This window comes from Opisthocomus hoazin, chromosome 2 (assembly GCF_030867145.1).
Source record: "Opisthocomus hoazin isolate bOpiHoa1 chromosome 2, bOpiHoa1.hap1, whole genome shotgun sequence".
NCBI lineage: Eukaryota > Metazoa > Chordata > Aves > Opisthocomiformes > Opisthocomidae > Opisthocomus > Opisthocomus hoazin.
Genome location: NC_134415.1, coordinates 29,372,624 through 29,660,981, shown reverse-complemented (window position 1 = coordinate 29,660,981; position 288,358 = coordinate 29,372,624). Strand labels below are relative to the sequence as shown.

Genomic DNA, 288,358 nt, shown 5'->3' with positions numbered 1-288,358 from the left:
GAAGCAGTTTGAAAAAACTTCCTGTTGCTGTCATTATTATTGGAGTATTCGTGTTATTGGCTGCCTTAAGCATCTTGTCTTTGTTTTGTCTCTCCCTTACCCCTGAGTGCTCAGGTTTTCTTCTTGTCGTGTTTTTCTGATACCTTCTGTTTCTCTGTCATTCGCAAATGTTTTTGTTGAAGAAGCAGATGTATGTTTCACCCATGGTGATAAAAACTTCACTGGTGTACCTTTAACAGCAGTATTTCTATAACAGTAGCTGAACTCTAATTTCCTGATAGAAGAGAAATTTGACAAGAATAAATATAAGGTCTGGGCCAAACAGATGATCTTTCTAGGTACTTGCTGGATGGGCACATCTCCTAAACTAGTATACTTACTCTGAAATTAGGGTAGATTTTCTGGATGAAGTTAAATTGCATTGAAAGGCATGGAATATGAGGCAAAATGACACTTGAATACCATAGTATATGCTCACTTGTGCTACTGTATTACCAAGTAATGTTGCAGCACGTGAACCTGACATGACCTGTGAAATCTTATATCACTTTTGTAATTTGGAGAATTTTACAATCTTGATAAGCATAAATTACAAAGAGCATGATCTGTTCATTCATGTAAACAGAACTATTAGGTTTTTATAGGTTTAGATTTTCACTCTTTTGGTTGCAAACTGAAGAATGTTAGACTATCAGCCACAACTTGGAGTATGAAAGAATTCTCTGTTTGTAGGACAAATCCCCTTGAATTTGACATTTAGTTAAATATTGGAGCAATAATGATAGACTTCAGGACTCTTGTAACATTTTCATCAACTGTATGACAGTACCAGTAAGCTGATCCTGTGAACGTTACATGGTTAATAGTGCTTTTACTTTCTTACAAGTTGTTTTCATAAGCAATACCCAGTTTCTGATATAAGCCATATATTCCACCTCATATTTCTGATTTAATCACCTATGTCTCAACTTTTTTTTCCCCCTTTTATTTTGCTTGTTCTGATATGTAAAGAGTAACCTGTTTGTCATAGCAGTAGCAGTTAGCATGCAGCATTTCCTTTTCTTGCTTAAATTACAGGGTTTCCATAAGGAGTAATGAAGAAGAAAATGGCAGTGGAAGAAAAACCAGCACCAACTGTACATAAGAAATATACATAATGCTAGCAAATGAAAAAATACCACAGTAGCAATGTTTTGGGATTTGCCAATGCATCCAGCACTCTTAGATGCAACCAGCGTGGCTTACCTGTCCTGGCTGAGCTCCAGGAACTTCTTGCTCTGTTTCAGACTAAGTCAGCCTTTCTCATTTGCTCCCTGATAAAGATTCAGGTATCTGGAACTTGCTTCTTTAAAGGGAAGTTAGAGGTGTGTAGTAGAATTCGGTAAAGATCATTTCCCCTATATTCTGATGACAACAGCAACAGTCTGCAGTGAGTGGTCCCTCAGTGCAACTCAGGAGCATGTTGAAGTGATTCACTGAAGACATGGGAGTTCTTGTGCTGAAAGACCCTATCCAGCCCACTTTCCCTGACTGCCAGGCAAGGTGTGATATGGCATGAGGTGGCATTCAGGGCTTCACTCTAAGGGCTGGAAGGTATTATGTCAGACCTTCACCATCTGGACTGAAGTAACATGGGGTAGCCGGTTAAGATGCCTCTGTGGTCACTGTGCCCCCTCAGAATTGGTACAGGAAGACTGATGCAGGAGGATTTTGAACTGATCTAGGCGGTTAATGTTTTATAGGGCAAGTGGCATATACTCCCTTGTGTTCCTTTCTTGCGTTATCATTGCTGAAGTAGAGCACTCAGCTGAGCTGTCACTCCCATGTCCAAAACTGAAAGGCATCCAGAAGAAAGTGCCCGTGGAAGAGGTAACGATGAGTGAGGTGGTAGAGCTCTGCAGGCAGATGTGATTGGCACTCAGAGTATCATCTCCCTCCTGGCTCTTTGGGTGCCCACTTGCATACGCTTGGACAAGTTTCTTAGTTTCCATGTCTCTGTGTATCAGACTCTAGACTGGCCTTTCAACTACCATAAACTTACCAGGCAAAAGTATCATACAAGTTTAAAGCAAAAAATTACTGCCCTTCCCAAAAGTATCTGGTGTCTACCATGGGTCTGTGTCCTCCAACAGTGCACTTTTCCCATTTCTGACTCAGACAACGAGCAGCAGTATTTCTGGGGAGATTTTGCCTTTTGATCTCCTCTCTGATCTAATGCAATTGTCCACTGGCAGAAGCGCTGCGAGGTGCAGAACAAAGTAATGAAGCTAATCTGATTTCCACCCCCCAACCCCAGTATCTACATGCCCTTATTATATTAGATTCCTAATGAGATTCTCTGTCTGCGCTCCAGAAACAGGGCTGAAAATGTATGTATATGTGGGGAGGGGAGATGTTGTGGAAGGTTGCCTCCATTTACATCCCATCTTTAATGGATAAATTCTGCCCGTCCTTGAGTTGCAAGGTATCTACCTCCAAGATTTCTTGAGGGAGAAGCTTCTAAAATTGCCAATAAAGAATCTATGCATTTAACACTGATATGTCTTTGGTATGGCAACAAACGTAAGCACAGGAGCAGTAAAGGGAGGAATCTTCTTGTGAAGGTCTTGTGCCTTCCCACCTGATAAAGCTGGAAGATATCCTGAAGTGGGTGGAGAGCGTGTTGGAGGGATGTGCCTGAGCTGGAATTGCCAGGAAGAATTCGGAATAAAGTAGTCTTTTGTTGTTAAGCAGCAAACATCATTACTTGCCTTGTGAGTAAAGAGCCTGTACACCTCTAAAGGTCCCATGAGATGGGATGCAGTGATTCACTGCTTGCAAGTCATCCCATCTATATTTAATCCTCCTTAAAAAAACAACTTTTATCTTCCTCAGCTGTACAGAGCCAATGCCAAGTAGATTTAACAGAGAAGGTGAGAACTACTGTATGCTGAAGAGCTGGCCAGTAGTGGCCATCCCAGGTTAAAATTCACATATCAGAACCATGTTTCACCAGTCTGGTCACAAATAAGTCCTCTCCTGCTAAACTGGATTATATGTATCATAGAAAACAAACAGTATTGCTCAGAGTGTACGGTGATCATAGAAGATTTTTTTCCCTGGAGGGAAAGTTGCAATTTCAACTAAGTCACTGAAATGTATCCGTTGTAATGCAATAACAGGGTAGCCATCTCAGAGCAAAGAAAAACCTCTGGCCTCTACTCAGTTCAGGAAAAAGCCTTGTAAGCAAGGCCTGAATCCAGTTTCATGCTTGACGGGCCCAAACTTGGTCACTTCAAAACTGAGTTTGCCATTTGATCCCGAGACAGAAAGTTTTTTGTTGCAAAGAACCCTCATGACAGATTGGTGTTTATGGATAAAATGCCTTTAAAAGAAGTTTAACTGCCTTAGCTGGGTCCTTCATGGACAAAGGTCCATATCACAGAAGCACTATACATAATTCACCACAAGAGAGCCCCAGAACTAAGCAAGAAAGCTAAATTGCCTGTCACTTCCAGAAGAAGTGTTCCCTTTGGGTCAAGGTTGAAATCATTGGTAAACCGATGTGAAGACGATCACATCGGTCTCCGTATGGATTCCTTCCCTGTGTTAGGACTGCAGAGAAATAAGGGAGGCAGAATGAATGCCTACTAAAATTTCCACTTTATTCGCGATTCTTATTCACAAACCAGCGAACCTCTCCCTGATCAAAGTCTGAGGGATGTGGGCAGCCGTGGAGGGGGGAGTATCAGCATTTCTAAAGCAGCATGGATTCTTTCGCTAAAGCAAAACAAGGCTTGTGGCAAAGCATGTATTCTGTTCACAGGGGTGTCCTGTCAGAGGTGCGAGGCATTACGGCTTTGTCTGAATACAAAAAACACCTCATTATTACCCTGGATAGGAAATGCTGCTAGTTACAGGGAGCGAGTATGACTTCAGGAGTACAGTTCATGAGAAATAGATGCCATCTGTCTGTCATTAAGTGGCTGATTGTGGCTTTCTGTGATTGACTGGTGATTGATTGACAGGTGGTAGAGAGGAAAGGGATATAGCGTGTCAGCCAGACACGCTAGCCTTTTGTTTCAGTCCCGTAATTTCTGTGGTGTGTGTAGCTATCAGGGGGGCAATTTTTCCTTCAGTCCCACTCGCACTGCAGCCTCCATGTCAAGTAGACCTGAAGTCTGCAGAGAAGAACAGGAGAATGTGGAGAGTATTTGACCAAACACTGGGACTCTTGCAAACCTTCATAGTTTAATTCTATGACAAAGAAAAGGTGCAATTTAAAGAAGATATTTTGCACTGTCCTCCCTTTCTCACATGCCCACATTTCCAAAGGCTGTAAGAAATGAACTTTTGCTTTGCCAAATTCAGCTTATAACAATTTTAAACATTATAACAGTTTAATAACGTATTATCTAGATATTTTAAATTAAGAAAGCAGAAGATTAACTGATAAGACATCTAAAAATAAACTCATATTAAGATTGCAAAGGTCCAAATTGCTGCACTTCAAAATATTTGGGACTGAACTGTTTGTTCCACCCTGAAATTTTGAGGTATCTTTGGCTTAAATTGTGCTGAGCAAGGTTTGCTTTCCTTAAATATCCATAGAGTAAGCTGAATTCTGCAAGTGCAAACACATGGCAAAGGCTTTATGTAGAGCTGAATCATGAATACTCAGTGTGTAGTCTCCACGAGGACTGCATGCCATGGGGGTGGCTAGATGCTGGTTTGCCTCCCCATAGCACTTGCACTTATTTTAACGAGAATGCTGAAAGTTGCTCATGTTTATGAAGTCTCTGATAGACACTGAACTTGCAGCTGAAATGGTGACATCTTAAGGCTGGCAAGCATCCAAAGGGAGGTGGTGGTTGCAGGTAGGGGCTGTTCTGAGCTGGGAGGATGAAGCAGTGTCTGAGGAAGGCTCCAAGGTCAGTGAGACTGTGAGTAGGGTAAGAAATCCTCTTGACACAGCTCAAGATGGCCAGTAGTATCTCATGACTGTACCTCAAAGCACAGAGATTAGAAATATGTCTTTTGCATTGCAAGGGGATAAATTTTGCCTTAATGAAACTTTGGGAAGGGGGCAGTCCGTGCTTGTGAAGTGACTTGTCTATGTCCAAGTTAGGTCTGCTTAACTGTGGTTTGCACATTAAGCTGATGTCTCTCCTTGGGCAAAATCTTCTTTGATTTCAGCACTAGGACTGTTGCTTCCAAAGAAAGATTTAAAATAACCTGTGCAATCTCGACAAAGGTACTAGACCAGAAGAGCGAATAAGCAGTCACTATTGATATTAATGGGGATTTCTGCTTAAAACTTGGTGCTGCATTTCCTCATATTTACATAAAGAACTTTTACTGAAATCCAGGTTTCTTACATAGAAGGAGCTTTCAGACTAGATATCACTTTTTTAAGCAGGTTTCTAGATATATTTAGCAATTTTGAGAGAAAATGAATAAAAGAAATAATTTCTTCTGTTTTGACTATCTGGAGTAGAAAAGTAATCAATGTAATATCACTTAGGTTGGAATAAACACTCATATAAAGCTCATTTGTGGAAAAATGTGAAACAAAATAATAATTAAATTACAGTGTTTTTCAGATGCAAAATGTCTAGAATATAATGTATAATATCTTTATTTATTAAGCAGTTGACTACATACATGGAACATAACTAAATCCACAAATACAAGTTTTAATAGTTCCCATGTTAACTATGTAATGTACAAGAATCATCTAAGTAGATTAAAGAATGAATTCGTATTTGGAAGCCTGGATTCCTAAATGCCTATTACTTTACTGATACTACTAAACGGGATGAAATGTTTCACAGGAAAGAAAAAGGTAGAATCTTGTTTTGATTAAGACTGAGTAAACACACTGCACTTTTTTTTTTTGCATTTGTTATGTTTGTGCACTGATACCAAAAGTATCTCTAGTACACAGTGCAATCTTCTGTGCCCAAAGCAAAGCTTGCATTCCAGCAAAGAGTATGTTCTTATGAGGAGAAAAAATGAACTAGCTGGGATTTTATAAGTTACTGCATTCGACTCAGTGTTTTACTCTGGGAGTCAACAAGACTACTGGTGCTTTAAGGAAAGACGGTCTCCAAACGGTTTGTGAAGTGATAGATCATATATAAATAGGTTGTTTGCTCTCAGTACAGATGCCATCATTACTAACTACTTTCAGGCTCTTTGAGAGCTAAATAATTTCGTAATGCATCATTGAACATTTAGTTGCTTTGATAGCAGATGGTTTCAGGGGTCCATCTGCTCACAGCAATGTTTTCAACAAGCCCCCTTCACCTTCACCAAAAGGTTCAGAAACATTAGAATATTCATTCCTCACCACAGGTGCCTTTCCTGGAGCCTCCCCATACTCAGGCATAGTGGGTCACACTCTCCGAAAGACAGAGGTGGTTTCTGAAATATGTGACTTAATCTATTGTGTGTAGATTACCTCTGTCAGCACATGAAGACATCAGCAATATTAGGAAACATGAAGCATCAGGTTACGTGGAACACAGCTTTTGTTTGTCAGGGGTAGGTTTTTAACAGGCTTGCATCTAAATATAAAGAGTTGAATAAATTTTAATAGTATTAATAATTTTTAACTGTGTACACTCAGTTAACTGCAACTGTAACTGTGTGTACACAGTTAAAAATTATTAATACTATTAAAATTTATTCAACGCTTTTTATTTAGATGCACGCACAGTTAAAAGATCAGTGCATAGCATAAATACCCAGGTACCAGCTGCTGAAGAAAGGAATCTGTTGCAGTGGAATACAGATATGTCAAATATATCTTGCCTTGTAGTGCTAACAAGCATATTAGCAAGGGAATAAGTTATAGTAATCTTTTTGTAAATTGTCTGTCCTATTTTAACAGCTGTACGTGAAATGCACTGAAGAAACTCAAGAATGAACTTTTAACTCTTTGTTGTGATTTTTTTCCTGGAGGTGAGTCAATTGCCGACAAAAAAATTACGGGGGTACAGACTTCATTTGGCAGAGGAAATAAACATATCTATCAACTAATTAGAGATGCGTTACTCTATCACCCCCTTTTTAATGCAGTTTTCTCAAACTACACGAGGGCTTTCTGAGGAGGAAAGCCTCTTCACAGAGGTTGGTCTATTGAACACAATTGGGACGTATGCATTAGAAGAGCCTTTGTATCTGAGTTACTGCCTCTGTAATTCCCAGGAGAGCTACCTAAAGTTGCTTGATTTTATCCTCTCCAAATGTATATATTCCTACACAGATTTTCAATTTTGTAAAGTATTTGGAAATAGAAATGAATCCAGAATTAACTGAAAATAGCTTCAAGCAATGATGAAGTCCTCCTGTCTAAGAGGAGCTAAGGGATGCATTTTAAGCAAGCAACAGAGATTATTGATGATTTGTAAGTAGGAAATAGCACTTCACAGCTATGTGGTGTACACTGAAATAGGTGATGCTTCAACTTCTGCCCGTATATCAGGTTTCTAAATTTTCTTGATTATAAATTGGTGTATAAATATACAGCATCTACTTAGACCTTCCCTGCCTCAAAAGCATGTAGTCCTTTAAGTGTATAAAGGACCTAGCGCAGCTGTATGCCGTACTTCACCAGGGAGCCTGAACCTGTTTTGATAGTGACTCAGGAGTTCCTTTACCTGTCTAAGCCTAGAGAAACTGTCATCTTAAAGCAGTATAATAGGTTTGACGCAGCCTTCAGAAAAAACGATAGTAAGGATTAGATTACTGTTGGTGTGCCTGAGCACTGCAGTTCAAAAGCTTCTGAAAATGTATGTTACAACATATCTCTGCCCCTGAAGGGTGGTTTCATGATTTTATTTTGGCACATGACATAGCCTTCTAGTCCTGACTATATAGCTTGGTGGAAGTGGCTACAAGCAAAGCACTTTGGCTGAAAATTTCGATTTCTTTTTGTTTAGTCCGACTAACTTCATTCTGTGAAGGTGAGTTGTACAGGTACTCCCATCAGTAGTTAAGCCACTCACTGTCTTCTGAGCCTTAGCAGCAGACTCCTAGAAAAAGCCAACTAAAGGCAAGTCAGCTGTCTCCTTTTTGTAGAGTATAGCTCCAAAGTTCATTCTCATGAAATATTAACCCTGAATTTTGCAAATAGTAGGGTAATTTTGATGTCTATGTGCAGATCAGGCCACACTCAGGTCTTGCACTCCTCCACTTCTGAGTCAATGAAGCAGGACAACAGGCCTTTTTAAAGTTTGTAGTCAGTGGGTCCTGGACATATCTATGACGGGTTCTGCTTTCCCACCAAGACTTGATTATCTAACATAGTATACTTGAGTACTTATTGGACAGGAAGCAGAAGAGCCCAGCCTGGAGGTCAGGATGTTCAGTGAAGGGGACAAGCTTCTAAAGCAGTCTGGGGAAAAGACATGAATCTCCTTCCAGTTATGTGAGTACTTTAACCAGCGGGTAATGCAAAAGGCCATCACTACCTTTCCAGGTTTGTCAGTGGCCCAGGAAGTTCCTTTATTTATCTCAACTCCTTCCATTCCTGCAGCCAAAACTCTACTGAGTGCCAAGTGAAGTGTTCCAACATCAGACATCTTTATTTTGCCTGTTCTGAATTAGGAGGTTTGAGGGTGATTGGTTATTTTGTTTATCTGGAAAACAAAGTTTTTGGCTCCGTATTACCAGCTTCCTGACAAAAAGACCCATACTACATGTATGCAGATACATCAATCACTGAAATACCAGCTGAATCTCAACTGCAGTTTGGGTTATAAATGTTTTTTTCTGGATAAATATATAGTTGTCTTTTTTATTATTTTTACTGTCTACAAGAAATCACAGCTGTAAACAGCACTTTTAATAAAGATCTGTGATGTTAAATTATTTTATGAAAGGAGAGGTTTTATTTGCACTGTACTTCAGACTTAACATGTCAATTAAAAAATGGCTTTTCCTTAACTATAGCAAATAGACTGCACCTACCAAAGTGTAATAAACAAACAACTGGAATCTATGGATGGATGATGGCTAAAATAAGAGTCCCCAACACAGAAAAAGCACTCATATGGAAAAATTAATACTTTAAAAATATAAAAGATCTCTGTAGTGTGTACCAATGAAAATAGTGTACACACTGCATGTGTATACGTTCACAAAATAATAAAAGCAAGCATTCATGTGTGTTCAAAAATAGGATCAATGAGAACATCAGTTTTATGCTCAGAAGTAAGGGATAAGATTTATACTGGGGCTGTCATTCCCATCTATACTGTCTACTTTGTTTTGTTATAGCATCACATTATTGCTTTAGATGGCTGTGTAAGGTTGTGATGCTGCCATCTTTCTCCAGTGAGTAGCATCACTGACATTTTATGGGACTGCTCATTTCATAAGACTGCTCTTTTTTGCAGGCTGCAGAACCTCAGCCTTGATAGCAGATGATTATCATTTGTCAGTTATCACATGCTCATCACAACAAGATGTCATGCTACAGTGAACAAAAATCTGACAATTAACAAATGATTGGTTCTAATTACGCACATTAAAACTAAGAGGATCATAAGACCATGATCTGATCATATATCTGCCCTTTACACCCTAAAAATATTATGTAAAAATTATGTTATAAAAACGCTCATAGTGCTTTCTTTAGGCAGTGGAGTGTTGTCAGCTCACTCAGGTTCTCAGGAGTTTGGTTTGGTGCACCATCCAAGTAAACTCAAAGCTCCATGAGAAAAGCAAAGCCTACAGGTAGGCTGTTCCACCTTCTCCTCTCATCTGTAACTGTATCATACTTAACAACTACTCTAAGTGCAAATTTCATTCTTTATTCTGAAGTCCTCAGAGTGGCTTACACACATGCCATGGCTTGGATCTTTTTTTTTTTTAAAAAGAAGAGTATCTACCCTTATACACAATTTTTCTGAAGATTTTCAGGTAATTATACTTGTGGGTAGAAGAATGGAAGGAGGAAATGCAATGGGAAAAATGAAATGTGTGTTCTTTCCTACAACGAAAACTGAGAGCACTTGATAAAAACATGCCAAATAATGAAGAAGCTGTATTTTCAAAACAAAATCATGCCAAATAATGAAGAAGCTGTATTTTCAAAACAATCTGGTAGTTTCCTTTGTCCTGGCCCTTGGTGAACCTGTATTTCTTTTGCATTTATATCATCCCATGACAAGCTCCTCTGCATTACCTTTCCCAGTTAAACTGTGAGTAACTGTTCACAAGAAGAGAAAATGTATCAGATTCAAGCTACACGACAGCCCAGAGCAATCTGTACTAAAATTGTGGCTGACTATGACAAGATGGGATCCTAACAAATATATAGTGTAACTGGTGCTGAATTTTGACATTGCAAGCCCAAAGCAACCCTTGACTAGTCAAAGTCAAACATCACTAGTCTCATCCTATTGATTCATTTCAAGCAGAAGCCATTAACAGCAACCAAAGTGGGAGAAAGCAAAAGGGATAAAAAGAACAAGAGTGTGATAAAGATGTGTAAATATTACAGGGAACTACTAAGAGGGAGAAAGTTCAGTCTAAGTACGTAAAAGTGAAGTGGTCTATATCATGTAACAGGCCTTTTAAAACCATTCTGGAGAAAACATTTCTAAGTTTGGTATTGTGATGGCAGAAGGATGGAGTAGACAGTTTTGTAGGGCTTGAATATCTCTTCATTTCTTTATATTCAATCTACTGATTTATAACTAGAATCACACATTGAGTCTCTGCTGGATAGTTCACCAGATGCAACTCACTTTGGGAAGGAGCTTGGAAACTTGCAGCACGAGAATGAAAGGACACTAAAAGAGTTAGAATGTACCCTCAGCAAGTTTGCTGATGACACCAAACTGGGAGGTGTGGTAGATACACCGGAAGGCTGTGCTGCCATTCAGCATGACCTGGATAGGCTGGAAAGCTGGGCAGAGTGGAACCTGATGAGGTTCAACAAAGGCAAATGCAGGGTCCTGCACCTGGGGAGGAACAACCTCATGCACCAGTACAGGCTTGGGGTGGACCTGCTGGAGAGCAGCTCTGAGGAGAGGGACCTGGGCGTCCTGGTGGACGACAAGTTAACCATGAGCCAGCAGTGTGCCCTGGCTGCCAAGAAATCCAATGGAATCCTGGGGTGCATCAAGAAGAGTGTGGCCAGCAGGACGAGGGAGGTTCTCCTTCCCCTCTACACTGCCCTGGTGAGGCCTCATCTGGAGTACTGTGTCCAGTTCTGGGCTCCCCAGTTCAAGAAAGATGAAGAGCTACTTGAGAGAGTCCAGCGGAGGGCTACAAGGATGGTGAGGGGACTGGAACATCTCCCCTACGAGGAGAGGCTGAGGGAGCTGGGCTTGTTCAGCCTGAAGAAGAGAAGGCTGCGAGGGGACCTAATAAATGCTTATAAATATCTGAAGGGTGGGTGTCAGGAGGATGGGGCCAAGCTCTTTTCAGTGGTGCCCAGTGACAGGACAAGGGGCAATGGGCACAAACTGAGGCACAGGAAGTTCCGTCCGAACATGAGGAAGAACTTCTTCCCTCTGAGGGTGACGGAGCCCTGGAACAGGCTGCCCAGGGAGGTTGTGGAGTCTCCTTCTCTGGAGATATTCAAGACCCGCCTGGACAAGGTCCTGTGCAGCCTGCTGTAGGTGACCCTGCTTCGGCAGGAGGGTTGGACTAGGTGACCCACAGAGGTCCCTTCCAACCCCTACTATTCTGTGATTCTGTGATTCTGTAAAAGAGAAAAAGGATCAACATTTGAAACTGGCATTTCACTAAATTTGAGTCATTTAAATGGAAGATCAAGGCAGAAGAAATTGGTTAGTATCTGCTTTATGAAAAACTTTTGTGCAACGTAGGATGAAATGGTAACAAATATACCCATACTACCGTATTCTTTGAGATTTACTACTAATTTTCCTCTGGACTGAAGTGACGACAATCACCACCGGGACAATCTGGCTGCTTCCAGATCAGGAGAGAATAAATTGGTTTTGTTTTTTTGTTTCCAGAGAAGGAATGATGGCCAAAGCACTGATGTGATTCCAGATCCTGTTCTCCAAGACTTGCTGTAATAAATACTCCTAAGTCTTTATTTTATTTTGTTGTCCAGAACACTGGAGTAAGAGGGACACAGAAACCACAGTTAAAAAATAATACCCTCTAAGATTTTTCTATTTTGACCCAGAACTGACATGACCTATAGTTCTGATATCTTACTGTAACTCCAAATCACACTCATGTTAATATGGTGTCATTTTCATATGGTTATATGGCCATAGTTACTGAATCTTAATAGCCATTCAAAACAGTGAATGCTAGTGCTATTTTTCTTATTCACTTTTAATTGCATTTCTCATTTCAATGTTGGGACAAAACAATTGCAGATTAAAATACAATCATTAAAGAAAAATATTTCTGACATTTATAAAGATACCCAGGAATTTAAAGTGTATAAGTTATAGTGATTAAATCTGAGTCAATTTAAGCATTTCATTAAACATGAATGGCCGTACTGGTATCTATGTATGTTTTCAATCCACAGCTAGCTCAGCTTTCTTGTTTTCCTATCACCAGCCATAGTAGCCATTATTCCCCCTTTCTAGACATGCATAAAAACTTTTTTTAGTGAATGCTAAAATATCTCACATTTCTAAACTACATTTATAAGAGTATTTTCTTATAGGAGATCTTTTAAAGGAGATTAAAATTTAAACTAGAAGTATAATTGGGTAAGAGTATGATCTGAAAAATAGTATAAAGTACCTGAGGTCATCAAAACTGAGCACATAAAGACAGAAAGCATGCTGGAAAATGGAAGGGAAATGCAGTTATTTATATAAATGGAGATTTATATACACATGCACACACATACCTCCATACATTCATACATATCCATTCTTTTTTTTACTAATTAGGCACGGAATTCATACATTATAATTATAGAAGCCTCCCCATGAGGCTCTCCCCTATGCTTCAAATACAGAACAAGATCTAGCTAATGGATTGTCAAACTTTACACCTGCTGTACTTCATTTACCTTTAGCGGATGTCCAATAAGCCTTGACTGACAGCTTTTCCCTTCTGTTGCCTTTGTAATATTTTCGATATTCCAACATTATTTCACAAGGAATTTGAGTCATTTTCTTTCCTGACTGCTACGCCTTTCCTGCTAGTCCTGCTTACACATCTAACAGAGTGCAGGATTCTTACCCTCTTTCTGGCCCCTGGGCTTTTCTTTAAAAGAAAAAGCTAACAAACATGCCAAGTTGTATAAAAAAGTGGGATGTCACTGCTCTGGTGAAATACTGACATTCCATGTCTGCAACCCCAATTTTTGAGGCAGTGTACAACTTGGAAAACCACCAGTGGCAAGAGCAGTTGCCATTTTGAATTTCATTCTGACTCACAATAACACTGTGGAAGAGACTATCAAGCTTTTAATTTCTATTTACAAATGCAGGTAGACAGTGGTCTATGTTGGAATGATGCGAAGCATGCCAAATCGATTACTGTGTTAATTTTGGGGCTGCACATTTTTTTATCTAAATAGTGAAGGCTGGAAGTCCACCAGATATCTTCTTTTAAACAGGTAACAAATAAAACTGGAAAAGATAATAGATGAGTAAAGGAAAATTTAAACCTTTTATTTATTTGTAAAGTTACGAATTATAAATGTAGAGACAATGAAGCATGTGTTTTACAAAATACTTTCCTGACATTGCAGTTTTTAAATTCAGACTTCAGTTTATCAGTATGCAGTTGCTTTTTTGCTAAGGAGTTCACAAAATTATGAAAATTCAACTTCTCCATTACTTGAAGTGCAAAGAACTTTCTTGTATTTTTGTGTGGATGAATACTTCCTGCGACTTCAGATTGATAGGAATTTAATTTGTTTCACACTATCATAATATTGAGAATATTAATACCCTATTTTTAGCTAATTTATCTTTATATTTTTGTTCACGTGTGTGGCAAACTGATTGTGCATATTTATCTGGTTAAAATGCAAGTCCAGTGTGGCACATTAATCTACTCTGGCACATTAATATCTTCAATCTCTGTTACTGAATTTAAAAATGTAAACTAAAACACTAAAACTGAGGTGACTTTTAAATGTAGTTACAAGTCTGTATACAGTTCCAAAAACACAGTATTAAAATGAAGCTGAAAATAGGCTTTGATGCAATTATGGGTCTGTAGATACAGAAGTAGAGAGTAATCCCATTATTTCATTAGTGGGTTGTTTATGATTAAAAGATATCAAAACAGTCCATAAAAATAATTAATATGAATAAAAGTAAGTTTTAGTATTCTTACAGGGAATTTATGGTGGCAATAATTTCCAATTATGTTCCTTGTTTTGGTTTGTTAAGATGCTGAAATTCTATTCTCACTGACCATGAAGTTTTATTCGTGAGGTGGAACATATATCAACATTTAAAAACAAGCAAGCAAACAAAGCCTAAAAATCCCTAGATAATTATTTTAACTTGATTAATTTATAATGATAATTTATAATTAACTTATTACAGTCTCATCTGCAATAGATGATAGTCTCATCTGCAAAAAGTGAATCTATATCATTGTTTTCATCTGCAGAATTTGCCATGTTACATAAAGTTTAGTTTCTAGATAAAACTGATTAGATTCTTTACCTGGAACTAGGTTCAAGGGTTTATATTTTTCTGCTAGTACTGGAACAGTCCTCTGAGTAATCACCAAGAAAATTTCTAAATAGCAAGATTAAAATGTAGTATACATGGACATTCACTCTTCCTGTTGTTATGAAAGCTTATATTCTGGGAAATAGTTTCCCTTTGATGTCTTTAATATTTTTGTGCACATAAAATTGCTCTAGACAGCATGCAAAAATAAGTTATAGAATAGTGTAGGACACTTTAGCACCAGATGAAGATTTCTGGATGACTAGCAATTTAGACCACATAAAGTAAGTTATTTATAAGAAGTATTACTTTTGAAATCTTACTTGTGTCTTCTAGAGGTGTACACATTAATTTCATGTTTCCTTTCAATATAAAATTGCCTTGAGACCTTCCAGTTTACAGACAGCATTTTCAACCCATTTCAGAACACAAATCACAGTTTACATTTTCTTCAGAAGAAACTGGGAGTTCTTTTTGTTTCCTTCTGGCTTATTGGGGAAAGTCATCTCATTTTTGAGAAGCACCACAGTATGCTTGAAGTTTTACAGCAACCCTGTAAGTTCCATCTTTAATTGATGCCGTTTTCCTTCCTTGTTTGCACGTCTGATTATTTTCATTTTTCTTTGGAGTTAAGAAAATTCCTCATGTTGGCCATGTAAGAGGCAGTTGGGTTCTATATTTTAAGGAAAGGTGTTCAATTCCAGCTAAAAGAAAAAAATAACATCAGGTTGTTCTAGGGGAGAGGAGGATGGAAGAAGGTGGCTATTCAACCATTTAAACAAGTGCCCTGTGCTCATTTTGGAAAAAAACAGGGTCTCCCTGCACCCATTTCTGCTCCAATTTAATGAAGTTGTTAAAGTAGCAAGACTGACAGGTTAATTATCCTTTATAAAAGGGGGACAAATTGAACTGTGTCTTTCCATCATTTTTTGATATATCAAGAAGCTCCTGAGGTGCTCAGATGCCACTCTGGTGAATAGAACAACTAATCCACTCTGCTATTCTTTGCTGACCCTGGTCCCCCCATCGGGGCCTTTCAGTATATTGCAGTTGGTTTTTGTTTCACATTCAACAGATTCCACTTTATTATAAATTCAGAAGGATTTTTTTCCTCCATATGTTGGCTGACAGCTCCCCTGAAATAACTGATGGCTAAATTTAAACTCTGATGAAAATTAACCCGAGTGTTAAATGCAAACAGGAGCTGCTTGGAAAGAAAAGAGTTATCATGGTAAATGCCAAACAGTGGAAAATGTGTGTAAATTAATGGAGTCTCACTGGTGACAGGCTGTCAGGCAGTTTGATGGCTCTCGCTAGTGCTTCAATCCCACTGAAGTTGGCCAGAGGGCAACATGGACAAGTCCTGCTTTTCAAAAAGACCGCGGGATGCTTGACAGTAACGCTAACTAGATCATCTAAAGTTCATGGTCAAATAAGGTTTTTTTTTTTTCTTTTTGCAAAGCTTTGCACTAAACAGAGTTCATGCACAGCTGGGTTATGAATGAGATATCAAATTGCAGTTTCCATACAGTGGTCAAAACAGAATGCAGATTTTAGAGACCAGAGAGTCGCAGTGAAAATCCTTCAGTGAAAGTTAATTTTATATGGATGTTAATATTTTTTTATTGCTGTATTAATTGAGTACAGAACAATGCCTGAGGGTTTTCTGGATGAAAGTCTCCTTTTCTATACTGTATTTTAAATGGGCTTAAAAACTGACACTAATTTTAGTCTTTTAGTCTTTTATTGAATCCTTCAACTGAAGCATCCCTTAGCTCTAAAGAAAGCTTTGATATATATGGTAAGATGTACTTTATCCCCTATTTTTTATTGTTCTCTGCTATTTTATTTTTTAGCATTTGTATGCTGTATATTTAAGAAATTAATTAGTGTTCTGCTGCTTTCAGGAGCAGGGTGGTCTTGCTGTTTACTTCTATGGAAGTAGTGCTTAATCCTGATGGTGTCTAAATACTCTTATAGTCTGTTCAGGCACAGACTTCACATGAAATAAACTAATTTAGTGGGAATTAAGTTGAAACCACTGTAACAGATCCGGGTGTGGACCAAGCTCTACCAACCTAAAGGAGTCTGTTTCTGGCTGTGTTTTTTTCAAAAATGGAAAAGCACAATCCTTCTTAAAGCAGCAGTTCTAACAATTTAATATTTTTATAAGTTATGTTCCTAGTCAAATTAACAAAGCTTTTACCTAAATCATCTGTAGATTGGGCATAGAGTGTAAAATACAATAAAATCTCACTCTAGTGGATAATTCACAATTGCTAATATTTATATGAGATTAAAACAACAATATGCCTTATGGAAATGGCTGTCTGTATTGGTCAGGATCATTTCTCCTAGGCTAATGCTCAAAGGGACAGGTCTTAAAATCTTAGTAAAAGTCATCCAATGTACAGGGAAACTATATTTGAATAATAACTTGGAGACAACAGAGGATGAAGTTCAGAGCTACCCTCCATGAGCCATCTAACTCATGTGACCCCACCACTTCGTATCACCTCCTATGACTGATGTCACCCATCCACTGTTCTGTTTCTCCATGCGTTTTCTTCATCATTTCAAATGCCTTTATCAGTCCAAACAGCACCAACATCTTGGAATTCTCCTTTCCCCGCTGTAGAACATTGGTTTCTCCATGAAAATTATCTCTGCCAGGGCAGACAAAATTATGTCCACAGTTAGTAACCACTTTCCTCTGCACAAAAGTCTTGTCTCCTGATATACTGTGAAACTGGAGAGCTGGATGAAGAAAGTCTGTATGTCTTGATACACAAAGTTTGCATCTTACTCTGGGAATTCTTGATTGTTTTAGGTGAAAATCAACTAATCTAACTTGAAAATGAAGATGCTTGTCTTTCATTGTATTTTTCTTTCCTTGAGCCCTGTATATGAAGAAGAGTGATACTGGATATTTCTTTACAACCAAGTATTATGGCTTAATGACAAGCATACAAGCAGTTCCATCAACTTCTGTGGGATTTCTCACATGGCTAAAGTTAGTTCACTCATTGCTAAATTGTATCTACATCATGTGGTGTGCAGTTGGAGAGAAGAAAGAAATAGTTCAGTCTGAATTCTCTGATGTATTTACTGGTTACTTCTACTGGTTGACGTGGAGTACACAGGAGCATTAGGGAGGTAAGTCAATACCACACTGACAAAGCCATTGCTCTGTATCACACCCTCCTTCTAAAGTAGCTCAAAAGAAATCATTAAAATAGAAACTAATAAGCAATCTCTGCCTTAAATGAAAACCTGGATGTCACAGAAACTCAGAACCGAGTTACTCTTCAGGTTTTTCTCATGTGCCTGCAGTATATACACTCTGTCCTAAATGAGGAAGATTTGCTTGCCTGTAAAGTTAGAAGCAATCTTTGAACATATTCTTCTATTAGTTCACAGTGAACTATTTAAAGAGTTTCTATCTGTATTTTCATAAATCTCCTATGACAGATAGTGTGCTGCTGCTTTACCCTTTCATAATTCAATTTCAAAATTTAAATTATATAGAAGGAAATGTAATGATTATAAAACTGTTTGCCAAGTGGGATCATTCTGTGTCATGTTTCCAAGAATGTAACACTCAGGCCATGTTCATAACTGTGAGAACTTTAACTAGAAGTCTTTTTTCTGTGACCTGTTCCAGTTGAGCTGTGGTCTTCATCAATTCCAACAACACTTTCGATTGCACATTGCTTATTATGTCAGGGCCTGGAGAAAGAGGTGGTTTACAAAATAGCCTGGAGTAATCCTGACTTCATTTCAGAGAATGGGATTTTTGTTGCTACTTCACTGGACTATGGAATTTCATTTGAAGAAACTAAAATTTGCTTGCATATAAAGGCCAGAATTTTGAACTAGATCTCACACTGCACATGTAGCTACAACGACACACTGTTTACTCTCCTGATGTGCTTTCATCACCTTTCACGTACCACTGGAAAGGCTGAGAACATCCTTACCCACCTCTGAGTACCCAACAGTCTGACAAATAGGGGAGTCACATGTAATGCACTAAATCCGTGCTTCCAGTTTCTGCCAGAGTGTTGTGACCATGGATGTACTGTGTATATATTTCTTTCATCTGCATTCCAAAGTGCCGTCATGAATATAGTAATTTATACATTCCTACTGCACATAGGGTTAGAGAACTCTTCTCTGTAAGTAGGGCTTATTGACAAAAGAAATTATGTTTAGAAATGATTACGTTAACCTGATCTTTGAAGGTTCATGTGATATTCAGGTGTGTGAATTTGCTAACAAGAAATCACACTGACTAGTATGGAGCCCAGGCTAAGAGCAGGAATGGCTGCTGCTGATGATGATATACAGCACTTGAAGATACGTAATCAGTCTGTTTCCTTTTCTAGTTTTGTGGCATGTGCTCTTGCTCAAAGACCACAAAGTTGCTGGACTCCTACCTTTGGGGCATTAGCTACATATAGCATCAAAAAGATTGAACCTTGGATTTAGCTGAAGGAAGGTATATAAAAAATATATATATTTATAAATGCTTATTAATTTCTTAATAGCTAAATATAAATATCTGAATGTTATAAATATCTTAATGGTGAGTGTCATGAGGACGGGGCCAGACTCTTTCCAGTGGTGCCCAGTGACACGACAAGGGGTAACGGGCACAAACTGAAGCATAGGAAGTTCCAGCTGAACACGGGGAAGAACTTCTTTACTTTGAGGGTGACAGAGTACTGGAACAGGCTGCCCAGAGGAGCTGTGGAGTCTCCTTCTCTGGAAATATTTAAACCCCCCCCGGACACAGTTCTGTGCAACTTGCTTTAGGTGACCCTGCTTTGGCAGGGGTCTTGGACTAGATGATCCCCAGAGGTCACTTCCAACCCCTACCATTCTGTGATTCTTTGATTCTGTGAAGAGAACCTTCTTTCCAGACCCTGTGTTTTCGAGTGGAAATGCAAAGAGACAGAGCAAGAGCTGATGAGTGTGTTAGTTCCTCTTTTCCTCCCTATGTTCAAAACAGAAGGCTCTTTGCAGGGTAAACACAGCATATTTAGCATCGCCTTTGTCAAATGTTTTAGGTTACAAGGACCCCAAATGGAAGGGAGGGGCTGCAAGAAACGTGATTTGAAATCAAATATCCACAGCTCTGTGATTCAAGAGAAGGTCTGTTTCCTATTTCACAGCCAGCACCCTTTAATTCAGACACTGCGGGATAGTTTATTTCCTGACGTAAACACAGGTATGTGAAATCAGAAGGTAAAATGTTGTGCAGTGCTGGGCAAACCCAAGGAGGCAGCTCATGCTTGAGTGCAAATGCAGCGAGCCAAACGAGGTGGCTGTGTAGTCAGCATGGGTTTCAAGAAAGCCGGGATTAGACAGAAAGAGCTCTACAGCAGAGGTAACCTTAGAAGGGACTAAAACGTGGAGTCCAGTAGCAGTAATGTGAAGCTGCTGCCGCTGCAGGTGTGCCTCTTCAGGGTGTTAAACTGGCAGCAGGTGAATATAAATAAGGTGCACAGACGGTGTATTGAGGAGAAGGGAAAATTAATGAACAGTCTAACTGCTGAGCTTGGTAACACAGAATGAAAACATGTTGAACTTGACATGTCTGTGCTGCTGCTTTTGTAAATGCTGATGGCTAAACAGGCTGTCTCTTTGATAAAAAAAAAAAAGCTGCTATGTATCTTAGGGATGTTATATTAAACAGATCATTTGTTTGCTTAATCAATAAAAACTTGATTGATTATCAAGTGTGATTTTGGCCCTATTCCTGAATGAGGGCATTTAAAGAGAAAATATTTTCTAAATGTTGAGCTTTTTTTTGAAAAAAAAAAACCCAACCAAAAAATCAACGCTCCTTAAGGAGCTGTAATCTTCAGTGCCCAATATTATCCTACATCTTACAACACAGGGCTATGCAGAGATACAGCGAGTCTGTTAAGCTGTCTCCAGAACAAGAAGCGTGGAAATCTGTCAGCATGGTCCTGTGTGAGTGTTATTTGCACAGCTGGAAGTGTAGAGCAGATCAGATTAAAAAACTTTTAGTCCTCAGGTAGTGTCTCTCTCACAGGGCTTTGCTGTTCTATGCCTCAGCCTCACCGGGAGCTGGCAGAGGGATTGCTAATACAGCTCATTTCTGCTTGGGGCTGGCGTGCAGTAGAGTTCTCACGGTATTTACCACTCTGTTGATGCTCCTGCCCAAAACTACTTCCAGTTTGGATAGATTTAATTATATCAGTAACTATAGGTCCTGTCAGATGTATTTCTGTGACTGTTCTTTCGTCAGTATTCCTCTCTTTTTAGTGACTGTATAATAGAAAATCATAATTGATCCTCGAAAGCTGACTCAAGGATGACCCTTATTCTGATGAATAACCTAATCCCTGATCTTGAAAATCCCACTCCTTTCCCCAGGAGACTTGTAATTGTTTCACGTAAAGGAGGAGTCAGTAGGATAAGTGGAGAGTAACCCACCTAGAAGACTAGGCTGCTTCTGACATTTCCCACACCCTTCTTCTATCAACAAGTAGATGTGTGAGAACAATTGCATATTTCTCTGAGCTCACCTTTTGGTGTTATTGGTTTTTTTTTACATTAGCATAGCTCATAGCACATGGGTTCACTTAAGAGTTGTTCTACTGCATAAGAACACATGAATTAAAAGAGAATGTGCTTACAACTTTTGCACAATCTCATCATAGGAAGTAGTGACAAAATGTGGACACAGACAAAGCAAAATGGAAATACAGCCTAAGAAATAGGCACCCTTAGCCCATATGATTGCTTACAGTGCACATACATCCAAAATCTATTAATTGTGTTTCTGTTGTTTCTGCTGATGAAAACACAGCAAATAAGAAATATAAAGACAGTAAAATGGGAGTGTGCAATGGAAGATAGCAGTCCGAACGTATCAGATGTGGGAATCAGCTTTCTACTTGCCAGGAGATGATGGATAATTTGTGCAGAGATTCTGGAAGTGAGCATAAGTGATGAATCTGATGCAACAGAGAAAACGATGTTGCAATAATCAGGATGTGAAGTGAGCAGATACCATCTAAGAGTTATCTTGATATAGATTGACAAGAAAATCTATATCATGGAGATGTGACACAATGAATATCTCCAAGGCTTAGACACAGGCTTCTATCTAGACTGTGCTGAAGATAATGCCCAAGATATGCACCAGAACAACTGATAATAGCAAATGGGAGGAAGCAAGGAAGTCTGGTTAGGAAGTCATATGTCAGAAGACATAACAAAGTTTGTTTTTTTCTTCATAGTAAATTTAACCTATCCTTAAACACATGTGAAGTGAAATCATAGAGTCCAAGATTTTATTTTGGACAATATGTGACAGATTTATGTTTCAACATAGAGGCTGGCAGAGTATTTAGAGGAAAAGCATAGAGAAAAATGCTGTGGTAACTAAGAACCAAAGCTAAAGATCTGCAAAAGTTAGGCAAGTATAAAGAGAATTCCCAAGCAGTATGCTTAGGGAAGTGAGAAGAGAATATGTCAAAGCTGAGGGACTGAAAGTCAAGGCAAGATGGCTGGCGGCAGACTGTGCTGAAGGTGATTAAGTGAGAGACAGGTTTAGCAGCAAAGAGACCAAAGAGGAAGAATAGCATAGAACAGGTAAAATGAAGAGCTCTTTTTTGTTGTTGGAGAGAGGGTAGGAGGATTGAAATACAGTTACAGGACACATGCAAATGGAGATGTTAAGACAGGGAAATACAGCTGATGTTCACCTGATTCTTCATTATGGATGCTGAAGTATGACAGGAAGAAAGATGGCAAGGAGAAGAGCAAAGATGGCATCAATCAGAATCAGGTAGGAATACTAACGGCAGAACTGAATGAAGCTACTTGTGGCAGCAGTTAGATGGGGGCTGAGAAGGAGGTGAACACTAACTGCAGCCTTGTTTGAAAAAAAGACATGGTGGAAAGGTTGGAGGGGAATGGGAAAAGCATTTTGTACACAAAGAACATACAGCATGTGAGGTAGAAGCAGCACAGACATCATCCGAATGAAGAGACCTTATGCCTGCCATTGTTGGTAGCTGAAAAGAAGGAGAGATGGGAAGGTCTTGGCCAACTTTGTGTGGAAAGAGATAGAAGAAACTCAGAGTAGAGGAGGCACATAACCCACAAGATTGAGAATAGTCACATGGGAGAGATGAACAAGTAATACAAGCTAGGTGGATGGAAAGCTGGCCGGCTTTGTACAGGTGTCGGTGAGGGGTGGGGAAGAGGAAGCGGGAGAGGACCCCAGCAACAGCCCTCCACAGCCCTTTTTGCCCCGTGCCAAATAGGATCTAACATTTCCGTTTGCCTGCATATTTCTAAACTGATGACCACAAGATTTACGGTAGCAGCTTAACTTCAGATCTGTATCTGAAAAGTACTGGGAATCAAATCTCTTGAATCCTGTATTAGTAGTTCTGTTGCCAGGCACCGGTTACTAAGTCTGTTAGCAGACCATCAGTCATCTTACTTAAAGTCTATGAATCTGCATTGGTGGTAATGCTGACCTTCTGCTTACTCGCCTAATGGACTGGAGGTCAGCTTTTATAATCAATAAATATGTTATTGCAATGTCTACCCAATCTGAATAATTATTAAACAGAGGGATCTGTGAGAACTGTGTTGTAGATGTAGAGGGGTTTGTGGTTTGTTTTTTTTTTTAATATAGGATAGATGTGAAGTCATGGTAATTAATTTGTTAAAGTGTTTCAGAGGACAGGACTATATATGTGTAAGGTATTAGTTTTCTTTACTTTTTCAACTCCTGCTTAATGCTTGAAAACCGTTATTCACATACTTAAATCTATCTTTCTTTTGTTCTTTTGTGAAAAAGATCTACTTATACCACCCAGAGAGAAAGAGAGAGAGAGAGAGAGAGATCTGCTCCCTTGAAAGTATCTACCTCGCCAATTAATGTATTAAAAAATTCTACATTTGCTATTTGCCTGCAGGTATGTTGAATGAAGGAAGATTTCAGGCTTCTCCAGAAACAACTTCACTACTACTGCTAAATAGTAATATAAAAACCCCTGTGAACTAAGATGCCCCTGGTCTTGATGCCTTTTTAGATGTCAGAAAACATCTCCATGAAATATGTTCTTACAAGCTGGTCTGAACCGCTGTGAAATGCTGGGTGGTTTGTGCTGAGTGGCATTACTCGTGCAGACTTCTTGTAAAGGTGCTTTATGGGATGATGTTTTGACAGATTTTTACAGGCATGATTTTGTTTTCCTTTCCTTCTTCCATGAATACTTGGGTAAATTACTATAAAATCTCTCCCTCTCTTGTGTTTTGAGGGGGAAATATTTTTTTTAAAGTCTTTCCCTACTCTTGGAATTTTCAATAAAACCCCAAACCCCTAAACCCCCTAGCGTTAGCATTACACTGTTATTAGGAGGAGGTAGCAGTCAATCGGCCAGCGTTAGCAGCAAACCAAGGTCCTCAGCAGTTTAAAGGAGTATTAGCAGATGACTCTAAAACATCCTGAATTTCAGGATGCTGTTGCAACACCTAACCGGCGACTGTCTTTCACATCCCTGGCGAATTAAAAAACCCTGCAAAGGAGGGGAGGCTGAGAGATGCCGAACTGTCCTGTACGGCTGCATCAGCCCACAGGTAACTGACACCTCCTCTTCCTCCGAATGACTCCGGCCCCTCTTGCTTCTCCATCTTCCTACCTTCCCTGCCATCTGTTCCCGCTGCTCCCGCAGCCTCCCTGCTCTTCTCCCGCCAGGGCCTGTCTGAGCAGACGGGTATGAGAGCCTCTGATGAGGTAGGCCTCGGGCCCCTCCATCACTCCTCGCCACGAGGAAAGCACCAGCTGTCTGGCTTCATTTGCATTTTCTCTCCAAAATAATGAAATTAGCCACGAGTATCCTGAGGTGATGCGAGACACAAATTTAGGCTGGATGTGTCAGTGTGCGCTGGGAAGGGAGCGGGAAGGTCACGGAGGATGCTCGCAGCATTGAAACGGAGGGCAAGGCATCTCCCGCCCGCTGCAAGGGCCCCGCAAGCCAGGGAGAAACCCTGCGTGCGGCACAGCTCCCCACCGCCCTCGCCCTGTAGCAGGCATGGCCGCTCTGCACCGGGAACAGCACGGGCGGACAACGCAGGCGTGCCTCAGCTGCTTGCCAGCCCTACCCAGGTGTCAGCATTCGGCTCAGAAGTGCGGCTGGGCGGTGTGTTAATTTGCAGGTAGCTGTGTTACGGCAGCTTCTGACAGGGCTGATCTGGCCTGGCCTCCCATCGCGCTTTTTCCACAGAGCTACCATTTTTAATTATCTCAGCGTTTGTTCAATCGGGACGCGCCAGAGCTGTTGTATGGCAACCCTCCTCTCCGCTTTTCACTTCTGGTCGCCTAAAGCAGAGAGGATGATATTTGCTGAAGTGTTCCTAAAACACCAAAACTAGCACAGCTGAACGACGAGAACAAGCCGAGATTCAAGCCTTGCAAACTCCCATTGCGCTGGGGACAATCGCTGGTTCTTCTGTTTTTACTGTTGTTCTTTGCACATATGTGATTTCTATATTGCGCGTACATTTATATAGCGTGCCAGTATTTATAAAGCATACAAGGAAGTTGGCTTTTCACGTTCTGCAGTTTCTTTGTCTTAATCATTCTCCAGTGGTAAACATAGAGTCTTTGGACAGCTTTAAGATACATGTAGAAGAGTTGCAACAGTGGAATAACACTACACCTAAAAGAAGACTTAAAATATTTAGAAAAAAAGCATTTTGAAAAAAAGATTTAAATTTATTTGTCTGCAATTTGCTCAAATGAGCTTATGAATTAGCTTAGATAGGTATGCAAGCAGCTTATTTTGAGTAAATATTGTAAAATATTCTTAGAAAGCAGAATTTTTATCTCTAAAAATTAGTGTTCTCACTCAGAATTGGGCTCTATGACAGACTTCTAGCAAAACTGATCAATGCACTCTGATTTACTACCAAATGCTCACATTAAACTCTTCATGATAACAAAGGCTTAACTATGCATCATGAACTAATCTCAGAGGGACTAGTTTCAGCAATTAATATGTTCAAGAATATGGTAGATTACAGACAATTCAAATTATCTTCTTTTTCATTGCAAGTTATTTGCTCTGCTGCAGCAAGTGAGATACGTACACACATCTGTATGTGTGTGTCTGTAAGAAAACAAAGTCCCAGCTGGCAGAACTGATCTGGCCACTCATGAAACCTCCAGGCCAGGTGTTTGGTGATGGATTCAAGAGCAGCCTGTGAGGGTGCACTTCCTCTTGCCCATGTGGAAGGATCAAGCTTTTCCCCACATTTTTTTGTCTTTATTTTCATATACATAACAACAGTCTAGGTTTTTCCATCCAACAGGTTCATTCACAAGCCATAGGGTCTTGTGCTGAGGGCTCCCAAGCAAAGATGGAGTATTCTACATGTGGTCTAATGGGTGCTGAGACGCAGATGTTAGATAATCATTTCATGAGCAAGTGGCTATGCTCTGTTAATATACAGTTTGTGACCTACAAAGACCTTTATTATTTGGACTACAGATTTTCAGCAGCCACATGTTATGTACAATCATGTTGCATGCTCACATTGTCCAAAAGACAGTGGGAAGATTAATCTTGTCACATACTGGACTGTCCTGCAAAAGAAGGTACCTTTCAGGAACTGGTAGGTTCCTGACATTTTTCTAGATTCTTGAGGATTAAAGTGCTTTTTTCACTTTATATATACTTAATATTTTACCTGTACCCTGTAGACAATGGGGCTATGCATTAGGGTGGAGAGAAGATACACAGTTACAGTGGATCAGATTTCCTCATGTGCTTAGAATTTACTCATAAAAATTTAGCGTAAGGTTTGAGTATCATTTGTCTTGATTTGCACTAATTGCAAGGTTTTGGTTATTTCTTCAGCTCTAACTAATTCTTCACTTTCATCTTCAAACACATTGCACTTCATTATCTGTTCTACCTCTTTTCTCCACCTGTGCTTAAAGAGTAAACAAAGACAGAATGGGGGATGAAGGGATTGAGAGCAGCCCTGCCAAGAAGGACCTGGGGGTACTGGTGTCTGAAAAGCTGGACATGAGCTGGCAATGTCCGCCCGCAGCCCAGAAGGCCAACTGTATCCTGGGCTGCATCAAAAGCAGCGCGGCCAGCAGGTCGAGGGAGTTGGCTCTGCCACTCTACTCTGCTCTGGTGAGACCTCACCTGGAGTCCTGTGTCCAGCTCTGGAGCCCTCAGCACAGGACAGACATGGACCTGTTGGAGTGGTTCCAGAGGAGGGCCACAAAAATGATCCGAGGGATGGAGCACGTCTCCTGTGAGGAAAGGCTGAGAGAGTTGAGGTTGATCAGCCTGGAGAAGAGAAGGCTCCAGGAGCACCTTATTGCAGCCTTTCAGTGCTTGAAGGGGGCCTATAGGAAAGATGGGGAAAATCTTTTTAGCAAGGCCTGTTGTGCTAGGACAAGGACTAATGGTTTTAAACTAAGGAAGGGTAGATTTAGACTGGATATAAGGAGGAAATTTTTTACAATGAGGGTGGTGAGACACTGGAACAGGTTTCCCAGAGAGGTAGTGGAGGCCCCATCCCTTGAAAAATTCAAGGTCAGGTTGGATGGGGCTCTGAGAAACCTGGTCTAGTTGAAGATGTCCCTGCTCATTGCAGGGGGGTTGGGCTAGGTGACCTTTAATGGTCCTTTCCAACCCAAACTATTCTGTGATTCTATGATTCTACGATAGAATAGGCCAAGATGGTCTTGCCTAGTTTTTGAAGCCTTCCCCTCATTCTGAAATGAAAACAGATGCGATAAGATTGGCATAGGATATTTTCAAGTTCATGAGAGTTTCCAGTGGTCAGAGCAAAGCTGTTTTTTGCTGTTTGAGGTACAGCAGAACTCTTGCAAGTTCATGACCTGAACAAAGACAGAAGCTGGCTTCTGTGATATTCCTGCATCTGCTTAAGGAGGATATGGGTATCTTTTCTTGCAGCCATGAAGAGGAGTAAATTCAAATGTGAATGCTGACTGTCCACTTGTAGAAGGCATCTCTTTCTTAGGAGTTTCAAAGTCTTTTGTTTGTAATATTCCATTTGGATGGCAGATATATATCCGGAGATGTGAATCTACGCATTTGTCTCAGCTGCTTAATTCATTTTATCTCCCAGGCATTTCTGTACTTGCTTACTGTTCCATATCATAGATCATTTTCAGTGATGAAATACCTTTTTCCATATCCAGCCATGGATATGTTTGAGAAGTAAGAGGTGTAATACATGGTGTTGAAAACTAGTGTCAAGGGCCCAACCTTAGCTATTTTTGGGGACATTTTAAGCTTGATGAGTGTGGCGAGCAAGGATGGTACAAAGCATGCAGGCTCTCTGAGATGGAGCAAGATGAGAAGTACTTTGGCATCTACGGTGGTTCTCAGATACACTCCAGATACCTTTTTTCAATCTGTTCATGAGACAGAATGATTAAAGGGGATGGTAAACAGACAATGGGAAGTCTTTATTATGTCAATCTTTAATTGTCCAAATCCGAGTAAAATTGGATTCCTTGTATTATTACTTTCTTGCAATCTGGTTCTCACCTCTTCTTTCTATCACAAGTTATTTTACCAAACATAGCAATGACTCAGACCGCTTCAGTGCTTACTCACCACTTATAATGATGCACCTTGCTGACAGCTCTTCATGTCAGTCGAAAGTCTAGGTCAGGCACTTATCAATTGACCCTGTGTTAAAGGTAGACCCTCATTTCAGCACCTGTCAATAGCAGCTTTTGATGCATTTAGAGTGGAGGCTGTACCAGTAGAGTTATTTGTAAGTGAACATGCATGGACTTTAAAGAATGGGAAACATCTATAAAACTCTGAAAGCAGTTTGGTGTATGGTTTATTGGCATTTCATAGAAAGATATTTTTTTATTCTTTCTGTAGAGGACAGTTTTCATTACACTAATATCACTGTGAGATGTGCTGATAGTGAGAAATGCAGTAAGTCCTACCAACATACAGAGCTAACGCCCTTGCTAATCTCGCATCCCTTTTCTAATACAAATGAACAGAGATAAAATGCTGGTCTCTTGTACTGTGCTAATGTGGAAGGAGAACCTTTTGATTATTAGCTGCAGTTACCATGAGCTCCCAACCCGGGATGGTGTCTACACTTCTCCTTCTGAGGTGTTAATCACAAATCTGCCAATCCTGTCCCACTTACAAGACAAGGAAAGAAATGTGAACATGTAAAAATTCACAGAGGGGCCCAGGAAAATTTCCCTGACACACTCCTGCTGTGACACCACAGCAATTGAAGAAGGCCTGTCATTTGGTTGTCAACCTTTGACCTCAACCAGACATATTTTGAAATGATGTGAAAAGAATTGCTGTGCTGTACGGCTGGCTCCTTACAGCTTTGCATGTCTGTCCTTGATGTCAGTCAAAAGTAGTTAACTGGCACCCATGGAGTCTGAAAAAAAAAGCTCCTTTAAAATATCAGTAATGACTTCTGTTAGCAAGACTAGCTCTTGTCAAGTAATGACTTTATGACATAAGGTATTGTTTATCTAGGCATCGTTCTCTTACTTGCATTTTAATGAGCCTAATTAATAATAAGTTAGAAGTCCTCAGCTATTTCTTCACAGCTGGACCATATGCACTAATTACACTGAGTGTGCAAACTTAGACTAATCCCTGCGTCAAAAGAAATATTTTAATTTAAAAAACCTCAATGTACTTTTTTTTACCTGATTACTTTATAGATGTAATCTTTTCATTCTGGCAAATTTGCACAGAATTAAAGTAAACTTAGGAGTGAGAGAATTCTATAATTTATAATTTTTCTAGTGTTAGACTTCATTCTTAAAATAATTGAGGAAGATCATTCAAGAGCATAGTCGTGTCAGGTTCATTTCTGATGTGCGTTACGTTCCATAAAGGTAAGGGATAATAATTTTTAAGTTGAAGGATAATCACCAGTCTCTATGAAAAGATCCTTCCTGAACAGAAGTAAAACGGATAACTATACTTAGGTGCAAACAAGCTGGGGAGGTTTCTGTTCTCAAAATACAACAGAATGCATAACACCAGTCAAACAATTCCTTAAAATTGATGAGATAGTATTAGTTCCAGTCTTATAATAATGTAGTCACTATTAGATCAAGTATTACTATTTGAAGATAAGAAGGGTGGTTTTGCCATAAATGTGTATGTTTGCAAGTTAATGAAGTATAATCTGTTTTTATAATAACTCCTAGTTTTCTTGTTATAAGGTAAGTAATTTGACTGACATATTGGAGTTTGACTCTTCTGCAACAAGAAAGAGGCCGTACAACACTTTTACAATCCTTTGATGACAAATGTAACTATACAACTGTCCATAAATTGCAATAGGGCATATTAGGAACTAGAATCTTGAATTATAGCTAACTGCATACTGATTCTATCACTGTATTAGATGATTAAATACCCTGATACCAAAATAGTAGTGGTATTAAGGATGCAATAACTCAGAAGGGGATGTTAAAAAGAATTTAAGTATCAAAAATCTGTTGGCAGATATGAAAATGGCCAGTGATCAGACTTGCATATGTTTTCTAACTTCATATCAGTTCAAACTCGACATCTGCCTTCACAGGAGAAGCAGAAATCAAACCAGCCACATGAAACATGAACTCCCCCAAGAAGGATCACTGTTGTCCAGCTATGTTCTTCTGAAATAATAAAATCTTGACAGAATTGGACAGTCCACTTAACAGCTTTGCAGGTTAGTCAATAAAACATGTTAGAATCATACCCATATGGCCTGAAAATAGTTGAGTTCTCAAGTCTGTATGGAAGTAGAGTTTGGGACGCTGCATACTGCCAGGTGGTCATGCAACTCCCACTTCTTGTTTACTGACTTGAACCACTGTGAAGAACCAACTATGATAGCAGCACTGTTCTTCCCTTTTGACTTTTTTTTTTTTAATTCCAGGCTGTTGTTTGAATTGGTTTGGCCTGCTGACCGAATTATGGTGCTAGTGACTCTTCTACCTCTTCTGCATTTTGCCTGTAAGGCTCCTTCTTGAAATGAGCTATGATGTTTTTCTCAACAGCTTCCATTGCTGTGTGTGTACATGTATATGCACGTGCCTTGGGAACACATCTTTAGTATTAACCTCTGCTGATGGAACTGACAACTCTCAACTCAAAGAAAACTTTTCCCTATTTGCCAAAGGAAAAAATTGCTCCTGCACATGATCACATATGAAGCCACTAGAGAGCTTATGAGCCATCCACTAGAGTATTGTCCGTCCTCCTTCAACGCTTCAGCTCTTACCCCTCTGCCAGTCTCAGAAAAGTTTCAGTTCTTTCAATCAATTCCCCAATAACTGCCACCGTAACATATAGCTGGGTGCTTTCTTAGCAGATATGCTGTGTACCTGAACCCAGGTCATCTATTCTCAATAAGTTACACTGCTATGTGTGGTTAGCAACACTATTAGCTGAAGCATCCGTAAGTATCCTATTTATTAGCACGCTGTTTTCAGTAGTAAGACTGGAGTAAAATGAAAGGAGCAAATGTTGCTATAAGGAAGGAAAAACTTTGGTTATAAAGTAATCCTACTATATGTACACATTGAAAAGATCTTTTCCAGAAATTTGGTTATACAGTAATCCTTCTACACTGAAAAGACCTTTTCCCCAATACTAGGCAGTTACCTCAGCCTGGATGCGCATAAAGAATGTGAGGCCTTTCAGCAAAGGAAAAATTGACCTGATGCAATGAAATTTGGTATGTCAGACAGAGACCAAGTTTCAGCCTGGAAACTCAGTGGTGTGGAACAGAAAGCAGTTATTTGTGGGATTCCTACCCCCACAGGCTGGTCAGGGGCCCCATTTGTATAAATCACATGTTGTTCTGAGGACTATGAAGGCCTTTTCAATTTAAATTTTTTGGTTTTTTTAATAAAGCACAAAACATAAATGAGGATTTTTTTTCTTTCACCAGCTACTTCTGTTCTTCCCACTTACATTACGGTGCATCCACTATAGTCCCTGGACAGTGCAATGAAGAGATGAAACCAGGTGACAATAGGCTGAGACCTTGTCCTCGTTGCCCACCCTGACATTGCTCTTGCCACTATGATCAATTCTATTGTAGGTAGATTCATTTTGACTATTTCAGAGAATTTCAGATATTCCAGTATATCTTTTGGGAGGCTGTTTGGCCATCTAACACATTTTTCCAACAAGAACTTTTTCCTAATGTTCTCAGCCCGAATTTTCTGTTTCTTATTTTCATTTCATTAGCCCTGGTGCACTTTACTGTACCTTTCTGTAATTCTTCATCCCTTCTGGCTCATCCGCCCTACAGATCATTGCAAACCATTAGCTCATCCTCCCCTATTCGTTGTTTAGCCAAGCTTTCACTGTGTATCTTCAGACCTTTCAACCTTTGTTTCAATGAAGTGCTATTAACCTTTCAGGTATTGACTCTGGAAATATAATAGTTCTTTCATAATGAATTACTCCATGCATAGTAGTTTGCATGAAAATTTAATAACGATGTTTTATCTTCTTTTTAGAAAAACAGTCACAATCAAATTAAGAATACCTTTACAAAACTAACAAGCATTTTTGTAATTTGGAATAGAGGGAAACTTTCCAGTGATACAATTAAATGAATTTGAGGTTTCTATTCTATGTTGTTCTCTTGGAAATCTCAATGCTATTGATTACTTCTCTAATTTGTAGTATTTCCCTGGATCTCGCCAGACAAGCAGGGTTAGTACACCAGACAATCTCCCCTTGGTTAAACACTTATGGTTTAATCCTTAGAGTGTCTCTCCATGCACAGAAAGTCTCTGCCTACTTTATACAGCACCTTCCTCTCTGAATAGACCTGACTGCTCTAAAGGGTGACGTGCTGCTGGTATAGGCATATTTCAGAAAAGACAGTTCCCCTGCCTATTAGGCATGGGCCTATGTTCACCATTTTCCTTTTGGAGATGCACATTTTTGGAGTAGCTAGAGTACATCCAGAGCTGTCCTTGGAGTCAGGGTGAGCTCTGGAGCCAGAGGTTGTCAGCACCACTGTGCACAATGAAATCGAGAAGGCATCAGGGGAGACCCTGAATTGAAGCTGAAGCTCAGGTGAAGTTCCTTCCTAGAGACCAGCCACCAGCTACAACAGTTCAGGGCCTGACCCAAAGCTGCTGGAAAGCCAGCTGCTTTCATTTTTGGTGCTATTATTGGCTGTGGCAGCACTACCACTGCACACTCAGGAACTCCAGTTATGAACCAAGGCACAGATGGAAACAGAGACTAACTGTACCGAAATTACCTTCTCTGTACTTAATTTATGCTGATGCTAAAGTTTGTTCTCTCAGGACCGTCTAAATATAGACACAAAATCCCGTTTCCATTGGAAAGCTGAGAATCTCTCCCCTCCAGAAGGTCAGCGCTCCAGTTTGTAACCTTGATATATTGTCTGATCCTAACCTTGTTATTTAATTGTCTGGGCTCTGGAGCGGTGCAATTCTGAGGTGCTAATACTGTGTTCAGTAAAGACAAGAATGTTGCTTTGCTGTTTTCCAGGGAAAGCAGCAGTGTAAGAATGAGTGTTTAAATACAATTTTAATTACGAACCACAGGAATTACTTTTAGTGTTATAAAGCCTTTTATTCTTCTTTGCTTCCCATAAGAAAGATCGAGCTAATTTAGGTACATACAGGACTATTTTTAGCAATGATTAATGGATTAATCTAACCATACAGAATCAGCGTATTAGTCTCAATATAGTATCAGATGTCAGATTATTTTTCTGGTTAGGACTTTGAGAGTTCATAGAACTGTTCCGAATGGATTTGGGGAGTGAGGAGGTAGTAAATTTCCTTTCTTTTTTTTGTTTTGTTTGTTTGTTTCTTTTAGGTTTTTTTCTAGTACAGAGTACTGTTCCTGGACTGTGCTGGGAGCCTGACCTTGCCTCTGAGTTCCATCATACAGAATTTTTCAGGGGCAGTAAGATCTCTGTTAAGAGCTGTGGTAAAGCCTTTCCATATATTATTCCACTTTTTTTTTTTTGCCATTTATGGCCCTTTAAAATGACGAGAAGTGGGTTAGCTGAAGGTTGCTGACATATCCAGCGTCTACTACGGTTAGATAAACCTGCTTTATGTGTAGTGGCAGGTTGTTTTGTAGTTTTTTTAAGGGAGCTATTTGATGTTGATCAGATCTCCTAAATGATAGAAGTGGTCCCAGTGGAGATGGATTAGTAAGCTGAGGGTAGATGAAGCAGTCAAAAGCGCAAACTGCAATTTACCACATGGTCTGTGTAATTTATCACACAAACGTCTCTGCCACATGCGTGGTACGTGCATATCCTACAAGTTTGATTGTGTTGTGCTTATCTACTCACTTAAGATGTTACCCAGCCTTCTCCTAGCACTGAAAACAGACTAAATTGCATGGGGAGTTTGCTACTATTCGGTCTACAAAGGATGGTGTAATACTGAAAATACTAAAAGCAGAAATGCTTTGTGCTGAGGATCACCATAAAATTTTTATTAAGACAGAGGCTGAAAATAAGGCTTATCCTCAGGTTAGATATGAATGCACGAGAAAGAAAAACATCACCTTAAGAACCTGACACAGGTTAACTTCATCAGAAAATACTCTGTGCATGTCTATACAACCTAAACGCAGTACTGCACAGAGGTATCTGTGCTAGCTAATACACAGAGATGTATTTTTTGTGGTCTGAAGATAACTGCATGGATATTAATGATATTCAGTCATTTGTGCTAGAGGCAACATTTCTGCTAGATCATTTCATTTGTTCCATATTTTTATCTAGTGCTGCATCAGAAGGGCTTAGTTTGCTAGACTTCCTTTAAAAATTACATTGTGAAAACAGTACAGGCAACATGCTGTGTGATAATGTTCTGCACTGACAGCAATTCCTACAGCTTTGCTATTATGAAAACACTGGCACAGAATAAATGTTTTTATAGGAAGAGCCTATTGACTGAAAAATGACACATATATACTACCATCTTTTTCAGCTGCAACTATAGATTCTATATAGGTACTTCAATAAATGAGAATGTTACCAGTAAAGAGTCAATAGTCACCATTTCTTGATTACATTTTAAATAAAAATAACAAATTCTGTACACATTGTTAAGACAACAACATTAACATGAAAACAAGACAATAAGACACAAGTTTAAGGGTAGATTTTTCATGATGATCTAACTTAGAAAATGATTCATAATATCTTGCTAGTTGTTAATACTGCCAAATTATTGATTATAAAAGATTCATATGTATAGCAAGGAGATCCATGTTCTAGGACAAAAAATATATAATATTTCCATTGTCTAAGGTTTGACCAAAGGCATGCTCAAGACCGATCAAAATAAAATAGCTTGAAAAATGCATGAGTTATTACAATTATTTAAATACTTAAGAAGCAGAGTGCCCAAACAGAAGATGACTCTCAAAACCTCAATGGAGACAGATGAAAGGGTTTGTCACTCCTAGCTGCATGTACATGAACAATAAGTTATTTATCATCCTAGCTAAATAACTGGTGAAAAATGAATTAAACACTCTGCTTTGTTCTATTTTAAGGTAAGTACATTTCGCATACTCCCCCCTTTCATGTTGCAAACATGGGAAATCTGCATTAAGACAAATTTCAGAATTCAGATGAGTTTTCATTTGTGAAGTGTAGGAAGGTTTAAGCAGCACTGATGGCTGCTGATGAACTGTTACTTAAGAAACCTACTAGAGTTGCCAGAGGAAGCTTGTGACATGTTGTAAGTTTAATTATGTTCAATTCATTAACACAATTAGAGCTGTGAACAAATTTATCGACACAGCCAGAATCACTTAGAAACAGCTAGTAAGTCATAGATTATTGGGACATGTTCTCTATCCCTACATGTCGAGCATGATTCCCTCGCAAAATACAGCTGTTGGCCATTTGGGAATGTGTCTTCGATGCCAGGGGTTTGCTCTTTTCCCTGGATTAAATTAGTGGTATTTCATCAGAAAGGTCTAATCACACCCTATAATGAAAAACAGCCTGAAAGCAAAGGCCTTAACATGCATTAACATCAAGCTGTTGTGGATGATTACTTTGCTGGATTTACCTACTGATCCATTTGTTGACAAATGAGAGATACCTTTCAGGTCCAGAACTAATCAAAATCAGAATTTCCTCACAGTTTGTGGGGAACCCCTCTGAGAGCTCTCGTTTTGTTCTGAGCATGTGTTTTAAGTATAATAAGTCAGTCAATGAAGTGATGGATAGGGGATTCAAGGAGGAATGCGTAGGGGTGGTCTAAGGGAAAAAATATCTTCTTGAAACTTCTGTTCTGTGCTTTTGCCACAGCACTTGCCTTTTTGTGATCCACTCCTGAAACCTGTGGCTCACAAGAAATTTCTGCAATGTCAGAATAATCTGAATGTCTTTTGATGCCATTGTAATTTCAACTACTTCCCAGCAAGCTGACTACACTTGGGCAGGTTTGCTAACAAATCCCCATGGTTGTTTTCACAGTGGTGTGATAAGTTAACTGGTCCGTAACCTGATTTCTCTGCTTTTCCTCTACCTCATGGGTTAGGAGATTTAAGGAAATGACCTAAGGTGGAAAGTGAATCTTTACTTTCTTGATTGTGTGAGGATCTTGTGTGAAGCATCCCTTCTAATCACAGATGTTTGGGAAATAAGCTCAGTTCAGGTCTGCCAAGTTGCTCCTAAGGATTGTTGAACAGTCCTAGTTTTGTAACTGATAGATGATGAAAGAATAAAGGCTGTGTGCTTATTGATCTTTTTTTTTTACTTTCTTTAATACAGTTTTGAAAGTACAGCTTTCTTACCCTTGGGCTTCAGAGCATGGAATAGTCCCAGATGAAACAATAAATTTCACAGAAGTTTGCTTTTCAAATCAGCCAGCTAGGAACAGCCTAAAATTCACGGCCATTAGGAAATCTGCTTATAGAGAAGTGTAGTGAAGCTCAGAAACGGCTTGATCTCTTTTTCCAAGTAGGATTTTGTACCTCTGGGGGCAAGACAACAAATCAAAACAAAATGTGGGAAGAGGGTACACTGCTTGTCACTAATTTGTGACAGTCAGGCAATAAACAGGATTGTCACTATTCTTTTGTTAGGCTTTACGAAAAATTTGAATGGTCTTGATTCTGCCTAACAGAGGGCAGCAGTCTACAGCACTACACCATCTGGTTCATAGGTTTATTTCCTTGAAAATAAAGTTGACCAAAACAGTCAGTTTCCAGTAGATCCTGACATGGAGGATATCTACAAAGCCATATACGGTTCTGTCTCTGTTGTGTCCTGTGTAGGATGTATAAATTCTACGTGTGACTTCTTACCACAACTGACTAACAGTCTCTAGCACTAACACATTAGCATTACTGTCCAAAGTAACTATTATTGTTATATTGCAGAATGAGAAAAGGACAGGAGATATCCTGGACCAGGACAGGTGATGCCAGTAACCAAACATCTGTCTTTAAATAGGCTGGGATGAACTTATGAATTTGCAGGTACCTGCAATATGGGTGAGAGGTATCTTGAGAAATTATTTTTTTCCCTACTTTCTGTTGAATGCTTTAAAAATACTAAAATAAAATATATGCTCTGATATACGTATTGCAAAAATAAAAGTCATGTATACCTTCTGCAGCATTTACAATGTATTAATTACAGAGATGTATATAATAATATAGTAGAGCTGTTGAATCTACCCTAATTGCACTATTAAAAGCCATATATACTGTACATTATTTTGCAAGCAATCTATACAGCATCTGAAGGTCTTTAATAGCTATCATAAAAATTAATAATAAAATATGTAAGAGATAAGCTACCATGAAAATTGCAGAGGGAAATGATGACCTGTGTATTTTAGATGAAGCAGCTTACATGTATGTTACGGCATTATTTACATTCATTTAACGATTTATTGAAAAGATGCACTGAAGTTAGATAACCTGATAGGTTAATGCGCTAGCTTTTCACATTGGAAGACTGAAGTCGAATTTGACTTTGGCTGTAACTGAGTTGGGTTTCGGTAGGTCCCACCTCTCAATGAATCTTTGAGGTAGCAAAGAGTTTGGTGTAATTCATGAGAATTAACCTTTCCTGCACAGGAAGAATCCAAGAAAAGTGTATCTGAGGCCACAAAAGAGGTTGCAATGGAAAAGCTAAACTGCAAAGCTTCTGTCTGACCAATTATGCCTTTAATGTTATTAAGCAAATAAAAAGTAATTCACTGAGCTGCTGCTTATGAGCATTATTCCAGAGCCAGTAATGGACTGGTGATAACAGACGGCCCTTTTTATCGTTAACTGAAAGACCAGGGAATGCAATTATCTGTAATGACATATACATCTCACTGTGCAGCACCATGAAGACATCCCAAGCCAACCTCAGGCTAGCTAGATTCAGTGCTTTTGGATACATACACTCATGTGTAGATTCAGGTGTCCATTCTGGGAAGTAAACCTAGACTCTGTCCACGCTGTCTCGGTTTGGCTTTGCACTGCGCTGCGTTAGACACGTCTGCCTGACCAGTGTCTCTGCACGAATTTCTTCTACAGGGCTGAAATGCACCAGTGTAAGCCAGCAGTGACTCCAGAAGCTAAATTAACTGGTTTTCTCAAAAAACAGAAAGCTCTAAAGGTTTACATTCGTAAACAAACAACAGCTTTCAATTTCTATCTACACTTTTCACTGTCTTAACACTAATCTTTTTCTTCACCTTAGCTTTTGGAAGAGTCTTTCAGTGCATGATAGCAGAAGCTCTTGTGCATTTACTATTGCCATAGCTGTGGTGTGAAGCTTCCCTTTAATGATCAGCTCTGCCGCAGCTCCCCAAAGTCAAGTGAACCAGCCTTTTGCCTACAGCAAAACAACTGTATTTGCTTGGAGTTTGAATCAGCAGAGTGGCTGAGATCAACTCACATGCACAGAAGCTGATCAATGAAGCATGAAGCATCCCTTAATTAAGCAGAAGCTACTAATAAAAATGAACTTACTGGATGATTTGTGTGACTCTTGCAAGGCAGCCATATGTGCTGCACACTGGTAGTGGGAAAGGGTGGTATGCAGCTGATGCTGCAAAACTACAAAACAGGAAACTTGTTAAGAGCGGCAGTTTGGGTGCTGTCACTATTCAGGGCAGTCTGTAATTAATGCCCTCCTCACTTATCCTTGCTTCTGTGAGAAGTTGTCCTCGCTTCCCTCTCTGCACCCTTTCAGCATTAGTGTTTGCTGTCACTGCTGCTCCCACAACTGCATCTATTTTTACTTCTTCTTCAGTTGTGACCGCAGCATTTGGGGGGATAAAATTCCTTGAATCTGCACGTCTGTTCCCTTTTCTGTGAGCTATAAACATGTGTTTGTCTCAGCAAACCTTCACAACAGCCGGCGTGTGGATGACTCTTCCTGTGCTTGTCTACAGCACTTCACTGCAGCATTTTCCTAGGGAGCTGGAGTAGGAGCATACTTGGTGGGTGGGATCAGGAGGAGGATCCTGGAAATCATTCTGTGTGCCATTGGCCAGAAGCAGTTGCTTTACCTAAGCATCCTCTTCACCTCTTGAAGATCCAAACTGATTTTAGTAAGATGGTACAACCTTGTAGGGTTGCATTGCCAACTAGTCAACTAAGTAACAGCCTAGAGGTCAGGATGCTGTGAAAACGTGGCAACACTTTCTCGTTTATTGTCCATGCTCCGCGAGAATTCCTGCTGCCAGTCAGAGACAGGAGCACAGAATTTAAAGGGAGAAATGATGTGAGAGGCTTGTATCCTCAAGCTCCCCACTCCATATGTCTGAGAATTAAAATATTACATCCAGATGTACGTTCCTTTATCAGGCTGAAGAAAACTGACTCTTTCACCTCATTTGCTTGGGGGGTATGGCAATGTCTTCATGCAAATAAATATTCTTTTTCTGCAATTGTCCACAGTGAAAAACAGCAAAGAAATCCCTTTCTCAATAGATTCAGTCAACTTTTATTAAAATCAAGCCGGAAATGAGCAGCTAGGCATGAGTTCTGTAGGACAGGAACGTGAATTTAGCACAAACCAACAAAGTCAAACCTTAGAAAAGAAGCAAGCCTCTTACCAGGATACATAACAGGAATGTTGTCCCTAACATATGACACTGTCCTTCTGTTCTGCTGAGCACATCGAAGTACGTAACTACAATGGTCATTTTCTGATACCAACTTTGAGAAAGGTGTAGTCCTAATAAAGGGAAATCAAATGATCAGAAGTCTATATGGGAAGAAAATGAAAGAACTGGAATTGCTTGCTCTAAGAAAAAAAAAAATAGCAGGGAAACACAGGAGTGATTTTCCTATTTTTAAAAGGCACTTGGTAAAAAAAAAAACCAAAGAAACAAAACAATAAAGCTTTCTCCATGCTCTTGGTCAATAGAACAAAAAATAGCAAGTTTAAATTGGAGAAATGGTGATTCAGAATTAAACATTAGGAAAAACTTTCAAACAATAAGGATAGTTAAACACTGGAATAGATTGCCTAGGGATGTTTTGGAATCTCCATGATTGGATCTTTATAAGAACAGGTTAGACAAACATCTGTCAGGAATGATTTAGGTATAGTTGAAATTGCCTTGGGGTAGGGGGATGAACTAGATGACCTCTAAAGGTTCCTTTCAGCCCTCTTTCCTATGATTCTATAAAAAATACAGGAAATGATTTCATGTAGAATTGAGTTTGGCACCTTTTAGTAAATCTCATTGTTTCTGCTTTTCTGTTGTTCACTTTGCAGCTCAGCCATGCTGAAGACTCCAGGTTTCAACAAGAATCTTAAAAAGCCATTTGATGCCAAATAGTGCGCTGGTTCTTTTACACTGTTACATTTAATTAGGGTTTCTAATTAATCTTCTCTGTGTATTACACTATGTCCAGCCATCAATGTTAATAAAATCTTTGCTTAACTTGAAGACTCTCTAAAAGTTTTCATTTGGAAAGTGAGACCATCTGGCCTCTCTACCTCACTAGGATTAGATTCTGGGTGAAGTGTACTCCATCTGTTTCTGAGATTCATGTACGTATTACACAGGAATGTGTGTTGGGGCAAGGCTAAGGAGGGATTTCACTGCCAAGATAGCTGAAATACAGTCAGATCTGTCTAGAGAATCTCTGATATTTTTGAGGAAAAAAAAAAGCAAATTTCCTTTTCAAAATGTTCTCAACATCTCTTTGGAGAAGGGTTGTTTATTGCTTCCCTTTGTGTGAAGCGAAGTCTTCCCCTGAGGATATACCTCAATCCTGAACGTATTTAGTGTAAAATATTGAAATGGTGATCCCTGTTTTACACTGGGGTTCCTGAGAAAGATTCTTCAGCCTACCCTGGGTATTTCTTAGGAGTCCCCGACAAAGGTGTAGTACTGGGAGCTATGGAACTGTGCTGCTGGCAGACAGTATGGCAGTGCAGAAGAAGCCTATGTATTTACACGCAGTTTGTGAGCTAGGATGGGCTTGGTCCCACCTTCTTGTTCATTGGTTCATATCCCCTCAGCACTCCACATATGGTGCCTGGCACCTCTTTGACTTCATTAAATCAGCAAATCAAATGCCTCGATTTGCTGAATAAAGTACATTATGTTTTCCAAGTGGGAATTTTGGCAGTTGTAGTGCTTGCCCAGCTGTGGTTACAAGGTGACTTTTTAAAATGACCATACACCCAGAGGACTACGTTTCCCACTCTTCTTCCCTTGCCTTGTATTTGAAGCAATCTTGTAGTTGAAGCCCCTGTGATTTGGGTTCTGTTGCAGCCATAGCACACGCTTTCTCTTAGCCTCTGCCCTCATCCTATTACTTAAAGAAGACATAAAGCAGTTATGGGGCAGTCACACCCAATCACCTAACCAGCAACACATGCTTATTTCATCATTTTAGGCTCATTCCCATCTTTCTGTTCTGGTTTGGGTTGGATGGTATTAAAAAGGTCCCGTGAATTACTGTCCATATGAAATTTAGGGTCAGTCATAGATTTCTGTCCATCACTGGGTGACGATCAGGGTGAACAGAACGTTTTCCATAATGTTTTCATCAGAAAAACTTGTAAGGTTTCATTGCTATTGAATTTAAAGCCAATATCTGATCTGATCTTGGACCACAAACTGTACATTGACTTTTAACAGGAAGATCACTTTTCCGGACCTTTTTTATTCAGATTTGTTTGCCATAGTCAATAGACTGTATGCAAGGAAAAATGCCACACCCTGTTGGGTTCTTATCCTTCTTGACTGAAACCCACAGAGACAAAAGACATGCATACAGTTTTGAACATTAAACCCACTTCACTAAAAATTATGATGAGTACGTGGAATTTTTTTCCTCTTTTTTAATGTGTCCTGGTTTTGTTCATGTGTTGTTTAAAAACAAACAAACAAAAAACAGAAGGAGAGTTTTGAAAGAGATAAGTATGACGATTTGGCTCCTGGATGCAAAGAGCCATTAGCTACGACTTAGCTTCCTTAGCGCAGCCATTTAGAACCTCGAGTAGATAACAGTGACTTTCATTGATACTGGCAGATTTATGGGGCCATCACTAAAAAGGAGCGAAGTGGCCTTGATCAATGTTTTCAATGGATGAGGTACATACTTGCTTTCCATCAATATCAGACATGCATCACTACTTTTCCTGACTGTTCTTTTTTTTGAGAAAAGATATAAATTGTGACCAAAGGAAGACTAGATCTCTTCTTGAGGCTCCCTGCTATAGTTTTTGATGGAACAGACAGAGATCCGCACAAAAAATTTGTTCTGCTCCACACCTTCCACTTTTCTGACAGTTTCCACTTCAGGTTCCTAAATGAAGATTTGGATTATTTGGTCACCAGTTGTACCATTTTGTATTTTGGAAAAAATCAACACAATTATTTTCTTTGACACATGAAAATACAGATTGTATCTGTCTTAGAATCCATCACTGAGTAACAAGCAGGCTTCATTATCAGAAGGGGCATCACTAGGATCACAAGGATTAATAGGTTATTTTCAGCTTCTAATTCCAGTTGATGTCATAGAATAAACTTTTCACTTTCCAGAAAATTGTTGTTTAGGTGTACTTTTTAAGGCCAGCCCTGTCAAAAGTAAAAAAGTGTAAGAATATCCAACTTTGCAAACACACTCAGCAACCCATCAAAGGCTTTATGATGGAGAGCTATAAAACATATACCTCCTACCTCTGAGGTTCCAGGAGGGTTCAAAGCAAGTGGTAGCAAACAGCTTCTGAATAGCCCCAGTAAACCAAGGCATCCAGGTGGGTTAGGCCCACCACTGGGGCCCCAGCCATTGTTAACCCCCATCACTCTTCTGACTCACTTGCCTCCTCAGATGGCAATTTATTTCCCCTTTCAGCTTGGTGCCCCATCACAGTTCAGCTCCCAAAGCAGAAGACATCCATACTTTCTACAATAATAATGCCAGGCTTCCACGTTGGTGTCTTCTGAACTGAACTATTGCACTGCCTATTGTACAAGGCTGTGTTCTGGCAGATAAATTTCTAATGCTTCTTGAAATATGGGGCTATGCTATATATGCTGTTCTTTGTATTTTAGAGTACAAATTAACTTCCATCTGTATTTTAGGGTACAAAATCATCTGTACAGAAGTTGAGAAGAACTGAAGAGATATGTATATGAAGCAACTAAGTAGTAAATAGTCCCCATAGTCCTATTTTGTCACTGTCCTCTGAATGCCATTTCCAGTCATACCTTTTACTTTTGCTTTTTGGTTATTTGTAAATGCTCTTAAACACCAGGCATGTTCAGATTTGGATTAGGACTAATATTATAAACCATTGTCATTGTCCACTCAGGAGCCTATTGGACATGACCAGGAGAGCATTTCTGTGAATTTTAAATCTCCCTTGTAAAATAATTTTTTCTATTTATAAATTTTTGAGTACTTTTAAAGTCCTGTTGATCTCTTGTCAGAGAAGATGACTGAATTGTTTCTAAGATTATTCACCTAAAAATTCTGCATAGAAAGTGCCAAGACCTATGCCCTTAGGCCTTGCTTCTAACTTCTGGATAGCAATACTTAATATTTTAATAGATTTACTAATTCTAGGTGACAATCAGTGTAACAGATGTATCAGCTAAATGTGTTCTTGCTGTGAAGAGCCAGTTTATCAACATATTTTGAGAAAACAGCGTGGCCAGATTCCTTTCATCAGTGTAAAAACTGGGGCAGCCTTCTAGTTTTTAAGCTCAGCAGAAGGTTAGTAGTGACTTGTGCAAGGTGAATCTTCTCTCAATCCATCTTTATGTGCACATAATGAGAAGCAAATCTGAGACTTTCAAATTTCAGCTGTTCTTGTGAGCTTTTTATATTTATAACAGAATCTGAGATTCCTCGGAAGGAAGAATTCTCAAGAATCATTGGCACAGACACTGTTATTTTCTTCCGAAATGGACATAAACCCGCAATTTTTTAAAAAGATATTAATTTTGGCTAGCTGCTGGACTTTGAGAAAAATCTATGAATAACAAAGTTCTCACACTTAGTAAACATTCACAAGATTGAAACACAAGTTTAAATTTTTCTATTTTCTTAAATTGCCATAACAAGTTTTTTACCCATGTTAAGACAATCAGCTTTGTAAAATACTACCCTTAATTTCTTTGCCAGTTCTTTATCTGCTCTTAAAAAAAGCTATGCTGAAAGAACATATTTTTCCAGCTTGAAGGCCTTCAGCTAGAGTGGCTTTGAAAATCTTTTGAATCTGAACACCTTTACAAGTTTGTCAGTCAGATGTGTGAAGAGTGGAAGCAAAGACCAGTGAGAGGTGAGCGTGTCCTATCAAAATCTGCTTAAATTTGGAGCAATTATTGAAGAAAAGCCAGAAAAGTGGTAGAATACGATAGGAGACAGAAACAGAGATAGCTGAAAGAGCCAGATTTTACACATTGCACTGCTGAGGATCCCAGAAGATAATATTGTGGGAGAGATTTGCAAAAAATGTAATACTCTGTGAATTCAAATAAATTGCTAGCATACAAACCCTCACACATACCTGCCCTTACTCATGGCTTCTAAAAACCTCCCACAAACGGGCTATGTTTGCATAATGTGCCTTGTTGCCTTCTTCAGGAACAACGAGTAAACCTGCCAAAAACCTTTCCAGCCAGTGGAGATCCTCTCCCAGTCCAGATGCGATGATCTACCACGTTGCTACTGAGCAGAAAATCACCTACCACGTGCTATAGTTACCAGAGCTATGAATTTCTAAGTGCATGCATGTGGAACTATGTGAAGTTCCATGTTGGCCATACATTTATAACTTTTTTCTTTTTTATCATGAGAGGGATGTAAGTGGGTTAAATATTGATGCAGTGAAAGCACCTTGTCCTTTTAGCTATGATTATACTGGAGGAGGAATCATGCAGTCTTCACTGTAAAAATACAATATGAAAAAAGGAGACCTGCACTTAGAAATATTTCAAGCATCTGAAAGATTGTTTTTACACTTGTTGTAATATAGGTGATTTCATCTCAATGCATAGTGGTTGTGAAGAATCAAATAAGCAGATGGAAATATTTCACAAGAAATGAAATACATCATCATTGTTTTCACATTACTAGAATATGCTGGTGGTTAAACAGAAATAAAAACTTCGGAGCAACAGCAGCAAATATTCTTATTTTTTAACAAGAAACATATCTTGTTATTGTGAATGGTCCGATCTCACTATTTCTTTATGCATTTGTAAAGTATAAAGTCATCAGAAACCTTTCCTGATTCTTGATGTTCAGCAACAGCTGTGAGATATATGACCATGAATAGAAACGAATGAGAGCTAAATCATGTGTTAATCATTTCCAGAACTAGGTCAAACATAAGCTCTCTCTCACGGTCATCCTCTTCAGCTGTCATTAGACTACAAGTGATGAACTAACAAGTTGCAGGAGCTGTGGTACCAAGCATCTACATCAAAAGTGGTCTCAGTCAGAATTCCCGCCTTCTCGGGGGCAACAATGGATTTCCAGTTCATTCCTTATCACTACCACAGAGACTGGAGTCACTGCACTGTAGATTAGAACGACTGCCATTACTGGTTTGCATAAAACATGGAGTGATTCACCCACTTGCCTAGAATAGTTCTTTCTCTTTCTTTTTCCCGTTTGAAGCCTGGATAAAATGTTCCCACTATATGTCACTGGCGTAGATTTCATGGGGAAAATTGTTTCTATGGTTCTTCCATTCACTGTGTTCTTTGCTTGTTTGCCTTGGTCCTTAAACTTGTTGTACTGTCTTTTCCCTTTTTAGTTTATTTCTTTTTCCTTTAGATTTGTGCAGCAGTAGCACCACAGAAGGGTCTCTGTTCTGAATAGGGCACATGAACCCTCTTGTGAACCCTCTTGTATCACAACAGACACTCCCCACGCGCCCCCCACTCCCCCAAAATGTGATGGGCGTAGAGCTGGACAAGTTTTTAGATACATGGAGTCCAGTGCTCTTCTCTATCTATCTAGTTTAACACTGGAACAACTATGTATTTCAGTGGAGTTGTAGCTGATCATATTGATTGTAAATGACTTTGGAAACCAAGCCCAGCGAAATCGATAGTTTAAGTAAACGTCTGGACTAACGAGGACTGAAGGATGAAATTTAAGTTTTAGAAAACATAGCTATTATTAAATACATTGATATATTCCGAATAGGATTAAGATACAAGCTGTTCAGTCAGACCAACGGTTGCAAAACAATCATGTTTATGGCACTGTCATATGTGTGTTCAGGGGACTGGGAAGAAACCAGGAAGACCTTTCTGTTCTCAAGAAACATTTAGATGTTGTTTAAAAGCCACACTGACTGCTTCAGAATACTCCATTTGCTCTGTTGTCTAGAGCAAAAGATTAATGGCAAACCAATTCTCCCGTCATCTGCAGATGGCCACACTTTGTCGTGGAGGAAACACAGGATCTTCATAGGGAAAAAAATCTTAGAAACACAAATTTTCTTAAAGATTTACGCTTTCAGCTCCAAATTAATCTTTAACTAGTTTCTGTGAAGGTTTTCCTTATGCCATTACTAGCATAAACTAGAGGTAGCCTATGTTGCAGGAGAAATGGAACAAGTGGGAGGAAAATAAGCAAAGATCAAGCACAGAAACAAAACCAGGAGGGTGAATATTTCCTAGTAGGTACATGTGAATCTCACCTATCTGGCACACCACTTTGGAAAATAGGAAGAACAAAGCCAGCAAATGTCTTCTGAGGTAACCAGAGATCCATGTCAGAGGCTGCTTGGTCAGTGTCTGAAACACAGCTGACTACACATTCTCCTTCAAAGCTACTAGGCACGTGTGAGATGGGTATTGCTGCAAAAACATAAAGCATGGGCAATCTGTTTCATATTTTTTACAGATCATGGATATTCTCTCCTCTTAGCAGTGATTCACTGGCTCAGATTTTGGTCAAAATACCACTGAGGAAAACCAAGAATAATCCTGTTCAAGTGAGAGGAGTTACATTCAGGGAACGTTAAAAGAAAATTTAGCACCTATTTTGCTTATGTATGAATGATCACAAATTTACAGTTCTACTCCTTTCTTTGTTTCTTTCTACATGTCTCTTGCCACTGAGTAGCTCAGACCTTATAGATCTGAAGAAGAGATGATAGACTGGAAGAATAGTTGTCAGGAGAAAATGATACTGTGGAATCAAATGAAGCATGTGCATAAGGAATCACCACAACACCATGCTACAAACTTAAAAAGAGAAAGTGAAAAGGCAACTAAACCTGGCCTCACCTTCTTCTCAGAATAGTACACAAGAAGCATGTCTTTCTAATTTATAGGACTGTCCCTCTTAAAAACATTGTGAGGTTAGCACGCACAGACTGCAATTGTAAGTGGCCCTTAATTGTACCAGGAGCAGAGACACATAATGTAGAAGTTTGGGGTTTTGAAGTTCTTAAATATCGCAGCTCAAAACAAAATCAACCTGAACATTAATTAGACGGCATAAAGTAATGAAGAGTAAGAAAAACGGTTGAGTTTGGGATAATTCTAATCTGTTTTATACGTGTTATTAGCTGTTCTAATAGTCTAAACTTGCATTTGAGGATGTGATCGTGTCACACATACAATAGCACCAGTGAATGAACATTTTTTAACTAAATGTCATGTATGTAGAGTCTCAATGTTTTTTCTTGAAGTGCCTGAGTGATTTATCTCCACAGATTTCTGCACTTAGGAATTTCTTAACCAAAAGGTTCTCAAAGGAAGCAGTTTAATGCCAGCTCTCAAGACGTCACATTTTGGCAGTGATCGCTTAATGCAGGAGTGCCCTAATGAATTGCTCCACTGCATCCTCTGATCATGAATATGAACAGCAGTACTATAAACTGAACTCAATGTTCTGACAAGTGACTGTATCTGATTGTGCCAGCAGCCAGATGATTTTCTCATTAATGAGCTGAACTACTGAAAGATGGAACAATACGAAGCCAAGCCAGCTTGCATTGTCTGAGCTTCTTTGCTGACATTTTTTGAACTTTTTTGTCAACTACTAAAAGAAAACTTATTAAAAAAAAATTTTATGAGCACAGTTAAGACAAATAAGAGCTTCAAGGCTCAAATTCTGTTTCTGATTGCATGTATGTGACTCCTTTGTGGCTGCAGTGCTTCTGTCTTAATATGAGGTAATCCAGATTTTAAAATTAAGACAGATATTGTCTACTTTTCAGTCTCTGCTGTTCTGAGTATAGGAACCCATGGCTGTCAGTAAAAGACAGCTCCTCATCCTTCTAAGAAACTCTACTATGCAGAACTTCTAAATTCATTAGATTGAGGACCCGGGTTTATGAAAGGCGTGTTGCAAACACATCCTTGGGAATACCAGTAAACTGTTAGAAATATTTTTTAATTTTGATGCTTTCAAAGTCTTCTTCAATGTCAAGCATTGGTATGTCAAACTGCATTACTGTTTACAAGCATCATCATTTTGCTTTGCAGTTTAAATATGGCCACATCTCAGCTGGAGACTGCTTCAGTACAAGTCCATAATGAGGCATCTAGATCAGCTGCAGAGCCCCTAACGGTTCTAGACCTCTGCTCCTACAGGAATGTGAAATGTGGCTTATTTAAAAAAAGAAAAAACAAAAAGAAGCAGAACAAAAAATAAAAAAAAAAAAAAAAAAAAAAGAAAAAAAGTTGTTGCTGTTGCTACAGCATCACTTTTGGACCAGAAAAGCATAGAGCAAATCTGTGGTCAGTACTATTATAGCAATTCTGCCTCTAGAGGGCATTACAAGCTAAATGTTTTACCTGACAAGTGTTGAGAACATCTTGGATCAGCCCAGAAGACAGTTCTTAAATTATCTAAATCAAGATATTTTCTGTGTTTACAACATCAGCTATGTAGAAGTCAAACAAAATTATTGGGCAGCAACACTGAAAGATCCTTAATCCACTGAGTAACAGCAGACAGTTTGAATAAGAAAAAGATGTTACCAGATATTTTCTAATATCCCTGAAACTTCTCATGACATGAGATGTTGTGAGCAACTTTTAGCACATTGCTGTTCCATTTTAATGACTTTCCCTGCATCCTTTTTATAAGTGTTGTGATCCCCAGTGGTAGTTAAACCCAAAGATCATTGGTCATTATCACAGAGGCTTTGAACCCTTAGCACTGGTACGCAGGCCAGTGTATCAGACATAGAAATAAATAACACTATTTTTTGACTCTCTCAAGATCTCTGACCTATACAAAGTGCTCAGATATCAGTGGATATCAAAGTATTAAGTTCCAGGCTTTTTCTGGATTAGACAAAGATATCTAAGTGAGCTGGTGTGACAGGTTCTTCCCAGTAAGTGCTGCTTCCTAAAGGTATTTCATAGGCCTCTTCAGCCATGCAGTATGAAACACGTGGACTAGATCAGTCCAAACCACAAAAAACATTTGTGTTTCTGTGACTGAGAACCAAGGATCATGCACGTCTCGCTGCATGCTGAAGGCCATATTTTGTTATTGTAGAAAACAGCAACCAGGTTGCTTTGGTATAGTTTGGCTATGTATGTTTTACTATCCACATTTGTTCAACTACTATTGACTGAAATACATTTAATGGGGCAATTAGAGTAATTACACTTCCTTTTCTGAAGACTGATATACGCCTTACATTTGTCTGTTTCTCTGGCATCACAGTGATTATTTTTGATCTTTAGATAATGCTGTGAGTAGTCTGCTAAACGTCATAGTCAACCACAGTACTAAGAGGCTACATATCTTCCAGACTGATCAAGATCCATGAGTCCATTTCAGATTTTCAGTGTTCCTTTCCTGGTGCCTCTATCTATGCCCATTCTGTGTTGTTAAGATTTTGTACTTTGAGAACAGATTGTAACATCTCCTATAAATGAGATAAAGCCTGTCTGAAGTACACACCATTCAGAATGGAATGTTATAAAATAACAATTTTATTAATAAGGAAAACCTACAATAAGTAAAATATTAAAAATGCATTACTGAAATATATTTTTTAAAGTAATTTGATAATTAAAAGTGATATGGTAAACTGTATCAATAAGAAAGATAAACAGGAGTAAAGTAAAATCACACAATCACTTTGTGTTTATATTGATAGACTGGTTACTGCCTTGTTCACTATATTATTGCAGTGAATAAAAATATCAAAGTTTTAGCTTTAGCCGACTTCAGATTTAAAAAAAAAAGTAAGTTTGCTACATGCAAACATTTTGATTTAAACAAGAGAGCAACCCAAAGCTTTTTTTGCCAGATGGACACATTCGCTTGCTTGCCACAGAAGGTTACCAAATAGAAGTTGTAATCTATCCCAGAGTCACAGAAATTAGGTCCACCTCAGGGCTAAAATTTATCTTTTACCTCCTTTCCTATATACTGCAGAGTTGCTAGCATTCACTTCCAAATTATTTTTTTTAATTGTTCATGATGTTCAATTCCTCTACGTAATAAAAACCCACTGTTGTCCCCTGCACTATATTATGTATTCCGAGCTTCTTTTGTAATCAAGGGAGTTTGACATGCTGAAAGTATCCCAAGATTGGGTTCTTAAATTATTACTAGCTATTCCTTTTAATATTGGGAGTCTTCTCTATCAGCCTCATCCATATGTAGGAAAAAAATTAACAGGCAGGTTTTCTAGCCCACACTCACAAAGGTTCCTGGACTGTGCAGCATCTGGATGGGAGTTAAAACTAAGAAGAAAAAAAGGTCAAGATCCAGCTAAAGTTTCATAGATTGAGATGTTTTTACATTTAAAAATCTTTTCAAGCTAACCTTCTGTTAACGCTCTGCATGTGTTTATACACAGTTTGAGAGTAAGAAAAATAATAAAAAGTCTCTACGTAATGGAAGAATTGGTAAAGGTCCCACTAGAATAATTATCCAATGGTTTGTATAAATGTACTAAGTGCTAAACGTACTTAATGAGAAATGAAAGGATACTGGGATTACAGTGTGGCCACACAAAATAGCTTGGATGTTATATGCCCACAAATGAGATAGATAGATTTTATGTGAACTCCAGTTAAAGAGAAGTATTTGATTCCCTATGAATTATAACTGGCAAAAGAGCCCCAAACCTGGCAGGTAATACTGTTGCTACTTCATTAATTTTGTGGATGTTGATTTATCTAATAAAATGAAAAGACCTGTTTTTTTGTAAGGAGGATTCTGGGAAGTAGCTAGCTGCTTAGAAACAAAAAAGTGGTTTTTTTTTTTCTTAAGATGAGGAAAAGTGTATGTATCAAACAATTAAAACTGGAAGTGTTGGTTTTAACCTCCACCTGTGCTCCAGACCCTTAGCTATGAGCGCTGCTGCCAGTGCAGCATGGTAGCTGGGTAGCCCAGCAACGCTGGGCTGCATGGTAGACTGTTTTGTCCTGGGGTCAGAGATACTGAAAGGAAGAAAGAGAAAGAAAGATTAATCTGATAAAGGCATTGCCTTTTCTAATCGGACTGATGGGAAACTGTGGTATGAAGTTAAAGAGGCAAGACAGGGTGAATTACTGTGATGAACTACCTTAAAGCTGAAGCAATCAAATAGATAGCTCTCACGTATAGAAATTACTGTGGCACCTTTATTCATCAACAGTTTTGCACAAGTGTCTCATGTTCAATCCCTTCGGCGAGCAACTGATACATTGGATTAGATTAGCTCCTCTCGAGGAGACCCAGCCACTGAGGTGGCTGCTTCTCGCTTCTCGTTGCTCTGCAGAAGAATAAACTTTTCAAAGCTTGAATGTGACAAGCTCCAAAAAGTAACAACACTGCAGCCTGATGCCTGCACTTGTAACCCACTGTAATGGAACTGAAAGTACTTTTATACTTGTGTATGACAGCAGTGAAACTTTTTCATACAGGCCAACAGCTGAAAACCTGCGCAAGTGGAATGTGTGACTCCTAGTTCAGAAAGTTTTCACAGAAACAGACATCTGATGGAGGCTTTCTGCACATTTGTAGAGGACAAAAGAATAACATAACAAAATCAAGTATTAAAAAGCCTACCTTTGAGTAACTGATTCAAATATTATAAACAGATATATATGATTCAAATATAGTCAAATGATATGAAAGGCAAACACGGTATCCTAGAGAATTCAGCATAAAAATCCTGTAAAATTTCATTCACATAATTTTAAGAATTAGTTTATGATTCGCTCTTAAGAATTGCTGAAGTTTTCCCATTATGCTGAATTCTTTGAGTCTTTTGAAGTTAGTGGGCTCTAAAGATACTCAATATTTTGCAGGTTTGCATGCCAGTGAACACGGCAAACAAATATCAGTTCTGTGCAATTGAAAGTGTTCTTTGCCAAGCACCTCATGATTATGTTCCCACATCTCAGTCTGCTTAACACGGGACTAGGAGTAATACACAGCTATTGATAAAGAAAATTAAGTGCCTATAGAAAAACTGATCTAATAATAACAAGTTGTATATGTTGTTAGAACTTTATTTTTTCAACACTGATGTTGTATCACCCACAGAAGAGCGAAAAGAATTTAAAATAGTATCTTCATGTAAATAGCCTATCCTGTCCTTCTGAAGAGATCCAAAAAGGACGTATACTAACACTGAAAATTATGAACAATGATGAACCAGATACATTTATAGTTGTGAGAAAAAAACAACAGATGTAACTCCTAAACCTTTCTTTCTTTTAGTGTTAAACTCTTTTACAAATCTGTAATAAATACAATCTGATTCCAAGTCTTCTTCTTGAGTACTCTGGTATTGTATCCTAAAGGATTTACATTACATAAAAACCAGCATTTTCAGAAATAATTTTGCTAACATAATACCCCTTTTTTTTTTTTGCAAAACCGCAATAAACACCCATCTTTTTATTAATGTTGGAAGCTGTATTGCTTAAAGATCAGGCAAAACCAATTAGCACTACTTCGGACATAGTATACATCACTTTACAGAAAGAGTACTTTATGGGACAGACTGCTGTGCATTTGCTGAAATACCTTTATTGACCACTTATCGGGCATCTTATACTGTGTGGTTCACAGGACGATTACACTATTTGCCCAGCTCTGGAATAAGTTTTTCCAAACTTTTCGAAGAGAACAATCGATGGTAACACTGTTTGAAAGTCCTAAAGAAATGAGAGACAAAAAAGTATTAAGTTTGGCTTTCATGGTTTTACCTTTTTTTTTTTTTTTTTAAGGAATTTTAGAGCTCTAAATATGGTCTTCTGGTTAAATTTCACTACATGAGTCAGAATCTAAATTATGCAAAATAATGTATATGAAACACACATTATTACATGTACATTACTTTGAAGAAGAGCACAAGAACTGAATTATTTAATTGCAAGCAAACACATATTTCAAACTCTAACTAACTATAGGCACTGCAAAAATTTTCTGCCTCAAACACTAGATTTTATAGTCTTTTGTAAATCATGGTATACAAAATAACATTCTCCTCCCCGGCAACCAGGTAAGTTAAAGACAGCAAGATACCCTTGCAACATTTTAACTTTTCTACCTTGTCTAACATTAAAACATGGGTATTAAACCAGCTCCATGAGAAACGGTAAAAAATGAATATATATTAAATAAGTATTAGTGGCAACAAATTGACTGGGAGTTCTAGTACAAAAAATACAAGCAGGGTGACTTCTGAACATGTTTTTTCCAGGAAAAGTTCTTGGTCATTACACTCAATTTTTTTAAAATGCAAATGCTTACAAATCTAAATTGAATAAGAGAAATGCAAGCAAATGTGTGCCTTAAGAGTACAATGTTAATACAGCCAACAAACAAGAACGTAAAATAAGATAAGTATTCCAAACAGTATTTTGATTTAGCTACTTACTAAAAAATGCTCACAGCAAATGATTAGCAAGTCCATGGTGTTTAAGATCAAGGTTTAAAAGCATTCTTAATAAAAATATTTTCTTTGATCCTGAAATACTGAGACTAGTATCAGCAACAAAAAATGTTTGGTTTCCATTGAAATTGTTTTACGTTTCTGAAAGTAACATGCCATAGACCAATTATCAGCTTTCCAGGATCTGATGATTAATTTTTATGAAAGAAGGCAGTCTGAACACTTTCTACTGTTCTCTATCATCAACGCGATGCTCTGTGAAAATGCATGGAAATGCAATGTCTTCATAAAATGTCTGAGCCCATGAGTGAATGAAAGCTAAAATTTTTACCTCTTCAACATATTTCACAATTTGAAAGGTTCTCTCAAAAAAAGAGTGAAAACTTTTTTTTTTTTTTCTGAAAAATGACATGAAGCAGAATTATCATTCCCTGTGTGATTTAGATTTAGCTACTTCACAGACCACAGTTTAGCTGAACCTCCATGAACAGGCAGAGCACCTACAACTTCTGGTCAGCTTCAAGCGAACACTGGCATGGCCCACATGAGTTCCACCTGCACTGCCAGACTGTGACCACATCACTTCTTACATCTCACACGTAAGGTTCTTTGGTATGATTCCTCCAATATTGTGCTCCACAAAACTTCTAATATCAAGGTAGACATACACATTCAAAATGAAATACTCTCTTGTGTGGTGTGAAAGTGAGTCCTGCCCATTCTTAACTGTTCACAAGATTGAATTTTTAATGCTTGTCTATGCCTTGTACCGCCCAATTTCTTACCCATCAGAAACAGCCTATTTGCACATTTTCACATTATACTTTAAGAATGGCAGAGTATTTTAGTTTTCATTGTTGAAATTGCCATTGTGTTTGGCATCACAAGCACCTTCTTACAGCAGGAAAAGCTGTCCATATAATTATTATAATAAATATTATTATAACTCCAGCATAATTGCAAATAGTTTCCTTCTAAAGTGAAGATAGCTATATTTAATTCAGTAAATTCACCAGGCTAATATTGTTCATGAGAATGGAAAAAAAAAACAGTTCTAGTTCCCAAGAAAGCAAATAGATAATATAGCTATAATTTAGTATTAAGTGGTAATTCAGAGCAGAATACAGCATCCTTTATTTTGAAAATAGGACATATATTTTTAATTTACATGCAGGACAGTTAGGTACAGTTTAACAAAAAGAGCAGTGAACTTGGGTTGAGATGGGGAAACCAGTAAAAGGTGGACACCCACCACGTCAGGATAAAATCAGGAATGGTAAGTCTGAGCATTGAAGGAGTCCTCATTTGCTGGAGCAGACGGCTTTTGCTATTAGGATGCCTGGCCAAACAAAAACAATTGGCTGCCAAAATTAGCTCCTTGGGACGATTTAGGAGCCTTTGAAGTGAACAGTTTTTTGAGCTGGAACTAAGCCCAGGTCCAGCTTCAAACTCAAATCAAAATGACAAAGAGGAAATTTTCTGTGCCACACGCCCCCTCGGTGTAAGATTACTTTGGGTTGGCAGCTGTACTGTTTGTGTTGTTATTTAAAGCTGTTTCACTAGATACTCACAACTGAGCATTTAAACAACTGGCTCCGATTATGACGACAGCAGTTATGTTTGACCACATTTAGGAAACATCACACAGTCGGATGGATAAATAAAAGTGTTGCTGGCTTTACAGTTAGACTAATTAAAGAAGGTCAGAATGTATACTAGATAAATGTTGCACAGTGTGCATATAAAATAGAAATATCTTTTTAGGAAAAGAACCCTAGCCATGTCTGTATTTGAAAATACAGATTTTAGTCAGGTTGCAACAGCGTGAGAAAGTAAGGTCTGAAAATACCACTTAGCCTCACAAGGTCTACCTCACAGCACTGAAGAGACTCTATCCCACTGTATCATTGTAGCAGCATAAAAGGAAAGGAATTGGAAGCCATGTTCTGATATCTAATTTGATGGTAAAATGTAGGTTCAAATCATGCAGTGAAGCACTGTGACCCACTGCTGGTTGATTCTGGTAGACTGCCAGGATCATCTTGAATTTAAGCTGATTGCTACATAGCATAGAAGTTAAGAACTTCTGTAGATAATCCTTTCGAAGCTACAGGAACCACAGTTGTGGGTGAAGATAAACAGGCTTCTTCAAAATTATTTTCACCGCCAGTCCCTTATTATTGATAGCTGGAATAAACTAGCTTACAAATCCGAATTCACACATATTGGTGAGATTGATCCTACAGTTTTGCAGTCTCAAGATCATAGAAGCATGGAGCTGAGCTTTATGGAATTTCTCCACAATGCATTCTTTAACCATGCCACATAATTGTCAGCATCAGAGGCCTGTAATTCTCAGGACTGAGACCTATTTTTAAATTCCCAAATGAAGTTAATATAATACTTCCTTTTTAAACTTGTCAAGCTTTGACTCCTTTCACTCTAGTAAACTGTAAGTGACTCAAGTTCAACTGACAGAGCTTAACAGGACCTATGGACCCTTTCAATACATTTGACTACTTGCCTGCCATGTGTGCTCATCAGTTCTAAACAATGAAGTCAAAAAAGGTGACATAAAGCCACCAGAGATTTGTCTTAATCAGCACACTCTGATGTAATAGATTAGACTTGCCAAATGCTCACGTAGTTTATCTTTGGAATGTTGTTATTAAAGCAAATTCTAAAGAGATTCTACATCTGAGTATGCAGACATACATAAATAAAGACCACGTAAAAATAACATGGGCAATCCGACAAGACCTTGTAGACCTACATACAGCTTGAAGGTCTTTGAAAATGCTTTTCCTCATATTCTAGTGATAAGTTTGCACTAACAGTGTTTCTTTCCAAACAATTTTGAGAGTACAGTACAATTTCCTGTAATATAAAAATGCACTTTGGAATGACATAGGAATTACAATTAAGTATCTTCTTGGAAATTTAATGAAGTAGAAAGTCAGATGCTTCAGACCAAAGCAAGAATATGCATAGAGCAGTAGCATATCCACTCACAGATTTTAAGGCCAGAAAGTATCATTATGTCCATCCATTTGCAGTTTCTGAATACACACTTAGGTAATTTCCTACAGCAAATCAATCAAGTCCATAATAATTATGAAGCTGTTAAGCATGTAATAAACTTGCAACAACAAGCTTACAGTAAACTTATGATACCTGATTTACAACTTTGCATAGTCCTTCTCTGTAAAGAAAAACTTTCATTTTGTTGCATAAACAGAGATTTGGTTGCATAAATGGAAACTAAATTTGCATTAGGTTGTATGAATGCACATTTCCTTTATAGATTAGGAGAAGCAGCTCATGAAGATGCTTCAAAGATGAACTGCATAACCTCTCTAATGAAAAGTATTCTACCTATAGCGGTGATTCAGAGCACTGAGTCCTCTTCCAAGCCAATCTAACAATACCAAAGACATGGTATAACTGTACAAGATCAACCACAACACCATTTGTTATGCAACAGGTAAACCAATCTGTGAAAGATTTGGATCTCTTGTTTTTGTAGTGCTGGAATTATATCTGTTAAGAAGAATCAATGGCAGAAAGAATAACTGAAAACTGCTAGAATCCTAATTCTATCTTCATGCCATTGAATAGTAGAAACAGTGAGCAAAATTCACTTTTCTTTAGCTTGAGATCAACATCCACAAGTATATGTCAAGATTTTAGAGTATGCAATGGGAAATTCTGCGTAAATGTCCATGCAGTAGTTAGGTCCTTAGCGTAGGGTAAGCCCACCGAGCAACCTTGCTTTCCCCATAAGGCTGGGACACAGCTCACGTGCACCCCTCACTGGAAAACCAGGTAGTACTGCCAAGTGCCGCTGTACAGCCATAGTCCACAACCCCCTCTGTTTAATACTAAGTGGTCATATTTAAGTATTCTCTATGATCCTAACGCTTGTAATAGTAAAATTAGAGTTTTAAATCGAGGTGTCATAGTAAGCCTTCTGACCTATTAATAGCCACAGAGGTCTCTAACAAGGAAGCAAACCAGAAATGGCAAGCTATTATACAATTAAAATGTTGATCCAGCTAACTTTTATTCTTAGCAAATTTATCAATACTGGTTAACAATACTTCCAACTAGTACAGGGCCTTCTGACATGACAAAATGAGTGTAACAACCCATTCTGTCAATACAACACAAATGTCATTTCAAGTGCTCAAAACCCACTAAGCTACCCTAAAAAAGATTGATTTATCTGCTCCAGTGTTTCTTTGGGGCAAACTTTTCTCACAACTGAAACCAATTAGTGGGCCTGGCACTTGTAGTGCAGAATGTAGGTCAGCATCAAGTAATAAAAAAGTATTGACTTTTCTCTGTCTGTAAGCAGCATGAAAGGGGTGCCATGGCCTTGTCGTATATGAAAAGAGCTCCATTAATTTCACTTATTTCAACCAGGGCTGTCAAATACTAATGCTTCTATTGCACTTTTCACACAAAGTACATTGACACCAATCCTGGCCCCAGTGAAACAAGTTTACAATATTTCAGTCAGTGAAAGGGGTACTATAATTTTTAATTCCCTGTTGTACATTTAGTCTCTTTAAGAAGCACTGCTCATAAGATCTATTGAGAGATATGAGCTGGGATATTAATAATGGCTACACACTTCTCCCCATGGGCAACAGAACCTATTTCTTGGGCATAAGTTCAACAGCTAATTAGCCATAAAGTTCAGGACACAGTTGTTTGGCGTAACTCTGTTTTTGTGGCTGGTGGGCACAGACTGCCAATTTTGCTTTCCGCTGTGGAGAAATAAGCAAAAACAAGGAATAGGTCTTCTGTGACTTAAGGCTATAAAATTGAAAAGCTAATGTGTTAACCAATTGGGTCAACTAGCCCCTTCAAATAAGAGATAATAACAAAAGCCTGGATCATGCCTTAGGGACTGGATCTCATTGTGTCGGCGCAGAGGTATTGACTTCCAGGGAAAAGCGTGCCTAATCGGAGTTCCCTGCGCCACACTGGACAAGTGACCACTGCTGTGAGGAAGGGGATGGAAATACACCTTTCCCTATTCAGCTTGCCAGCGCAATGCACAGGAGGAGAACAAGGAGCCATCATCTATCTCCTTCGACTGTGTACTACTGCTACCAATTCTAAACCCTCTAAATTTTGATCTTCTGGGTAAGTGCAATGAAAAAAACGCCTGTGCTTCCACGAAGACTTTATGAGCTTCTCCATATTTTGGCTCAATGTAGTGGTGGTCAAACTGACCTAGAAGGCTATGATCCTATTTCCCTCTATTCTCTGCAATTTCCCTCTTAAACTGCCTGTCTTTTTTTTTTTTTTTTGCAAGTGAAGTTTATGGTTCTTCTTGACAAGCTTGAGGGCTCTGACTGTGATGTCTAACTCATTCCCTAATTACCTCCTGCAAATGCAAACACCATCAACAACAATAAAACTCTTTGATTTGAAAAGACTGGGTGACTATGGTAGAAAGCTATTTTCTACTTGCTTTAATGACTTCATAAGTGCAAGTCTTACTCTTTGAATCAACTTGCTATTAGATCTTAAAATAAAATGATATTGTATAGCCATCATAAAAGAAAACTTCATAACCTTCTGTGTTACGCTTACAAGTTTTTTCTACTTGTTAGTTTTAGTCTTTTATTGATATGATAATGTGTTGTAAAAAAAAATCAGGAAATTATGTTCACAGTAGGAAATCTAACAACACTATTTTAATATACTGTCTTCCAAACAGAAAGAGAAAACATTAATTGCTGTTTAATTTATTTAACATACTTTTCATTATTACACATTTTCATGGAGATTTACAACTATCAGTGACTCCTACACATTTCAACTTTTGGAATTATAAATGAGGAAACCAAACTCAAACAGTGCTTGCTAGAAATTATGAAAGATTTCTAATTATGGTTCATGAATTTGAAAAACCACTGATCTGATAATCACATCGGTTTAGATACTTCCCACGTGATGTGTCCAGCAGAAGCAGCACAGCAGTGTGTGCTCCTCTGTGACAGCCTAACATGGAAATTCTAACTCTATTATGTTATATTAATATATTATAACTCTAAATGGTGACAATCCCTTCCTCTAATATTCTGTGAAGGAATACTGACGTTTGCTTTCTCAGCTCAACAGCTAAGCTGTGCTAATTTGTGCTTTGGAGATAACTGGCTAACAAAACTCCAGCTCTAAAACTTCTTGTCCTCATCTGTACAAGGTAGGAGTGGATGTGTTCTAGCCTTGAAAAGAGCCTATTTTTTCTCCTGCATGGTTAGAAGCAGTTTGGACAAAGGAACAAAAGCACATCCCACTGTACAATTCCATAGCTGCACAAACTAAGCAATGACATGACAGAAAATAATTATGCTTTTGAGAATGCAGTGGCTAGAGCCATTGTACAAAGAAAGCACAAATATTTCTAAACGAATAGGATAGTTTGCAATAGCTGTTGATTAAGGATTACAAATGCATTAATTTTTATGGTGCTTTCTCACAAGCAAGGGCAAATTATCTATTGGTTTTGATGGGACTTTTGAGCAAGGAAGAGCAAAGGAAAAAAAGGGAAGGATTTGGTCCAGCAAATTACTTCTTCCCGTAGGTATTGCCTCTCTAAAACTAACATGGGATCTGAAACTAGCCTGTCCTTTTTGTCATGTGCAATATAACCAGCAATGAAGATTTGTGGTTTGAATTTGCATTTGTTACATTTACTCAGTACCCCGCAGTCATTGTGGTTGCCCAAGGGTAAGGAAGGGTGGAATTCCCAGCTGTACCCTCTAAGTCCATTTATTCCATTTATTGATGATCTGCAAGCCAGACACTGTCTGGTCCTTCCTCCCAAACACATACTAGCTTTGCAATGCTTTAAAAGAAATATATTATCCTTTATAAACAACTGTTCAGATAATGAATTTATTTATGTGTATAAAGGTAATCTACTGAAGAAGAATAGATCACCTTTATGTAGACATTTTTCAGGTACTTTTAGACATATTCAGAGCCAGTATCAACATTAAAAGCATAGTTTGCCCCACAGAAAGTTACAGTGCACACTGTACCATACTTTAGTCAATGTTGTGAAACAACATCACCCAAATTCTGTTCTGAATATCTGTATTTGAACTAAAATTGCCAAAGATAGTATTCTATTTTTTCAACTAAAGTGGCTTTTTTCACAAGTAAATTAAATGAAGAAACCAAATGCGAATTTCGCCACAAGCTGTTTCATACATTGATACCCTTGAACTTTACTGAATCTGGGCTAAATAACAAATACGCAGTTGAGTTCAGTCAGTATTCAGAATCCCAAGAGGTGTTTGTTTGCTATTGTCATGCAAATGTCTACTTCTTGCAGGGTATTCTAATAAAATATTTTTGAAAAGGGGAGTAGATGTTCATCTTGATTTATTTAAGGTGTATAAATAACATTGCCAAGTATGAAAACAGACTGACGAGTAATACATAACCCTTTGATGAAGTTATTAAATTTGAGGTGGAACTATGCCTAACACTACATTCCTGTGTACAGAAAAATACAGAGTGTCTCAAAAGCATCTGAAGAAAAAGGACATTTTTATCGTAGTGCTTGTATTTCTAAACCAACTCCTTGTCCTGTCCATTACACACATTCGGCTAGCAACAAGACTTGTATTAGAAAATAATGCACTTAGGGATAAGTATCTTGACTTATGCCATTTATAAGCTGTCCCTTTCTTTGTCTAATCTGTTCAACCACAGCATTCTCCTTTCCAGCTGAAAATAAGCCAGTGCCAAGTGTTGACTGCCAAGACAAACTCAGAATCACTTTTAACCTGCTGGACTAAAGCCAGAAAATGTTTAATGTGCCAAGATCAAGTTGCAGCTATCTCTAACTTGCCCAAATCACGCCACTAGGAGTTAAGGAGGAAAAATTCAGAGCTGAAATACTCAAGTGAAACTATTTTTCACCTTATCAGGTTAAGTTGTATCTGCTTGATTCCAAATTCATTTAGATCCAGTTAAAAAAAAGCACATTGATTGCAATGTATTTGGCATATGCAGCAAAAACAGTACTCCCGTTAGATTTCATCTGGTTTGACATTATTCTGGATGATGCTTTCAAACCTGACTGCTTTCTGTGATGAAATGACTAGATATGCAGATCAAAGGAGAACAGTGGACGCTGTCTAGATGAGCTCTCGCAAGGCTTTCGGCACAATCTCCCAGAGAATCCTTTTAACCAAGTTGGTAAACTATAGCCTAGATGTGGAGACTAATAGGTGTAATAACCATCTGGAGTATCAGGTTCAAAGGGTAGCAATGAATGCTTTGTACTCTAACTGAAACCTGGGTACAAATGTATTTCCTCAGGTGCTATCTTGGGACCTATCTTGTTTAATAACTTCATTGGTGACCTGGAGGTGGAGATGGAATGCACTCCCACCAAGTTCACAAACAACACCTAACTAATGGGTGCCACTGCTACACTTAAGGGCTATCATTCAGAGTGATATAGACAGGCTAGAGGACTGGCCTGACAGAACCTCACAAGATACAGTATGGACAAGTGCACCTGGCACAGGCTAACCCCAGGAACAAAGCAGGCTGAAGGTTCACAGGCTGGGTTGCAGTTCTGCAGAAGAGGACCTGGGGGTTCTGGTGGGCAACTAGCTAAACATGAGTCGGCAATGTGCCCTAACAGTGATGAAAGCCAAAGAGAAAAACAGCTTTCCTATTTTGCAAATATAAACTCTTCAGAAGAGACTGAAATGATCAAACAGGAAAAAGCCTTTCTCATTTTGCAGGCAGCTTACTTTGGAGATCAGCTAACACTAGAAAAGCTACTCATCTCCCATCCAGTGCTCATAAATGCTCTCAGTAATCAACAAAATTGGAACAATAGCTCTTAGGCTAATGACTATTGTTATTTTTTATGTCTGTGTTTATTCGTACGTTATAACATATCTTTCTGTGTCATCTTTTTCTTCATTTTTCAATGGCTCTTCTCTTGTGTAAATCCACCAGTTCTTTGATACAGTTCAGGAATTGCATCAGCAACACTGATTACTCACTCAGGTGCAACAGATTTGTTTTGGCATTGACATGAAGCTAGTTCTGTCAAACTGCTGCTGATTAAGAAACTTCAGGCAGAGGAACAGTTGATATTTATAGCCAAAGATTATTTTGGATTCAAGTGTTCAGATAAATGAAATGGATTACACATGTTAGCACAAATTTAAAAAAATAGATTGTTGAACATTTCAAAAACGAAAATCATGCTGTCTTGGTTCTGATATGAATACAAGTTATACTAAACATAATAACTTGTGCAAACATATTCTATGGTAGTACATAAGCAAAAACTCATTTTTCAGCTGGATAATGTCCAAAGTAAATTCCACACTCCGTTGTCCATACTAAGGGAAGAATTTAGCCTTAAACTTTCTTTAACATCTATGTCTTTAGTGTCTATGCAGAACGTTCAATGTATAGCTGAGTACTATTATATCTTATAAATAAACAGGAACTAGGAATTTTTGCAATATTTTATATGCTAATTTATTCATTGACAGTGTAGTAGCAATATAAGTTATACTGTAAAGTTTACCATACTTCTCTGAGGACTTTGGATTTGACCCAAAGTGTTGAAATTCTTTAAATAGCAACACATTTTGGTCTTCCTCCTGCCAAAGGCTTGGGCATCTGCAAGAACTACAAATCATGCCAGACTCTTTGAGTGATATATGGAAGACCACAATCCACTAGGAAATAAGCTAAGACCAACTCATTCATTTCATTTAGGTCCTTCAGTGGGATTTGAACCATCCAGCCCACAAACCATGTCTCATGAGATTGCAGTATACATCCAGCCCACAGTAATAATGATTCATATACATATATGTGTATATGCTTTATTGCTACCTTTAGCTGGATTAAAAGCAATATATCAAATTTTATATTTCTGCTTCTTTTATTAGCTTTCTAGTACTTGATCAACTGATAGAGGTAATAATGAAATGTTTTTTTATAAACTGGAGTTTGTAAGTCCTGTCCTGAGAATGTAATATTTCAAAAATAGCCTAAGCTTTGGGGAAAAAACCAATTACAGAAACAGCATTAAAAATGCCAAGCACTGGGCAGAAGCAATTCTGGATCAGTTTAAAAAAGTGATTGATGAAACTCTAATCTGAGCTGAAGGAACAGTTTCACGACAAGCTGTGACCATTCCACACACTTCATTAGCTGCTATAATTAGCCTGGTGTTTCAATTTGTTAGAACTGGTGGGGACAATTTTACTCAGAATGCAAACATCAAAAACAAGGGTGCCTCAGACTTCAGAAGAGGCTGATGAGAAGCTTTTCTAGTCTTTGTTAACTAAAAGATTAATTACAGCTGATGGGAGGCTGTACTCTGATTGTCACTCTGTCTATGTGCATTACTTTTAGCATTAGAAGAAAGACATGGTTGACACTACACTGCTCAATCAAGCAGCTTCGCATTAGCGTACAAAGTCTGTTAATATGCAATGTTTTTATTGTTTTTCTTTTTCTTTTCTCCCCCCCTAAGTTTGAGACTTTCATACCTAACAAGTCATACTTTAAATGAGCAGGGTATTCAGCTGCTAATGATAAGCGCTTACCACTTATGCTGTCATTCCTTCATACAACTACAGGTGAGAGATCCTAACGTGTCTCAGAGTTACTGGCTGGGAATATTAATAGTTCCTGTTATCACAGGCAAAATGTAAATTCCTACTCAAATAGTCTCTTTATGGAAAACTAAAACAATAGAGTTGTGAAACAGATACTGTGTGCATCACAGCTTTTATATCTTCTCCCCTTTACTTTAAGTACTATTACCTCTGTACATTAACTCAAAGTTTGTAGGGTTATGTGAATGGAAGTGAAGTCTGAATTTGAAGTGCAAAGGTTATTCCTGAATAGTTCCATAACTCTCATCCAGAATCTCAACACATGGTAATACACCTACTCACAAATAACTCCTTATGTGGATCTGCCTTTCAGTGTCCCTACTTGTTTTATGCTGAGATCAACAAAAACTATAAGAGAAGAAAGAATATAGCTTTTTATCTCTATCACGGTGGAACATCCTTTTAACCTGAGTTTATAAAGGGCATGTTGAAACCAGCTCTTCATTGCATTAAAGGAATAAACACTTAAGTGTATTCCAAAGTGAGTATCATATTGCTATTTAAAATGGGGCAAATGAGTTCAGAGTTGATTAGTGACATGAATTTTCAAGAAAGAAGCAGTAGCTACTTACGTCAAACCATTAAGACCACAAGCAGTTTGTAACACAGTCTCTCACTTACTCCACCATAAGTGCACAAAGCTATCTTTTACTGTGATTTTTCCTATTCAGGGAACGTAGACTACTCTAAATTCCATTTTACTGCACTGAAGTTCTACTGCTCTAAGAAGAATCTACTCTTGCTCTCTGGAGAGATCATCAAAACAACAGAAATTTGCTGCCTTTCTCTCAGCTTGGGCATATAGCCAGCATAACCTCTTAGAACCCATCCAGAACAGATATAGGTATTAATAACATTACAAATTATACAACTATTCAACCATAATGCGTCAGTGTGACAAAGCATGTCATTCAGGCATCATTTTAAGATGCAACATTCTGTAGTCCTAAGTGTATCTGTTGCAAGAAGTCACCAGAATATGTGCTTCTGATCTTAGAATTCAATTTGTAAACTCACTAGAAACGTCCATTTAAGGATTAGATTAAAAAGTGTCTATTTTTCTGTGAAAATGGGTAACACTATTTTTCCTAGAACATTCTTTCTAAATAGCATTTATCTACACATTGATTATATTCACTATGAGCCAGATCCTTATCTGATGCAAATTAGTGAAGCTCTATGGATATATCTCATTTATACTAGGGGCTGAGGATCAGTTGTCATACCTGCATTTTTCAACAGTTATATAGATCATGTAATTTGTAGAGGATTGTGAAAAGCTTTATATTACTTTCATTTCAATTCTACTTAATCAGTACAAACAAGGATTAGGTAAGAACTGTCACATAATAAGTAGCTTGCTTTTGCAGGTATGTTCCATAAAGAATTTTAAGAGACCTCAAAATATAGCCTTTTTAATTCAATATTGTGGCAAATGAATTGAGTTGAAATACATTACGTTTGGCAGACATAAACAAATCTATTTCTAACAATACTGAACAGCCAATCCAAAACTGTCATCAAAAGGCAAGGGCAAGCACTTCCCAGTTCAGTGTGAGGACTTTCAACTCCAACAAAAAAAATAAGATCCAAATAGTGAACACCTAAACCCAATATCAACAAAACAAATCATGTGTAACTTCAAACTCTACCATTTCCAGCTCAACTGATTAATTTTTTTTTTTTTTTTTGCATTAAAAACTGTGTCACAAGTTACTGTAATGTACTGTAAGCACATACTGGAGGAATTGGTCAAGATACTCTATTTCTAAAGTGTTTCTGATAAAAAAGAGCCTTAAAATGTCTAAATAATATGTACAATGGGCATTATTTTGAAAGTTAAAACATACCTATATCTCCCTTAAAGAAATATTCACAAAGTTAGCTCTTACTAAAAAGCAAGGTTTTCTTTCATGCCACTAAGATACAAGTTACATTATTAAATGAGGAAGGTAGGCAAAGCAAGACATTTATCATCCAACAGACAAATGACACAGGATTGCTAGTTAGACAGTATAATAAGTACCATCTAATTTTCTCTTTCGAATCAATTTATTCTTCAAAGCCCTGGATCATCATCAAGGGACTGCATTTTCCCGTTGAGAAATTACAGAACTGAAAATCAGGTTTTATAAAATATTCAACTAGTTGCCAACAACCCCTTACAAATAACCACTAATATGAATTTTATTAGAATAGTGGTGACAGTGTCTTTTTTTATGCAAATAACTGAATGGTTTAACTCTTCTCAGTCACTACTTCTACTATTCCTTCAAAATCAGACCCTATAACTCATCAGTAACCTTCACCAGAAATTTTTTCCAGGCTTTCTTTTCAGCCTTCCAGTTATCTACAGATTCTTCTCAGCATTTAGTTAAACAGTAGCCAGGGGCAGATTTTCTATGTTTTAATTTGCTTTATAGTGTTTACTTTCCTTCTACACCTCAGAAAATAATTCTAAAGTTTGCTGATAGTTAATAATCATTTGCATTGCATGTATCAAGTAATATTTTTCAAAGGCAGCCCAGCAGTGGTGTCTAAAGATTTTCTCAAAGGCAACAATCTACAGCTCAAGAACTTTTCCAATGGGAACTCTGAAAGTGATCCTCATAACAAAATGTATTTCTGTAAATATAACACAGTCATTCAGTAAGAAACCTGAAAAGATCATTATGTCAACTGTCAAAAGCTGAAATTGTCATTTGCTTTCCTGGAAGACTGAATGGGTGCATCTTATAATGAGAGACACTTCACTGGAACAGGCTGCCCAGGGAAGTGGTGGAGTCACCATCCCTGGAGGTGTTCAAAAAACATGTAGATATGGCACTTCAGGACATGATTTAGCAGGCATGGTGGTGATGAGTTGACAGCTGGACTTGACGATCTTAGAGGTCTTGTCCAACCTTAATGATTCTGAGTCTGTGATTCATTCTAGTCCTGTGAATGTCCTGTGAATGAGAGGTAATGTCTGGTGTTCCCACTGTTAGATAAGACCTACTTCTGCCTTTTTAAATACATTTCCTTCTCAACAGTACATTATGACATTTACTAAAAAAAAGAAAAAAAAATCAGAAGTAGAAGTTGAAAAAGTGACATTAAGCCATAGTTTTTACACAGTTTGAGAGACCACTTGCTTATTAAGCTGGTCTGTGACATTAAATTGGGCAACAATGCTCTTCTGTACTGCCTAACCAGGTAGCCGAATGCCCAAGCTCCAAGGAACTTGCAGCTCTAAAGAGTAACGCTGCTGAGGGAATTTCCCTCTGTGGAGGCGGGGAATTACTCAAGTTGCTTTTTCACACGAAGATACAGCAGCGTTCTAACTTACAATGGTTGTTCAGAGAGCAGCCAATATATGCTACAGGGTAAAAAAGATAGACTTTTCATAAATATTATAGGATGCATTGCTGACCAGATCCTTGGGTTTAAATTATTTGGTATGGTGCAGGACTCAGGACAGGAAGAAAAGTGACAGAAAGCAGCCTTACCTTGGAAAGAGTTGATAACTCAAACTAAGGGTCCATTTGGAGCACCTGAATAGACACATCAAGTCATGCCAGCAATAATAATCACACAGGAGCCATGCCATTGGCCAGGGATTGCTGGAGTGCAACACACTTTGGCAACAACCCTTACTATTCCTGACATGGCTCATGAGGAAACCAGTAGTGTAACAAGCAAACTCTTACTATCATCTAATAATTCCTCTCCAAGAGAGTCACTTCTGGCTGCCACATTATGTCAGCTCTGCATTGCCTAGGAAAACACATTGCAGTTGGATGGGGAAATGAAGAATCTGTTATTCAAAATATGTGCTAGCTCTCTTCATTTTATATTAGTAACTTCTGTCACAAAGCATACTAGTTTTAAAAGTTTTAAAATATGTAATAAGGCTGATAGTACAGATGAACATTCATTAGCAAATATCTCATGGTATTAGAAAATATCCTTGCATAATCATTTTTTCCTAACTAGAATGAAAAGAAAACAAGGAAAGTCCTTAAAAAAATTTTCATGGAGTCACAATCTGAGAGAGGGAAAAAGTTTAAAGCTTCACACATACATTATACCTATCTCAAGTCCAATCACTGCAAGGTTAGGAAAAATAGAGCTGCGGTGAATTTAAATAAATTTCAGCATAGTCAGGGATGGGAAAGCATGAATAGCTTATCAAACAATTCTGCCACATAATGACATCATCCATGAGACACATGACTGTTGTATGTTGTTGGTCCTACAAGGCATGGAACTAATTTTCAAATAGAAAAATCACTTCCCCCCTCCCCAGCCTATTTTTCACTCACAATGATACTATACAAAGATAAATTTGCTGTGGAACCACAGGACACAACAGTCTCCGAAGAATGTGGAAGAAAATGTGTTGGCTATGACCATGTAGAAAAGACACACTCACTTTCTAATGCACTAACATTTTCAGGCCGTATTAGGTTCTCCTTGTGGACCTCTTCCCACACGTCTGGAAATTGGGGCCCTATCTAATAATGTGATTCCACTTGGGCCATAATTTGAGCAGCAATGAAAAGCACAGAGGCTATTGAACTTTCAGAGGCAGTAGACTATATAAAATAGGATGAATTCCTTGGACACACAGGGGGTTCTCTTTTTCATCATAGAAAGTCCAAACTTAGTCAAGTCCTGAGACATTCATAGAGATTTGATCTTTACAATCTTCTTTACGGTGGAAAGCTAGTCAAAGATCAAGATTTTTTTCCATAGTCTGTTATCTCTGTTATCCCAGATAGGAAATTTCTGACAGTTCTTGGACAAACAGCCAAATTTACACCTTGTGTAAATCAATGGAACCCTATACTTCGCATTATACTTAGAGCATAAAATTCTTTATATAAACTCTGGCTTAAAATACAAACACGCATTGGTGTTTACCTGTTATACATGTCATGAAATACTTAAATACTTCTGCAACTTCATATAATCTCAGTTGAAGGCAATCGCTGTCCAGCAAAATCAACTGAAGGTGTTGATTGTCCCTGTACACCAGCCTGTAATTCTCTGCCTCTGGTGACAAAGATGGAAGCGATATAATTTATATAAGGACCGACTATTGCCTGCTCTAATGGCTAGACAATACAGTGTGAAGTGTAGTGTTGACTATAGCGCAACTTCCGCTTCTCCACCAAAAACAGAATTGTGTTGGTGGTGAATTACAACAGCTATTATTCCTAGCCTAGGCAAGGCCATGACAATCAGAAATATTTGAACTTGATATTTGATTAATGCTGGCAGTATTCTGTAAGTGATTTCCACTCGACAACACCTAATTATTAAATTATTTTCCATTATTAATGGAATGAAACAATTCAAAACAAACAGCTAGAATAACTGTTTTGCAGGAAGCTCATAGTCATCAATTCATACATGTAGAAATCTTCCTAAAATTATATTAAGCTGGCCTGTTGAACTTGAAAGGCATATTTTATCCCAATCAATGCATAAAAGTAAAATTATCCTTAACTAAGGCATGTTTCTCTGCTGTACAGTTCAGCTGTAATGATCCCCACACACTGCACTTGCACATCAATTATGATAATCATAATCACGGTCGTTAAGCTGAATGTTCATTATTATCAGGATGCTGGTGACAGCAGATTCAATCATCGGGTGCAATGGGCAGGCAGTCACAGTCCCACCCAAGTTTCTGCAGACAGCGTTGTGCCACATTAAATCTATGATGTGTTCCACATCCCACTCCATTCCAAAAGCTGTAGACGGTAAAGGTCAACTTTATGTTCTGTGCAATATGCTTAGGTTCTCTAAATTAATTCTTTGCAGTACTGGGTATTTTTATGCTTTGTAGATAATAAAATTCTGTTTAGGGCCAAAATGCCTGTGCAAATAATGAAACAATGATGCAGTCATACTGTAATTCACCTATAATAAGGCATCAGAGGTAAAAATCTATCAGGAAGGAACATCTTAAAATGTCACTTCCTGAATTTTGCAAATAAGAAAACATTAAACTCTGTCATTAAAGTCATTTTTCTAAAATGCATATGCAAACTAATTCCAATACCAATTAAAGGCTGTAAGCTATCATTTATGCCTCAGTAAATATGAACATATGTGAGTGTTTTGACATCTGCAAGATTATAGTTAGTGTATTGGATCCCTTGACTGTCCAGCTACACTGGAACCTATTGTTGCAGATTAAATCCATAGTGACTGGCAAATTTTTTATATTGATACTTCTCACAAACTCTATCAAAGGCATTCCAAGATATTTACACATATGATATTAAACTTAAAATACACAAGCATTTTTATTTTTATAGTGGTTTGCAACCAGGTAAACTAACTAGATTCAGTTTCTCTAGAGGTATAGTATTTCAATTGCTTGTTTATTTTTAACGATGAATTAGAATATAACATTTTTTCCTTAAATCAGAAACTTCTTTGAAATGTAAATGGAATGAGAAAAATTTTCAGATTAGAATTAGATGAAAAGAAGAACTATTAACTTTTCCTCACATAGATATGTTAATTATGTTTAGAGGAAGTCTATAATAATACCCTTTCATTTTCCAGAAGAAATATAACAATGCAATATTTTTTATTGTTGTTCATTTTGCTTCTAAAGTAATTATGTAATTTACATACTGGTCTTTTTGTGACTTGAATTACAATGCATGCTTATAAACAGATGAAAACCTCAGGAAAATACAACTAGTACTTGCTCATGAACATACACAGGGAAACTTTTTAATGTGTAGTTTAAAAAAAAAGCCAGCTAATACTAAATACCACCTCAGCAGCTCAGAGGGGTCACTGATCCACTGCCCACTGAACTGACTCCTCGGAAGAACTTATGCAGCAGTTTGTCTTACCAGCAATGATAAGAGAAACTTCCCTAGTATAACACTGTCCGAAGCTGAATATTCATCATGGCAGGGTTATCAGCTATTCTTGTTGTAATAAAGTTGCACCCACAGAAGTATCACCTCACGGGAAACCCAAAGGAGGGTTGTGTTTAGCAGACAAAGTGTTCCGCAAAAATCTGATTTTTGGGGTAATATTTTGATACATGCCCTTTCACCTGGTGATTCATTAGAACAGGATAATTTCATTCGTAGCACTGATACATACACAGTTTTAATACAGTTTAGAAATAAGAAGGAGACAGAGAGTTATTTCAAATTTAAGAGATACAGAAGTATGACCTCACATCTGCCTATATGACCTTTTCCATTAAAATATAGTGAGGAGGTGGAGTTTTTTGTCTTGTTTTTTTTTCTGATAATAATGACCCATTAAAGCAGTAGCTAGGTCATAAATAGCTCTTTTCTCCTCTTATCTCTCTGTTTGGGTAAGCGGCTCCTAATTGAAGCTTCATATTGATTTAGAATTGGGGTTGCAAGGCTGTATGTCATGTTGGGTTAATGTATACAGCTATTCACCTTTAGAGATTTAGGTTGAAATCTATCCAAGATCACAGCTAAAGTGAGTTTAGTTGTTTCACTTAAGCCTGTAGCTTATGTGTTATATATATGTGATATAATATACAATATAAATATCTTTACATTGTTTGCTACTGTCATCTGAGCTTGATCAAGAACTGCTAAAGACTGGAAAAAGAAGAGACTTTACAGGACAAGATGAGTACCACCAGTAAGACTTTTAGATCTTTTTCATGTGTCCTACTTATGCTGTGGGACTTCAGGCAGTCATATCCTCCACTTACTGCTTTCGAAAGACAAATTCAGATCTTTTTGTTTGAATGTTGATCTTTGTTCCTTTATTTACAATGAGATTTAATTAGTATGTGTTAAAACACCAAAATTTTACTTTGAGCTCATTTTTAAAGCTTAAAGTTCTGAGAAACAATTCTTTTAAAAAATAATACTTCTCCAACTAGGATTCCTTAGAACTTGGTATATATTTACAAAGGCTAAGTTACTTTCAGGGAAATACGTAATCATATCTTCAAAATCCCAGAATTGTTTAGGTTGGAAGAGACCTCTTGAGATCATCTAGTCCAACCCCTCCCCCTCAGCTAGAGCAGGTTGTTCGGAACCATGTCCAGTTGAATACCTCCAGGGATGGAGACTCCACAACCTCTTCGGGCAACCTGTGCCAGCATATTTTCACCTTCACAGTAAAAATAAAAGTGCTTTCTCACATTCAGATGGAATTTAATGCATTTCAGTTGTATTCATTGCTTCTTTCCCTGTCACTGGACACTACTGAGTCTGAGAGGAGTCTGGCTCCTTCTTCATTTCCTCCTATCAGGTGTTTATACACACTGATAAGGTCTCCCCTGAGGCTTCTCTTCTCCAAACTGAAGAGTTCCAGCTCTCTCAGCCTCTCCTCCTATAAAAGATGCTCCAGTCCCTTAACTATCTTGTGGCTCTGTGCTACACACCCTATCAAGTCCATTATCTTTATTGCACTGGGAAACTTTCGTGTGATTATGGTAACTAATACAAATAGCAGCAATGCAAACATTACACAAACTCATGTTAGGACATGTTCTGAGGAAAATTACCTATTGTAGCACTACAAAACCCGAAATATGAGATGCTCCTGACAAAGCAGGAAGTTTTATGATACTGTCTTAAAATAAAAATAGCTATTTGATAATTTTTAGAATTTTCCAAAGAATGTAAGTAGTAAATATTTTGTTGTTTTTAATCAGGTGTTGCTATAATTTTCTAAACATTTATCTTCATGTACAAGAGTAAATATACAATCTGTCTTAAATTAGAAAAGGCAGTACAGCTAGAATAAAACTTTGCAAAACTCAAATAACGAAAGCTGTACTTAATCAGGCTTTTAAATCCTTATCTTGTAGGTGGGAGAGGTGTTGAATTTCCTCAAATTGAACTTACCAGAAAGAGAGTCAAGGAAACCTGACATCTTACCACATTAGCTCTAACTATGTGATTTAATAACACACGAGAAAGATTCCCATTGTATTCCATGATCTCTGGATCAGGCCCAAATTCACTTAGTTCTAATACAATGACAATCTAAAGAAGTAAACCATTCTTTAATTTTTACAGTGACTTACCTTGTCTGCTACCCACTTTTTAGGCTGTACTTCTCGAAAGTGTTTAACTCCGTAAGTTTCTTGGCCATATTTGCCTGACCTGTGAATTGATGGGTTGTACTTCTCATTTTTGTGATATGAAGAAAATGGGAGAAATCTGAAATTCAAGAATATTTAAAAATCAGTTATTCTCTACTCTAGATGCTACAGGATTGATGTAAATCATAGATCCCAATGCTGCAGGATGTGACATGGACACATCTTCCCATTATTTTCCACTATCTTCTTAATGTTCCCCCTCGGTATTGTGAGAGGATTACCACAATTTCTCCTATAGCTGCTTTTAAATTAAAATTAAACTTGGAGCAAAGAGATACAGAGTTTCAACAGGATAAAATGAAGATTTTCTGTACGAAGATATAGCTTGTTTCACTTGCATTGCTAGATTATTACTTTGGCTGTATCTGCACAACCAACTGGTGTGATGTGAAGAACAAGCAGGCTTCAGTTTGCTGGGATTTTCATGTTGACATCTCAAAACTTGTACTGAACTGTACAGCAGAGAAACAGTGCAGTCTGTGCCAGCTGTCAGTGGCAGGCATGCACCATGCACAAGCATAGAGCTCATTTCTGGAGAACTTCACATCCACTTTACAAGTCATGTAGGCCCCCAACACATAACCTCTACCTGATCATTCCATCAGGACAGAAACATTTCAAGCATGCCAGCAGTACAAGCATAAACCAATGCAAATTTTCATCGTAAAGAATCCTTCCTGTACCTTAAACTAGGTATGCATCCTTTGATACCTGTTAATAAGAGCTAAATAAACTGTACTCTCATTTAGCAGAATAGAAACTTATCCAAATAGTACTGTTGACTTTTATGTATTGGCAGATCACAAAGCAAACAAATTCTTTCTTCTGAATTCACAGATTGTGTACTTTACTCTCAAGTTATAATTACATCCTAATTAGCAATCTTTTGGAGCCTGGCTCCTTCACCTTTGGTCATACTGATGGTGGACTCCCTGCTTAAATAGTGCCACTGAAGAGTGAAGCTCCAGCTACCTGCTTTGGGCATGGAAGAGTTTTTCAGATGGAGATATCTACCTCTCATGGACAACTACAGGTTTTCTGGGAGGTTCCACAGTAAACTGTATGGAGGAAGGTGAAAAACATCTTACATCTAAAGGATCTGCAAGAGACCCTACAAAGATGTGTTATTTTGTTCTATTTCAGTTCATAAGAGAGTTATGAGAGCAAACCAGTACTTTTTAATATGAAGTAAAACCTTGTGAATTAAGTTTATCGTTGCTGGCATTCTGAAAAAGCAACATGCATTCTTTATTCTACAAGTGCAGGAAAATTATTATACAGTAAAATTAGAAATACATGATTCAGAAGTTTAAAGCATCATTTTAACTGTCGTGATAATAGGTTTAATTAATTAAAACCTTTTCCTAGTTGAAAGCTTTTCAGAATCCAGAGTCCCTAGAAGAGTTAGACAGCCAAACAAGTTTTTGATAAAGATGGGGATTAAAATACTTTGTCTCTCAGCTGCCACTGACTCAGAAAATCATTTATTTGGCCCAACTGATCCATCAGCAGCTGTTTGAGTATTAATTTCCTTAATTTACATTTCTTTCTTTCCACTTCATGAAAAGAAACTATTTTAGAATATTGCCAGCTATATCAATTTATTCTACCAAGTATCACAAACAAAAGTCATGTAAAGTTAGCGAGAGAAAAACACTGAGTTAGCAGACTTTTAAATTATACAAAGCTATAGTAGCATGTGTATACTCATGGGAAAGGACGCTCTCACATAAGACAGATTATGGTACTTGTAATGCTAATTTGCACATGGGATGGACATCACACGCACACAAAAATTAATGTGGCCCCAGTGTCCCAGAGAATACATCGAAGGTGCTGTGAGCCGGCTGCTCCACTTGCAGTTTTTATCACTTCTGAATTGCATTTTAATAGTACATTTTTCTTTTGTTCAGACATGAAAGAAAATTGGCTTTCTCAGGGGATTGGATAGCTGAGAAGACAAGGCTAGCAGTTTAGGGACTTGCCCATATATGCATAGAATTTAGTTGAGCCATAGCATTCAGAATTTAATATGAATAGTATGTCTGTAAAAATTATATAACAAAATAGCAAAAAAAATTCTTGAGGAAAGTAGAAGATAAAGTATATGATTATACTTTACCCTATAAAATTTCCAACACAGGAGTTTTTGTTTTACTGTGGATCAGTTAATCCTTGTCTTTTTGGCAAACAAGTGCTCAGAGTAATTTATCTTCTACCACTACTGTAAACAAAAAAACCATACATTGTAACACTTTAAGACACAACTATCAGTATGTTCTACATGTAGTTTAGCACAAATGTGATCTTCTGCATTCTGCTGCATATCTCCACTAAAAACATTAACTGGAGTATGTGCCATACAGCCTGGAGTGTATGTGTATGGCTGAGTAAAAAAAAATAAACCATCTATGAATTTTTGAGGAAGAACCTTGAACAATAAAAAATTATTAAAACTTAAAGGAAAGAACATTAAAAATATAATAGGGTATAATGGCATAAAGTAGTCTAAAGCAGAAACTTTTTTCCTTCTGTGTATAGTTCTGCTGTCAGAGCCAGGTGGGCAGATCCTTATAGTGGTAATAAACTACCTACAAGAAAGGATCATATGCTAGCAAAGTCTGCTTAAAGCAACTAAGAATTTTCATTACTCTATGTGAATAAGTACTTAAAAAGCACATTAAAACAGTTTTTTGTGCTAAGTAGGGTAACCAAATTAATGGGAGTCATACAACAGTCATTATACCCCCACAACCAATAATCATAGTAAAAAGCAATAGCACTGCAAACTGCTTCAGTAATGGTATTATGTTCTTTAGCTCTATATATACACCTGACACAGCTTTTCCCCAAATTAATGATAGTATGTGCTCTGGATGTGACAGGAGACAGTTATGGAAGGAGAGGAAAATTAAATCCAGACAATCATATGATGCCACTATCAACTGCACAAGTTTAGACCTCAATAGGTTTTTTCCACAAAAAGCTCACTCACAGGATACTTACATCTGGGTTTCAGCTTTTCCTTGCGATTTAAGTATAAATTAGAGATTCTTAAAGGTTTTCAGTAAACATGAAAGAGACAGGAGTAGCAGGATCAAAGAAGAGTTAAATTCTGTATTGATGTTTTATCTTGCCATAAAACATAGGCCTTCTACAGACAGCTGCAAGCAGCCTCACAGTCACAGGCCCTGGTTCTCATGGGGGACTTCAACCACCCTGACATCAGCTGGGAAGACCATACAGCTAGGCAGGCGCAATCCAGGAGGTTCCTACAGAGCATCCATGATAACTTTCTGATGCAAGTGGTGGAGGAACCAACAAGGAAAGGCGCGCTGCTGGACCTCGTGTTAACAAACAAGGAGGGACTGGTGGAGGATGTGAAGGTTGGAGGTGGACTCGGCTGCAGTGACCATGAAATGGTCGAGTTCAGGATCCTGCGTGGAGGAAGCAGGGCGATAAGCAGGATCAAAACCCTGGACCTCAGGAGGGCTGACTTTGCCCTCTTCAAGGAGCTACTCGGAGGAATCCCGTGGGCCAGGGCTCTCGAAGGAAGAGGGGTCCATGAGTGCTGGTCGCTCTTTAAACAACACTTCTTCCATGCACAGGAGCAATGCATCCCCCTGAGAAAGAAATCGAGCAAAGGAGGCAGGAGACCTGCATGGTTAAATAAGGAGCTTCTAGCGGAGATCAGGCAGAAGAGAAAGGTCCATGGAATGTGGAAAGAGGGACAGGCCACTTGGGAAGAGTACAGAAACGTGGTGAGAGCATGCAGGGATGCGACGAGGAAGGCCAAAGCCCACCTGGAACTGAAGCTGGCAAGGGATGTCAAAAACAACAAGAAGGGCTTCTTCAACTACATCAGCAGCAAAAGGAAGGCTAGGGACAACGTGGGGCCACTGCTGAATGAGGCGGGTGTCCTGGTGACGGAGGATATGGAGAAGGCAGAGCTACTGAATGCCTTCTTTGCTTCAGTCTTCAGTGCTAAGACTGGCCCTCAGGAATCCCAAGCCCCGGAGGTAAAAGAAGAAGCCTACAAAGAGGACGACTTTCCCTTGGTTGAGGAGGACTGTGTGAGGGATCGCTTAAGCAATCTGGACGTCCACAAATCCATGGGCCCCGATGGAATGCACCCACGAGTGCTGAGGGAGCTGGCGGATGTCATTGCTGAGCCACTCTCCATCATCTTTGAGAGGTCCTGGAGGACAGGAGAGGTGCCCGAGGACTGGAGAAAGGCCAATGTCACTCCAATCTTCAAAAAGGGCAAGAAGGAGGACCCAGGGAACTACAGGCCGGTCAGCCTCACCTCCATCCCAGGAAAGGTGATGGAGCAGCTTACCCTGGAGGCCATCATGAAGCAAGTGGAAGAAAAGAAGGTTATCAGGAGTAGTCAGCATGGATTCACCAAAGGGAAATCATGCCTGACCAATCTGATAGCTTTCTACGATGACATGACTGGCTGGGTAGACGAAGGGAGAGCCGTGGGTGTTGTCTACCTTGACTTCAGCAAGGCTTTCGACACAGTCTCCCATGATATCCTCCTAGGGAAGCTGAGGAAGTGTGGGCTGGATGAGTGGTCGGTGAAGTGGATAGAGAACTGGCTGAATGGCAGAACTCAGAGGGTTGTCATCAGCGGCGCTGAGTCTAGTTGGAGGCTGGTCACAAGTGGTGTCTCCCAGGGGTCAGTACTGGGCCCAGTCTTGTTTAACTTCTTCATCAACGACCTGGATGAAGAGTTAGAATGTACCCTCAGCAAGTTTGCTGACGACACCAAACTGGAAGGTGTGGTAGATACACCAGAAGGCTGTGTTGCCATTCAGCGTGACCTGGATAGGCTGGAAAGCTGGGCAGAGACGAACCTGATGAGGTTCAACAAGGGCAAGTGCAGGGTCCTGCACCTGGGGAGGAACAACCTCATGCACCAGTACAGGCTTGGGGTGGACCTGCTGGAGAGCAGCTCTGCGGAGAGGGACCTGGGTGTCCTGGTGGACGACAGGTTAACCATGAGCCAGCAGTGTGCCCTGGCTGCCAAGAAAGCCAATGGGATCCTGGGGTGCATCAAGAAGACTGTGGCTAGCAGGAGGAGGGAGGTTCTCCTTCCCCTCTACACTGCCCTGGTGAGGCCCCATCTGGAGTACTGTGTCCAGTTCTGGGCTCCCCAGTTCAAGAAAGATGAAGAGCTACTTGAGAGAGTCCAGCGGAGGGCTACGAGGATGGTGAGGGGACTGGAGCATCTCCCCTACGAGGAGAGGTTGAGGGAACTGGGCTTGTTCAGCCTGAAGAAGAGAAGGCTGCGAGGGGACCTTATAAATGCCTACAAATATCTGCAGGGTGGGTGTCAGGAGGATGGGGCCAAGCTCTTTTCAGTGGTGCCCAGTGACAGGACAAGGGGCAATGGGCACAAACTGAGGCACAGGAAGTTCCGTCTGAACATGAGGAGGAACTTCTTCCCTCTGAGGGTGACGGAGCACTGGAACAGGCTGCCCAGGGAGGTTGTGGAGTCTCCTTCTGTGGAGATATTCAAGACCCGCCTGGACGGGGTCCTGTGCGGCCTGCTGTAGGTGACCCTGCTTCGGCAGGGGGGTTGGACTAGATGACCCACAGAGGTCCCTTCCAACCCCTACTATTCTGTGATTCTGTGATAGTTAGTATAACTCAAGCCTTTTCAAAAGTTGATGATTTAATGGGAGATGAACTTTCCCTGAAGAAATAAATTTTAAAATGAAAATTTTTTTCATTTCACCCACACAAAAGCTTGAATGAGAGATATGCCAAAAACACATTGAAGACAGAGGGAAAGAGTTGGAACCAAAAATGGGAAACTATCCCAGGTTCTACAAACAGCAGTATTAGACATACACAACCTGAGGGAGGACCAGGACGAAAGCTGGCAGTGCCGATGGTAATGAAGGCCAGCTGTGCTGTTGCCAGGACCATGCTATGCTGAACCTAATTAGCATCAAGACCTAGAAACATCGACTTTAGTAGCCAGTCCTAGACCTGACAGCTGCTAGTGGCATGTATTTAAATTTCAAGAGACACCCTAGATATTTGTTGTTAACAAAAATAAAAATTGCTTTCCCTCTCCCTTCACTCATTCTATCCTGCATCACCCTGCTACTATTAATTTCATCTTCCTAATCCTTCTTTTCCCCATGTTTTTACCCCCTCATGATCTTTCTTCCTGCATCTCCTCAACTACTATTTCTTGCCTCCGTTCTGTCTCTTTTATTGTACCATCTTTCACTGCTGCAATAGGAGATGGAAGAGGCCTTCTAGATGCTGAACTCATTTCAGCTGGATCGACTGAGACGATACAAGCAGCAGCAGGTACTGGACTCTAGCATCTATGGCAATGTGAAAGGAGAGAGCAGCAGCACGGATAAGGAAGGAGGATTTCTCAGGTGCATCATTTACTGCTGGGCAGCAGTGGCCCAGCGCTATATGGTACCTACCAACAGGACACAGCTCAGAGGCGTTCACTTTTTCCTGAATCTAAATGGCAGCAAAAAAACAGAGTGGTCCTTCAGTACATTCTCTGGACCTGCCTAAGAGGCAAAATCCCAGCAGTCTAGCAGCGCAAGCATGTCATCCTGATGCCACAAATGCTTCAAACTTTACCCAGGCTTCTCAGAAAAAAACGGCAGTAGATGTACTGCCAGACTGCCATACAAGCGGCACTACCAGAGCACAATAAGAAATATTAAAACCAGAGAACTAGAAGGAATATTCTGCTTACATGGTTTTTCAAACTTTCAGAATATTTGTATGTAGTGTACATTTTTGTAATTTAGTAGTAAAAATACTACCAAAATCTGAAGTCTAAATGTGTGATAGTGTTATTAAATTTTTATCTAAAGTGCATCTATGCAATAGGAATTCAGCTCCTGGTGGTCTTCATCTAATTAAAATAAAACAATTTTATCTCACTTTGAAAAAAAAACCGAACAATTAGCTCCAAACAAACTATGCTTCTCTATTGGGAAGCTGTGAATCTTTTATCTATTTTTTTTCTCTAAATAAAACATGAAATTATTTTTAAGCTTTCAAATTTGCGTTAGGCCTGAAGTGATTTCTTCATCAGATCCAACAGTGTCTGTCTTTTCACTCGGGGAACAAAGGAAGAAGCACAATGGTTTTCCATAGCAGAACAACTGCAGCAAGGCAGCCATTATTTAGTTCATAATGAGTGCATATTAAAATCAAAGCGTTATTTACAAAAATAAAGACAGAATATTTTATTTAATATATCTAGTCAGATTACCCTTAGCACAGTATATTTGTCATAAGAAACTTACTTTGGGTATATTATTACAAATATTGTCTACAGTAATATACCAAATACATACTTTTTCAATAAATTATCAAACACTTTTATCCTAATGTGAGTTTGGAAACATAAGAATCCTCTGCCTGTTTTTGTTTAACCCTTGTCTAAGATAATGTGAAGTGGCAAAGAAAAGCATAGTCTAGTTCTTGTAGGAAGTAAAAGAGATCTCTTCTGCAGCAAATTCCGGAACTTCTTAATTATACACAGACTTATTATCTGTATCCCCAGTGTTATAAAATAGCAGAACTTCATTAGAAAAATTAAGATGGAAAAATGAAGGTGCTACTTTGTAAATTTCCAGTGGAAATTAGCTGGAAGAAGCAGAGGAATACTGGATCAAAAGAGGGTAATCATGCTTAACTGTGCCCTAGAGCACCCGCATGTATAATACGATTTGCACAGTAACTACCTCTCCTATTACTGCTTGTTTGGAGTATTCTGTGTTAATGGGGTTAGCTAATTTAGTATTTTAACTTAAAAAGACTCTGCTGATTAATAAATGTTGCACACTGTGCTAGTAATTAAAATAAATGGAAGAGTTACAAATAGAAGTTGAATTGTTAAGAAAACATTATCTGAAAATATATGATAATCCCTGTTTATCATAATACAATAATAGTCCGGAAAATATGCAAATTGCTGAAGTTGCAAAGCATTTGAAAAACTAAATATAATTTGAAAAAAGTTTTCAGATGTGTTATATTTTATGACATAAAACGTAGTAGCCATTTTCACTGCAGCTAAATCAGAAATACAGTAAAAGATGTTATAAATGTAGAAATCAAAATATTTTTTTAAAACTTAAAGCTTACCAAAAAGTTACTGTTTTTTTAAATTTTATTACCATTAATACCAGGCAGCTCATAACACTGATGCTCTCCAAGTACAGAGCTTATTTAGCTCATTAACTTCTCTGTGAGTGCAGCTTTCATGCGCAGCACCGTGCAGCACAGAAGCACCTAAGCTGGTTCTACAGGAAAGCATTATCTCGCTGAGAATAAGCCCATGAGGAGCTTGGTAACTGCAATGTTCATGCAGCGTGTGAGAGGCCGGGTGCGCAAACATTGTGCTCCGCTGCACACAGGTGAACCAGCGTGTTCAGGACTAGCTTGGCTATCTCCAGTACAGCACTCAGCATGGACATGTCCAGAAGCTGAGATGACTCGCCTGATGTCACACCAGAAGACAATAAATCAGGAAACCTCAGCCCTACTGTATTGCCAGCTTATCCCTGTTCAATCACCACATTGCAAGTCATTCTGATGTATGTTGACTTCATAAACATGTTTAAGAGCACACTTTGAAGCATGAGGCATATTATGTGATATGGATTTCAGAAAAGTTAATGAAAATAATTTACATTTTTGTTCTCTAGAAAATTAGGCCAGCATGCAGCTGCATGCAACTGAGTAAAGAACTTTTCATGCTTGGTGATCTAAATCTGCTGCATCCAGCAGTTGGTGTCTCAGACTAGACACTAGTTGTTTAAGTGGCCAGCCTGAAGGAGTCCTGTTGTCATTGCTATCCAAGAGGAGGGGGAAATCACTTCATTTGTATGAAAAATAGCACAATAAGGCAGTAACAGCTTGAATTACAGGAGAAAAAGGAATCATTCTTATTAGGCTAGATTACCCAGTTGCTCTTTTAAAATACAAAATTCCAGCAGTTTCTTTAAGTAAGCAAAATATTCTCTCTTGCTTTAATTTGTACTGGCTCCACCTGCCTCAAACTCTCCCACAGCTTTTTCATTTATTTCTGCATCTTATCAGAAGCAAAAACTTTCTCAGAGCTTGAAACACTTACAGAAAACATATTACCACTGTAAAGAATCCTGACAATCAGAGATGAATGGGAATTCTGAATGTTGTTGGAAATTGCAGGCATACACCAACAATTTTTCTGTCTTAAAAGATATCACACAATAGTTGCTCTGGAAATATACAGATCAAGGATTCAGTTTGTCTGTTTATGCAAACACAAGCTTTCTCAACAAATGCCAGACACTTCCACTGTTCATTCTCTCATTTTCTAAAATAGAAGAATAATCAGCATAGGAAGCACTACCAGGAAGAAATGCAGTCCCAAAGTACACAATTACATAGAAAGAGACAGAAATTTGTCAATTCATAATAGACATTGCTGAGAAAAAAAATACTGTAGAATCCGAGTAACCCTTTGCTGACTTCTCCCTGGAGACTGGCATCCCACACAGCAGCTGCAACATCACTAGCGAGCGTTAGTCCTGGTGATGACCTGCAACTCTGTCATCACCTTTTCAAGGTTACAGATATGACCCTTGCATGGCTGGTTGAATATGAAGCACAAAAGGAATGATCACAGCCTGAAAATGTATAATACACTATGCATTTAGAGTGCATGGAGCTGAGAATCACTCGTGTTAGGACACTGCTTCTGTGCATTAAGGATGGCACTAAAATGCTTCCTTACCCTAAGGTAAATATAGACCCCGATCAATTAATATCTGTCAAGGCTGGAGACTCCAAATTTAAACTGTACCAAAGCTTCACAATTCACTCACTGAGGAGAGTCAGTAGAATGTTTATTACAAGATCTGACCTTCTGAAACTGTTGACACAGTGATGTCTGGGGTAAACCTCATCAAACAAAAACTGGGCAGTATAGTCATGCCTACACATGAAGGGCATCATCTATTCTCACTTGGAACGCAACAGTCAAAATTTGTTCAGTGAAAAGAACACTTTAAATGAGAGGTAGAACATTAATCGTTATCTAGTGGGTTGGGTTTTTTTTAAATTTCATTGGCAGAAGCTAGAAACAAAAAAAAGGCCCAGATTTAATCTGAGATGTGCAAGTTAGCTGGTTAAAGTTAACTGCTTCTCCTTCACCCCAATAAATGAAAGAATACAGAGAGGAATAGAAGACTGAAGTACATTTTTACTTGTAACTGAACTCAGTTACATTTTTGGTATGAAAGGAATAGAAGGTACTATATCTCATTTTTGGCACCAAATATAAAAGGTAACATTGCCTAAAAGTGGAAAAGTAGCCAGACTAAGAGGTTTTTTTTTTTCAAACTGTGTTTGAGTAGAATTTCCATTTAAAGTCACTGTTAATATTAAATCAGAGAAAATTTGAGGAAAACACTCCAATAAAAAATAAAAACCAAGCCATGCAAATGCAATTGATTCTGGCATTCTTAAGTACCAGTCCTGAAGCTGACACACAGCAACATGGAACTGATAGAAAATCTTGAAACAGATCAAAGACAGCAAAGCTTCAAGTCCCAGTGAATCAGTGGATCACAGGCTGCTCATGAGGAAAAGTGATTCTTTTCTGTCCTGAATTCTGGTACTAAAGTGTCAAAGGATTGCCAAGAGCAGTGAATTCAAGGGAAATGTTGACAAAACATCTTTTTTTCCTACTTAACCACAAAGCCTTAGCAGGTGACTTAACAGGCTTAACAAAAGAGTTCCACCATGATGAGGAAAGAATTGGGAATATTTTGGCAATAGCCTTAAATCTTTTGGGATGGATTATGTCTGTATTTGGGACTGTACAGAAAAGAAGTGGCCTGTCTGACACTATTACAGATGCTATGGCTTAGGAAACCAAACTGCTTCAAAGATGATTACAGTTTTTGCATCATGTTCTAACATGTGCAACATATGTTCCCTTCCCTTCCAAGTGAGCTTTGGTAGTCTACTGGGAGAGAAAGCAAGTCTCACTGGCACGCAACATCATGTTTTCCTTCCATACTCTGTAAGCTCCCTGAATATGAAGACTGAAACAGTATTTTTTCCTTGGCAAGGTGCACGTGGCAAAACAGAATTTGCATTTGTTTTCTTATTTCCCATTAAGCCCATCTGTTGCATCACATTAGTATTACTACAAGTTCTTCTATAGATTCATAGATATGGATGGCACGTCACACAATTACAAGATAGGGTCTCTGCCCTGAATGGTTTCTGATCTAAGGACACAGAATTTAGAAGTATGTACATAGAAAGTTTGCTAGTAAGCTGTCAGGTTTGACATTTCATTTTGTCAGGCATGAAAGGTTTCTGAAAGCAACAGAATAAAGAAAACATTCTCACAACAATATGAGAAAAACCAAAGAACTTACTCATTGTCATGTATACGGTTTCTCCATTCCTCCCATTTCATTTCCTCTCTGGCCTTCTCTAGTAGTGAATTGATTGATGCTGCCACTTGCAAGGTTGGTTCCACAGGCTTGTAGCGCTGCTGCAATACTTCAGCAGTATCGCGGAAAGGCCCCTGAAAGATATAGGATAATGTGTTTTATTGTTGGGTTACAGTTCTTTTCTCTGCTTCTTTTATTCACGACACACTACTAATGAAAGAGGACACAGAATGTCTGGGAAGTGTAGTAAGACTTTTCTTCCAAAATAATTAAAGCAGTTCATTTTGACAGAGAGTTACAGATAACTCAAAGGTTGACAACATGCTCCAAAGCTCTAAAGAGAGAATGAGGAATGTGTACTCCAGATTTATTTAACTACTAACAAATATTTATTATTTTAAAACAATATGTTGTTAGAATTGACTAGGAAAATTTAATTTTTCCTTAGAAAAAAATATTGGTGAAATAAAATTTGGTACACAAGTTTTAACCCCTTCTAGATTCTGCTTAAGCAGAAAGCTTAAGTGTTTTCCTTTTCATAGGATAAATAATGTTTTACCTTAAAGCACATATTCTTTTTGGTTTAACTATAAAGCTACCTGTAAGGCAACTTAATACATGACTTCAGATACAATTCTTCTAATGCTATTCAAACTATTGGCTTCAATGATATAGGTGTATAGTCCATTTTTGAAAAGTCTAATTCTACATCGATTTCATTATTCTTAAAAAAAAAAGCTCATAATTCTTTCATGAGTCTCTCTCTATATACACATATATATCTTTTTTCCAGAGTATATTGTTTAATAACTAATCATATCAGCAGCTACCGCTTAACAACACAGATAAACAGCAGCAGGAAATCTCTTCCTGCACTGTCAAAATGACGTATCCAATGTCTTGCTTTCAGTACTAACCAGTAAGAACTTAACTGGAGTACAATTAGTGCCATATTATGCTCAGGACAGTTTAACAGCAACTCTGGATTTAGAAGTGTTGCTAATTAATTTTTATTTTATTTTCATCATTGTTGATCCTGCAATGAACTAGGGAAACCTTCTGAAACTATGAACAGACAAAGAATCCTAATCACAGCCTTTATTTTTAAAGATATCCTTCTTTAAATAGGTTATCACTAACAAGTCACAGCTGGAGTTACTGCAAGCACTGAGTGAAGACTGTGGGGCTAATAAAAAGAAATGATTCACGCCTCATTTATGTTCACTTATGTTTTACATTAATAGAAACCAATAATAGGAACCAGTTACCATAAAAGTCATGGACCGTAAATAACACAAATGGCAAATAAGTATCATCTAGTACTTTTCACAGCTGGACAGGAGGATTGCTATATTTGAAAGTAGTTAATGGATTTTTATTGGAACTTTACTTTTTAAAGGCACAGCACCAATATTTGGAGATATTTTAAAGGTCCTAGTAAGCAAGTGAACATAATATTTACACTTCTTGCCGATATTCTCTTGCTTCTACTTTCTAAGTCTGCATAAAAAAATGCGTTCATTTAAGATGACCACAACAGTTCTTTAAAAACAGAATGAAAAGTATTATTGCCTGTGAGAGAATAATAAATGCTAGAAAAAGGTCATTAAAACTTGTAAGGAATGTTCTAGTAATACATAATCTGATGATCAAGTTATAAAAAACATTTAAAATCTATAATAAATAATGAATACTCTCTATTGCAAGATGTTTGCATGAAGTGGACATACGGAGCAAAGAAGAAAGAAAGGCAATATTGTCAAATAACATCATGACAAATATGTTTGCTTTTAGAAAACAGTCTTTCAGAATATTTTATTTCTTCTTCATTGTAAAATACAATATGGCTCATATTCCATCAGGGTAAGGGCCAAATCAGATCTCCAAGCAAGCAGTTTTTTCCATCTTTAATTTCTAAGACCTTTTAACTCTTTCTCAACCCATAGTTCAAAGGAAATTAATAGAGTCCAACTACTAACGGAAGGGTGGAGGAAAGAGAGTAATTAAGCAAAGGTCTCTCAAACAAAGCTGTTTCATCAGTAATGAAAGTGTGGTATACATGTTAGAATACCAAGAAAATTCTAAACATTCCCTGCAGATTTTTCCCTTCCTCTGAATCATGTATTTGAAGACACTTACCTAGTAATAGGCACTTAAGGAAGATATCTGAGATTACAAGACCTCTAAAAAATCCATTTACCTATTTCTGTTTTACAAGATTAACTTTAAGATTTGTGGAATCTGTGGTTGAATGGTGCTTACAAATGTTTTCAAACTGGCAGTGCCTGCAAAAATTTCAGGCATCCTGCTTGAAAACAGAAATCTTCCCAGGGGGGTCAGGCTAGGAAAGGAAGGGAGGGAGTCAACCAACAGTTTTCACCCTGAAAGCAACTCACACAACTCTATGTCCTGTGTCAATCTCACTACCGACTAGTCTGCCAGATACAGGTTAGCAGATTGGCATTCTTACCATAAAATCAGAAACAAAAACTATGATCTACATGCCCCCATTCCAGAAGAGCTAACAGCGTGCAAAAAATCCCTTAAAAATGGCATTGTGCTTTCTGTTATTAATGCCTTTTAATGAACAGATGACAAATATTAGCATTATCTGTTTCCATCAAATTGTAATTCTAGTTAACTCAGTAAGAAAAATGATAGATCTAACTGATGTATAAGCATCATTAAAACTTTTCAGTTATATACACTATCTTACACACACAGAGCTTACCTATAAAATGCTAAATACCCATTTCCCTAAGAAAAAGCTGACAGCTAAATTTTGTTCTTTCAAACACATAAAATTGACATTCTCATATAAAATATTCAACCTTATGAGCAACACAAATTTTAGACACCTGGAAGAACAGTGAAGTAACAAGTCACTCACAGTGGGCCCGACAGATAATAGAAAAAGAAGCTTGGTGACAAAAAGTGTTACCACAGAGAACTAGGACAGAAGTATATCTAGTAATTAAATTCCTTACTGTCAAACCAGACAACTTTCAGGATGATGCGTTCCGATGGGTTTTCATTTCCAGCTGTTTCATCAGCTCAAACCAGTGTCCTTTTCTTAGACATACAACCCTAAATTGTCAAAGTGTTGTGCAGGGATTTAGCCGTGTGACTCCCATTAACATCAATAAGAGTCGCGCAGCTAAATCCACGTGCTGTGCTTTGAAAATTTACCCCACAGTGTACATCCCAGGGTGCTGAAAGGATTAAAGTATTATATAGTAAATTCCCTCTTTGAGGTCCAGAAAATAAACAGAACTCTTCTGGTTTGTTCTAAAAGGCTATCTGTGCACGACTGCTGTGCATGCCTCTGAACTTAGAAAGGTCTATAAAGGACTAGAAATCCAAACAGAAGCTTGTAAGATACTTTGTAAGTAGGAAAGTGTTTTTGCAAGAGAAACTTAACAGTGGAAAACCTCTGAGTTCCCTGTTTGTTTAAGAGCATGACTGCTATACCACATCCACTAGGCAAAATCTTCCCCTCTATCCTGAGATGGTGCATTCAGTCACATCCCGCTGAAGGACCATCCTAGCCCCTTCGGTCCCAGAAGGTAAAGTTATAATGTCATAACTTGACATTGTTAATGTTGTCTCAACTCCAAACTCCCTGATCACCCAGACTGTTTTTTGGCTCACACTTTGTCTCGATTCTAATGTGAGTCAATGAGTTCATTCAAGGAGGATGGTCAAGCAGTCAAGGTAGGGAGAACATAAGGAGGGGAAAGACAAAGGTGGAGAATTGCCCTGAAGTTGACCCTTAATGTTAAAAGCAGCGTGGATCTCTGTGTGGCCCACCTCTACTTCTCCAGAGGTATTCTGGCAGGCCTGCTTCTCCTCCTCATGCTCTAACCCACTTGCGTTTGCCTTCATGTCCCACCACCAATACAGACTCGTCCTGCTATGGACAAGTCCATCATGACATAAAGATGAGAAAAGCCTCTGCTGTATAGGCTAGCCAGTATGTCCATGGCTGTCCTCCCTGAAGAACCAGGTGGATGCAACCGATAAACCACAGGTAAATTGTGACAGATGGCATGTGTACACATTTTGAACCCAGCAGTAGTTCAAATTTCAGATCACCTCTGCCAAGGGCTGTAATAATATAGCGAAAATAACGATATTGATTCAGAGGAGTAAATTACCAATCAAGATATATTATACATTGCTTATTGCTCATTATTGTTGTTTAATTTCTGTAGCTAAATGATAGCTTCAGTGACAATTACTAAGAGGACTTATTCAGAAGCATTGTCTGTTTAAGCAAAATATGGAAGAGAAAATTTAAATACAGCACAGAGTACCAAAAAAAAAAGTGTAAGAGGTTCTGAAGACACTGTGGTCGTTCAAAGCCAAATTGGTGCTGCAAGTGTATGTGTGACATAAGTAGAAGGTTCAGTAGATTGGGCAAACAGAAAAAATTTTCAGAATAGTGGGAAAGACAGAATACTTCTGTCCCAAAAGTACCTGCATCAGGCATTTACTGGCAAAAGCTATGTGTCATTGTACTGTCATCAAGTAAGGAACATAAAGTCTCAAAAGTCTGTCTGCTGTGTATATTGGGCATATTCCCAGTAGGTTTTGACAATAGGTGGCAAAAGCTGTTTTGCCATCTTGTGGGACATTCACTCTGATGCATTATCTCAGAGATCTTCATCAACTAATAGAAGAGGGAAAAAAAGTTATCTGCAACATATGTTGTCATTAACTCAAACGGAAATTGAGACCGTGTCAGTTAAGAATGGGAGCTGGGCAATTTGGCTATGATACAGAACAAAATGTAGAATTTTTTTGTAATTAAAGCTGACACACAGCTAGTGGACACAAAACAGCAGGAACTATTCTATACTGAGAACATGTCTTTTGGCCTTCATACGGAAAACCATTGCAAAAATAAGAAAAAGTTATCAAAACTCGTTAATTTGTCATATTACCTTTCATTTCTCCTATATTTTATTGACTTGAAATTGGAAATTATGAATTCTACCTCTAATGAACCATAATATTGATATTCAGTTATGTCAGGTCTTCCCTTTGAAATATCGGAAATGATACTGTTTTCCCTAAAGAGCAAAAGTAAAGCCTAAAGAATCATCTTTCCCTGTTTTAATATACCACCCAGGTTTCTTTTTCTTTAAGACAAATCTGTTTCAAAAACTTTATATCCTGAATGCAAGCACTAGACAGATATACAAAAACCACGTCCACCAATGGGATTTTTGGAATCAATGATCCAACTCGAGATATTCTATGATAATCTATGATAAAAGATATGAACAAAAGTTGCCTCAGAGGCACTGAGAAATGCTACCTGAGGTTTCTGTCTGCCAATAGGTGGCAGAGCCTGTGGCATGGAGAAAGTCGGAGGCCTTGGACAAATTTGCTGCCGTCTGTGGCTCAGTGGCTTTGACTTCCTTAGCAGGAGTTCCATTGGATCTGGGGATTTTCTGAACGGTGAATTGTATACACCTGCAATCTGAGCAGAAAATGGAGTTATCTGACTTCAGCTAACTTAAAAGTCACTCTTGCATTTATTCTATAAATCAAACCAATTAGAAAAAACCTATATAATAAACAGTTCTACACAAAGCTTCTGACAGCTACTGATGTGGGATAGATGTATAGCTTAAATGAATCTCCAGGTATTGCATTACAGTTACAAAAGAGTAAGTAGGACAATGAAACGTATAATCTGGGTTTCAGCCCTTCAAATACGAGTAACTTTTATTATATTGAAGGAAGAGCTTCCTGTACCTCAAACCCATGTTTTCTTTTAGTCACATTCAATCATCCACCTTCCACAGAAGTAGTCAAAGAAACATGCCAGTTTCCCCTTCAAAATTAATTAAAAGTGTACAAATCTGCATCTAGTTTTAAAGACAAACTATTATGGTTGCTTTGAAATTTAAAGTTTGATTTAAATTCCGATATAAATTCCTACACAGAATAGGAAAAAAATATATTACCTACTATTTCTAAACACATACTTGAAATAAATAAATGCCTATGCAAGGGAACATAACTTTTGTCCCTTTATAGCTGACTCACAATGTGGACTAAGACAGTGGCCACTGCAGCATTTTTAAAAGTAAAACTGAGTGATGAGTTAAGGGGAAATACAACAAAATTTACTGAATACCAAAAGCCAGTAATTTCTTTTTTCCAACAAAATGTTCACATCAAATTCCTTTAGCTATTCAAATGTATTTAGTTTTAACAGTATAAAACTCATGAAAAACAAAAATTTAGAATAATAATTTCTGAACTATGAATTAAAATGTAAGATTTATTCTTCACTGAATTTGATATTTCATTTTTTTCAGGATATATCATTAATTGCATCACTAGTGTGCTCTAATATTAACAATTACTAATCTAAGCATACATTTCAAATTCTGAACTAGTCATCTACATCATTAATGATCTGTGAATATCTGGCAAGTCCAAATTATGTGGCAGACTGTTCCCAAATCATTCCTATAAATGTAGGGATTCTATCAATTGTATATAAACAGTCATCAAATAGGCATATGTGAATTTACTGAATTAATTATGAACTGTTAAACATGAGACTTCCTATATCATATTGCACACAGACACTAAATCTCCTATAGAACAGATGATACATGCTTAAAATATACCTAGCAAAATTTAATTTAAAGATACTGAGTTGCTTTAAGGATAATTCTATTTTCCACAACAGTATATGCAGAGTATTCTTAAGACTTTTAAAGTACATTTGCTCAGTTAAAATATATTGTCTTTTGTTTTTATCATAATTTCAATTGCTAACAAGTATTGAATAAAAATAGTACAAAAATAAATCAGTTTTGTGATGTGGGGAAAGGTGAGGAAGAGCAAATGTTAAAAATCTTGCATTTCTCCTTTGGAAGACTACTGAAGACCCACAAGATACCTAAGTAGAGCATCAGCCTCTTCATAAAGTATTAACCTCATGGGGCTGAGAGGATTGACACACCCCAATTAGCTCTAATGCATTTTTCATTAACATATCCTACTGGGAAGTTCCAATTTCTTGTCAAAACAGTTAAATAAGGCCCATATAAAACCTATTGTTTAATGGACAAAAAAAATCAGAGATGGTAGCTTATTCAAAATATTGTTGGGCTATTCAAAATTTTATGGGCTGTACTCTCCAACTCTGTAACTGTTCTGGCCCTAATGATAATTTGTTTTGGCCCTCTATTATATGTTCCCCTCAGTGCAAACACTATAAACTATTCCACTACACTATCCATCTAAATATGTAACGGGAAAGACGACATGATTAGAGATAAGTGGTAGAAACATATATATGCCAAACAATCACTGGCTGTTCCTTCAGTTCTTCAGCATGGCAAAGTAAAATGGCAGGGATCCATGCTTCAAATAGCAGGCAGACAGAATCACTGGAGTGAACATGAAATTGCAGGTCCATCTGTATGATTTGTAAAATTCAGCTGCATCTTAAAAGTTTGGTTCTACAAGTCTGGCTCTTATATACAAACATCTCCGAAAGCTGCAGATTCTCCTAACGCTATTACTATTTTTCTAGTATTTCATACATTGTCCTATTGCAATTTTCTTATCAGCCCAGTACATGTTTTCTTGCGAACACTCAGGGACTTGCAAGCGCTGGAAGTTCCATATGTTGTCTCGGGCTTTATTGCACTGTTCCACAACTATTGAATGCATTTACACTCTATACTTGTTACACAACTTCTCTCAAATATAAAACGCCACAGTCAAGGCCTTCCACACAAATTAGATTCCACTCTGGAGATATACAAACCAACTCTATGCCATCGTCATTATGGCTCTTCACCCATTAGTCCTACCATGGCCATCGGATCTGCCTACATTCTGATCAATGAATTTTTACCTTTGCTCTGTTGATTACAGTAAAGTAGAAAAGTGATTGCCTGTGACTTCCTTGTTTTCACATTTCAGCGAACTGCTCATTGTGTTGTTCCTTTATCTTTACACCCATTTCTACACCATCTACTTTCAGCTGTTGTATCCTGCCTGATGTGATGACTGTGTGTTCTAGCCATGCCATGTGTCTGCAGAGGTCCTCAGCTAGTGGGAGAGATGCTGCTTTCTCATGGTACATCTGTGAAACACGTATTTTATAGAAAAATACAATGTCACTGAAAATGTAAATGTTTTGCAGAAGAAAAACATCTCCATGTGCACCACTGAGAATCAGGATGATCTAGAATAAACTACTACAGCATAGTAATGACTCTCTGATGTTGTCAGGCATGGATTTGTTCATCAGTAGCAAATTCTGATCAGGGCTGCACCGGCCCAAAATTTCCACCCTTTTTTAAGCCTTTAAAAAAGAAAATTAAAAAAAAAAGATGAACAGCACATGGGGCAGGAAATTTTAACAACAACAAAAAAATACTTCAACCTACATAGCACGGATTTGTTTTTTGATTTTTCTTTCCCCAAAGTGGAAAAATACAACACCTTAAATAATTTAAACATTTTTCCTTTGAAAAACTACAGACAATAATAACTTTAAAGTAGTGTGCTGTGTGGGCTCTAAGAAAGGGCATAGTTTCTGTTAGTCATACTTAGAGCAAGTATACATGGCTCCATGAGTATAACAGTTTTCTGAAACTGTAATTTGCAAACTATATTGAGATACTATGTATATTCTACTTGACATTTCTTTGTTTAAATGTTTCGCAGTAGAAAAAACTATAGTTTATAAAGGGCTCAAACACTGTGAAATGCTGCTGAATATCTCAAGGTGCAAAATAGGATTGGCTTTTAGCACTTCTAATTACATGAAAATTAGCCATAATAGATGTGGTAATCCATTGATTCAGTGTCTCTTGAATTATTATTTCTGAAAAAGTGTCTTAACAAAAAGCCATCTTTTGTCATTCTTTTTTTACATTCAATCAGGTTAAACATACAGATTATGTGTGAACTATGAAAATGGACTTGGAGTTTTTGTGATGCCAGTTGGACACTTCAAAAGTTGTTGATGCTTCTACAGTTCAAACTCGTTGTAAGATCTGGGTCAAAATTGATTATGAAGTGCATTTTTAAATAGTAATTTCTCAAGCAATCCTTTTTAATTACTTAGCATTTTAATTATATATGTTCAAATATTCAAACAGACAGATAGCAGAGCAGTCAGCAGAGTTAGTATCTAGATAGACAAAATTAGTTCTAATTTACTCTAAATTCCCCAAGGTTTGTGGCAAGGCTTTAGGCCTAGATTTAAAATTGGCAAAGTTTGGCAGGAGAGAAAAGGGTATGAGTTTGAATCTACTTTCCGGTTCAGAACAATCTCTGGCAAAATTGCTTCCATTCATTTTTAAATATTGCTGCAAATCAGAGTCTTCTTTTAGTAATTTCTTGCTGTGTGCTGATGGATGCTCTGTTCACTCTGTCCTCTGCAGGGAGCTGGCTGTCTGCAGAAATCTAAGAATCTGTAGGATCAAAGCCTTTGGTACTTAATAAATTCGCATATCTTCTTGACACCAGTACAATGTGTTAAAAGCTATCTATCTTGAACTATTACCCCATACTCTGGTTCCAGTATTTTCCCCACCTTTGTCCATAAGAAAATATGTTACCCTCCAAAATATTATGATAGGTTACAAAAAGTACCTCTTGTTTGGAAGGAGAATGACATATTTTTCTGTACCGGTGTTCTTCACAACTAAGGGCCTCTGCTGAAGCCAGCTTCCTGGGACTTCATTTCCAGAAACAATTTTCTGAAGTGACAAACACTTGGGGAAATCTGCGCTAACTGTTAAAAAACCTACAACCGAGTTATTTGCAGTACTGTCATGCTAACTTCCACCTCAATAAAACCAAAGAAATCTCAGGAGGAGACTCTGCTAATAGCTTCTTACTGACCTCCTTGCATCAGGCCCTTCTGGTGAATGGTGGCCCAGTGGTGAATATGGCAAATGAGGTGTGAAAGCACAGATTTTTTTTTTAAGACTATGGTTCTAACTCGTCAGGAAAAATAAAAAAAAGAGAGAGAAATGAGTTATACAATAGATATATTTTTCCCCTAGAATTCTCTGCTTCAGACCTTCCATCATGGAAACCCAAGCATGACCTGGAATATTAATTGTGTCAGGTCAAGCATACTGGCAAATGTACCATTTGTTACCCAGTCATCCTTAGCATTACATTAATATTTTGAATCCTTTTGCATTTCTAACACTCTATCATTTAGTTTCCTCCCAATCGTTGTCTTATCTTTATAATTAATGGTGGCATATAAAGAAAGAAAAAAAATCACAAAAACCAAATATTAATTTAATGAACATTAGCAAATAAAAGATTTGTTGGTTTTTTTTCACAGTCTGTATCGCTTCCTCCTCTAATCCTATGTGTAGTCTATGCTGTAGAATATTCATTTTTTGTCTTTTCCTGTTTATCATTTCTATACGGAGAGAAAGACTTCATGTTTTTTTCCAGAATACAACAAAGAAATTACTAAGGAGCTTCCCTTGAAAGCTACACTATGAAGGAAAGGAGCAGCAAAAGAAATAGAAAGAAAGAAGGAAGAAAGGAAAGAAAAAGGTGCAGGTAGAAAGGGAAAGACAAGGCTGTGTTAATTATGCTGGACAGTTCCTCAGAAAAGATCAGTGATCCCAAGTGGTATAATAAAAGGTGAAAAGTTTTAGATTCTGCAGTTTTTACTTATGGATGAATTATTTCTTATTCTTCTTTTTTATTTCTTGACTGAGATTTGAAAGTCTATATACAAAATTCCAAACAGAATATGCCCTAATAGATACAGTGCAACTACTGCGTTGCAAATAATTACACACATGCAAAATGAAAAATCGATGAAGTTGAGCTGAAGATAAAACGTAAGCATTAAGTCAATAGAAAGTGTATCCTCACATCTTTAAAACATTTTTACTGTAATTTAACTAAACAATAATAAAGGTATGCTCTATTTTAATTACTTTTCCATATCAACTCTGGAAGTCTGAAATAATCAACATATATGATGAATATAAATGTTTCATTTGGCAGTCATTTAATCTTGAAAAATATAGCTTTGAGGGAGGAAGCCTTTAAGTGATTGTCACAATAATAACCTAAATAAAGTCCTACTTTCTCACTCTGGTCTTCTAATAAGGAGTTAAATAAGAAGGAAAAGACTTCAACAAGACAGGGGCATAACTTGAAAATCCTTTTTTGCTCCATTGTAATTTGTAAAAAAACTAAGCAAGCTGAGAGGAGCGGTAAGAGATCTTTAAAAGCCATAAAAGTAAAAGCATGAAGGAGAGCTGTGAATGAAATATTTGCTAGAGATGGGATTGCTGAATCAACACTGACCAGTGCACTTCATCATAATTATCAGGACATACTACTGCCAGGGGATTTATAAAAATCCCACTCAGCAAATAATTGCCCTGCTGTTAGGAGATAGTCGGAGTGTTAACACACTGTCACAGTCCAGCGTTTAGTAAGATATTCAACATTCAATTACTCTTGCTGAGAACTAAAAGGAAACATGATCATTTCTCAGCTACTGCAGTTATGCTTCCACATGAATTCCAGTGAACAATCTTGTTAATCCCTAGATATAGTTTCTCTAGGAGGTAAAAGAAATACCTTAAAACATTAATGATTCACAGGGAAAAAACATGTTTAAATGATGCTGCAACCATGTCTTTAAAAGAAAAGGAATTCAAACTTCTAAATACCTAGTTTATTACAAGTTGCCAGAATATTCCATATGTAGTAAAAATAAAAGGATAACATCTTTAATATGTAATTTATTGAGGAAAGAGCCATGTAGAAAAATTCTGTAAATATTGTTCCAGCAACAAGTATAATAAAACTATGTCCATGAACTCAAATTTGAAACATCAAAATATTTAAGGCACATTACAATGTATTTTACTAGGAATAATCTGTGATTTTTTAACTGGTATGAAAGCACTTTTACATTAAAAATAAAGAAATATAATGTAAATTTTATCCAGATACTGGAAAAATACTATCGTGTAGTTCAACATTCCAATTTGAGACAAAATATCCTTTCCATGGCTGACAATAGGAAAAATGTCACCCAGCTTTATAAATGTAGGTTCAGTTCTCACTGAGCTAATGCTACTCCTTAGGCCTGATCCTGTAATCCTTATAAAAACATACTCTCAGAATTTCATCTAATAAGAACTGGAGGACCTAGCCTGTTACTGTACCTAAGGTATTTTAGCTTTGTTTGAGATACTGCTTTCATTGAAAGACTGAAGAATTAATAAATGAGTGATGAGTAGCGCATATTCTTTCAAGTGGGATTAATTACCTGTCTTCTGCTTAATATATATTCTGTTTAAACAGAGTAATAGAAGCATTAATTATTGTTATTCTGCCTTCAGATTGTAAAGCTTGGTTCAGCCCTTTTTATCTGTGAGATGTTTGCTTGACATCAAAATAATAGTGTAATCATGTTTTAAATGCACATTTAGAAGTAAACCAGGCTGCAACTTTATGGACTATACAATGAAGTGTTAAGGAAACATTCAAGTCTGGCATCCTGGCCACAGACCGCAAAATCAACCTCTAAACCTGCATAGGCACGAAGTTCAACTGCAGGAAACAAAGCTGTAATTGAGTCTCCAAACAGGTACCAACTCCTTGGGTATTTAGGCAATAAGACAAAACAGAAATAAACTCCTGGTTTAACACATGTATCATTGTGGTACAATATGCAAAACATAGCAGCCCAGTAAATGCAGAGGCATCCCAAAACCGTATCCACCTTTCACTGATTCACTGAGGCTTACTCTGTCAAATCTAATTCTTACAAAGGCTCTTGATGACTTGACTAGATCAGGGATAATAACTTGAATGAGTGAGTGATGGCATGGGAAACAATACTCTTACGATGAAGACACAAAACAGAGACAAAGAACTCTAAGTTCTCTTATTGACTTCTCATTTGACTTCTAACTGATTTTAAAACAAGCAGAAAAATACATTTTAACCTGCTTAACGACTTTGATTTAAAAATAGGCATGTGAAATTCCATTACTGTTATCACTTTTTCTTTAAGGAGTGCTGGGGTGAGTATGAGATCATGTAAGACTTCTAAGAATTTCTGAAAACCAACCTGTTTCTACAACTACCCTGTATAAATGGGAATTAAAGAGCTTAGTCTGAAGAATAATCTCTGATGGTGATTTTATTCTTCAGTGTCTCAGTAACTGCATGTGAACACACAGAAAGTATTTCCTTACTTCACAGGGTTATTTTGAGACTGGTATTATTTATGTTTGTGAGAAGTTTTCAGAGCCTTAAAACATTTATTTAAATGTGTGATATTATTTACATCTTTAAAATTAAAAATCCTATTTTAATTTATAATTTAAAAACTACCGTCACTGTCATAAAAGAAAAGATTAGCTTTGTAAGAAAAAATCAGCTCAAAATTCACTTCTTTTCTCACTGGATTGAGAAAGTTCCTTGTAAATATACCATTTAGTATATTTGAGTTTGTAACACCAGAAGCTACCTACAACAATATATCAGAAGACAGAAGCAGCTCTTCTCAACAGATAGAGATGGAAATCATACCGAAATTTCCTTTGTTAATGAAATGATTTTTAAATAAAGAATTATTTCACTTCTCCAAAAATACATATATGTAACTAAACAACGTAACATTTAATTTCTTTTCATTATTTCTTATGTCTGTTGCATTGTGCTTACATGTGAATCTTCCCTCTTAGAGTTATCTTCTGACAGATTTATTAAACAATTTGCTGTAGTAAACCTACAGGATTAGACAATGACTAAAAACTCGAAAAGCAGCAGTATGTTTAACAAAGAAGTCTTCAGTGAGACCATTAAACAATGAGGTGAAGGTTTAATGAATGGTTATAGTGTTGCATACAGGAAAGAACAAAGAAGAGGGAAAAGAGCCGTGTTAGTCAGATTAGTAAAGGTAGTCAGAAATGAGTAGAAGAGAGGGATGTAATAGGAAAAAATGAAAAGATGCAAAGAAAACATGCAAAATACAGATGGGGAAGATACACAGTTTTCATCATGTCTGCTGCAGGACAGACACAATTCCCATAATAACATATATGTTAGCTACTAAACAGAAGCATTGACTATTGAATAAACTGCAAGTTAATGAAAGAACTTCACCATTCTACTATTCACTTGCCTAACAGCTGAAAAACAAAAGAATTGGTGTGTACATCACTCATCTTGAAGTCTCATTAAAGCAAGGATACCATCAGTGCCACTTCTTAATCAACAGGAAGGTTTGCTGTTGAGAAATGTACGGCATTTTATCTTCATGACTTCTCCCATGCCATTTCTAACCTCCCTCGTCTTATGCACTTATCTCTTATTTAACACTTCTTCTGATGTAATAGTTTCAAAAATTACCTGAGTAAGACCATACATCACATCAAGCTTGTATAAACACAGATGGACTGCTACACATGAACTAAATTTATCCCAGTAATAATTTCAGGAATATTAGTGGAGTGCAAATGCAGCATCACTCTGTGCAAGTGTGTGTGAATGTGGCTCTGTGTGTGAGCTATTTTGTTGATATTTGTGCTACATTGTAATTTCCTTGCAATATAGATTCTTTCTTAAATGTGTGTGCCACATCATACACAAAGCCAACATTCAATACATAACTCACTCTTATCAGTTATCTGACCTGCAGCAATCCAACCCTTTTGCCACCCCAGTTGACAGTAATACCCAAAATGTGGTCATGTTTTTCTAAGATCTCAGCATGTATACTTTTGATAGATCACACAGCTTGTCCTTTAAACTCTGCCATTAATCCTACCCACAGGAGTTGAGCAAGAAATTTGTTGTCGAGAAAACCACCACACAAATAGAGATTATGCAATTCAGATGCTGAAAAAGACAGTTTAAGTACAGGGACCTTCTAGCTAGTGGATTTTTAAATGTCTAATGCTAGATTGCAGAGAGGCTAAATGCTGTAATACATGGTAGACACAGAGATGCCACTATGCTGTAATAACATATGCTTAGTATGAGTGACATAGCTAGTAACAAGGTGTTTAGCAGAAGCTGTGAGAAACATTGTCATGTCTACATGGATATCCCTTTAAACAACTGAGCTTGCATAGGACCAATCACAAAACTCAAACTTTACATCCTATTGTGTGTTCAGCTCTTTCTTGTTCTCATTTCTTTGCACAGTTACCCAGCTACCAAACAAACTGAGATGACTTTGTAATAAGCTGCCTTTAGGAAAAACAGAGTTTGCAATACTGTCACAGAACATGCTTAAAATTATTAAATTTGTTCTGGTTTTACGTTCATTCACTCACTACCTTTAAAAAACAGGATGTGACTATCATGGTTTCAGGAAAGTGTGGCAAAGCGAGAAATTATTGATTTCTGTTGGAAGCACTTTCACTTACCACTTGTGCTAGAATACGACTTGTGAGAAGAGTGAATGAGAAGGAAGTACTTTCCACTGGCACTGGGGAGAAATACATCTGAAATAGTGCATAGCCATCTGTTTCTCAGAAGAGATGATGGTGTCAGCAGGTAGCACTTTCCTGTCCTCTTCCCATTGCTCCCTAACCTACGGAGTTACCCTTCTCTGGGCATGAAGATCACCCCGCTTGCCATCTTAGTTCTCGCTTTGATTGTACTCTCCCTCTCCAGGAAGACAACCACCCCTTCTTAAAAAAAAGCAAGGCTGATTAAAAGGATATAAGCAAACCCGGAAAATCTATGGAAGTTGTAAACTTTGTCACTAAACGGTTTTGGCAGGGTATGCACCGGATAGATTCTGGAGGTATATATTGCCTTCTTTTTACATCACCATGATACTGTCTGGAGTAGCAGAATGACAGTCCTGAATGTTCCCAGGACGAGTAACTCCAAAGGCAAGAGCTGGACTCAAATTCTAAGAGAACTAAAGATTTTTGAGTGTGTGTGCAAATCACTTAAAGGTCATTTCTGGAATTCAGACCTAGTGGAACTAACCTTCTAGACATAAACATTTTCCTTTGTTCAGGTACAATGTCTTCCAGAATCACAAACAGCTCAGTTGCTGGCTGTTTTCAGTTTACCTTACTTTGTCCTTCCTTTTGACAGAAACATTAAGCCACATTAACCGAGATTCCTTTCAAGGGAACTGAGGTTGTGTGTATAGGGCCCCGCGAGGCACAAGAGCTGAAGGATTTTCCTGTGGTGAATACCTGCGAACAGACCAATACATCTGGCTTCCAATGTGGAAGAACACGGAGAAGGCCTGCTGATCAAACATAATTGTCACAAGTACTGTAAGAAGGATTTAATGTAGATTCTGAATCCTTCGGAAATAATATTCTATAAAAACAGAACACTGTAGCATGAAGTGCTTTATATATTAATGCTATTTAAATGTAGCTGCAAGCCTGCCTCAGAGCTAGGAAAGCTCACTCTCTCCTCTTTAATTTAAATGGGATTTTTTATGGTACGAGCTTTGGAAAGTACTCAGAAATATCTGACTTCTTGGCAGAGAAGTGATGAGTGGATATTAAACACCCATGGATAGGTGGGGATGTTCAGTGATTGGGGCACCTACGTTAAAAAGAAATTAACCATTTTAGTTCATCTTCAGGAAGTATTAGTACGTATAATGAATGATAATTTCATCCCCTGAATGTTTTAGAGACAGGATAATAAAATTACAACAGTAAAGAGGGAGGAAATAAAATGTAAAAGGTAAGAGCTAATTCATTCTTCATGCTAGCTCAGTCCTTGGCCTTTCCTGAACAGGCACTGCCAATAGTAACAAATTATGTGTAATCATTTTGTGATGTGGACTGTTCACTCGGGACTAAGCTCAAATGACCAAACTTGCAGCCTTGTCTCTTAAACTGTGGATCTGAAGATCAAAGGGCAGAGCTTTACCCACTGAGTCCTCACCTTTATAGGAATAAAACTGCCAGGTGTCCAGAGACAGAGTGGGTGTCAAACAGTGTCATATTAGACCAATTGTTTTTTGAGTTCTTACAGGACAGCACATTAGGTTAGAAGCATATTAATCAGTTGTGTCTTTTGAATATTCATTAGCCTGCTCCAGGAAGGATTTTGTGACTTTTTTTTCTTCCTCACTTAGAACATATACACCTGATAAAAGTGCAGTAACTTCAATAGAATTAACTCCTGATTTCCAGTAGTGTAAAAAGGGGACACACACTGCCAGTGTAATGTTTATGAATTGCCACATCTGTTGACAGGAAAAATGTAATAAAAAAACTCCTTAGCACTGAATAGAATTTGAATTTAAAATATTTAACTCTATGAACTGACAAACATGAAATAATAATTGATACAATTGATAAAAGTGATAAAATTGTGAGTTCTACAATAATTACAGAAAATCAAAATGAAACTGGTTTGAAAAACAAAAGCTGCAAAGTAACCTTGGGGCATGTTTTTGTTACCTTTATACACAAAAGCCCTAATCCAGAGTCCACAAAAGGTCACTAAATGACTACCATTATCCTAAAGTGGAATTGCTTATGGAGTATCGGTGTTACACAGAGAGTAAGAATGGAAAAACTTGGTTCTCATTACTGAAATTAGAACTTTTCACTCTTACTCCCTTGATGCTAACATTTCCTTCCTCCTCACAGAACATCATGCTTACACTGATTTTTTAAAAATTGCTTTCCATAGTGCTAAATTATGAAAGAGTTATTGTCTCATATGTTTACATCTCCCTGGAAAGGGCTATCTCAGTGAAGACTAGTTCCATTAAAAATACTTCCTTATTTTATAGCACCACCTACTATATCCCTACAAGTAATCCTTTCCAATGTGTTAGTTCAATGGGAATAAATACGGGCAAATATCAGCCACATGTCTAAACACATTAGCCTTGACTCAACAGAGAGAGACAGCGACACACTTGAGCAGGCACTGAAAACTGAAGGAACTACTGCAATCCAAAAAGATAACTCATGTCTTGTTACCGGCAGTTACTAAAAGAAATGTCATAGATTTTGTAACTTTTACATAAAAAAGGACCTATTATTATACATGGACTTTGTTCTTCTCTCGCAGCTCAAAATTACCTAGGAGCTTATGTTCGCAAACTGCCAAAGGATATTAGAAGAAATTCCCACCCTACTAAAGAGGGATGGAAAGTGTCAGACTTCATTGTTGTTTGGAGTGGAAGAGGCAACCTGCACACCCTCACCAAACTGTGGAGAAAGAATAAGGCACTTTACAGTTGCATATTCTCCTGTGGTGGAACACCAGAGACAGTATATGCTGTGAAATGAGCATGCAGCAAAATAATACTGCAAGGAGAATGAGTGAACTGGGTGTTCCACAAAGCACAACTGGAGAGCTAGTGGTGAGGGCCAAGATCTCTTATTGCACTCTCTGTTTATGTTATTCCTTGTCTGAGTACTGAGAGGCAGAAATTGGAGGAATACAGAGGCAAAAAGTGAATGCTGTAATAATCCAAAAATGGAAAGCTCTTCAGCAAAAATCTACAAGTCCTTCAACTATTGATTGCTGGAAACTGGGAGAGTATTATTGGCATGTCATTATATGGCTCCATTGCCCCATTTTATTCCTCTTCCCTAGGCACGTGCTGTGGGCCACTGTCAAAGACAGGATGCTGAGCCAGTGGAGCCTTCAGTCAGATCTTCTAACTGATCAGGGACCAACAGAAAGAAGATTCTGTATGAAAATCAAGAGTAGGCATGCACACACAACTGCATGACTAATTTTTCTCAAGGTCTCAATAGCTGAAGCATTCAGATAGAACAGAAAATGCTGCAGAACAGAGGACCAACATTAGCTCATCTAATCTTGGCATGATTTATCGCACAGCAGGAAGTCCAGGTTTGGAAATGAAGCTGCGACTGAGTCCACCAGCAGAGCAATGATAAGTCTAAGTGATGCGTTTATAACACCACATTTGCAATAATGTCAAAATACATTCTGTAATTGCGTGACAAAGCTCTCAAGCTTTCGTAGACATTACATCACAAAGAACTCTGGCCTTCTGGACTAGTTGTTGTACATTCACTTTCTCTGACAAAAGTTGAATGTGGTTTATCTGTTTAGAAACAGAAGAAAGTTGGAGAAAAGAGAATTAAAATTCTCTTTTACTTCACTCTGTACCATTTGCTATACAGGAAAAAACTACTGAGCAAAGGGAAAAGATCTGTTGCTCTGCTGATTCTCCAATCCTTTTCTCAGTGACAGGAGAAACTGTAATAGCAAAAGGCTTTTTCAGCTGTGGCACTCTGAAGACTGTTTCCATAGGAATCTTCTCCTCATCTCAGTGATTTTACAAGACACACACCACTCTGCTCCATCCACCACTTCTGCTCTGGCTCCTTTCAGTTAGCACTGCCTTCTGCTCCCCATCACACTGTGGACTTTGCAGATCCTCCACCTGGGCTGCTGCAGCAGTGCTGGCAGCAGCTGACACGCTCCTGCCCACAGACTCACCTCCGCATTGCTGCTTGCTCTGTCAGCAGATGCTTCAACAATACAGGTCTGCATTCTAGCTTGATACTGGATCTTTGGATTTAGTCTCTTATATATCTAATTCTAATCATCACTGTAAGACAAAATCAACTGCAAAATTTCTTGGGAGGTTGGAAATATCAGTGACAGGAATCATGCAAGCACATGTTCCAACAAATGTGGGCTCTTCATGCCCACTGCTACAAAGTGCCATCAATGTATTCAGCGATTCTATCTTTCATTTACTTTCAAGGCCATTTGTCAGCACTTTGCAAAGGATGGCCCTTACTACAAATGTCAGCCTTGCCAATATGACAAAGAGCAGAAATAAGAACCTATTCAATTCCAGTGAATTTTGTTAATACAGAAAGGGGAACTACTGGGATATAGAAGGATAAACTATACAGGTAAACATGCCTATAATAAAAAATCACATTTAATAAGTAGTTCATTTATTAATGACAACTAAAAAAAAAGGATCATTACCACTGTAGAGGAAATAGCATACTGTGATTATGCACTAATAAGACAAACTTAGTTATTCTAAGTTTCGTGTCTCAATAAAAAATTACAACGCAGTTTATGATAGAAACAATAAAAACAATGAAAAAACCCATATGCACTGTTATTCCTATTGTGTTACTAATAGGAAATGACAAGAAATACTCTTAATAAAGGCAAAAGCTTGTTAAATGTGTACTGCAATTTTTATCACGTTCATCATAAAGTCAGGATTTATCAGACTGTTAAGGTAGAAACAGACAAGGAGAACATTGTTATATATACATAAATTTTAAAATATGAAATATTTTAGTATGAAATATGAAATACACAGATTCTTATTTTTTAAATGGAATTTAGTTTGGAAGCCCCGCAGTTGCCACATTACAGATTTATTTCTTGATGTATTTTACACTGGAATCTCTTGCACCAAGCAACCAGTAGGTGGAGCAGAGAACATAATTCATCACGTGATAAGAAGGGCATAGACTTCACTGCTGGAGTTTTTTCGTAAGTATGGGAATCATGTAGGAGAAATTTCCTTCAAATAAAAGAAGCTCATGTGTGTAAGATATTACTTGACTAGTTACTGATACTACCGGCATATATAGCAAGTTGATTAACAGCTCAATATTTCATAACCATGAAGTTTTAGAGCTCATGCTTTATTTCTCCAGACATTATTCAGCAACTAACTTAATTTGAATCAAATAAAAAAATACTTCCTTTTTACAAGCCCACTCTCATGCCGACAAATAAAGTCATATTTGTGTTGCATGGATATTACTGGCACTACAGAAATGTAGCTGTTATTTAGTAAAGCAAAAAAATGTTTTGAAGTTGGCAGGATGCATAACATTGTACTTTCACAGTAAGATAGTCAATAATTATATTATTAATATACATTATTAATAGCAGAAAATTAACATTACTACTGTTAGTAGTTATTGATTATGCAAATATCCTAACTTGTTTAACTTTCTTTTCTTTAGGCTACTTTGCTAAAGTACTAACATTCTTTTATCTGCATGAACTGCTTAGTTCTTCTGTGGATTAAAATGTTTGTGTAAATGCAACATATTTCTACAAGTAGCAATTGGAAATAGTTGCATTTGAGTAAGTTTCTATGACAAAATACACTCAGTCAACTGTTCACAAAAAATACAGGAAAATTTTAATGTATAGTATAATAACATACTTTTTTTTATCATCCAATGATTTCCCTGAATGTCAGTCACTGTTTCATAGCAATGGTAGTCCATACACACACCTCCCCTCCAAAAAAGCAGGGAACTTCAGACAAAGCAACTTAAATGTAGGTATGTCTATGTAATATTTTGTAGACAGAGCAAACTCCTTGTTCCTTAGTTTAAAGCATGTGCATGCTTATTCTGCCCATATTTTGAGCTGACCAGAAGCTGTGTAACTGCATTAAGTCTTAAGCTACTATATCGTGGCTCTCAACAGGGCTAATTAGTTTGGGTTCAGCCCCATATTATAGCTCCAGATTGGCTTGGAAGGTAATCAAAGCAAGCTCACATCTGTCTATAAAAGACTGTGCGTATATATCTGATACCAGTAACAATAAATTATACATACTAATTCAGAGTTTGATATCTGTTTGTTTTTCTTTTTCTCTTTATAAAAGTAACAGTTTATGGAAGTAATAAATGCTTGAATAGCAAGTTAATTCATAAAAAAGACAAAACAAGTTGACTTTATCATAGGCCATGCTGTTATACACATGCTAGGTAGATACCCCTGTATGTTCATGACACTAGCAACCGTAAGTTTTACTTTTTGAAACATAAAATAATGCTAGCAATTAGGAACGGGCACAACCTTTTATATATATATCTCCATATCCTGTGGAATAAAGCGCAAATTCTGCAATCAGTAAAGGATTCATGGATTTTAAGGCCGCAAAGGATCACTGTATCATCTGCTACATTGTGTGATGCTACAATGTTCGATCATCTCCCTGTCTAACCTGTAAACACACTTCTGAGACGGGTTTCTGGGCTTCAGCTTGTAGGGAGTGGAGAATGGAATTTGACAAGCCTTTACTAAAATTGAGGAGCAACTCCTTAATTCCTTTCTGTCAATAAGTAAACACCCTTTTCTCACCCTTTTTTGCCTGTAGTAAAACAAAAAGCTTCAAAACTATACGATGTATTTGAAACAATTATTGCAAATATAGATTTTGCAATGTTGTGCATATAACCTGCCTGAACACCTGCAGCCTTGAAGTATGAGGTAGCTCAGCTCCATCATTGCACCTCATTATGCACGGCAGGAAAGGGAGGAGATTGTAGCAAAGTTTAGCAGCTCATCTCTACAACTTATTGGGCTTTAGTTAATACATGACTACAATTAGTCCAGCTCATCAAGCTCCTCTTTTCATTTGCTATGCCCCCTGCTTACAAATTTTATTTTTTCCTTAACTCAGAAGTGTTGACTTTTGCTGCCTGGTTCTACTGAGACATGAATGGACCTTGCTCAGTGATCCAATTAACTGTGCTTTGGTGCAGCTTCACTCAGATTAGAAGACCAGGCATATAGACAGTAAAAAGTCAGACACAGAGCATCAAAACAGAAAATTCTGTGCTGAAATAATTTGCCCTGTATCTTAGCAAGATATCAAATTCTGTAACCATGTGCAACTGTGAACTACAGACTTTGACTGCAGTAAGTAGTTTACTTCATGTATATCTTTGCTGGTTTTCAGGTTGTCTGTAGGTGGTCTATTGATTTACACTCATTCATGTTTTGAGATTCTACCTGCAAAAGAAGATGGTTCTTGGAGCACAGTTCTGTGATAAAGGAGAAATTCTGTGGGCTCTGAGTCCCAGTATTCACAAGCCATCTTAGCAAGCAAAACCAACCATGTTTTTGTTCTGTTAAACACTGCTAGCTAAATTTTAATTCTGTAAAATTAGACACCCAAATTCATCAGAACATAATAGTTACTGCTGCCCTCTACCAGCAGTCCTCCAGGTGGGTGGCTGAGATAAGGTGCTACTTGCCATTCCTTAAAAATGTGTTACAGCTTGCTAAGCAAGTATCATCAGAAATAAACTAAGTTTACTAAAATCTTTCTAGAACATAGGTCACTCATTGTCTCTAACCAGACAATTTTCGTACTCCAGGTGAACATATTAGTGTTTCTGCATTTGTTTGCATAAATTGCTCTGTTTGAAACAAGAATTCCCAATTTTCTGCAGTTTAAAACAACATAAAAACACTGAGCAGATTATTCTTAATAGTCTAAATCTACATCTGGACAAATCAATTATGGTGAGCTAATGTCAGTTATTAACTAGCTCCCCTGTCTAAAAGCCACTCAGAAAACTCTTAATGCTGTTTTGTACTAATATTTTACTACACTTTTCTTTTTGCAAATCAAATTACTTAAATTTTATTTACTAATTGAGTTTTCATAACTGATATCCAGTTAATTAAACTATACTTCTATTTATTGGATGGATCACAAATGGTTCCCATACAGAGGGAAAGACTAAATATTCTGTCACTAAGTATCACGGTATTTTTCCTGCGTTCTTTAGGGCTAACAGTTCTTACACACAGATTATAATTAACCTATGAAAAGCAAGTATTTTTTTCATACTAGCTTGCCCTGATTGCATGTTAATTCCTTACTCATATGAAGAAAAAACAGTTACCAAATATTTATGGACACAAAATCTTTTTTTTTTTTAACAAAAGTTCACAAAAGGGGGCTCAAAACAGGAAACCCACAAGCTTTACCAATCATACCAATTTTGTATAAGATATATCTACTGTCATAGTCACCTATCTGTAAAGCAGCTTACATAAGAAAGATTGAAAAAATGTACCACTTCTGTCAATACAAAACAAATTAATCAGTAAATATTTAAAATTTATGAGGCAATTCTGTGTGAAAACAATCACATTAAATAAGCTGATTCAGGTAGTTCTAGGAAAAGCTTTAGCTGAAAACTTGCGTTTACAATCTATCCTAAAAACAAGCAGAATACAGCACCAATCCAAGCATTAGCTCAATTAAAAAAAGGAAAAAAAAATGAAATCCCCTCTCAGCTTAATAACTTGTTAGTTCTTGACAAGTGCAGCAACACAACAATAAGCCAGTCAAAATGAGTTTTTAAAGCGAGGTTATGCCCTTCGTGTTGTGTTATCACAGTGGCAGATCAAACTGCTGACTTGGACTCTTTCTGCCAGCAGTGCTGATGCTGCCTCTACGAAGCTGCTGTCACAGAATAGTCATGGTACCTGCTCTTGCCTATAGAAAAGTACTAAATTGAACTCGAAGTAGTGTCTTTGTGATATCTTTTCAACAAGTCATGTCCCATTCAGCCTGCTAGTTTATCTCTGTCAGGCTGAGGGCCCAAGTGGTTTGCATGAGCTGTCAGGGACAGGTATACCAACCTGCTCAGTGCTGAGGAGGTAATGCATCTTTCGGGCTTGGTATTTCTTTTCCTTTTCTTTCTGTTCTAGGTCTTTTCTCTTCTTTTCATTTTCCTTCATTTCTGCGTACTCTTGGAGTTCATTCCTGTAATAAAATAAGTCTGCTAATTATGCTACAACAATAAAAGACATGTTAACATTTTACTTTACTTTAACCCTTTTATAGCTTCACAGTGTTCTGCTATAACGTATTATCAATATACTGACACCACTGGAACGCAAAATTACAGTTCATTCAGTTCCACAGAAGCAGGATTCTACATGGACATAACTGTGAACAAACAGGATTAAAATGTTGAAAACTATGAACAGTATATTAGTTCATGTTGCTTACTCTTTTGAAGAATACGTCAACCTACGTATTTTAATAGCTTGATAAATTAGTATTCATAGATGTCCTTTTAAGAGTCACTTTAGTTTGAATTTCCCTAAGCAGAAGTTATTACAATTTAGTGTTTTTCCTTCAGTTGCAAAATAAAAGTCATTCACTTCTGTTTCAGTTAGTGCCTTGAGACACCACCTTCTGATCTGCAAACAGGGGAGACCCAATGGAATGAGAGAGGATAGTAGACAGAGGATCAGTTGACATTCACTCCTAGGTCCTTGAGCCTTTTGTAAGGTTGAGAATGTAGGCATAGAGAAGAACTGGATGTAAAGCTTTTATGTGTGCAATGCACTTAAGGGGAGTTTCCATAGCATTAGTCTGCTTGCACAGGTCATTTTTTGCTCTAGTCTGATAGCAGTGGTAGAGGCCATCACAAGAAACGGGAATGTAACTGCCTCGTGAGCAGCTGCAGGACGGAGGTTTGCAAACACATAGTGGCTTTTTGTTTTATAGAGCCAGGCTTGCCACAAATTATGCAAACAGTGGAGTGAATTAATGTTCTATAAGAAATGAAATTCTCTGCTATTGTGCACAGTGTGTGTGTACAAAATCTTTTTGACCCAGTTAGTTTGATTAACATTTGTTATTTTTGTTACTAAGAAATGGCTAGTTCAAATTAACCTGTGTGCCAAAGACACCAAGCATATTCAGTCAAGCATTTAGAGTGTTTAAAAGTTAAGTGAGTAAATTCTAGTCTTCTTTATTTTTAAGCATGTGTGTACATGATAAAATAAAAAGCAAATAAAAATATACTAGTCACATATTTGGATAATTCAAATGTTCCGGTAAAACAGATTATTTAGAGATGTCCACATTAATAGTCTCCGTTGTTTCAATGAGTACCAAATAAGACACTCTAGGTCAAATCCTGCCAAAATATGCACGTGAATAAGTTTGTTGCTATGAATAATCCCATGGGAAAGTCATATTGCTCCTGAAAGTGTTTTTAAGATTGTGACTCAGACTTATTTGTAATATTTTAATTATCATAATGTTAAATTGGTTCATAAAATATGTGAAAGAGCAATAATTGCTTAATAAATATGAACAATATGAAATCACATTCTTCAATACAAGTTGCAATGTAGAATTTTTATTTGTTTCATGTTATCTTTCAAGTTTTTATCAACTCAAGTAAGTAAAATATTAAGTAATTAATGTGTTTGATTTCAAGTGTAAAAAAAAAATAGAATGAAAAGGCAATAAATTAGAGATTGGAAAAGATGTATAGGTCTGTTTCAATCTTTGGAAATATTTTTTGTTGCGGTTTACTGTTAAAGGCTACTAATACAATATTTCATACAAGGTTACTTATGAAGCACACTGACGTTTAAAAATCACCATGCTATGCTTTTGCAGCAGTGTAATTTTTTTCCAACATAAGATTAAATTGCAAAATAAATGAATTACTTAAGAGTGGCATGGCCCCCATTTTGCCACCCTTCTCTTGAAAATTGCTTATTAATATGAAAAAAGAAGTTGGAAAATAGCCTGTTTTACTTTATGCATAGCGTTTTGGGGCCTCAGAGCCTGCAGAGCTGGACTAGCTGCGCATTTTAGATTGTGTTGGCAAGCAGGGACGATGACCTTTCTGACCTGCATCTCAAGGCTATTATTAATCGCTAAGTAACCTGGTAAAGCCAAACAAATTTGTTTCCATTGAAAGGATCTCTATCTGTGTCTGAGAATTTGTGCTGTACCAAACAAACCTCATTAACAGTGTCCATTTTTGACAAAGAACTAGGAGTTGGAGAGATTGGCGACCTTTCTTTGTCCTTAAGGTACAGATTTCAGAGTCACTGCATGTACGTACACAAGCATTTTTACTTGGAAACTCTTTGTTTTATATAAATCAATCTTAAATAAATGAATAATAGACAATGCATACAGTACCAACTTTGTTCTTTTATTTTATGCCACTTTACCTTCAATACCAGTGTATGATCCATGTTTTACATATTTAATACTATTTCTTGTTCCTTTTTGATTACAGAGTCCTCTATTCAGCTTTAGTACCGCTATGTATAACTGATGAAATGTCTATCACCATGTTACTACAGTTTATTCATGTTCTTACATACTCATGTGCTTCTTCCCAACAGCAGATATGGAAGTTTTGTTATTTAGAACACAACTGGTGATGAAAACACACAAATAATTATAAAAATATAAATTTGTATTACAGATGCAATGATAATGGGATACAAAATGTTTCCCATTGTCATTAATCTGAATTTAACAGATTACTTTGAATGAATACCTAATAATCATTATTTGCTGAAATTAAATGAAACCTAAAATACTTGTTCAATGTAGTTGATGATTCTTTTAAACAGTACTATCCTCCAAATCATCATGATCCTTCCTGAATATCACATGTCCTCACTAATGCTGCACCATAATCCATTTAAAAGTTTGAGGTTTTCTAAGCAGTTACAAATAATTTTCAACGTATTTTTTCAGCCTACACATTTTTTCAGTTGTGCTAAAAGTTGTGCTAAAACCTTTGTACAGAACGTGCAGACAATTCTGTCTCGGGGATAATAGCTCCCAAGATGACTCTCTCCTGAGACGCAGTACAAAATAAGGGGTGTGTAGCAATCCAAACATTGCTTGACTGGAAAGCATAGATGTTTCAGCATAAATATAGATCTATTCTAAAGCTATCTGAATATGAGACTTTCAGCTCTTTCACCATACATTCAAGAATTTGAATAGGAGCAACAAAAGCAGAGACTCTAAAAGTAGTTGGATATAAATATACTATTTCACACATGAGCAGATTAATACTAGAATGCTATGCACTGTGCAGGGGGTTTCACTGTTACCATACAGAAAAATGTGTGTAAGTCATACTAAAGACATAAACTTAGACTTCCAATTAGAGCTAGACTTCCAGATAGCTTATGTGTAAAAGAGAAGTTGAGACGTTTCATGCTCGTGACCTTCCACACGTTTGCCTTCCCAGAGAAAATAAATCCAAACTCCATTAAAGTCAATTGAAAATTTGTTGAAATTAAATGATCTTTTGATTAAACCCTTACACTTACTGCTAGCCTTCTCTTTGTTCATACATATCTTAGGTTCATTGAGCAATAGTAAGCAATCTTTTCTTGGGACTACACGATATTATGAATATTGGCTGTGATGCATGGTACTCTGTGGACTCTGGATCTAATTTGCTTCAGGATGAACATTTCATGGTTCAGTGTGAAGTGGGACAATTGAATCTGGGCAAGTTGTTTGGCCTGTGTTTTTAAGGCTTCACTAAATTATAGGGGGAGAAAGAGTTCTGTAAAGGCAAAACATGTTTTAGGTTAATATTCTTGTTCTATTTTTATAACTGATCTGTCTGTTGCACGGCTCATAATTGGAATAGTACTGCTTATTAAAGAGTTATAAGTGAAAAAGCGGGTAATTTTTTTAGCACTTAATCTTTTCATTGTCTTAAAGCTCGTCTCAGTCTATTAACACCATCTACTGCATCTTTCTACAAACCTGGCTTCCCATACAAGCTTAGTCCAGTCAGAGTTTCTCCCACACAGATTTTTATGCAATGTCTTTGCAGAGGAAATATGTGTAAGTTTGACAAATGTAGTGTCTTCTCATGATCTGAAAATTGTTCAACAAATCAGAAGAATATCAATGTTTATTGCACAAGTTTAGCATGGATTCTTTTGTTAAAAAGGTAATATACCGGGTAACACAAAGTGTGTTTTCCTTGTCATAGGGAATGTTTCAAGTAATTGAAAATAGGCAGAGGATTATCAATGTATGTGCTCAAATCCCACAACTAAAAATGATCTTGTGTAACAAATCTGTGAAGTAGCTATTGATTTTTAAATGATAAAATTATTTGCTTTATATAGATTGAAAATAAAACATTTTTATATGACAAGGTAACTTATTGTTATTCTGATACTTCATTATGCAGTAGGCAGTGATGTTGGCTCCAGCTATGAGATGCAAATTCAGTTGACAGTGCTCCTGCTGTCTGTATAAAGGTTAAAAACACACATATAATATTGTTCCTGGCACTTTTGGAAAGGTCTTCAAGTGATGATTTCAGCAATATACAGATTTTAATAATTCTGCATAGAACTGCATCATTTTACAAATTCACACTGACCTACGTTTATTGAACTTTATCAAACTATTGCATTCTGTTTGCATTTTCACTGGCATTCTGTGGTCCTTTGACCAGAGAACCATAAAATTATAAGAAAATCAATAATTAGTATAGTTGCCTAGAGTACCCAGAAAGAGTATAAAGTTATTGTGATTTTAAACTGTTCAGACCCCAAATCATAAAATTCCTGCAACATAGGCAGTAGGCAACCTTAGCATAAAAGCAGATAACCTAAATTGATTTTACCTTCCTGACTATATATCATCCTCCCTGCTCAAATACAGAATACGGAAGTGAAAATAAAATTAGTGGAACAATACTTATGGTACAACACTGCATGCCACTTGATTTCACATTACATTGGTGTAGGTGAGAATGGAATATGACCTGCCATGATAATATCATTTGACTTCATCTATTATATTTGGGAAAAAATGAAATACATGTATAGACTAGCTTAGGATGTAAAAATAGTTTAGTGAGCTCTGTACTTTAAAGGCAAAGTTTTAACAGAACACACACACTACATACTCATGTTAGCTATGTACCATCAGACAGCTTGGTCATCCTCAACTTTTTTATGACTTTTTCAATGAACCTGTTTAGATTTACTGAGCAGCATAGAGTAGCTCTGTAACCCCCTTAGTCCTCTCTGCCATGATGTATGCTCCTGTGTATGAAGCACAGGAAGTTTCTTAAGCATGGGAAGTTCCATCTGAACATGAGAAAGAACTTCTTCCCTCTGAGGGTGACGGAGCATTGGAACAAGTTGCCCAGAGAGGCTGTGGATTCCCCTTCTCTGGAGATATTCAAGACCCGCCTGGACAAGGTCCTGTGCAGTCTGCTCTAGGTGACCCTACTTCGGCACAGGGGTTGGACTAGATGACCTGCAGAGGTCCCTTCCAACCCCTAACGTTCTGTGATTCGGTGATTCTGTGATTCTGTGTGTATCCTGACAGAATTGCTTGACCAAAACATTTGATCTCAAGTTGCAGTGAAACAGATGCTCAAAGAGGCAGTCAATTATTAGTGGTATGAGGTATCTTACTGCCTAGGAGACCTACCACAAATGAGTGTCCAAAATTCTTACTAATTTTAAATGTGAATGCTTACATCAGTCCATTCGACAACTTAGTCATTACACTGTCTTCAAAATCTAGAGGAATGGTACTGCTCTGTCATTGCAGTGCAGTGAACAGTAAAAAAAAAATAAATAAAGCTAATGTGTAGGCATGCAAAAACTCCCTATAGTTCCTAATATTAATAATTATAAAGAAAGAAATTCATAACACCTTAAAATCCCATTATAATTTGTGCATAGTAGAACATACATTGCCCATCTTTCCTTAATCACATAGTGTACACTGCCAATTGAATTAAGTGACATACCAGTTCAACTGTCAAGGTCCACAATGTGATCAATATACTACGTAGGAAATGTGATGAACATAGTGGTGAAGGGCATACAGTGAATGAATACCTTGCGCAGATCAGGAGATCAGGACACAGCATGTATCAGACAATAGGAAGGAACAGAGTGATGTATCCTTCTTAATCCTTCCGATTTCCATTGCTGCACAGTTACTCAAGAGAGCGTGACAGCTTTTCAAAATACTGATCGCAGAGCCAGTTTATAACTAAAAAGGGAGTATTTTTTCTAATTCATTTTACAGAATCTTCTAATTAAGATTTCAGTAGCAACTCACAAAGAATTGTTCCTCGCACCTATTTAAAACTTACTTTTTGGTAATACATAATCTTTTCAAATTATTCAGTTTTCTGGAAAGATGCAAACTTATTGGTGTGTATAAATTCTTACAGAGAATTTACTTCATACTCACTGGCAGCATCAAATGCCGTCAAGTTAAAAATAATTTTTATAAAAGATCTGATTTAAATGATGATGTTTTGTTAGCTTAACTATTGTGATATAATTAAACTGTAAAACCCTGCCATTATGGATGTGTCATAAGAGTAAATACAACACTGAAGCTTCTGCTGGCTGATGAACTGGATCCAAGTAAACTGGTTCAACTTTCTTCACGCTTAAGTCTATACTACTGTAGCTAACCATAACAGGAAAACTGTTTTCACTTCATGTCTGTTTGCTACTGACCCCTTCATAGAAAAACAGTCTGACTGATCAGCTTAAACAGTGAAATTAGTATTCAGGGGTAACAAAGCTGATCTGGCCCAGAACGGATAACAGACCCCTAACACAAGTTATTCTGATAGCAGTTCAGCAGCAGTGGTCATTTCCAGCGCAGCGTCAGAGCTAAGCTGCTAAGAGAGCAGTCATGTTCTTAATTTTTCCAGCCACTTGTAAAAGAGGATGTCCCATCACAGCCAAATACCATTAAAAATTTTCTAGTGAATGTCGTGTGAAAGTATCTAGAGGAAAGCACGCTGCCATGTTTTGCTACAGTTAAGCTGCTCCCAGTACTAGAATGAACTCATTTAAGCTAACTGTTATCTCTCTGTTGCAGTGCAGGACAATGTAGACATATCTGTATTCTTTTTACTTTAATATATGGTACTTGGCAACATTTACTATATTCAACATTATGCGATTTAGAAAGTAAACATGACGTTATAACTTCTAAAGGTCATCAGCTAAGTCGATTTTCTTTCTCAAGGTATTATGAAACAATTTGATGGAGGTCTACTGCCTGACTCACATTTTTCACTTACTTTCATATAAAAGTCTGCATATGTTTGCAAATAAAATGGTACACTTTGTTGACATTAAACAAGTTTTATAATGGCAAGGCAGGGAGAGCTTTTCTGTATTGACCCATTATGTACAGCATTGCAGTAATGCCAAATCTCACAACTACACAGTGCTGGAATATTTGGATAGCATAGAGCAAGCTTAGTTACATAATTGTTTGTGTACAAATTGCATCTACAAATAAAAGAAATATCTGATTTACTAATGTAGCACAAATTCATAGATTTAAATTTTATGCTTCATTGTTAAACCAAAAATTGCACACCAAAAAGAACGCTCACCTTGCTTTAATGACAAAAGAACGGCTTTAAGTGAGTTGAGTAAATGGCACATAAAATTTGTCATAATGACCTAAACAGCTGAAATGACTAGTTCTCCAAATGACACGTGAGAAATATTTATATACTTTTTCATGAGTCTTTAAGTTGTAGGGCTCTTCCCCGATAACCTAGTATAGCCTGTATATAGATGGCCTGTCATGTCTCTACAATTAGATAAAGCCAGAACTGCTATAATTTAATCAGTTACAACCTGAAAATTATATTTTGAAAATCAAGTTTATTAATATGTAATCTTTAAGTAATCATATTTATCCTCCCAATTTACAGAATATTTATGATACTCTACATGTCCTTGAAATAGGGAACAGGGACATTACACTATGAAAAAGTGGCCTAGCTGCTGGAGTTCATAAATTTTGTTAAGCTTTGGATGAGTTCAAAGAATTGCCATGTAAGAAAAGCCTTACAGAGGGAATTTATCTGATTATGGCAGTAATAATTACCCAGCTGTTTATTGCAGATAGAGAAATAATTCATGTAGGCAATAGGCCGTGGTGGCAATGACACTCCGCGTTTAGTAAATATGCAAACTGTTCACTTCTAATTAACCAAGCTAGAGGATGCCCTTATTAAATGTATAAACTAAAAGTGCCTTCCTGACAAGTGATGAATTGTTACATTGCACTAACTCTTGCCACAGAATTACTGGAGTGAACTTGGGGCTTAACTTCATTAAGAGATCTTGTGGGATAGTTAAATGAGGATGGACAGCATAACAAGACCTACCTGACAGTCAATGATATGTTAGAGCTTAATGAAACTGTAACTCTTCCCCTTTTCTACCTATTTTACAGTAAAGATTCTACTTCAGACAAACCAAGAGACTGTGAAGTCTATCTATACGAGACAATCTAAAATGCTAAGATTAGTCAGTCTTTGTCCGCAGAAAATGTTTTATGAGCTGTCAGTAATTCTAACAGACCTGTTTCAAAATAAAAAATCCATCCAGACACTACAGTGCCTTCAAAGCTTACAGGTATTAAACTATTGTTGTTCTACAGTACTATGTTGTCATACCTGTTTCATTCTACCTTCATCAAAAGTAATCAGCCACGCCACAGATTATTTGGTCCAATGAGTGGATGCAAGGATCTCAGAGTTCTTTCTACAGACTCAAATTAGAAATTTTCCTTTGGATACAAGTGAAATAAAGCTTAATGTTACTCCTAAAGGTGCGTTCAGTGTTATACAAAAACATGTGAGAAAATATAGCCTTTGGATTTTTAAAGACTACAATCTAACCAGTTACTTATGTAATTTATGTTATTCATGTTTATCTGCAAAACTTGATCTATATTTCACATATCCTAGCTAAAAAAATGGTAATATTGTTTTCACCATGTGCTCAAGAGTGACGTGAATAGAATAAGGCACTTGAGGTATGTCTAGCTGAATCTTCATTGGAAATTCAGCTTACCATGTAATCATAATGGTTCTTACCCTAACCTCACGGCATTCAGAAAGTGCTTTCCTATGGAGTTAAAACAGGATATTGACTGCTTTATAGCTTTAGCCAGTTCATTTCAACTTCATGATCAAACTAAAACCACAAAAAGTCCATTTAAAATGTCTTATTTTGCAAAATGCATTATTAAAAGCCTGTAGGCATATAAGCATATACTCTGTATAAAAGCACATACGTAAAAGAGCTGTGTTAATATGTACCAAGGTAGGCAAAGAGAAGACCGAAATATGGACTGACTCATCAAAGAGAGGTTTTATGCTTAGAATCTGTGAAAAAAGCTGGATTTATGGACATGTTTAAGAAGTAGCAGCTATCACAAAATACATGGCTGCAGAGAATCTTTTAACCAGATGTGAGTCTCTTTAAAATGCATAATTTTAAAGCTTTTCTCTGGTCTAACTCCCATTTATGCATCTTAATATTGCTCACTGGAAACTAGGTCAAATTACAGATAAGAATCAAATAACTCCTTTTTTATATCTTACTTATCCTAACAACATCAGGTTTGTAGCTATTGAATCTGGTTACTCTGGGATCCTCTGTGGATCACAGTTTTAAGTTACCTACAAGATCTAGCAGTTGTACCTAAAATCCTCTGGAAAAGGTGTAGATGTCCCCTACCACTGAAAATAAATATTTAAATACAGGATAGTATATTTGGCACTTGTGTCTATTTCTATGGCTCCCAAAGAAAGCTGTCAGGATAAGTCTACATTCAGAAAACTCTAATTACAGGTAAATAAGTTAGAAAGCATAATGTATTTCCTCTAGATATCTTTGAAGACAAGGAAAAGAAGATGGGTTGAAGATAAATTAGTTAATTAAACACCAAGTGAAAGACAACATTACAAAAATGAGTTTTTTATTGTTGCAAGAATTCCAAGGAGCTGTCTGAAAGGCTTTGGCTCTAATTGAAAATAGACTACAGAATCAATTGCTTCTGCAGTCAATGAGGAGGAACATTTTAATTGAATTATAAGACAATATATACATTCTTCAAAACACTTTGACACTTGAGAAAATGGCCAGCACCTGGACTTATCTTCATCAGAAGGAAACAGACAGATGGAGGCTGGGCAAGTTCTCCTCGTATTACTATGACACCAGATCATTTATTTCAAGCCCACTTCATGGAAAATAGCAATACCTAAAAACTTTTAAGATGAAAAGTGCTTGTTGTGTTAAAAGTCAATAGACCTTAGTAATGCTCTACTAATCAAGAATAAACTAGATATTCTTCCTTTTTTCAGTGCTACATGCTTAGGTATATTTGCAGAAAAGATAAACATTGGATTAGAGCACCAGCACCACGTAACAGTACTGTATTTCACCGTTCACTAAGATTATAAAAAATCAGATTGCACAAAAGGATTTGTGAATATACATATTGCAAAGGAAGTGATTTTTATCACTTTGAATTATCCATTTCCCTGACATTTCTTGAAAACCAGAAAGCTTTAATGATGACTGTGATACTAAACCTGCTGATAGAACAGCCAGTCAAACTTGGACAAAAGTCACACCCTTCCGGGCCACTCTCCAGGCTTTTTCACCACTAATGCCAACAACAATGGAAAGGAGAATTTGGTGTCAGTCCTCTAAGTGTGTGAAATTCATGATTTATAATCACAACACTGTTCACGTACACTATGCTGCTTGCTAAAGCTAGATTCAGGTCTTACTTTGCTACTTTTAAGTCAGTGTTTATTCAATAGCCAAGAAAGCTAAACTACCTGCCTTGATTACACAAGAACCCCACTGTCAGTACTTTGTTACTGCTTTTTTAGTTTTCTGATATGCTATCTTACTGAGTTCTGTGCCTAGGGAAAAAGTTCAATGGTGCCATTCATCAGTAAATGGAGCATTACGTCCCAAAATCTAATCTCTAGTTGCACACCTGACATATAGCAAAGTTGCTTTACTGTAGTTTAAAGGCCAGTGTGTAGATAACCTTAGTCAAAGAAATGCAGGTTAATCATACAGCTGGGCAACTGACATAATCCATAAATTCTTCTGATATACTGGCACCTGCATGCCAATTTATGTGATGTCCATTTGCTTATCATGGATTGGAAACTGTTTCAAATAAAACAAAGTTCTAATGCATCACATGAAGCTGTAGTCTATGCTAATTGCTTTTGGCATATTTCTCCTTCTAATCCTTTTAGCAAGCTCTTAGAAATGTTAAACACAGCTTTAAGAATGATTTAGAACAAGGTATTTTCCCTTAAAATTAAATACACTAACTTCACTGAGAAGTAACAGAAATTATTTTAATGCATGTATTTATATATGCAACTACCCAACTAATCCATATTCAGACAGAACACAGTATGCATTGGTATTTATTTAAATACAAATGGACACTATAGATGACAACTTCTTAGTAAAATCTAAACCGCAAAATTTTGTAAAATAGATATGCAAGAACATGTTTCCTACTTGGCTGGGTTATAACTTCCAAAATCTTGTAGGAAAAACAAAATTCAGGACTAATGAACCCCTTTCACCACTACGCCAAAACTAAACTACACAAATGTCAAGAAAAATCTGAGTATGTCTTTATGTAGACAGAGCTCAGGGTTTAAATTCATTCTTTTGCCATCTGTCACGGGATTCTTCAATGCACTTCTCATCTTAACTCTGCTGGGGACACCAGCAGCCATGGCACTTCTTGGTTCTGTAGCAGTGGGAAGTAATGGAGGAAAACCTACCCGTTCTTCAGCCAGTCTGGGAGGTAAAACTGACAGTTATCTTCAGCTCATGCAAAACCAGTGCCTTAAGTTAGGATAAGCAGTCTGTGAAGTGAGTGTAAACTCACAGATAATATGACTATTATTATCTAATAATATTTTAGGTCAATTTCTGTTACATCAATTTCTGTTAAACTTAATTACATCCCTCTATAGCTTTAAACTGGGGCAGCTTCTATTAAGTTTACTTTCTCCTGGGGTTTTCACAGTAAAGACAATGATAAAGGTCTGGCTACTAAATGAGGGCAGCTATTAAATAAGGACGGCTTGTATTAAAGCTGAATGGTAAAGATGTGACTACTGGTTGAGAAAACCCCTTAGTAAGGGAAGTGTCTTGTATTCTAAAAAGAAAGGGGGCAAAGGGGGAGAGAGAAGGAAACAAACTCTGTTTAATATCTCTTATAAGATACTCATACAAGAAACCAAGAATGTCCAAAGTTTTACAGCAACTTCCTCTGAAGTTTCTCTTAGAAACGAGTGGTAATTTGATACAGGCTCCTCCTTAATGAAAGAGGAGAAAATTAAGCACAACCCCTGGTTCTGGAGACCAAGAGGTAAAAATGTATCTCAGAATGACTTGCAATACGATTTCAGGTACTTGTTGATAAATAAAAATTCTGTTGGCATTATTCTAGAAGACAGAACTGAGAACTATATATTATAAAATCATAGAACCATAGAATCATAGAACCATAGAACTGTTTAGGTTGGAAAAGAGCTTCAGGATCATCGAGTCCAACTGTTAACCTAACGCTGTTAAGTCCAGCACTAAACCATGTCCCTAAGCACCACGCCTACATGTCTTTTGAACACCTCCAGGGATGGTGACTCAACTGCTTCCCTAGGCAACCTGTTCTGATGCTTGATAACCCTTTTGGTGAAGAAATTTTTCCTAATATCCAATCTAAATCTCCCCTGGTGCAACTTGAGGCCATTTCCTCTCATCCTATGACCTGTTACTTCGGAAAAGAGACTGACACCCACCTTGCTACAACCTCCCTTCAGGTATTGTAGTTCAGTTTAGAATTACATAATAATTCCAGAAAGAATACAGTTTAAATGAGCTTTTGAAATTATAAACTTCTAGTGCGTATTTTCTTGGGTGGTTGGGGTTTTTTTTGGTGGGGGGTGGTGAGTTACACCACTGTGAAGTTCTTAAAATCAGTCTCTTTTTCTGTGGTTCTATTGCTATCTGTGGAGAAACTTGGTTCTTTACTAGCACTGACATTGCAATAATACATATATTCTGATGAACACAGCTATAAGAAAAATAAGAAAAAACACATTATGTATCATGCTGTGTTGTTTTGTGGTGTTCTGGAGATGTGAAATGCTCAAAGCCAGCCCAATCTGAGTGTAAAAGTATATTAGTGGCTCTGTCCCCCAACGTGTAAATTTCCATAACGCTGATGCTGGAATAAAACCCAGCCACTTCATAAATACATTCCTGCAATTGCAGACAGTTCCTGGTGTTATTTAGAATTAACAATTGCAATAATTTTATATACACAAAAATATTTATGAACAATGAAGTTATACTCTTCCACATTTCATGTGATGGCTGACAAAAAATGCAGAGAATCTCTCCTCCACCTCGCTCAGTATTCTTCATAAGAAATACAGTGGGCCACCTTGGGGCCAAAGTAGTTGGCAGCAATTTAGCCAAATGACAGGAAAATATCTGTTTGGTTGAGGGCCTACACATGATCTTCACTAAACATCTGTTAGATTTCATAAGAAGAATGTTGAAGATAATATACATACCAGTTTTCAAATGTACCCCAGTGAAGGGATTATTGTAGTGATTCTTGATTGCACTCGAGAATTGATGCATTTTTAAAACTTAAAAGGATATGATCCATTAGGCCAAATTCACTCAAAAATTCATTTTTAACTTTTCTTTACTCTGAAGGATGGATTTTTTAGACCAAAAAAGTTACGGCTTCATTTACTTTCCAAGATTTGGTCTAAACTTCCTAGCATTCTATTCTTTGAAGAAGAGAACATATTTCAAGGATTTCAGAACACAATAGTACACTTGAAGAGATGACAGGTTTTTTAAGTATGGTTTTGCTGAGTTATGAACTAAGTTTCTACATCAAATACACTTAAATGGATAATAAAGCAAGATTAGAGGTAGGCAGTTATCGGTATGCTTCCTTATCTGTAACAATGTAATGCATGAGTTATAATGCTATGACAAACAGGATGTAGCAGCAGCTATAATTGTGGAAAAAAATTATGAATTAATAAGCAGCATCCAAAAAAGTTGGATAATTCTTTTTTTCATATATTAACTTGCTTAGGCTGTTTTCTCTAGCAGTCTTCTGGCTGAATTGCCTTTGCCATGTGATCTAGATGAGACTTCCAGAAGTACTTTTTTCACTAGACTCCCTTATATTTCTACACTTCAGAAAGCAAAGATTTGTCTCAGGCTTTCTTAACAGGAAAAACTGAACGGATTTTGTCCAACATCCTTTCATTCACAACAAGAAAATAATGATCATGGTCACCCAGTATTATTTCTGTTTGTTTCCACTGTCATCTGAAGAAATAGTCACAGATCAGGACATCAAACATGCTAGAGATAAATAATTGCCCCCATTTTAGAGAGCTTTCAACTTCAGTACAGGGAAAGACAAGGGAAGGATAGGGGAAATACTGTAGGAACACACAGCAGCAACAGTTCTAGCTAGAAATCTCATAGGCGAATTAACCTCTTCTGTAACTATAAAAAGAGTCTGCTTCACTATGTCCACACCAGTATCTTTCACAATTATTATTCATAGTATGGCCATGCATGTAACTTAGATCTAAATCTACACTTTCATTCATTGTTAATAATCCATTTTCAAAACAAATTATGAAGATTTTTTTAGCTTATGTATACTGGGAAAAAAAATCTAGTTCAACAGACCATATTTAGGGCATAATAATCTACAAATTCTGAGAATAGGTGAGGAGACAAATTTGGTTTTATTAAACTGGTATAAACCCAGAGTATATCTAATTAATTCAAAGAAATTATTCTGGATTTGTAACAGTGTAAATGAGAACAGAATGTGGCACATCATGCAGAGGCTTAGGATAAAGATGACTGATACATATATATTTGATAATGGAGGGGAACCTACACTCAAAGAAGTAGTTCAATTAGTGCCATAAACTTTTTACAAATAAAAGAAGAGGAAATCAATGCTTTGCCACAGGGAGTTTTTATCTTTACCTGACAATCTCATTATTCACAGAAACGGCTTCCAGGTATTTCTTCAGTGCATGATAATTATGGATATATTTCCGAACATAATAGCCTCGCCATCTTTTCTGAATCTAGAGGAAATAAAAATTTGCTTAGTATATTTCAAACCAAAAGTTTGCATGCATATCAAATATCTGTTGTATTTCCCAAATAATGTTTCCTTAAAAGTGATATCAAGTAGAAGCACCAATATGTTTCAATGAAGAAAAGAAGGGTAGGAGCTAACATATTGTAGTGAAATGGTGATATGGATTTACTATTAAATGCCAACATTAAAAGATCATGTCAAGTTTTAAACCACTGTTTATATTGGGTTGTGGCAATGAAGTGTCTGCTACTGTCAGTGGTATTGCTCTACGTAAGAACGATAAACAACAGCCAACAGAAGTGGTGCCTTTTCTCAGGCAGAACATGCATTTCCTACTGAGTCACCACCTCACCAATATCTTCTGCTACACTCTCACCTTTGCACTCTGGATATAATCTATACTGAATAGAAGCCTTCCCAGTAACTTGAAGAATCAGGCTTTCTGGAAACATCATTTACAATTTGCAATTCTTTCACCTCCAATGTAAGATGATGCATGTCTATTTGTTGCAAATTAATTATAATATCACAAAAAACTATTCCTCCTGCATAACAGATAAAGCTTAAACTGTAAGAAGAAACCTCTTTATCTGTAGCTGATACTAAAGTTGTATTAAGAATAGAAATTAGGTAGCATCCTCCATCAGAAATGACTCATATTTTGGTGCATTTTAAAAAGTTTCAGTTAAAAAAAAGAGGGAGAGACAAAAAAATATTGAGTAGTCTAGCCTGACTTTCCCCAAGAATTTATTTCAACAAAACTGTTTACACTTTCTCTGATATTTAAAAATTCTAATCATGATGTTTCTGAAATGATTACAGGTTTACTGACTATCTGTTTTGTGGGAAGGGAAAGTAAGTATTAATTAGGTAAAAAATTATCAGTACTGCCATTTGGTTAGCCATATTTATCCCTGTGCCATGACATGTACAGGTGGAATACGTAACTTGCTCTATTCAGTCATACTGAGGGCTGCTTTTACTCCTCATTTGCTTTTCCATAAGAGACCAGCGTATTCTAGGTCAATACATCTGAAAAATAGATTACTGATCTTTTCCTCTTTTCTCAGTGTCTAGTTCCTCTTTCTTTATGTTCTTCCATCCTGGAACTTATTTATCTACCTACAAAGTATTCGTTACTTCCTTCCTTGCACTTTGTCTGCATTTTTCATCAGTGTATTTCTGAATTAATCTCCCAATTTCTATCTTTTAGTCTGCATTACCTTCACTCCTGCTCCAACTACCATCTCTTTGATCTTTACAGCTTTGAAATCTTAAGAGACATCACAGCTGAAAGGCAGAATGTACATTTAAAAAGCAAGAAGACTAAGGTCTTGCAATCCAGAAGCAACTCCAAGGTGAGAAGCTACTCACCTTCACTAAGTGCATTGAAGAGAAGAATGCTGTAATTTGCCAAAAGCTCTCCTTTTTCTGCAGGTCTCTGGCTACCAGACTTTTCAAGAACTCAAACTCTTCAGTGTATCTACAGGAAATGTTTTTCTTCTTTTTCCTTTACACCAACCCTTCTCTTCCCAGAACCCAGATATGACTTGGTAAGTAGAGTGTAATCCATGCATTTGTGTTGGCTTTTTTTTTTTTCTCACCTTATTTCTTATTCCAAAGCAGCACGTAAAAAAACGAAAAAAACCCCTGCTGTGCTTTGTTGTGTATGATTCTGGAAGAGGGCAAGGGAAAAAAAATCTGCCTGTTGCCCACACTATCAATCAACCTTTGCACTCAGTGACTTCAGAGGCTGTATCATCAAGTCTTAGGAGCACTCTTCAGCCGTAGGCAAAACTGTCTCTACTCCTTCCAGTTTCATTGCAGTCCAGTTCTATACCATTGTGATAATTGACAAAAGCTATTGCAGTTTTCCATCTCTTGCCATTTCCTGAGCTGAAAACAGTAACACACTGGAGCCATCTATAAGCAGACTAAGGCAGGGTTGCATATTTTCATACTTTGTCTTTGGTACCATTTTGCATCACAAAAGACAAACCACTATTCTTTAAAGTAAAAACTAGTATTCCGTCTCAACTGATGGCACCTTGTGGTACAGTTTTGACTATCTCTTTACGTGAGATTTAACAAAAGAATAAATATCACAGGAAAGCTTCCAGTAAGTCTTTGAGTGATGTGTCACCAAGAAAATAAAACAATGCACTAAAGCTATTAGGAATAAGAGGATATTCACTTCTAGTGTTAGTACACTTTTCTATTTCCCCTTTGTGCATCACCATGTATTTTCCTCTCTTCTCAAGTAAGACTACAACTAATCTAAAAAGTTGGTATTTTCTTTTACCTATGTGTTGCCATTTGTTTGGGTTTTTTTGAATAAAAAGGGTTTGGACCTCTAGACATTTTTATCGTATGAATAAATAATAGTTATGTGAGCAGGTGAACATGGGAACAAGAAAAGTAAAGCACTAGACACGCTTCTTTGCACTAGGTGATAGTAAATTTCATACGCTTTGCAATTCCACTTTGACATACACAAGTTTATAGGGTTAAAAAAGGACAGAGTAAGAGCAAAGAACGAGTATGCCTTGAGAGATCCGGGATTAATCAAAATCCTTTGCATGTGAATAAGGATGTTAGCTTTGCTTTTCTGTTTGGCTTCAAAATTTCTCAACAAGAGCAACTTGGCTCCCATATAGCTGTGTGCTCATTAATGCAGGATTATGGTCCCTTTGAAACTCTTTCTGACAGTCTTCACCTCACAGTTATAAATACAGAACTACATATTTCTGGGTTAAAGGATCAAAACTCAAACTGAAAGACAAAAGACTCAAATTGTATAAAGTGATAATTATCTCCAACAGGCTCAGTGTACCAATTAAATGCCACATTCTATTTTTATTTATACCACTTTGTGTTCAGAATGACCTCACTGATTTTAACTGAATGAAACGTAAGTAAGAAAAACTGCATTACATCTCAAATTATTTTATGCTAGATTACTGTTTCCCTAATACTGTATGTTAGAGATCACAAAACTGAAAACTAATCTTTTTGGAAAAGAACATTTTGTACAAAGCTTCTGATGATGTTCATATTCTCAATGTGAAAGTTCTAAATGTTTGCTTTTATAAGGAAGTATAACGTGTTACAATTATAATTCTTTTTAATTCCAAGGTGAATGTTTAAAAAATTCCTGAAAAAAAAGAGATAAGCGTGTATGTCCTTCAAAGTAATTAGCAAGTTTCAGCACTGATTGGTACAAAACAATTATTGTCATTGATCAGCACTGAACAGATAATTTTAAACAAAGTCATTGTGTGCTCAGCAGATTACAGCTTGTTAACGGGCAAGTTCTAAATGACCTCTTAAGCTAGTCAAATCAATGATGCATATTCCTCATTAAGTAACATCAAAATGTAAGTGGTCTTATAAATAATGTTTATTTTAAGCACTAAAACAAATGGCAAAACTTTGATATATTAAAAGCCATCTGCTCACGGAAATATTTTTTTTTGATAGGATTACTTTTGTTGCTGAAAATTGATAGCAACCTTAAATCTTTTAAGAGAGAGAATCATAATACTCAAAACTGAAACAGATTAAAGCAAGTTCTCTGATTTAATTTAAAAAGGTGAAACTGATAGTTCTGGTTACAACTAAATGCAATCCAGACAGACAGAGCTGTAGACTGACTTCGAAACTATGAGCACGTGTATGCCCTCAACGACACTTCAATTAACAAAATTGAAAATGCCTTTCTAATCAGTCACTATAAACTGAAATAAATATTTTAATAATACTATGAGGCAAAACTAAGTGGTTAAATAGAAAAACTTAGACAGCTATTGTTATATTTTCAGAACATTGAAGCATACTAATCATAAGTCAAGCTCACAATGTGTGAATATGAGGCACAGTTGGCTTAGGAAACCTAAACTCTGGCCACATATCTTCTGTGCAGAAACTCAACAGGCCTTCTTCTCTATTGTCCTGGACCTTGGTTAGTTCTTCAAAAAAATGATGACAGCAAAAATAAAGAGCATTCAGTGTTTCAGAAAGGTAGCATTTTAAATCTGCTCTGCAGATATGGTTGCACAAGATTTAAACAGAGGAGAATCAGATTCTGACATTTGCAACTAAATAAAGACCTGTTCGATTGTTTTCTACTGATTTAAATTTCCATTAAAGGACATGACTGAAAAAATGGTACTTTGAAGATTTATATCACCTAATGATTCAACATTATATTTCCATTACAAATGAATGGGAACACATTCAATTTCTTTTAAAAATGAAAGACCAAATGCAAAACTCCATTTGACTAGAATGCATAATAACCTCTGAAATTTGGTCTTCCAATGCCTTCTAACAGTACACAGCCAACTTTTAAGAGCTAGCTTGCATCTTGTGTTTTCTCACTGATTTCAGCTGCACGACTATAAAACATTTATCCACTGTGGAATACTTTCAAGCTAGCTAGCTAAGGAATAAACTAAAACAAACAAAAAGAGCATGTCTGAGGAATTAGATAGCTGTTAAACACCTTCAGCTCTCTATTACGCACCAAATGTAAGATTCTATTTTGTGCCTTTTTGAGAACCAGCATGAAGTCAAAGACCTGATGGGTTCACGTCTCTCGAGTCTAAGTTATTATGGAACCAGAAAGGCCATAAAATTAAAATCCATTCTGAGAATCATCCTACTTTACAGGAGCTTCCTTGGGCTTCTCTTCATCCCCACCACATTCCTACATTTGGTAGAATTCAAAAGGTAAGATGCTTTGCCTAAAAGTTATAGGCCTCTAGAGTAGGTTTACTCCATAAAATAAAAAAAATAAGTAAGATAAAAAGATTTCACCCCTAGAACTGTCTCATGTCCTTCCTGTGTTTGATTTACATATTTGTTTAAGTGCAGGTCCAAAGTTCAGGAAAAAAATGCTAATTTCTAGTTAAATATATTTTGCCTTTCTCCCCATAACAAACTTCATTTTCTCCATATTTATTAAAATTCAAGGACTGTTTATTCTTTTCTTCATCTAGCAAAATTCACTCATAATATCTTCAATGAGATCAGTGCATTTCCACCTCTATGTTTAGGCAATGAAATTGTCCTGTGCTCTCTAAGTAGCTCTTTTGAGACTCAATACATCAAATGTCATGTACTAACAAAAGAAAAAGCACAGTCACATCAACGAACATAAAAGCCCTATAGTTAGCCAGAATTATAAGTATGTGTCTGCATTTGTAAGAATACTCGCAGATAGAATATTTGGGGGTTTTATCAATATCATATATGGTAAGGTACAATGAACATTTAAATAGGGCAAGACACATGCAGATGCCTTAAATTCAGCTACAGTTTTCAAATATAACCCAGACTAGTGAGTGTAACTTTAATTTTTAACTATGTACTATTTCCCGCTGTTGCCATCAGCATATCAATCAAGTGTATATTATTCTGGTTTGCTCATTTTATTAAAAGCAGATTCGGAGCACAATTGACTTTTCATTTGTTTAACAAGTGAAGAAATATTTACCCTGACAGCCATTTCATTGTAGAAATTCATCTTCATAATAAAATATGCTGTCTGTGAATCAAGGAAAAAAAAGATGGCATATATTTCAGTTACTCAAAGACAGTGCTCCTATTTTTACATATAAAAGATAAGAATCTTTATACATAATACATAATAAGAGTTCTAGGCTTAGAGAGAATAAAATCAAACTTTGTATTGAAGAGATAGGCTTCCTAATACATAATGCAGGCTTAACCAGAAAAATCTATGGTAGTCAAACTAGGAGCTAATGGAGATATATGATCATAAAATGCTCTCCGCTGAGTTTGATAATCAATGGTGCTCTACTGAGAGTAGAATAACAAAGCAGAAATATTCACAAGTGCTGGTGACACATAGTATTGTATGATTTATTCACTGGGGTTCTTTTAGCCAAAACTCACAGAAACATAAAAGGAATTCATATTTCAAGACGCCTGGTTTAATGAAAAATTCAAAGAAATGCTGTCTTCAGTCAAAATCGTTCAAGGATATGGATGCAGTGATGGAGCAAAATTGTGCCTTCCAACCATCTGTACTAAATGTTATGTACTTAGCTGCCTCCTGAGTAATTCTTGGGAATTTTGTTTCATTTAATATTCATTTTAACATCATAAAATCATAAATACAATGATACCATGTTACAGTGGATCCCTTGATATAGAAAACATTTCCTGAAGTCCTGGTTTCCTTCCAGTAAAGTAGAAGTCCTCTCATAGTGAATGAATCCCCTATTATACTAAGCAATCACTTGGCAGCATAGGTTATTTTAATGGATACATCACTTTAAACTAAGCTTTCACATCTGTTCCACCCTCTAATTACAAATGCAAAATGAACATAATTCACAATTGTATCATAAAAAGTAAAATATAAGTACTTTGAATGCAAGAGTATGTCATTTATTTAGCACAACATGCAGCTTTTATGTTTCTCATGTTTTAGACACAAATCAAAGGCAAAAGTGCTTTCCCCTGATATAGTGATTTTCTCCCCCATGGCAAACAGGAATTCACTATAAAAGGGTTTCACTGTAATTAGTGTTATTTGAATTGCCTAGTCTGATCCAAAGCAAATTGTCTGTGGAGAGCAGCAGGACTGGATTATTTATCAACAGTCTGGGCAATTAAGAAACAGTTGGCTGCAATATGTTATTTACAAATGAACACAATGATGCTACTTCATTTTAAATTCTCTTTCTTCATTACATTAAGCAAGGCGTAATTCCTGCAGTTTAATTAAGGTGCATTTTAAATGCTCATTTTAATATCATACCAATCTACTAATATTGGAAACAGTAGAAAAGATATTTCTCATACGAAAGAAAAATGCAGGACTGCTAAATTTAAAAAAAGTTTCACGTATGTGTGTAGATGTATACACACATACATGTATACGTATATATATTTGAGGGAATTTCCGCACCAAAGGTATGAATTAGAATAAACAGTGGACTCTATCTCCCTTTTGTCTCCATAAATGTTTTCCGAGTGATACTAACTGTAGATGGCTAACATTGGAATGAAATAATGGTTGCCAGGTGTAAGTATATTCCTGAACTTTTCAATTAAATTCATACAACACTGCTTTGCATCTCATTTTTCTTCCTTTGGAAAGGAATATAAGAGTTGCTGTATCACTAAATAGATAGAGTACATTTTTAATGGAAATTCCTAAGCTTAAAAATGATCATTAGATTTCTGCCCATCAGTGATTAAACTACTCAATCTCACACCTTTTTGTTTATTCTTCACATAGTTGAAGGCTGTGAGCACTTAGGTCTGAACCCATCCCATTTCATTGAAGAACCTAAACTGGAGACCTAATGTCATTATGCTCTTTATAGCTTCCAAAATGAAAGACAGTGGGACCACTTTCCCTCTGAGCTTGGCAAAGTATTGAAGAGCTCTGCAATTGCATCTCTGTCTACTATTTACAGAGACAGTCAATGGCAACTAGGGTCCTAAGTTGCATACCTCGCTTAGGTGTGAGAAATCCAGGCCTTACCCTACCACTACTTAACAAGGCCACTGACAACAAAAAGGAAAACAGACATTCCTGCTTTTACTCAATGTTGTTCTAAATCACAAGTCAGCCAAATGCAGAATCGCTCGTATAACCATTTTATGGCCTTATCCTTGTGCCAAAAGCCAAAGCCTGTGTCACCATCTAGGTTCTTTTGCAAATAGCTTTGCCCTCTGTTTTGTAATCCTGATTAGAATAATATGTACTAATTCTGATATTACAAGCGATGGAGAATGTGTTCTTCCCTATTCACAAAAGAACTTCATGCTTCAGCTCAAGTCTATATTTACATGCTTTCCTGGTAAACAAAAGAATCTTTGCTGAACTGGGCCTTCCTGTCCAGAACGCTCCCTTTCTTATGCTTAAGTGGAATTTCCTGCATTTCAGCTTGTGCCCATTGCATTGCCTCTCATTCTTTCACTGAGTGCCAATGCCAAGGTGACACTGCAAGATTGACTCTCTTGGAAGAATTATCATGCCATCTCACCCACATGCACCATCTCCACTTTTGAACAATGAAGTCTTTGTATCTGTCTCTGATTTTACTATACAGGTCTCCCTACCAGCTTACTTTGAGGCTATGATTCCAAAATGTATATGAAGCCTTTTGTATGTAAAGTGTTGTAGCACTTTCTCCTTTTCTGCTTAAGAACATATTTGGGGATCACCTACAAATGAGATCTGATCCCGACTGGTGTTTCCTTTTTTTTCTTTAAACAGTTAATGCAAAGTGACAAATTTAAAGGAGAACCAGAAATTTGACTAAGAGTAGATTGAGAGAAAGAACCAACACACAAAGTTGTGAACAGGCACTTCTTTTTTTTTTTTTTAATAGAGCAAATTGGCATTTGCCTAATTCCTATTGGACTGGGACTATTTAGAACTGGTTACTGAGTTCAACCTAAACTATTTAGGATGGTGTCGAACTACCTCACATAAAATATTAATTTCTTTCAACTGCACCTCCTTCCAAAGTGAGCTGAAAATATGGCTAACCTGCATATCAACTTCATGTAACAATGAAATGTTACAATACTCTTTGCTTTAAGAAATTATTTCTTGACTTTTTGAGAAATATTGTAAAAAGAGTGACATACAGTTTCATTCATGTTCTGGTGTTTACATCGTTTTAAAAATCATACTTTCCTGCAGGCCATGCAAGAATTTCAGAATCCAGTAAAAGCAACATAACTAAGTTGTTAAGAATACTATAGCAGTGCAGTTCTTAATTTTAGCTTGAGATTAATATTAGGAAACAAGGCTTTACACCAAAACACCTATCCTTAGAATATAGAAAGGCACATAACTTTAGTCATATAAACACCATCAATAGTGGTTTTTTTTTGACTTAATGTATTTTAACAATCAAAGGAAAATTCACTAGAGGAGAAACAAATTAAATACTAGTAGTGATGCACATATGGACAGGCAATCTGATGAGCCTCAGCCTTTGTTATTTTCCGCATCAGTACCATTCACATTTCACAATTTTGAATATAATCATTAAAATGATTTATTATCAAGTAATGATGAGTATTTTGTGCATATGCTTTGCCTTGTTTGCTGGCAGCAAATACCAATCCAATCATTATCAGCAGACAAATTTTAGTGACCAATTTTTTTAGTATTTAAGGAACTAACATGTCAAATGTATCATTTTGTTTCACATTTAGGAGTTATTACAACAGCTATTAGCAAGAGTTCAATGCAAATGTTAACTGATCCTTTAACTTAAAAGTTATATTGAGCTGCTGAGAAGATTTTTGTTTCTTTTTAAAATATTCCAAATTAAGCCACTGATCGAGGAGAAATAGTATGACTATAGGGAATGAACTTGAACTTTATATTTAGTCCACCCCAAAACATACAATACTGAATGTAGCAGTCTAAAGAGAGAAGAAGGTGCCTTTTTATCTGCCACTTATATGGCTTTCAGGTTGGCTTCCGATCAAACTGCTCTATTTAGTACTCTCCAATCAAAGAGACAGCAAGCACAAAATGAAGCATTCAAGGGAAAAAGGTAGGTTTCTATGCTGACTGCTGTACAATTCATACACTTGCTGACGAGTTTCTCTAGAGCCCTGACTAATATTGGATAAGTACTGGCATCCAGAAACTGGATGAATTCATGGTCTGATTTAAAACGTGTGTATTAAGCGTGGGCTTGCACGATTTTTTGTCCTACATTATTCTACAGACTTCATATTTGGCAAGGGCTTGTGAGTTATGTCTGTTTGAAGAACTACATAGGAATCAGGCTGTGTTGGTTAAAGTCTTTTTTATTTCTGTTTTTAGAAATACATTTCAAGAATGGAAAGCTGAGGGGGTTTTATGATGCTAGCTATCTCAGCTTGATTATTACAGGAAATTTGTGCTAAATTGAGACTCTTTATCTTAGAATGTAACTGTCAGAGTGTTTTTTAAGAAGAAAGGGCAAAAGGAGAAATAAGTAATAAAGAGATGAGATAAAAGACCTCCAATTTCACAGATGCATAGAACAGTTGAGCTTGGCAGACACTTCTGGAGCTCCAAACCTTTGCTCAAAGCAGGGTCAATTAGTGCACGTTGTGCAGTGCCTTGTTCAGTTGGTTTCTCCAAGGATGGAGACTCTACAACAACACCTTGCACTCTCTGTGCAACTCATTCCAGTATTCGATCACCCTCACAGTAAAAAAAGTTCTTATGTTTGAGTGGAATTTCCTGTATTTCAGCTTTTCCCACTGCCTCTCAACCTGTCACTGGACAGCAATTCCAAATGCCATTGCAGGCTGGCTCTCTGTGAAGAATTATTTTCCCATCTCACCTACAGGTCACCACTGAGGACAGTGCAATGGACAGTAGCCACAGTGGTGATGTGTTCATTTTGTATCTTACCTGGGCACCACTGTTTTTATAACCTTCACGTATAAAAATAAGTCTCTGAAGTGATATCATTCTGTTTAAAATAGGAAACTGATTACTATCAAAAAAGAAATTAGCATTTGGAGTGGCCAAAAGACAGTTCATTACAATTTGGGGGACTGAAAAATATGTAAAATGGCCACCATTAGACCTTTGTCCTGCTTAAGCCCTCTTAAAGACCTAATGATGAGATGCCAAAAAGTGACATGGTTCTTACTCTCATCTTGAAAAACACAGAAACACATAAATCGATTTGTTTCTCAAGTGAAATCCACCACTCTACAATGTTTTAACTGCGAAAAAATGTAGAGCTTGAGGAGACATCACGAGATGACTTTACCTAAAATGTTGCCTGAAGCATATCTAAGCCATCCATAAGCATTTGTCTGTCCTTGTCTGAAAAACCTGCAGTAGAGGGAGTTCCACAACTTCTATTGGCAGTATGTGTCAATGTTTTACATGAAGTTGAGTTCTTCCTTCCCTTTTCCCAGTGGCTGCATGGATCGTTTGATCATGAAATTTTAACATACTTTAACTTTACTGTGTCTCTTCTACAGAAGCTTTTCTAGATTAAACAAACCTTCTCTAAACTCAGGGACAACATTCAACCGAAGTCCCACTTTTTTGAAAGCAGAACCCAATCCAACCATACAGCTATCTGCCCTATATTCAAAAATTAGTGTTTTAGAAGATAGACTGAAAACCATAGCCTGAAAGGATGACTCATAATTTATTAGTTAAGCCAGGGAAGTTGGAAAAGATAAAATCTTTAATTAGATTACCGAGAGACTTGGGGGAAAAATAGACAAGCTTTCAGGCACACAAGTCCTGCTACTTAAAAACATAATTTAGTAGGAGGTATGGACTTCAGCCTGTAATATATGAGTTACTATGGCTCTTTTTTTTTTTCTTGACTTGTCTATTTTAACTGAAACACAACAATTTAACAAAATTGATCAAGAATGAATTACTAACAATTTTCAATCTATTGTAAAATATTAACATAAATTAATAAATTAGTGAAGTAGACTACATATGAAAAACTTAATTGTTTTGTGTTAAAAGCATATTAGTTTCTTCTTAATCTCCTAAACCTGTTAACAGAGGTTTTAGCTTGTGTGCTATCATACACTTTTGTTATCTTGAAGTCTGTCAGGGGAATTAGATTGACTGTGATCTGCCGTGTGCCTTAAGGCAAAACCTCAAATACTTCAAGGTTCATTAAGTAAGAAATTTAAACCACTAAAACATAGAACAGCAATGTCTAGACACATTGTCCTATTTTCAGAATGAAAAGTTCTAACAGGAAAAAACGGATCTTGAAAAGCTCCTATCTTGCAATTAACATCATGCTGGCAGGCGTCTGCATGAGCAGATCTCATTGCTAGTTTGGGAACTAATACTCCAGAGATGCAAACACTTAAACACTGACTTAACTTGACCATTATGAGTGGACTTACTGAAATGAATGGTGCTTTTTATGATAGCAAAGTATGTGTCTGTGTGTATAAAGGATGAGGTTTCAGCTTTTTGATTTCAAGACAAGCAAATTAATTACTTCAATGCATTCTATAAATAACCAAACAAAATTTTAAAAACTATTTTCTACCTCCACCATTTTTCTGAAATATCTTCTGCTTCGATAGCCCCTCCACCACTTCTGTATAAAAACCACCATTCTGTTCAGATATCTAAAATGAAATATATTAATAAAACAATGATTATTTTGAGGCTTTATAATATAACTTTATTTTTTCCTAATATTACATATTTGCACAACCTATACGCACACTCATACACACTTACAAATCAATATATACATATATTTATACATACACCCATCTTTTGCTTTAGGAGAAAATGGGCTACTGCAAACTGACCTACAAACTACTTCAGTTATCATTACAAAAGTTTAATGAAATAATCTTACAAATGTAATTTGAGTGATAGATGACTGTGTTTTCATCGATGGTTTTAACCACCATATCTGGCCAGTTCAGAATTTTTTTCAACTACACGCAACTTTTTCACAGCTTTACAATTTTTAGATATTTGACAAAACCCACAGATATCTGGAATTTTTAGGCTACTTTTTCACTTTTATAAATTTAAACCCAGATTAATTGTAAGTACATATTTAGTCCATCCTTATTTTATATATATACACTTTATTAACCTACTAAAAATGCCATCATTGATGTCTCACATGAATTTTGCAGAAAATAATGCAATCACTACTTTGGAACTGTCTAGAAAAAGCTATATAGGGAAGCATTAGTACCACCTAAGTGTGGACATCAAATTTAGAAGCCTTGCAGTACAGATAGAGTCACTCAGTAGAGGCAGTCTTTTCCAGCAGGTAATTTGGAGGACCTAAATGAGAGGGTAAATCAGAACACTGACAACTGGCTATATTGAGCCTGTGCTCTTAAGTCAGACACTGAGCAGGATCATGCTGTACACAGTTGCAGAGAAAATCCTCTTCTACACTTAGCTGATTTAGTTCTTCTTACATGCTCATGATGGTACATTGCTCTTCTCACATTGGTCATTACTAAACACAAATGTGCATGGGGAAGAGCATTTTCCTACAGAGTAGATTGGCAAAGACATTCGGGTTTTCACTTTCTTCTGCAGCATGCTGTTGTTACTCGTGCTGGAAACAGAAGAGCACTAACCAATCCTCTGTCTTTGTAGTGGTTTTTGACATTGATGGCATAGCTGATATTCCTTGGAGCGCTGAAATACCATGTTTGTTTGCCTGCTGAACACTTGCATGTGATGGCTGCAACCTGTGACAACACACTTGAACCAGCAATGGGAAACAATTTACCAGTGGTTTTTTTAACAAGTGCACATAATGGCTGTAGCCTATATTTTTATGAGGGAAATATTGGCCATTAAGTAATTAATGTTGTTTAATTTAATAATTCTTTAGACTTGATACAGTATGTCTGGATGTTACATAATGACTTCTGACAGGTAAGAAGTCAAACTAGAAGATGTAACAATCCCTCTGCCTCACAGCCTTAATTTTTATTAAGATACAGAAATGCAAACATATGAGTTTGACCAATTAAGCTGATGATCATAAAAAATGGAGGAGGGCCTCCTGGGAGAAGCAACCAACCATAGTGTTTCTAAAAAATTTATATTAATGTCGATACAGCATTTTACAGAACAAAGTAATTGTACATGATCTTTGTTTTATAAATGGAGAAAATTATGTAAAGAAAGATTTTTTTTAAATCAAATCCAGCAGTAGAACATAATTTTCTACAGTAAGAGTCCAGTTACCATACACTCACTAGGCAATTTTTCTGTAATGTCCACAATAAGAGAGATAAGAAAAGTCTCTGCAAACAGCATATCTGAGGGATACAATCTTTTTTCCCAGTCATATCAAGATTTCCTAAACAATACTGTGTCTCTATTCTGAAGATGGATTATTTCCATTCTACAGATTAGCATCATGCCATTTTAATTGTATGCAGTTCTGAAAATCAAAAACTATTATTTCTTACAGAGGCACAATATATATTTAATTCTACTGAAAAGCAGAATAATGTTTTGGCTTTTCTTTTCAAATGCTCCCATTTTATTAAAATCAAGTAATACCACAAGAAATTTTTGGGAAAAAAAATCAAGATTGAAATAGGCTTAATATACTACCGCAGATAGGCTCGGACTCTGCATCCTCGAAACCAGCTCTGGATTTTGACAGCAGCTTTATACTCTATTTTTCTGTCTTCATCTGCAGATCTGAAAACATAACAATACTTGTCAGCATGGTAATTAAGTAGAAAAGCAGAAAAATTCTTCTAAATATGTTTTACTGTTGCAGTTTGTGATCTTTTCCACCAGGTTTTTCACTTTTTAATTCTACTTAATTAAATAATAGTGCAGAACAATATAATCTACATCAGTTGCATATTATGAAGATAACAATGATAAAGAGTATCGCAACACACAGGTGATGTAAGGTTTGGGAGAGTGTACTTCTTATTCCCGTACAATACTGAATTTCCATGTCAGCATATCATGGACTTCTTCCATTGTAGGTGAAAAATATGGATAATGTTTTAATGATAATTAGGCCTGAATGATAACAAAAATGCTGTAGCTATGTGTAAAATTGTATATCTACATGAATATTACATAAATTAACTGTGGTTGATATTATCATGATAAATATCAATTGAATTAATTACAAGCATATATTAAGGGTGAAATCTAGTTCAAATACATTGTCTTATGACCAATACAAGACATTTTATTTGTTTATTACCTGAACAGTGATAGCATCAATAGTGGTGACAGATACACTCCTCTGTAGATTTTTTTTAATGAATACAAGCTGATCTTACAGGGTAAAAGTAGAGGATTCAGACCTTTTAGATAGTTTCTTAGGAAGGAATTTAAAGAGGAGGAATATGAAAAAGAAGAAGAGGTGACTGAAGGAAAGTGAGATACAAATGGAAATTAAAACTATTGTGAACTAGAACAATGAAAGCGTAGGAAAGAAACTATATGTGGAAATTTCCAAACTTCCAAAGTCCTGGAATGTCAGGATACGAAATCTTAGTGTGGCTTAAAAGGAAATCAGGAACTGGAAACAAACGGTGTTAGTAATTTGGACAGATTCCGAAAGGATGACCATGGGAATCTTTTATATGGAATTATAGTAGTCAATGGAAGAGCTTATTGAGTCTTGACAGGGCTTTTCACAATGGGAATGTAAAGACATGGATTTAGGAGATAATATAGAAATGAAACTGGCAGTGTATTGGCATGTGCTGCAGACAGGCAAGGAAGGAAAAAAAGGAAACAAAAGAATTAGAATATATGTTAAGGTTGCAGCACTGATTAATATAGATGCTAGAGCAACTAATGAAAATGTGATAATATGGAGAAAGACGAAGAATTTGTTTTCAAATTACATGAGAAGAAAGGTTATCCAGAAAGAGATACTAGTGAGGCAGCTGAAGATGCAGGGTACATGTAGGTGGAGAACTGGTGACTTCAAGGAGATTTTCAAGAATTACTAGCTGTCAAAGCTTTGTGTCAAATGACATGGTACAAGGAAAAGACATGTGCACAAGTGGGAAAGAAGCACAATTAAAAGGACCTTATTAGAAAGTCAGAAAATAATTCCAAGAGATAGTCCTTGCTTGCTTGCTTGCTTTCTGTGACCGTCTATTAGGAGAACAGTATTTGTGACAAAGCTAAAAGTCACGTAAGGAAAACCATCAATCTAAAAGAGATTAAAGAAATATGTGAATCTTCCAGGGACTTCTCAGAGTGTTCAGGAAGAAACCATGACTATGCTGAGTTTCAATGCTGAGGGGTAGAATCCAGCTATGAGATCACCTGTAGCTTTTATTTACTTTTTTTTGTTTGTTTATTGACATTTTGAAACAACTGTCAAGTCTTTGACCTCAGAACTATATTTTAATTTTCATGGATTTTTTGCTATCCCATTTTATTAGGAACATATTTACCAAATAGTTTAATTTGTTACAGCCGCCACAAAAGAACAATTAGGTTATTATTAGGTATTTTTTTTAACTTGTTGATATTAGTTAACCTTCCTAACAAAGTGTTGCATCAACATTAATTCCCTTGGTAAACACCAACAAGATAAATTTTTATCTGATAAATTAGGATTATCCTCATTATACTTCTTGAAAAATAAAACAGATTTACTACCAGAGATCAAGCAGCATTAGCTCCACTCAATCTCTGTCATCTGGTGCAGCATGTGCTCTCAAATCACATTAAGTGGGCACAAATTTTCATCATTATCTGACATGCATCAGACCTGTCCAGTACCTGGAAACTGTGGAAAACAGGCTTTTTTTTACCCAAGACCAAAAAATAAATTGATATCAAAGCTGACATTTATGCTAGAGACCTTCTTAGTTCCTTTCTTGCGCAGTTTCCCAGACTTCATGGGAACCAGACACCTCCATATTACTTTTACCTAGAGGTAAACGATTTTGCTTAAAAGGGTATGAGCAATTTGGCCCTGGACTGGCAGCAACAACTACAGCCTGGAAATGAAGGGGTTGTGGGACTGGCTGTGTCAGAGGCAACAGCTCTAAAACCAGTCCTACCCACTTGGCCGTGGCAACAGTCTGCTTCTGGAAGAGCAGAAGCCTTCTCCTCTACTACTCCCTGTCAGGTTTTTTAGTTGGCATTCTGTCTTGCCTGGCCAAGTCAGTTTAGAAGTCCTTGTAGAGTTCATTGAAGCAGACCAAAACTGGACTTGTTTTCCTTACAGTATAGTTCCACAAACACTTTCATCTGGCCTTGCCAGCAGAAGCGATTTAGGGTATAAGTTGCTCAAGCTGGTATCTGCCCTTCTGATCAGATTGCACAGTTGTGTTACTGTTTGTATTAAGCTTTTAGAGTCACAGATACTTGTCAAAGACTTTACTGAACGTTAAAAAGGCATACTCAAGGTCAGCATCTCACACACAGATGTTACAGTAAACAAAAGTAGGTTATTAAATGAAAAAATGATAAAATTGTTTAACACTTAAAAAAAGAGAATGCACTAACAGATCCTGTATATTCTAATACTTATCCTGACAGAGTATTTCTCAAGGTGCAGGCTTATGGCATTTTTGTATCGTGCCATCACGGGGCAAGTCCTTCCCTAGAAAGGTGCTTCCCCTAAAATGTCAGTTTAGGAGACCTCATACCTCTGACATAAACAGAGTTCTGCATAAAGCATGACAGGAATGTTATTAAGATCAGAAGAATCTTACGCAGGTCAGGTAAACCTGTCTAACCACAACCAACAGGCAAGATATTACAGTCATCAACCTGACCTAATTTTTAATGAAACAGGTATAGATTTCCTAAAAAAGAAAATGCATTTTGAAAGATAAAGAAAGTTTTCTAATTTGGGATTTTACTTTAAGGCACTTCAATTACTATGTTCCTCCTGCAGCAGTAATTGCTACCAGCAGTACTTAGTTTTTGCTGGGGTTCCTTTAAGTCAAGCTGCTCTGGAGGGTCTGAGTGTTCTAGCTGTCCTATAGGATTCTGCTTTTAGCTCTTGATAGATAGGTGCAGAAAGAAAAAATTTTGTCTTAAAATGTGTTTGACACACAAGGAACTAAATCTTTCAAGTCTTACCATTGAAGGTATTTGAATCATAGAATTGTAGAAACATAGGTTGGAAAAGACCTCTAAGATCATCAAGTCCAACCATCAACCCAACACCACCATGCCTACTAAACCATATACCAAAGTGCCACATCTACACATTTTTTGAACACCTCCAGGGATGGGGACTCAATCACCTCCGTGGGCAGCCTGTTCCAATGCCTGACCCCTCAGTAAAGAAATTTTTCCTAATATCTAATCTAAACCTCCCCTGATACAACTTGACGCCATTGCCTCTTGTCCTATCGCTAGTTAGTTGGGACAAGAGGCCAGCTCCTGCCTCACTACAATTTGCAACATTTGCAAACAGAGCAACTCATACAAAAAAGGTAACTACTTGATAATCGATATTCTTCTGCACCTTCTGATGCTTCAGATCAACTCAGATCTCTTGGGAAACCTGGTATTTCGCTGCAGAATACTGACTTCATAGAGTAAGTAACCACTTTTTTTACAGTATCATGTACTTTTTTCTGAATGCCCTCAAACTATTTGTGAATGATGAGTGGCTTCACAGATTACACTGACTCATGTGCTCACAGCATCCCAGATTTGACAATTTTAACAGATCTATTACATTATGTAGATATAGCATAGTTATGAAAGGGAAATTAAAGCTGTTGTCTGACTTCAAAATATAAATTCTTCAAAAATATTTCAAAGACAACTACAAATTTGACATACTTTACTGCCCAAAACTAATTTGTTAAGTTTAAAACTTAAATAAGGACCTATCGAAATGTCTAAACAAGATATTCTGATTTGTTTCAGATTTTACTGGCAGCTGTGTTGAAGTAGTCCAAGATTTTCACCCTGAAGAATGAAGATCAGATTACTGATCAGCCCTTCAGTTGCTGAGCTGGACTGTTTGAGGCTTCTCATTTAAATTCTCAGCAGAAAATCTGAATTTCAAGAAGCTGATTGATTATAGCCTATTCTTAAAAGGGAAACAACTCATTTTTTTGAAAGCTCTGCCAAAAAAACCAAATCTTCAAACATCAAGCATGCTGCCCTCCAATGGATTTCCATGTCTGGCTCAGCCTGCTCTTTCTAACCCGAAATATGTGAAATACAAGCACAGTCTCCTGTAACTGACGCTCGTTCAGTGAACTGCTGTGTGTACAGCCACAAGAGTATGAGCTAAAGTTCAGGGAAAGAACAGGAAAACACAACACTTCATATGCAGGCAGGACTTGAACTCAGTGGAACTTCTGGCTATGGCCAGGAGCTTTGTTATTCATGCTAATGATGTTGTAAATGGATTCTAAAACAAACGACTCAGTAAAGGAAAAAACCCTACACCTATGCTAAATATGCTTCTTTTTCCTGTTTGAATATCAGCATTACACGTACAGCAGCAGCAACAATACAGTTGAATACAAGGGCTTACAGGACAAATTATGCAATATCAAAATAGATCTTAAAACAGTTTGCTTCCTAAAATCTGGTCTGGTAGAAGTTGGCCACCACCGTTTCAGCAGTCAGAAAACTCAGCAGCTCAAACCGTCCCGCTCGGCGAAGAGAAGGGCAACGGGTGACCAGATGGACCAGCCCGCCGCCCTCTGCGCGGGACATTTCAGGCCTTCAGTAACACAAGCGTCTCCTGAACTTAGTAAAAAAAAGACAAAACACGTCCCAGGCAGTAGAAACTCCAACCGCATAATCTAATTTAGAAACGAAGCTCAGTTTTAAACAGGGTGGGTAACAAACATCAACTCGCTCAGAAGCTGGGAGTTCTCCGATCATTAACGTATTGGAAAGAAAAAAAAGAAAAAAGAAAAAGCGGTGCCTTTCAACAGGATAAACTAAACGTCCGGTAAAAGTTGCAGATTTGAGCCAGGAGAGCAGGGGCTGTGGCACCCCCCGGTGCTCGGTACGAGCAAGCCCCCGGGCAGAGCTGCAGAGCTGCCCCGCCGGGCGCGGGGGGGACGGGTCCGGCTCCCGGGGCGGGGCGGGGGGGGGGGAAGGGGAGGTGCGGCGGCTCCCGGGGGTGGGGGGCCGGCCGGCTGCCGCGGCGGGAGGGGGCCCGAGTTCGCGAGGTTCAGCGCCTCTCGGAAGTTTCCAGGGGCTCCTTTTCCCTCAAAATTAGCAGGGGACGGGGGAAGAGCGGGACACTGATTATTGTCAGTGCATAAAGAAACTGTGCTGCTGCCATCGGGTCTCCTCAGACAACTCTGTCAATATTTGGGGGGCAAAGGGGGCGGGTGCTCTCGGGAAGGGTTTTAAACCCTAAACCGCTTTCAGCGGGAGTGCCGCCATCTCGTTGCTGGGGTAGACGGGGGTCTGCCCGCCCCGCCAGCGCCAGCCCCAGCCCAGCATGAGGAGGCGCGTCCCGCCGCACCACCGGCTCGGCCCGGTTACCTCTTCCTACGGAAATACTCCTCACGCAGCCCCGACAGCCTCGCCTGAAGCCGGGCCAGGGCGGCCATGCTCCCCCCCTGCTTCCCACCCTCCCGACGCCGCCACCATGGCAACGGGACCGTACCACTCCGTGCGGGCCCGGGGGTGGCGCTTCCCACTGCAGTCCTGACGGCAGGGAACGGCGAGGCACCGGCAGCAGCGGGAGCCCTGTGGAGGTGGATCGGAACGGAAGCGCAGCCACGGTGGGGAGTGCTGGAGGGGACGCGACGCCCCTGGGCAGCGGTCCGGAGAGGGAGGGGAAGACGCGAGATGGTCGCGCCCGGCTTCCTCTCGCTGCCGCAGCTGCTTCCGGGCTCTCATCATGGGGGACTGAGGAGCAGCGCTGGCCGCCCGCGTCCTCCCCTCCCGGCCCTCGCCCGCCAGCCCCCGGCGCTGTCACCGGCCCCCGCCCCGTCTCCCCCCGCCCCAGTCTCTGCGAAGTGGCGCCAGCCTCCCTGGGGAGCGGCCGGGGGAGGCGCCGGGTTCATGTTCCGGGTCGCTGAACCTAACCCGACCCGAGCTCAGGCGGCGAGAACGAGCTGGTAAGCCCTGGGCCGGCCCTCGCCCGGGGCCGCGGAGCCGGTATTTGGGGCGGGGGATCGGAGGCACCATCTCCGCGCCGTGTGTGGGGCTTGGAAACGCGGGGGCGAGCGCGGCCCCTGCCCCGGCCGGCCCTCCCCGCTGCCCGGCGAGCTACGAGGCCTCGCCCGGCCTGCGCACCCCCACGCCGCCGCCGGTTACGTGGCGGGAGAGGCGCCGGTGCTTTGCTGTCCGCCTGGGGCCTCCGGGGGAAGAGGCGTTGGAGGCCTGGCAGGTGCCCCTGGGACGTCTCAACGGCTCGCCGCGTTTACAAGACAGCGGTGGGGCTGGGGGAAGAAACTTCCCCTCCTTGCTGAGAAAGGACAGCAGGCGAGCGGTACATCAGAACTTGTCACGAGCTTGTGCAGGTTTTTGTGTGTGTTTGCGTTTTTCTAGAGGTGGTAGACCCTCCGAGGCCTAAACCCTTTGCGGAAACACCCCGTCAGTGTGGTTGCTGCTCTGAAGCTATTTTGTTGCAAACTGAGAATCAACAGGTGCAGCTGTAGGCAACGAGCAGGGAAAGTATGGGTAGTTCTACTGCAATAAAAATTCGCAGATTTAGTGTTTTATGTAATTCCATACACTAGCATAGTGACCCCAAAGGCCATATTGTTTTTATTGTAGAACTGTGAAGAGGGTAAAGTGAGTAACAGACTAGAAAAAGTGAAAAGTAAGTTTTTTTAGTAGGCCATGGAGGTATTTTATACCTGGTAGTGGAGAGACTTGATGGAAATGAGATGTTCTAAACAGCCAGCTAGGAAGCCTTGCCTTTCCTTCATGAAATGCTAAGTGTCTTGTGATATGTTAGGTATCAACCGATGTGTGTAACTTCTAGTTCATTTCACTTCTGTGAAGTGGGGAGGAGCTGGTGGGGTTTTGTTTGTTTGTTGTCTTGAATGTTGATAATTTGAGGCCTGGAGGCTATGTTATGTAGAGAGACACCTGCCAACAGAGTTCCCAGATCTGAAATAGATTTTCTTTTATGATTTTCTCTGTTTCTTTTCTGCGTGTGGGGAAGAAGAGGAACAGAAAGGCTCTGCCCTTAGTTTTATTATATAGGAAGCTCCATTCCTTCTCCACTTTTGTTGATACAACCACTTTTTTTCCTTTGGGTAGTTTCATGTCATCTACATTTTTGTAAATGAGAAAGCTTTCAAAGAGGGGTTTTGTTTGCCTAGATCATATTAATTTGCTGGAAAAAACTTTCCAGTATTGCTAGGCATGCAAATTTGCCCAGTATAAATGTAACTTAACTTGTGTTGGTATAATTTGGAATGCTTCAGAGAATGAGGTATACTCTAATTGCAGAAGTATTTTTATTTTGGTACCAGTACTAGTGCTACATACAGTAGGAACACTGCCTAAGACATTGCAAACTTGTATCTGTACTCTGAGAAAGTTTTCATTATATACTTAGCCTGTCATTTGTCTTTGAAATTTACTATTTTTTGTCCACATGAAGTAACTTAGTTCCAGAGGTTTTAACAGTAGTCTTCAGTAACACAAGGTATGGGAATTTGGCATATTCTTTTGTAATTGTCATCAGACAGTAATGATTTTGCTTGTGCAAATACACTGTCCAGACAAATTCAGTACAGAGAGAATTATTGAAATCTTATCTACAGGACTGTTAGTTTAGTGGTTCTGAAGAAAGATCTCTTAAAAATCTCATTACTCCTCAGAGTCACTCTCTCTGCTTATTCATATGTATAAATTATTTCAGAAGTTGTCTGTTAAAGGTAACCCATTTGAGTGAGATGCGGGAAAATTTTTTTTTTTAATGTCTGTTACCTGATGTAGAAAATCAAGAACCTATGCTTTCTAAAAACATCAAGACCCTGAAGAAATTAGTAGGTTCAAAACAGCCACAGAGTAAGAGTGTTCACTTTGGGTGGTAAAGCTCTGAAGCTGAATGTTTTTCATTTATATTGTGAACACATGTGAAAATTTAGGAATAATTTGCATTTTGGCTACTTGCTGGACACTCTGATTCTTTTGATAATGACTTTGGCACTATAGGATATTTCCATTGTTTGATAGTTCATGTGATTCTCCACCCTGGCAATTAGTTAATAAAGTCATACTTCTGAAAAGGGCAAGCATATCAGTAAATGGCAGCAACAGGATTGCAAAAATTGCTACCTCTCATGATAAATTGCTCCAAATCTGATTTCTGGCGGACCAACTCATTTGTATTGGAGCTTTATGAAATGCAGTTTGTGTCAGCGTCTTTCTGACTGTGTACCATTGCTCTGTACTGAACACTTCTTCAACGTTACATGTGAGTAGACTTCATAGCATTTATTGTTGTGCCTTCTTAGATAAGCAGCAGTTGTAGAAAAGTCAGATATACTGATTGCAAGTTTGGCCCTAATTTTTAGGAGGATCAGCGGTATAATCAGTTAATAAAATTCCATCGTAACTTTTTATTATATAGGACAAGTGTAAGGGAATTCTAAAACTTGTCTGAAGAAGTTGCTCAAATACAGAGCTGGTACCAAGAATTGATGTGTAGTATGTGATTGTGGGGAAAAAATGTTGCTACTAATTGTATAAAATTAAATGTATGGGAGCTGTATGTTTGATATAGAAAAGAGTTCACAGAAATTTACAGCAAGTGTAGTAATTGTCTTTAACTGTAGAATGACTCTCATAAATATTCTTTGTTTTTTTTTAATTGCTCCTATACTTTTATTATTTTGTGACACTGATTTGTATAAACACATAATTCACTGCAAAAAAAGGAGAGTTGGCATACCTTGAAGATGAGAAATAGCCTGGGGTTTTGGGTTTGGTTTTCCCTTTTCAGATATAGATGTGCTCCAAAATACTATCCTGACTTGTCTTAAGAGCCCTCATTTCTGATAACTGTTCAACGCTATCTTGTGTGAAACTCATATTAATTTTTTTCTGACATTTAATTTCTGTAAGTTTCTGTTCTGACAGTTTCAAACTCTTATAATAGGAAAATTACATGTTTGTTAAATTTCTTTGGTCTGCATGTCAGGTTTACTCTGAATGTATTGCCAGAGCATTGGCTCTTAGTCTTTGCAGGAATCACTGGGCAGGATCCTCAGAAGTGGAAGAGTACCAGGATTCTCTGTAGCGTTATAGCTATCTGTTATGCCTCGCAGTGATGGTTGGTATGGGCTAGAATGCATTTTGGTCATTGTGTAACTTTGAATACGTGGTTGCCCAGCGGACAATACCTAAGGACGTAGCTAGATGTGGATCTGGAGCTGGATGCTTTGTCTCCTCCTCTTGGTGATGGCCATTTGATGACAGGACAGTTTATATAACCTAGGCACAACTTCGGTTTCTGATGTATACCATAAGTTTCTATATAACATAGGTTTATCGGTTATTTCCTCAGCTACCATAGTATCTTGCTAACTGTTTAGTAATTATAACTAATTTGTGTTGCTCCATTTTGCTTTCCTCTTTGTGTATCTCAAGAACTATGATGGTTCTCTTTTTTTGAATCCATAAATTCTTCAGGCAAGGCTGTGAAACTTATTACATGCTACTCTTTCCCAAATAATTTCACTTGTTCAATCCAAATTTCAGTCACATTCATCAATAAAGCAAAGATCTCAAAGCTAATGTTCTAAGGCTTTGTGAAAATACCTTCTGAGGTGGAGAAATGGGATTCAAATTAGTACCTGTCTGAAGATAAAGGTACACTTCGAGTACAGCCATGTTATGAGACATTGAGAATCCACATAGGAAAAGATTATAGAAAGTCATGTTTTGTAATCCTGATGTTCAAGGAACTACTTGATTTTTCTTGTGCTCTTGGCATGTGATCAAGGTGGGTTGTGAAGGCAGCAAAAATTATGGTTCTTTTCAGAATTGATGAAACACAGATGCAGCATAACTTTAGCTACAAGAAACCACATATCTATTTAATAGGAAAAAGTGTAGAACTAGAAAATGAATGTAAGTGCAGCTGTCAGTTTAGTGAAAGATACTGCCTCTGCTTACGAGTTGTGCAGCTAAATTAGCTTTCCCCTGAGTGTGTGTTAAATATTTTGTGAACCGTCAGAGCTCTACCTTGTTGTATGCTTTAGATGGCAAATGAACAAAAATAATACTGGAATTTCAGTGAAAAAGCAAGTACTTATTGTTTCCATTAGGAGTTTCAGTACGGATATTAATACTGAACACAAGCTGTGTGAACTGTTTTGGAGTAGGTGAAAGCGGTTACACTGTTTCCTGCAACAGTACTTTTATCGTCTGTTCTGTTAAGGGTTAGAGGGGAAATGGGTCAGCCTTTGGTGAACTACATTAAAATTGCTTCAGATAAATGTAAAGGTCAGTGTAGGCAAACTAGATTTTCTTGTAGTAAAGTAGAATCTTCTCCTAGTGAAGACATTACAGTTTATTGCTAGCTGTGGGCTGTTGCTGTAACAGCATTTTTATAGCCTTATGTGAGTCATGCTAAACTGTGGCTCAACTTAATATTTTATGTACCTCAGTATGTTGTTACACATTCTTTATTACAACCTTTGGAATTTTTCATCTTCCTGAATGCAGTTGATACTCACTGATAATGTCTTTAATACTTCTTGTAGTTATTTTTCAACCTATTTCAAATGCAAATATTTTTGTTACAGTAACATCTGCAGCAGTGATTAAAATTACTTCATAGGTTTGGAATACAAGCTTGACAGCTGGTTGTGAACAATGGAGAAAGCTGCAAAACTGAGTTTGTCTGATAAATAATGCCGTGACAGAAATACACTCCTCAGTTTTGGAGACAGCTTTCAGATTAACTGTTCTATCTGGTTGCAGTTGCCTTTTTTGTTTTTCTTCAATGAGCAAGAGAAATGAGAGTTCCAATAAAAATAATCAAAAGAGATTTCTTGCATTTTCAGGAGAAGGAGTTTTAATGTGGACCACTGGCATGTTGGAAATGTGGTATGAATAAAAGGTTGAAGTAGTATGTGTATTGTATTCTCAGTCTATTACAAAATAGGTTCCAGTGTCCCAAACTGATCACGTAATTGTCATAATCATCCTAAGAAAACATGTTGAAGTAATTATAATATTAATTTGTATGCTCTGTCCAAGAGGTAATGCAGTTAGAATACAGTTGTGTTATACATGAGACCAAGTATTTTTACATTGTAAAAAGCACATGTAATTTTTAGGGTAAACAAGGTTGCTGCCTTGTACAGATCTTATTCCAGCAGCTGCAGTGAAGAGACCTGATATTCAACAGAAAAGATTAATTGCAGGAGTGCGTAAGATTCAAAGTCCTGCTGCTCAGGGCCTTGTAAGAATCATATTATCCCTTTACTTCAAAAACACTTAAGGATGTTCGCTCTTCTTGAGTTTCATCTTTTGGTCTGGCACCATCTGTATTGACAGTATTTTGGGGGCTATTCAAGGCCAGTTTAGATCAGATATATAAATCCAACCTGGATAGATTGTGTTTGGTCTTAAAATATTTCATAGAATTAAGGCAACTTTACCACCATACTGATGTCATTATGGGGCTTGGACTAGATGATCCCCAGAGGTCGCTTCCAACCTCAACCATTCTGTGATCTGGAGTAAGCTGGTATGTCCACTCTGGGAGCCACATTGATTTTAGCGATAGTTATCAATAGGGATTAAAGATACTGAATTGAATGAATTAATCATAAACTAAGGTGTAAAACATTCCCATTTCCTTTTCCTTTGTGCTGCAGGGGCGCTAGCAGAGTGGGCTACAAGAGATTACATATGCTAGTTTATATTCTGGCAAGTTAGCAGAAACCTGTTCATTTTGAGAACTACATGTAGGGTGAAGTTTTTTTACTAGTTCAGTTCTTGGTCCACCGCCACTGCTATCAATTTACTATAGATGTGAAAGCCTGTGGCAGAAGGGCTGGGCGGGCAGCTGGGGGAAGTGATGTCTCAGATTAACCCAAATAAATGTACTGGAGTTTGTCTGTTTGAATCTTATGGCTCTGTTTATCTTAGTGCAGAAGTATTAGAAGGCCCCTTAAACCTCAAGGGCATCTCGTTTCTGATATGTGCACCTGTGAGGATAGCTGTCTTCATGGGTGTTTAACATTAAGGCTAAAGGGACTAGTGCCCTCCCCATTGTACAAACGTACCTGGACTTGCCTCTACTGGTGGTTGAAATTCCTACTATGCAAGCAAAACCGAAACAACCCAACCATTGTCTGTGTGTCCATGCCCCTGTGTTCCAGCCCCGCTCCTGCCCACCCCCCCACCCACAAAAACCCTCTGCAGAAGTTGACACTGAAAACTCTAAGTAAGAAGTCGTGATGCCACATCTCTCAGATTAATTTGTAGGTTAATTGGCTTCCACTTCTTTCTTTCTCTGAATTTTCAGAAAATCATTGCTTCATTTGAACTGCATTTCCTACTGTGTTGCTTCTCCTGCTTCTGAGAATTATTTTTGGGTGATTATGGAGATTTTGATTCTTGTGAGCCAAATGGGTTAGGGAGAAAGTATAGCGTTCTTCCCGAGCTGTCTCACTGTTTGCAAGAGAATATGATGATTCTGCTGCACTAAGAGCCAGAGAAAATGTTAGGGTAAGAGGGAGTAATAGGACTAGAAAGTACAGCAGGGCAGAAAAGGAGGTAGGAGAAATAAATGCAAATGACACAGTAGTTTCAGGTATTCAAAATAAACTTGTGTTTTACCACTCTCTGTGCTTTTGGTGATCTTGCAACTGAAATGTTTAAAATAAGTATTTCTGAAAACGGTTTAAAAGGAGAATATATGATTTCTTCAGGTAAGGTATTTCATGACCAGCTTGGTTTTCTTCATAAACATGCTCTTCATTTCCCCCATTACTATTTAAAATTTGTGTACTTTACATTCGTGACTGTCCATTCAGCAATTACTATTAAGTACTTTTATCACTGGAGTTTGTGGCAAGAGGGAACCTGTGTGCTATGTGTCCAGATTTTCTCCATATCTACGACTCTGCTGGTATAGGTAGAAAAGTATTTGTTAGTTCCTCCATCAATTTATGTTGTAAAACAAAGTGAAGAGTCTTGGTTTGAGATGTTCTCTACATAATTTACTGTCTTCCATGTTTATCAGTTGGTGTAATGTAATAGAGCATGAACGTTAGTCTCTGCTTTACCTCAACGAGAGGCATCTTCTGATGCTTTGATGTGAGAATCTGATTGCTGTGTTTATAGAGAAGGTTCACAGCCTTCAGAGAAGGATTAGAGTTCAGCAGAAATCATTTAATGTTTTCTCTTCTTTTCATAATTACATTCGTGTAGTGCATGGGTGAATTTACTGAAGCATACTGAGTTAAAGACATGCTAAACGCTGCTGAAATTCAAGGAGGAAGGAGCAAAAAGTTTAAAAGGATAAGACCTTAATCAGACACTGTGTATGTTTAGGGATATTTTTCCTTACACAAGCATGTGATTCTATGGATGTGAGTGCCTACATGTGGTGGCGAACTTTGTATTTAATACTCTAGAATTACCTATAGCAGGTTGTTCTCTCCACTTAATATCACTTCACTGAATCAACATTTTAAAAAAATCAAACAGATATCAGCCATGTGGAAAGACAGAATTAGTCGGTATTAAAAAAAAGTCATGTTATCAAATAATTACTGTCTTAACTTCATTTTGGTCTTTAAGCAGCATCAAGAGATAATTGTCCTTAAAAGTTTTTTACCATAATGGCAACTCTTAAACAGAACTCCCTAATATGATATCAAGGAGGAATATTATATATTCCATTTCTAATTCATAAATTTAAAATGTGATCCATACCTGCAGTTAGAGTAAATGGTCTTTGACGTTCTCACCATGCGGAATCCCTTAAAATCGTAAAAATGTGATGAGGTGAATTAAAACCAAACAATAATGGTGAGGTCAAAAACAGATGGGGGGAGGGAAACCCTACTCTTCTTTCCAAGGCAGAAATTTGGAAACATACCATTTAAAAGGAATGTATGCTGATGTGTTGCAAACTGCATAGGACTGGTTGTCAAGATTTTGTCTCTCAGCAGAAATACAGTAATTTTTATAGGACGGACATTAAGACTAGCTTGCCTAAAGTGACTAATATGATTTTGGCAGGTAAAATTGTTACAGAGTTTATGCTTAACACTTCAGATTAATTTGTTGTTTTCTTGTGTTGTTTGCCTTGAAATATACAGGCATTTCAGTAGGACTATGGAGGAGCTGGTTCATGATCTAGTCTCAGCACTGGAAGAAAGTTCAGAGCAAGCCAGAGGAGGTTTTGCTGATACTGGAGATCATTCTCGAAGCGTGTCTTGTCTTCTAAAGCGACAAGCAAGGAAAAGGAGGGGAAGAAAAAGACGTTCATTTACCACCCATCATCCCTGGGAGACTGGTCACTGCTTAAGTGAAGGTTCTGATTCCAGTTTAGAAGAATCAAGCAAAGACTACAGGGAGAATCATGCTAATAAGAAAGACCACAGTGACTCTGATGACCAGTTGTTGGTTGCTAAACGTAGACCATCCTCAAACTTAAATAACATTAGAGGCAAAAGGCCTCTGTGGCATGAGCCAGATTTGGCTGTTGACAGTTTGGGAAACAGAACTTTGCGCAGGAGAAGAAAGGTAAAACGGATGGCAATAGATCTGCCATCAGAAGTCTCTAATGCTCTGACGATAACTCAACAGCAGGATAACAGCAGAGATCAAGAAATGGACAATAACAATAAATCATACCAACACCAAGAGTTTTCCAAGAGCAAAGTGAAAAAAAGAAAAGTAGCTGCAGCTCGACAAGGACCGGAAATCTTGGATGAAGGAGTAGTTATAGAAAATGAAGAAGTGAACCAAGCAAATAAGGACAAAATGGAATATGAGGAGCAAAAAGGTTCAGATGAGAACATGAGTGACAGGTTGTTCTTTCTCTTCTTTTACGGAAACTTTGGATAATGTTTCTTTGCTTTTATTACTGTTGCTTGTATTGGGAATCTTTGGATTTTTCTCCAATCACAGAGTTAAAATGCTAGCATCAATAGTATCTGTTTTAACAAGTTACTCTTAATTTTTTTTAAGTCTGCTTTTTCACATATATGAGTTGCTTAGGTTGAGAATTTCAGCATAAAATAGAGACTCATGTAGGAGAGGAATAACCCAGAAAAAAACTTTCTTGGAATAATATTTTCTAATTGTTTCAAGATTAAGAAAGACAGAGTATACAAATGATTAATATGTTTTTTTTCTGGGTGTTTCAACTGGTGACAGTTCTTTGACAAAAATTAAGTGTTTTACTGATTTCTAGACATTGGTACTTTGATTGTTATCTCTATTCATCAGAAGGGTTGTCAGTGTTTACAGTCACCATTTAGACGGTATGTTCTTATGTGTCATGGGCATAAAAAGTCTGCAGGTTGCCAAGGATATACATCATTTATGAAATGCAAAAACCAATTTACAGTTCAGAAACACCTGAGCTTACCATTAGAAAAATGGGGAAATGATGACCCTTTGGCAGTACACCTCATCCATCCATTCAAGACAGCACTCATACTACAATGGTAATTGTTTCCAAAGTACTATTTTGACAACACAGTAAGGTGTAAGTCATTTTTTCCACCATACACAAGGGATGATACCTGCAGGGCCTGGTAAGCTTGATTATGTTTATCCCATGTACCTGGTTCTGAATGCAGAACTGTCAACAGGCAAGAGTCATTAAAACACATAATTTTGGTCAGCTGCTTGACAGCGCTAGTGTCCCTGTTTTTTTCTGTAGGCATTTTAGAGACAAAATGTTAAGCCTTTTCCTTACTAGAGAGGTAGAATTGCGATGCAGAGTACCCAGGGGTTTCGACCAGAGCAGACAGATTGGTTACTGTAATAATGGCGGTACTGGTAAGTGACTGACTCCAGTTATTGTTGGAAAAGTCCTTCTAAGTCTATTATTCCATACTTGTTTTGTCCCTCACCTGCGAATGATAAGCAGCTGGAAGAGCTGAATGAATCTTGAGTCTCAAAATATTGTTCCTAACGTCTTAATTGCTAGAGCAGAAGCAGTCCTGCAGGGCAGCCAGTGCAAGTTCAGACATCTCACTTTGACGTGCAAGACACGAGTGTGTGTTTTCAGGAAGCCTTTAGAAAACTTCCCTGTTCTTTGATGGTACTGGGAATCTCTTCCCCCAAGTTTGGTACCTGAAGGCAGATGATTAAAAATTTCCTGGGAGCTAGGATCGCTTCTCGGCCTTTTGGCTAAGATCAAGTGTAGTGTAGAACTGTTGCATAGTTTATCATATGTCCATAGTCTTGTCACTTTTTTAAAGATTTTCTGTTATGCTATAAGGGTAACAGTTCTCTAACTTAAAAATTCTGTAGCTAATTTTTTTGGAGGAGAGTTTTGTTATCGATACGAAAATCTTCTTGTAGACTCCCAAAACTGTGCTACTTACAGGTCAGTCTGATTATCTTTTTATGTTTTCACAAAAGAAGTGTTACTGATTTAAAAATTCATCTTCCTCTTCAAAATGCTTGATGTTTTGTTAGGTGGAATGCTGTTGTTTTTCAAATCACACTTCAAATGTTTGTCTCTGGCCCCAGTAAATGGCCTTTAAACCATTCTCATAGTGTTTTCTGCTCATGCACGTGTTTGAGTGATGGTCTGTCATTCTACTGAATTCATGCAATTATCATCTGTACCAAAAGGTTTGGAAGCCACCGAATTTGAAAATTTGCATTCCAAAATGTGGTTGGAAATCAGCCTCTCAAGTGTGTACTCTATCCGAGTGTTTTGTGCGTGAATAATTTTAACTCATTTTAAACTAATTTTACTTAAATGCAATAGTGCTTCTATTGTTTGAGATCATTTAGTCTGAACTAGCAAACTCTGTTCCTAAGAGTATGTTCTAAAAATAAAAGCTGAGATTTTAAAAGGAAACATGAGTTTTTTAGGCTTGTACAAGATATGGAGAGCTAGCAGTGCATCTTGGTTAAGACGCCTGCTTCAACAACACTTGCTGGAAGAGGAAGAATAAAGAGTATACAAAGCTGCTCTAATTTTTTTACATTTGTATGCATACAGTTTAATAAATATTAAAGAAAGGATTATTTTTTCAATAATTCAGTTTTAAACAAAACAAAGCCAATAATTTTAAATGGGAGTTAAATTGGTTGGATCTAAACTTGGTGAGGAGAAGTTTTCAGTGCATGCATAAAATTACTTTCAAGTAACATATATATATTTGAAGTGCACGTTAAAAATGCTAAGTGACATTGCTTTTGCAGTCTTTTATCTGTGTGTGTTCAAACACCAAACACAACAATAACCAGTTTTTAAGTACAGGGTTCAGGAGTAGTAGTAGGAGTCTTCAAGCGCTTAAAATGTCAGCATCTAAATGATCCCTGTGAGGTTGGTTTTGAGCACTGGAACTGAGGTTTTTGTGATCAGAGCCTGTCCTTTGCTTGTTCTCACTTATTCTAGGGGAGCTTATGCTTAGCTCCTTGGTGAGTTTCAGCCAAATTTGGAAATACATGGAGTTCTGCATGTTATTTAATTCCTGCAAGCTTTGGCAACTGTTTGTGTTTTAGGTGACTAAATAGCGGCAAAATCTCAATTTCCCATTTTGAAAGAGAGCAGCAGTGAAACTCGGAGCAGCTGGCCTGGCAGTCAGTGCAAGCACACTGGCTGGTAGTTCTTGGGGACAGGCTTGGTTAGTAAGCAAAGGTTGCAAGTCTTATGTGAAACCAAGGTATGGGACTGTTTGCTAGTAATAATAATTAATAATAAAAATTATTTCTTCTTGTTTCTACAAATGTAAAACGCTGCAAAAGCTTTTTGCATAGTGCAGCTCTTCCTTCCAAGTTTTTGCCTGCATACCCTATTTTATACGACTAAGTGGAATCTGTGGCACTTTTTCTTACTCCTGAAAGTCTTGCTGTGAGTGGAATTCTCATTAAAAAGCAAAGGAATTAGCAATATACAGTGCAAAATTATATTAAAACTGGAAATAAATTCCATCATAACAGCTTTTGCGTACTTGGATATTAATGTATTAATTCCAGAGGTTTTGAACTTATTCAGTGAAATGACTGCCATCTAGCAATTATCACAGCTGTAGTCCCTGCCCTATTTGATTGTGGCCTGAGGAGAATGAACACTGTGGCTGTCATGGATATATCAGTGTTATAGTTTGATTTAAAAAAAAAACCAACCCAACAACAACAAAAAACCCAAAAAAACCCCATACAAACAAAAAAAACCAAAACAACTCAAACACACATTACTATGTGTAATTTTGACAATTTTAAGTGGCTATGTTTTCATGAAGTGGCTAGTCCTTTGGCAAGAATTATTGCACAATTTAAATATATTTTTTTTAAAAAGAAGAAAATAAAGGAAGGAGACTGTTTTCAAAATTGGAGATTTTGATAGGGAAGGTGGCTTAAATACTAGTCTTAAAAAGATTTCCTAACTTTCGTTTTAGAAAATACAATTAAACAATAAATGGATAGGAAGAATCTATGAAAAGGGGTGGTTTTTTCTTTGAGATGTATGATGTGAAATTGTTCACGATGAAATATAAGGACCGTAGAGCCATCTATGTTGTAACTAAAGTGAGGATGGGATGCTTACTAGAAAGAAGGTACTAGGATTTGCAACACTAGGAAGTTCAAGTTTTGGTCTCCCTCATGAAAAATGTTTCTATTCTCATTGCATGCCTGTCATCTTTCTTCTGCTTAGGGCAGTTGTGCAAGTGCTTAAGTCTGTTCTGATTATGTTGTGTATAAAAGATGGTATAAATATTACTTATACAGTAAGACTATGGATAAGCAGAAGATACAGCAAAGATTAGGAAAACTTAATCTTTAAACAGAGAACTCTGTGTAATATCTATATTTTGTAAAAAAAAAAAAAAAAAAAAAATCACTGTTTTCTGTCTCCTGATACCGTGTTGTTTCAAATCCTCTCAAAGGAAGATACAAAAACCAAATACGTACTTATTAAACACAAATTAGACTATATAATTTGTATTATAAGCTTTAAAAAAAAGAGGCTTAGTTTTGTGAGATAGTAACATTTAAAAGGAAATAACTTTCCAAAGCGTACTAGTTGTTTAGAAACAAAAATAAAACTAATTTATTAATTAGAAAGTAACTAAAAATAATTGAAATCAGTTGAATTCAAGTATAGGACTGCACGTATCTTTTGATATGAATAACTGTAGAAGGGTAAACAGACCTCAAGTGTTTATAAATAGCTTGCATGGAACATTGAGAGTAGCCATGGGATTTATAACTTGTACTTGAATTTGTGTGGTGAAGTGATCTTTTTCAAATTGTTCTACATCTCACTGTAAGTAAAACATGATAAAGTTTTGTTGAGAATATTACTTCCTTAACAGAGCTACTCTATTGACAAAAAATGAAATAATTGGTTTACAAAAATCCTTTCTTGTGAAACTCGCCAAATTGTGATCTGTGTTATTAAAAGACAAATCTGTTTTACTGTTTAGACACATGTGGAATATTGCTTGTAACAATGTGTGCACAACAAAGAGCAAAATACCTATTGATGTCTTTGAATTTAGAGAGACATGTGTGCATGTTGCATACGCACATTCTAATTTTAAGGCCATGATGGAAGTCACAGATAAGTAAACTGTACCTTGCTTTTTTTGTTGATATGATCATTGATCATATGTATTTTCTTCAGGGTGACCTTTATTTTGATTTAATTGGCTACCCTTCTTATAAACTTTTTTCCTTCTTCCCAAGTGGTATGTCATGAAACCTTAAGCAGTGTCTTCTCCAGAATACTTGCAAATGATGTTTAGAAAGGTAATTTGATTTTCAGATTCTTATAGTTTCATGTGCTGAAGGAAGGCTTAGGCTGCTTTTGATTGAGACTTTTCCTATTTTATTGAGCAGTGGTCTTCCAGGATCAAGCTGAATTGCACAGCGTAAGAAGGAAGCAGTGAGCATTTGATGGAAGCAGATAATAAAATGCATCAATTGTGTCAGCACCTCGTTGCAGTCACATCTGGCTTACTGTCAGGGTACCATTAGATTCCTGTGGTTTTATGTGCCAAAAATAATACGCTTCGTAGTTAATGGAACTAGGATATTTGCAGTTTGATTAAAAAAAAAAAGTCATCCTATTTTCTTTCCGATCTTTGTTGGGCTTAAGTTCAATTTGAGCACAGCCTTGTCTCCTTAAAATTTTACGACTGAAAGATCAATTGTTCTTTTGATCTGTTTCTTTCTTTCTCTTATTACAGTGAATCCAGCAGTCTGAGCAGCAGTGATGCTGGTTTGTTTACCAATGATGAGGGAAGACAAGGTATTGAAACAATCTTTCCCTTCTCCACCCCTCAAACCACATCAGTTGAAATTCTGTAGGCGTTACAAGTTATTCCATAGGTTAATTACTATATTTCAGTTGCTATTACTATTTTAATGAGTAGAAGTATAGCTTGCTTTTTCAATTTTTTAAAATGTTAACAGAGGGTGTCCTGAATCCATGACTTAATCAAAAGCTGTCTTGAGAAACAGTCTCTTTAATGTAATAAACTTATTTGTAACTTGAGTATCTCTGAAAGTTTATCTATACTAAGTTTTAATTCTTCTGTTCCTCCAATTTTTGGACAGGACTCTGTGATCATAGGGCTGGTTCTCAAACTTGTTTTGAAGTGTCTTTTTTCCTTCTTTTCTTCCAAATTGATAATGGCAGGATTTTATAATTCTTTTTTATTTGGAAGTTTGTTTCAAACTACTTTTCAAACAAGCTACTTTTTCAGCAGGCTTAAGATTGAGGTTAGAAGATGCATGCTGTTTAAAATCTCTCCCCTCTGAAAATTTTTTCTTTAATCTAAAATGCAGTGAAGATTCAAATTCTTCCTTTAGTATGCATAATGTTCTCACATGTTCTTATGTGGTAAAACTAATGACGATGGAATATAAGGGATTTTTTCAGCTTTAGTGTTTATTGCCATCTTTAAGTGCAACACATTTGCATGTATTATGCTAGCATCTTAGTGCCCTGCTCATGGACTAGGAAATCACTGACAGTGTACAAAAATGAGACAAAAATAGTCACTCAGGTGATTAAGACTTGCTTTTCTATTGGCAATTCTTAAGTCAGTGGTAATGGAGATTATTTTCGTACGCATTTTACCACAGACTACTTGGGTGTGTGCAAGAAAATAAATTCTGGCCCCTTGCACAGATCTAGGTTAAAGGAATGTTCTTTTTTTTTCTCCCTCTAAAAAAATATGAAAGAGACTGAATTATACATTAATCTTCTATTTTAATGCTACAGTAGGGTGATGATTTTTCAGGCTTGGAACAGAGGTGTTACCTTCCTTGCTCAACAGTAACTTGTGCTACATAAACTGTACCTCCCAGGCTGAGTATCTGTTTTTAGTTGTGCTAACACATAGCTTTTTTGAAGAATTCCGGATCTCTTCAAAAGTTTAGGTCAATCTTTTAACTTCAGGTGAAAAGTATTTCAATATAAGACACATAAAAAAAATTTGCTTGTACTTCCCTATATGAATTTCTCTTTTGAATTACAATTTTTAAAACTTTTGTTTCCTCTGTATGTAATGTGACCTACTGCATTTTGTATTTACATACGTTTTTGAAGTACCATTCCAATGTATTTGTATCAATATTTTTGTCCTTAAATCCTGAACTAAATTATTTAAATCTTTCGATAATATTGTTGAAAATGTCTCAGTTACTTTCTAGTTTTTGTGGGAGGAAAAATTTCCCTGTTGGATTTTTTTGAACCTTGATTCAGTTTGATTGTAATTTTTAAGCAGAAAGCATTAGACCTGAAATAGTATCCTGAAATATAAATAAAAGGAACAACAGTGATTAAATTTGAAAAGAATATTGTCAGGACAAAACACTGTTTGTTTGTTTTAATCTCCACTTTGAACTAGTTATTTTGAGGGTATGATCAGAAGACCATTAACTTCACACTGGATTGCAGACATATTCTTAGATCCGCATTACAGCTTTGGTTTTTTGAAGACTTTTCCATAAAAGTGTTATTGGAGATCCTAATGCAAAACCAGAATTATTTATTTTCTGATAATACTTATTCCCCCCTAAAGAAAATGCTAGTAACTTTTATGTTTGTACTCCTCTTATGAAGTAAGATAAGGTTATTTTATCTCTGTAAAGTAATTTATAGCTGAGCTGAGACACATATGAAATCGAAAAGAATGAAGGAAGAAGAAAATAAGTCTGATGAAAGCAAAGAAAAAGCCTAGGTGAGAGAAACGAAGCTGGAAGAGGAAAGGGTGAAAATGTATTATGGGAAGAACTGGCTGATTTTGCTGTCCGTTTTTAAACACTGGGCTGATTCCTGTCTTCCCACTGTCCCTCCTTCAGGATATATGTTCAGAATATCAGCATCTTGACCTCATTTGTACTTTAAATTTTCTGCGCTTCTGACTTCAGGTTTCCACGAAATCAGGCGGAGAACCAGAGACTGATTAATGCTGCCTGGTGAAATACTTGGTTTAAATGATGTGCCTGCCATCATTGAGAAGTTTGGGTAGCAGAGTACAAGAGGATCCTGTTCTCCAGGGCAACATTTGTTCATTTTGTGTCTCTGAGATTAAGAACAGTATCTCATTTATTGCAGACAAATATTCTTTGTAAAACCCTAATTAATTCCCAAAGCACATTCATCCTGTGGGACAGACATTCTAGAAAAGAAAGTGATCTAAAGGAGCAATTTCTTTGAGCAGTTGGCCAGTCAGTTAAACAGTTGAGTATTTTGTTCTGAGCTTTGGAGGGCCTGACCTTGCAACTTTTAATATTTCCCAAAATTATTTCAGAAAGCAAATGGAAATAAATTCTACCACAGTAACTGCACTCTTCTGTGCACTGACTCAGAAGAGCTTCAGCTTTTATAATTTGATTCAAGAGAACCAGGTGTAGCTGTATTTGGGGGTAATAGTGGGTTAATTGCTAAATATATTTTAAAATTGCCATCAATTGCTATGATAAAAGAAAATTGCTGAGACTTGAAAATCCTGTGTTCAACTTCTGTGTTGTGCCATCTAGCATTTTTTAAAAGCATTTATACCCTTTTCTTTTCCAGCCTGCCTCTGTTCCAGTCTCGTAGCTTTTTTGATTTATTTTGTTCCTATGAAGTCCTCGTCTTAGCCTAGCCATGCTTGTCCTCCTTTTGCAAGTTATCTAAGTGCTTACGTGAGGTCATGTGAGAGGGCAAAAGCAGCTCTCTTGCTGTGCTATATTCCACTATGATATTACATTCTGGAAGATGTAATTGGTACTCAATGTTTTGCAGTCACAATGTGGCAGATGTTTTTCTTCTGTGAAACACTGCATTCCCTGTACAGTTAACCAGGAAAAAACTTAAAGATCATGGAAAATGATCAGTGCAGGTACAGTCAGTGAAGAAGATAGCTGCTGCCTATGAACTGCTAACTATTAAGAAGCCTGAAGGGTTTTTTTTCAGAGGATTGTAAATTGGCCAACTTTGGGGTAAGATTTAATATAGTTAACAAAAACCCAAAACCCTGTGCAGATATCAAGCCCTTGAGCCCATGAGTGTGGAGGTGGGAGAGCCTTGCAACAACGTGAAAGAACTGAACGTGGCTGGAACTTATGTATCAGAAATCCTTGTGTCTGTCTTTTTTCTTCCTACTCTTTCCTTTGTTCCTAGTAGCATTTTCATAAATGGCTAGTTTGCAGTTATTAAAAGCTTTCATGCTAAGCAGTGTTATGCCCAGTGTAGAAAACTTTTGCAGGAAGTGTTTCAAAACAAAAGTCTAATCTTACATTGCAACATACAATACAACTCAATTATAAGCCTAGCTAGGAGAATCACCTGCAGTTCCAAGGCACTTTACAGGTGTGCTTTACAAAGGCACTCTATAAGTTAAGCTTTCAACACAATATTAACAAAACTATAATATTTTTTCAAACACTAGTTGATATCATTGCTGTTCTGGGGGAAAAAAAAGTCAAATTACAGCTGTCATAGAATCATAGAATGCTTTGGGTTGGAAGGGACCTTTAGAGGTCATCTAGCCCAACCCCTCTGCAGTGAGCAGGGACATTTTCAACTAGATCAGGTTGCTCAGACCCCCGTCCAACCTGGCCTTGAATGTTACCAGGGATGGGGCCTCCATTACTCTGGGCAACCTGTTCCAGTGTTTCACCACCCTTACCATAAAACATTTCATGCTTATATCTAGTGTAAATCTATGCTCTCTTAGTTTAAAGGCATTGCTCCTTGTGCTATCGCAACAAGCCCTGCAACTACATTTTTTTAATGAATATACCCAACTATATGATACCCAATAATGAATATACCCAGCAATATTCTTCGATGAATTTTATAGTGTGGGTATGGTAAATAAAGCATTCTATTCTGCATTCCTAGTCCATCTACACCTACTAGTACACTTGGGGAAATTCAAAGTTTGACTTAAAACCTCTTAAATCATGACATGCAGCACTTGAAATGTCCTTTAAGATCTAAGCAAGTAGGAAGGAAAATTATATTAATAGTGTTAAACAGTTAAAATTGCAGAAGGTCAGGGAATGTCAGAGTTCCACTGTGAATGTGGCTAAGCTTTTAAAGATAGCTGTTCATTATTTTTTGATTAAACATATATTCATTACGATGTCCTTTATGAAGATGACCCACTACTGATTCGGTGTATAGGAAGTCTATCCTTTTGTCTTCTCTAGCGAGAAACTACATTGGACTTTGTATAGCATCTCAGTAGCTGCAAGTGTCAGGATGTCGTTCTCCATATATAAAGGAAATAGAATATGCAAAGCTAAGTGTAAACACACAGGTTTTGAACTGTTGTGGCTAATTAGTTTGTAGTCTTTGCAGGTGAAAAAGAAATAACATGAAATTGTTGCGTATGACCTGAATAGTTGAGATCCTAAATATTGTATATGGATCACAGTGGTAGACATGAGCATAAAGCTGAGATCACGTGATATCTATCCTTGGTCTGGTTTATTAATGGCATACCTGCACAGCTCTCCTGGTCGAGCAGGATATGGTATGACACTGGATGGGAGGAGGCCTCCATGTGACGTTTTTATGCTTGAATCAGAACTAGGTGCTTAAATTGAATGGTGTCCTGCTATTCCTTTTGCCAAGGTGGCTCTGTAAAGCTCAAAGAGCAAGACGCAGTGTGCTTCTGTGGATGGGTAACTGAAGTTTCTGCTTTCCTGAAACTCCTTGTATGTGTTACAGTTAATCTTCTGGTGACTCCAAATGATTATTTGTTAGCAGTAGGAGGTCTTTTTACCTAGAAAGAGGTATACTAGGCATGGAAACGAGACTAGCGTATTTTACAGTCCACATGCTATTTCTCTCTGTGTGAGTTGATGGATAATGGAGCAGCACAGCATCAAGTGATGTTCATAGGACACAGATGCCAAACTGTTTTCACGGTAGCCTCTCAAGGTAGGTTGTGGTTGTTACAGGGAAGCATACGTACACCATATGTGACTGCTGTGGAGGGTAGTCTGGCCATTTTGAAATAAAGCTAGAAAGAGGTGGAAAACTCATGTGCAGTGGAAAGTGTGTCTGTTATAATCCTGCACCTCTTTAGCTAAAATAAGATTCAGGTGAAGCTATTCAGCTATTTTGAACATGAAACTGATGGCGAGGTGATGCAAATGGTGTCTGTGTCCATAGAGAAACCATAAGAAACCCACATAAATAATTTTCTAAACTTCTTAAAAGGGAAGGCAAGTAATTTAATGTGAAGGACTGCTAATCGGATAGACATGTAGACTCTGTAATACAGAAGTGAAAATTGGGGGGGAGGGGAAAGCTTAAAAATGAATAAATAAAGCCAGAAATTGAAGTACCTTGAAATTTTAGAATTCAAGTTGACATTTCTGAGCCTTGAATGGATTTTTTTTGTTTTGTTTTGTTTTATTGATCAGTAGAGTTATAATTGAATGTAAATTGCTTTGAAGTAATTTGTTGAAGCTTTAGCATTACCCAGAAACAAATTTGTTGTATTTTAAATATGGGGCTAGGAGAATGCATAGGCTCAAAGATAAGTTTTTGGAGATCTGGAGGTGGTTTTACCATTACTGTAGCTTGGAACAATGTGATCATTTTCTATGGTCTTGGGCAGCAGCCCTGAGAGGGAAGGACAGTGTAGTGAATCTTCTGAAGTATTTTGAAGTCAAAAATGCTGCTTTTAATTATTAGTTCTTGTGAGTTCATGTTTTCCGTGAATACTGTGTTGCCTTTTGAGACCTGCAAATTAGGCAGGAAAAAATTGAAGTAAGTGGTTACCAAACTCTTGAGCAGGGAGGCCTCTGTGTTATATTGCGTGTACGTATGAGGTCGGGAATTGATTAAATGGAGTGGTCTTCCCTGACTCCTTTTGAAGACCGGCATCCCTTCAGGGTCGAGCAACTGGTAAACAAAAGGCCTGTGGGTGCTCTCACTTGCATAAGAATAGTAGTAATAGGTTTATGCTTACCTAAAGGTGATAATGTGATTGAAAATAGTCAAAGGATTCAGAGTTGTTCAGAGTGCACAGGCAAGGAAGCTAAAAACCAGGTATACCTGGATTCTGCTGTCATGTTGTAAAAGTCTATGATGCTTAGATCTTAAGTCCTTTATTCTGCTTTTGGTGGTAAGCAACATAAGTGCTTAGGGAAGTGTATAATAATAGCGTAACAGGTAAGATGTTTTAATGGATAGTTGCTTAACATACTAATATTCGTATTGCACAAAAAAGGAAAAGTAATTTTTTATTTTTTCCAAAGAACCATTGTTGGGCATATAGCAAAGGTACCAGTATCCTTCCATAGTCCCTGTTTGTCTTATCTTGCAGGGCACCAAGCCAGTCTTAAATTATAGGTCTTTCTTCCAAGCCTGCATTACAGATCTCTTACAGACTTCTCTCCTTGAGCCAATTGTGAAAGCCAACTTCAGAATTCTCTACTTAATTTCATAGCTGAATTGTGTTACAAGACTTCTTTTGAGTTCCTGATAGTATTTCTTATTAGTCAGGGTATGTAGAACTCTCAGGACAAAGTATTCAGATAAAATTTATCTACAGAAGAGTTTGGAAAATCTGAACAAAGGAGTTCAAACTGAGTTCCAAACCATGGATCAATCTAATGAAAAGGTGCGATCCTCCCTCTACTACCACCACTGTCTCTGTTCAGTACTCCTAGACATCCTCCAAAGAAACCATACTTGGCCAGAATCAATCAAGGATAAAATGAATAGTGAACACCTTTGTGAAATAGCATAGCTATAAATGAGTATTAGAATAAATATGGAGAGTAATCTGAAATGTGCCAGGAACACAAAGAAACTTAAATCTTGTTTGGGCCTATGTGTCTTTTTCCACCTCTGTTTTCCCCTTCTTCCATTGAAAAGTTCCTGTTCTTTAGCTGCTGCTAATTTTGCTGATAATAGTGATTGTTAAACATGTAAGGATCACATTTCACCTGCAAGTGACCAGTGAGGGGCCTTAATTATTGAATTACTTGTCCTGAATGTTTACAGCCATTTTTGCTGGTGCTTGATCTTGAAGTATTCTTTTCATTGCAACAATTTATTTGAATAAAGTGTTGAATTTTTTTTTCCTCAAACTTTGGCTTGGGTTTTCATTATTTGTACTTTTCTATTGTGAGGTTGAGTGGCAATGAAATTTTACACAAATGCTTTTTGTTCTTGTAGATTATGTCTAATAAATCTTGCATTTGTGTCTTGCTTGGTCCTGCCTAATTAAAAATTGAAATGCCAAACAAATAATTTATATGCAGAAATAGTGAGGCATGGTTTGGATACTTTGAAGTAGAATTAAAATATACAGCACATCCTTTGAAAGCTAATTTTTAGGTGTAGGAAAGGGAACTTGTCTTATGAAGATATTTTCTGATCTTCTGTAAACTATCTGGTTTATGTAAAAAGACGTGTTTTAAAACAAATATAGCAATTTAATTTTAGTTGCCAGTGTGTTCATGAGCTAAGTTTAAGATCAGATTTTCAGTTTTGTCTTGTTTTTGACCTTAAATCCAGATATTTAAATACTAAATCTGTAAATATTGCCAGTAAAAATGACCGGCTTTGTGGTATAATGCAATATAATTCTCAATCACATGATACTGTCAGTTTTCATTTAAAATCAACTTTTTCAAAACTTATTTCTAAATGAACTTAATCTGATTAACTTCATTTAGTCACATCTGTTCATGATTGTTTTCCCCTTTTACTAGCCATACAAATCATGAAATTAAGCTAATTATATACCATTATCAGCAGCAAAGAACTAGTTTCACAGTTTTATACCTTTTAATTCCCTGCAGGAGATTAAGGCTTGTTTTTTGTTAATATGTAAAGTGCAGTAACTTAAATGGATTTCCCTGCAGTTACTGCCAAAGGATTAACTAGTTTATTATTGTTTTTCTCTATTGTAAATTGGTTTTAAAACATTACATTTTATGTGGTTTCATTGATTGCAATGCTTGTCATGCTATTGAGAAACATTTTCCAAATAGAACTGCTCTATGCGAGTAATTGTTATACAGCTATAAAGCAAAAGAAATAATTGTCCTGTCAGAGTGTTTATTGATGGTAACATCTGATTTTTATCTTCTCTGCTCCTCCCTCTTCTTTGGGGGGGATACTGATCTCACACAGGTGATGATGAACAGAGTGATTGGTTTCATGAAAATGAATCTGGTGGAGCATGTGGAATTACAGGAGTTGTTCCATGGTGGGAACAAGAAGACTCTACAGAACTGGAGAGAGAATTGCCTGATCCAGTCTTTGAAAGTATCTTAACCGGTACTTTCCCTCTTATGTCCCGTTCAGGGAGGAGAGGTAAGTAGCAATCAAACAAATGCAAACTGTAGAATTGCTTGGGTACAGTAGAAGGATGTCTGTGGATTATACAGAGTGTGTAAAATGTGGACAAGGTCTTGGAGTTACTAGTTTGTTTCCTTGAACTATTTCATTGTTAAGATATCATTAGAGAGAAGTAATTAAAGTCAATGATTAGAAAAGGCAGAAAGTGCAAAACTTGGTTCATTTTGATAGCCTGCTCTTTCATTTGTTGTCTTGATGTTTGCATGGAGAATTTTTAAGTGTTATTTAAAGTGAATCTTTATATTCCATTTTGTTCCTAGCTTCTGTGACAATGTTTAGAATTCTATAGAAGTTCATTAATTCAAAGGCTGGAAAGACTAGTGTGGCCATCTGTTTTGCTTTGCTTTATGGCCGGGCCATTTTATCTGTAGACAAAAGAAGGATTCCTATAGGGCAAGGATTGATATTGTAACTTAGAAAATATATTTTTTTTTATTATTCTTTAAAATTCTTCAGACAACTGTGGATCCAGCGTATCCAACGGTAAATTGTACCAGTGTTAGATTGCTTTTACAGGTAGGAACCCAAAGATTGAAGTCTAAAGATTGAAATTGTCAGACCTCACCTTGCTGCCAAAGAATTTTGTTGTACCTTCCCTCTGCCACAAGGATCTTCTTTTACATTCGGATACAGGTCTTTTATGTGAGCAGTGGTCAAACCACTTTTAAACTGCTGCACACACTGAATGCTTGAATTCTTTTGTGAGGCTTATTTTACAGATGCTTGGAATTTTTTCTTGGTCTCTGCATATTCACCAGATTTAACACTTTCTAGTACTAATGACGTTGTAAGTGATGCAAAAATCACCTTCCTACTGTAATTCAGTATGGTCTGCTTATGCAGCCAGTTGTACATAGAACCAGGATAGCGGTAAGAATATCTACAGAAATACTCATTTTCTTGAAAACTTAGTCTTTCTCTCACTTTTCCCATTCGGTGGTCTTTGTTTCCACCTGTATAATGTTTGACAATATTAAGGTGTTTTTGTTTAGATGAAGTCACATTAACAGATTGGTATGTAATGGTGAATTTTATTGGTTATATGGTATAGGAAATATTCTTAAATCAATTCGTACTTCATTTTTGTAGGTTTCCAGAGTAGGTTTAGTCATCTTCATGGAATGCCAGCAAGAAACATAAAAAAAGCTTCAGGAAGCCAGAATGCATTGGTAGGTGCTTTTATTATTTTAAGCTAGTGTGCACTGTTCTTAGAGGTTTTTTTTGAAAAAACATATTCCTCTCATTCTTGTTTCTTAATGTTGTAGATAGGTAATGGAATGGTAAGACTGCAGTGCCACTGCTGCCTGATATTGTTTGTTTGATTTTTTTAGTAGTTAGACTCTTCCCACTGCAATTCTATTGTAATGGAATATTTGTGTGTACTTGAATGGCAGAAACAGTCTGACACTGTTTCTCAGTACTTATCTTGAACTGAGTGAAGGAAAAGATTTGGGGAGGTGTTATTTAACATTTTCAGTATGTATCTTATGTCTATATGAAAACATGTTTTTCTCCTCTTACAATGAAAATCAAACCAAACTCATTTTGTGGGGTTTTTTTTCTGATACGTTCTAGGATATATTATGGTACAATTCTGATTTTTTTTGTAATTTGTTTTTGTCCTGAAAGTCTGCTTTGAAAAATCTGTCCTTATTCCCTTTTGATTGGCTGACTTCTGTGTAGTTAGAGGAAAGGGTAGATACAAAAAATTTAAAGCAAGTTAGTGATGCACCTGTCGTAGACATCATGCATTCCTTTGGGCTCAGTCTATTCTATGACTGTGATTGCAAATGAGAGGTGCTTGGGGTTTTTTAGTACCTTCAGCTCTAGGAGTAATGTTTACAAGTGAAGGGAAAGAATCCAACTGTCCTTGTATAGTTTAATAATTGGCTTTTCCCATAGGTTTTTTCTAAAATAATATTCTAATGAATTTTTAAAAATTTGTTCTTTGGAGAAGGGCATGAGGAGAAGAGAGATTTGACTTCTAAATTAAAATGTTAAATTTATTCATTGTAGTGCAGTCTAATCGTTTCTTATCAGAATAGTGTTTGGAAGAGAAGGAGGACGTGGGAGACTCTTTATCAGTGTGTAATAAACATATCCCAGCATGATAAATACTGCAACATCAATGTTCTTTATTATGTGAGAACATTAAATACTGTGTATTTACTGTGTATAAGTACTGTGTCCAGTTCTGGGCTCCCCAGTTCAAGAAAGATGAAGAGCTACTTGAGAGAGTCCAGCGGAGGGCTACGACGATGGTGAGGGGACTGGAGCATCTCCCCTACGAGGAGAGGTTGAGGGAACTGGGCTTGTTCAGCCTGAAGAAGAGAAGGCTGCGAGGGGACCTTATAAATGCCTACAAATATCTGCAGGGTGGGTGTCAGGAGGATGGGGCCAAGCTCTTTTCAGTGGTGCCCAGTGACAGGACAAGGGGCAATGGGCACAAACTGAGGCACAGGAAGTTCCGTCTGAACATGAGGAGGAACTTCTTCCCTCTGAGGGTGACGGAGCACTGGAACAGGCTGCCCAGGGAGGTTGTGGAGTCTCCTTCTCTGGAGATATTCAAGACCCGCCAGGACGGGGTGCTGTGCGGCCTGCTGTAGGTGACCCTGCTTCGGCAGGGGGGTTGGACTAGATGACCCACAGAGGTCCCTTCCAACCCCTACTATTCTGTGATTCTGTGATTAAATGTTTTCAAATTTTAATTTGCCTAACACAATAAGGTGCTTCTGAGAAATGTAAGAGAGATTGTATGTGTAGAAAATAGAAAGGAACTGTTAGAAATTTAAGTCATTTTGAAGAGGGAAGATTTTTATAATTGAAGTCCCCATCCAATAATTGCCATTTGAAGCTGAATACAATGCTTTAAAACCTTGGCCTGTGATCTCTGCTGTTAGTGGTCGTGAATTATATGAATGCTATCTAGTTCTTGGTTTCCTATCTACCTATTTTTATTTTTGGTTCAGTGCTTGCTTGAGCATATCTGGGATTTGTAGCCCATTTTCTAGGCTTATTGCAATTTCACTCTGGTATTTTATAGGAGCTATTATAACTGATAGGTTAGCTTCATGGTATTGATGATACATGGCTTAACTACCCTAAAAATTGCCTTTTCCTTTAAAATGTAAAAAGGTAATTAAATTTCAATTAATGAAGATATACTGTGAATATGTATATATAATTAAAAATTCTAATGTTTATTTTCTGCTACGCTTTCTGGATTGTCCTTAGGAGCCCATTTTGTCTTCCAGTCATGACATCCCATATATAAAGATGGTATCATAGTTCCCTTTGTAACAAGTATGCAAGCCGATCTACTAAAGACTGATAATTCAGTTACTTCCAGTTATTAAATATATCATTTACATAGTGTTGTGAAACAAGGTTGACATGTGAACTTGCCTACTAAGCCACTATGTCCAGGCAGGGGTGCATGTGTAGAATAGATGTGCAGCTGGCTCTTCGCATGCAGTTTTCTGACCTCCTTAATGACTGTTTATGTTTGTGGGCACATCTGCATCCGTCTTTGCAAATGTAGCTATGTAAGCCAGAGCTCATGTGCTTCCTTTTGTTCGTGATTGCTTCTTAAGGAAAATCTTTTTTAGTTACTTCAATCCAATGACAAAAAAAGTCATTTAATACCTGTGACATCTGATAACACAGAACAAGAAGTAATTACTGCTGTTAGATGGTAACAGTGAAGGAGAGCAAGAATGCTTTTAGAAAGATTAATACCCTGAGGAAAGAACACTGCAGACTGAACTCATTGAACAGAGTTGTACTGTGACAATGCTTTTGTAACAATGAGGAGTCTGATGTCTGTATCACTGCTTTTACACAGACTTTAAAGGGAGACAAAGTAAAAAATAGAGTTTCCTACTGAGCTACATTACCTAAAAGACACACATTATATCCTGTATTCAGTCTAAGGATGTGTCATTTGTGTCTAGGGAATATGAGCATATAGTTAGCCCTTTGCATACAGTCAATGTGTTTAAACTTTTTTGGGAAGTTTAGCTGAGGGTTCGTGACTATAGCAGCTAGCGAAGCCTTGAAGAGATTACTGGTTTAGGGAAGGCAGAACGAATAGCTGTGAGAATACCTTGGTATATCATCATCCTCTGTCAAAAAGTGTTTAATGCCCAGCTGTTTCAGTGTTTTCTTGTAAGAGAAGCATCAGGCTGAGTGTGTGATTATTACGTGCTATGTACTGAGGAAACTGCCAGCTTACGTCACTTTCACACTGTGGTTTCTAGAAGCAGTGGGAGCTGAGCATCAGAGGAAAAAGGCTGCTCTTTATAGACCAGTTAGTGAATCTTAATTTGAAGTAGCCACATCTGGCACTCAGATTCTGTCCAGATGCTCTTCCTGCATTTCATTGACAAGTTACTTAATTTTAACAAACTCCTGGGTCTTTCTGTCATCAAGTGTAGTGCCTTTGAGTCAAAACACTTATTTAATGGTCATACAACACTGGACAAGCAAGAGAGAAGTAAAAACTTAGTATGCAAATACTGTGAAAATCCAATGTGCAGGTTGAATGATTTGTCATACAGCAGATGGCAACTGAAAAACCTGAGTAAGAAAATGAAGGGGAAAAAAAAAATTCATCACAGTTGGCTTAGATCCTTTGGATTGTCCGATTTACTGAAGATAAACATATTTTTTATGGAATCCATAATTAAAGGGCTTGTCAAGCATATGTTTTGGCATACAATTATAATGCTGGTTTTTCGTGTCCTTATTACGTTGTCTTGTGGCAGCATCATTTGTAACAGAAGTTTATTTTAAAAGAAGTAGAAAAACATGACTTTTCTAATATACTATGCTTTTGATCCCACCTGTGTCAAGTAGCAACTTTGTAATTATAATCAGAAACATGATATATGTACTTTAATACCATACCAGTATTTAATATACTCTTTTAATAAGGTATATTGCATGAAATACCATTGTGCTTGATTGAATTCTGCAGTTACATATGATCTGATCAACTATTCCCAACTCCCATGTTCTTTTATGTTAGGAAAAAGTTCTACGATTTAAAAGTACTATTCTGTCAATGCAACACTGATTTCTTAGAAGGAATGCTTTTTTCGTCCAGTCTTTTTTCTATGTGTTTTTATAGATGTGCATGTCATTTATCTATATTTATCTATCTATACTATTATCTCTGCCTTTTCCAAGAAATTACATGTGAAACTTTGGTGTTTAGTGAAATACAATCAAAAATCTAACATTTTAGATGCATTGGAAATGTGAACGTTCATTTCTGTGATGTAGAATACTAGATGAACTCTTTACCTTCGATGATTAAGGCCGCCATGCTTTTCTCAGATGGATTCCTGGGGAGATCACAAAAGCCCTGATTAAAGAAAAGAAGAATTAAATACAGTTAGTGAAAATAGAACATGAGTACTTTTTCATTTCTTTCAAAATGTTTTGCCGAACTTGGTACTTAATGACTGAAAAATTTAACTTTTGTTCACAACTCCTCCATACAAAGAAGTGAAGATTTTAAAAATCAGTGCTACTGTCTTAGCTGTTCCTTGTGTGGTTCTAGATACAGTTCCTTCCCTGAGACAGGAAGAGATGTTGTAGGGTTTTGTTTGAGGGCTGCTATGTGTCATCTCATCCTGCCTGGGTTCCCTGTGTGGGCTGGAAGCTGGGAAGTGATTTAACTGGGCTAAAGTGCAGAAAACATGACCAATAAAAAGGATGCTTTCTTTTGACTGTGATAGTTTTTTCCATGCATCACCTTTGTCCTGGGTTTTGATTTCATTTCATGATATTAAAGTCAGCCTACTTTAGGTCTTGCACTCCTAGGATTGATTTTTTCTGTTTGCACAGCTGTACTATTGAGCTTGACTATACATAGTTGTAATTATTCAAAAAGTACACAAAGAATGAAAGCTACATTTCTGAGACCTGAAGGTGTCTGGATATTTCTGTCAAATCCTGTGACTCTTTTCCAAAAGTTCAAAGATAAAAGAGCTTTTCTCAAAAAAGTTGTTGTCAGATAACTGCTACTCTGTTGAAGTGAGGGCAAAAAACGTATTGAACACTCATGCTTTTCTTAAATGGCTTTCAAAATGTAAAATCAAATCAAACATTTCTAATTCTAAGTTCTTTCTAAGTGAAGAAACAGCCAGGTGTTTTCAGGAATTTTTTTTATCAAAATATTTTGGAAATTGAGTGACATATTGGATAAGAGGCCTTGTTACAGATCTAAGGAATGTTTCCTTAAAGAGTAAGTTGGGTGGTGGTGTTGTTGCCGTATTGGTCAGAAGCCTCTTTATGGATGCCCTGCAACTTTTGGAAGAACACTGTTGCTCAAGTTGAAGTTGGTTTGGTGTTGTGGAGAATTCTTTTACACTGGATGTGTAGCATACAGTCAAATAAAACACAGTTCAGTGAGGTGCATGAAATAACTTATCTGTGGGGTTTTAATTATTTTCTTAATGACTTCTGTCATTTGGAGCAATTGTCTCTACGTCAAACTCTGTGGAAAAGTGAGTGGTATTAGATGATGTCTGATAACAACACTAAACTCTTGTTGAATTCCAAACTTTCACTTGTTCAAGATCAGGAATATAAGGCCTCTGAGGATGACATCTTGAAACCTTACACTGCTAAAGCTGTGAATGAATTTTACGTGAAGTGGATGGGAGGGTGGGAGCTTTTTTTTTTGTAATGGAGGTTTTAAGATTTCCTGTCATCAAAGATATTTTTGGCTATTTAGAGCATTTCTTGCTGTGCTTTTCCTTTTATTTTCTTTTAAATTTTTTTCCTGGTTTGTAGTTGTCTTTAATTTATATCTGCTTATGCAAAATGTAATGAGTAAGTCATGCTCTTTTAATTCTCACTTTAGTTAACTCTGTATCTTAGATTTACAACATAGAGTAGAGCGAAAAAGTTCCTTGGGGAGTGAAGGGTTTCGTGCAGATCAGCATTCGTGGGTTTCCTGCAGATGTATTTTTTTCAGACAAAAAAATTCAGGTTGTTAGCAGAGGAGGTGCTGCTGTGATGGCAGTTTAGGCCTCACCTTTGATTCTTCCAGTATTCAGTCACTGTTGGCAGAAATGCTACAGTTTTCCCGGGGAATGAGTCGAATGGCACTGTTCTAGACTTCAGAACTTTGTCATGTTGGAATAGCTTTTCTTTATGAGAAAACAAAAGGGGGAAAAAAGCTTATATCAGATTTCAAAACCCATTATAAATAATGTGGATTTAAAAAATGGGATGTCAATATTGGGTATGCTGTTATCTGTGATGTTCATGTGTAATATTTTTTGGGGAAGCGCTTACTGTTCTTACAACTGCTATGTATTTTGCATAGTAAGAGGTTCCTTTTTCCACAGATCAATTTTCAAGTGTATTTTTGCTAAAGCTTTCACTTATATTGATGCAAGCTTAGTATAATTCATTCCACCTGCCATGGTAAGCACCTGATGGAAGACTAAAACTTTCTTAGTGACTTTAGTAGTAGCTTAGCATACTTACTCATCAAAAGAATCATGTGTATATATCGTATATAGTAGGTCAGTATTCCTCAAAATGTTTCACATCACTGGTAGTACCAATGGTGGTGCCCATCCTTAAGGCACAGTTAAATATTGTGATCGTTCGAGGCAGAGCACTAGATTTAGATTGGTTTTGTCAGTGTAGTTGTCATTGTTACAAACTATTTTGAATTCTACCTATCTTTTGTGAGATCTGAATGGTTTGATAAAGTCTGCCTTACAGCCTTTGTATTAACTGACAGTGATTTTGGTGTCACTTGTAGTTGTGTGATGAAAACCTGTCATCATCTTGATGTCATCAAACCAGCTAACAGGCACAAATAATAGCACAGCATTTCTGTCTCACTTGAAGCTGCAGTTCACCAGCCAAAAAGAAGTTACAGAACTCAAATACCAAATGTTTAGATTTAAAGAAATCTAACGTTGGTCATTTTTGTTATTAGTTCTGTTAATTAAGTGTAAAACCCTGCTGCTATAGCTACAGAAATCCTCAGCTGGTTTGTGATAGTTGTAAAGGCACTAACTGGTGATGGTGAGCATGTTTTTGTTTTATTCGTTTCTTCTGTATCACTTATCTTGTAAATCAGATTGTATAGTCTTGAATTATATCCTAGTTTCATTCTTACAAAATGTATGCCTGTCAAGAAAAAAAATAATTTAAATGTATCAGACAATTAATAGCTTGTAGAGGTAACAATTGTACTTTATCAACAAAATGAAGGTATTTCGTAGGTCTGACTACTGAAACATATTCTGTTTGTGCAACAGAGCTCACAGTGGTTTTTCTTGGTGTATTTCACCTGCTGTGACAATCAAAACATACCTTTAAAATATCGAAGATTAACTTCAGTCTAGCTAAAGTGAATGTGGTGACTTAGTCTCTTTTCTTGGACTCTCACTTCAAGTATAGTGTCAAAAACAGCATCCCACTTCAGCAAAATAGTTGCCCTCCAGCATTAGTCTCAGAAATGCCAAATGTGTTGCTTATTTTTTAAAAGCATCTTGTGGTTTATTCATGGCGACAAGTGCTATGAACTGTTAGTCTGAGCAGTATTCCTTGTAATTCACCTTAAGCCGACTGCTCAAATGATAGTCATCTACAATTTCACTTAAGCTTACTTTTAAACCAGGGCAAAGAGCATAATGATATCCCTTTCATTCTTCAGTTAGTATCTGTCTTGAAAACACATTAAATAGTTTTACAGCACTCCTTACAGGTAACAGTGATTCTTGAAACCTCTGACTTCAAAATCTGAGGCAGCATAATTATTCCTCTTGTTTTCTGCTATTATCACAAAGAAATTCCCCTTTCTGTTGTCTGGCTGCATGAAACGTTTCTTCTGCAAACATTTGGAATTTGCTTGTTTTGGCTTCCTAAGTCCATGTTGGTTCTTTGATGTTTTATGTTTTAGTGCAATTCTAATGGAAAGAAAATATCATTAATTGTAATTTGGTTTAGTATCTTTCCTGCAAAAATTTCGCTTGGTTGTGTCTCTTCTAGAATCTTCATAATGCCTCAATAGCAGCATTCTGAAGAATTGATGGTAAAACAACAGCATCTTGTATCCAGAGTTAAGTTAGGAGTTGAATCTCCTTGTATTGAGCTTGATGTGGGAGTTGATCCTTTAATGCTGAGAACAGACAGACAACCATATATATAATAGGCAAGGAACACATGCACAGATACTGTGACTTAGCTGATAAGGAACATCTCATTTGTCCTGTAGCAACATCATAAATGTCAAGTAAATCATGACAGTGATTTCAGCTAAGACATTGTTTTGCATTTTTTAACTGAAAGCAAGTACAAGATCAGATAATACTCCTCAACTGTTGTAAGCATCTTGCTAATTCAAACCACAATAACTCATTCATGGGAGTAGGTTTCTACTCCATTGAAAACTGTCTTTTTTCCTAGAATAGGTGGTGTGGGAAAATGAGGGCTACCGATAGACAGAACAACTTGAAAATAGTCTCTGTGTTTTTTTCAGTTGCATTTAGAATGATGGCCACCTATAGGGAAAACAATGGCACTTTAGATATGTAGCCTATCTGTAGAAGTCTAGATTAAGCCTATTAATAGTGACCTTCTAGATTTGTTCTGAGACACAATTTATACTCAGATGCACTCACTGGTTTTGTTCGCTAGCTCTGTTCTAGTTTTACTTTGTTATACATACTAAAAAAAAAAAATCCTGCCTGAAAAGTGATCAATATCATTTAGCAGCTTATCTTTCAAATCATTACCATAAGGCAAAGATGGGGAATTAAAATATTTTAATCCTTTTTGATTTATAACAAAAGCAAAAATACAAACAGCAACTTAAAATGTTCTGTATACAGTCTGAGTTGTAGCTGGTACCCAAAGTAAGAAGCAGCTGTAAAAACAGTGAATTAAACTGGATCTTTAGTGTCATCGCAAGCAATTTATTGTGGAGGTGCATATATCAAATAACTTCAAAATATAGCACAGAAAATAAAGTAGCAAACACACATGATGCATTGTGTTGAAATTGAAGCGCTCAACAAAATTATTCTGCTACTTTTGTCATGTGAGATATAATACAGGAATGAAGAGGTACTCCTCTGCCATTCTGTTTGGGTACTGTGACTTTAGTTAGTCAGATGTAAACACAATGTTCTATAATACTCTCTGTTCACCAGTTTTGGTAACTGTTCAAAACCTGTTCCACTCGGCCGCTTGCAATTTGATTCAGCAAACTCTTACTTGCTTCTGATGATCCGATTTTTTGTTGTGGTTTGTTTTTCCTTTTCTCACTATTAACTTTAGGTAGTTCCTGATTTGGCAGGTCATTTAAAAATCTGCATTCACAAGTATGAGTAACTTTCTTATTTTGTTGTTTCTCAGCCTTGATTTAGCACTTCTGCAGATTATGATTTTAAAGGTCATGGAAGAAACTTACCCTCAGTTCAGAGAACTGAAAATTGTTTATTCAGGCAGTCATTTTGTTACTGCTAGATGATGGGCAAACTCTGCAACTGTCTTGCTGTAGATGTATATTTTTTTTAAACACTTGTGAAATTCACTTTTAAGAGAATTAGGTAAAATGTGCGCCATTTCCCCTTCTTCCTGACGCCTTCCCGTTGGATTGCGTAGTTCTAAAAGACTTACATTACAAAGACCTAAACAGATGGATGAAGTAGATTTGCAGTAGATTGCTTTTTTATTCTCTATAGAGTATAATCAAACTGGAGAAAAAGAAACCTTTTTCCTGTTTTATGTCATGCTGTTATGCTTTGAAAAAGAAAGTTTGCACACAGAGATTGAGATTTTTGTTACCGTACTGCTTTCTGTCTTTTGTTGGTGTTTGTTAAAAATCTGGAATCTAATTGTTGGTGTAGGTCCAAGGCAATTTAAGATAATTTGTGGAACCTAGAGTAACTTTAAGAACATTGCCTGTTAGAAGTTACTGTAAGGCAGCTTTGCCAAGCAGTAAAATGTACCACTTAAGTGAAAGGTAGGAAGTGGCTGCATAGAAACAAGGTAAGGGGTTTGCATAAATAAAAGCTAGCACTTCAGTGTTAAGTTGGGCATAAATATTTTTAAATGTATTGTTATCGCTTGTTCTGGAGAACAGAACACTTAACTATATTTTGTCATATTATTGAAATTAAACTATGTAATAATCACATCATATAATATTCAAAAAATCTGAAGGATTTATTAAAGGTTTTTTTGTACATAAATTGATATCTTTATAAAATTAATTCCCCTATATCAGTGATGTATATGCATATTTTCCTTAGGGTTTAATTTGATTTTTTGTTTCGGGAAAACTACTTCATTTACATAGGATGTTTTACTGAATCTTACATTAAATATTACTAGAATGTGGAAAATGTTTTAAAAATATTTGGAGGTTGATGGATTAGTACTCTTCAAAGGGAAACAAAACACTAAATATTTCTAATCCTGCATTATTTACCGCATGAGTGGTTAAATGCTACTTTAAGCCCCATAAAATTAAAAGGGAGAAATCTGCCAACTGTAGCAGGAATTGGATTTAGGAAGAGTGGTACAGAGCCAAAATACTGCTACAGAATTAAATGTCAAAAATCTTCTTTAATAGTAGATATATAGTTCACAGTGCCTGGTTATGATTAATACATTTAATCTAAATCACTGAAAGTTGCTCTCTCCTTTTCCATAAAATACAATAGGACACAAATCAGTTTTACTGTAGGTGGATAACAATTGGAAAATAATGCATCTTCCCGCCCAATAAATTGTCAGTTATACCTTTTAACTAAAATCGATTCATCTTTCCAAAATTTATTACAATTTCTAATAATAAATCTTTTCAAATGTTTATTCATTTGCTTTTTGATACATTTGTGCCACTTTTGCTATGGTCTAATGTTTTTTCTTTTGATTCATTGTAAATTAGAAAATCTATTTTGAGTCAATTTTCTAGTTAAGAAGTTAAAATCTATAACCCAGCCATTTTTTCATAGTCTCCTTTGCACATTTTAATACCCTTGAACTTAGACACAATCCAGTAAATTCTGATCAGAAGGTGATTAAAAGACTTTTCACTGCAACTTCTTGACTGAGGGCCAGATTCATAAAACAAGTACTTACGGGATTGTTAGCTGGTGTTCTCCTGCACATCTCCCTCTTTCAAAGAGGAAGGTTGAAACAATTGTAGCAAATGAACACATACATAGTTTGGCCAGGGGTTTTTAGTGTGGACAGTCACAGTTGCCCTTTTGAATTAGAATCCAGCTGTGACCATACAGGGTATGATGGAAGACTCCTTTTGTTGTCTCTCTATAGCAGCAAGACAATGATAGTACTGGAGATCACTAAAACATGCTTTATACTTTGTTTCCCATTATTTGTTGTGTCTGCAATTAGCCAATGTTAACCTCTTCAGGTGTGGTCATCTGCAATTTCACAGACTTAAAAGTAACACGTTTTGAAGAAGAAAATATTTTGAAAGAAATTTTTCATCACTTTAATGATTGATCTCCTAATCTGTGTTGTGGAATTGTGTTCACTGTTCAGTAGTTTCCTGCTCTGTATATAATAAAATGTGTCAGAGAGGGATAGTCTTGATTTTTAAAAAAACTACCAATAAGCATATTTCCTGTTCTGATCTAGTTAAACAATGAGATCTTTTAGTCAGTTTTCTAACAAGAGTTATGTATGAGAAACTTAATCTAGTATGTGGCGAAGTAAAATTTCTTAATGTGCAAATCTGTTTTGTTTATAGTATGAGTGTCAATGTTAGCAGAATAGAGGGAGAGGGTTAGAAAATGTGTCAGATATAACAATTAAGAAAATTATATTCATAATTTGAATCTGCTCTACAGTATCACTTATTGGTAAATTTGTGTAGTGGAAAGCATCTTGGGTTTTAGTGGTTGATTTCAGAGTTGAAAAAATAATTTGTGTGGATGGATTGGAATTCATTAATTTTACTAATTACACAATGAAGAAAACAGATGTTTTCTTAGGCAAAGATCAGGCTTTAATTACAGGTCGTCCCTGCTCATGTAAATATAGTGTCAATATGTTCATGTCTATATCTCAAAGTTAATTTCTAATTTTTATATGGAAGTACAATTCTGTTACACATTTGCTAAGCCTTACTCTAGTTGTGTACAAATACAAAACTAATAGTCGGAGTACTTATTAAGGGGTACATATGTCGTAATGCATATATTTACCCAACTTACTCTTGAAGAATTTTCTAAAGATCGCCTCTTTAAAATGTCAAAATCAGTGCTACCCAGTACTACTCTATTACCAATTATAACAGTGTGTGTTACAAAAACAGTCAAAAACACTTGCAACAAATCTCAGTTTCCAGCAGTTGCACAGATCTGTCTGGAAGTGCCATTAGGACTGTTATTCTGAGGTATGTACTCTGTAGGACTGCAGCCTACAAGAGAAAGGCAGGGTAAACTACCATAGAATTAGAGGAAGAACCGAACAGAGGTATTGTGTATGTTTGTTTTGTCCTTTAGCAAATTGTTATAAATATATTGGCTGTTTTAATTGCTTTAAATATATATTTGTCACTGCCATGGGGCAGTGGAGATCAGCTAACTAGTACTTATAATTGACAAGTTCCAGAAAGAAATTACCTTTGAAAGGAGTACTTGCAACCAGCAGCGGGAGGATGCATGATCCGTAGAAAGAGTAACTGTTTTTGCCACATTCTTTCATGCTTGGAAGAAGTGCGTCAGAGGAAAGGAGCTTGCAAAGCATCAGTAAGCATCGTTGGTATAATGAATATTTAATAGAGTAAACTGATGCAAGGCTGTAAATGAACTCGGAGAAGTAACAATTGTCATATTAGAAAAACTTGATCTTTTTAATTTTGTGTAAAATCTTTCTAACTTCAAAACATAATTTTCTCAGTACTTCATTATACGGTAATTTCTCAAGACTACTGTTTGCCATGATTATTTCAGAAAGTGCATGTGTTGCATGGAAGAGATTTCTCATATCTTTTCAGTGCAAATGTGTTTTCTTCAAAATCAGAAGACTGTCCTATAGTGAGCACAGTTTCTACAAGAAAAAAATTGAAATGTGTGTACAGTAAAGCAACACAAAATGATAAAATGTAAGCAGAGTCAATAACCCATTAGTAGCAAACTCCAGTGATTGTCCAGATATTCCATTATAGTCTTCTCTTTATTTTTAGATGTTATGGGGTGGGGAAAGATGTTCTCTAAAAGGCAATCTGCTTGGATGTTTTTTAAAGTTTTTGGTCAGGGGAATTATTTTGGATTTTTGCTGTAGAGGGAGAGTTGTACCTGCCTTGCTTATTTCAAGGGAGTTACTACTGTGGGTGGTATGGTCAGAGCTGTTGAGCATTCTAAGCGCAGCAGACCCGAAATCCCTCACAAACTTGGAAAGCTTCAATATGACTACCTGCTTTTAGTTGTGATGATGTTTTGGGAGGTTGTGGGACCTTGGGGATGTAGGTCCTTAATCATGTAGTGTTCTTTCAATGCTAGGTTAATAGATACGAAACTACTATATTGTGTTAGATTGCATGCATTATATCTGTAGTCTGCCTGTTTACCATGTAGTGATAATGAGAGTAGGAAATACTTTAATTTCAAAGAGAGTTTTCTATAAAATGCTAGAAAAATTATCCAAGATTGCAGACTATTGATGTACTGTTTGTTAGTGGTTCTTTGAGAGATAATAGTGACGTTTCAGTTAATGTTGTTATGGTTTTCTGTGTTCGGAAATTACAGGTATCTTTTGGATGCATTTCTTCTGCAGTTCTGCCATTAAATTAGTAAGGCAAAGAAACTTAATCTGAAAATAATTGAAATGGGAACATTGCACTGTGAAGAATGTGTTTGAATCAATAGCTCTCAGTGCTCGTTGTGGCTAACTATTTTGATAGGATACAAAATGTTGTAATGATACCATTCAATTTTCAGTTATGCCTTTGTTGCCATGAAGATCAACTGTAGAATAATTATTCTTGAAAGGAGATTAATTCTTGCCTCCTGCGCATAGAAATATTTAGGGAACAGGTGAATGTTTAGACACTTTCCTTTGGAAGGTAAATAATATCCTTGAGGTATTGTCCACTGTACTGTATGTGGCTTTCAAAGTGTGTTACCAAGCGCAACTATTTCTTACGCCTTCAGAAGAAAATAAACAGGTTCGCTTGTCTACCTTAACCTAAAGGGAGACAGAAAACTGCCTGGGGATTCAGTTACATCTGGTGTCCCCTTTATTTTGCTGTCTTGCTGGAGGAGCTGAAAGTGGCCAGCCGTGCTGTCAGCGTACACATAGCCCAGAGGTCTCAAATGGCCTTGACTTGCGCAAAATAGATTATTCCAGTAGGGTGGCAGAGCTGGTTGGCTGTTAAGAGAGCTAATCAAAGCAGACACAAACCCAAGTACAATACTGGTTCTTAGAAACTCTGCTGGCATCAGACTAATTAAACATCAACACCAAAAGCATTCATTTATTTATTTATCAAAATTATCAAACTGATGAAGTGCCCACAGCTGAGGAGAGGTGGGACCTTTTGACCTCACTTAACCTTTCTAGTATAACTAAGAGGATTTGTCTTGGCAGCCCCCCTCTTCAAGAGGAAATCGTTGAAGCCATTAATGATCTGTCCTTTGGCAAACTTCCTGGCACAAATTCTCTCACAGCAGACTTTTTAAAGCTTTGTGTGCTTTACTTAGTGCACATCAACTGACTCAGAGTGTTCTGAGGAAGCTGGTGGTTCTTGTCTGAGATTGTATGTCACTCTTGAAGTTTATGAGGCTGTGTGCTTTGTATAGATCAATCTTTTTGATCTGCATGTCCCATGTTGTTTAGTGTCATCTAGATGGTGTGTGCCGTGACAAAAAAGTATTGCTTATTGTTGTTTGAGCTGCAGCACCTAGACACTTAAGAACTTGTCTCTGAAGAACAATTTGACGAAGGCTGGCGAATCCCAGGCACTTTAATCTTTCTCTTGCAAAAGTAATAATCCAGAACTAGAATACTTGTTAATTCTCTCAGTGCCAGTTACACCTGGTCAAGGATCTCCTGAGAGTTTGGCAGGGTCTCGCATACTGTGCAGCCATGGCTGATTTGAAAGTTGTCAAACAAAGGAGGTTAGATAGGCAGCATTCTTTTGGCAGGCGTTACCATGATTTTTTGTCATATGCAGCAGTATGGTAGGTTGTGGAGAACACTGTTGAGGTTTTCCCAGTGTTTTGCCGTGTGCTTTGTTTTAAGTTGTTTCACCTCTTCTAAGTGAAGAATTGACCTAAGAACTGTGAATTGTACCTGTCCTTTGCTTGCGATCTTTGTGTGTCTTTCTCTTGCCAAGTGATGTTCTGGCCAGGTGTTAATCAATTGGTGTGCTCTCCTGATTATGGATGGTTCTGAATTCCATATGTATTTTTGTTTACTTTGGGAAGCACTTACTTGGTTTTGTGGGCTGGAAAAATGGTGCAGTTTCTAGGACTTTCAGAAACTGAAGTGCATATGTTTACTGTGCTGGATTCCACACAGCAGACTGAACATCCATTTTCAACTGGTTGAAGGTTTAACAGAATGCCTGTTTGCATGTTGATGATATATAAGGTGCAGTTAAAAAATAAAATTCTTCTTGACCATCACAAAGAACTCTAGTTTAAGGACTTTCTACTCCCACTTTACAAAAATCCCTTATCTGCAGTAACCTTAGCTTCCCCTTCCCTTTTTTTCCTGACTTCAGTCTTCTCTGTGTTCCTAGTGATACACACAGTTCCCTTTTCATATCTCTTTACACCTGTGTATGTGCATACAATCCTCGTAACTCCTAACTGCCAATTTGAAAATGGGCAGTGGAGGATGTGAATTGTTCCAGGCTCCACACATGAGCTGGCTGAGTTCGTGCTGATTTCTCCCTGGAGTGAGGGCACTTCTTTGAGTGTCTCTGTCCATTCAGTGTCACAAATGCAAACTTTTTTTTAAGACATGTCTCCTTTTTACCCAGCTGACATTTGCTAATAGGCTTAAAAGCTAAGGAGGGAGTGGTAGGAGGTCAAAAGTTGCAGGTAATTATGCAGGTCTCCTTTTTCTCAGAAAACCAAGCTAAAAAGTTATATTGTGAAAGCACAAGTAGAACAATGACTTTTATGGAACAAACAATATAATAGTAAACTGTCTTTACAGGAATGAAGCTCTGGGTTAGCATACAGGATATAGTATGAAGTATATGTGTGTATTTACTAAGTACTACGGTCCCAGGATAAACTTACCTGTCTGTTTTTAAGGCTGGCAGCTTTCCTGCTTAGGGGTGTGTAATGGGCCAAAATGCATCTTTAAGTCAGGGAATGTCAGTCATTTTAATTTATTGCCATTTAACAACCTTTCAATTACTGATCCTGGTGTTGAAAAATAAAAGCAATCAAACACTTAGACAAGCCTACCTCACCTTCCCTCCAGACACCCCTCCTCCCCACTTTTTGGTCTCCCATCCCATTGCTGCACATTATGTTCCGTCCCTTTGGGGGGGGGATGGGGGAAGGTGCAGTAAATGGGAATGGGTGCATTGCAGTTCCTTTTGCTGCTGCTTGTTTCTTGCCAGATTGCTCTGGCACAGGTTACCCCACCAGCTGCAGTCCCTTTGGGGTTGTACCTCCTCCTCAGTCTTGTCTCCAGCCCTTGCTCAGGTGGCTTCTTTCTTTCAGAAGTTCTCCTGCTTTACTGTCTGCCCTGCCAGTCTGTCTTGTTTCTCACTTGTGCCTGTTTGTGCATCTCTCATGTCCCAGTATCAGCTCTTGCGTCTCCTCTGTTTAGCATTCATCCTTCTCTGGCATTTCCCTTCTGTATCCTCCTGTGTGTCAGATTCTGGTATTTACCATTCCGAAATACTCTTTTGCAGAGGCACTAGGGACTCCTCTGGTTCCATTTTGGTGCACGGTATGTCCGTTCTGCCCATCACAGATCCAGCTGGTACCAAATGTACTGGCACAGAGCATTCCCTTACCACCTCCTACACAGGTCATGGCTGCAGCTCCCTCCGCCTCCAGTAGCTAAAGCCCTGCCAGCTGTGCCCAATACAGGGTAGATAGCCTTGGTTTGGCTTTGTATATGTAGATGCTTACAGCACTACAAAGATAAACTCGAGAAAACGGAGAGGGAGAAAAGGGTTATGTTCAAGAGTGTTTTGTAGTTTCTTTCATTTGTCTGTTGCTAAGGTTACTTACACAAACTATTTTCTTCAGTAAAATGCCTCGAAGGTAAAATTAGAACTGAAAACTGAGTACATAACTGATACAAAACCTCTTGTGTTCCTGGATAACACCTATATGTAATGTACATAGCTCACTAATACTAATCATACTTTAGGAAAGCAATGCAGATTACTTCTATGGTACCAGTTTGCTTTCTAAGCAGGAGAAAGTAAATAAATTTCCAAGCACAGTGGTTAGCTTTTCAAGAAGCTGTGATTTCTTTTCAGTGTAGAAAACTCTATAGTTTTAGTAAATATGTTCACTATAACTCATGTGATTGTATGTTTTATAATCTTCTGGCAGTGACCACATCGATACAATCTTATGCTTTACAGAGGAAAGTCTCTTTTGAGACTGCAGTCCAGATTCATAGAGGCTATGAATCCATTTCATCCAGTCCGAGCCAAATATTATCTATTAGTTAGGTATCTCTAAGAAATTAAAGCTAATAAAATCTAAGGAACAGAGTCTTGGGTGGGGTTTACACTCTGTGAATTGGGATTTACATGTCTGTGGGTTTTCATATCTCTGTCTAATAGCTAATAATAACCTCCCTTCCATTTGTAGGAATGCAAGAAGAAAATACATAGCAAGTTGTAAAGAATGTGTATAGGATGTGGGTTATGAACATGGGATCATGTAACTTTTTAGCTATTTTTGTCAATTTCTGTTATTATACTATAGGACCAACTTCTCAGTACTGTTTGGATAGCAGTAAGTGCTAGTGAAGTTCTTGATGCAATATATCTGCTTTTAAGCTATTGGTGTGTGGTAGTTTGTGAATTTACTGAAAATAATTCGAGTAGCATCTTGCAAAAAACAGTGATATTGGAATACTGTCACAAGAACCTTGAAATTGAATTACAGCTTTAATATTCAAACTGAGGCATGTATTGTTATTTGTGGTGTATGTAAAATGACTTTTATAGATGAAATTTAAAATCGGTGACACAGAATAGAGTTTATAGTGCATGGGCTTAAGAGCAGCGAGGAAGGATCTTTTATGTAGAGCATGTAGCAGGAAGATGCATATTTATTAAATAAAGGAATTTTTAAATGGGGATATAGTAAAAGAAAAGGTTGTTCTTGGTGATGTGTTATGCAGTCTGTTGCCAAAAATAATCGCAAAGTGTTTCGCCGTGCTTAACTATTTTATTAAGTATTACTTAGATTTACAAAAACCAACTAAAATTGTAACATACTTATCTCGTAAAACTATGAAGAACAGCCTTGTCAAATTGTAGTGCTTGAGGCTTTTGTTTCTAGAAGTCTGATTCTTTGTGCTGTGGTGTCAGTATTGCTTGTGTTTCTAGCAAGGTGCTGTGCTTTCTTCCCATCCCTGGCATTCTGTCTGAACGCTGTAGCTGCTTAGGAGCATCACGAGCTCTGGGCTTCCAGAGACTGACTCAAGACAGTCATCCCAGCAGAAGGAATTTATATGGATTGCAAGTGATGGAGTATTGTAACCAGCAACCCTTTTCCATTCAAAGTGGAAAATTCTTAAGACTTTGATAAAAATCCTTGGCAGCTTACCAGGAAAGGTCAGGTTTTTATCCACTGCACAAAGTACAGCAAAAACTTTATTACAAGATGGATGTGTAGACTGATAGAGAAAGCTGGCTTTGAAAATAGAACCTGAATAATCAGGAAGACAGCGCAGTTGCTTTCAATGTACATTTGATATTTTGCATTCTTCACTTTTAGTGGCAAGAATATGATAAATACACTTTGGTAATTATTTAATCCTCTATTCAACCTAAAATATCACAAAACACCTTTTTGAAGAACTACTGTGGTATATTAAATGCACTTCTCATTGTCATATTAAAGGATATCAGGCCAGCTTGCTGGGTAGTTAAAGCAATCTGAAATAGTATGACTTGATCACTAGAATAGTATATTTGGAGGTTACACATTCCAGTGGAGTTTAGAAGCGATTTTTAAAACACCTTTTTGTTTTTATTATCCACAACCATTTCTCAGGAGCTGTTTTGTGAGTTTATGTATTTAGAGCTTGGCTTCAGAAAGGGATTAGCTATTAGAAATGAACATATTACTGGTCAGTGTTTACAGGATATGGAGAGGAAAAGAAATGAGGAGTGTTTTCTCACTCTTTATAAGATCCCAATTGCTGAAATCTAGTTTGAATGATTTAGTATTGGCTCTTGATTCTAATGTTCTCTTACTGTACTTACAAGTAAAATAATAATCAGGCTTTTACCATTCATCACAAATTTAACATAGCATTATGATGAATGAACAGTTGGCCTTATTAGCACTGATTTGTTATGATCAAAGTTATAGTCCAATTTCAAATTACTACGAACTTGATGAATTCGTTTGCAGAAACAGCAGAAACTTTGATTATATGCTAGGCTATAGCAAAAAGGGCAAACACAAAGAACAGTAGTGCTGCCAAGAAAAAATTTAGTCTGTAGAAGTGGTATGTAATGAAGGTGACATCATTGTTTCTAAAATAAGCAATTACAAGTTTATAAATTTCAGAGTAATTTCATTGCTGAAATAATCTCTACAGAATTTTTCTTTTTTAATAATGGTTTATCTCCTTCTATCACTGAAGAGTAATTCTGATAACACAAAATGAGAATCACAAATGACTATTATGGAATATATTAAGTAACATTTCTTTATAACTTGAGATACTTTTAAAACTCCCGGCTTACCTGCTCTTTCTCCTCAAATAATTACTCTTTCGATACTTAGTTAATAGATTCCTCTCTCATCCCCTTTAAGTAATGATTTCCTACCAAGCTTGTATTTTCAAATTTGCTGAGAGTGTTTTGCTGACTTGAAAAGAGACTCTGATTTTACCATAGTATGTTTTTTAATTAAGAAAAAAAGCTGTGCTTTTTTTTCCTCCGTATGGCATACTTTAGTCCATGTTAAAATGTGAAACTGAGATAATGGATTTTAAATTAGGATGTTTTTACTGAAAGTTTATTAAACTTAGTACATCCAAGACTATGAAATTAGAGAAGGTAGCAAGGTAATTTTGAAGTAGCATGGGGAGAATGTGTGGGGGCAGTATTATACCATAGGAAAGAAATGAGGAATCTCTATTTACACTTGAGACTTTGAGCTGCTTTTTTCCTCTTTTTCCTTTTGTCCTTCTGACATTCATTTTACTGAAAACTGCCGTGGTCTGAACTTTATGACAGTAGCAAGCAGGTGGACTGGGTTGCAAAACAGACAGACTCTGAGAGTTTTAATAGTTTTTCCATACTATCCTTTTCTTGACTTCATTAGGTAAATTCAAGAGTTCATTTCAACATGTTCCTATTTTTAGCTAGTGTATTTTTCAAAAAGTTTTATTTTTTGTTTCGCATTACTTGCATCTGAGCTTTGCATACCATCTTGTCAAAAGTACCCAACAAGCAAACTGCTCTGATTTGTATGTGCTAAGCGCATAGATTTACTGTTGCAGTTTGAACATTTTTAAATTAAAATATATCGCTTGTTCCAAATGTATTGATTTATACATCTTTCTGTCAATATTAAGTAGAGCAACTTTTCCAATAAGTTAAAAAAGATCTGGCAAGGCAGGTTACATCATTGGATTGGTTTAAGTTTATATTTCTGCATGTTACCTGTTTGTGTGTTCTTGCTCTTCTGCCCTTAATTCTCAACCGCTGTTACAGGTGTTTTTAATGTCCCCTAACTGAGAAACAATGCAGCCAGTTGCACTGTGAATTCATACAAAGTTGCAGTCAATCGAATGTGACTAATCTTAAGTTTTCTTTCTGAGTTTTGAACTCCTAAGAAGTGCTTAAATGTGAAAATTCTGCCTAAGGTTAGGGGTTTTTTACTACATAAAAAAAAAAGTCTTAAAATGGGCTTCAGAGCTCTTAAGTTTAGTGGTAGTGTAATAGTAACGAATTCTCAAAATGACTGCTTTTACTGTAAGTGCTCGAGTACAATGTTACAGTTCTATCCCTTTTTTTTTTGAGATAGCAATAGAATTATCTCTTTTCCACTCCTTGTCATCAGCCAGCTGCTTGTGCAACAGTCATTTTTTTAGAATGTATGGAGAAGAGTTACCAGTGCGGATAATCTTACTGCTTCTCTCTCTTCTGTTCTTTTGTACCTGAATGTTAAACTACTTGATTTGTCCCAAGTAAGCAAATGAAGAAGTGTGTAGCAGTTGATGGACTACAGGAGCATCCTCTAACTTAGTCTGTTAAGACTTCTTTGTGCATATCTGTATTTATATCTGCTCAGCCTATTCTGCTGATTGCTGATCTGAAGAGCAGCTGAGATGTAAAGCTGGACATAACATTTGCTCGTGGACCATCAGTCTGGTACACATAAAGAAAGTATTGTGGATTTGATCCTTGGTTGTCTGTAAATGTAGACTTAGATCATGCTTCGTAACTTCATATAAATCTTTCCAAATGCCAGCTAGATACACGTGGGGACTGACCAGTTGGTGGTGTTTTTTGTTTTTAAATACTGTCATTCCAGTTGCTTAAACTCTAGAAATAAACTCTAGAAAGTCACGAAGAGATTCTCTTTGGTAGTGATGAATACAGGTGGGGAGAGTTTCCTGCTGAAAAAGAAACTGGCAGTCATTTTCTTTTCACTTTTAAAAGGTCAAAATTCTCTCTTAATGTAGTCTAGCTAGTGTGTATCTGCTGGTATTAAACATACATGTTACTTAAGTTTGAAAAGCAAATATATGTTTTAATACTGTATTAATTTTTAATCTGAATACTTGCAGCAAGTTAAAAGAACATATTATGATAGTAGCTAGTTTGTTTTAATGGAAATAGTCTATTAAAGAAGGAAGAAAAGGAAAATTGTAGAAACATTTACATGGGCCGTTGAAAAATCTTCATCTTGAGTGACGATTGTCGGCAAAGTTGTAGAGAAATTTCTGGTATGTAGTGTCTGTTTTCAGGGATGTTGATAGTGGTTGCCAGAGCCTTGTAGTAGTGGAACATCTAAGCATGCTGTGAAGTCGGTGGTATTTGCTCTGTACACAGGCAAGAAAAATTATTTATACCAGAGCTGCTTCATAGCTGTAGAGCCAGGATAACTTATAAAAAAAAATGTAACGGCTTTCTTTGTCTCTCCAAATCACATTCATTTGAACTTCTATGTATCTTATCTTAGACTTTTTAATGATAATGAATTGAAATGCATAACTAGAATTGTCTAGCCTCTTTTGTGAAGATATATTCAATGGTGTTAGTACCTCTATTTCTTCTGGTATTTGTTGGGGAGAGGGAGATGTTATTCATTGTCATTCTCTAGTAGAAAGCCAGATGTTTTCTTGCCTTTTTTAATTGGGTTTTCTGTGGAAGTGGGGTAAGCTATCATCAGTTTTCTTTCTTCCTGCCTCTTTCCAATATCTTCAAAAATGCCTAGTTAATTTGACAATCCATTTAAATTTGACAGTCATTCAGATGTAAGTGATTATTAAATACCTTAAGCTTCTTGAAAAGAAGTAGCCAGGCTGAGGTGACAAACCTGAATTTATTAACTCCCTTCAGGAGCGGCTTACGGCATAAACTCTGTTGTTAGCATGAGGGAAACCCATGTGGGAGTAACCTTATAAATGCTTCAGTGTTTGATCAGTGTTTGTGCTTTCATTAGACCTCAAAGTTGGTTAAATGTCAGGTATAAAGCCACAAGAAGCCACATGGAGTTGCTTGTTTTGTTTTCAGTTTCCTTTATCCAGACAGCATGATGAGCAGGTAGAGATAGTTAGGATAGAAACTTCAGGAGCACTGATTTTATTGATTTGCTGGCCAGTTCAGTTATGTTTAGTAGTTGCTATCCTCTGTTATCCTTCATTATTTTAGACAACGTTATTTATATTTCAGTTCATTAGACTTGAAGCTTTTTACCAATAGAAGCCATACTGGTTTGTTTTCTGGTGTGACTAGATCTGTGGCTGTAGTGACCTCTAAGCCATAATTTAACTTTTGTCTGAATATTCTAAAAATGTTGTGTTTTCCTGCTTTAAGGGTATCTAAGGTTAAATTTCCCTAAGGTGCTGATAAAAGACAATGTCAAGAAAATTCTTGGCAAATTTTCAAGAAGAGTAGGTCCCTTGAGTTGCAAGACGGATGGGTCCAGGAGGAAGCAGATATGCATTCTGGTAGCCCAGGAGAAGAATTGTGTCTCTGCTAGGTTTAGTCAAGTGAAGCACAGAACAGAAAAGATAGTATATGAATTCTTGGATCTAGGACTGTATGTGAAGCACATTTATATCTATCAGCACTAATAAGTTATTGAATAAAAGGAAATAATTATTGCACATGCATTTTCATACTATCTTTGTCTTTCACTTTGAATTTTAATTTCTAGTAATTCAGTGATTTCATTCCTTCTAATTTCTTCTTACATTGTGTTATGTCACCTGCCATCCTTAATGTTTATTTGGACCAAATAAGCAAACTGAATAGTACAATGCTACTAAGTTGCTTTAATATGATAAGTTTCCTCCTTTGATTTACATAGAGACAGAGTTCATGGTTCAGTACCGCTGAACTTGGAGGGAAAACCCATGTTATAGCTGCATAATTCTGCAGGAATTTAATACTTTTGCTGGAAACAAATGCTTTTCATTATTTAAAGGTAATGGCATTCAGGAGATAAGTGTTTGATTCAAAAGAGTTTGACACAGTCTGTCCAGGGGATTTCCTGTATTTGTCAGCTGTCTTAGCATCCTTGATAACAAAATACAATTAAAATTTATATTACTTCAGCACAACTTCATTATTAGCTTCATTTACACTGATTGACTTACGTCCTTTATATTAGGGAAGTTGTATGCCTATGAATCTAGACCACAGGAGGAGATTGCTTCATAGGTTTTTGTATGTTGTTCCATGTGGAAATACATTCTGTACATGGTGAGTCTGTTTAAAAAGAAATTAATGATGATTGTAGTCGATGATAAAGCCAGGTTGCGGCCTGATAGTTATATCAGTCAAAATAAATAATCACAAAGAATTCCAGGTCTGCCCTTTTTCACATTACCTGGAGTATTTAAAAAGATTCACAAATAGGCTGTGAAGTTAAATTCTCAAATGTCGTAAGTCCACTGACTTCGTGAAGACTGCTACATTTAACTGAGAAATTTTAGTGGTTTCATTTGTTACGTTAAAACCATTCTCAAGAACCAAGAAAAATACCTTTAAGAATTTAATTGCATTACTTCATGGCATTCGGATAATTGAGGTTGAAATGAGTTGTCAAGTTAATGTCACATCATGCTCTTACCTTAGTGGACTCCAGTACTGTATTTAGGTTTTGGCCTGGTTTTGTGATTGGCTGGGAGGCTAATGTATATAACTGCTACTTCAGGACACAGAGTTGTAATACTGTATTCTGTATAGTATATTCCTTTCCCATGTGAGGTTTTTCAGGTTTTCTGTAGGGGGAAAAAAAAAAACCAACCAGAACAGCAATACTAGCTGTATACTCTGTCATCTGCTTAATCCTTATCCCCTTCGCATTGTCAATACTCATCTAATTCCACTTTAACAACAGTAATTGGCTGATGGAGTAGCAGATATAGATTTGTTTTCCTGATGACTCCTTGACTTTTTTCTTCTGGTAATACTAATAGAATTCCAAATCCTTACTGGTGTGATCATGTCATGAGTAGGTCAACAGTCATGTCAAGGTCCTATTGGAAACTTCATAGCCAACATCTTAATTTAGACTTAGCTATCTTTTTCTCTTGTATGTGCAATTGCAAGCAATTCTTTGAAGTATCACGCTCATTCCATTATAACGCAATTCATTTGATGCAAAGGGAGGCAGTTCTGCATGTGAATTGTTTACTGAATTGTAGTCACACACAAATTCAGTAAGCCTCTTTCCAGGTGTGATACATTATCTGAATTGTGTTGGGAGCTTGAAGGAAACAAAATATTGCTTGTTTGCTGAGATTTTCAAAGTGATTTCAGTCTTCCAGTTAATGATAATTGAAATGGATAGTGTTCCTCATATTTAAGGAAAACATCTCTGAAAATTTGAGATGCAAGGTCTCTAGGGTGGCTGAGTTGATCCAGTGGTTTACTGCCACTGGAAGGAAAAGGCCGGCCTCCTTGTTGCTTGTTTTCTTTAACTCTGTCCTAGCTCTTAACTCCATCTCCCACCAGCACCAGGCCATGTGATTCCTCCCCTACATCTTGCCACAGCTCTGAATTAAGACCCATTTCTGAGCTGCTTCAATTCACCAGCACAGGAGAGAAAAACCCAGATTTTTCTTTCGCGGTTAGCTTTCTGATCTTTTTAGTGAAGTGGAATTGATCTGGAGAAGGTCAGAAACATCAGCTCTGGCAGGAAGGTGAAGCTGACGGTGGGATGGAAAGGTGGATATGGGACAGCCTCTTTTAGCAGTAGTGAGTCATTTCGGACAGTTTGGTTCCTGGTGGGGTTTTACTTTTAGGTTTGGATTATAAAATTGAGAAGTAAGGCTCTAGAAAGTTGTTTGGGAGCCTGTCTAGGTTTGATGGGCGAATGATAGTCTTTCTCATCCCCATACAACTTTGTATTTTCTGTTACCTAAACCTTCATGTTTATTTTTGGTACTAGTGTGTATCCAGTCTAGAAATGGAAAGTACGCCTTGTTGCCTTTTGTGGACTTGAAGTAACATTACAGAAATTTTTGGTATTGACTTGAGTAAGAGCAGGGTAGACTGCGTATGCTCAAGCTGTCAAAAAAAACTGTAACAACTGATTAAATACCTTTTGTGTCTTAAAGCATGTCAGATTTAATTGAGTGGTTAAGAACCAGTTTTGGCAGAGACTTAATCTCACTTAGTCTTTTGGCTAACTGAATAATACTCAATATTGAAAGGGTACATGCAGTCTCTTGATAGAGATTTATGCACTTGACCAAGTGCTTAAATTTTACAGGGAAACATTTAAATTCAAGTGCTTTGGTAGTCCTACATCAGAAGAAATGCCTATCTTGGGAATTACCACAGTTAAATCAGCAAGGAACATTAACCAGCCAGAGTCTACAGCCTGGCTGACTGCCTTATCAAAGCCCCTTCTTTTTATCCTCTGTCCCAAACCTTCACTTCATGAAGTTATTGACCAATTATAGTGAAGTCGGCCATTAACACCTCTCTAGCTAATGTATTAGCTTGTCCTCTTAATGTTTCTGCGCGAATGATATGTAGAAAGCAGAAAAGGGCAGGGATGAGAAGAAAACCCTCCAAATAGAGCATCTGCTGTTTAGCAGGGAAGTTATCTTCAATATTAGGTATCTTGGTGCCAAACCATGCAGGTCTTTCGACTTCCACTTTAAAGTACCAGTAGGTCCCAAAATTATTATGCTTTCTGAGAATCTAGTCCAGTATCTGAAATGTGCTCACGGAACCATTCTTTTAGTCTAAAAACCAACAAAAACTGCTTTACTGTAAGTAAAAATGCATACTGTTTATTGAAGTCTTGATTATATGGATTTGCTGCTTCTGGAAAAAGAAGCCCAGAAAGCATAAAAATAGCAATCTACACTTATCTACACATGGTTTAAGTTTTCCCCTGTTCTGTAACTGAAGCAAGAAGCAGTAGTTTAGGTTGATAATCTGTAGTTTTGGAAACATGGGCTGCCTAAATATCTAAACCTCCAAAAAAGGTAATATCATATTATGTTAAATTCTTATATTGAAATATTTTTGTTTTATAATGTTGTATGTGTAATAACAATTAATACTTAACGTATGAACAAGTGGAACCTCAAAATGTTTTGTCTACACAATAAAAGATATAATCATATTCGTTGGCCCAGCAAGGGAATTCTTGTAATCAATGTAAGTTTAGCTTTAATAGACCATTGCTGCCTTAAGGAAACATGCTGCCTGTTTAGTGTAGACATGTACAAACACTGTATCATAATAGAGTGTTATTACATGCATCATTTTATGTGTACAGTGAGTATATTATCTACTGGTCTGGAGGGAGTGGCTGAGCTCTGTTCCCTTGTTTAAGGAAGAATTTTAAATATTTTAGTTGAAATATTTAATTTTTCTTAAACTTGCATGTGTCCTTCAATGTTACTGTTTTCTGCATTAATGTTATATGACAATCTAGCTATTAATCAGTCTAGGATATGAATATGGCAACTAACGGTACACAAAAGTACCTTGAAATTACTTTTGTTATTAATGTGAAACTCAAAGTAATCTTTTCCAAAGAATAAAAATCTGTGACTGTGGTACAATTTTAATTAAAAAATATTTTACTAGCTACTTTCGCCATCAGCATACTAGTCTCATTTCAGTCTCATATTTTTCCTCGCATTAAACGTGAAGTCTGGAAGATGTAAATACATTGTGGTTATCTAACTAGCTGAGAATTCAGATTTGAGGTAAAGTCTTATTTCACTTTACCACGAGGACAGCTGAGCAATGGAAGAGGTTGCCCGGAAGGGTGTGCAGTCTGCACCTTTGCCAGTTTTCAGAACCCAGCTGAATAAAGCCTTGAGTAACCTGGTTTAACCTTGGATCTGAGGAGCAGGGTGTTGGATTAGAGATCTCCTGATGTCTCTTCCCACCTGAATTACTAATTGATTTCAGCCAATGATCCCATCTTGTCATCCTATTATATTGGGAATTACCAAATCATAGCCCTCTAAATGTGTTCTTTTTAATATACTTTCAACTCCCTTGTTAAATCAGTTTTATCCAGCCAGTTGTCATATGGACCAAGAGTGTGTAACTGGGGGTCTAAGAAAGGGACCAAAACTTTTTTTAATACATATATGTATATTTCCTCATTAGAAGCAAGGCAAGAAATGAATAAATACTTTTAAAGGTTAGCCTTTGGTTTATTATAAGTGGAACATATTTCTGTCGGTATGCTGTATGTAGTATTTTTAATAGGCATGAAGTCCTTAAAAAGCCTTTTAACTGATTGTATAATTTGAAACAGTATTTCATAATAACTTTTTAAACTTAATAATGTCAGTAGTGTAAAAAAATTGAAAACTTTCACTGTGGTGATTCATCTGAACTTATTTACTAATGTCATTCTTTAGGAAAATGTTTTATTGGGATTTTTCCTAATATATATTAGCTTGTGGCTGAGATTGTTGGCTTTTGGATTCTGTTTCCATCTTATTCAAGGTAGAATAAGTTAAGTCAGCAGGATGGCCTTTGTTACAGTAAAGAACTTGAAACAATCTTCTTTTGTAACCTTCCCTTTCGAACACCCTGAAGGTTAACAGTTTTTTCAGTATCTTAAGGAGGAAGTTAAATGGAACAGCTGAGCTGGCTTAACAGCTTGCCAGTCCCTAAAGGAGGAGAGGGTAGGAGGATGCACATTCTCTGTTGATCCTGTTCTTTTCCACCTAGTGGAATAGTTCAGTGTTTCACTGAAATTACTTAGCTTGAATTTGTCCATTTGCTTGCACCCTCCCACTGCTCAGCACTTCAGTAGGTTGAATCAGCTCACTAAATCCAATAAATGCCATAGCTGGTGGAAGGTGCCAAGCAATATGAGAGGAACACAGGAAAGGATAAATTAATAACACTATTTCTCCTGTCCAGTTGCAGTATGCTGTTAATTTAAGCAGTTCTGCTAAAAAGATTTAAAATTCCAGAGCAAGTCTAGACCTAGCCTAGTGTAGAAAAGACAAATACTGAAAGAAAGAAAGCAAAAACATTGGCAGATTTAACTTTTACTATTTTAATTGGAGGAGTTCATCAGTCATTTCTAACATGTTTGCAGCTTGGGGTTTTTGTTCCTTGTGGACTAGAGGGTCACATACTTGTACTTATTTTTTGTTGTTCTCACAAAGTAATAGGTACGTTCCAAATGTGAAAAACACTGTCCCTGCCACAAGGAGATAAAAGCATACATGAAAAGGAGATTGAGCAAAATAGTATAGAAGGGTATTTGACTGTTGGCTGGTAAATAGGAATAAGCTGATTTTTTTTCATTAACTTGTCAGTATAAATCAGCTGGATTTCCCATGGGCAGCATGGCAGATGAGGGTCTTCCAAAAGGAATTAACTGGAGGAAAAGTGAAAGCTGTACAGATGAGTTCATGAAAAATGTTCTGTGCACAAGAGACAGGAAGAAGTCCAAAAACTGCTAATGCTAGGAGCATTAAAAAAAAAAATGCAGAATCTGATCTCCATGACAAAAGAGAAAGAAATGGCATGGGAGACAGGGGAAAATGTATGTGGGGCATGAAAAATGATGGAAAGCTTGAATGAGATTGTTGTGGTAGTGGTGGTGGAATTCATGTAATCCTGTAAGTCTGAAACCTGAACTTTTGCCTAAGATGACAATAGCAGGCAAGGAGGAAGACTTTGGCATCAGTAGCACTGCTGGTCGTCACAGTTCTGGAGGCTTATTAAAAGATTTTGGAAATAGGAAGAAGGAACAATTGGTTCATGTTTTGTTTTGTTCTTTTAGAACTGTATAAGTATTAAGCTGACGCTGAGATGTCTGGGTGAGGTTTCAGGAAAGGAGTCAGGGTCTGGGTTAGATGACAGCTAACAAATGGAAGATATGCACATTTGAGAACCGTCAGCATGGTTGTTCTGCACTGCAGAACCTCAACTACCTCTCACTTTTTCAGTCTGCGAAGCTAAACATACTCTGGAGTATGGACCTAGCTTGGTGTAAACCCAACAGATCCTTTGAGCAGTTACTGAAGGAGGACCCCCTCCATTTGATTCTGCTGCAACAGAAATTAGCTGAAACACTGATCAGAGAGAATTCTGAGTGTATTGTTGAAATTACTTCCCATTTCAATCAGGCAGAGCCCAGGATCGATCTGCTGAACACACAGGAAGACTTAGAGTTTCTTCAAGCATTTCTACGTAGGAGAAATTTCAAGGAGAATGGGTGTTTAGAGCTCTTTGTCATAATGAAGTCCAGGTTCTTGTATGATATGCACAGCCATGCTTTATTATTTGCATTAGAGATGGTGACTATCAGCAGTGAAGGAGCTGGTTCTGGGGAGGTGGTTTCATATGGTCTAACTCTTAAGAATGTAATTTTAGAGCCTCAACTCTTAACTTAAGCACTTGTGTAGACAGTGGGACTTCTAAAGAGTGATCCAGAGCACTAATGTTAGCTGTATATTTCAGCAATTTGCTTTGACTCTTCCTGTCACCGCTCTACCCCGAACAGACTTAGCTCAGATGGTAGAGGTTCCACATTCTGTGTACAAGTATCTTGAGTAATGATATAAAATATAACCCTTGCGTATGTAAAACAGTACCTTTTGCTTTACATATTAAGATACTAGCATGACTAAACCAGTTTCCTTTCCCATGTACTTTTTGAGTTACTGTGTTAAAAGAAACGTAAATTTCTGTGAAGTTGAGTCTTTCATCAAGTGAGTTTAGGACCTCACTTATTTGCTTGCTGGAGCCTGAATTCTGTATTTCCTTCAGAAATTTCTTTCGATGCTCTCATAGTGTCACAACATTGTTCTGTTTTCAAGCTTGATTTTTATGGTGGTATAATTAACAGACAGAGTACGTTGATACAAAAAAAGACATCTACTGGTTTTGACACTGAGAATTAATTATGAAATAAAAGACAGATTTGTGCTCAGGCTAGAATTAGCCTAGCAGTTCAAAACATAAGCAGTCACCTTGGAATCATGTAACAAAAAATGACACCCTTTCTTTTACTATGGGCTAAATATATCATCTGAACTTTAGTTAAATAAATCATCTGTATGTCAGTTCTATCTGTTATTCTGTTTAATTAATTTGGAAAATAGTTGTTGCTTTCCTTTGATAAGCGCAGAGTTCATGTTTGTTAAATATTTAAAAAAAAAAAAAAACTGGTTATGCCTTTTGAAGTGTTTTAGATTATTATCAGAGAGGTTGTTCATTCTTACCAGAAAAAGGTGACATTCAGCACATCATTGGTAGGCAATTTTAAATGAAGTAAAGTTTCAAAAGAGTATCTATAATGCAGTTTTTCAAACCCTTTAATTAGTTTTTGCATGGCATACCTTACACAAAGTGCTGGCATCGTATTTTGCTCTTGTTCCTTGCAAGTGAACACAATTTGAAGGCCTTTAATGCAACTTTCCTTATTTTATGTCAACAAAGACTCCTCCAAATATCTTGTGCTGGTTAGTACAGAAAAACATTGTGTTAGCGTGTTAATCTTGAGTGCACAAAGAACCACTGGAGGGTAAGAGGAGGGCATCTGTTGGATAAGCTTTCAATATGATGGGAATGATAACAGACCTATGACTGGTGCAAAAACCAGCTAATCTGTTACAGTATGTGATTAAAACAGTATGTGGGGGGGAAAAAAAGTGGTTGTTGATGCAGAGGGGAATAGCCCTGTATTTCCTAAGCAGACAAAGACGGAATTTACTTTTGAGAAACCAGGCTGTTCTAAGCTGCCACAATTTGTACTGGCTTCAGTGACCACTTCAAGTTTTTAGGCCTACGTGTTCTGGGTGAGTTGTTTTTGTGACGGATCATCATTGTGATGGACAATCCCTTACTACCTCCTCTATGTGTTTATCAGTACTATAGGAGGTGTAATGGGTTTTAGACTTTTATAGTAAGAATTCTTGGGAAGATCAAGAAGTTTTAAATCATCTTTTAGTTTTGCATAACTAATGAAAAAGCTTCTTTTATTACAGTGAAGGAGTGATTAAGAGGAAGAAAATGAAGATGCTGAGAAAACTGCTTTGGAGATCAGTAATTAATTTCTTCATTTCCTGCTGGGTAACTGAAATTCGAGTGCAGATTGCACCTTCCTTGAGAAGATGGGGATTTTTTAAGATTTAGAAAAGACCTTAAACTATTGATGTTGCTTTCAGAAAAGGATTTAGCAAATGTGTACATTATAGAGATGACTAGCATTTAAAATATTTACAAAACAGTATCTAATAGTGTGTAAACACTTTTCTAGGCCACAAAGTATGGTAATTTTCAGACATATATGCTACCTTCTGCTTGATTGGCAGTGAAGCCACTAGTGGGTGACGGTTGGTTATTCTTCAAACTTACAAAAACTGCATGTAGAGCTAACTGATTGCTACCAGGGAGGGAATTCTTAGGTTTTGTGCATGTATGTCTACAACGTGTCCTAAGGAGCTCTTCAGAGCTCTATTCGAACTTAGACTATTCCTATGATCTGGCAAGCATTAAGGTAATATTAGCAGTTTTAAGTTAACATACATTAAAATTTATGAGAAGTTAGTTCTGGCCCACAGTCTCTTTCTTAGTATTGTTTAAGAAGTTGCAGGCATTTAAAAAAATGCTGTGTGTGCACATTTTCTGAACATTAACAAAAGGCAGGCATGACAATCTGGGTTTAAGTCTTTGGGTCTTAGTTTTATGCACAAACTTGTTCTATTTAATAATGCTTCCATTAAGCAGTGTGTATCACTTCAGTTACCGATGCTGGTGAAGTTTCATTTGGACTTAAAACAAGCAGATGTGTATTCATGTGTGTTTCATAAAACAAAGGAAATTTGGGCTTTTGATGTCAACTACAGGAATGAAATGAATGCGGAATGGAATCACTTCCTTACTCATTAAGTCCAAAAGCACCTGCTGTATTATTATTTGGCTGTAAACCAAAAAAAGAATGGTTTAGTTAAAACTAGAGGGAGGGGGGGAAAGCATTTAATCAAATTTATACAGCTTCCTGAAAGTTACTGGAACTAAAGTAGTTGGTGATGTAATGTATGAAGTCAAAGAGTATTTTGCTGTGCTGGAGAAAACTAATGGAAACATTCACTTGGGGTAAGACAAATGGTATTAAATGAGAAAACACACCATGAATTGCAAATGGAGCTGAGTTAATTTGTTGCTACAGTAGTGTTGCCCTACTGTTAAATGAAGGCTGTGTAATTATCTTGCTGGCAGAGATAATGTCAAAACCTCATTTCTCCTTACATGCCTCATTTTTACATGAGGGCTAATTGAGCTGCAAGGTGACAACTGATTATATATGGCTATCATCAGGTCCTCTTGCTCAATTTGCAAATAATGTTATCTTTTTTAAGTGATGATTTTTATCACATGTCAAATTAAGGCATTAAAAAAACTTTTTAAAGCTATTTTAATAATTTGTAGCACTGCATTTGTCATCATTTTATTTATATTTTTCAGCATTAATTAATTCTTTGTGTAAGATTCTTGACATCCCTTTACTTACCACCCCTTTATTTAAAGTACAGACACATTTACTAGTCAGTTTGCTTCATGCCTCTTGATCGTTATGAATCACTTTATAATCCTAAATATATTAAGCTTTCTTTAATTTTTCTATTGAGTTTCTTGTTTATTGGAAATGCCACTGAATTATTTTTGTTAATAAGTATTTTATTTAATAAATACCTAGTTTTAAAGCTTTTCCTTATACCCAAAGAAATCCAAGGATGCTGTGTCAAATAAAAGCATCCCCTCTCTACCTGCTGGCTTCATGAATCCCAAGGCGCCACTTTGTCAATACAGAGCTAAAAGCTAATGCCGTTTGGCCTGACACTTTTTGTTGTTCTGCTTGATCTGTGCTTTGCCCATCGATGCAGTGTGTAGTCCCTTTCCAAGATCTCTAAAGATTTTGAGTCTAGCTACATTCAGAAAAATTGAAACGAAACCAGTTCATTCTGCATTCCACTAATGAAAAGGAGGAAGCTGGATTTCCATGTTTGTGCCCAAAAGTGCTGACCTACAGAAGCAAAGTGTGAGACAAGCCGTAAGAACATGCTTGGAAAAAACTTTCAAAATTTGGCACTAACCCTGAATAAAAACAATTTTGGCAACTCTTCATAAATTTCTTATGTTATTGGGGAATACTATTCATAAAGTGTATGCGATGTGTTTGACACAGTCTATTCTGAAATGATCTTAGCATATTGACTGTACTTTCCCCTTGCAGATACAACTTGTATTTAAATGGAACTTGGAAAGTTTGATACCCATGTAATGACTGTCATGTGTTTCAGAGCATTTGGACTCATAGCAGGTGGTTGATTGTAATCTAAATGGTATTTTATCACAAATTTAAAATAGGAAAATTTTTTTTTCATTGTAAAATGAAGAAGTATGTGTTGCATTAAATACCTTTCAAAAAGAAAACATAACTTGTAGCTGATTGAAGTTTAGTATCATAAGACCCTCTTGTTTGCTAAATCTCTATACTTATTCAGGATTCAAAGCTAATACATGCTTTCATTCTCAGATCTTTTATTAAACTTTAATATGTATTTTTGTATTTTGAAGTAGACTTACTTTTTGATTAGACATGGTAGAGTTCAGCCATGACTTGAACTTTTGAGTGAAATAGTGATGTAAGACTGTCAAAGTAAACAGTCTCCTATTTTACTTTATATTAGGCACTAACAGAAGAAAGCTTTGCTTTGATATGAAAAACCTGAAAGGTGCTTCAGTATTTTCTTATACTGACACACCTTTCCAGACTATTTGTATCTGTGGGAAAGATATTCCTTTTTATTGGAAACCTCATGACTGAGGCCTTAAATCATGTTAATATATTAGATAGTTCTACATTTGGAAATTACATGATGCTGCTTACGAAAAGAAATTACTCCAGGACAATTCTCTGTCTCTTGCTTGTCTGACATCGGGAAAAGACGGGGGGGAAATCAGAAAGCTTCTCCTGGATGAAAGGAGTTACTTGAAAGTGAAATGTGCAAATCCGTCAGTGATATTTTAATAATGCTGGGTCATGTTGAGTCCTGAATAATTTAATCATTTGGTGTATGTTTGCACTTCTGTATGAGACTTTGTTGGAAAATACCTTTTTAATGACGAACTTGAATCCTGAACTATTTTTTTAATAACCTTGATGTTCGTGTGATGGTTCTGTAAATCTGAGAGTGTATAGTAAGTTTATACTTATTAAATTCTTCATAAATATAACGCAATTCTCCCTCATGCAGTATAGCTAACCTAGGAACTGAAAGCATACTGCTGATCTAACAATACCAGAAAACTTAACTTTTTTTTCTTGGGCTTAAGCAGCATATGTAATCATTAACCAGATCAGACTTATATTTTATTTTTATTTTTCGAAAGCTGCACCTTTTGAATGACTTCTACCTAGAAGCATTAATGCTGTGTTTAGGTAGTACTTACTGTGAGGTCCTAGTTAACCCTCTTTGCTGATGACCTTCAGCCCAGCTTAAGCCTGAACAGAATTGTAATTTTTTCCTTCATCAAGTCACTTGACTAAAACCTTGACTTGTTCCCTCTTGCCTTAAATGACTGCCTGTAATGAACAGCAGAAGCATTACTCTTGGTTTCCATATATTGAGTTTTCTGGGGCTTAGAATACTGTAGACATTAGAGAAATTAGCAGGTTTTCTTAATAATATATCCTCAGTCGCTAGTAGAAGATAAATCCATGCTTCACAAGATTTTCACTTTAGATAATGGCAATTGTTCTAATAATGAAAAAAGTGAGTCTTGAGAGTATTGTAATAAAACCAGAAAATATTCAGTAAGTAGTGGGAATGGAGGAGCTGATGAGGAACCAGTGGTGTTCTTTCAAGATGTCATTTATCTACTCAATTATTTACCAATACTGAGGAAAACTTCAGCAGTGAGTAACGAATTTCCACTTTTAAAATACTTATGCAGCAAGAAAACCGTGGTAAAAGTATGTGTTTCTTTGCTTGGAATTATTTTCCTACTACTTGTTTTTTATTTCTATAACATTAGCACTTTGTGCCTGATGTTGCTTTGTAGCCTTAAGAAAGCCTGTCTGAAAAATACACTCCCATTGTAGTTCAGATAACATTAAAGATACATAAAATAAATATTAGTTTACAAATGCAGAAGAGTTATGACACCAATTCACTGGGTTCTGAAACAGGTGTAAAGTTTTATTACGTCGTTAAAGATGTTAAAGAATTAAAACTACAGGGATGCTCTGAAGTGTGTGTATAATGTAACTACAAACAAAACCCGGCATTCCAAAATGTTCAAAGTAATGGTTCCAAACATACCAGAAGTAACATCGGTGGTATTCACTTCAGGTGCTCGTGGGGGACTTGAGGAGCTCTGTGGATGTTGAGCTGCCCTAGCTGATGACCTCATAATTTCAAGAAGCAGGGGGAGGTGGCAATTATAGCTGTGGCCACTATCTTGAACCTTCTGTAGTAGGTGATGAATTGAGAATGGCTAGACAGGGTGCACAACAATAAACTCGAATAAATCTTCAATGTGTAATAATGACAAGACTGAAAGACTGGCAGTTATAACAAGGCTGCTGTTGTCACCCACTTTACTCTAGCCTTGATATCCATCATTATCAGCTGGAGCTAGCTCAAGAGTTGGACAAGAAGGTCTGAAGAAGGATGAGTTGTTTGCGCTGAAGCGTCCAGTAGGTCCCATCTGGCAGAGAGTAAATGGGATTTTTTTGCCTGTTCACTGGGCCAGAGCTGTCCATCATTTTGGGCAGATATCTGATCACTTCATGCTGTGGGACAATATGGCTTTGTGCTGTTTGGTACAGCAATGGCAATTAAAATAACTAAATTTTTCATTTATTTCAAGCTTCTGTTTTACCTTAGCCAAAGGTGATCCTAAGAAGTGATCTTTACATTGACAGAGCTTTTTGTTTCTTGGAGTCAGGAAGTCAAGTTAGACCAGTCAGTGCCAAGTTACTGAAAACTTTAAGGCGGTAATGCGAAAAAAATTGAAAATATATGCACAATAGAGTTTTTTGTGTGTGGTTTCCCAGCAGCATGCTTTAGACTACCTGAAAGTAGAAATATCAAGATGCTAACAAAATAGAACACAGAAATTGGCAAAAATGCAACAACATCATAAATGCTGCTACGGAAGTAGCAGGGTTGCATAGCCCCTGGCAAGTTTCTTGTAATTACTATAAATCCTAATTGTCTTAATGCATCTTAACTTGATACTTTTCTCTGCTAAGTATAGCTCTGCTGGGTTTACATCACATGTGTAGCTTTCAAAAGTATTTATCAGACAAGCGTGAAGGATTATTCCAAAAAATGTTGTACACCAGAAATAAAAATGTGAAAACTGAATACCGCTTAGTTTAACATGGCAGCTTATCTAATATTCGTTTGATCTTTAGACTTTTCAATGAGATCATAGGATTAATCAACATAACATGTTAATCAGTGAATCCCAGATTGATTTCCCCCCCAGAGGTGTAGCGCTTCTTCAGCAGAAGACAATTGAGTTTATTGAATATTAATTTACCAACTCAATATAATTGCATTTTGTAAATTTGTTTTGTGCTTGTGTTTTAAGATACTTAGTTGCAAGAAAAAAAATTCCATCAGGTGTCATTATTTTGAAATGAAGGTGATTTTATTAGAGGTTAGAATTTTATAGTGTCTAGATGCAAGCTGCTTAACAGCAGCTTCTGTAAAGCTGTCTTATTTTGCATTCAGGGTAGGTTCTTACAAAGCTTAATCCCAGCTTTAAAAGATTCGAAATTGTGAAGTGATGCATTATAGATATGTAGAGTCAGGTGTTCTTTTAATTTTAAGAGTATTAAGTGCAATGGGAGAATATTACTCTAGCTTGTATATTCTTTTGTATGGTTTTTGCAAGTGTTACATTTTATACATGCCTCAGCTGTATGATAATAGTTGTTTTACAAACATTTTAATGTCTGTGATGATTAAAAGTCTTCTGAGATTTCCTTCCTTCCATAATGCAGGTTCAATAGCTGATGTCCAAGCCAACTGACATACCATCATTCATTTTTTCTTTATTTCATAATAAATCCTGAAGCCTGGAGGCATCAGACCTATGCAGATTTCTCTGCATTTTGGTGTCTTGATGGAATAACAACTTCGAAATTTCAAGTAGCAGCATATTGTAATCTATCTCTATAGGCTTAGCTCAAAACAGCGGTAGCCACATGAAAATATGTGTCAAGAACACTGTTTTCTCATATTGGAATTTAGGCAATTTGTTTTCGGTTAGAAAGCTGTTTCTAACCTATTTTTGGAGCCCCTTTGTGGCCTGACCATACGTTCTAACATAATTTATGGTGGCACGGTAACATATGGACTTTTCATCATTGTCCAGCTGAAATCCTCTGTTGGACATGGATGCTACCCCACATGCAAGCTCCCAAGGCAGATATTTTAGAGTACTGTTTAGTTTTGTGTAAGATGAATTCATCGGTGTGTCTAACATGGTGTCAAGGTTGTTCTGTGCTTTTTCTTTTTAACAGTAGTAGGATTTTTTTCGTGTGTGTGTGTATTCTATCTGCAAATCATCCATTTGGATTTTATTTTTTAAGCAAATGAGCTAAATACTGGTTGGGATGCATCATAAGACCACCTAACAAACCACAAAGCTTCAGGTTCTCATTGGGCTGGGCAACACAGAAATAGAAAGTAAAAGTAATCCTAGACCTGGGAAGCATTTTGTATACCTAGAACAGTAGAAGCAGGAAGCAAAAATATTATCTCACAAGCAGTGATACCTTATGACTGAAAAAATATTGTGTTTGTAATGGGTATGAGGTTTTTTCCCTGTTACTTTTTGGTAAGATCGGGTTGTTTTTTTGGATGTGAGAGCATGAATTCAAAGAGGAGGGAAGACCGCAAGGGACTAGTATGGAAAAAACAAAGGAAGATTAGTAGAATAGAAGGGAAGAATTTGGAGACGAGTCACTGACTGTAGCTAAACTGAAAGAAATGAGAGGGTTGGTTTTTTTAAGTGCTTTTGTTTTTCTTCCCTGTAAGAATTGATGTAGCAAATGGTATGCAGGTGGTATTAAGAATTTTGTGATAGTAACTGGGAACTATCTGGGAACAATACTAATAGTTAAATAATGTTTATTAATGTTGTCTAATTTAAAAAAAAGTTAAAAATCTTTCTCCATGTACCTGTGATTTTTGAAGTCTCTGTCCAACCAAAAGGAAGCACTGATAGATGTTAAAAATAAAAATAACTTAATTTGAAGAATATTTTTCTTCATTCTCTGTTTTTTTTTTTTCTTGGTGTCTTCTTTGTCTATATCTACTAAAACTTAATTGCACAACTTAGAAGATAAAGGTTGAGGTTTTTTATCAGCTGTATGTCTCCAAAAGGTGACTTTATTTTTTCTGTTGACTAATGACTGACTCATTTGCTACTAAGAGGACAGCAAGACTCCAAAGATTTAAACACCTACAAATTACACTTCAATAAATGTTTTGTTAGTTTGTGGTTGCTAGATAAAAATTGAAAATATTTTGAAATATTTGAAAGTATTGTTTAATTATTTAAAATAATAATTAAAAAAAATTTCAACTCCCTGGTATCATATTCGGTAGTTACCTAGTGTCATATTCAGTGCACAGGCATTTCAACATCAGGCCAAAAAGAAGTCGCATACAGACATGCACAGAATTGGCAAGTGTAGAAATATGACTGAAACATGGTTTTCCTTGCAGAGCTTAGGCATTTGAGGCAGGGTTGTAGGCAAGTTCCTTTCTCGACGCAAAATTTGGATTTCAGAGTCTTCTCATGAGAAGGGTACCTAAAGCTGCAGAGGCATCCTGGGAAAGAATGCCGGTGGTGGTGGCGGTAGCAGAAACATTATCTGGTCTTTGCCATTCTTCTCCTCACCGTTTGTAGTACTGAGCAGGGTAAGTGCAAGCTCTAGGTTCACTGCCCATCTCTGCTAGCAAAGCTCTTTAACCTGTGTCTTGCATCTCAGCCGACAGTCTCTGCAACGACCAGCTTATAGTGCTGTGTGCGGGCACCGTTCTCTCCTGCTGTTGATGTGTCACTGAGCAGAATGAAAATAGGACTTGTGGGTAAGAAGCAAAGCACGCAAGAACATAGGCTGTTGGCTGAACGCCTGGATTTCCCTTCGAGGTTTTCTCCAATGACTGACTGTTACAATGTATGAGTCTTCACGTAGGACTGTTTATACGTACTTTAATTTGTCCTTCAGTAAAAAAAAAAAAAAAAAAAAATCATAAATATTGCAGTTTTGCACACTAATTCAAGAGGTAGAAAGTGACTGTGTAGCTGCAAAAGAGCTGACCAGGTTGTGGAGGTGTGACATTTTTTCACAGGAAGAAATTCCTGAGTTCTTTTACAACTAAACTTTATACACACTTCATATCAAATTTGACAAAGTAGTCTGGATTAACAACTTTAAAGGAGTTTCAAGCTTTCCTATAGCTAGTGCTCCGATAACCAAACTGAAGAAGGTGCAGGGTTACCTGCCTAGGTTTTCTCTTTTAAAAACCCAAACAACCCCCCCCCCCCAAACCCACATACAGAAAAAGCTCCAGTAATACTCTAATTTGGAATCAGAAATCTGAACTGTAGTAGTGTTTATTAATTGAATCAGTGAATCACTTCACAAGAAAACTTTGTCGCAAGCTAATATAGTGGAATCGAGGTACTGCAGTGGTGGATTCTGAAAACCTGTGTGTAAAGTGTCAGTATTCTTGCGATCAGCCCAGTACTGATTGTTACATGTTTATCACCTGTTGTACTGTAATGGTGTTCTTCTCTCTTGTGCAGCTACAGTTACCTGTGGTTTGTTTTTTTTTACACAGCAGACCTTTTTGGTGTTTAAAGAATTAGTACGTGAAAATCACATGTTTTCATAATCATGTTCATAGAAACCTACTGTTAACAAAAATTACAATGGAAGCAGTTTGTCAGGAGTCTTTTTATCAGTTCTCAGCAGTACAACATACATTTTAATTCAACACCTTAAACACTGACAAACTTTTACTTGCAACAATTATTTCTGGGTGGTTTTTTTTTCCCCAACTGTTCCCTGGTTGAGCTTCATACCATAAAAATATTGCTCAGTGTTTTGAAACGTGATAACCATCATGCCAGTCCAGGAATCTTCAAACAGATGTACTCCTGCTTTGTTTGTTTGTTTTGTTCCAGTAGTGCTTATGCTTAAAAGCAAATAATTCTAACCAAAGAATAGATGGAAACAGTTATAGTAGTACCTCTTTTGGCCCATATTGTACAGAGGTATTCCAGCTCAACTTAGTTTAATATGGTAGAGAAAAAGCACCTTTTATAACATGAGTATCTCTGCACCAGGAATCTTGACAATCTAGGCTAGTTTCATTATAAAGCTCAGACTGTTAACTCAGATATCATTACAGATATTTTTAATTACATGGCTGCTCTGTCATTTCTACTTCTTGCATTTGCAGACAGTTTATTCTGGAGGAGGAATGTTCCATCATTTAAATCTGTGATATGAGATGGTTATTTGGATGTAATCCACAAGATAATTTGTGAAAGCCTCTGAAATCTCTGTTAAAATGGTCTTTCATTGTGTCAAGCAAAGTTTTTAGAAAGCCTGTGTAATTACACGGTAATTGTATAATTATATATCTTAATTATTATATTTTTTACTTAGCAAGTTATATGTATTTGCACTAATCGTGCTACCAAAATGTTTAATTACTAAATTATAGTTGCATTTTGGACCGGGGGATGGGGGGAGGCTTTAATCTGCTAGCTGAAAGCAAATTTGTAGCTAGCATTCTACTAACATAGTTTTGTCTGAAATAAATATATTTACCATAAGAATGATGGTATGCTATTGCAGTGGTCTTGTTTTGGACAGAAATAACAAAATGGTTGTCTGAGAGAATTATTCATGATCATATAACTGAAGATAGGATAGGGATATACCAGCAGATGGAATAGTAGAAAGTATTTAGTATACAGTATTGGTTTTTAATTATTGCAGCAAAGCACAAGTAAAACCAGTTTTTATAACAAGAAATTATCCATAAATAATCTTTCTTCACCTCCCACCTCTAATATTCCAGTATCCCATCTGGGCTATCATTATTATATTATTTTTATTTTTTTGATATATACAGCACTCCCTTATTTAATCACTGTGGAGAATGCTCCCAGCCTTTGTCATATTAGTCAATAGCGTGTGTCAGCTTTGACTTAGCTTTCTTTCTAAATCATGTTATTTGGCTGTCTGGCTAAGAGACAGACATTCCTTTCCTGTCTTTCTACACAGTTTTAATCTTTTGCTCAGGCTCCCATCTTTTCTGTATTTTCAGTTACAGTTTCTTGCCTAGCCTTGACAAAATCATTCTTGCCTGTTCCATTTAAAATGTGGTTACAAAGACTGTTTTCTTAGCTGAATGTCTCTGCAGTATCATCCTTACACTGCCTTCCCCTTCCCATTTTTTTTTTTCAAACTTAAGGTGCTTTTCTTTCTCTTGAGATCCTTCCAGATATGTTTTTGTGGCCCACAATCCAGTACAGCAAGGTATCAGAGTTAAAAATGTGGATTGAGAGTCACACCTTGCTTTTGGGGAACTTTCATGTGAGTTTTTTCTTTTCTTGTGCCATATTGCTCTGTGTACAGAGTACTAAGATTACAGTTTCATCTTGCTGCCTTTTGTTTCTTCGAGTACCCCTAATATGAATGCAGTCAAACTGTGTCACCTTAACAGTAAAGGCAGTTCCTCCAATATGATGTGGTCTTCAGTTATACTTACTAGCTTGTATTGTCACTTACCTTCTTTTTCAAAACCACAAAATCAGTTCTTGGGTGTTTTTCTATAAAGCTGAAGAATCTCCATCCTTGGGGCCTCCCTATGCATTTTGCTCCAGTGGTCCGTGATCTTATCCTAGGAAAGTTGTTTTCCTCTTCTTTAGTCTAAATCTACCTTCTTGCAGTTTTGAGTTTATTACTCTGGTAATCATAGATGATAATTTATGCGCTTTTCTTTATAGTAACTTACTGTCTTTGAAGCCCTGTATGTCATGCTATCCCTCTGTCTTCTTCACACTAAGCCAGCAGTATGGTAAGTGAATTAAGATATGAGAAACGAAAGTCCTATCACCACTGCTCAATCGGTGTATTCCCAGAAGGTGTCCTCTTCATGAGATTACCAGTTGCTTTGTAGCAACCAACTTCCTCTGATTTTTATAGGAAACTGCAGTGAAAGACCGGAGAAAGCTCTCACTGTGACAATTTTACAAATGTCAGTCTGTCCCCTTGAACAGAGTTTTCATAAACCGGTATTTTCTGAGGAGGGGAGATGAGAGTTTATCGAAATAATTCAGAATCACCAAAACCCAGCAGCCTCTTTCAAAAGGACAGCTTGAGAGCAGTGAAAACTGATTTTTCTATACTTGCCACAGTAACAACTTCTGCATTGCCTGCATGCTAGCTGCTGTGACTTTCTGTTTGGGATTTTTTTCTAGTTTTGTGTTCTTAGCTTTTTGCTGGTTAGTATCTTTATCAGACTCCTGTGGAGTGCCACTAGGAATATGTCTATTGAAAGAAGATTCCCCGTATATAACTATTTCTGAAGATGATCAGCAGTGATTTTAATCCATTATATATATACTAGGTGGTGTATTGATTTTTGACTAATGATAACTTTTAATAGACCTGTCATGCAGTATCAAGTCAGATTCTTTAGAGAATTCTTTAGGCTTAGATGTACTTTGTAACCCCTATATGATGCAGCAAGTGTATTCACCTTAAAACAGTTGTGTTATCTCGGTCGATGAGACTTAAGACATTCTTCCAAGCATGCCAAGAGGTTCGCTGTCACGTAGGCTGTTTTACTGCAGAAGATATGGTGTCTTGCACCAAAACAAGCAAGAAGCCATACTTATTTTTCACTAATACCATTTAGTGTCAGTAATGCTTCTCTCTGATGGTGTGATTACTTAGTTTGCATAATTAACACCTAAGTGAATTTGGAGTGAGATAAAGAAGAGTTTTATTTTTACTGGGGAGATGTGTGTGTTCTATGAGAGTAGGACGCTTCTGAGCAGGGAAATTAAACAAATAATCAATTTTATTTATCTCTAAACTTCACTGAATAGGTGCAGACAACTGATCTGCCCTGATAGGGGGACCATCAGTCACTATTTCCGTGGATGAACTCTTGGTCCTTCCTGTGAGGTGATCACTGACAGTTGCTCAGTCTTAGTTTTCCTGAAAAAGTATTCTTTCTGCAGTTCCTAAACTATAGCCTATATTTGCTCTGCTACATAATTGTATGTTTATGGAAGGTGTTCTCTGACATCAGTTCTTAAATGTCTCATTTTGTGACTATTGGAAAAAGGAAGATGTTTTTCATAGCCTTTAGTGGTTGGGTAGTTATCTGATTATTATCAAAAAAACTTCAAAATTAAGGGATTCTTTAAAAAAAAAAAAAATCCCCTTTTACCCTTTTGATCTTAAGAATTTCCTCACGACTGCTGACATTGTAGTCTACTACTAGGATTGTATGTTCCAGTATTCAGTTGGAATACCTTTTGTCTAATAATAATTTTTTTGTTCATAAGACACATGACATACTGTACATGCTTTCAGGAAAAGGAATCTTCCTTTTTAAAAAAGACAGCAAGACATATGTCTACACTTTGTACACAAACATTTTCATTTCTTTTCTTTAGAGTTAACTGAAGTAACATACTAGTATGTGAAACAATAACATTCTTAATATGAGATCTTTGTTAAATTCACAAGTTTTTATGAAGGCCATACAAATACAAAATACAAATGAAGGGTACAAATACAAAATAGAATATTAGAAAAACATTGGGAGACTCTCCAGAAACATTGTGCTTTAATTCATAATGTATAATCTATACATACTGTATAAACTATATAAAGAATCAAGCAATCATGTCTTTCAGTGTTATCTATTGCCATCATTCCCCATGCATTGAGGCTCTCACTATAGCTATTACTATAAAACGTTCCCTAAGTACATAAAGGCTCTAATCGTTAAGATTTTTATTACCAGCCACACATACAGAGCTGCAAATTGCCTTGTTTCAGATTTATTATGTATTACTCTAGAAATTCTATAAAGATCAAAAGAACTGATTACAATGTTGACCTTTGCATTAACTCATCTGAATTTAAATTCAAGTGTTTGATTTGGGAAAATAAGTCCATTTATCATAGGTCTGCTACTGAGGGGATTGTGCAACCCTGATTGGGAGTGCTGAGACCAAATTTATTTATTGAGCGTGGGCTTGAAAATTGTTTGTAGGACGAGGGGAACAAAAGTTTGACCTGCCATTGTGTTGCACCCAGGGAACAATGTGGCAGCTGCCCTTTTGGAATATCTAACAGTCTGTTCTTGCTAAAGATCCAAGAGTTATTTATAGTTTAAATATATATAACTACTTTGAAAATGGAAGTCAATGAGCCTTTTCCCACCATGAGATAATTAACTGTTAAGTACAAATGTTACAGTCTAGTAAGATGGAAGAAGACATGTGGTATTCTGGATCTTAACATTTCCTTTTTCAAGTCTATTTGAAATTTACTGTCCTGGAAACATAAATATTTATGAGTGTACATTTTAGAACTGGCTCCTCAGCTACTACAAGGATGGTATCTTTATCAATTAATTAATTGTAGCTCATTTAATGTGCAGATTTATACCAGCTGAAAGGTTAGTCCCTTCAGAAAAATAAATAAGGGTAAAAGAAATTAGAACTGATAGAGCTGGAGGTAGTGTATCCATACACAGTCTTTGTAGTAGCATTCACTTTCTTGTGAAATGCTAAAGTGTGGGGGTTTTGTCAAATAAGTGCAGCTTACACTTCGAGTTGTCAGAATTGGCAGTTTCGTGGGCTTAGGCTAGGTATCAATGCGTGAGACACATAATTTACTACTTAATGATATTTCCACTCTGGTTTGGAATAAAAATGTTATATTTAGTGAACAGAACTTAAGGCGATTAAATTCCGATAGTATGCCAGTCCTTATCTGTTCGTCACGTGGTGATAGCAGGTCTGCAGACAGAGCACCGCAATACATAAAGCTGTATGTAAAACAAGACAGTTGTCATTTATATGCATGCATTCTTACTCTTAGCTTGGTAAATGTGGAAAAGCTATGGTGACGATGCACCCAGTACATTTGTTAATGATTTATTTGATTTTTAGTTTTCTGTTAAGGAAAATAGCTATTATACTGAGTTATTTAATCAGAAAATGCTTTGATTGGAACTTTGGTGTATTGGGAATGTGTTGATGTCACAACTGTATCCCCAAATGATTCAACTGAAAGAAGATAAAAATGGAGATGAATACTATCTCTAGTATGAAAAGTGGCTTGTCTTGACACATGGGTTGCAACATTTTGGACTAAAGTCACTCCAGACAGCCATCAGGAAGGGCTCGTTTCAGAAAATAACGTTAATATTTGCTCTACCCACAAAGAAGTACATACGGATATGTTTAGGACACCTAACGAAGTTTGATTTTGGAGCTTACTGTTCAATTAAGACATTTTTATTTTTGTCTCTGAGTCATATGACTGAGAAATTAAATACTCTTATTTGGAATGTATTCTTTGTATATTAAGAAAAATCCAGCTTTTAAGATGTATCATATATCAAAGTAAAAATGACATTCCTGTTTAGGGGTTCCTAGGGCATTACATTTTCAAACATCTTAAAAGTTTACCTATCCTATTGTTCTGCTACTGTGTGGCATCTTTAAAACTTCACATTTTGAACTCTAGCTCTTCATTTTTGTGAGCTGAATGTGAGTGATGATTCAATAATAGATGAGGACTGTTTTAATGCGTGCAGAGGGTGGTAGGTACATCCTGTCCTAATCAGCCTAAAGCTTTATGGAGTCTGAAGTCAGCAAACTTTCAAAACAATTGTGAAGGATATTGTCTCATCTCCGGTGTTTATTCCCTTTTTAGACATCTAGTGAGAGCCTAAGTGCTCCATTAAAATGAATGGCTGCAGCTTTGGGGAAATTAGTGGGTTTTCTCTTTGGTTTTGCTAGCTCTTTTTAGTCTGCCACACTTTTTGTTATCTGTGGCACTGTCTGCAGGTTTATGTTTTTTCTGTGTGAAGAGTTGGAAGGAAAGAGCTCCACTGTATTAGGGGTAAGATTTTTCAGCTCAAAATTTGTTAGTCATTATTTAATAACGACTCCTGAGGAACTGTGAAAACTTAAACTTTTACGAACTGCTTTTCCAGAAATGTGTGAAACTGGGGGGCAATGGGGAGCTAACAACGACCCTAAGTCTCCAGTTTCTTTACTGAGGTCCCCTAATTGTAACATTTTACTTCGTTCCATCAGTCGTAATTTTGAAACTCTGCCATGTATCTCTTGCAGTATTGTACCTGGTTTAAAAAATAAATATCTTTTAATAGAAAACAAAAGCATAAATAGCCTTTTGGGAAGATGAGAAAAAATGGCGTTTTCTTCTGTGTAGATCAGAATCCTAAAGCACGTTGGGAAGAAAGTATTATTCATACAAAGAAGATGTAGTGTCTATTCTTTTGGCATGAAGGCATTCGTTGGTTGACTCTGATGTCAGGTGGAAGGAGAACAGACACTGAAATGTTTGGGTTTGAAAAGAAGGACCTGTATTTAAAGGCAGTGATTTCCAAGCATAATATATTTTGAAAAGCAAAACAGAATCCCTTGGTCCTCCCACCGCTCTCTCTCCTGCCTAGGTCTTGTCAATTTTAAAACGTTAAGCCTGGTGGTGTGATGAATAAAACATGCTCTGGTTGCCTAAGGATGATCTGGAAGCATGTCATATCTCTTGTTTCTAGGTATCAAGGATTTTTCCCCTGCTATTCTCTGTTCATATGTTTACCATTTGACTTCTAAAACTAAACCTTTGAGATAGTATTGTCCTTAAATATTTTTAAATGGCAGAAATTGCACAAATATTTAAGTTTAATGAAATACGTTACTTTATTCTTGAAACAATCCAGAGCACTGTATTCTGCTGTTTGCTTATGTTGCCTCTCACTAGAAATGTTTTTGCACATGGTAAACTAAAATCTTATCTAAAGATGAATGAAGTCCATTCAAAGAATTCAAGAGGCATCGAGAAGTCCCAGAATAGGAAAGAGGATCAGGATGAAATGGTGCTATAATGGTGGATCATACAAAATTGTAGGAAATAACTTCAGGAACTTTAAGCTACAAATGAAAAATATATTCTTAATTTTAGCCACAAAATCTGTCTGAAGTAATTTGATATGAAACATTTTGGAGCTGATAGACTTTCACTTTGAATGAATGAAACCCATAGTTCTTTCCCCCTATCTTATGATAGAAGTAAGTAGGACTTTGGTTAGAGCAGAAGCTTCCAAAGCTGATCTCACAGGTCTGCAAGTAAAAGCAGGAAATAAAAATGAATTCTTGTAGTGGACTGAAGTCAGAAATATTTCTGGATAGGTTTCATAGGAATAGGAATTTACCCACTGCTTTTACCTTGTCACCAGAGATTCAAATAAACTATTTAGCTGTGGAAGGAGTTGAGGAAATATTTTTAACAGTGTCTTAAAAAAAAACAGAGCATTTCTTTGTGTATCGAGTTAGACAAATATGAAATTTTCAAGGTTCAGGACACTTTGTATTGTTTGAACCTGGTTTAGTTGAGGTTAAGGATAAGCTAGGCAGAACTGGAGTAGGGCAAGTATGTCTGCATCACCCAGTTTCAGAGTTGCAAAGACTTATTTTTCAAAAGTGTCATGTCTGTTGCTTTTTCAAGAAGGTACCTTGGAACCGTGTAACTAGTACCATTTTTTTCCCCTCCACCCTGAGGAACAGACATTCCCTCAGTAGGTACCATCTTTTGGTCTGGTATTGGACAAATGGCCTTTGGTTTAATAGTAAGCTGAATCATTCTTTCTGAGTATGAACTGCTTGATAACTTTGTAAGTTTTCTTTGTTCAATTCCTTGTTTTCCTCAGCACATGGTTATGTGCAGGAAAAACTTGAAAATGTTCTCCAACATTTCATCTCACTTATGGCACCTTTTCAGTGAACATCTCTTTCTTGCCAACAACTTTCCTCCTAATTAATATATCGCTCTATATTTATGATTTAAAAAGAATTTAAAGACCTGCACAATGCATTTTCTTTTGTGCTACTTAAATATCTATCTGTGGGTTGTAATGCCAAACTCGGGTAGCTGTTTGCATATATTTTTCTTCCTGGCTACCTGCACAATTTAGTGCTGTTAGGGGTATGATACGTACAACAGCGCTTTCTCCCAACGTACACAATTTCTTCAATGCTGCCATCAAATGCAATCTCTTAAGAGATTCATCCCAAGTTACAGGTGTGCCTGTTTCTTTTTTTTTTTCCTGTGACTTGAGCTGTTTATTTTCTATAACTCTTCTTAAACTCAGAGTTTCCAGCTCACTTTGTGGAATGCAATATTTACCATGTTCGTGTCCAGTTAATAACTAAATAGCTGAGCTTTCTCCTGACGAGCAATTTTCATTTTCCTGGAGAAATCTGAGCATCGTATCAACAGTTGGGTGCCTACCATACTTTCTAGTGTTAAACCTGCCTGCAGACCTAACCAGGCCTAATAATGTGCGGAGTGCCCTCAATTCAGCCTCCATTCTGGTATTGTGAAGTCTTTAGGTATTTGGTAGGAAATGGAATAGCCCATCGGCATAGTATTGCTTCAGTAGCTAAATAAAAGGTACTGATCTTGAAACTTGCATTTAGTAAGCAAACATCACAGATACGCATTGGCAGCAAATGAAATGCAAACTTAATAACTCACTTTATAAACTGTGCCAAGGATCGTACCACAACTGACTTGAATGGCAAGTAGTGGGTTCAGCAAGGCTTTGGGGTTGGTGGTGTTTACCTATCCATCTTAGACCTAGGGCAGAAGATCAGTCAGGTTGTAGTAACCTGATGTCTTTGAGCCTTGAACAAAGCAGAGAGATTCAAAAAATTCCCCAAGCACCATTTTTTAAAGGGATAGTCACTATTCTCTTTCAACAGCCTCTTAGTTTTTATCTTACTGTAGGTTTCTGTGAAGGTGTGCTTTTCCAAATTCTCTATTTTTTTATGGTCATCTTTACACACAGTACTTTCTGCTTTCATTCTGGCTCATTTTCATCTTTCTTCCCAAGCTAAAGTCAAACGTGTATTCCAGTATCCCATTGGAGAATGCTTACATTTTGTACTGGTAGTGAAAATACTTCCCTTGACTGAAAGTGAAGTTTGCACCTTGGAAACCATCGGATTGTACCACAAATAGTCCCTGAAAACTTCTGGACATGTAAAAATTTTAGCACCGAGGCTGTCACACATAAATAGCTGGACAGAATGTATTCCATGTTAGTACTCTCCTCCTTCCAGCTCCTTGTCTTAGACATTGTCTTGGTGAGCCGTGACGTGCTCTTACACAAGTTGTAAGCTTTTAGGGCAATTAGTCTTTATTAGGGACTAAGTTAGCTCTAAGTGTTTCCAGAATAACATACCCATATAAATGCAAAATGTCGGTATTTGATTCAAGATCTTCTCTGTGACAAAGACCCTCTCTTTAGCTTCTCCCGAGTTTTTTCCTCCCTCAATAACAGGGAAAATAACTTTCTCACTACCCAAGGGCGACTTAGAATTCCCTTGGCATTTTGCGAGGCATTGCTGATAGCCACAGGCCATAATTCTGTGATGTATGGTCTCCACACTCAGGCAGGTAGAAAGTCAGTCTTCTCCAGGACCTGGCAAAATGTGCTTTACAGCTTCACGTCTGAAAAATAATGTTGCTCTCTCTGCCCTGCAACACGTTAAACACTTGCAACAGCGAGCAAAATATTCTTTACTTGACACCCTATGTAGTCAGGACCCAACAAACCAGATACTCCTCCCTTATTTCTACAGTGATGCTTCAGAAGTAGAGGACATGCTTTTGGTAGCCAAAAGTTGCCTGTAGATGGTTTTACCAGGAATTTCAGAAGCTCAAGGCAGCTAATGTGTTGCATAGGGGCCAAAACTTTTTCTCATGGGTTTGGCCAGAAAAGTAAAATTTATGCCATCTGATCCATTAGGGGAAAATGAATTGTCTTTCCCCTGTGTTAATCCCAGGAACAGAAGAGCCTGTAAATGAGAACAGTGACTTGATTTCTGTCTTTCAACAGAGGCAGCCAGAGTCAGACACGCTTCCCTGCCCTCAGTTGCTTACACACACACTTGTCTAGCCAACGGTTAAACTGTTTCTTGTACATAGTTTTAAATTTTAAAAGAGCAAAAGTTTTTCACGTGCTAAACACAACTTTCTGACAGAAATACTGTTTGTAAAAGTAAGTTTGAACTGACAGCACAATTCCAGAAACATCCACTGTTTTAACAAAATGGCATAAAACTACCAAGAAATCCTATGTTGTGTGCCATGAAAAACACAGGACAAAACATAGCAAAGACATTTCATTTTGCTGGAGGAGTGGATAGCAGGTACAAGCAGCGTTCTGCGCCTGGAATACAGGCTTCACCTTCCTTTATAAATTAGCATTTTGGGATAGCTATCGTTTTAACGCATTACAAGTTTTAAATACTGTAAAGAAATATAGACTCTCTCAAGAGCATACTGTGGTGGTTTTCATTACGTGGGGCTTGATATCATACAAAGAGAACCTTGGAGCGCTCTTACTGATAAGGAGGGATTTGATAGTAAGATAAATACAGTTTAGTCTTCAAGTCAAAGTTAATGGTGACTGCACAATCCATTCATGAGCTTTTTTTAGGATACAACTATGTTAGAAATTTGAAATGCAATACTACCTTATCCAGGTGTTGATATCCCAATGTGGGACTGCTATTAAGCCTAACAAGCTTGATAGTCTCTTTTAAAATGTATGAGTGGAATTCCCACTTTTGATTTTATTTTTTCCCATTAGAACCTACTTGTTTCCATTTCTTCTATAATAGAAGTCATGAATTATTTATGTTTTGATATTTGAAGACAAGATGATGGAAAAGCTTGAGAATGTCTTGTTAAGAAAAACTGTACCTGTTGTAATATATTTTAAAATGTATTTTATTTCTACGTCATTTTTCTTAGGGAGAAAATTAAAAAAGCTTTCTGAAGCCTGAATTTAGGGTGACCTTAAAAATGCCCAGTGAAAAGTTCTGAGCTTCCTGCTTGCTTCTCCTCTTCGTCTCTATTGGCATTTACCATTTGAAACCGTGGTTGTAGTTATACATTAGAAGTTCAGATGGCAGAGAAAGTGGCAAATATAGAAGGATTTCTGAAATCTACCAGTTGTGTAAGCTTGCAGGGTAAAATATTTATGTACAGGCAAACTTAAAATATTTGTCATCTGTATACAGTGTTGTCAACAATGAAACTGGCCATACCTGAAACTCCCCTAAAGCCTTTTTCCTGCTGTTTCACCACTTGTGTGAGCCCTTCTGGTGGGGGTTTCACTTGAAATTAAGAAAAATTGCTTTGTGGGCACTAATTATTTAACTGTTATCTAACCTGAAGGGAAAAAGGTCATGCTTTTATTTTAGGAGTTCAAATGTGTAAATTTCATAAAGTCTGTTGTTGATGAAAATGTATAAATTTTGAAAGGTATTTCATTCCAAATCTAACCAAAGTGTAACCTTTTAAATCGAAGTTTTCTGATACCTGAATTATTTTCTTCATATGGGAAATTCTTTGGTATGCTGCCATTGACATGCTCGTGTGCCCAGTCTTCCTGTCGACTCATTCTCCTGAGAAGAGCTTAGGGTGCTGTCTGATTTTCGTTGTCCAGGGTGTAATACAGCTCACCAGGTGCCCCTTTTAAAAACAAAAGGCAACAAGGTTTTCATGCAAATGAAACTTGACGGGTTCAAGACTTTGAGACCATGCAGAACTGTAGGTGCTACAATAGGGAACCAATCTGCAGCTGAGAGGGAGAGGTGAGTTATCCTAGCAGGTCAGTTCTCCCCACCTCTGTTTGAGGTTGTCAATCCGAACTGCTTTCCCAGTCGCTGGAAGTGTGGTGACATGGAAAAGATGGTACAGAAAGAACAGGACCTCTCCATACTTCTGCCTGCTATGAGCCTTTTTTCAGTGAGATGAGCACGTGGGCTTCAGTGCACTGCAGGCAGCAGGGCATTCTGTTTAATTGCAGTGGCTGGCTGTTTGTTTTTCATTTAGTTATAATTTATGAAGCTAAAATCCCTGTCTCTTTTGAAAATAAGAAAGCATTACTTGCAGTGTGCATTCTAGTCATGGTATTTTTCATCTGTTTCTGATAACAGAAATCTAACATGAACATGTCTAAGTATGTTCATGGCTGTATAGATTAATGGAACTGATGTCAGCAAGCTTAATATGAGTTTTAATGTGTAAGTACAATGAAAAGATTTTAAAACAAATTATTTGGCTCAAAGCTCCATTTATATGGTGTATGTTTCAAGCTCATAATCAGGGCTTACTGTGGGTCAGCATGTCATATCCCAGTGGTGTCTAGTGAGATGGAAGGTTATCTTATATGTCAGCTAGATAACCCTGTGAACAATTTTGAGCAGTGGAGATAATGGGACTGAATTCTGAAATGAGGTAGGACTCTGAAAAGGGACAGAATTCAGAACAGGAGCTGGAAAGAGGACAGAGTACAGTGTCATATGTGGGCACCGTATGGCTGCTTATGAAGGCCTTTTAGCATCAGTAGCCACTTACATTTGACGATAATCCTTCTTGACAGGGTGCAATTAAAATGTGGGAGAATGGCAAATCAGGTACATATTCCTATAGAAAAGAAAGGTGAAGTAAAAAAATTATTTCCTTGCTAGTGGTGTTATCTTTTTTTATCTAATCTTTGTTTTTCTGAAGTTTGAATGTGGTTATTACACAATAATCTAAGTAGTATTTTTTGCCATGTTTTGGACAGCTTTTACTCTCTTCAAGTTGTGCTGTCCACAATTATTGTTTTGTTTAAACCATAATGAATCTTTTTGAATGTTTCTTTTTTTTCTTAATAAAAATAGAATTTGTATGTACTTTGAGGAAATTGTAGATCATCTTTGTGGCAACAGATGCACTTTCATACTTCAGTTCTTTCCTTTTTTATTGTTCTCTATTTTTTTGGTTTTAGTTTCATAAATAAGGAAAAGGCCAAATTTGTCACACATTTATGAAAAGAATAGTTATGTAGTCTCTATAGTTTCATGCCTTCTCAGATGACACAACAGGCTTTCTAATTGTGCAGCTGAATCAAACCATTGATCTCATCATTGAACTAATTCAGTCTTTATATAAAATATCTAACTTGTATAAACAATCTATACACTACTTGAGTTTCAATTTTTTTCCCATCTTTAGAGCTAGCACAGTATATCCTGCTGAATTCTGTTATCAGCCTTTGGAAAATGGACTTTTGCATGTGTATATTTACACTATATATTTTGACAAATCTTAGGAGCACTGGTGTTAAAGTTGTTTTTTCCCCACTGTCTTTTGTATCACTCATCTTGTGTTTGCCTTTTTAGCCATAGCACAACTGGATTATTTAGCACTGACGAGCATGTTCTTTCTATTAGCATTTATTCAAACATTTGATAACCACAGTTGTAACTCCTAGCAAAAGCTTAGTGACTTCTGTAGCCTTTGGTCAGCCAGTAGAGGCCACTCATAGCTTGCTACTGAAGCTGGGCCATGATTTGAAAACGGGGGTTTTGTTGTGTGCATGGGCTTTTTAATCCATTCTGATCAAGCTTACGCTGCCATGAACTGTCATAGCATGACTTGTAGCTGCAAAGAGTTCTGTTACGAGTAATTCTGCTTATATATGTAAATGCATTTAAAACTGATGTTTTTCTGTTTCCTGTAAGTCCTGTGGCAGTAGGAATAAAAATCACATTCAGTGATTTCAAGGAGTCTTAAAGCAAATTCTTAGGTGCCCTTTGTTGTTGGTACAATCTTTACTTATGTTATTATATTACATTAATGAAGTAAGGAAAAACTATTACAGATTACTTCGGGGGAAGAAGGAGAGTCTTGTTTGTATGTTTTTCTTGGTTTTACCAAATGAGGAACTGAGCTGCAGAAAACAACTTACCAAAGGTCACAACAGCAAGCCGGAGGCAGAGCAAGGAATTGAACCTGCATCTCCCAGGTCAAGGCTAGTATCGTAATCGCTGCTCTGCTTCTTCCTTCTGTCTGTATCACCGTGAGGGTAACGTCACTTATTGAGAATAATTTTACAAGTAAAAACATTATTTCAGTATTTTAAGTCATTCTTAACTGATAAGGATACAGTTCCAGCACTACTGAAGTCAAAATCCATAGTGAAGCTTTCACCCTAGAAAAAGTTTTATATCTAAACAGACAGCTAAAACATCATGGTAAACTTTTTTTTTAATACACAGCATGCTACTGCAGCATTTAATTAGTAGCTTTTTGTACTAAGGGAAGTTTGTTTTAAGTAGGTAAAATATGTTGTGTTCGCTGTCTACAGAGTAATGAAGTAACATAATTTTTGTTGCCATATCTTATACAATTCAGACAGCTGTCCTAAAGATTTTCCTGTTCCTAATATACAAAATTGAAATAGTGGTGCTGTGGGGTGTGTTTATGCAGTCCTGAGACTCTTACATTTGCCTTTTAACAAGGTGATTACCATTTAAAACAAACAAAAATCCTTATATCCAGGCCAGTCTTTTTTCAAAAGTCTTTTTTTTTTTTTTTAATTTGCAATTATTTAATTTCAAGATCAGGTTTTATCTTAAATGCAGTAGAGAATAACTGTGTAATAACAAAGATTTACAAAGAAACTCCCTGTTTTGCTTTTATACATGAGATGTAAATTTTTAAGATTTCTCTGAAAGAGCTATGTTCAATAGTAGACTATTCTTCTTTTATTCTCAGATACCATAGTTTTTCTTTTCCATCTGCTCGTAATTCAATAGAAAATGGTATGCGAAGAGACAGCGGTATTTTGATCAGTTTGTGAAAAGAAATGTAGAGAAAACTCTTAACAGTGTGTGAAATCACTCGAGAGGCTGGGGAGCTGGGACATATTCTTTAACTCCGAGGAACTTATTGATTCTCATTTTACCCAGGGTGCGTAGCTCTTTCAGTTTGGCTTTGGTGATTTTCTTTTTTTTCTTTTTTTTTTTTTTTTTTGAGAAAACAAAAAAACGTGTAGAGGGATATGTGTTTTGCTTTAAAGTCCATGTCTTTTGACCATTTTTCTTGACGTTTTTCTCCTTCATTATCACTTGCATATATTTCACAAGCAGGATAGCAATGATGCATTGATTTTTACAACACGATATTAGTAAGAGGTCAGTTTAAAAGAATTATAACTAGAGTAGTAAGAAACTGGCATAGAACTATTCTGCCAGAGAACCATGTCTTCACAAAGACTTCGTAGAGTTTGACTGAACATCACTTAAAGGTAATGTGTACACTAAAGAGATGCTTCTCCCCCTCTACACTGCCCTAGTGAGGCCTCATCTGGAGTACTCTGTCCAGTTCTGGGCTCCCCAGTTCAAGAAAGATGAGGAGCTACTGGAGAGAGTCCAGCGGAGGGCTACGAGGATGCTGAGGGGACTGGAGCATCTCTCCTGTGAGGAAAGGCTGAGGGAGCTGGGCTTGTTCAGCCTGAAGAAGAGAAGGCTACGAGGGGACCTAATAAATACTTATAAATATCTGAAGGGTGGGTGTCAGGAGGATGGGGCCAAATTCTTTTCAGTGGTGCCCAGCGACAGGACAAGGGTCAACGGGCACAAACCAAAGCAGAGGAAGTTCCGTCTGAACATGAGGAAGAACTTCTTCCCTCTGAGGGTGACGGAGCCCTGGAACAGGCTGCCCAGGGAGGTTGTGGAGTCTCCTTCTCTGGAGATATTCAAGACCCACCTGGACAAGGTCCTGTGCAGCCTGCTGTAGGTGACCCTGCTTCGGCAGGGGGAGTTGGACTAGATGACCCACAGAGGTCCCTTCCAACCTCTACCATTGTGTGATTCTGTGATTCTCTGGAATGGTCAGTTTGGGCCCTTCAGCAAGAGTGTGCTTATAGAGGGAATAAAAATGTAATGGTAGTGTCAAGCTAGCATTGCAACAGTGATTCAGTAATGTATACTGTGAAAGCTGTTTTTATTAGTTTTTTATATTGCTTCAAGTCAAATAATTTGTATAGATATTTTCTAAAGATGTGTTTTAAATCCAGAGCTTTGTTTATTGTAGGTGCTTTCCAATGTTTATAGTGAAGAAGGGGTATAAAATGAGTGATAAAAAGTTGGTTCTGAAAATAATAAGAAATTGCTCTTAATCAGTGCAATAAAAAGTAGAAAATAGGTTTTCTCTGTTTCTTCCCTTGATATAGTTTGACTTAATTTCCTATAAATTCGCAATCATAGATATGTGAATTATGGAAGTGCCATTGTGATGCTGCAAAATCCTGTTGTCTAGGACTTCATTTTAATCGCAATTTGTTTTGAACAACTTGTTTTGTGGAAACTCCTGCCTGAGAGAATTTAATTTGCTAATACAATTTGAAAAGTTCAGTAATCAATACAGTGTTTTTAGGAAAAGGTACTATAAATATATGATCCCAGAAAAAGATATCATTTAAATTCCAGAAGAAAAGATTTTCATAATTATATTAACTTTTACATGTGTTAATCTGTAGTTGATCATAGTAGTTAATTTATAGAGGGGGAAAAAGGAACCTGTGCTTTCATTCAGATAAGTGTTTAGCTTGTTTGTATAATTAGTGTTCAGCAGAATTTTGCTGTGTTTTTACTGGTTTTGCATGCTATAAATGTGACACACTGTGATGGCTAAGTTAACCATTCAAGTCAAACGCTTCTCTAATTAAAAACATTTGCATACCAAGGAATTAACATCCTTTTAAAAAGTGAGCTTGGTAATGTCTTTTCGCTGCATGTGCTGTGAAGTGTTAAGCAAAAAACCCAATTTAAAATAAAAAAATGTAACTTTTGGTATTGTCATAGTTTAACCCGGCAGTCGGCAGCTAAGCATCAGGCAGCCGCTCGCTCACCCCTCCCCTTCCTCCCAGTGGGATGGGGAGGAGAAATGGACAAAAGGGAAGGATAAAGGGTTAGATAAAGACAGTCTAATAAGGCAACAAAGTAAATACTAATACTAGTAAGAATACTGCTAATAATGATGTCAATAATGAATATGCACAACAAACTATATACAATACAATTTTTCTCACCACCCAATGACCGATTTGCAGTCAGTCTCTGAGCAGGGACTGCGGAACCCTGAAATCGCGAAATTCCCAAAAAAGTTCAAACTCTTGGACAAGAGAGGTTTCAAATTCACAGAAGAGAGAAGAGCTGATTCCTGCCCCCTGGCCAACCCCCATTCGTGAGCTGAGCATGACGTCTATGGTGTGGAGTATTTCCAATGGCCAGCTTGAGCTGGCAGTCTGGCTGTGCTCCCTCCCAGCTCCTGCACCCTGCTCACTAGCTGAGTATGAGAAACTGGAAAAAGTCTTTGATTTCATAGCAACAACTAAAAAAAAAAGTGTTGTCAACATTCTTCTGGTATTAAATCAAAAACACAGCCTCTTCTGAGAGAAAATTAACTCTATCCCAGCTGAAACCAGGACAGGTATTTTAAAATTAATTTCAGATAAATTTATTTTTCCGTAATGGAGAATATATACAAGGTACAATTATGAATAGGACATAGTCTGTGTTTTTTCAAAATTTCATTTCCTAAGCTAAACAAACTATAAAGAGAAGGTGTACTTGTTCCCTTGATTGTGTGATAGTATGGGAAAAATAAGGGAGAAGAGGGATGGCTGAGTATGCATTTCAAGGTAGTTTATATTTTAAATATTAAGAAAATGTATAGAACAGATCCATACTTACAAGCTCTGTATTATAGGTGTCTAAAAACAATTAATGATTTCCCATGGGCTATTCAGTAACTGAACACTAAAATATACTTTAAATAAGAAGTACACAGAATTGTGTAGTGGTAGTGTCACGTATTTTTGTTTTGTGTTAACACTGTATTTTTTGTTGGCACGTGATAATACTTTTTCTTCAAACTACAGCACATGTAAATTAAAATAGTACTGTAATATTTATTTTACTAAAAGAGGCATAAATTGATCCACCAAGTTGATTATTTTTCTTTAAAGAATATATTATATAGACTCCAGTCTTGGAGGCCTTTTACCCTATTCATATAAAGTAAGCAGTAGTGTTCAAGCAACCTGAAACTGTACTGTAGATGTTTTGCTCCTCACTCTGTGATGTGATAGTTTGAGCCAGTTTAACTATCCCTTTCTTCAAGTTGTTTTTGGCAGACACAGAACCCCTTTATTGTTCACTTGCTTATCTGGCACTTTTATAATTACAGAATCACAGAAATCACAGAATCAGAGAATGGTAGGGGTTGGAAGGGACCTCTGTGGGTCATCTAGTCCAACCCTCCTGCCGAAGCAGGGTCACCTACAGTAGGCTGTAGAGGACCTTGTCCAGGTGGGTCTTGAATATCTCCAGAGAAGGAGACTCCACAACCTCCCTGGGCAGCCTGTTCCAGTGCTCCGTCACCCTCAGAGGGAAGAAATTCTTCCTCATGTTCAGACGGAACTTCCTCTGCTTTGGTTTGTGCTCGTTGCCCCTTGTCCTGTCGCTAGGCACTACTGAAAAGAGCTTGGCCCCATCCTCCTGACACCTATAAGTATTTATTAGGTCCCCTCGTAGCCTTCTCTTCTTCAGGCTGAACAAGCCCAGCTCCCACAGCCTCTCCTCGTAGGAGAGATGCTCCAGTCCCCTCAGCATCCTCATAGCCCTCCACTGGACTCTCTCCAGTAGCTCTTCATCTTTCTTGAACTGGGGAGCCCAGAACTGGACAGAGTACTCCAGATGAGGCCTCACCAGGGCAGTGTAGAGGGGAAGCAGAACCTCCCTCCTCCTGCTAGCCACACTCTTCTTGATGCACCCCGGGATCCCATTGGCTTTCTTGGCAGCCAGGGCACACTGCTGGCTCATGGTCAACCTGTCGTCCACCAGGACACCCAGGTCCCTCTCCTTAGAGCTGCTCTCCAGCAGGTCCACCCCAAGCCTGTACTGATGCATGGGGTTGTTCCTCCCCAGGTGCAGGACCCTGCATTTGCCTTTTTTGAACCTCATCAGGTTCCTCTCTGCCCAGCTTTCCAGCCTGTCCAGGTCTCGCTGAATGGCAGCACAGCCTTCCGGTGTATCTACCACACCTCCCAGTTTGATGTCATCAGCAAACTTGCTGAGGGTACATTCTAACTCTTCATCCAGGTCGTTGATGAAGAAGTTAAACAAGACTGGGCCCAGTACTGACCCCTGGGGGACACCACTAGTTACCAGACTCCAACTAGACTCTGCGCCGCTGACGACAACCCTCTGAGTTCTGCCATTCATCCAGTTCTCAATCCACCTCACCGACCACTCATCTAGCCCATACTTCCTGAGCTTCCCTAGGAGGATATCATGGGAGACTGTGTCCAAAGCCTTGCTGAAGTCTAGGTAGACAACATCCACGGTTCTCCCTTCGTCTACCCAGCCAGTCATGTCATCGTATAAAACTATCAGATTGGTCAGGCATGATTTCCGCTTGGTGAATCCATGCTGACTACTCCTGATAACCTTCTTTTCTTCCACTTGCTTGATGATGGCCTCCAGGATAAGCTGCTCCATCACCTTTCCCGGGATGGAGGTGAGGCTGACCGGCCTGTAGTTCCCTGGGTCCTCCTTCTTGCCCTTTTTGAAGATTGGAGTGACATTGGCCTTTCTCCAGTCCTCGGGCACCTCTCCTGTCCTCCAGGACCTCTCAAAGATGATGGAGAGTGGCTCAGCAATTAGTTAATTATACTTAATTAACAGTTAGTATAGCTGCTAATCTAGTCAATTAATCCTAACTTCCCTTTTCACTTAAAAAACCAAACAATAACCCACCAACAACAAAAAATGCTTCCATAGACTCTTAAGGCTAAATGCGAAAGAGTATGCGGGCGTAGCAGTGGTTCCTTTGGCAGCAAACTTCAACCATTATGGCATGACCTGAAGCTCAGTTGAGATATATGGCACACAGTGATATGCTATCTGATTACTTTGCGTTTCGAGGGAAGACATACCCCATCGTGTATGTACTTTTTTTGAGAAACCCAAGCACAGTTATATAAAAATCCACTCAGTAGGATCATAGAGTAATTCAGGTTGAAAGGCCTTCTGGAGGTCATTTTCTCCAACCTCTTGCCAAAAGCAGTGTCAACTAGGAGATAAGACCAGGTTACTCAAGCCTTTATGCAACCTGGTTTTGAAAACATCATAGAATGGAGACTACACAACCTGTCTAGGCAACCTGTTCCATTGTTTGAAAATAGTCCTATATGTAAATGTGTCTTTTATTATTGGCAAAATAAACTTTACCCGCATTTGTTGATTTAATGAAACTTTTTCTTTAAAAACTGTAAACAACAGTAGAGTTTACATTTTAAAAGTAGGTGTTTTTCTCAAAACTTAAATAGTTGCAGCATTTAACTGGAGCTACCAGTTCCAGCTAGAATGGGATGATTTTTGTTCATAGCTCTCAAAATATGTAGCATTACATGGCAAAATAAACTTCTCCTTTGTTTAGAAAGAAGAAAAATGAACTAAGAAAGGATGATTAGACTACTGACCTCTCCATACTTTGCTGCACTCCTTTCGAGAGTCCTGAAATAAGTGAAAGCAGTTGCATTGTCTATACTGTGTCTTTACTTCAAAATTATTAACATTTAACAGTTGCTGTGCTCAACATTATTTCTGTGGAGTAAAATTATTTCTTTCTTTTCTTCCTTTTTCCATTTATTCCCACCATCCTTTCCATATATCTCTTCTGAAATTTGTCATATCTTGGGCAGCAGGATACGATGTCTTGTGTTTTGAGGCAAAACCCCCTAGTCCTGAATATTTTTCCTTTTTACTGTGTCCATCAGCATGGGCCATAATTTCATAGGCAAAGCGTTCTTTGCAGAACAGGAGTACTCCATCTCTGAGTTGGAGTACCTGTCTTTAAGGGTCTCTGTAAACAGTACGCAGCCAGCACCTTGTCATGTTATTCGAGCAATGGTAAAAGGAAGAGAAGAGTTCCAAAGATGACCCTAAACTTTATTCGTATTAAAACAGTTATATCAGTGGTAGATTACAGCATCTCTAGTGCAATGTGTTGCTGGAGACACTTTACACAGGAGGAAGATGACAAGCAAGGAGGCTCAAAGGTTTTCCTAGTTTCCCTTTAGAAGCCTACTAATTTCGCTGCTCTGTGCAACTAAGCCATGGTACAGACTGCAACACAGTTGAGCTGTGTGAAGACCTGTGATATTTCTTCTATACTTTTTGAAGGTCAGTATTGTTCCCAATCCTCTAGCATGTCATCCCTAGTTATTTGCTACATCTAGTAAGCTTTTTAAAAGCTGCTGTTCTTAAGTAGGTGAAATAGTTAGAAACACTTCCACTTTTTGTAATAGTTATAGTTACCTAAGTTCCAGGATGAGTGTGATTATGTTCAGTTACAAGATACTATGACTTCTAGAAACACAGGATATTAAATATACAGCTAAATGGCTTTAAAGAGGTTATTGGACATTTCCTAGGCATTTTAATGTCTCATAAGAACAAACTTTTGAAGCCAGAATTTATGTTGTGTGTGAACATTAAAGCGTGCTGTGGTGTTTTTTTCTGAAAGTTTATTCATCAGAAGACTTGAGAAAAATATTACTGTGTTTAATAACACTTAGGAAAAAAATCTGCTGCCTTTTTTTCCTGTAAAGCACGTGGCAAAAGTAGTCTACAGCACCTTGTTCAATATTATCAAAATATGTTTTTTCAGATTGCACTTAAATAGCCCATGGCTCAGGTGTTTGTTCCAAAAAAAGAGAAGACACCCCCTTTCACTTTTTTGGAAGGAACAGTAGTGTGAAGACATCAGACATAAGCAAGGAGAATTTGATGGGAAGGAAGACAAGCCCAACTCAGTTCCAGTGTCTCTTCTCAGATGACTCAGTCCTGGTCACCTTGACCCCTGTGGCTAAGAACCATCAAGGACCATTGCCATCAGTGCTAACTATACAGCATCAGCTCTATGATATTGTGTACTCACAGCTAATTTACCGTACAAGTGTTGAAAACTAACGCTCTTGTGTATAGAATAGTGTGTAAGAATTGACCATTACCAAAAAGAGTGTTGCTAGTGAATTAAATTGAAGTTTAAAACAGGCCTGATCTGTCAATCTTCTAAGTGTTCCTGTCAGAGCAGTGCTGATTCCCTGATGCACACATGTGCACTCAGACATACACTCTCGCATATATTCAGTTGCGCAAAAAAAAAAAAATCTGAATTGTGCAAAGCTTCAGTTCTGTTTGTTGTTAGTTACCTAATGGAGAGCTAATACTTGCTTTACCTCTTGATTTCTTCTTGTGTACTGGGGTTTCATCACCTAAACCAACTCTAGATAAATACGCATTTTTTTGCATGAATAAAGAATCTGCACAGTTGAGAGGATATTTGTTTTAATTTTAGTGTCCTGCGATCTGCTGCCACTTTCTGGAACAACTGGCACTCTCTTCTGTGGAGACTGAGCAGATCTCTGGAGTAGAGTTTTCTAGTAGTGAGTTAGCAGATGAAGACGGGCAAGAGGTTTTGGTTTTCTTTTTACACCCTAGATAAGTTTTGCAAGTATGAATTCTTTTGCATTAATAAATTGTGAATAGTACAATAATCAGCATTCAGTTTTGTGTAAAGATCTATACGTATGCATTGTGAGTTTAATTTTATAACTATTCTGTGGCTGTTTGATAACTGAAGCTATCTGGGGTGTGCAAGAGAAACCTGTGCAGTGTACTTTGTGGTCGGTTGTAATTGTATTCCAAGCAAGTTCATATTCTCATACAAATTAGTGGAAAAACATACTTCTGTGGCTTATATATTATTTTAAAACTGGCAATTTGTCAGGTGATTTTTCTTGAAATTTCCATGCTTATTAAATTTCAGGTTATATATTTTGAGTAAGCTGGAAACTTAAACTTGTTACCATAAGTATGGCTGCAGGTAAACAACCAATTTTTGTCCAGAAAATAGCTTTTGCTTCTGTCAACATGTTGTTTATTTTCTCCCCGAGATAAAAAGTTCAGTTTTCTGATATTTGTACCAAGATAAAGTCTGTAAACAAGATTAATATAGTGTGGAAAAGATTGTCAGCAGCCCTGGCAAAGGAAATAAGTTGCCTGTACACAGAACATACTGTAAACTGAATAAAAGTGTCAGGTCCACCATGAGATAATGTGATCATGAACCTCTAACAAAGCATGACATAGGCACAGTCGGCTTTTCTTATAGCCACAGTGTAGAAAATGGATTACTGTATTCCAGGGATACCCACTGGAATAGCATGAAAACCTCATTTTGAGATTAATGCAGGATGTAACTCTCGAGAGCTGAGCTACGTGTTTACCTATAGTGTTAAAGTAACAGTTTAGTTATTAATCTTAAAATTTGGAAATTACATATTAAAATACTTGTTCATATTTCTAGGTCTGTCTTTGTGAATTGACATTCCTTGCTCTTATTATTACGTGAACTATGACATTGCAAAAGTTACGTTGGGTCACTATTTTATTATTACCATGTGGCTATGTAAGGCCTCAGTGAGTCTAGTAAAACAATAAATTCCAGATGCGGGTAAAGCAGTAGGTGCTGTCCTCCCATGTACCTACCATGATTTGCTCTACTAGGGATTTGTATGTTTGCATACATTGTTCTGCAGTAATGTATTACCAGTTCTTTTCAATTACCATGAGCCAGAAAAGTGACAAAACTTCAGGGTTTCTCATTTCAGCCCTGAGTGGTGTCATTCTTCAGGTCAAAGAAACAGATTTTGGTCAAATACTTAAACTGCATGGAGCTTTCAAATTATTTGGTGACTCTTCTTTGAAAGTTTTCCAGACTTGGAGCTCCAACTGCCCTGGCTTTTCTCCATCATGAGACCAGATGAACAGAGATATTTTTCTTTAGAAGTTGAGCACATTGATCTTCTAATAATGACTAAGCTGCTTTTATCTGTGAATCTTCCGCTTATGTACTTCTGGCAAGCGTCAGATGTACAAATGTAATGTCACTGAGTTTTTGTGGTCTCCTTCCAAAACTGGCAGAACATCTGATTTCATTCTCACCTCTGCTTATCTACTGACTATAAAACTGTCTATAAGGAACTGAAAACTTGTTCCTGCATTCTTTCCAACAGGAATAGTTTGCCTTCTGCTCTGGTTCTTCAAGCATGAGTTTCATCAGGTGGTTTCTTATTCTTCAGCATTTAGCGGTCTACACGTGCAGATTCTAAAAATAAAAATAAAGCTGTTTAAATGCATTCTTGAGCAATACCAGAATATCATAATGTGCAAAAGTCTGCACGTGCTATCATGCATTCTTAAGATCATTCTTAAATTGAATGTATTATGTATTTTTGGTTTCAGTATATATAAAGCACTAGTCAAGGACTACAGTGCAGTGTGGTAAAAATTATTTTATCTTTACTTTCTATCCCACATCAACTGAATTTCAAAAGCTTTGCGTTGAGATACAAAGGTTGGGAGGGGTTTTTAATAAATTTATTGCTGCATTAGCCATAAATAAGGATAGTATGCAGAATGTGAGTTTCAAAACATCTTTCATTTTTTGGAGATAAAATGCTTAATGGACTTTTCAAAAGTAACTTAGGGTCCTGACATCTGTAAATGTCTGACGTCTGACATCAGTCAGAATGACGCATAAAGGATATTGGTAAATATTGTATAGCACTTTCTGCACTCTGACTTTACTTAAAAATTACAGATACAGGTAATTGCATTTAGTGTATCTAGTGTACTGTCTCTATCTTGTATTTAGCATTTGTGATGTGGTTTCTGAATAACAAATCAGTGTGTCTGTATGCTGCCCCATTATTTAAAGACTTTTTTTTCCTACTTTTTTCCATTAGATAACTCCAGGACCAGGTGTTAGCAGGAAAACGGTTCACTTGTCCCAGGATTCTCTTCACCATGAGTGAGTACAAGTGATGGCAGTTATAACTTTTTATTGTTGTTTGCTTTACAGCAGTACGTCTGTCCCAAAGGCACATTTTGCAATTGTACAAATATATGATAAGAGAACCTCAGCTCAGTGACATAATTATCTTTATTTAATAATAATATTTATAATCCTTTTAATAATAACATTTATAATCCTTTGTAATTCATTTTATGTTTCTTAATGAAATGTGACATTCGGCGCTTTGTAAATGTGTTTTTATTAACTTGCTAAGTGTATGCTTTCCTAAAACAGAACGCTTTTTAAGGCTAGATACCAAATACAGATTGTTTAAAAAGACCTGTTTTATTTTTCTCCAAAGGCAAATTCAGAAATGCCAACCTTGAATATATGAAAATAAACAAGCATCACATCTTTGAGTCTTAAACATGATGTATCATGTGAGAAAGAAAGTTATCATAAATTCCGCAAAGAGACATTGAATTAATGTTTAGATTCATGCAAATAGGGAATGTCATTCAGTTCGTTTAGTGACTCTAGTGTGCCATTACTGTAAACTCTTATTCAGTTCAGCTGACACCATTTAGCAGTGTTAGTTCTTGATTATGTCTTTTGAACAGTTACAATAAGAAGATTAAATTTTCCTATATTTCTCAGATCAGAATTCTAAAACAGACACAAACACGGTTAGGAACTGATATATTTGGGTATACATTTATATGTTCTAACTGCTACTAGATATGGCATCCGCAGTTAAAAACAAAACCTACCAAAGCACATGTACTAGATACATCAGATCCTCAATACCAACTGTTTTATGCTGCTAATCCGCTTCTGTTGCATCCCATAACTTGTGTGTTAAATAAAGAGGTTGTGATTTCATACATTATTTCTACCCTAAAGTAATTCAACTAGTATTTTGTGGGTTTTACTGTTCTTATTTTATTAAAACAAACAAGCAAACAAATAATACTGTAGTTAAGTGAATAGACAAAATCATAAAAATCAGTGTGATGTGAATATCATGTTCTCATTACAAGAGGTCTTATTCTGTAGAAAGGATTTTTGATGTCAAAATGTGAGATGCATTCAAAATACTTTGAATTTTTTTTTTCAATAGAAATGCATTTTACTAATAATTTAGTCTGTAATCCACTGATTTGGCACAAACCAGCAGAGTTTATGTGGAGGAGGATACCCCAGTTCACTGTTGCTCCTTGAGCGTTTGCTGTTGACACTGATCAGAGACAAGACGCTCATCTATCTGGAACCGAGATCTAACTCGTTATATTTCTTATAATATCTTCATCAGCTTCTGGATATTTGTGACCTTATTTGTTGCGTTACTCACAAATGTGATGGTTTTTCTTTTCATCCACTGCCAACATTCAAGTTGCACGTGCGTGAAATCTCCCGGTTTTCCTCAGATTTTGAACTATTTGATGCAGTTGATGAACGTTTCATGTCCAAAATGTATAAATGTCTACTAATTTTTATCTCAAGGTATATTTTTAACTTTATTGCTGTCATTCTCTTTTCATTTCCAACTTCTTTTCCTTAATCATGTTGGAAGTAGAAAAAGGAGTTAGCGGTATGCAGGTTTTGGTGACAACTGGTCTTGTATACAAGAATGAGAAGGTTGACTGCTCATCAGCGAGCTCACAAAAAATGACTGAGAAAAAGCCACAAAACTTTAAGATATGTGACTTAAGAGTAATTTAGACCAGACAATCCCATGGAATCTGCTGCTTCTTAGTATATTAAAGTAAAAACTTTAGTGTCATCGTGTGGCTGCTGTGGGGGAAAAATGAGAGTAAACTGTGTTGAATTTAACCACTTCAGAAAAAGCGTGACTGGGTTAAGCTTATAATATTTGGTTACACTTCTAGAGGAACTTAAAGCACAGTAGCAGGTCATGTGATGGTCTTTTTGTGCAATATGATAATGGATGGAATTATTTTATCCTTTGCCCAAAACTTATTGCTTGCTTACATGAGTAATATGTAGGTACTATATGTAATTTCAGATCCCCCTTGTTACAATTGTTTTTTCGTTCTTCTTTTCATTTTGCAAGCATGAAGCTTTGCTGCAGGCTTGTATAATGCTTACTATAGTTACATTCAAATGTTAATTCAGTTCCATGTGATCACAGTGTTTATGTGAACCAGTATTAATATGTTTATACTACCATGGAGGAAAAAGTTCATTGTGAGTTCTTATCCCTGCATGTCAACGTCTTAGTCCAAACCTTCATCTCTATGAAATAAGGCTGCCAATAGCCAAAATTGTGCAGTTCTATAGAGATATGAAGCAACTGAATTTATGGACTTCGAATTTCACTTTAGATTCCAACTCAGGTCTCAGTTTGTTAAGAATACATTGACAACTACCAGGTAGTCCACAATACTTAAAAATCTTTTCAGCTGTAATCATTAATAAGTAACACTTCAGTACTAAATATGTAATTACTTTTATTTATAGCACATGCATTACAGTATACTAAAATACTATCATTTATATATTATTTTAGCTTGTTTGACAAAATATAGTTACCTATAAAGCGAATAGCTACTCTAGAGTGAAATCTGTGGTGCATTCTTTGAAAACTGCTACAGACTTAGAGTTCAATAAAAATAACCCATTATGATAAAGCATAGCTGAAGGCTGTGTTTTCCTGGCAGACAATGAGGTACCCAAAAGCACGCACAGACTGGTCATATGACAGCATGTGCTTTCTTAGTTATATTGTTAAACCTGTCTTTTCTTTTTCTCCCACAGCCACTGGTTTAGCCCTGGGGCTAGGAAGGAACATAGCCAGGTAAGAACTGCTTTGATCAAGAACAGTTTACCTGAGATGTGTAAAGGAATTTAACTACCTCTACTCCAGAGGGCGTGGGCTAATATGTTAAGACATTATAAACAAAGCAGGTATGATTTCATATTTTCTTGTAAGGAAACATATTAACAGCAGTACATTTCAGAAAGTCCCTTAATTAAAAATCTTTAATTAGTCATTTAATTTCAGTTACGTATCTTTGAGTTTTAACAGGTTAAATGAAAAGTCGGATTTTTTTTTTGTTACGGTTTTGTTAATCATAGTATCTCCAAATACTGCATTTCTCAAAATGCTGGAAAGCAAAACATTTGACTCACAGCATCAAGAAATACAGAACACTGACAAGAGTGGGCAGACTTCTACAGGAAGATCTTCAATTCCATTTTTTCTGCATTTCATTGGTTAAAACTACAGCAGTAAAAGGACTGTTAAATCTCCATCATGGTTGCAGATATTGGTGAAAATATCTCAGTAGTTTGTCTGCTGAGCCCCTACATTGTAGTCCCTAGGAGGCTCAAGCCTAGAGACTGTGGTTGAGGGAATGCGAAGACAAGTTTAATATTTGATTAGCAACATGGCGCTTATTTCTTTAGCTTGTCTTCACACATGGAGGAAAACCTTTCTTTATGAATGCTAGTAAGGTCCAATACATAACATACTGTCCAAGAACTATAAAATGAGACAATAAGTCTGGTTTAATTTCATAAATGTATAGTTAACTTCAACTATGCAGTAAAAGTAGCTGAAGATATCATCAATGCATTGAAATGTAAGACTCAAGTTCTATAGTACATTTTTTTAAGTTGGCAAAAATTGATAGGACGCAGTTGATTTCATTAGATCTGTGCCAGTTTGCTAATACATTTACAAATTTAAATAGATTTGAAACTTTGAAAGGAAATACGATCTATAGAGTCTTTGGAAGGTTCGTCTTAGGATGATCCATCATGAACAATTGTAGCTCCAGTAAGTGGTTGTTTAAATCAGCGTATACTCTGTCCTGTCCAATCCCCCTTCTTTTGAACTCCAGAGCAAGCTGGAGTTTACTTGCCCAAAACCGTGAGAGTGGGTAAAACATAGTACAGTTTTAGCTCTAAATTGTGAACTTCCAACATGTTATACTAAGCTGACTGACACTTAACATCTAAATAGATGGCTTTATATGATTTGCATTTAACCCTCAATATTCTGAGACACATTTCCCAGTAGAAGAAACACATTAAAAAGAACATTTTAAATATAAGCATGTTTCATCTTAGTAAAAAAGTTCTCTTGGGCTAATCTTTATCCTATTCCTGAAGTGTTGATGCTATAAGTAGTCAAATTTGCTAGGTTAGAATGAGTTTGGGTGTTTGTTTTGTTTTTTTTTAAATTTGATTTTTAAATGTATTGATTGTCTCACATGGAGTAATTAACTGAAGATGTACTGTTTATTTCTTTAAAAGATTCTAAGCTTAAAACAGTATAGAAATTCCCATGCTGAGAAATACCTTAACCTACATCATACAAACTGATAGTATCCATTCAGCACAGAGCGTGAGAAATGTATGCTTGCTTGGCTGGTGTATAATGACAAATTCATTTTTCTCAGATAATAGTAAATTCGAATTAATTCTGAATTTTACGTGTTTATTTCATATTTCCCATGAGTTGTATTTTCAGAGCTTATCTGAAGTTCACTGTATTTGTAACTTGCAGATTACTAATGAATTGTGAAATAAGGCTCATGTCATCAAATAATCTAGGTGCTACTGGCGCATGAAGGGTTCTTTTTTTTAACCAAGTAAAAGAAGTGAGAATGATGGTGCAAAGTAATTATGATGACTTTGATGGCCTACGTATTTCTCACTAAATTCGTGAAGATCCAGAGTGTGTAACTATTGGTTGCATGGGTTTACGACTTTCTCTTTTGATTAATTTCTGGAGTTGAAGTTACTATGTTAGAACACAAGTAATAAACTAGCCAGATTTAGTCTGGCAGGTGATCTGTATTTGTACATGCTGTAACTGCATTTTACTTATCAGCCAGAGAATATTGATAACAGTGAGACTGTTCTCCTTAGCTTGATCATGAAATAGATACACACTGTATGAATGTCATGCTGGTGATACACACTGTATGAATGTCATGCTGGTAAAAATTATGCCTACATTTAAATATGATTTGTAAGTGCTCTGATTCATTCATTTTAGAAAATGGAAAAACTATTTTGCAAAAATGTATCAGAATAAGGTGCCTTACCTTTATGTATCCTTCAGATTGCCTTTTAAAGCCAGACTGCATTATTTTACTGCATCTCAGAACTAGATAGATGAAATGATGAGGAATATTCCTTATACAAGAAGCAAGCCATAGAGAGTTGGGGATGAATTAATCAAGTGTAATTTTATAGATAGGTGTCAATTTTTGGAGTCCATGCTCATGTACAGCATTAAAGGGTGGTTGGCCAGGTCATAAAGGTCATAATTTCCTAATTGTCAGTGGACTTTTAAATGTGTTTGCTGTGAATATTACATCCATTTACCTGTAGGTTGTTTTTAAACAGTCTTTCGTTCTATACTTTCTTCAATATATGATTAGTTTCAAGAAACATTTGTATTTTTTATATTGTCTAGTTTTCATTTCTTTAGTGTAACTTTTTGACAGTCGTTTTTTGCTGTTGTTGCGGCTTTACTCATCCTGACAAATATCCTAATGCTGGAAATAGACTTCTGAGTATTGGAGGTAGTCTGAATGAAAGATCTTCCTTTATTTGTCTAAAAATAGATATAGGAAATCAGAGCTTGTTCCAGAAGCTGAGTCACCATTTCACTTAAATGAATCCTTCATTATCCGTACTTCCCTGCTATTATGGGAAGCTTTAATACTGTGTTTTTGTTGATTCTGCAACTTAAAAATTACAAAAGCTCCTGGGGTTTAGACGACTTTATAACTGTTTCATAACTGCTTAGATTCGAGTGCCAACCTGAGCAGTTTTTTCCTAAATTAAGTGTTCTCCAACATTTTTTGTTACACTGTTTTGAAAATTTAAATTGTAATTGTGAAAATTGTAAAATTTTATGGATAAGTTAATTGTGAATTGCATGACTTTCTAATAGGCTTTGAGAATGCCTTAATTTTTACATTTTCAGTTATTTAGCAATTTTAAATTGATGGATGTACCCTGAAATATTAGCTATTACTGTAAAATTCTATTAGATGTCCATCGCTTTTAGAGTCTTGGGTGAAAACTATTGAAAGATTACTCAAGACAGGGAATAATGTCATTATCAGGATAACATTTCTAAAAAGCAAATAAAGGTATTGCTTGTGAGACTGTTCTGAACATTTTTTTTTAATAGCTTCAACTCTTGCGAGACAACCGATCGGAAAGAGGGCACAAGAAAAACAGCTCTGTAAAAACAGCTAGCAGGTAAGTTAATGCTGAATTTGTGAACTTCTTAACTCTCAAATTTTAATATAAGAAATGATACCATTCTTTTGGGGTATTATCAGAGGTCTTCTGGTTTTTTGTGATTTACTTCCAATAATATCTTTTATATGGTATTATCTTTGCCTAAAATATGGGTATTAGACTTTATTGGTGACCGTACCCAACTACACTTACTAAACTTAATCTCTTTAGTAAACATCAGAATTAAAGGTGTGCCAAAGTAAGGTTTATGCTTCTGGCATGTAAGTTAAGTGCTGAAAATGTATTAAATTGCCATTATGCATACATGCTTTTGAAATCAAGAAGATAAATACTGTAACACTTAAACTGTTCTTATATTTTGACAATAAAAATTTCATTGTGAAGACTTACTAAAAATGAATCTAGTTTCTCCTCCAGCTTCTTTCCTGCCCTTCAAAAGACAAAAAATCCAACACTGAACTGATGGGCACTGGTTTAGGAGTTTGTTCCTAGAGGGTTTTTTATGTACATTGTACCTGCTGAATCTATTCTGCCAAATAATTATTTTAATTCTAGTATTTTTTAAAATGAGAAACTATAGAAATGTTTCCATTGCTATGTGCACAACACATTTACACAATTTTTATGTTGTTCTGTAAAGATGACAATGTACTATCAAATTACTTTTTTCAAAAAGTTATCATAGATTTATACCGTCATGTAGTACTATGGTTTTGAGTAAGACAATTGTCTTTCAGTAGGTCTTTAGTATATATGTGGTCATCCTGAAAAAGGTATCTAAGGTTGTTAAATACTTTAATATTGTTAAATGCTTACTTTGATGAATACTTAGAAAGGGAGACCAATACTTCTTTCTAAAAATATGCATATTAACTATGAATCTATTTCATTGTGTACAAGTTGTGGTTACATGCTCTGAAACATCGGTTATGCAAGTGTTGGTCATTCATCTTCAGAAATTGTGGTCATCTTTGTCTATAAAACCTTTTATATTAAAGCCAAAAAACTTGAAATTTTCTGCGTTTGTTTTCTGGAAAATGCACTTGTTAAATCATATTTTTACTCAGAATTTTAGAATGGGTTCACTTTAGGTATGAATTTTCACTATAAATGCACTCTTACTATCAGGCTGCGTACATGAAACAGAGTATAAAGTGAGCAGTAAAAAACAGATTATATTTAAAGTCATTTTAGGATCTTTTTTATGCGGTAGCAATGTAAAGCGTTGTCTGAGGAATTCGGGATCATAACTTACTTTTTTTTATTTGGACCAGTGAAGTTCTTGTGAAGTGATTGCTACCTACACAAGCAGGTGGAATAGAGATTTTTAAAATAGTGTTAAATACCTAAAGTGATCTTCAGCCTCTCATCGTGTCCAATCAGCAGTACGTTAGTAGACTGTTGTCGCAATAAACATCTGGCAGGGTTGTGTGGAAGCAATAGGTGGTAAATCCAAGACAGAAGACTGACATTTTCTGTAAAATATACGTAATATTAAAGTAAGACTTACATAAACCATTATTATGATATACATAAAGCCACAGTATATTATCATAGTATAATACACTTAGAAACAGCAGTGTCACCTCCTAACATCTCCTGGTACCACCATCTTTATTTTCAAAGGCTTTTTCCTCCAGATGGAGTTAGGTTATTTCAAAATAGTTATTTGTGCATTTTCAGAAAACTGTTTTCTTTGCCTTTACTGTTAGATCTTTAAAGTGACTTGAAGAGAAGTTCTCAAACTTCTGTGAAAATGATATTTCTAACAGGCCATCTGCTGTCTTAGAATCAAGTCATATACATCTTATTTACAAGACATATATTGAACAAATTTGAACATTCTTGCTACAGTTTAGCTGCTGAAAATAAGAACTTGATTGGCACCACGTGCAAACATTTTTTTCTCTCAGGCCAATAGCATGTCTGGTGACTATGTTCTTCTTATAGTTTGAGTGTTCTGTAACCTAGTATTTTGCTTTTTATCGAAAGCTGTTACAACCAAAATCAAGATTGATTTTCAGATATATAGGAAACGTTCGTCTCCTCGTATGTTCGTAGTACCTGTCCTCATTTGATTCAAGACAATTCCTCTGGTATTCTGTTCCTTACAAATAAAATTCATGGTGCGTAGTGACATATATCTGATTTATCTGTGGTTAATATTGAAGGTTGATTTTGTTATGACTTAATTTTAACTTATCATGTCTACCAAAAGGGTTAATCTTGTTTTCACTAGGCAATACAGAAAAGGAGAATGTTTCTGCTTAACAAGGTACCTATAGAAATTACTGGTTTAGTAGCAAATATTGTTCACAGAATTAATAGTGAACATCACCTTAGTTGCAAATGTGTGTCTTCATTATTGTACATGAAATCTTGAAATGGAAATCTGTCATTTAGATTTTTGCGTGTGCCCAAATACTGTAAAAACCACTAAACTACAATGATACCAATCGAATGTTACAAGGTTAAGTTACAGAATTAAGTAACGTTGTAGTAAATCTTTCATTATTTGTGTACTACATGCATATGCACTTAAATCTTTTGTTGAATGCAAGTGTTTACTCACACCTGAAAGTCTGAAGCTTTCTAAAATTGACTTTAAATTAGCTCTTGCCTGGGTTAAACTATTACAGTTGATACACTAAGGCAATTCAGATGAGTAACCCCCTTAAAAAGAAGCATACAAGAGGTAACAGTTGTGACCTTATAGTGTCTTCTTGTTTTTTACTAAATGCGGTGATACAACAGCAACAGTTGGTGAGTATTGGACATTCTATAAAATTATTGTACTTACCCAGAACACAGTTTAATCTGCTTTTATTGCAAGACTGAATTTCTCTGGGTCTGTCTTTGTATAGTTTTCACACAACTATATTTCTTATTTTCTTTTTTGTTTGCGGTTCTGGAAGACCTTTTTTCTGTTTTTCATATGTATATGAGATATGTGTATACTCACATTTTTCTATGCTTCCCTTGACTTTTCTTACTTCTTTTGGATGACTGAACACACTTCTTGTGTCAGCATGTAGACAATATGTAAATACTCATATGACATTAGGTCAGTGACTTATCGAATAATTTACTCTTTAAATACATCAGAAAGGTGTGGAGCTCTAAGCATGGCAATGGTCTGCAGCTCTGTCTTTGTGGTGGAATAATGCTGATGCTTTCTGAGTGAGCTTTGCTGTACTGGGTTGGTTGTATTAGGCTGCTTCTGTCAAAATTAGTACCAATGAGCCAATCCTATATAAACTAACACAAACTTGTACGAGTGGCAAGATAATTAGATTGTTGAGAACTGTTGATATGGCTACTGATGAACCAAATATTAAGGAAGGGGACAGTCCTGCACCACAAAACTTAGAATCTGGATAGATTATATTACACTGATACAGTTCAACACATGTGATCTTTGTGTTGTGTATTTGACACATTCAAGTATATATATCTATGCTACCTTTACAGATAAGCTTTAATCTACAAATATATAGTTTTGTCATTATTATTTAAATCATGTAAACGGTACTAAATAATACTGGTTTAGAAGCTGCATTTATTTCTCCCGTATAGCCTTGAAAAAGTTCTCTGTTTACATTCTCTCTCTGCATTAGGACAGGAACAGTCCCCTCCCCAATCCAGCTACACGGCTTGAAGGTGTTAATTCTTCCAGCTGCTTGTTTTCACCCTCTACTCTTTTGCCAGTAAGGAAGTTTTTTTGTCTGCATCTTTTGATACACTTTGTGCAAAACCAGCCTGGTTAGTTCAACTCACCTATTTAAACTAAATTGGCTGGGTTTGTACAAACCATATTAGGGAGTGCTCACATGATTTCTTCCTCCAGCAGAGCTGTGGAGATGATAATCTCCAGCAGATGTGTGATAACAAATAGCTTGGGATAGTAATGTCTTCATCTGGCGCAGTTGTTAGCAGACCAAATGTCTGTCTGTAGCCCGAGGCTGTGGGCAAACAATTGAACATCATTGAGTTATGGCGATGTTAACAAGTTGCTGCTTGGCAGCTGAACTGCCATAGCTGATCATGTGCCCACTGTTTGCCTGCTCTCATCATGAGATAAAACACATTTTCTTAACTCACCTTTGTAAAATTTTATAAAAATGAGTTCTACCCAAAGAAGATTCCCTAGGGCTAGGAGATTCATTTGGTCAGCTGTGGAGACAGCACTGAATGATATTTTGCTGAGCTGCTATAATGTGATTTTGAGCATGTGTTAAATATATGGATGGCTTCCATCACACAATTGTCTGCTTGTCTCTTAATATTTAATGTATTTATGCTCACAATACCCTATGAAGCTAGCAAGTACTTTTATCCTTATTTGACAGAAAAACCAGAATGCTTAAGCAATGTAATATTTTGCCTTTGGTCATACAGTCAATGCCATAACTAGTTAATTTATGCTGTAATCTAGAAACAAAACAACAGAATTGCAGATTGGGAAAACAGCAGACTACTAAGTAAGTTAAACTTGTATAATTTTCCTGCACTATACATAATGGTCTTGTGTCGTTTTTTTTTTTACAGTGTGCTTCTGTTAAGTATCAGTAATTATTTTATCTACATACTTATTTTTCCTTATTATACTGCAAGTGGAATTAGACACATGCATGAAATGAGAAACTGATAAGAAAACAGTGCCAGAACTCTTGCCATCTACCAATTTTTTTGGTCATATCTTGATAATTGCATGTTGGCTTTCCACACTCAAATGTTGGAGCGGGTCCAGAGGAGGGCCCCAAAAGTTATCAGAGGGCTGGAACACCTCTCCTGTGAGGAAAAGCCGAGAGGGTTGGGGTTGTTGATCCTGGAGAAGAGAAGGCTTCAGGGAGACGTTATTGCAGCCTTTCAGTACTTAAAGGGATCTTATAAGAAAGATCAGGATAAACTTTTTAGCAGTGTCTGTAGTGACAGGACAATGGGTAATGGTTTTAAACTAAAAGAGGGTAGATATAGACTGGATATAAGGAAGTAATTTTTACAGTGAAGATAGTGAGGCACTGGAACGGGTTGCCCGGAGAGGTGGTAGATGCCCCATCCCTGGAAGTATTCCAGGTCAGGCTGGACGGGGCTCTGAGCAACCTGGTCTAGTGGAGATGTCCCTGCTTACTGCAGGGAGGTTAGACTAGATGACCTTTGAAGGTCTTTTCTAATCCAAACTGTTCTATGATTCTGTGCTCCATCAGAGATCTTTAAAAGAAAAAAAAACCAACACTATTTGTAATTCTTGTGCAGTTCAGTCCTGGCTTAAAAGGAGGCTAAGTCATACTCATAAAAATGATTTCAAAGTGGAGCAGAATTATGCAAGTTAGGTTTCAGCTAGCTACTGATGCTGTGTTAACAATCTAGTCAACGTAGCAGCAGCTTAGTCTGCAGTAGGTAGCCACTTCTTGTGGCTGCAAAGTAGACCATAGCTTGAGGTACCTTGAATATTTCTTTAAAAATCAGCGGGAGCCACCTATTCTGCCATTACTGCAATGTGAAAGGAGGGCTGTGTGCCGGTCGTCCAATGATCACCTGTAGCTGCTCTGTTCTTAGCTGGCAAGAAGTCTTTGAAGTCTGCTCCTGCCATTGTAAACAGTACAGACTGAAATACAAGTCTTTGCACATGTGGAGGAGACTTTCAGGAAAGCAAACTCTGGAAGTAGTACAAGAAGGATTACATAAAGGAAGAATGTCAGATGCTGCTAAATGGCGATGTGTCAATAAAAACCCAGAACATTAGTCAAAAATTCCACATTTCCTGCCCTTTCCCTGCTTTCCCTAGTTGTTCTCAATCCGGTTTAAATATGTGCCTGGTATTGGTACAAGAGGATGACTCTCCAGCATTTTCACTTTTTATGACTAACAGTATTCTCTATGAAACAGTATTTAAAGAAACCTCCTGAGAGAAAAACTACACCAAACGTGAGGAGATCTTTTCAAGAGTGTACTATTGCTTTGGTTAGAAATATGACTTTCTCTCCCTCCCAGTTTGGAAGGGAAACCTGTTTTTGTACCTTTGTACAGCACTTGTTCATTTTCATCTGATGATACAGACCGTAGTACTTCTTTACACAGATGTGACAAATAGCATTACAGCTGGTCTTCATTTGATCTTGTAAAGAGACAAAGACGTGCAAGGATTCTGCCTGCTCCCTCTTTCCCACCGTGTCATCTGTTGTTTGGGAAAGACTCCTAATTTGCAGCAGATACAAAACTATTTGTCGAGTTGCAGGTTTGCCAAAAATAAATGAAACCATTAATTACTACATTTTTTGAACAGCTGTTAATGGATTGGGATAAGAAAACTGTACATTAGACTACTGGTTAATTACAAGAACTGTAATTGTTTAATGTGGCTTTTGTGGAATGAAATTATAATACCAGAGGAGGTAAATTCAGCCAATTTTTGCAAATTATACATGAAAAAGTGCACATACTTACACTGCAGTAAAGCTAAGGAATGCATAGCTGTTTTACTGGGTGATTCACTTCTGCCGTCACATGAACATGTATTCCCAACAAAAATACTTTAAAAGAAAGTAATATTTAAACAAGCCTTTTAATTCAAGTGTAAAATTATTACTAGTAGTAAGTTGATATCTTGTAACCCCAGAGCTAATAGTGCAGGAGATTCAGATATAACATTAAAATCCAAATGTGTTTACATCATTAGACATTAACAACTAAGCAGTTTTATCTCCTCTTTGGAGTGCCATGAAGCAGTAACTGTACCATTACGTTTGGTGCTTAATAATATTTGCAGTTCCAGATTAAATTATGTGGATATTTGAGGACACATTGCCTTCCTCCCTTGCAGTCACCCTCAGGGATAACATTATTCCATTAGTTTGGTGTTTTTTCTTCCCTGGGAAGAATAAAAGATGGTGCCATTTTGGAAGAGAGCAATTCCTTATTGAGTTTTCTATAATTTGACCTTATTTTTAAGATCCTAAAAAGATTTTCATTTGGGGGACGGGGACGGGCGATGCGGTTTGATTGTTATTTCAAAATGTAGTATGTGATGCTTTAATTTTACGGAAATCTTCAAGCCTCAGTATAGGTTCATGGATAGATTTAAGTATCCCTTGACAAAATGAACATTAGTCACTGAGTGTCTTAAAAGTACTGTATTTTAATTCAACTTCCATAAGAATATTTTCAAAAGTTGCAGAATTTTTTCATGCTCTGTCTAGAAAATACATTTTTCTGTATAGTCTGAGCAGTTTCATTGCATCTTTAATGCAAAACTAGTTAAGTACAAAACCACAAGCTGAATTTCATTGTTATTGCACTAAAATCTAATATACTGTATAATGTTGTACATAAAGAAGCTGCTAAATGACACTGAAAATTTGTAATTTAAGATTGAATTCCAGGTACGTATGTTAACCAACAGGAAGTCAACTAGTCCTGATTTTAAAATATATGTAGTAAAAAAAATCAGATAACCTCTAAAAATTATGTACTTCGGGATCCTCCTGATATACCATCTGAACTGAATTTTCCCCTGAATGAAGTGATAGCAAATTTCTCACTTTCAAATACCTGAATGTTAGCACATGGTACACTTGTTTCTCACACTCCACTGCATTAGAATCTGTCACTGATTTTTTGCTCGATTTTGTGCTCCAAAGCTCAAGCTTTACTTGTCTCGGCTTACTTGTTAAAATGCTAATGGCATAAGGATAAAGTTAGTTTGGGCTTCAGAGGTGAGAAGACCATTCCTGCTGTTTAAGGTCTGAGCAGGAGCTATGCGCAGTAATTTGCACTGTAGTTCCACAAAGTATTTAACGTATTGTTAAGCAACATGACAATCAAAAGAGGTCATTTTGCATTTTGTTTTTCTGTTCTTATTGTAAATTAAACTGAGCAATTTTTACATGGAGTTCCTACTAAGCTTAGAGGAATCCCTGGGTGTCATATACCCAAAGCAGCGTCGACTGATGCATATTAACTAAAATTCTGAGTCATAGGCCCAGTGACTTCTATCTAGACTGTGGTTTTGTTTGAGGAGAGAAAGAGTTTAGAAGAAAATTTGAGTAGTTTGTTCAAATTTCATAGAATTTTCATGTTTATTTTCTTTGTTGATATTTGAAATTGTGATCATTTATTATAATAATACTTTTCAGTGTATCTGGACATTAATGTTTGGTAACTGTCCTAGCCAAAAGGAAGAAGAGGACACTGTTCAGCATCCTCATTTTTGGATTTGGGATTTTGGCTCCTGTTAAGTTCTTTGGGTATATGTATATTTAGAATTTTTAAGATCACTAATAATACAGAGCAGGAGGACATAAATGAAGTTTTTACTATTATAGAATTTTGAAACTAAAATGGACAAAAATGCAGTTAGTGTTTCTATAACTTTCTCTTACCTGCTCTCCTTTGTTATTAGAAAGTCAAATTTTGCATTCACTCCTACATATGCAGACCCCTTGTACTCAGTGGAGTTGCATGACAGTTACCAAGTGGAATGGGTGCAGAGTGTTAGGAAACATAATGTGCTTAATCGGATTATTGACTGTATTAGAACTGTACTGTCTTGGCCAGACAATTAGATTGTTTAAAGTATTGTTTCTCAAGCGTAGTATTAAAAACAGGGAAGCAGAAGGGACTAAGGAGGAGAATGATGCTGAGGTCCAGCTGCAGAGCTGTTACTTTCTTGGAACCAATTGCTAGGCAGTAGGTTAAAACTGACCGTAGTGTTTGTAATGTGACAAAAAGCTTCTGGATCAGTGGTCCAGATCTAGGTCAGAATGCTTGACTGAAAATCATTACGTTGTGATGGCTGTTTATCTACAATAATTGAATTATTGGTCTGTTAAAGTGGACCAAATGCATTCCGATTGGCCAGGCTTGCTCACCTTCCCAGTACAGAGGTAAAGAAAGAAACTGTTATGCAGGCTGAGTGTTTCCAACTTGAGAAGGCATTTTCCTTGTTCCATTTCTAGAGCTACTATGTTAGATACTTGTGGGTTTTTTATGGTGTTGCTTCTTGCTCTGTACCTGTTTTGAAAGTAAAGGATTTTGAGTATGATGCTAATGTTTGAAGTAATCTAACCTAACTCTGTGTGTGATCCAGAACTATATAGGTAGGATGTGTTTTTTAAAGTCTTTTTAACAAAAATAGATTTGTCCTGCACTGACTTTATTTAGTGAATATCATACTTAGTAAACAAACATGGCCAGAAATAGCTGGAAGAAACAGTGTAGCTGAGTAAGCTATTGAGTCCTTCTGTGGAAGTATCTGTTCAAGCCCATGGTTATTGCTCAAGTCATAAAGATATTTTCCAGATCACTTCAGAATTGGATGAGAGTCCATCTCTTTTGAATATCAACAATGTTGTCACAAGATGAAGAAGAAACAGAAGAATGTTTGCTTTAGAATTTTTGAAACAGTATTGTCCTCTAACAGGAGGATATTCTATTACTGCAACCTGTTTTCAAACTATATTTCGCCATTACACACATGAGCATTATTCATTTTTATCACATGTTGCTTGACTTAAAACAATATTGGAACTTGCTGTCAAAAATATTTAGAAATATTATGAATTAATATAAAATTTATATTCTGAATGAGTATAAATATTAATTTCCTTTCTTGAAAATGTGAAATCATGTCATTTGTTGAAGAAAACTGTAGTTTTAGCTATTTAATTTTTAACAGAAGTGGATTTTTTTGTTTTATTCCCTCAGCGTTCCTTGGTGACTTGTTTGTACACCAAGATATTGGTTTGGATTTGCCTTTGTGTAATTCATATACTTTTGATCAATTCCAACTCATGCCCAATTATATTACACTAAATTAACATAATTCAACAGATGTTGATATTTAAATGTTTTCTGGCATTCACATCTTGGACAGCTGTCTTAGAGCTTGGGGAAAAGGCAAACATTTAGAGTTAAATGCTGAACATATGCTTAAATTACTAATTAGAAACAAGAAAAAACAATGCATTATCCTTTCTGAGGGCAGTAGGCCTCTACCACATAATGTTTTCTAGAGACTCAATTCACATTTAAAGTAGGTAAGTGACTTGAGATTGGGTGTCAAAACTTATGCAGTGATCTAAGCTTTTGTTTTCCATTGTGTCTGCTGTACTTGTGCCAGTGTGGAGTTGAGTGTGTAGATATGTAGAGTTCAGGAAAATTTTGGACGTCTGCTGTGTCTGAATGACACTTAGAAGTGCTGAAAAATATAGCAGAAAGGAACATATTAGGGAGTAGTATTAGGTGATGAGATAATCTGATGGGGCCAGGGGAAGATTGTATTCTTCTCATAATAGGATTGCACTAGGACTTTCAATAATACAGGTATATCAGTCACCCTTGTGTTTAAAGTTATACAGTGAACAGATTGGCATAGGATGAAAGGAGTTTGACAGAGTTGCGTGCTTTTATCACATCTGTTTGAGATTTAGTAAGAGGAGAATAAAGTGCGTAGCGCTTGTGGTTAATGTAATGGTTTTTGTACTTGTGAAGGCAGATGAAGCAATCTGTTGTATAGATTATGTCATTCTTTAGACAAGTCTGAAGAGAAGCTTTACTGTTTGTAAAAGATGTAAAGGAATCAAATGTAGAACTGATTTCACCTGAATGGTGTCTGAGAAAAGTGATACAAGAAGAAATATATACTCAGCTTCATAAGCATTAAAAATTAATATATATGTTGCATATGCTTTGTATTTCATTATTATATTGCCAGTTCTTTAGCACTGAATGAAAAGTTTCTATAAAGAATTTTAATGTATTTTGTAGACAAGACTAATTTCCAGCAGTCTTGATCTACCACTCTTAAGAGAGAAATCCTGTCAATGCTCCAGTGTTGGGAGAGGTGGGAGTATTCTTTCTACAACTTTCAGAAAGTTATTATAAGGGAATATGTATGCATTTGTGAATTATGTCACATATTAAAAACAAAAACAAGCAAACTATAAAACAAATTTTTAAGTTTCTGATTTCCAGGCCTCTGGACATCTCCTGATACTACATATCATCAGTGCTGCTTTTGTACGTTCCTTAAAAGCCATGAAATCCTTATAATTCTCTGCAAGGGTTTGATGGAAGTAGAGGTGGACCTCATGTACAACCTGAGCATGCGATCTCAGTCTGCAACTTGTGGAGATCTAGGAAGGTACAATAAGAGTTAAAGTTTATCCAAGCTCGCTTATTTAAACAGTGCTAATGGATGCAATTCCATTGGCCACCAGGTACAACAGTGTCTGCATTTTAAGCCATGTAAGAAAAGAGATAATCTGTACTACTGGTCCATTCTGTGTAGGGATATGAGAACCATTTCTGTGATGTTTCTGTGTAAAAGGTACTTGAATAATGGGAGGTTTGCTCAGACTGTTCCTTGGTTTTATAAAGTTGAGCTGTTGCACACATTCCATTTTTTCTTAATCATATTGGCTTGCTTTTCTGTTACACAGTTGTGAGTTGTTTTTTCATCTTTAACTGCTGCTGTGAACATTGCTTTTTCGCATATTTCCTACTCAGTTTCAGTTTATAAGAAAATGTCCAGTCATGTCAAACTTAGCGAGTCATGGTCCTCACTGCATTCGCTCTTCAATCATACCCATATTCATATCTCTTTTGTATCTATATTTGTATCTATATTTTAAGACTGAAGACTGCCACTTTCAATTTGATTTCCCCTTCAAAATAATTCTCTCAAGTCCCTGCTGAAATGCAAACCAGTCAACTTTTGCCTTACTGTAATCTCCTGTGAAATAAGTTCACTTACAAACTTTTATCAAGCCTCTCCGTTAGCCGAAGCATTCAGTGGTGATAAACTTGCAGAGTTCTACAGCCATCTGCAGGAGTGCGTTGATACTGTGGCCAAATGTTGTGTCACTGCTTATCGCGGTTTTGTTACTCGGATGAGAGAGATGTTAATTGGAGTATAATGGGTAGGCAAGTATTGAGCATTACCGATTCAGCTAATTGTGATATAGAAATGGGGCTTCTTAACAACGTTATTGCATCATAATAGTATGCAGCATAGAATTTTTCCAAGTAGAGTACAGATATGTAATAAATACTGTTAAACAAAAAATACACACCCTTCCGTATGTGCCCTAGTTTAGTAATCAGTACTTCTATGCATTTTTGGCACAAGCAGAACATAAAACCATCACCTCTGTTACTTACAAGTAATCTTAGCAATGTCATAGTATTGTCTGGTAAATGATTTGACAGTAAGTGTGCTAAGGGACAAAATTAAGTTTGCCTACAATGATGTTTTAACCGTCGGCAAAGTTACAGTGCACCAACAAAAGCGACTGTGCTGGTATGAAATAAAGCATTGCAGCTTGCAAGGAAGGTGACAGCTGCAGCAGACAGGCAGAGTGAAGTAATCAACAGACATGTTGTTACAATGAGACATATAAAATAAACATGCAAACATTTTGTATTTAATACACTAGTACCCAGAGTTCCCCTACCTGAGTACAGTCTCGCTAGTTTGGGCTATCATACTAGTCCGTAGGAAGCTACCTGCTAGATCATAGAATGTGGAACACAGTCTTCATTGCATCTTTCTGAAGAGACTGTGGAACAATTACTGATTTTGAATAGGGTTTTTTAATTTGAGGGAGAGGGGATTTTTTGCATTTTGGTGGGGGTTTGGAGTTTTGTTTTGTTTTGTTACACGTGGGATGATAGTGATTACAGAAGCATGTAATCAGCTAGAGAGCTGGAACTCATGTTCAGGAATATCTGCTGTCCTACACTCATTGTATTGTCCTTCTCAGTGACTGAAATGGTGAACTCAGAACTGCAGTCATGGCAAAGGTAATAACTACTAGGGAAAGAGTTAAGAACCACTTTGTGTGCCCAGTTGCTCAGAAGGTGGATTGCAGTTAAAGCAGTGCGTGTATAGATTTCCCCCACAGAACAGACATTTATTTGGGGAATGTAACCAAATGGTGCATTGACTGCCAAGGTCAGGGTAGATAAAAATCTGATATAGCCTAATACATATGTCTTAGAGAGGTGGACATGTGTAACTGCAGAAAAGGCACTCATCAAAAATATTTGCTTATAGAGCTATGAAAATTGCAGAAGAGATGAGACTGTGTTGCATAGGCATGGATAGAAATGTTTGGGGAGCTTAAGAAGACAATTCTAGGCATGTTACTGTAATAAGGGCAATTGTCTTGAAAAAAGAAACGGTAGAGACTGCAGCTATTGAAGAAGATAAATTTTCTATCAGAGTGCATGTTTGTCACAAGAATGCATAGACGCTTGTGAATTGCTTTACATGTCATTGCTTATATAAAAGTATTTGCTGTATCAATACTATTTTTATTGTGTTTATTATTTGTTATTTCACTGGCTTTTTATTGTTACTGCCTTCCCAGTCTGTCTTCATTTTTAAGGTTTTTATTTACCGCATAGAAAGGAGAATCTAAACACTGTGCAAGATGAAAAAAACCACAGAAATTGACAGTGGCTTTTCCAGTGTTTTTTTTTTAATACGTTGAGGCATGACACAAAAACAAAAAAAAAAATTCTTGGCATGCTAGTGTAAGTTCACACCAGCCTGGCTTTTGCAGCCCTCTTATTTTCCTCTGCCACAACTTTGCCGCTGCTATGACACTTGCAGGCCCGCTCGGCCGTGGTGCAGCTGATGCCCTGTCCATGCTCATATTTTTCTTATTGACAGTGAGTGTTCTTGCCAAACGCCAGGGACCATAGTCACATCTGTTTGTCTCCCAAGCTTGTCTGAGGCTGCTTGGGAACACTTTTTATCCAGAGGGCAGCTTTAACTAGGCCTAATACTCTGAAAAGCCTCTATTTGTAAATGCATACAATGAGGCGACAAGTTCCTGTTGTCTTTCCTTAAAAATTATTGCATTTGACATTGCTTGCTCCAGTCCCTGTCACCAGCACGTCAAAAGCCAAGTTTTCAGGCAAGGTGGTCTTAACAAGTTTGATTTTTTCCCTAACAAAACGCCGAGCTTCCCTCCAGAGCACTATTTATAAATGATAGCTGGAAGCAAGCTGGGGGTAAGTAGAGAGAAGTCAGGCAAATAGCTTTCTTCCCTTCTGTAATCCGCTCTCTTCTGATTTAGTGCTAAGAAACATAATGCTGAACTTTGCCTGATTGAGGGTCAGAGTTCTCCCTAGTTTATAATACCCCCATTACAAGCATTTCATAAGGTACTGTGCAGCTTCAGAGTAGTACTTCATTTTGTCTAATCTGCCAGTTCCAGAGCAGTGATACTGCTTTGTATGCTCTTCTTTAAAAAAAAAAAAAAAAAAAAAAATTGTTTTGTTGTGATCTCCATTGACAGTGCACATCAAATGCTAAGACCTGGCAAAAGTAAATGCCACTTTAGAATCACAAGTTAGCTTAATGTTTGGTGTTAGTGGCCATAAAACCCGCTTTCACACAGATTGATTGGTACTCTAGTATATTGCTGTTTGTTTGTGGCGTACAGAATTTTTGACAACCACGAAGAAATACCTGCTCTCACCTTGGCTGGTGATCAGGTGGTTGTGTTTGGCAAAGGCAAATGATTCATTTATGCTGAAGGAACAAGGCTGCCTTTCAGATGTTCATTGATTTTAAATTAAAAAGTAACTGCTGTGTTCTACATGAAGGGTGACAACAATAACAAAGTAGTCCTTACTTAGTGTTATTTGTTGCAACTCCCTTCCGTGTGCCTGGAGGAAAAGTGTGGAGACCTCAGTACCATAATCTTTCAGATCAATAATCTAGATACCCCAATGTAGCGTAACAGATAATCAATTCTGGGTAAAATAATTCAGACACTGCTAGCTGTTACTGCTGTGGCTCAGGTCTTCAGGTTCAATTGCCTGACTTTATTTTTCGTCCTACTTGTATTCCTGGCAACTTTCTCCTTTTTTACTTTCGGAAGAGAAAGCAAAGAGTTTCACTCTGTTTAACGTGTAATTTACCACACAACTTACTCTGCATGTTTAAGATCAATGTTACATTCATCTCTTAAATATCTTTTTCTCTAATAATTGTTTCGCCATGTTGTATTTAAATATTAATTTTGTTTATTGTACAATCAGTTACAAAAGGATTACACTTTTTGATGTCTTCCTAAATTTAGAACTGAAATTTATTAGTGTTTTAATATACCAGTTCAACTGTGTTCAGTTTCTGGATGTTAAAGTAGGACACAATTTCAACTTAGACGATTTGCAAGGAAAATGTCTGTTTTAAACCAAAATGAGTTAAAATAATTAATAAAAGTCTTGAAATAGGGGTTCACTAGGTGAAGCTAGAGTGTGCTTCTGGGTGTAACTTAAATTGCTTGAAAAATTTTACTATTTAAATAGAAGCACTGTAGTACTTGCTCATTTACTATATCTTTTTAAAAGAAGTATGTAGAGGATTGCACCTTGTCATCTTTTTCGTCAAGGTGTTGTTGTTGCTCTTTTACATTATTGAGCAGATCTGGGGTCTCTCAACATTATGTGACTATTTGTTACTCATTTATAAGCAGCACAGCTTTATAAAGTTTATAAATGAGTAAAGGTTAAGTCATATATCCACAATGAAACCAGATCCCAAGAGTGACAGTGCTACTATGCTGCAGTAGACTATCAAATACAATTCTCAGCTTGTAATTTTATTAAAATTCACTGCATTCTTGTGGTAAGAATCACAGTTCTCAGTAACATTTATTGAAACATATTAAAATTGTGGAGTTTAGAAATTACTGCATTTTCCCCCCTTCTGTTATAGTTCTTTCCAAAAAAATGGCAGTCACATATGTTCCATTCTACAGGCACTGTACATTAAAAAAAATAACAACTGTAGTTGTCCTTTAGGTTTATATTCCAAAATTCAGTATTTGGAAATTCCAAATTTACCCTTTTCTGTGGTACCTGACGTCTAATAGCTGGCATTGATGCAACAAGGTTGGTTTGTTTGCCATCCTCTGCAGCTCCACCAGTTTTCCAAGTGTAAGCTCATAATTGTTTAATGAATATATCAGATACTGTGCTTCTGTGTTATCATTCTCACAACTTGCCAGTGAACTAGAAGACAAATTGGTGTGATACAGTTTTATTTCATGTACCTTTGAAGAGTTTACTGTTTCATGTTTTCTCATTCATTCTTCATCTTGCCTTAAAAAAAAATGATAATACTTTTCATGTAATAAATGTTGTTCTGACAGCCAGGCGTTACTAGCCAACTGATAACCTACCAACAGTTTTGTGATCTCTTTAGATAATTAATCTTAGCTATTTTCCTGTCAGGAGCAACAGTGTTTTTGTTTTATGTTGAGCTAGAAAGATTGCCAGTTTTGAAAATTAAAAAGCATTCCCTTTTTATTATTCATTCCAGTAACAATTTATGATGCTGCATTTAGATACTGAGCGCTTGTCAACAAACATAATTATGCTTTGATATAAACAAGATTGGTGGCTTGACTGTGCAGCTTCGTCTTGGTTGAGAATGTTTTGATACAGGTTCAGATTATACAAGCTGTGTATTTACGTGGCGGTTTTCTTCCTTTGTTAATAGTTTTCTCCTATAATTACTTGCAGGCAAACCAGTGTACATTTAGGATCATTGTGCATGGGAGACATCAAACGGAGAAGGAAAGCTGCTCCCCTGCCAGGACCAACAGGTAACCAATTTCCCTGGGACAGAACACAAAACACAAGATGTTAAATCTCTAAATACAAAGCAGTAGGTCAATGACCTGGGAAAACGCTTGGTAAATTCAGTAACTTTCCATATAACTTCAGATATGTGCTATCCTTATTTATTAATAAAGATTGAGAAATAAATAGACTCTCTAATTCTCCCTCAAACACTTCCAATTTTTAGTCCTTTTGTAGCACAGCACTTCTTTAAAGAGGATAAATCTTTCTTTGAATGCTGAGAGTCATAGACAGTAAAGATTACTGCTTCTGTCTGTTCGAGGATCACAAGGTAGAAGACATGAGGTGTCTTTTTTCTGTGAGGAATGTGTATGAATACTATAAATATCCTGCAAAATAAAGATAGAATGTGAATTCTTGCGCAAACAATTGAGAATGTGAAGATAAGGCTGTGAAACACACGTTTAAAATTACTGCCGTAGATTAAATAGGAAGCACTTGCAGGCACATTTCTGAAAGATTTTTACAGATGCGAGGTCACAACCATTGAATGCATTTTGCTGATGTCACAGCTGTGAAATGGCTTTTTCAATACTTAGCAGTGATTTATAGGACTCTCATCAGTTTGTTGTATTAATTGTATGTGTGCATACTGGAGGGATTAGATGTGTATGTGTGCCTGTGTGAGGCATTTTATATATTGCTGGTACGGAAATCTGGATTGCATGTCCTAGTCATGTATCAGTTACTGTAGCAATATATGCAACACATACCATTCTTCAAATGTACCCTAAATAGATGTCTTTAGAGAAGCCTAATATTTGTATTCCAACTGAATTCCCCCTCCTGAAACTTTGTTTCAAACCTCAGTGGCAGAAACAGACGAAGAATAATATTAAAAATGTTGTTAAAGCACCTTAGTGGCAGCAGTATGGAAAAAGAGAATGTATGGGTCAGCTTCTAAGACTCTGAACATATGTGAAGTGAGAAAGAAAAATACTTAATGGCTGAAGAGAGAATAATACAATTATTTCTACAAGGTGATTTTCACTTCACAACTTTCAAGTACTAGAGGATGTCATTTTTGTACTGAGAGGGTATGAAGTGTCATGAAATTCATTTTATTATTCATTTTACCTTGGGCTTTCAGGGTTCAGTATTTTATTTTACAAGCTGACTCCTCTGCATAACTTTGCAAAGCCAATATTTTGATACCAAGGCAAATATATTATGTGGTCATTCAGTGTTACATATGTATATATTCACAATTATCAAGATTATTTTGCCCCCAAAATTTGCCTTTACATGGAGAGTGACAGAGAATAATTGCAGATAGAGGTATCGTACAAGGTACTTTTTGTCTAATGTGTGAGGTTTTTTTCTCTTCAAATTCAAGGTACTATTTTCAATTTCATTGTGGGTAGGAGGACTGAGAATTTTTTCTGTGGTGTTATGAAATTATTTTTCTGCATTTCATCATTGTAAATCTTTAAGCAAGTAGAAACTTTGGTAAACTTTCACTAAACTTGTATATATGTGTAGATAATGTGTAACATTTTACAAATTACTACAGTTTTCTCAAAGCCTAACCTTCCTGCAGCTAAACTATTGTTTATCCATCACAGATCTTGGTGGTTCGTCTTTGTCAGTATTTCATGCCATTTTATGAAAGAAACAACATTTCCTTTTAGAATGGAAATGCATTTGGAGATTTGGATTAAAATGAAAGATCACTATTTGATTATTCTCCTTTCAGTAGTTTTAGTTAGCGAAGATATAGGAACAGAAGGACCAGATTTTATGTAGAAGAATTTGTAAACTTTTTTCTTGAAAGAAAGAAAGGCCAAAAGTTGTATATTTTGTATATTCACAGGAACAAAAGTTGGAAATGAAAAGAACCATTCTGCTAATAATTGTCCATATTTAACATCATAGTGAAACTTGAAAGGCTTGTCTGTACATGAGTCATTAACTGCAACCGTTTTCTTGAGCTATATTGCTGCAAATTAGCAGTTTCACCTGATATGAGCCAATCTGTTGAAAGAAGTATTTTCAAAATTCTCATCAGCATTTTTTTAATAAATTGTATTGGTAAATTAGTTCTTGTAGCACTCTGCACAGTATTGAAAATGGTCATTTATATCTTTAGGTTCAGTAGTACTGCAGAGAATGACTGGTGATCCTAATGAAGTATCGAAACACGTTCTCAGGTTTTGAGTCTCACAAGGGTAGCACTTGCTACTTGCAGACATCTTACAAAGCCATAGACTTCTGTAGCAAGCAGTGTTATTGGTTAAACATTTATTAATTGTGACAAGAACACCCAATTTATTTCAGTGCTTCAGCTTATTTACTGCTCTTTCACCTCTGTATTTTGTATTGAAAAAGTAAAATGAATATTGATAGAGTTAGATATTGATTTCTAAATTTATAGCCTGTTCTCAGCCTGGAGTCAAAGTCACATACCAATAGGTTTGTGTATATTAGTAACAAAGGATGTGGATTTACTTGTACAGCATTGAGAAACTATTGAAGAAAGGAAGTTTGAGCAGCATAGAGCATTTCATAGTTTTTAAAATATCATTTGTAAAGGTGAAGAAAAGCTGTGTTATAAAGCAACGAAGAAAACTGGAGATAATATAGGTATGGATTGCCAGGAGCTGACGGTACTGAGACAGGAGTGTCCTACTCTGTCTTTTTTACAAACATAAATTTTTTAGTTTGTGGATGCTTGATACAGCCCCACCTGTGTGTTACTGAACCTAGGTAATTAATTAGTTTATTAACTAAAAAAGGATACTAGTAAAAATTGTTTGCTTCCTATGATTTCTTTTAAGAATAAGATGTTGTAAATTATAGATATATACTTTTTTGTGCGGTTTCTTCCATGAAACGAAAATTATTTCAGTGATTCTAGTCAGATTTGGGGTGGGGTCATTCTGAATCACTTTGCCCTCTCTGACTACCTGAGTGGTAGAGCTATTTCATATGACACCCTGACATATTTCATTGCAGCAATACAGTGCCCTCAAATTTGTATAAAAACCTCTTAGACAAACTAATACATTATCAGGGACATAGCCCTACAAAAACTGGGTCCAGTATTAATGAAAATAATAACAAAACAACAAAAAGAAAGGAAAAAGAATTTGTATGCAAGAGAAAGGACATTCTCTGCAAAGTGTTGTTACTACTTGAAACACATGCATTGGGAATGTTTACAGCAATTTCAGTCTTAGATTACCTGTTTTAAGTCTCATATCAAACCAGTAGGTGCTACAGAATTTTAGATGCCATGTTCATAACACTGAATATGCATTTACCCCAGTTCCTGTCCTATTGACTCTGTTGTCTTCTGTACAAGCTTTTTTCTCAACTAACTCCTGTTAAACCCCCAAGACCTTTTAGATTCTTTTTCTCTTTTTTTATAAGAAACCTATAAATCTTAAATGTTGTAAAAAAATCAACAAATTCTGCTTCACATCTGCGGAATTCTAATTATTTACAGAGTTTGATTCAGAGCAAAAAAAAGTTAAGTTTTACTTATGTGCCTTGTAAGTAGCCATTTGTTTCTATTTGAAAACAATCTTTTTGCTCTAGAATGGTTTTACATAGAATGGTTTACACTTCGGAGCAGCGGTGAGAACCTGTGAAAACTAATTTTAAAAAAAGAAAGCTATTTTGTAGTTAAGAGACAGAGAATGTGCATATAAAATGCGTAAGTTATTGTGCGTGTGCGTGTTACGGGCACTTTAACTCATACTCACATTTTGCAAGAGCAAATTTCAGACATTGTTTTCTTTATCTAGTTGGCATGTTGCACGCTGACACTTCAGGCTGATACTGATTGAAATGACCAAGTTAAAAGTCTCATTTTAAAGAATGTGTTTTAATGAAAAATATGACAGGTTCTTAATTACAGCAGAAATACTGACCTCTGCTATAATGCCATCATGACTCACTTTAACAAGGTAATCAAATGGGTACATGTTTTCATTCCTTTTTAAAAATTGCCAGTGGAACAGCTAAACAAACTGTTTTGCTGATGCTTAACATGTCAGTGATTAAAAATCAGACCTGAATGTCCGCAGTACTGAAATGATGATTTGAAAAAGATTGTGATTACACTGTTATAACAGAGGTTGCTGAGGCTAAGTTTATGGTGAAGGTCAACTTCGTGAGATAGTTGCAGAAAAAGGGTGGACTTTTCTGTACTTGGATGAACTGGCAGTAAATTTCCAAAACTCTAGACAAACTATTATATGCCTACTCTCTTTTTAGCTTGATTCACTGCTTTTCCATTGTTTTGGTTTGTCCTGGATAAATGCCAGGTGCCCACCAAAAGCACTCTGTCACTCCCCTTCCTCGGCTGGACAGGGGAGAAGAAATATGATAAAAGGCTCGAGGGTTGAGATAAGGACAGGGAGAGATCACTCACCAATTACTGTCACGGACAAAACAGGCTGAACTTGGGGAGAAAAGGAAGTTTAATTTATCACAAATCAAATCAGAGTAGGGTAAGGAGAAAATAAAACTTAAATCTTGTAACACCTTGCCCCCACCCCTCCCTTCTTCCTGGGCTCAACTTCACTCCTATTTCTCTACCTCCTGCCCCTGAGCAGTGCAGGGAGATGGGGAATGGGAGTTGCGGTCAGTTCATCACACACTGTCTCTGCCGCTCCTTCCTCCTCAGGGGAGGACTCCTTATACTCTTCCCCTGCTCCAGTGTGAGGTTCTGCTCACGTGAGACAGTTCTCCACAAACTTCTCCAACGTGAGTCCTTCCCACGGGGTGCAGCTCTTCATGAACTGCCCCAGCATGTGTCCTTCCCATGGGGTGCAGTCCTTCAGGAACAGGCTGCTCCAGCGCAGGGCTCCCCATGGGGTCACAAGCCCTGCCAGCAAACCTGCTCTGGCATGGTCTTCTCTTTCCACAGGTCCGCAGGTCCTGGCAGGAGCCTGCTCCAGCGCAGGCTTCCCAGGGGGTCACAGTCTCCTTCAGGCATCCACCTGCTCCGGCATGGGGTACCTTCCACAGGCTACAGGTGGATATCTGCTCCACCATGGACCTCCATGGACTGGAGGGGGACAAGCTGCCTCACCGTGGTCTTCATCACGAGTTGCAAGAGAAGACCCTCTGCTCCAGCGTCTTGAGCACCTCTTCCCCCTCCTTCTTCACTGACCTTGGTGCTGCAGAGTTGTTTCTGTCACATCGTCTCGCTCCTCTCTCTCGACTGCCCTTTTACCGCAATTTTTTTCCCCTTCTTAAATATGTTATCACAGAGGCGCTTACCACCGTTGCTGATTGTCTTGGACTTGGCCAGCGGCAGGTCTGTATTAGAGCCGGCTGGCACTGGCTTTATCAGATGTGGGGGAAGCTTCTCGCAGCTCCTCACAGAAGCCACCCCTATAGCACCCCCACTACAAAAACCTTGCCACGCAAACCCATAAAATCCATCTACTAAATGTACAGCTCCATACACAGAAATCCCTTTTCACAGAGCAATACAACATTAGCATGTTGTGAACACTTTCCTTTATTGTGTTGCACCTTTCTTGTCCTTATTCTACCAAAGTAGACTAAGTATGGCTTTCTGGCATACACAGCATATCTAATCAATCATCTGTCCTGTGGGTACTCCTTTTTGTTTGGTTGGTTTTGGCAGAAGATTAAATTTTAGGGCCTCCTTTTTGGGTTTTTTTTGGTGGGCATTTTTTTTTGCTACCGTATTGTCTTACTAAATCAGTCCAAAAATTAAAAGATCGCAGAGTGCCATCCAGTGTTGCAGACTTCTGTCCCTGCAGAGCAAAAGATTTTTCATGTTGAGCTGAGGTCATTGGTTCAGGTGAGGGCCCTTAACTGTCAACACCAGAGTAATAAGGAGAATTCAATAGCAAACTTCAGAAGATCCACAATGCAGCAAGAACCAACCTTATACTGGGAATTTGCTGATGGATTTCTTGCAATCTAGAGAGCAATGCAGCAAGAACCAGCCTTATACTAGGAATTTGCTGATGGATATCTTGCAATCTAGAGAGAAGACAGTATTCTTCAGGCTGTACACACAGCCAGGGTAAAGTCACAAAGAAACCTTGGGGTTGATAGAAGACGACTGTACCTGTCTTTTCTAAGTGCTGTCACTTTCTGAGATATGAAAGGTTCACAAATAATTCCCCAAATTACTCTGGGAGTCTTTCCTAAGGTAGCTGTTTCTTTCTGGTCGTGGAAAGCATTGAAATTTCCTCCAGTAAGAGCTGGACTTGATGATCCTTATGGGTCCCTTCCAACTTGAGATATTCTATGATTCTATGGAATTTTTGGACTTCACTTTCAAGAGTCATAAACCAGCTTAACAGAGTATATGACCATCATCAGAGCATACTTAAAGATAATATAGAAGAAATTTCTGCTCAAAAAAGGCTAAACCAGGCTCGTTTTTTCAAGTTCCAAAGGTATGTCTCATTAAACAGTTGTGTGCTTGAGGAATAGCTTTCCATGAAACTGAGAGGTGTCAGTAAGGAGACTCATCCTCCAGGTCAGTTGAGTGCTCGGCAAGTTCTGTTTGTTCTTCAGCAGGTACCATAATAAAGTGGTTCCTCACAGAGAGGAGCCACCTCTATTTAAGATGCATTTTGTTAGAAACGTCATCTTTTTCAAATGGACTGATGTACATTGTGCATTTTTCCTTAACCTCAGCCAATAAAAGTAGTACCTGGTATTTCTGTTAGTCTTCTTCAGGTTGGTAATACCAAAGGACTTTTGTTAACCACAGAAGGTTTGAGAGTTTGAAATGTGCAGGGAGGAAATAGGTGTAGTTTTCCCCCAGTCAGTGTAACTTCTTATCCCAGCTCTGCACAGCAACCTCTCAGTTGATGATGACTAGTTTTTCTTTCTCCTGAGCAAGTAGGGAGCACTGCTGCAAATAGGCCCTGCTATAGATTATGCAAAAATCACTTTTCTTAAAGGTTTGTTAGCATGTAATTTACTTTTTGAATAAGGAAGGATGCCTGTGCATAAACCTGATAGCTTTATGCAGAAGGTGTTTGCCACTTCAGAGGAGTAAAAATAACTGTTTAATATATGAGAAAATATTTTCATAATGTAAGAATATAAAATTAATTGATCAGGTTTCCAGTGCCGACAAGCTTGGATTTCTGTATCCTGTCTTTCTATAAAATCTTTGTGATTGGTGGAAAAGTTTCTGATAAAAGCTGTTGGTAATACTTGTTATACTCTGGATTTCATAATGAAAATTTTTGCTTTTGATTTCCACTACAATGAGAGGAAATTTTGATTTTTTTGATTGTGAGTGAAGTTTACCTTTCAACCAACATATTGACGGCCAATGCTAATGTATGAAGGTGTACGTTCTGATGCCTTCGTTACTGATAGAGAGATTGCAGTGAGCATTGTTTGCATAAACAAATAGGCAAATGGTTATTTAGCCCATAGTAAACAATATGCAGATGTATTTGCCTAGTTTTCATTAATTAATCTTCATTTTTAAATTAAGATAATTTGATAGAAGATAATACTCCAGCCATGTAGGCACAGAATAGGCAATAGAAGTGGAACTTCACCTCCAGTATCCTGGCAATCCATCCCGACTTGCATTAGGGTCAGTTGGAGCTACCGTGATGTGCATAGTCCTAGTATCAGTTTAATCCTCACTCTTTCTGCTGAAATTAACAATAACCATGCCATCCATTTTGAGAGTGTTACTGTGATTTAAATCCTTTCCTTATGGATTTCAGTGTAAGGTTATAAGTCTTCTTGTAAAAGCCAGGGAATACTTATCAGCAGGGAACAATTTTGCCAAGTTTCAAGGGGTTTGAGCTGAACTTTAGAACGGTCCCTAGTGAGAACAATTCTTCCAAAATGCTGTCCAGTGACAAGTCTCTCTGTCACCGTAGACAAGGTGTAAAACTGACCTCCTTTGGACCCAGGTGAAAAGACAGTTTGAGGTATTCAAGAGAGGTATTAGGGATAAATGGGAACCTAATAATTCCATCTCCTCCCAGCCAATTTTAGTAGTAGTAAAGACTGAATGGACGAGAAGTTACGCTTTACACACAGTGTAGTCCAGTAAAGCATGAAAGAAGAAGAGCACCTGCGAATCCAGTTCTAAGTGATCTATGAATGATACTGGATGACCAGCTGATCCTAAAGTTCAGTGTCTCAGTTTTCATCAGTGCGTGGGTTTATGTTTATATATTCAGGAGGGTTGAAAATGGATTTAAACCTAGGGTTTATGCAACAATTCCTTGAATACCCCTTGCAGTGGGCCAGTAGGAATGAAACTATGGCAGTGTGGATGTTAACAAAACTCTGCTGTGGATGCTGGGTAAATATGGATGTTTCCAACGCCTGAAGTTATGACTGTCTTCTCTGCTATTTTTGTCTCTCAGCTAGGTAGAATAAAATACAATGCAAGCAGACTCACCTGAGCTATTATCATTCTAAGGTTATTCTTTAGACACAGTCTTAGATAGCTTGTTGTGAGGGTTATATCTGGTATAAAAATTCCATCTCAAATATTTAGCTAAATAATGTGGCATTTTCATAACTGTTTTATGGGTTTTTTTAGATACAGAGCCATAGTATACTGAATTTTGAAAACCATTGCCAGTACTGATTTTAAAAATCACAGTATGGCTGTCAGCTATGCTCATGATGCTGACTGCGCAATTATCCAAAACAGTTTTAAGAATATAAACATCCAGACAGTCTGATTCCCATTTTGCTAGTTAGAGAGAGCTGGCATAAAAAGATATACTACAGCGATGTATTATTTCGATTGCATTCCTTGTAAAATTGTCTTGTGTATCAGGATCAGTCCCTGCTGTTCTGAGCTCATCTATCTAGTGAGGAGTCAGAAAAGAAAAAGAATAGATGGAATATTAAATGCTTTCAGAGAATGAGGGGGAAAGTGCACTAGCTTTTAGAGTGAAGCAGCGTGTATCGTTTCTCCTTCCATTGGCTGTTTATCCAACATCAATACAACACTTTAGGAGCCAAATTACTAAACAAGCTGCCAATTAGGCTTGAAGTCAGCTGGATAGATTAGTGGCTAAGAGAGGCAGATACAAGATTTTCATCTCTTGAGCCAATTATGCAAGTGAATTACAATCCACAATGCTCCTTGGAAGATTTGAGGTAGAAAGACTGACTCTGCTGTGATAGACATAAGTGAGATCCAGGGTAGGGGGTAAGGGTTAGCAGGCTATGTATTGCAAAAATTACCCAAGCAAAAAGAGATCTTTCTAGGAAAGGATTTAAAGGATTTAAGGCTGCTGGGAGCAATAGAAGAGGAAATAATAGTTGTGGTAGGCTTTGCAAAGGCATTGCTGTTCTGCTCACAAGTCTTAATCATATAAAAGAAAGATGAAAGGCCAAGACTATATTTATGTACAGTGTCATTTTCTCAGAACTGTTTAAAACCAGTTTTCTTAACATCAAAAATAGTTCGGTGGCCAGAGATGAAATTGCTTCAATATACCTTCATTTGTTTCTTACAACTCGGGGGTGGGGAGGGAGAAAAAAAATTTCTTAAAATATTTTTCTTATTTAAGAGATTGAACCTAGCTGTATTGTAATTTTATTCACCCCAATATAAACCAAACATGCTTGATGTTAGTCTTAACCAGCGATTTGACCGTACAAGTAAATATTGTCACAGTAGTGGTTTATGGGGTCACAGTTCCTTCATTATTCTGTAAGAAATGATAACTTCATTGGTGAGCTTTTAATTTTTTTAGAAGCATTCTGCAAATGAAATGGATCTGTCAGATCAAAGCCGTGCATAGGCTCATTTGTTTCCTGCTGAAGATTTTGTGCACTGGTTTAACATTGTTTCTTAAAATATGAAGCAAATTTAAAACCTGAACTTTTGCAAGCTGTTGTATCCAAAAATGATTAAACAGATGTGGAGCCTGCAGCAGCATTAGACCTCTGATCTGATTTTAGCTTACAGATGGAATTAAATTAATTCATGGCAATCACTGTAAAATCAAGGGTATGGCGCTGAATGCTAGTGTACTATTTAACCAGGACATACCTATCTCAACAGCTGTTAAGAAAAAATTACATACTTTTATTTTTCATTGAAACCTGCCTTTAATGCCATCATAAATATCATATCAAAATTAAACAAATGTGATGAATTTTTTGTTTCCCCCTTCCCAATTTTGCCTCTTTCTTCTCAGAGGTTCCATATTCTGTGTATGTAAAGTCATATGCATCATACGTGCAGACCTTGAACTGTGTCTATTCAGATATGCAAAAGTTTGAGGACCGGCCTTTTTTTTTTTGTTGTTCAGTTCAGTTGGCAGTATTGCAAAGAGAAGGAACATAAGTGAGGGTATTCTACAGTGCTCTCTTTTCAAGCAAATTACTGTTCCTCGGTGTTTGCTCCTCACTTATGTAATGGCAGCCACTTCTACATACAGACTACTCATCTGGTAGATCAGGAACCAAATTGTATGGTTACTAAAAACATTTTCAGAATGTAGAAAGAAAAGACTCTTCACAGGAGATCCCTACAAATTATTTGTGCAGAAACTTCCTCATAAATAACTCCTGGAACCCCACAAAGCCTCATACAGCAATAAATTTAGAAAAACCTGCCTTTTTTTCTTAATTTGATTTGGCATAGCTATTTTTTGTGGGATGACTTTAATAATGGATTTATTTTGGTCTTGCTGCTGGGTGGGTCGAGACTGAATGCATCCCAGAGCTGGCACAGCCATTTTCAAGGCCAGCGTGCTTGGACCATTCTCTCTAACAAGCCCTACTGGCTAGTCCAAGAAGGGCCATAGGTGTGAATTAACAACTGAACTTGAAGATGAATATTGCAAGGACAATTACTGCTTTTAATTAGAAAATAAATGCCCAAAGCACAGGAAATGGCGGTCAGGGGAATAGCACAGAGTGTAGCATGATTTTTAAGTGCTCTCTCCTGTCATGCAGTCAATCAGCAATGCAAATTTTTTTTTTCCAGTTGCTGCTTGGTCATGAACTGGAGGAAGAGGGCAGTACCACTCTCCATATTCTTCTGATTCAAATAAAATATGTTGCATTACAGATAATTTTTTCAAATGATGAGTGAAAATTGCAGGAATATTAAAGATAGACATAGACAGTATTTAAATAAAAACTGACTATTCTGCAAAGTAGCGGCCTGCATCTATTAGATGTTTCTCACAATTAAAATAAAAGCTATCCATATTCACCTCATTTACAAGAAGGATTAATTAGTCAATTAGTAATATAGGCAAGCTGAGTGGGTTTTGGTTTTGCCTTATTCTTGCTGCAATACAAAGCCTCGAAGCACATTATCCTTTGGACAGTGTATGTTGTTTGATTGCTTGCCCAAAAGTGGGTTGTGAAGCCAAGTTTATGGTGGTTTCTGCTCTTTTTCTTTTTTATTTTTTTTTAATCTGGTGACGTATAAGAATAAAACAGAGCTCTGTGGGAGAGGTTTCAGAGATAGAACAGGAGGTAACAGGAGATAGATAAGTATGTACAGTGGAGGGACAAACCATTATTGTATACATTCTAGAAATACTTACATGTCTTTAAAACAAAAAGTATACTAACTATCCTGTCAGTCATAGAGAAAAAAAAAATCATTGGGCTACTTCCAAAAGTATGAGAAAATAAAAACATCAGTTTATTAAATAACATGTCAGGGTACAGATTGTTCTTTCATATGTCCTTTTTGTGAACTTGCTCTGGCTGTTTTGAGAATTGAAATTCATGTAGAAAGGTACATCTGTTACAGGAAAAGGTCTGTGGGGTTTACCCCCAAATGGACTAACAAAAAAACCTGTTTATGTTGGCTCAGGCTATGCCTTACATACCATTCTGGCAGCATTGCTGTCTTTGCCTAAGCAGCATTGTGAATAGTTCAATATTTCCAATTCTCAGATGTCATGAAATATACTCTCACCCTGGATCTTTCCTGCTTGGCAGATTTGTTGGATCTTTCTTCCCTTTCAAGTTTCCCCCTTAATTGTTCCACAGACGTTCATTAGAGCAATGCTCCATTTCTTACCATCACTTGTGAAAAGTGGACCAAAACACATTTCCAGGATTTTGCCCGAGAGGTTTACCAGAACTTTTGTTGAACAATAGCCTTTTTTCTTCCCCTTTTTTTTGAGCTGGAAAGCATAGCTAAGCAGGTTGCAAAGCCTCTGTTGTGTATGCCAGGCAGTGTCAGGGACTCATCTCTATGAAAATTGCCTCTGCCTGTGGGGGCCTGAAAAGAAAGGAAGTCTTGGACATTGAATTTTGTGCTGGTCAGTTCAAGAGGAGCCCTCTCGGGGACTGGAGGCTGCTGACTTAAAAGCCTTTGTTTTAAGCCAGCATTAAGCATAGCTTCAAACTAGTATTAAAGGATGCCTTCTCTCAATGCATTTCCCTCTTTCTTTGACTCAGGAGCTGAGATACTAGAAAGCTGTCTAGCTTTTATGTAGCCAGCATTTTACTGAATATGAACAGATCTATAGGTAGTGCTGGAGTACTGTAAATTCATCATCACAACCATGATGAGGTTTTTAATGTGCACCTCTCATTTTGAACTTCTGTCTGTGTATGCAGTTTCCACTGTGGGGCTTTGCTTTTTTTGTATGTGTGTGTGTTAAATGAGGCTTTTCAGAAGTGCATGTTCAACTTTTCTTGTGTTCTTGCTTAGTAAGTTAATAGAATGATGAGCCAGCTGCTTGTCAATCATAAATTCTTGATTGAAGACATTAGAGTATCCAAAACACAAACCCATAGCCTCGTTCTACAGATTTTTTTCAGAAGGTAGCACACCAGAATAATTAGGTAAAAAGTTAAATGGATAATATTTGAAGCTGGCACGTGGTGGGGGTTTTTTTGTTCTGTTGTCAGGGGGAAGGGAGACATTGAGCAAAGCTGAAAATAAAATCGAGCTACCTACATGCAACTGCTCATATTAATTCCAAACCTTCAGCCCTTTTAAAAATTGATTGTATTGTGTAACTTGATAAGTTTTACTGCAGATTCTTGAAATAAATATAATTTGTATCCCTCATGCAAGACAGTTATATATGGGATAGTTTATCCATGCATCATCTCCAAACTCAAGCTTGAAGAGTTTGGTTGACAAGGGAAAAATCAGCTTTGTTACTTGACGTTCACTTTTTATTTATGGTGCATTCATGGGGAAAAAAAATTGTTATTAAAGGAATGAATCTGTTCTATTCACACTTGCAATCCTGGTGATCTTTTCTGCAGTATGTTTGCAGCGTTTCTCAGAGATCTTGGTGGTATGGAGAGAAAAGTGTAAACAACGCTTAATGGCACTGAAAATACCGAAAGAAAATTTACAACATTCAGTAAAAGAGAAACTAAGTAGAGGTATAGCTGAATTTCAGAATATTAGACCCCTAGACCACTATTTCTGTAGCAACTGTAATTGTTTAATCAGAAATGATTCGTTGTGTTTTGTTGAAAGAGATCTTGAGCATTGATAAATATTGCTAAGAATGGAAAGATGGTTGTGATACTGTGATGTACCTCGGCTTAGTAACTGTATAGGACAAGAAATTCAGGTAATCTTGCCTATGTATTGGTAAACTTGTGCAGGTGATGCATGTTCTTTGAGAGTGGTGGAAAGCCCACTATATTGGAATATAAAAGATCGGTGACAATATTTGTCGTACTTGAAAACTGAGTGAGTCTTTAAAAACGTTAAAGATAAAGCAAAGTGTAAGACTGTATTATTTAGAATCATACATAGTCAGGAGGTCAACGTGTGCAAAGACAGCCTGTTCTAGCAACCTATTAGATGAATTAGGAGAATAAGAAGGTTTAAAGCTTTAAGGGAGATTATCCTGCTCTGCTCCACATGGCAGGCAGTGCTGATTAATGCTGTGTGTTTCTTTAATCTCAGGGCTTGTAGGTGAAAACACCCAACCAATCCCAGAAAGCAACATTGGAAACAGAATGCTTCAGAGTATGGGCTGGACCCCTGGCACAGGCCTTGGACCAGACGGCAAAGGGATAACAGAGCCAATACGAGCCATCCAGAGACCAAAAGGACTCGGACTTGGACTTAGCTGACAGAAATGCACTCTGGCTGCCCGATAAAAGTAAAGCTCAAAATTAATTTAAAAAGACAAAAAAAAAAAAAAAGGCAAACATATTATGTGTTGTGATCGGCAAATCCAGTTACTCTTCTCTCAGAGATCACTGAAGTCAATGTGCTTCACATTAGCTACACCAGCTGCAAGGTACAGCCACAGTGACAGAACCGGCATTTGAGTCCAACTTTATAATGGTGCTAAAATGTACAAAAACTCCTACTTTTTTATTTGCTCAGGTCCTAAAATTTGTATTAAGCATAAAATTCAGTGTATTCACTTTTTTTCATAAAAGTTTCTGACACAGCAGGTTTTAGTATGTAAGCAATTTTTTTTTTGTAACTATAATTTTGTCTCGAGTGTCTTGATAAGATTTTTACAGCTACTGTGTTTCCCCCTTTTCAGGCAAAGTTTCCAAACCTGGTATTTCTAGTGTTTAACAATATTTGAGGATAAGCTGTCTTTTTGCCCATAAGATACACACGTTTCCCACTGGAAGGTGATAGGGTGTGCAATTTTGTATAAGAGCATGAAAAATGGCTTTCTTGTCATAGGAATGCTGTTGTCTGGCCATGTATCACTGTCTTCCGCATTCAAGCTTAAAAGTAAAGCTTTTATACTTGTTTTTGCATTTACAGGATTATCTTTTTTCAGTAAATACTTTAAAAACTTGAAGTTTATTCTGACTTTGGATTTCCCTTTATATTAATAATCCTCAGTGTTTCCACATTTAAAAATAGTTTGAGCTTTGAACCAGGAAATTGTGTTTTAAAGATGACTGTCTTTCAGTGTTTGTATTCTGGGTTTTGGCATATTTTAAACATTGCAGTGTTCAACGTCGTGTTATCATTTGGTTCATGATCGTGCTGGTGCCAATGAGCCACAACCTTTAAGGATCATGAACAGAAAAAGGGCGAGGAGAAGCAGAATTAAGGTGGGGAAAAGGAAGGAAAAAGATACTTTGATGGCATCTCGCAAATCTAAGCTAGCAATTTAAAATCAAGAGGCATCATTAAGTGTTTTAATCAGTATCCTAATGTATCTGATGTCAGCAGAAGCAATTTCATTAAGCACCAACCAATCAAGCTCCTAGGGTACTTATTGGTCTGCAGTATAAAACAAATTCCACTTTAATTTTAAATGACAGGGCTGAAGGAAACTGTTGTTCACATGGACTAAGAAAATCCTGACAGCCCTCCCACCCCCCGCCCTGTAGTAGCTGGCAATATTTACCCTGACTGCAGAGGGAAGAGGATTTGATTCTCCAGTCTTTTTTTCTTCGAGAGAAGGATCTCTCCCTTCCTCTGTTCCCCAACTGCAGAGAAAAATACTTCCAGATGCTTTCAAAGATATTTCCTTAGAATAAAAAGAGCTCAGCTTCCTTCATGTGACTGTGAAACATAGTGATGAATTTTAAGAAGAGTTTTTATTACTTTTCTTTTTCTCTCAGCTTCACCCATTTTTCCAGAAAAACGTTACTAGGAAAAGAAGAAGTAGCAGCATTATAGCATTCAGTTTCCTTAAAAGAAATGTTCATGCTGTCCGCTGTGAGTACTGTCAGTTTGGAAACGTTGTTTCACCATAAACGTAGTGTAGAGTAAAAGGTCAGTACCTGATATTGTTTTTAATGATAGCTGAATGCACGTGTTCTCTGAGTTTCAGGAGAACTATTTATTGCTGTTTAAATACTTGATATGATTGTGTGATTTTGCTTTTTGAAATGATACTAAATTTTAAACAAACTTGGGATTTATAATCAACGTATACACTTTTTATTGGAAGGTTTTGGGGTGTAGCATAAAGTGAGTTCGCCACTTCAATATCTCTTGCACAACTAAACTGAATTAAATACATTCCATAGCCAAAGAATTTCAGGGCTACATAATTACAAAGGGCTGAGAGCCTGAAATTCTGCAGCTAGCAGAGGTGCCCATGTGTGTAAGCGTTATTTACAATAACAAATTTATGTGGCGTGTTCCCATTCTTTCAATGCAATGTGCTACTGAGGGCAAGTGAATTCTAAAGACCTCTTTGTATTGTACACCACAATCAAAAATTCCTTAAAATAATTTTTAATATGTGAATTGTGAAAGTGAATCTTTAAGTTCTGGTTGTTCTCTAGCTCTGTTTGCAACACTGTAAAGGTATATTCATTCTCTGTTAAAATTCCATTGTTGTGCTTTGGTTACAGCATCGACGTATCTTGGGCCGGAAATTCCAAGTGTGGCACACAGAACACTTGTTTGAAGTATTTGTGTAGCAGTAGTTCCTCGAGAAATCAGTCTGCAGCTCCAAAAGTACTTGAAAATATTTCCTGTTTTAAAAAGATAAGAGGGAAATAATGGATACATGTTGAGAGAAAACCTCTTTAGTCCATTCAGCTCCTTATTCATCCATTCATACAGATACAGTGAAGCAGCCAACCTAGTAAACAACCATAATGGAAGAAGTATTTAGTGTACTTGGAAATCTTACAACTTTTTGTTTTAAATCAGTCTGTTAGTGAGAAACTATTAGACATTAAGACTAGTCAAATTGATTTTGATATAAATATACTTTGTCTGTTTTCCAGCAGATATTCTCATAGATGCCACAACTGACAGCCAACTTTATCTGTTAGAGGCTGCAGAACAAACTGATTTATTAAAATATTTTAGTGTAGTGGTTTGAGATATTTTTGTTGTGGTAAAATTCCCATTCTGACTCACACTATTCATTTAATTTCAGTTTTTCCGTATCTCACAGAAGTAGTTTTAAAGATATTTCAGCGGTGTGATTTTGCAGAGTTAAAACTAGTGTTAAGAAACAAGACAAAAATGCATTGGTGGTTTTTTTTTAAGCCATTGCAATGTTAGTTGGCGCTTAAACAAGTCAGAGTACTTGGATTTTTTTTTCCCCCCCCATCAGTTCTTCCCCATACCTAACTTGCAGTCATACTATGATACCTGCTATAAAGCTGGCTCACAATATATTAAAACACATGTACAGGTATTTTCAGATAATAATTCTTAATGGCTGTGACACTGAAGGTTTTTTTTGCCTACATAAATAAGTATGGGATCATCTTGTGTCTAAAAGTTACCATTCACCACTTGCCAGATTCTTTCCATTTAGGTGTTTGATTAATCAGTAGCTCAGCAGTTACCATAGTGTTCTTCCTCTGCAGAATGTTTAGTGAAGAGACCTTAAGTATTATCAGCATTTCGTTTTGCTACATGTTCCATGATGTCTCACAGTTCTGTGAATTGAGCCGTTAACTGCCAATAAAAGAAACCCATGAGCAGTATCTTATTTTTAAATAAATATTTGTCAGCCAGAGAAGCATTATCAATGTGTTCATTTTAACAAGTTTGTCCCTGCATCTGTCTTTCTGCAATTAGGCCAATAATGGGTGTAGAATGGCAGTAAATAGCTGAATAATATGTACAGAACGCTTTGCTTTAAGAACGCAAATGCAAGATGAAATAAAATTCATGGAATCCATTCTTTGTGGGTATTGTATGTTCTTGTCTTTAAACTACCCTTTTCAGTAGCATTGTTATTGCACAGGTGAGTACAAAAGCATGCTCTTTCCGAAAATGTAATTAGGGTTGCTAATATCTTGCACCAAGCAGATGCGTATTATGCTAAAGCTATTATACTACCTTATATGTACCTTTTGGCTAGTACTTCTTTTCTACATTATTATTATCCAGCTGAAAACTTTACACCACGACGTCAGGAAATGCCTCATTTAAGATGCTTGCAGTACTTCTGTTATCGTATACTTCTAAGATGTTTAAATACAAGTTCTCTTCACTCTTTAAGTATGTGTATACTTTGATAACTGTGACAGGACCTTGTGCTTTCTCTTCAAACAGTTCTCCAAAGCTGCTCCTCCAAGGAGAACTCACACAGCCTTTGTTTTAGTTTCCCTCTCCCCACGCTCCCAGGGCAGTTTCAGTAAAGGCGTATCAGAAATGAGGATCCCTTCCCTCTTACTCTAAAGTCAAGAGACTTTTTAATTAGACTTTCATCCTTAGCAGAGTTGTCGGGAGCAATGGCATAGTTAACCACAGCAATTGCAGAACTGAGTTACCCACAATAGAGCCCCATACCTCAGGGCCGTTTGTGTGTATTCAGTCTGAGAAAACACAGTCTACATTATTTCTGTATTGACCTGTACTCCAGTTGTAAAGCTAATGTAAAATGTTAAAAGAAAAAATGGCATTTATAAAGATTGTTTTATGATTTTGCTGTGAATTTTCCCTGGAAAATGTTTTGTTGTGGACAAGTGGGGCTTTTTTACAGGTACAGTATTTAAGATTGGATTTTTTTTTTTTAATGACCTCTCTATACTGCAAAAAATCTTGGAGGAGGTGCAGCAATTTCAGCATGGATATTCTGCTTGTCTTGTGGGGGGTTTTGCTGAAACAACTATGTAAAAGCTTTACCAGCATAGATTGATAGAAGTTGTATCTACTAACCTATAAAAGAGTTTGTATCTTTCAGAATATTTGATCATACATATGCTGAGTTTAATTGCGCCTTGTCGTTAGTGTTGTCTTTCATCCTTAATATTTTTCCATTTTTCTGAAAAAGCGTAAACCTGTATGTGTTTTAAGTGATTACACCCAATGTTTTCACTCTTAAAGTGTAATCTCATCTGTGTGCAAAGTGATGCCACTCAAGATTTTCTATCATTTCTGCTAGTCTGGTGAAGTTGTTTTGCAGTGCCTCCCCAGGCCAATTTTATGAATGGCCTACTGTTGCCTTCATCAGTTGTTTTAAGAGATTTTGATGCTGAAAACTTGAAATTTCTTTAGCCTGGGCAGGCTGTTATGTTGTCTTTCCCGTGGCCCCGAGCTGTTGAAGACTGGAAGATATGTAATGCTTTCTGCACATAAATAGCTCTATTGACTTCAGGATGTGAAGTACTTCGTAGGTCTAAAAATAAGCATTGCATGCAAGTGTTTGCACACTGGGGCCTTAAATTCCTTCCTCATAAAAGATACGGGTCCTGAATGTTCCATGGCATCAGCGTTCCCACAGCCTCCTGCAGTCACCTTCCCCTTTGCTGGGTTGTGCTGGCCCATCTTCAGCACCGTGTTCCCTTAGAGCACCTGGCTGGCTGCGGTAGTGCACAGGTTGGCTGGTGCTTGGTGTCTGTCCTTCCAGCACCAAACATGGATGTCCCAGCTGCACAGGGAGGCAGGGTGCCGGTCCAGGCCAGGATCTCTGTTTTGCACAGCTCAAAATAACACACAACGAACCGCTCACACTGGGTTGTCCGGGCCACGGTTGGCACCATCAGGCAGTCAGTCCAGTACTGAAGAGTTGATTCTGTATGTGCTATGTTGTCTTTCATTCCAGCAAAGTAACAGGAAAAAGGGGAAGAAAAAAATATAAAATGTTTTCAATTCAAAAAGTATATAGCAGAAAAGAATTGTAGAGAATGGAGGGGATCAAAGTCACTTGTGAGGCTATGATTCAATGAGAAATCTGAAATCTCTCTTAAATATGGGGGCAGATGAGCAAGGGAAAACATGCACTAGAAGTGCACAGAAGGAAAATGTGGATGTCCCAAGTAATATTTTCTCCAATGTACAAAAAGAAAGCTATCATATGAGAAAAGAACAACAAGAAATAAGTAATTTTAAGTTTCTTTTAAACTACTATTGTAAGCAATTAAGAAACACGAGACAGGAAACTCAGTGCCACAAGATATTGAGTCGAAGCGTTTGGCAAAACAGACTCCACGTTTGGACCCGCATTTGAAGGATACTGGCAGTTTTCATAAGGGAGGTAAGTTAAACTTCTTGTACATCTACCGCTTTGAATCCTTCAAACTTTCTCAGTGAGTCAGCTTAGTCAGCTTGTTCTACGTTTGTCAGCTCTCGAAGTTCCTCCATCATCTTCTGAAGCACCTCTGACTGTTGGGGGTGGACCTCAGATTGCTCCCTGCTTGTTCATTTCCAGTTTTGTTTTCTGCTTTAATGAGCTGTGAATTTTTTTCGTTTAACTTCCTTGGAAATTACCTATAATGTGTTTTCAACATATTGTGCTATAAGGTAGATTAAAGTGGTGTGAGGAGATTCTTTGAAGAATCAGGACTAATGGTTTTTGTTTTTTCCTCCCGTAAAAAGTTTCTGCGTTTAGCTCCTTGATTCCTTCAAAGACCTCACTAATGTTCACCATACTCCCACTGGTTTCTGTCTTGCACAAACTGGGCTGTTTTCTTCCAGAATATTGTGGTGGAGGGCACAAGAATTTCTCCAGCTGCATTTACAGTTGTGCAGATTTTCAACTCTGTGCTTTTGGTTTCAAGTCTTAAGAGTTAAATGCTTCTCGGGCATTCTGGAGAGCTGGTAATAGCGGCACTTTGCATTGGGTCGGCTGCCTCTGGTTGTGACTCTCCCTCTCCGGCTTAGATTTAATAGAATAAAATCTGAATTTGCACTATGGTGTGCAAAATTCATGTCTCCAGAGGAAAAAAATCCACTTCTTAGAATCAGACTACTCTTATATGTGATCTAGACTCCATATTCAACCAAAAAGTAAGTGGGGATTGTTCCAAATGAACCACTGCAGGACTAATTGTACTGGACTGTGACAAAAAGGTTACGATGTCACGGCGAGGGCAAGATGCTGCGGTGGATTTTGTCACCATCCAGGATAGCAGGGGTTCGAAGAATTTTGGCCAGAACCATATTCCTGCGCTGCCTTTGGACCTGGCGAAGCAAAAAGGCAAAACTAAAATAAAATTATGTTTTACTGTGTAGCTGTGAAAATAAAGGTATTTGCCTGAGTGCATCTATACAAGCAAACACATGAACATGCGTAGAGGTGTAGATCTCTGTAGAGAATGGCGAGTGCATAAAATTACGAAGACAATAGTTAAATGTTAGGCCGTTTGTTAAATTGTCACCCCACGTACCTCACAGAAGTGTGACAAAGCTGCTGGTTCTGCTAAGCCCGTGTTACTTAAAAGGGATGAGCTGCTTCTACGAAGGTCAATAAATCTGCAATGTATTGTTTCATATTCTGTCTTTATGTAAACCTAGTCGGGTTTTTTTAGTTGTCTTCTTCATAATCAGTGGTAAAGTGCAGTTAATAGCTCACTTAAGGTGTCATCCATTACTATGAGTTACTGTTAGAACTAATTAATAGAGCTGAAATTATTTTGTAATGAGAAATTGAAGTATTACAATGTTAAAAAAAAATTACCATTCAGAGCTAATTAACGTTTAACAATGCAAATAAGCTGATAATTATTTTTCAAGCCATAGAAAAATTCTGTGACATTTTATGTACTACCTTTGTGATCCTAATTGTTTCTGAAAAATACCTTTAGAGAGAAATAGTCTGAAGAAATTTCCCTGGGTAAAAGGCAGTTTCTGAAGCATGCAATGAATGATGGCTCTTCTTTTGTTCGTGTGGGGCCACATTCAGCAGCTATTTCTAACAGTAAATAGTGATGAAGAGAAGGGAGAATGTCAGGGCACAAAGGCAGGTGGAAGAGGAAATGATGTGGGGTCTTGGCCAAAATTTTCTGGCTGCTCCGAGTCAGCCGTTCTTCTCTTTGGCTACTGTAGGTGTTATAAATGCGGCCTCAGTGGGCTGAGACCATTTGGATCCTTCGCGAGAGAAGATGCTACCAGCAAGTGAAGACAGAATTCGCAAAATGTATTGTTAGATCAGATGCGTGGTAAATGAATGCAATTAAATTAAATTGGGCAGAAACAAATAGGTAGACTGAAAGTCTGACCTTGCATGGCCATGTGAGGTGTGTGAGGTCACAGTCCCCCAGAAATCAAGACTCTGGGTTTTCTTTCGAGATTTCATCACTTTGGATGTCACTTCAAGCAGGAGTTTTCAGAGGAAGCATTAAATTGGCGGTGCCTTGGAAGTGGCCAGCCTGCAGCTACGGGCATCACCTACTGATCAGGCAGGAGTTGCTGCAGGCACAGGTGGAAATTTTGTTCCTTTCTGTGTCATTTTTCACCCATTTTTCACAACCAGTCCAAGTAAATACTAAAATCTGTTCTGGAGTGACGCAAGCTGCACTGTTAACTTTGGTAAATGAGATATGCTCTTACTCTGCTTTGATTTTTAACCCAAACTTGTAATCTGTGTGGTATTTTAAGATGTCAGTTTTGTGACAAAAATTTAATTTTTAGCCAAAGTTTTCCTGAAAGTGTTTGGATTTTGCTGAGGTTTTCTTGGAGTCAATTGGTAACAAATACTGGGGTTTTTAGCAGGTTTATGGTAATATGTAATCAGCTGGCAAGTGAATCGCAGAGGCTCCTGCTGGTGTCCTGCTAAGCACAGACACATTACATTGTACCGCTGACGTTTTAAGTAGGTCCAGGTTTCTCTCCAGCAAGACAGTGCCACTAGCTGCCAAGGCTATGATCTGCTCTTGGTTTTATCTGTCCATTAGAGTTGTTTTCTGCCTTTGAGTTGTAAGACAGCATAAATCATGCTCCAGTTCTCAGACACCACCCGCTCTGCTGCAGAACAGCATTCCTCGATGGTTTTTTAATTTTTCTGCAGAACATGTGGGATATTGTTGTCATCCCGCTCTCGGCTGCCCTTTCCCTCCCACTACAGACCTTTCCTCTGGGTCGGCAAATTGGTATCAACCCATCTTCCTTAAAAACAAATTTGAAATTTTTGTTGCTTTTGGCTTCAAATGAGGCCCTGTGATCATGTGCTACATAATCTTCTGGGATTGTCCCATAATACCGTGTGTTTTGCTGAAAGACACCACTTCTGTTTCTGTATTTTCAGTAGTCAGCATGGATTCACCAAGAGGAAATCATGCCTGACCAATCTGATAGCTTTCTACGATGACATGACTGGCTGGGTAGATGAAGGGAGAGCCATGGATGTTGTCTACCTAGACTTCAGCAAGGCTTTCGACACCGTCTCCCATAATATCCTCCTAGGGAAGCTCAGGAGGTGTGGGCTGGATGAGTTGTCGGTGAAGTGGATAGAGAACTGGCTGAATGGCAGAACTCAGAGTGTTGTCGTCAGCGGCGCTGAGTCTAGTTGGAGGCTGGTAACTACTGGTGTCCCCCAGGGGTCAGTACTGGGCCCAGTCTTGTTTAACTTCTTCATCAACGACCTGGATGAAGAGTTAGAATGTACCCTCAGCAAGTTTGCTGATGACACCAAAATAGAAGGTGTGGTAGATACACCAGAAGGCTGTGCTGCCATTCAGCGAGACCTGGACAGGCTGGAAAGTTGGGCAGAGAGGAACCTGATGAGGTTCAACAAAGGCAAATGCAGGGTCCTGCACCTGGGGAAGAACAACCCCATGCACCAGTACAGGCATGGGGTGGACCTGCTGGAGAGCAGCTCTGTGGAGAGGGACCTGGGTGTCCTGGTGGACGACAGGTTAACCATGAGCCAGCAGTGTGCCCTGGCTGCCAAGAAAGCTAATGGGATCCTGGGATGCATCAAGAAGAGTGTGGCCAGTAGGTCAAGGGAGGTTCTTCTTCCCCTCTACACTGCCGTGGTGAGGCCTCATCTGGAGTACTCTGTCCAGTTCTGGGCTCCCCAGTTCAAGAAAGATGAGCTACTGGAGAGAGTCCAGCGGAGGGCTACAAGGATGCTGAGGGGACTGGAACATCTCCCCTTTGAGGAGAGGCTGAGGGAGCTGGGCTTGTTCAGCCTGAAGAAGAGAAGGCTGCGAGGGGACCTAATATATACTTACAAATATCTGCAGGGTGGGTGTCAGGAGGATGGGGCCAAGCTCTTTTCAGTAGTGCCCAGCGACAGGACAAGGGGCAACGGGCACAAACTGAAGCACAGGAAGTTCCGTCTGAACATGAGGAAGAACTTCTTCCCTCTGAGGGTGACGGAGCACTGGAACAGGCTGCCCAGGGAGGTTGTGGAGTCTCCTTCTCTGGAGATATTCAAGACCCGCCTGGACAAGGTCCTGTGCAGCCTGCTGTAGGTGACCCTGCTTCGGCAGGAGGGTTGGACTAGATGACCCACAGAGGTCCCTTCCAACCCCTACCATTCTGTGATTCTGTGATTATCTTGCAAAGCTTCACCTGGAGTACATCACCCATGCCTGATGTTCCTGTGCCAGAGCAAGGGAACAAGAACCATGAAGGTAATATTTTATTTTCTTAATGTGTTTAATTATTTCAAATTGAAATTATGAATTGATGGATTGGGAGTTCTGAGTCAAGACTTCTGAAAGTTTGGGGCTGGCAGAACTGGGCCTGGAACCGTGCTTTGGTCGGCGCCTGAGTCACCTAACCTCTTAAACCAGTGTGAAGAAGCTTGCAGACCAGCAGCAGGTACCGTCCCAAGGTTTTCCTGCCACCAGGAAGGTTTGGTATAGCGCTTGCTGATGTTTTCATCATTCTGTATGTTGATTTAGCAATTAAAATAGTAAACTCATTCCCTCGGTCAGCCTCTTTGTGGTTGATATTTTATGCAAATTTACGCTAAACTTGTAATGACCGGTGTAGCTATTGTGGTTGAAGGTTGTGATTTTTATGGATTCCTTTACCAACTTTGATCAATATTATTATGAGCCCCCACCAGAATAGTTCTCATACCCATTGGGTCGTCCTGTGCTCTACTCCCCGTGCTCTCCAGGGCCAAGCGCTGGCTGACTGGCTGCCCCAGCTTTGGACCTCTGGCAACCATTTTCCGCACTTGGCTCAGAACAATTATTAATTATGGTTTGAGCACCTCTTGGGCTAAAATTTATGGATGTTTTACAATTGGGCATTTTTTCATGTTAATTTCAATAGGTATTTAAGAAATGTAGCATGAAAAATAGCACGTTCAGTAGGTTTGTTCTCATCTGTCTTGCATGTTGTGTTTTTCTTTTTGCAATGACGGTGTCTGAAAATCTTACCCGTGTGTGTTCCAGAGCAAAGCAAGAATTTAGAAAGGCAGATTTCCAAGGCAGTTAGTAGTTGAAGTACAAAATTTTTTTTGCAACTTGCACCTCTAATACAGCAATAGAATATCAGGTGACCTAACATACGGGTTTAATGGCAGCAGTTCAGACCCTGCACTCCACGGACCGTGAATGCTTTCAAATGTTTTAATTTCTAAATACAACTTTACAAAACGAGGGAGAAGGCCGAGAAGCCTTCCTGTCACGGCTCTCACGCTCTTGTGTTTCTCCATTACGCCTGTTAACAACTACACTAGAAACAAGCAGCAGATTTTTTTCGACTCGGTGAGTAATTGTCTGCACAGCAGTGACAGATGTGCAATATAGCGGCTTCTTCAGGAAAAAATTAACAGTTTGTCCAGCATGTCAGCTCGCTCTTTTTAGTGCTTCGGAGGTCTTGGCCCCATTATGGATGATTTAGAAATTGAGGCAAGCTAAGACCAGCTGCCTGGGTTGAAAGCCTTAGTTAGTAGCCCTCATCTGCATTCCAGTATTCACTTACATCTAGAAATTGGTAGGGCCCCTCTGGCCACAAGATGAGTATGGGCTGACAATGCCTTGATTTGTTGAGAGAGAGAATAAATGGGTTTTTCAGAAGATGAGGAAATATCACCATTACTGGCCAATTTACAGCATTTTATCTGTTCTTCAAACATGTCACTTTTGTTATTGTTGCATGGTAATTACATAGTGAAACAGAAAGAAAACAAATTCTGGTTACATATTCAGATGGATTGCAAAATCATATAATCCTGATAAATGCCCATTTATGATACACACGGATGAAAGGTTCATTTTAATTTTGAATAGCTAGCACAGCCATAAATAGGATATAGGATTAGATCCCACAGAATCCGATTACCTAAAAGCAAATAGTATTTTTCTTCACTTTTTTCATAACCAGGAAATTCAGTGTGTGCAGTGTATTTAAATAAGCAGGTTTTCCATAAAAATATATATGAAGTAAATACAGTTCAAGAATTTCTGTATTTTAAATATAAACATTTGGGACTGTTCAGCTAAGTCTTTTCTGAAGTACTTGTTTGTAAAAGGACATCAACCCATCAATATTGCTGAGAAAGATATCTCACAGCTGTACCCTATTGCAAGCTGTACATTTATGAGAAATAGAAGAAGCTTTGCTTACTGGAGATCTGGTGCAACAAAGAAAAAGGTGGTCAGTACCACATGTAAACTGTGAGTTGCAACTGTTACACCTTCTTAAAAGTTTTTTAAAAAGTTTGGGGGCAGGTGATGAATTTAAGAAGCAAGTTCTGACGAAACCCCAGGTAGCTGCAATTTTGACAATGGGTTTCATACATGAAGCATTTTCTAAAATATGGGAAGCTCCATCTTCCTCAGTGGGAAGGCACAAGGAAAGGAGTGATGTGAAAATACATCCATTTATTAGCAGAACGCTGTGCAATTGATTCCTGATCGTTACAGAGGTGAAAAGAAACGGCTTTGTAAACCTGTCTGCTTCATAAAGCCTTGGTGTCCAAATTGTTTTCACGAGATGTTGTCTTCTCAACTTTAGGGTGGGTTTGCCGCTGCTTCAGGCGGGGGCGGGGGCAGAGAAGGGAGCACCTGGGAAGTTTGCATGGAGCCCCCACGAGCAGACGTCTCTGTCCCCGAAGGGGGCCCTACCAGACGTGGCGCAGGCTCCCTGAACTGCATTTAACTACCTTGGTTGCAGAAATGGCCACCTACAGATTGCACGTGCCTCCGAGGGAAGAAAGGTTTGAAAGCTCCACCTCTGGATATGCCTCAGTATGGTGCCGCATGGTGCTAGGCCAGCCTTCACGTTAGACACTGTGTTCTGGAGGAGAGAGTTAATGAAGGCGGTTAATCGAAATTCTCTCACAAAGGAAGATAATTAGGCCCCTACTAAACATCTACCTGTGGCAAAATCTAGCCTGATTTTTTTTCAGCCGTTTTTATTCAAATACATCATAAATGTAAGTAGGTACCAGCAATCTAAGCAACCAGACCTCAGCTGGATCTAGTCTCAGCTGATTAAATTGTATCTGCCTGCACTTCTCCGTCATGTAATCATTTAAAGGTTTACACTTTGGGATCAGTTGTTCAGTTTATGGCTACAACAAGCCTGATACTATCACATGTAAATATTACTTAAATGACTGGTATTGTTCTCTTCCTCAACCTTGCACTGTATTTATTTCACTTTTCTCCTCCTTGTTGGTAAGTCCTGAATGTATATAATAGCTGTTGATAAGACTGGTACCAATGAAAGATTTCAAAAGGAAACTTTAGTGTGGGTCAAACTTTCTGGTAGTGGGAGAGCAAATACGTAAAAAGGCAAATCTCTGGGAGGCAGTGATAGATGCTCTGCTACTTTGGATGTTTGAAGATGAACTTCGAGTTTGTTAGGCATCACTGCATGGAGGTGGCCAGTGAGTGGTGCAGTGACTTCAAGTGGGGTGATGAGTGGAAGAGCTGTTGCTCAAGATTTCAGAGGGAACTGCATGACATGATCTGAATTATATTCTTCTGTGGTTTTACAGCAGGTGTCTTGGAAGAGTCTAAAATACCCTTTCCATGTTATTGTCATGAAGTCACTTTCCTAGTTCTCTGCCCCTAACTGAGTTTTGTTATCACTTTAGCATTGACTAACTTTCTCCTAAAAGGTGTTTTCATGTGCTTCTGGGTAAAGCAGTGGTAAGTATGCAAAATGGCTACAAGAAGCACATCTTGGGAGATGTATCTGCAAGATAAATTGCTGCAGTTTGGCTGAAGTTCAGATGCAGTAAGTGCATTTGCTAAGGTTTTGAACGCTCAGTTCAATCTCGGAGCATGAAGTATGTGCAATTTTTTGTTAATTTACCTTCTAAATCCCTTCTGAATATCGTAACACAGTGCTTGTGAACAGCAGACGAGGAACACTTGTTCCTCTGCCACGGAAGGAACATCCCCTGTGCAAGTATTCAAAGTCTTCAACAATATGTGTAGGTACATAGTAGGATTTGGAAATCCCAGTGCTGGTGCTTGCTTTTTCCCAGAGTGAAGGGCGTGTGCACAGCCTACGAGATGACATATCCATCCACCACCACCCTCTCCTCTGCACTCACTTGTGTCCACATCTATGGCTACGGCAACATCTGCCCCACAAGAAGTGAGCCCTCCTCTCTGTTCGTTGTGGCAGGGCTGCTGTGTCCCTCCTGAGCAGACTTTCTCATGTGACTCACCAACAAAACTGTTGTTGTCCCAGTTGTCTTGAAATGATGTGGGGGGTGTTCCAAAAATGGACTTGCTGTATTTTCTCTGCCTGTGTGTGCATGTGTGCATACTGAAAAAGCAGCGTTTAAACTGGAATGCCATCCAGAAGAATTTTTTATTTCAGCCTTCAGCAGCTACTCAGTATGATGATCTGTGCACACTCAGAAAAACAGTGTACAACAAAGCAAAGATTTCAGCTTTGGCGAATCACTGCCTTGTTTGCCCTCCATCCCGTTCAGACTGAAGATTTCCTGCTGCTTTACACACACAAGGCAGAGTGTTAGATGTAGCCGCATGCTGCTGTAGCCTGACTTTAAACAAGCTTCCCAAGTGGCTGTTAAAATCTGAATAATACTTGGTCATCACCTTTAAAAAGACCATATTTTTGCCGTGAGCGAAATTATGAAGAAGTCCTTCTTTAATTATTATTATCATCCTGAATTTCTTAGTGGCACTGAACCTTCCATAATATGCAGCCATCTGGTACAATTGCTTCCAAATACAGCCTCACATTTGATTGTAGGGTCCGGAACATCAGCCTGTAGGAATGTGCTGCTATAAAACATCTTCCCTTACTGTCTGATGCTGAATAAAGTTAGGATGTTGCGGTTTACTCAAAAGTCCTACATTTTTTATCTTTTAGACATATCCATATTAGGTGGAATTGTGTAGGCAATACCCCAAGAAGGCAAGGAGAAAGCCACAGCAAATTCCAATAAAGCTGGAAGCATAGCAAGGATGTGGATGTACTTCATATGTAATTAAGATGAAGTGCAGTTATCTCAAGGGTCCTTAAAATCACTTGTTGATAATAAAAAAAAATGCTCTTGTACCAGGAACTGCTATAAGGTCACTAAAACAGAGCTCAACAACAGGAATTAAAACTACACCACCTTCATGTTAGCGATAGAGTAGGCAGTAGTCAGCTTCCCCACCTGTGCTAGCTCCAGCAGAGAGGTCTGGGTCAGTCAGAAAGAAATGCGAGGCTGGCGCGGCCCCCAGAGCTGGGAAGCACCATCGCTGCTGCTGCTGCGTAGCCTCTGCAGCGGGGCAGGGCTGCCTGGGTGCCCTCCGGCCCTTTTCCTGCAGCGCATCAGGGACGTGTCGGTCGGCTCAGGTAAACGGCACTTATCTGCGGAACAGTTTCTCACTTCTTGACGCCCAAGTAGTAAGTAAGGGGTTTTGTTCCTATTCTCAAAGCCACCGCATTTTTGCATGGGTAACGTGGTGTTCCAAGGACTGTTTTGAAGATTTCATTAGAGGTGACACCAGGCTTTCACTGGGACCTCCGTGAAGTCATTTTGTCTTTCTGTAACGCTGTTCTCCCAGAGAAAACCCAGATTGTTCCTATGCGGTGGTTGTCTGCACATCACTTTGTGTTTCCTTTTCTGCGATGGCTTCAAGGTGTAACCTCAATCTAGCCCAAACACAAGAGCAGTCAATGAGTTTAGGTCAACCCCGGCTACCAGTGTCCCCGTAATATCTTTCTTTACATTTGCTGGCATCCAGATGCGTAGCAGAAGACGTAACAGGTATCTTTGTGAAAGCCAAGGCACACAGGAGCATGGTGTTCTGAAGGAATTGGCTACACTGATCATAACAGGTAGTTCAACCAGTTAAATGGTTGATGGCTAGTCTAGAAGTTGCTGATCATTTTGTTTGGAACTTGTGTCTTCGACCTGCAAATTCACCTGTCATTTGTCATTTCCTCTGATATTTATGCAGCTAGTCAATATGGCAGATGTATTAAGGCAATGCCATTTTCATAAGTTATGTGATTAATCTAGAATGTAATATACAAAATACACATGTAAAATACAAAACAGACCAAAGAAATAGCAGTGCTGTTAAAATCCAGCTAGACCAAAGCACTGCC

The 288,358-nt window shown here is 37.4% G+C and overlaps 2 protein-coding genes and 1 pseudogene across 5 annotated transcripts; 2 read left to right on the top strand and 1 right to left on the bottom strand.

Annotated features, from left to right (window-relative positions):
• Positions 1-52,273: 52,273 nt before the first annotated feature.
• SPATA17 (spermatogenesis associated 17) lies at positions 52,274-145,135 on the bottom strand. 3 transcript variants are annotated; one of them, XM_075445896.1, is made up of 10 exons: positions 145,028-145,135; positions 139,039-139,128; positions 136,976-137,057; positions 130,423-130,473; positions 124,805-124,908; positions 109,736-109,859; positions 90,627-90,791; positions 85,286-85,437; positions 73,773-73,908; positions 52,274-53,292 (listed from the first exon to the last, which is right to left on the bottom strand). In XM_075445896.1, exons 3-10 carry the CDS (start codon positions 137,042-137,044, stop codon positions 53,212-53,214), a joined length of 882 nt encoding a protein of 293 aa, XP_075302011.1. In that variant the 5' UTR covers positions 137,045-137,057; positions 139,039-139,128; positions 145,028-145,135; the 3' UTR covers positions 52,274-53,211. The 3 variants fall into 3 exon arrangements, with proteins under 3 accessions (XP_075302011.1, XP_075302015.1, XP_075302009.1); XM_075445900.1 differs by lacking the exon at positions 145,028-145,135 and adding an exon at positions 144,904-144,977; XM_075445894.1 differs by lacking the exons at positions 130,423-130,473; positions 145,028-145,135 and adding an exon at positions 144,904-144,972.
• A 115-nt stretch (positions 145,136-145,250) lies between these two features.
• On the top strand, positions 145,251-275,804 carry GPATCH2 (G-patch domain containing 2). Of its 2 annotated transcripts, XM_075413014.1 has the most exons (10): positions 145,251-145,484; positions 153,675-154,388; positions 159,744-159,805; positions 168,158-168,340; positions 169,475-169,554; positions 235,322-235,386; positions 238,150-238,189; positions 241,550-241,620; positions 258,169-258,251; positions 272,147-275,804. In XM_075413014.1, the coding sequence occupies exons 1-10, from the start codon at positions 145,429-145,431 to the stop codon at positions 272,314-272,316; spliced, it is 1,524 nt and encodes a 507-aa protein (XP_075269129.1). In that variant the 5' UTR covers positions 145,251-145,428; the 3' UTR covers positions 272,317-275,804. The 2 variants fall into 2 exon arrangements, with proteins under 2 accessions (XP_075269129.1, XP_075269130.1); XM_075413015.1 differs by lacking the exons at positions 235,322-235,386; positions 238,150-238,189; positions 241,550-241,620; positions 258,169-258,251; positions 272,147-275,804 and adding an exon at positions 201,254-201,656.
• On the top strand, positions 155,702-155,936 carry LOC142360676 (U2 spliceosomal RNA; annotated as a pseudogene).
• Positions 275,805-288,358: the final 12,554 nt, after the last annotated feature.

Bases quoted from the DNA above. Each gene is read 5' to 3' on its own strand.
- GPATCH2 (XM_075413014.1), top strand. From the start codon at position 145,429: ATGTTCCGGGTCGCTGAACCTAACCCGACCCGAGCTCAGGCGGCGAGA. The intron at 154,389-159,743 runs GTTGTTCTTTCT...CTCTTATTACAG, and splicing joins GATGAGAACATGAGTGACAG to TGAATCCAGCAGTCTGAGCA. The intron at 169,555-235,321 runs GTAGGTGCTTTT...TTTTTCCATTAG, and splicing joins CAGGAAGCCAGAATGCATTG to ATAACTCCAGGACCAGGTGT.
- SPATA17 (XM_075445900.1), bottom strand. From the start codon at position 144,971: ATGGCCGCCCTGGCCCGGCTTCAGGCGAGGCTGTCGGGGCTGCGTGAG. The intron at 73,909-85,285 runs GTAAGTTCTTTG...CTTGAATTTCAG, and splicing joins AACCGTATACATGACAATGA to ATTTCTCCCATTTTCTTCAT. The intron at 53,293-73,772 runs GTAAGTCACTGT...TCATTTCTTTAG, and splicing joins AAAAGTGGGTAGCAGACAAG to GACTTTCAAACAGTGTTACC.